The following is a 243793-nucleotide window of genomic DNA, read 5'->3' on the forward strand; positions in this document are numbered from 1 at the left end:
CATTTTTATTACGTTATATCACAATAAAAATAATAATTAATAATATTTACTTCCAATATCATATCTCAAATGCGGCTGCCGACCGACTTCACAATCGGTCTCCCCAAGTAAACGGTATAACCTTGATTCACAGACCGTATACGCCAAAAAAGATTGTACAAAATATGTTACATATTCAATACAATTCAATAATATTTACTAATTCAATTTATTAATTGAGTAATACTTTAAGTAACTAAAATGCGCGTACAATCACACTTATGGAAAGGCAGGGACAGGACCAGCGAGATAGATGGGCCAAGCAACAACGGGGCCACATAAGTGGCTCGTCTTGTCGTTGCTAAGTTCGGAAAAAAATCCCAATTATCAATTTTTGTCATTATAAATCCAAGATTATTTTTCAATCCTATTAAAATGTCTTTTTCTAAACATTCAGATCTTTGCACCGGGTGGGAGTTGAACTCACAACACTGTGAGTCAAGCCGGGGATCGATCCGCCCGATCCGCCCAAGAGCCAACGGTCTTCCTTATTGCGGCACCGAGATCCCCAACGATATAATGAGATAAGAAATCTTACTACACATTCTCGTGTATACAAAAAATTACTTTTGTTGGATTGGTAAAATAAGAGCAATGCTATTGATGCAAATACTGACTCACACAAAAGGAATTAGAGTGGCTCGAGTTTTCGATTCCCCGAAAAAATATATGTGTTCCCCGTGAGTTCTCTAGCATATGCGTTCTTCGAGTTGCCTAAAAAAGTATAAGTGTTCCCCGTATAACTAGCTTTACTTTATTTAAAGAGAAATTTAAACTTTTACTATATTTCCCGGAGGGAAAAATTAACATATATGAAAACGTTTACGAGTGTTCGAGGGGTATAGTCTCTTTTATTTCTTTGGATCCGGCGTATAAGTCCTGGAGCGTTTCCTACAATCTGAAAAATTCACCTTAAGATGCTGCACTTTTGCATCTTGTGACGGTGAACCCGCGAAGTAGTCTAATCACAACTACTAACGTAGTCCAATCATTACAACATATCGGTTTAAGTCGTATATGTATCTAGCACATGACTGACATGACCTTAAGAAATATTGTGAAGTTTAGAAGGAATAGAGTTACAAAGCAGTAGGGTAGATCAAGCTAATTGTGAACCGAATCTAGTTCTGAGCTTTAAGATTTCCTCACTGTCTCAGTTGGGATAGAAAAAAGACAACGTAAGGGGTCTTGTACTTCTTAGTGGTCTTGTTTCCTCTTTGTTCATCTGAAACAGTGATGTTATTTCAAATTTCAGAATTAAATAAGATTCAAAATTAGTCTATTCTACCCTACATCGAAATATGAGCTAAAATCTCAACATCTCGATTAAACGAAAACTTAATATAAGAGCTATTGAAACGTTTATATTGATAAATTCCATATCCGGAAGAGGGACGGATTGTATAGATTATGATAAAGCAATTGAAATAATTATTAGCTATAAATTAATTAATAGTATTTCTCTAGCCTCAATTACTCTCGATTTAATGCACAATCTGCTTCGGGAATATGTGTGATTCACCATTGTGAATTATGTAAAGCCACTTTTTGAATTTCATTGAGGAGTAGCATGTCTAACCTAAAAACACTGACGGTGGTAGGGACTTCAGACCCAGGATTTATATGGATAAACTTAAGATATTAATTAAGAGAAGGTTGGGAAACCATTAGATTTCCCTAAAGTTTTTGAAAAAGTTTTAATTGAGATTTTGAGAAACCTTTTTAAAATCACTGCAGAACTATATTTAATCTCTAACGTAAATTCCTTACAATGATTTGACTATCGATGTGCTCGCTGACTTATTGCTAAATATGTTGATTGATGATAAAATCGCTTAACGGCAGCATTAGTGCCGTTTTAAGGATTTTATCGATTTTTCAATTAGACAATTATATGTTGAGGACGATAGGATGATTTTGAGCTGTAAGGCTATAATGATATAAGATTTTTTTCACATATTTCTAAAGGAAGATGGGCCTTAATTATTTAATTTACTTTCACAATTGTTTTGTAGAGTAAATTACATTAGGGTCGAAGGAACACCTCTTCGACAGGGAACCCCAATTGACACTTTTATCAAAATATTGAAATTTAATTAATGCATCCAATAAAATCTAAGTAATGTAACGTTTTTCATTAATTCGTATATTTCGAGTAATCGAATCTCGATTACTTCCAAATGGTACAGAGTAGGATGTCAATAAGTCCTAACATGAGTCCTTAAAGTGTTAATAGGTGTTCCTTTCACCCTACGTTAAAGCCCATTTTCCTTAAAAAATGTGTAACAAAAATTGTATATCAATAAAACCCCATACAGCACAATTATCCCCACCTGCTCCTACCTTTCGCATCCGATTTTACTTCAAAAGATTTATTTTAAACATATTCCATAAATTTCGATATTCAAAAACCTTGTTTGCGGTATAAGTGACGTTTTCAATATTTTCCAAAAAATATTAATAAAAGAGTGTTACAATTTAGGCATAACATAAGCAGAATCACAACTTAAATAATGACAAATTAACCATAAAAATCAATTCCTATTAAGATTATTTTTTTAATTCTTTTGAGATGCTCCTATTTGTTAAACATGTAATTCGGAACTTTCCATAAAAACATATTTTTTCTGATTGTAGTTTGTACTCAGATATAAGATTATCTTTATTTCAAAACCAAAACTTTAATTAAATTCTTAAGGAAGATGTATATTCATAAATAAAAGTAATTGAATTCTTGAAAAAAATTACTGTATAGGTATAAGGACTTTTAATTGAAATACCCATTTTTGTAAAAAAAAAATATATATAAATAAACCGAACAATGTACAAAACGGCCTAATATGGCTCAGTATATCAATAATATATTATTATTATTAATCTTTTTGAATTCCCCTCCGTATACACTCATAACCTTTAAAGCTCAGTGATAGGGGCTCATTGGAAAGGTCTTGGAATTCCTGACAACCCGAACCCGACAGCAATCGGTTATGAACCGGTAATGAACTGGTTCATAACCGATAACTTAGTGTTATCTGAAGTTTAATTATATTATTCTTGCACACAGAAAAATGGAAAATTTTGAAACAGAAACACCCAGGAATTTAATTTCAAATCCCATCCAATGAATGCCAATACCCTAATCCTAAATCCTTGATCATTTAGTTTTAATCGTAATTTGAAAATCTCAATACATTTTTCATTTTTCAGCTAATGCTGAACTTAAGTTTCCGATCTCTTAATGTGAAAGAGGTAGGGATTCTAGCCCATTTCATTAGCTCAGAGCTTCTAAACTTAAACGCCTCGGAGATTCACGTTCAATTTAAGTTCCCAGGATCTTATATATTCTTAAATTTAGAGTCAAAATTTTTCTGTGCGTAAGGTATTTTAGGCAATGTTTTGAGTAATTTATGAATCGCTTTAAATCGGTTGAGAATCGGTAAACAGTAGATGATGTGGAAGTATTTTTTAGGCATAGCATCTATGTCATGAGTTCGAGCACTTCGCAAAGATTGGAACGCTTTTCCACCCCTCTTTTCAGGAAATGTGTGCCTTAGCTAAAGTATATTTCCACGAGGTCAGATTTATTAAAGGAATGTGGGAAAAATACAAAGTTTTCGAACCTAGTGTGTGCGTAGACTGAAAGCCTTCCCCTACAGCCGCTGTGCAAAAAAAGTCTTTGGTTTGTGCATTTTAAGCATCAATTTCCCAAAAGCTTTTTATTAATACACCTCCTTGAAAAGCAGTAAGTATGTGAGAATGGGGATAACATGGCAAAGGAACTCGATTATCGTTTTGAAGGGAACAAAACTGTGATGTTGTAATCAAACGATAGAATCGCGTGCCATGTGCAATAGCTTTTAGTTGAAACATCAGAAATAAATTTAGGTATTTATTAGTCTTACCGGGTCTTATTCGTCTATACTTCTCGTTTTACAGTATTTCATGATTCACGACATCTAACCTTTTATTTATATGTGGAAAAATACAATCATTTATGCTTTTCATTTTTATCCACAACATCAATTTCCCATTTGCAATGCATTTTTCTTCTCAAAGTTTTTTTTTTATTCCTCTGAGCACCAGACTTTCAATTAATTTTAGTCTCATGTCTCTATTCGTTTTGAAATTGAACAGTTCGTTCTTTTATATATTTTTTTATTTAAAAGCATCAATGGTGGAAAAGGGATTTTGCTGGGAAAGTGAATTTGAGAAGAAAGATGCACAAACATACTGCCGAGTTATTATCCTTTCTTTAGTAGAGCTTTGAATTATATTTAGTATATTTCGAAATCCCAGGAAAAGATGGGTTTGCGTGGATGAAAGAGATTCTCAAGTTGCCTTAAATGGATTTAATTGTTCAACTTTTTGACCCGCAGCAAAAGCAGACGATGCATTGTTCCACGGAAATTGATAGTTGAATTGGATAGAGGGAAAAAAAGCTTTTGTACTTTACTCCTTTTCCATGCTGTGCAGCAGGATCGGACGGGGGTGGTCGAGGTAAAAGAAAAGAAAACCTAACTGTACCAGATGGATTTACTGAAGCAGAAGACTTTCGTATTTGAGAAATTAATAATTGAAACAAATTGGAAATCCACCATGATGCTGAAATTGCACCTCTATTGTTCTGGAAAGTACACAAAATCTTCCTGATGCATGAAAAGTCTCAGATAATGCACTGTTTGTTCTTGACTCTCGTCCACTGTGGTCTTCAGACAACATACCCCAATATCCCTATTGCTAAGGGGATTTTTCTTTTAATATTGTAGTCAAGAGCAAAAGAGGAAAAGTGAAAATCAAATATAGCAAATTCAATCTTGGGGTGTCTGAAAAGAAAGATTCAAACCTTCGTCATCTCATCATTGTTCAATATATCCAAACACTGGATTTGTTGCTCGCCAAGGGAACACCTTCCTTTTTTCTGATATAGGGAAGAGCTTGAAGAGTGTTTGCATTGCAGATTTTGGATTTCTTTTCAGAATTGCCTTTACCCTGTTTGTTTAAGATGACCCAACTGCAAATCCAGGAAATCGTTAAGAAATGTCCTTTGACACGACTTTTTGATATTTGCAAAACAGTTTAAATTTATCAATCTCCTTTTACCTTGTCAAACATTGTTTAAGCTGAATAACAAGACTAAATCTTCTTATCCGCAAGTTGGATACGTTAGGAAAACAAATTAAAAAAAAAATAGTTCAGCAACGATTAGTTGAAAAGTGTCATTGCAAAATTAATAATCACTTGATCCAAATAAATTCTTCAAAAGGATCTTTTTTGAACATTCCTTTTTCGTGATTCATACCTTGAAATTTTGCTTTAGTAATAGGGTGAAAAGAACACCTATTGACACTTTGAGGTCTCTGACACACTTAGGACTTAAGCCGAGACGCGGCTTAGTGGAAAATTATAGAAATGTGATTAAACCATTATTTTGAATATAATTACGATAAGCCGTCTCTCAGCTAATCCTCAAGTCTGTCAAGGCCCTAAGAATTCTTGTCGGGAACGCTACTCTGTACCATTTGGAATACGAAATTTGAACTTATCCAAAACTGAATTTGAACTTATCAAAAAACATAGATTAATGAAAAAAACGCCATATTACTTACATTTTATTAAATACAATAAATAAATTTCAATATTTTGACAAAAGTGTCAATAGGGGTTCCCTGTCGAAGAGGTGTTCATTCGACTCTATAAAAAAGGTACGGAAGTAGGATCAATACTCAAATGGAAGAGATACTTGAAGGACCCAATTGCTACGGCCACTAGATCATTCTTCTCTTGTCGAGGATTACTCGGCAGATCTTGGGATCTGTCGCCCAAGATCACATTAGATCACACTATGGATGTATCAAGCCAAGTAGTTTGACCACTGTTTTCATATGGAGCTATAGGTGTGGTGGCCAAGAGTCGATTATAAAAGATTATAGAGATTATCCTGTCTTTCAATCACAGGATCTATCCGGAAAGCCCCTACCGTGTCGCTGGAGGTCTTGTTGAACTCGCCTCCGCTTCCACTTTCTATAAAGGCTGTAAGACATCTCTACGACTGCGCTCAGCTGGGACTTGGATGATTGCGTTCGACCTGGTAGGACATGTTAGAATCATGGGCGCACTGGTAAAAAGACACCCTGACCTTCTAGTGAGGGACGATTTCCACCTCGAAGACAGGATTTCTCCAAAGAATCTAAAAAACTGTTACTACACACGAGAGCTGACTGGAGAGACCGGGAAGGGGATATCAATGAATCCGATACGGTGGCACTTTTCACAGATAGCTTACGAATAAAGGGCTCCTCCGAAGTCCAAAGCCGGATACCATTATCCGGATCTCGGAATTAGCGGGTCAGTGCCACTCGGCCGGTATACTACTGTATACTATCCAGGCCGACGTCACAGTAATTCTAGTTGGGGTTCAAATCCTGGCTGAATCTGGTGTTTTTGGCAGGAAGATAAACATATTCTCTGATAGTAGAGCAGCTTTACTCTCCATATCAGGAAATGAAGCCCGCTCTTCGCTGTTGCTCGAATACCGGAAGATGTTAGAAGCGGTTTTAAAGATGGTAGAAGCGGCTTATCGCCTCGATGTGGCAGGAGCGAAGACCGAATTTACCGGTCTTGAACCTGCTGTGGGGATATCCAAATGAAAAAAAACCATCATTGAGGAAGACTTACTCACACAACACCAAGCGGTCTGGGCGTGTACAAGCAACTGTCGCGTGTCCAGAAGACTGTACATGCCACTTGTGAACAGAAAAAGGACAGAGTACTTGGTGGAGAGCAACCGCTGCAAAGCGCGGCAGTTTGCTGATCTTCTTACTAGACACTGTCTAATAAAATGTCTGAACAGACTGGGTGTTTAGTGTAACACAACCTATAATGGGTGCAACAACCCAAGAAGCAGAATGCCTGCCTTATAGAACCAAGTATTAAACAAGTCGTTTAGTGCACTTTTAAAATACTTAAAGTGAAAATTTTCGGTTGAAATTCCTATAGAAGCTTTTAAGATCTTTAAGGGTGCGCCACTTTACTTATAGTAATCTCAGTGATGGAGCCAAGTGCGTTATAAGCAAATAAAAAGATTTTTGGTTCTATAGTGCCTTACTTAAAGAATTCTACCAGACTATATTAAGAAAAAAATGCTTCTTAGGAATGCTGAGGATACGGTACTACATTACGTATGTGACTGTCCTAGCGTTTACAATATCAGACGAGGCTACTTGCCAAAGTGGTGCTGGACAGACATGACCATCCAAAATTGAGACCGGCCTGTCTAATGGAATTTATCCGTAAGAATGGCTGGCTCAATACACAAAACCCTTAATTTGCATTTGAATCATCATTTAAATTGAATTGAATTTATTTCATCTCATTCTTGAACTTTCCCACCACCCTTGCGTCCACCGCCGTCTTAGTATTGATTCCTCTAGGACTAAACGGTGGAAATGTCATTTCTCTGGTTGTATGTTTCGGTTTTACTTACAATATGTTTTACTTTTCATTAGGGCTAGACCGATCAAAAAGAGAGAGCAAGATAGCCAAGCTAATTTAATAGGGTGTATAGAAATTTAATTTTAACCTAATTTCATAATATCTCGTAATCACTTAATCCTTAATCCTTAATTGAGACGCTCAGAGCAAAAGTGGTCTCCTTTGTATGGATTTCCCTATTAAAACAGCCCACTTCTGCTCTGAGAGTCTCAATTTAAGTACAATCGTAAGTGGAGATGCATAAGAGTTCCAATCGGAGACCTGGATGCAGAGGACAAGTTGGCGTGGACGAGACTTATTGGGAGGGTGACGCGGCTGCAGCTGAAGCTGGAGCCGGAAGTAAAGCTGATGATGCATATGGAAGATGGACGCGGGTTCCTACCCCCAATTTGAATCTAGGGTCAAGGCTGAGATACGATTAATTAAAGATTTCATATGCAAAACACTTTAATTAATTCTCAAAATAGAGAGCAAAACAATTCTAATTTTTAATTTTAAAGTGATTTCGAAAAGTTCATAAGATTATCCTAAGATTCTTATGTGGTTACCGACGGAATATTTGTATTGTGAAGAAACCGGTGAGCGTCGGGGTTATAGGGCAGCTCAGAAAAACAACGATTCTTCCCAAAGCTTTCGGCTCAGTCTCCAAGCCTTCCTCAGTGGTCAAATCTAACAATTCCTTGCTTTGTCATATGGTCTAGGGATGCACAGGGCATGGGATTTTGAGGGAACTGTACTTTAATTTCTAATATTTTGCTAATTTTGTGGCAATTTATAATATTTTAGCTTCACTCTTTTGGTTTTCTTTGTGAGAACTAGTCCAAAGTTCAAAAGGACTAGTTGGACTAGTTCTCACAAAGAAAACCAAAAGAGTGAAGCTAAAATATTATAAATTGCCACAAAATTAGCAAAATATTAGAAATTAAAGTACAGTTCCCTCAAAATCCCATGCCCTGTGCATCCCTAGACCATATGACAAAGCAAGGAATTGTTAAATTTGACCACTGAGGAAGGCTTGGAGTCTGAGCCGAAAGCTTTGGGAAGAATCGTTGTTTTTCTGAGCTGCCCTATATCCCCGACGCTCACCGGTTTCTTCACAATTGTCCTAAGAGTTTCGAAACTTTTTTGAAAAGTTTTTAAAAAATATATTCAGGATTTAAAGAATAACTTTGGCCAAGGTTAATTAATAAAAGTGGAGTTTTACTTTTTGGGAAAGTAAGGTAAAAAGTCATTTACTAGAGTCGAAATGATAATTCCGAAAGAATGTATCGTCTCAATCATTTTTAGTATACTAAATGCATTAAAAATATTAATAGAAACTTTTTTCTGCAGGATTAACAGCTTAAATCGTATTAAATTTTCTTAAATTTGCAAAATATCCTCTGCAACCCTCCATTTTTCGTGGTTTGGAATTTGTCTAAAGTTCTGAATAACATCATATAGAGATCAATTTCAACATTGGTGAGATATCTATCCAAATATTGCTCTTGAGAGAAGTTCTGCAGGGAAATTACATGCAACAACTTGCGAATTCCAAGGACTTCCGCCAACTGAACAAGATTTTCTTCTCAATAGAAATACGGAGAATTGTAATTTGCATAGGAATATTGTTATGTAGGGAAGTTTCATCCAAGACATGATTCCCCATTTTATTGAAGGTCTAGCTGTTTTCCCCACTAATAGCAATCTCAAGTTATTATTGTACACTTTAGTCGCCCGAGTGCTTTTATGCGGAGTTCTATTTGGAGACACGTAATAAGAAGGATATTACAAGTTCGGTTTCGTGCATTTTCTCGAGTTAGAATCCCAGTTGAACTAGGGGATAATTTCAATTAAGGGGACTTTGGTCAGATATAGTCACTTGCTCTGGTACTTTTGCAGTTTGCATGGAGAAGCAATCAATGGGGGAAAGGCAAATATTAGATAATCGTACGTCAACTTAGAAGTCCCTCGACCAAAATCACAGGAAAATAATCGAATTAGTGGCTGTTGGAGAGCCATTGGGAGTGGATGTGGATATGGGTGACCTTTTCATGCCATGAGGACATAAAATATTATCTGATATCCAATTTTAACGCCTTAAGACCGTTCGCCCTAAATGAGAAATTTCCAGCCCTTCAATTAGTGTTTGTGTCTTGAGCGGCCAATTTCAATTATCATTTTTTTCTTGATTACGTATTAATAGACTTGTGCCTCAAAAGTGCCAAATGTCACGCAATCGACCTTCTTGTTATGAATGCACTGTATACAGCATATACACCATACATTCCAATAGAGAAAGCATAAAAAGCACCATTTGACGAGGAAATTGCTTTTGAGTATGTACCCTTGCACTACTAAACTCAATCGTTTCCCTAAGTAAGTTTTTGATTCACAAGTTTCCCATTTCTTTCCTTCCTCATCCTTTTGCATATGAGTTGACTTGGTTAAAAAAAAATACAATTCATGAAAGTTCCATTAAGAAAATTCGTCCTACTTTCAGCTATTTTCTCTAGTATAGAACCATGCGAATTTTCGCTGAGAAATAATTAAACATAAGCAATTAACCAAATGTTTTCGCAATCCTCAAAAGATTCTCAAGAGGAAACTCCTGGTAGCTCCCATCATAAATCATAAAAAATATGGTATACACTACCTTCAACAATTCATTATACAATATACATACATTGAAGGTTATGTGCATTTTTACTACGTGTTTAAAATATTCACCCACTTAAGAAAGACGAAATGGAAGCTCGGTGTGCAATTACTCAAAGTCATTTGTTAACCGTCCCGGGATTTTTGCCGAAAAAAAAGAAGAGGAGAAAAATCTCATCTGAAAAACTTCATGTGGCTGAAGAGATCTCTTGGTTTCAGTTGACGCCATTCTTATATTCATTTCTATTATTTTACCCATTTTTTCCCATCCCCAACTCAAGAGAAAAGGAACGAAAATACAGACTGGAAGAAAAAAAGCACATAATTTTAAGACCAGCACTTAGTACTTGACTTAAAGAGAGAAGCTATACGGTAATCCACAGATTTAGCAATTGAAATCTACATTGAATTTCGAACTATATTCAATTTTGTACCGTAAATGTAGGTGACTCTTCTATTTGCTAGAGGCGACTTTACCGCCTTGCTGTTCGTAGGCTTTTCTTTAAGTATAGCATTAAAAAATAATATTCTCCAATCTGACATGATAGACAGGGTCAGTGAAGATCATCCTTAAATGCTAGAATCCAAGATAATCTTGCGAACAGCAGGGTGACACAGCCACCTGTATCTACGGTACGTTACTCCAGGAATCTATACAAAAAGCATTAGTGAAATAAGGATTCCAATAAGGCACTACAAGTTTCAGATTATGAATTCCTTCATCTACTTTGAGTTTTCTTTCATAACCGATAACAACATCTCATTACAAGTGCGTATAAATGGCTATTTGTAAGACAAATCGGTTCCTCGGTTAAAGTACCTGCCGTTATTATAAATTCCTAGAAACTGATTGGGTACACAAAGTGTCTTGCTCCTAAGGTTAGCCTTTTGTGAGTGGAAGATGAACGGTGTGGATCTTTAAGCAGAGAGTGATCATGCCTTCCGTTGGTACACTGAGAAAAAAAAGAGGGTGCGATTAACATTTTTTCCTCATAACATTAACACTTTTTAGGTGTAAAAATATATCAACATTTTTTAATGTTAATTTTACACCTTTTTAAGGGTAAAATGGGTAAAATTAACATGAAAAAAGGATAACTTTAACCCTTAATACACCTAAAAAGGGTATTATTTACACCGATTTCGGATCAATACTGCAGGGTAAAATTAACATTTCCGGAATGTTAATTTAACTTTTTCGGATTTCTCTCAGTGTATAATACTCTGAGTCGACAGTCAGTTGATCCTAAGCTAAGAGTGACCCTTAACAAGAGAGATCTTGTCGGGCCACTATCACCATTTGTGCTACTATGTCCGTTTCCAAGTCCTCGGTTATTTTGATCTCACATATTGAAAACCAAACTTATTTCAGTCTATCAAGTCTATCTAATTCTAAAACTTGAGCATTAAAGCCATATTTCCAGTTCTGATGTATCGCAAGCACGGGTCAACAACGAACAAAATTGCAAACTCAAAGTTTCAAAAATTCATCCTACAACGGATTTTTGGTTACGGATGTAAGTAAAGACGATTCCGAAGCCTATGTTCTAGCTAGAATTGCCACGGATCCACATCAGAACATGCTGGAACACTCTTAATCGTTAGTCTTCCGGAAGTGTGCACCTTTGTTCCATTCCAAGAGGACCACCAATCCGGTATCCTCCTCTCTTCACTGGTGAAGATCGACTGAAAAGCTGATTCGGATATATCTTTGGAATAACTCGTAGAATATTTACAACCCCAAGCGGATATCGTGGCTTAAAGTTAACCGCCGTTGTATTATATGTAGCACCGTCCCAGCAGAACCATTACTCCCAGCTTAACAGTGATTGGTATACCACTGTACTGATTGGTATACCGCTGGCTTAAAGAATCTTCGTCAGGACGGGCTTTTTCCCTCCAAATCCAGCAAGCTCAGCCGTCCTACTACTATTGTGGGTATACCTATTATTTCATATAACCATGACCAAATTGAGTGAAATCGGTGACACCAGAGTTATTATTATTATTTATATTATTAGAGTGTTAAGGAGGTTCTACAGAAGGCCCAGGCACTGCTGCAGATCAGTCTAATGTACCCAACCTTTTTTATTTGTTAAAGCCTTATTTTGGTGTCATTAACCCATTCAGTCAATGTACCAGAAATACTTGAGATATAATGTTCATATTTTGGGATTAGTTTTCTACAGATTAGTAGATGAATTTTTTGAAAAGAAAAAATTTTTATCTCATATAGGGGTGCGGGGAGCCTCTGTCAAACACACGTCTTAACGGTCACTGAATTTAAATTCTGTACATTAATTCATTACAAACTCTATTGTTTTAGATAGAGTAACTATCCAAGAACACCAATTGGCAACTAGAATTCAAATCAGGAAAGAGGAAAGAGGTCAATTTTAATAAATTCGACGGGATGTCGTATTTTCCGTCCGCCATTTTGAGCAAAAATTTTGCATGACCTTCCGCGAAGCAAGAAAATAATAACAAAATGTATTTTCATCTCTGTCGGACTATTTTTCTCAAGTAATTAAATAACTAACGTTACTAAAAATCCATTTCCGACAGCAATTCGGATAAAAATTTCCCAGAAATAAATCATCAAAAATCACTCAATTTGCGTATGATGTATAATACCATGGTAAGGAATAAGTTAACAAATGACAAAGGTTGCGACCATTTCATAACATAGGTAGGGTAAAAGTGTCGTCCAGAAACATCCCCTGTTGTATCTCAAATGCTAGGAAGTAGCACAGGGTGTGAATGTTGTCCTCTTCGTCCTCTAGTCAATATCGACAAATCTTATCTTTTAAGTGGAAGAGCACAGTGTTCCGTAAGCAGGTCAACTACCATTTACAACTGGTATTTTGTTGAGATGTAAGATCTCTTATATCCATTTGCCGTCTACCTCCCAGGATTAGTTTAGCACACCGAAGACAAAGCCGATTAGTTCAGTGAATCTTGGGCCCACTGCACTGGTCGCCTTCCCGTTGAAAAGGTCCTTGATGCGGCTCCCAGAATATTCACAAATAGGAATTGAAGAATTGCTGTTGTTATGGCTTCTTGATGCGTAATTCCATGCACCACACAGCTTATGCCTAACGATGTTTATTGGTATTGTTTCGAGATTGTCTATTAAACCACTAAGTTCACTCTCTTCAAGTGAACGATGTCACGAAGATACTTTCAGAGATTGTGTTGCTTCTAGGGCTTTGTTTAGTCGTGAAGTTGCACAATCCATGCTTTATAGTCGAAGACTGCTTATTTACGAAGAACCGCTTATCCGCAGCTAAAGCTGGCAGATCTTACACAAGCCTTAGCTGGGCCGTTTAGTGGTCCACCATCGACTGACCCCTTCGGTAGCATGAGCAAAACCCCGGGAAACCAGAGTTAAACTTAATCACGCAAATTCCCTCAATTGGTTGCGATAGGTTGGTCATCTAGTTTGCTAAGGTGGGGTCCGACTACTCGGACCAGAATACCAGTTCCTCTGTGGCGATCTTATACAGTGATTTTAGAGATAATAATAATAATGTTTATTGTCATTTTTGTAATTAGGCGTAAAGCCTCTATTTACAGCCCAAGTCTTAAGTTGCGTATAAGTGTTTTTACGCAAACTACTGTGTATACTGCAAATGAGTAATGTATGACCTGAAAGTGTAGTAGTAATATCTCCTGAAACCCGTTGATCGACAATGCGACCTATCAGGGAAGAGGAAGCTCGATGACTGTATATGTATAGGTATGAAAGTCAGAGCAGAAGATGTGAGAAGCTCAATCAATCGAAAGGAATCCGAAAGATGAAGTGAGATGGCAGATAGGGCTGCATAACAGCATAAGTAGTGATGAGGGGGTTCCCAAGGCAAGGGAATAAAGCTCTCCTCCATTCACTAGGTAGATGGATACAGTTTCAGTGCGTTTTTATTTTCATCACATGGTAAAATTGTCTCTATTCAGACATCCTGATTTTTCGGGACCGGGCGGGACTCGAACTCACAATTGCGAGAACGAGCCAGTGATCTCATCTGTTAAAAAGTTTACAAGCGCTCTTACCAACTGCGCCACGAGATCCCCATCTATTTAAAAAGCACCATCTATCTTCCAAAAGCACTGTTGTATATCAAGAACTGGATTAACAATAGTCAAATACATCCTACTCCTTACTTAGATATAGATTACTTATGATCGATAGTTTGCAAGTGGGGAAATTGAAATACATCTTGTCCATCTTATCACAATACTGTTTACATAATAAAATCTCTAAAATATTATTTGTTATTAAAATATTATATTTATTTATTTAAAATTTTCATTTAGGCTGTACGTACATCCTATGGCTCTGAATCTGCCAGTGAATATCTCGCACAGGACCATCACGTACCATAAAACAATAACGTGAGTTTCTGGAATGCAAGCTCACTCACGATGAAAGCCTGTCCTACCTTATACGGAGAAATCAAGCAAATTTGCATTCAGTAACCGCAAAGGCCATAAGATAAGCAATCTTGGTTAGCGTGCAATTTGAGTGACACTTTCGAGTACGGTTGGAATGTCCACTCCCTCCCCCTTCAATGCTTGCGTGACCACGATTTCAGAGACCATTCTTAAATGATTTCCTGATACACGATGATATTCGCTTTGACCCTACGCTCCAAGAAAAAACTTTTTCTTTTTCAGGGTTACTGCTCTTGAAAGAAAATTTAACAACGACCACCGCCGTCTTAGCTTTGGTAATCTACCTGCAGAATAGCTAGTGGAAAATTCTTTCCCAGGTTGTTTGAGCCATCTGTATCATCCAAAAAGAGTTAACATAAAATAAAATGTTACTACTTGAAGCATTTTACCACTTTCCAAATTTTCAATTTGTACATACCGAGCACTCTGCATTGTACAAAGTCACTATTCCTAATTTTTTTGTCTCTAAAGATCCTATAGTATTATTTCACCACCTTATTTTTGTTGTTTACTCCACTTGAAGGCGAAAAATTAATGGTGGAAATGCATCTGAGTGTTTTATTTGACGGGAAAAAGTCCCTCACGACTAAATCCTCAGTCTGGGGCTTTTGCAAGTCATTGGAGGAAATTTGAAAAGGTTTTTCTTCGCCTCCGGCACAGGATGTCCTTGTGCCCTCTGGTTTTTTTTTGTTCGTCACCTTGCGATATGTTTATTAAATTTATCTTGTTGACCTCATAAGTGGGCTGTGACAACTTTTGATAAGATCAAGTGCTGAGGAAATAACTTTGGTGACATTAAGGCGTTGTGTACGCAAGCTCTCATAAATTCCAATCCTCCGGACAATTCTCCACTCCCCGGGGCTTAATAATGCTTCGAATGAGCAATTCTTTGTGGGTGGGAGATGTTCAAATAAACGGGAAGCATATAGTTCATCCGGTATCCGATGACTCTTGTAGGAGGAGAATTGCGATAACAACTTATCACATCTCCTAGATTATTCCCATCTTTGATCCGATAGCCAACAGCAAACATTTTCATATTTCCCACCTCCAAATTATAATTGTCTCTTCGCATTTTTTCCTTTCCATCTTCGTTGCTCAGAAATTCAGGGAAAAGTTCCAAAAGTTTCGCCATGTCTGAAGTTTATCTTCTGAGTGCTTTTAAACTTTAACCCCGTCCCGTTCTATGGCAACCTTTTCAATTGCTCTTGTGAATATAAAGTGATTTTGGGCGGGGAAATAGTTGCAAAAGCCTCCAGTCAAGTCAAATGACTTTTTGTATCCTTTTCAAATACACCTTGACACAGTCACAAGCGGATTCTATTTAACACTCTCCTCGATGGCTTATGTACACAATTCGATTTTCCTGAGATTGGAAAAGCTTACTTCCGTCAAAAGAACCACATTACCTACAGCCTAAAATAAGTAATCGATATTCAACATTATTCGGAAAGCATAATACCAACTAACTTTGAATTTCTTCCACATCCGTTACCATAATCCGAGGTCTTCTTTAAGATTTTGGGTGTATATTAGTTTTCGATCTTGGGGTTGAGAAAATAAAAATGAAAATCAAACTAGGAAACAGTTGATAATATTTTTGCAAAATATGTACAAAAACGAAAGAGTTAAAGAATAAATCTTATTAATCTTATGAATAGAATGATATACTTACTCTATCATTTTAATCAGAAATTTGTTTAAAAACTTTTGCGAGTGAGAATTTCGCAAATTTATTTACTTCATGGGTGTATGTGTATGATATAAAATGAAAAATAAAACCACTAATACAGCGGTGGTCATTAAAAGCTTCAACTTCCTTACACATATTTCAGACTGGGATTATAATGTACAATAATGGCTAAGATGATCCGATATATCAAAAAATAATGTAATAGGATAACCAATTTTAATATCTTTTAATTTTCAAATAGTCCTCGAACTTTTCCAATTTTTTTTTGAATCAAACTACGTACCAAAGAATCACATGGAAAATCAGTCGTGCATTGCGTGAAACACTTTATATTTTCTATCGTGAAAATTTAATAAGAGAAGGAAAACCACCTGATAAGTGCCACGATGTATTACTAATCTACCTTCGTGAGTGCAATGTAGGTGAAATCAAGATACTTAACAATGGACAACCTGCAAATAACCTCTTTAGGAATAGGTAAGTTGACAAAAAAATAGCAGACATAAATACATTATTGCTTTTATCATATTTCGGTTTTCTATACAAAATAATAAAGGAGAAAAAATGTTCAATAATTGCCGGTAAATCCCCAGAATATCATTAGTTAAATCAGCAACTGTGCTATCTGCATTTCCTTTGTATCTGTATTTGATGCAAAGTTGCGAATGACTGCACAACGATACGTCGATTGCAAGAAGTAGCACATATAGAGCTAATTTTATGGGTTATTAGGGTTATTATGGTACTTCTTGGTGGTAAGGTAACCCTCTAACCAAGGACCTCTTTACCGAATTCCAGAGTACGGGATCGCTGAATCTTGTGCTGTGGTCAAACGGATATGAAGTCTTTGGGGTGAATGACAATGAAGTAAGAGCATGTGGTACATGGGGTCTTGAGACTGGCTTTAACAAAAAACATCGCAATGATCTGACCGTTATCCTATCGGATAATTAATCCTTTTTTTACTGAACAAAGGGTTGTGTTTAAAAACAATCTCTTCCACACCATAAAGTAAAATCCGAAAAATGGTGAACGGAAGGTCATTACGGGCCTCTGGGTGGTGATCGTTTAACCGAAAAAAGTTCATACCTTCTCCTAGACCGGTGTTGTAGTGAGACTACTGTCATACTGGGTAACAGGCTTGAAACCTTCGAAGGCTATAAGAGGTAGGGGAGCATGGAAGACTTGTCTTGGGGTTACCAGCCTCTACGACGGATTCAAGTGTTCCCTGACCAGTGACCAGTCCAGGTTAAACTTGGAGGCCGGGATGGGTTCCCATCAATGGTCCCCGTCATTGAAGCCAATTTTGAGGAAGAATCGGCCGGGTTGTTGGTTTTGATGAGATAGTAGTACTGATTTATTAAGATACCTATTGATCAGTGGCAGCCAAAATCCCGAAAGCCAAAATCTCGAAAGCCAAAATCCTGAGCGCCAAAATCCCGAAAGCCAAAATCCCGAATGTTCAAAATCGTGAAAGGGAAGAAATTATATGTTGGAAAATGTTTAGAATAATTTTCCAAGACACAGAAGATTTCCCTTTGCCTCCAGCAAGTGCGGATGCAATCGTGGGAGTAGCTATGACACTTTTAATCCGTTAGTCACGAACGGAATTCCAGATTTTGGCTTTCGGAATTTTAGTTTTCGGGATTTTGACCGGGACCCATTAAAAATAGATGAGATTAACATATCGAAATCAAAAGATCTTGAAGACGAGACGACCCAGGATCAAACTGCCTGAAGACGATGTACAAGGAGTACCGACCCCAATTAGTTCGAAAATGGCAAGATGTGTGTTAAGAATTTCACCTATAATTCAATTTTTCGCATTTCTTCTTGTTTTCTGACCCACATTAAATTCAAACGGTAAGAGATATCGAGTTCCGATCTCCGATGACCCCTCCTAAAATGACACTGTCTTTGAGTCTTCGCAAAAATCGTTCATAAATGCTTTTTTAAGCCAATTTTAAAAATTTTAATTTGAAATTTCGAAAACTACCTGTTTCTTGATTATGTTTCATTTATTTATTTTTTTTATTTTAGTCCCGGTAATTATACTGCTCATTACAATTTTATGTTATTATTAATTATCTGGGAAATAGAAAAATAAAACTCCCTCCGGTTACGTCAGAGGTGTTTATCCTTTCAGGTCAGGAAAACACGTATATTTTTGCCAAAGCTTTCGGCCCTTTCGGCGGTACAAACGCACCTTTCTCAGTGGTGAAAATCGTGATAATGTCTCTGAAATTTGTCTATTCTAACTCCTCCGCTCCTAATGAGGATACACGGGGGAAACTCAGGATTTTTCTGGGAAAACAGCTCTCTTGATGTTGATCACAGGTCGACTGATCAGTAACTGATCAGGATAAACAACCCTGACGCAATCGGAGTGAGTTTTATCTTTCTATTTCCATTGTCATTTCCCACGTCAGTAGGGGAAAGTACTCTCCCTTCGAACGTTCATGCCTTTGAATAATGTGAATTTTCTTGTATTTTTCCTAAGAAAATTACACATGTCTATTAAATATTTGTTAGATTATTATCAATTATTGATAATTATGTCATAAATATGTGTAAGTATCTTAAGAAAATGTAAGAAATTTCACATTATTCAAAGGCATAAACGTTCGAAGGGAGAGTACTTTCCCGTACTTCAAAAATTAATTATCGGTAATATGCACAGATATCTCACTTTAGGTTTCCTATTATGCAAATTCTTAACCCTTTAAGGACGATTGGGTCACCCGTGACCCATAGAGAAAATTATTTTTTCTGACTACCCAAAATTCTTTCTTTCTAATGTTTGTACGTAATCGTAAAGTAAAAGGTTATAGGAATCTAGGATATTTTTTGCAAAACTAACTATTTGCTATATAGCAAATATTTAAGCTCAAAAGTGACGAATTTTAAAATTACCGCACTGATAAATAATTTTTAATATTTTTTTATATTTCCAATTTTTTTTAAGCAAAACCCTTTTGGGAATAGGGGATACTGGGGCAAAACTTGTCAAAACACATATTTAATTCTTTCACGAGCTCTGAGAAAACTTAAACTTTTTATAATGAGCATATTCTTGTAGGAAATTTACTGCTCTACAATATTGCAGAAAACTATTTTCCTCTATCCCGAAAGAAATGTGATTTTCGAATCATTTTCTAAATGTCGATTTTGTGGAGATTCTCAAAATTGCTGAGGCAAATTTTGTCAGTCTTCGGACTACTCTCGGTTTACTCTCGCAAACGTTAAAAATATCAAATAGACATATTTTTATAGGAAATTTATTCTTCTACAACTTTGTCGAAGATAATTTTTCTCTATCTTAACGAGAAATGTGCTTAAATTGAGCTAATCAGTATTGATATTTTCTGTAAGCCAAATATTCCAAAAATATGGCTCAAAATTTAATAATTTTTTATTTTATATAATCCTTCCTCGAATCCCTTGAAACTTTGTAAGTTTAAGAAGGTTCATGAAGGCTATCTATAATAAAAATTTCAAGCATCAGTCTCTTTTATTTTAGAAAATAGTGAATATTGAAATTTTCGTTTTGACAAATTTTGCCCCAGTCTCCCCTACTTATACATAATATTTTTCATTAGAGTAAAAAAGATTAAAAGATTTTTAGGCTATTTTTGTTCCTATCGTTCATAGAAGCAAAAAATATACCGGATCAGACTCTGTTGGATTGTCCAAGGCTAGATGTAAGATATTTAAATAATTTTGTTTATTAGTTTCTTTTTTATTATTGATTTTCGAAGAAAAAAAAGCGTCTCGTCCTTAAAGGGTTAAACTTAAATTTATTCATAGAGGAAAAGCCGAACTTGACACACAAAACAAAACGATTTAAACAAATTCAAGTAGAATAAATACATCATCTTATTAATTCATTGTATTAAATATTCCGAGTTATGCTATTAAAATCTATTTAAATTAATTTATGTGGATTTACTCCGGTTTTTGCATCATCCAAAGCTCAAAATAACATATATAGGATAAGTAGTACTTTTAGTGTTTTTAAGTCAAAGTCTTAGTTCAAATATTCTAGCATAGCTCTAAGATTGCTTATAACTTTAAAGATGCAGAAGATAGAATACTGAATCACTGTTTAGTTTATGTGTGTTAAGGAAAAGGATTGTTCTTGTCAGAAACTTTTCTCCAAAAAACTTTCCATCAAGTCCACAGATACAAGTGGTATGGTATCAGAGTGAAACCAAAATCGTGTTCTTTTGATAATCTTACGGCTTCTACGAACATTCTTGGAAGGGATTGAGTGAGAATCGCTACATTTAATTCATTCAGCGATGGTTTATTGTTACATATTTCATTTGGCATTATATCCACATCACTAGTTAATTTAATTGGTTTGACAAATCTCAAATAATCATGATGCTAAGAATGTGTCTCGAGTGTTTGTTTGTGGGTATTTCCTCTACTTTACCACTAAATCATTTACAGTGAATTTCCTTCTCTGAATTAATCAACTATATTACTGTTGTGTAACATTTGAAAGTGGGCTGAAAAGCCTCAAATCTCAGTATTATGCGAGAAGAATGGTTGTTCGACAGAGTCGGCGAAAGTGAGCCTGGGGAAAACTTTATCATATTATTTAAGGCAAGATATATTTCTTGCAGTGTGTAGTATTTGGCAGGAGAAGGTGGTAGATAAATGCTTTCATTATTGAATTAAATGACACGAAATGTACGCTTTTCGTAGAACGCGAAAAGCTCCAAAACTCGCATCAACTAACACAGAGTTGCAGGATGGAGTTGAGAGGGAGCTTTTATAGTGGGTGTGGTGAGAAATTTTCCTGAGGGAGAAATTCCCAAATACCGCGGAAAAAGGGGTTTGGCACATGGGGTAGGTGTGTGTGTATGTTAGCATCAAATTTACTTTCTGATATATTCCGCGTCAGCATTTCGGTTTGAATTTAATGAAGAAACCGTGAGAGGATCTATGGATGAGGAGATGGTATTTGGTCGAGACGAAAATACCAAGGATGGAAATTAAAGCTGAACTTGTGAATAAATTACCATATAAATTTTAAGCATCTCGGTGGAAAACATAAAGTTTGCCACTGAGACAAGATGCTAAAGTTGTGCAAAATAACTTCACCTGAAATGCGTATTAAGCTTCTCTCTATGGAAGTTTGATGAGTAACAAAACCATGAAAGAGACTTCAGCTGGGAAATTCCCTGGAAGTTGCCACTCTCATAATCAATTACCTGTTAATTCTTCTCCTCCTGAAATAATTGCATATTCCCCATGGTACATCAACCATCGCAATTTCTCCCCAAAATCTATTCACTCATAACGGGTTTAACCATAAATTTTCAGCACTGTCTCACTCAATTATGCGAATATTGACATTTTGACTATGATATCAATTTCTAATAAACCTGTCCACTCTACTAAAATATCCTATTTTCCCAGAGAGTGAGAGGTGGTGAAAAAAAAAATTTCTGGGTTGATGCAACTCCACTCTCAATTCACTAAGGCCATAAAGCTTTCAACATTTCAAAAAGCTCGTGAAATATTGAACAATATTTCGCAACCCAAGCTCACGTTTTCGTAATACAGAAAATATCATACACTGTATTAAACATTGATACATTGTATAATATCCAGCCTGGGAGATATATTTTTGGGGGATAAGTGAATATTTCCGGTTTAAAATAAAATAGCGAGGACTTACCATCGAGTTGACGAATGGTGGAAATTCTCTAACCACTCTTTTTACACTCTGGAGACGCCGCATCCGGTGAAATTGTTATCCTACTGCAAAATATATGCAGTGTTGGATTTAAATTCATATCACGCCTTTAAAATTGAAAGTTACCCTGTCTCTACGACTATGTGGAAAATATTCTTCTTCATGACGACGTCTCGAGAGCATATCATCTTCTGCCGTTTTCCGCACAATCCTCTGTGGTTGACGAGGGAAAATGGAGGCGATTTCACAAAAAAAACACTGAGAGAAAAACCAATTTCAATGCTGTATAAAAGAACAGGAAGACCAATTTGAAAGAAATTCATTAATAAGCCTAATAAACTTAATTATGGCTCATAAATCTATTTATTAATTTTATACATCCGGTAATTGAAAGTTTTCAATTCAAAATTTTATTCTTCAAATAGAGTTACTTCTGCTAAAATTCATATAAAATATTATTAAGTTATAAAATTTACAGGTATATAAATTTTTAATGTAGTTTTACATCTATTTTATAATATATAAATAATTTACTACCCTGACGTAGAAGGGATACTGCAGAAGCCACTAGGGGTAAGCGCGCTACCTTCGGACGACTCAAGCTTCTTACAATTCAATTTTATCACTATCTTCCTTATGAATTTCACCTGTAACTCTTTAGCTAGCTATTTTAAAATATAATATTGTAATAGGCCTAATTCATTTATAACACATTGAAAAAAAAATGATTTGTGCGAAGCATAAATCGTCCGAAGGTAGCGCGCTTTCCCCTACTTATTTGAATAAAGCACATCCCTTCGTATTCATTGTAATATTTATCAGCCTCATCAGCCTGTTACAATCATTTTTCTTACAAATTATACGCAATGAAAAATTTAATTTGCTGTCTAATTCTGCCCCGGTCTCCTCCACAGCAATTTTAAATGTAATTTATATTAAAAGTAACCATTAATTTAATTTTTTGTAAGAGTACTAAGGATAGTTTTATTGCTGGAAGTGTACAGTAGTAACAAAATATAATATTATTCAATTTTGAGTTATATGTATATAATTCATCACTTATCTCAACAAGGAAAGAATTCAGAGCCGTAGTATTCCGGATATCTGTCCCAAAAAAATTGTATCATGCTCTTTATCTGTCCTTTAACATAACCCTTACATTTTCATCAAAAGAAAACTTTTACAAATGTTTAATTTGTACCAAATTTCTTCATTTTATTCAGTACTAATTTTTCAAAGAGGCGAAGCCACTTTAAAGCCAAGCCAAGCTAAGCCTATTCGAAAATCGAACGGAAATCTAAAGTACAAGTTCACATTCTCGCGGCTGTAACGCTGGCTGTTCTTCCATCTCGAACTTGTGGTACAGGAGGTCCCGGGATGATGCACTTCGGGATTACACACACAAAATTATGCATTTTTTGACTACCATATTGGGAGACAATTTCTAAAATAATTTTTGAAATATATTGCGTGTCAAAAGTTTGTTGAATTATAAGGGAAAAGTACCCCGGATCGGAATGCTAAGAGACATGCTCGATATTTAGTTGAAAATATAAGCCTCAAAATACTATTTGATGTTTTTGTGTATGCAAATCGGTATATTAGTGATGCATTTAACTATATCTGTGCGTTTGAACTTTAAAATTTTACAATAAAGTAATAAAAAACAGATGTAATTGCTACTGTGTACTCTGTACCTCGGATCGTCATAAATTTAATCAGGTGTCTCACGAAAAATCGGCTTTATAAATTAAATCTGAACTAATGCACTGTATTCTTGTAAGAATTAAATGGTAAAAAGTAGCTAATAATTTTTTTAAAGTTCATTTTAATTGGTGCAATAATATGACAATAACTTGACGATCCGAGGAACACTGCCGATCGCTGGTGCTCTTCCCTTATATGTTTTAGAAACCAAGTAGAAAACTTATAGAAAATGTTTTACTTACTTATGTGGCCACTTACGTTCCTTTAAAAGTTAATTTTTATTTTTTTATTTTTTTTTTCAAATGAGTTCCCTGTAATCGGTAAATCTTATATATTTCAAAAAAAAATTATTTAAATGTAAAAAAATATTTTTTTCCATAAAAGTTGATTGTTTTTGATGCGTCAAAAGTTTGTTGCCTCATTTGAAAAAGTAATTCAAAATGGTCAAAACATGCAACCAATTAAATGCAAACCGGTTATATTTTGAGTTTATGTCATTTAAGAGGCAAATAGTGGATTTGTACATTTCTAAACTTTTCAATAGTCAATAAATTCATATAAAAATGATGATAAATATAAGAAATAATGTGTTTCTTTGTTAATTTATAATTTAGGGTTCAAATGGAAAGTTACAAAAAGTTAAAAGAAGAATGAATATAGGGGTAAGAACTCTCCCTTCGAACGTTCATGCCTTCGAATAATGTGAATTTTCCTTTTTTCCTAAGAGACTTTCACATAATTATCAATAATTGATAATAAGCTAAATAATATTTAATAGAAATATGTAAGTTACTTAGGAAAAGTAAAAGAAAATTCACATTATTCGAAAGCATGAACGTTCAAAGGGAGAGCACTTTCCCGTATGTCGTTATTTGCCAAATTTTATGGAAACTCACGACAGGTTGTATATAAAAGTGTCAAATTATAAATGCGGCAGAAGTGCATTTGACAAAGGCTACTGGCAAATCCAGGGTTTCGATTCAGAGGATTGTAAATGCTTTGCGAGTGTCTCTGATAATAAGTAACCCCATGATGTCTGCTCCAAAAATTCAGAGTCAGTTGGTTTAAGCTTCTATTTAAGCTTGCAGGAATGGTAATAAGTTGAAAAAAAGCGGATTATTATCTGCTCTCTCTTCGAGTTCGAGCAGTAAAAGTACAAACTTTCAAAAACTTTTTAGTGGGTTACACAATTTACGAGCATTTTGTAAATTCAGAGCAGGAATTTGTAAAGATTTCAATGAGAGAAATCCGAAAAAGTTAAAATAACATTCCGGAAATGTTAATTTTACCCTGCAGTATTGATCCGAAATCGGTGTAAATATTATGCTTTTTAGGTGTATTAGGGGTTAAAGTTACCTTTTTTCATGTTAATTTTACCCTTAAAAAAATTAACACTAAAGAATGTTGGTATATTTTTACACCTAAAATGTGTTAAAGTTACGAGGAAAAAAAGTTAATCGCACCCCTTTTTTTTCAGTGCACGAACAGTTTAATGAATTATTTTTTCTGTGTATGCCTGTTTATCAAAAAATAAATAAAATTTCTTTTATTAAAATTAAATTTTTGAATTATTTAACAATTTATTGTGTAACTCAGGGAAAAAAGTGTTAAATGCAATTCTTTTGAACAGTTGCAGCTTATTGTCCTGATTACTTTTACTCTGCGCGGAACTCACTCTACGTTCCACAATATTTTGCATATGTTATGGTAATTATTGAAAAGAAATCTCCGTCCGGTTTTTTACGGTTCCAAAAATGTCCATAGTCCCGGAATCCTCTGTATTCTTGATACTTGATTGGTTGCACTAGATGAAAATAATATAAGAAAATTGAAGAAATAAAACGAAAATGCGATAAACAGTGAGCAAAAAAACTACGAAAAACTGTAAAAAAAAATCCTACAGTTTTTTTGCTTACCGTTTATTACATTTTCGCTTTATTTATTCAATTTTCTTATACTATTTTCACCTAGTGCCACCGAGTATGAGACAAAGTAATATCGTAGTGGAAAATTTGCGTAAGAATTGCAATGAAAATGCGTAAATCAACGAAATACGATGAGGGCTTTGACGGTGACGGTGAACATTTTACTGTCAATGTGATTCTGCTCTCAATCGTTAAAAACCGTGCGCCAAGGTTTTCTGTAAAAGGTTTCTGTGTAATTTTGTAGTTAGTTTAAAATTAGGAATTTAATGTTGAAAAACTATAATTTCTATGTAAATAAAATTGTTTCAAAAGAAAGTAACCTTGTTAGTGTTAATCTTAGGGCCTCGACAGACTTGAGGATTAGTCGAGAGACGGCTTAGCGCAATTATATACGCAATAATGTTTAAACTACTTTTCCATCATTTTCCACTAAGGCGCCTCTCGGCTTAAGTCGTAAGTCTGTCTAGGGCATTACGTTTCTTAGATAAGTCTTAAGCTACTTGATAAGTCTCAAATTTAGTAAACTCCACAACTTAATTATTGTAGAAGCATTTCTCTTAACCGTTTAAGGACGAGAAGCTTTTTAATGACCGAAATTCAACTATTAAAATAAAACAGATAGGAAAATTAATTAAACGCCTAGCCTCAAAAACCATAGAAAATTCAATAGATACACATTCGATGTCGTTTATGTCTTCGGAAGAACTAGCAAAACTGAATCCGGCCTTTATAATGGAAATAATCCGGAAGCCTGCCTGGCTCAGTATACGTACACATAATCCTTAATCCAAGGATTGAATGGGGATGCATAATAGGTCCATATTGAGGCCTGGGTGCAAATGACGAGCTGGCGAGGACATGAAGTTCGTGTTTGATGGAGAGGCTGATGTTGAAATCGCCGGTTGGGGCCAAGTGTACCAAAGTACACACATTTAAAACAAAAACAAAAAATGAGAGAATTTTATTGAGTAGTAAAAAGCTCTTTAACTAACGATTTTATATGCTGCCTCAGACGGTTGAAGAAACATTTATTGGAATTTTCTTAAGGATAAAACAATGGTTTGAAAAATTTCCAATTGATTGGATATAATAGGCAGTCAATGGAAAATGTGATCCTTCTTGATTTTTTTTATTGAACAACAATCCTCAAGTCGTAAAAGAATGAAACAATAAAGTCAAGGGTCGAATTTTTTGTCCACTGCAGAAGAAAAAACTTAAGTAAAATCCTTAAATTTCTCTCAAAAAACTTTTGAAAGCATAAAAAATCGTATAGTTTTTCTTAAAGTATATTTCCTATCAGAAGAACATTTTCTGTAACTTCCTAAGCAGATTTATTACCATTCTTAAAGGGTTATGCTTAGTTTAGTTATAACAATGGTAAACTAAATTTTTCTTTTCAGTGTATCCGTTACTCTTTCATGCTCTCCCATGTGTTTTATTGCACATCCGAGGCCTCTTTACATTGAGTAAGAGCTCCAAAAGGGTGTCTCTCTACATCATCTGTCCCAAAAAGAGGCTCCCTCCTCCAGGACAATTTTCTGCGGACTAGAAAAGCGCGCGCGAATCCCCCAAAAACTGAAAAGTACGGTGTATGGAGTCCGTAGCGAGAACGAAACATGCCCATTTTTATGAAAATTGAAATGTCATGTTGTACACAATTTATGTGTTGTGAATCATCTTTGGATAGGTATTACATGAGCTTTTATACGAAAAAAAATTAACAGCGCAAAAATGTCTTGCATCATTCATTGAATTTTTTTCACTCAATAAATTTTCCATCCTGTCCGGGAAACGGAAGGAAAAAAACAAGAGTTTATGAGTTTATGCCGTGAAATAAACTTCCATCCAATAGACTTTCCACGCAACAGAATGTAAAACAGTGACCAAGCAAATTTTCCAATTAGTTTTGTATTTTAGCATTGTTTTTTTCTTTCACTCAAGACTTTCCCCAAGGATTTGATGACGAGGATTCTTCTTAAGAACAATATAATAAGTTTAAGAAGTCAGGATCAATTAAAAAAAATTCTCATAATTGTAAGAGAGTATATTGTGGCTCAAGTGTAGTAAATCCAGGGACACAATTAGTGCTTGGACAGCAAAATCAATCAATCAATTAGCGTAATTAGTTCACAATTAAATGGACAATCAATTCAGTTGGAATCAGCACCGCACAGCATCATTAAATTTGTCGTAAAACAAATAAGAAATAAATATAACAGCAATTGCTGTGATAAAGAAATGGTCAAGTGAATAATAAATTCGCGAAATGCTCACACAAAATGCCCTGAAAATGCAGGAGAAAATGGGGTGTCTTTTAAATAGGATGTTTTTCTCTTATGGAACTTCGCCCTATAGGGGAAAGGACTCTCCCTTCGAACGTTCATGCCTTCGAATATCATGAATTTCTCTTACTTTTCCTAAGAGACTTACACATAATTACTACATAATTATCAATAATTGAGTATAAACCGTATAAATTAACTAATATTTAATGTAAGTTTCTTAGAAAAAATAAAAGAAAATTGGCATTATTCAAAGGCATGAACTTTCGAAGGGAGAGCACTTTCCCCTACCTGATGCAACTTTTAGCTCCACAAAACAATTGTGGAAAAAAAAGACCAAAAGCTCTAATTCTAAGTTGTCCTAATACAAAAGTAGGGGAAAGCTTTACAGTTTCGCACACACTGTGGCTTTGAACACTTTAAAATTTCCCATAATCCTTTAATAAATTAGGTCTGATTTTTTAAAAGAAATTTGAGAAAAATATGAAGTGTTCGAAGCTAGAGCCAGAGTATGTTCTGTGCGAAGCCTGAAGTCTTCCGCAACCCCACATCCCCCTATATAATTTCAACAATGGTCCAATTAAGGGATCTTGCTCACGAATTAGAATATTGTGCTTATTTTATCACGACCTTATTATTTTTCATGTTAAAGGCTTATTTGCTCATAACTAAAATTTAGTTCTATTAAATATTTCAATTCCATCATGTTAATTTATAGAATTAGCTAAAGTTTCGATTCTCTTAAAAATGTTCAAGTTCAACCTAATCAGGGAGCTTGATAAAGCTAGTGGACTCAAATATTAGCGGAAAGTGGTCTGCCTTTGAATGCGGCAACCTTTAGACATTCATTTTTTTCTTATTTCCCAAAGCAAAAATTCTATTTTGTTAATTGATGTTAATAGAAAATAGTTAGTTGTATTGACTATAGTTTAGAAAATAGTTTAGAAAAATTGAAATATTCAAAGGCTGCCGCATTCAAAGGCAGGCCACTTTCCCATATTGATCTCTGGATAAATCATCATTGTTTAACAATTAATTTAAACAAATTCATAAACGATCTAAAGTAATCAAAGACCTTTCCAACAAATTCAAACTTGTAATAATCGGTTGAGAAATACGCTGCCGGAAGCTTTTTAAACCTTTAAGAACTAAAGGGTCAAAAATTGGAGGTCATAAAGCATTTTTTTTTTCTGTCTTTAAAGTAAAACATACCTTTAGATAACCATAAGAATTTTATTTTGTGTCACCGATGATCCAAATAGCATTAAAAGATTAAAATTACACTTTAAAAAGAAATTCTAAAGGAGGAAATACCCATGCAACACTTTAATTTAAAGGCATATTACCTTCATATGTACTCACTCTGGCTCTAAACAGAAGTCGAAATCAAAACGTCTCTAATTAAAACATCGAAATAGTATGGAATAATGAACAGTATGAAAAGTATGAAAAGTATCGAATAATAACATGCCGGTTATTGCTCAATAATAATTTTCCGTCAAAACTACTCTAAGATTCTTTCCATCCGACTCAAAAATTATGCGTCAAATGAAGTGAAATCGGTACCGACCAAAAACCCGAAAACCAAAATCACATACGCCAAAATCCCAAAAAGCCGAAATCTTTAATGGGTCGAAATCCCGAATTGATCAAGATCCCGAAAAACCAAAAACCCGAAAGCCAAAATCAAACCATATCAGGATTTTGGCGTTCTGGATTGTGGCGTTCTGGATTTTGGCTTTCGGGACTTTGACCGGTACCCAGTGAAATGACTTTCAGGAGTTCCAGAGCGCAAAAGCGGTGGCAAAAAGTCCCAGGCTTTGCGAAGTGCTCGAACTCGTGACTTAGATGCTATACCTCAAAAGCACTTTCTTTTCATTTACCATTAACCGGTTCTCAACTGATTTGAACCGATTCATAAATCATTCTAAAAATCCCCTATAATAATTTTAAGAGCAATAGAATAGATTCTCAGATTAAAATTAGTTACAGGTTATGAACCGGTTCGGAACGGATTGGACCCGGTTCAGACTCCAAGGTGGGCCTTAGCATAATTTAATTTAGATCAACATTTTTTTATCAATCTAAATTATATATTGATATTGATATTGATGTAGCCCCATCTCCCCCTATTCGATATAATCTAAAAATCAGACCCAACTTATGCAGGGGTTTCTTGAAAATCCCATGTGACTATCTCTAACCCTTTGATCTCTGTCGTAACGAGCAAACCGACAAACATCATATCATCAAGTTCAGAAAATCAATGAATTATACACATTGCTATCTCTCTGAATTCGAGCAATAGAAGAAAGACAGAAATTGAAACTATTTGCTGATTCAGACACAACGAGACAGTTCTAAAAAAAAAAAGAACTTTCACATTTCTCCCTTCAGCCACATTTCCTCGTCACATTTTTTTCTGTTGTATTCTTCAAACCCCCTTTTAGTTCTTTGTCTCCCCTTTTTTCTCCTGGTTGATTTTTGTGTCATCAGCTCCGGCATTTAACCCGGAGGGAGAGCTAGAATTCAGGCGGGCAAATTCAGCCATTCCCCACAATATTTATTTGCTAGTGAAATGTATTCTTCAGGCACTTCTCGCTCAATTCTCTTCATCTCTATATATGTATTTTATCGATTTGCAAAGATAGATACTATCGTCCATGATGTTGGGGAGTCCACATTGTCCAAGAGATGGAGAAATGGTGTGAATTGCGGCATCATGTGCTCTACTACTGAATGTATTTTCACACAACCCTCTAAATCCCAAAATTATCTTCGCGTATGAATGAGAATGTTATTTTCTAGGCCCGGCAAAACCAAATGCGCCACCAAAGACCCACATGAGACATGCTTTTGGGTATGAAGAGTTGGGTAGAAATTAGCAGACTTGTAATTAGAAACTTAATCTCTTCTCTCCTGAACTTTGTGATGTAAATTACCAAAGTGCAGTGAACAGCAAAGTCATAAAATATGCAGAAATGAGCTTTTCTAAATGCATAAATTGCTCCTGGTTTGCACGTTATGCATAGAAAGTAATAGGCCTCTTAAAAGTCATCAGGAATTACCAATATGAAATTTGGACTATTCATATAAAATATTATTGTTTTGGTTAAGTATCTCAATTGCAGGAAGTTTTATTTTAATGTCTCTATTAAATAAATTTTATCAGACATATGTACGTTCACAAATATTTTAATTTAATTTGATCAATCACACCAGAGGTGTGCAAGAAACCGTTGAAACCGAATTAACGTCAAATGAAACATGTACGTCAATGGTCAAAACGCTACTATAACAAACTTATTTTGACGTTAATTCGGTTTCAACGGTTTCTTGCACACCTCTGAATCACACCTAATCTATTTACTTAATTTTCATCTAAATATAGGGTGTGTTAGAAAAACCTCTCTAGACATGTTTACTTTGGGATAAACAGGTCCTTTTTGTAGCTCTGCAAAGCTCTGGTCGAATACAAAACAATAAAATTAGTATAAGGATTTTTACATTATTTTGCTCTGGGGGTTAGTAAAGACGCCAAGACGGTGACGGAAACTCACAGTGAGTAAATCAGGAGTCCCCAGAGAACACAAAAGCCAAAATTTTGTTAACATTTTGCTGAAATTTACCAAAAACTACAGTAGAGCCCCGCTATAGGCCATATTTGGTTCCAGATTTGACATTTGGTCGCACTTATAGTCCATGTCATTTTTTAAAATTATCAACGACTTTTAGTATTGAAATTTATACGACGGTTTCCACTTTCTTTTCGATTGTGGTACTTGTCCCTCGCTCTCTTCATTATGGATCACAATTATCACAACTACTCAATAAAGTTTGCCAAAAATATTAAAATAATTATGACAACATTTCATGTCGCGTACTAAAAAACATAACCTAACTTAAGATCAGTGTTTTGAAATCAACGATCAAGATTTGTGTCAAAGATTGCCGTTCACATTAAATATTAAATTAAATAATCCAATAAAAAATTTAAAAAGGTAATAAAAATTATTTTTTCGTTTCAATATGCTTGTAAATTGAGTGATCCAATTAAAAGACCATTTGATCTAATTAGCGAAAAGGCGATCCACTTAGTGAACGCTAACTTATTTCAGTATTATCATTATTTTATATTTAATATTTTTAATTTTTTTTATATTTGGTTTCTGAATGATACAATGAATAATTCAATTTAATTCAATTTATTTAATTTAATATACGACAAACTTTCTTCTGTACAAAATTGGCCCTATAAAATAATGTAAGGTAAATTAGGAGCCTGCAGAGGCCACATGACTCAGGATAAGCTCTCTCTTTAATAATTAATAATTCTATGGATTTAGAAGAAGTAAAAAATAATTTCATCAGTCCAAAAACAAGCGTTTAAGTAGCACTCTAAAGAAAACGATCCGGTTACACTGCACCTTACTGTATATTGTTTACCGTGTGAACTGGGGAGCAAACTTAAAGTCAAGTAAAAAACAAGTAATTCCCGAAAAAAATTATGCAATTATTGCTATTCAACCGATTCATTACTGATGAAAACCGATTTAGTCTAGTTTGAAATTTTGACACCTTTCCAAAAAATTCAAATTTAACTAAATCGTATGAAGAATGAGCTCCCCAAAAAGAGTTGAATATTTTTTACCTTTCAATAATTCAAAATGGTGAATCTCCCGGTCATAGGTACGTATTGTCGAAATATTGGCCCGGACCACCTTCAAAGCATATCCAAAAAAAAGAAATCGTAGAAGACGTTTTCGATATAAACCGGAAAAAACATGGTTTTGGAGGAAACGAAGGGTAAAAAAGAAAAAAAACGTTTGAAGATAATGTTTTTCTATTGGGGGTCACCGAAAACCGGAATTTATTATGTTTTACCGTTTAAGCTCCAGAGCTGTGACAAGTTGAAAAAATGGATTAATACAAGTTATATAACTTGACTTTGAGCAGTAAAAAAAAGAACATTACAATTTACCTCTTACATTCATTTATAATTTGTAAAACCGAGACATACAACCAGAGAAGGGACATTTTCACCGTTTCGTCCTGAAGGTTTCAATGCTGAGACCGTGGTAGACGCATGGAAGATGGGAAAAATCAAGTATAAGATGAAAATAAATTCAAAAAAATATAAAAATAAGAAGTTCAATACTTAGGGTAAGTGTGCCAAATTCCGGCCAGCTTGCAATTCCGGCCACATTTTTTGTTCCTCAAGCTTCCATTAATTTTTAGTTTTTGTATACTCTAGAGAATATACAATGCAAAAACAATAACAAAACATATCGCTTCGACGAGCAGATCTGAAACAGCCATTGGAAGAATTTCAGAAGGGCAAGGAACGATGAGAATGAAGGTGGCCGGAATAGGCCATCAATGCTATGTCTACATTTTTATTCATTTTAAAATGTATTAAGAACGGTTTTAAAGAAAATAAATACACTGAGAAAAAAAGAGGGTGCGATTAACTTTTTTTCTCATAACTTTAACACCTTTTAGGTGTAAAAATATATCAACATTTTTAATGTTAATTTTGCACCTTTTTAAGTGTAAAATTAACATGAAAAAGGGTAACTTTAACCCCCAATAGACCTAAAAAGGGTAATATTTACACCGATTTCGGATCAATACTGCAGGGTAAAATTAACATTTTCGGAATGTTATTTTAACTTTTTCGGATTTCTCTCAGTGTACGATAAAATGTCTACAAGGTTGCAAGCAACACTCCTAATAAAAAATAACAAAAAAAATCTATTTGTATTTAAAATAGTACATTTCCAACTTGAGACTTTAGTGCTTGCATGCAACTATGCCAAAATTTGGCACACTTACCCTATGTCTTTACAAGAGAGGTCAAACTTATATAAAATTTATAGAATAGTTTTAAAGAAAATTTTGAAAAATCGGTATTTCTTTTGCCAAAACTTAAATGAGAGTTTTCCTACTAATGATCAAATTTGATTCTTTTTTTACTGAAGAAAGAGATACAGTCTTAACAATTTTTTCTAAATTTTCGTCTTATAAATCAAAAATAAAAAACAACAGCTTTTTGAAATTAATACACCGTAATTAGCGTCCCCATTTGTATTTCTTACACAAATAAATAATTAGTCCAGAGCAATAAACAATTACAGACAATTTTTCAAACTATCTTACAATAATTCATTACCTCATTTTATTTTGTGATGTCTTTCTCGCATGAGACATTCCCACTGGAAAGTTCTTGAATGTGGAAAAGAGTTGCAGACCTCTTCTTTCTGACACATCCTTTATCTCACCACAACGGGTCATTATTAATTTGTCGTTTGCAAAAAAACTTGCTACTTTTTCCTTCTGCTTTTTTCCAGGAAAACACCTTACTCTATTTAATTCCACTTTTTTCTCCAAGTCAATTGCAAAGAGCCAAAAGAGAAAATGCGGAAAAATAATTTCACCCAGTTATTTGCTCAAAGAATAAAATATAAGAGAAAAATTGAATTTATTCTAATTAGCTTTTTTTTTTGATGTAGCAGTAAATAATTAAAAAATTGTGTGGTTGTTTATTGGATAATTCGGGTTTTGTCAACTGAAAAAAATTCAAATTTCTCGTCCATGCGCAGAGTCAAGACACAAACCCCATCCAGTAATTCTCAAACTGTGATCCGTGTAAATTTGGAATTTTTATTGAAGTCAAAGTGTAATGTGAACAATTTGGTGACGGACATTATTTACAATTTTATTATTTGATATGATTAATTTTCTTATTCTTATTAAAATTTAAATGGACGTTACAACGTTCAATAAGGTGCGTATATAATTAAATTTTCACCTCTAATTCTTTTTTTTTTGTATATTCGATGCTCTCGTAAATTCAACAGATATTGGTGTTAAGAATTATTTACAGTCTAAGATCATTGATTAAGACTATTAACTACTTAATACAGTAAGGTGTATAGTAATACCAACGAAATTTTACATAAAATTCACTTTTTGCTAAGAGAAATGTGCGTGAGATTAGAGCATGGTTCGGACCAGTGCGAAGAATGTGAAGATGGTAAGTGTTCGACTAGTAAATCCAACAGAATTTCCCGTATTAGCTTCCTGGGCATTGCGATACTCCTTCTCTGGCAAATACTCAATGATGTGCTTTGTCTTGTTCATCATCCAGTAGAAAGCTTGCATTTTGGTCTGCCTCTTGAGTTCAGCTCCAACGAGATCCCGAATTTGTGCATTGTATTCATTAAGCCACCGTTTCTCCTGACTACTGAGCATAGTCCGATCGATAAGTTTAGGTTCAAATGGAACCAAAGTGACGTCCTTAAAGGCTAAAAATCGCTTTCCAGTCGGATGAACTTTTCCGGTATCAACAACTTCAATTACATTCTTCAATTTAACTCCAAAATCGAAACTTCTATAGAGCCCTGGTTCATTAGACAAGAAGTAGCCCTCCTTGAAGGTATACCGATGCTTCGTTGTATGTGCAATTGTTATAGGAGCTGAGAAATACAAAAAATTATTTACAAAACCATCGTCGGAAAATAAAATAATCACTTACATTCATGAACTGAAGAGAACGATCCAACACCATGACCTGACCCATGTGGGTAATCCTTGAAGTCGCTCCATAGGATACCCCTGGGCAAGATATCAACATCGGACAGGCGAAGATTCTCCGGAAAGACCAGAGTAGAAAGTCTGATCATTGCAGATAGAACCAAGGTATAGGCCCTCTTCTGGTCAGCTGTAGGCGTTCCCAGATGCAACGTTCTCGCCACATCTGTTGTTCCATCGTAGTACTGCCCTCCGGAATCTACCAGGAGGGTGCTGTTGTCGTAAATGATGCTGTTGGAGGAATTCTTCGGAGCGTAATATGGCAGTGCACCGTGTTCGCCGAAAGCAACTACGGTCTCAAAAGCAATGTCATGGGCGTACTTCTGTGATCGTCTTGTCCGGTCGATTTCCTTCGCTAGTTCAAGTTCGGTCCAGTTGTCTCCAAAGCTGAACTGCAAGATTTTAAACACTTTATTGGTCGAGTTCTAGTCAAAAGAATTATGTAAATGGGTTTATTGAATTTAATTTTAACTGAATTGAATATATTTCATCTCATTCTTGACCTTTCCCACCCCCCATGCGTCCACCGCCATCTAAGCGTTGATTCTAACCTCCAGGACTAAACGGTGGAAATGTCTTTTCTCTGGTTTTATTATTCGGCTTTACAATATGTTTTACATTTCAATAAGACTAGCCCAGTCAAAAAAAGAGAGCAAGATTACCAAGCTAATCAGCTGCATGGCAATTTAATTTTAACCTAATTTCATAACTTCTCATAATCACCACTAATTTATTCTTTTGGCCGTCTGTACTTTGTCTGAACTAGAAGTACAGAAAAGATATCGAAAATAGGTTTTGTGAGGACCCTTCGATTAAACTGAAAATGGAAAATCAGTAAAGTTATCTGAGTTATAACAAAATGCAAGGTGACCCCGTCAGTAGCAACATCTACGGCAATATCTCCAGTGACATCTACGGTAGGCATCGGTCAAACAAAGTTTCCGATAGGGGACTACAACTTAGAATTCGTAAACTCCTTCGTCTAGCTTCGATTAACAATCCCAATCCGGGCACGGCTGTTGAAAGCCAACGGGGCATATTTCAGTCTATCAAGAGTTTTCCATTCAAGAACAGGTATAAAGACTAAGCTACTGCTTTGCGAACTTTCAGCTGCATTTGAGAGGAGGATTCTAAGGATTTTTGGCCCCGTATGTGAGGAAGGATGATTCTGGAACCTATACAATCATGAAGTATATGAACATGAACGCTACCAAGAAGTAACTGTCGTCAAGCAAATAGACCTCAATAGGCTCCGGTTTACTGGTCATCTGGTTCGTAAGGATGACGACCGCCCAGTTGGAAAAGTCTTTAAGGACGGACTCTATGCTTTGAGAAAACGAGGCCGACTCAGTCTCCGATGGATCGACGGCAAGAACCAGGACGCCATTTCATTATGAACGCGTGCGGAATTAGAGAACAGGGGCGCGTAACAGGCTAGAGTAGGGACGATTCCTGGGTCAGCCCAAGAACAGCAACACGTTGTAAAGCGGTTTTCAGACCAAAGGTTTAGACTAGTTCCTGAAGGTCTCAGAATCCTAAATGGCGACCAATTTTATTGGTCTTTCAGAACCTAATAGGTCATTTGTCCTTAATAATCCAGTCCTAGGTTAAATTTTCCAAAATATCTAAACTGGTAAGAAATTATAGCAGTTAATCCATATGGTTAAGCCTTAGATCTCAAACCCGTATAACGTCGGTTGAATTTATATTTTAGTTTAGTTAATCGTTCGAGTGAGTGTATTCATTGTGAATCATTCCACTTAAAAAAAGAGTCACAAAAGGAATGGACAACATTTTGCAAACTCTTATTATTCGTAATTTCGAACTACGGTTTCGGAAAGAACGAAATCTCAAAGAAACTTTACAAAACAGAGGTAACTAAGGTAAAGTGCCCTCGCTCGACCGATTCCTCGTCTCGATCGGTAGATTTATTTATTCAATTTATTTATATTTGCTATAATATTTTGCGTATGATCTAGCAGTAATAGGTCAATTATTCCACGAATAATGCGAACCAGTGACAAATTCATAGAAATTTACGAAATTGACCATCAAACATTAAAAAATTGACCCACCGGTCGAATCGAGGAACCCGGTCGAGTGAGGGTACTTTACCTTAATATTTAATTCAAAATGGTACGAGTTCGTGATTAATCGAAAAAAAATTCTTAGATTTTCCTAGGTTTTCTGTAAATGTTTTCTCTACTGCTCTTGGGTTCCCCCAAGTTCTTCTCGGGATCCCTGTCGATTTTTCTGAATCCCTGGCTTCCCTTCTAGCCCCTTGAGTTGCAATCGAATTCTTCAAATTTGATAGAGGTTCTTTGGCCTCTCGTCAAGTTCCTCGAATTTATCGAGTTCCCTGCTATGACCTTTTTAGGGCCCAAATAGACTCAAGCTGTTCCTCGAGAATATTTAAGCTGTAAAATTTAGCGGTTAAGATTTATCCTGTTGATTGTGTAATACGCTAAATGCTTCGGATCATCGAAATTCCTAAATAAATAAAATTCCTTTATGAAATTCTTTACTGAGAAATTTCTCAGGCTAAAAATTCTCGAAGATCAGCCTTGGTCTATTTGAATCCTTACATTCCCTATTAATTCTTTGGATCCTCCGCACATATTTACTTCAAATTCGAAAGTTCCTTAAGTTTCTCTGGTTTTCCACGCATTCCTCGTATTCTCCAAATGTTTCCCACAAGGTTCGTAAGCTCTTCATGGATTTTTTTCATAACCTTTTCGTATTGTCTACTCTACTCCCAACATCTATCACATAGATCCCTAGGGTTCCCAAACTTTTCTCATTGGTTGCCCATATTTTTAAACGTACCCCCGAAATTTTTCCTGCAGATTGTATTCTTCGTAGTAAATAAGCCTTGTTATATATACTGAGAAAAAAAATTATAGAATAAACATGCTCGTTTTTAGAATTTCCTATCCTATGGATAGTAGGTTCTGATAGGTGAAATGGTGAATTCCACTATCCCTCTTTAGGTTTACTTTACCTTAAACCTCTCTTAGGTTCTAATATACAGATATTAGATTTCACTAGGCGTATAGTAAATTTTACTATATAGATATTAATATGTACAATATTGGAAAAAATATATTATTTTTCTATTTGAAGTAATTTTAAACTAATGACTGTTTAGTGTAGAGGGTTGTGGCCCTTCGTGGTTGATAATGTCTAGATTCCAAACCATTATGACGCGTGAAGATATTTTTCCAATATTAGCGGTCGTGCCGATATTTGAACACGAAAACTTTAAGAGACGGTTGAGCACCTTCCGATTACTAGTCTATACTATACAGAGCATACCGAACCGAGAACCGTTGGATCGTTACCTAAAATATTACAATATGAGATTCTAACAGAAGTTTGGTAAATTTTGGTCTTCAAGTTGAATTCTAGTATGTAATATCCAGCTAGTAAATCTACTATCCAAATATTAGAATCTAGGAGAAGCATGATTTTAAATCTAAGGCAAGATATTCGAGTTTACCGTTCATATATTAGAATCTAATATCCATAGTAAAATCCAAAAATTCAAGATAGAAGATTCTAAAGGAAAATGTCTATGGAGGATGGTATTTGAGGCAGTAGAATCTAAAAACACGTTTTGTGAAAAATACCATCCAAATTTTTCTGAATGTAACCTATTTGTAAGACAAAGTATAGCCTACCCTCTCTTCTAGGTAACTGAAGATATCACATAGAGCTGCAGCGTCTCTTATATGAGCATGTAGCATCCCAGTACGTTCTACTTCATTTTTCTGAGCTCTCATATAAATAATCGGAGAGACTCTTTCAACCACAATTTTCTGAGGAAGGGCACTGTAGATGGCTTCTGAAGCTCCCATGTCGAAGACGCAATAAGTCGGAACCAATACTCGTTGCCACTGCTGAGAAAACGTCCGTAGATCCGACCAAATGGCATTGTAATCTCTGGTTCTGAAATAAAGATTAAACCTTAATCTGTTTTCTTCGACATTTGCATACGATTTAAACTCACTGAACACAGTTTTCATGATGACAAGGCTCAGATTTCAGATGGAGTGAGACTCCAAAGTCGATCCGAGACTGATTTGTATATAAAAAGATCTCTTTTTGCGTAACAATGAGGTATGATTTGAACACTGGAATGTATGGGATATCGTTTCCGCGTAAATTCAAAATATACGCGATTTCCGTTAATGAAGTTACGATCATTGCCTCAGCCCGGATACTCGTGAGATTTGCCCTCAATTTGGCAATTTTATTCTCCCACTTTTCACCAGCAAACACCACAGGGTGAACCTTGATAGGATCATTGAACGGCTGTGGACGTTCATCGCCCCATATGGCATCGAGGATGTACCTGTTAACATCTATAAGCCTTATGGATTTACGTGAAAGTTCATATTTGAGGTCTTGCCACATGTAATGGGGTACAATTTGGGCATCAGCCCCAACTTTGGCTTCTGGATGAAGTTGTGTGGTGAGCCACTTGCCAATCGATGGTTCACTGTTCATCCGGAAAATCTTCCATTCACAATCAAGCTCACTATCTGCCTGTGACAGGAACCTCTCATCTGTCCACAGTGCTGCGGAATTGAGAGTCACCTGAAATTAATTGCATGGGCATTAGTTTGTAAATCTGTCATGAACATGCAAAATGCAAACTTGGCTTCACACTTGCATTAAAAGTGCCAACATTTGATGCTTCAATGTGGGAAAAATATGACTCTTGGCAGAGGGAATTTTTGCGCAGTAAATTGGCGGGAAAATAAACTCACCGCCACATCTCCATTGGATCCCGAAAATCCAGACAAAAATCTCCTTCTCTGATCAGATTCTGCCACATATTCTGATTGATGCTCATCGAAGGTGGGCACAATGTAGGCATCAAGTTCGGATCCCGGCACCGACGCCTGAATCCGCATTTTGGTTCGCAATTCACGCAGATGATGACGAAACTCACTGTGAGGCCGGACCTACCAATAAATCAAACATCAAAAATATGATACAAATATCCATCAAACAGAGCTCCAATTGTGGTTAACCAGCCTCTCAATCATTGTTTATTTTCCTGCCCTTTGATGTTATGCAATCGGCAAAACATTGAGTAATGCAACGCTCGTGCGAACAGATACTCCCCATTACTTACATTAACACCTTCCCGGTTAGCACATTTCAGACGTTCTATGCCTTTGTAAACATCAGCCGACGTCACAGGAGAGATGAGAAATGATACTGAAAAGACATAGAGAGAAAGTACTATAAGCTATCTTTAATTTCATGCTTGCATTTGAGTGCAGCATTAATTGAATCATCATAAATTAAGTCCAACATTTGCAAATATCACGCTTCAATGAATGAGTAAAAATTTTGCCAAATGTAGTTCTGCCAATGAATTCAGAATGCTCTCCTAGAACATTAACAGAGAGAAGTATTTTTAACCCAAATAGTTTGTTTGAAGACAAACAAGCTTGTATGATACACCAATTGGCAAGGGGAAACCATTTATTCGCTGAAGTGTACATGAATTTCTGTCATGAAGATTTATAATTTATGTAATTTGTTGTCAAGACCATGACAGACCGAATTTAAAAACTTTCAATATTGTTTTTCTTTATGCAGAAATTTTTCTACCGAACAACTTTAATTCTAGCTAGAACGTTTCCGATAACTTAAAGGGGAAATCGAACCTGGAACACTTGCAATATGGAGCAAGGGGTAAGTATTATTGTCAGTTATTATTGTCGGGTTATTGTCAGTTGCATTGACCGTTCTCGTATGTGAATTTATTTTGCGTCTGCATATTACGTTGTCTATTACGTGAAATGCTGACACAAAAGAAATCGCAAATATGTATGGCAATGATCGATGTAACCGACGATGCACTGCAACTGAATGGTTACGATTTTAATAAATTTAGCAAGAATGAGGTTTAAATTAATTAGCCAGAAGTAACAAAAACATCAGTCAATTTAAACTTTATAAACAGTGAGCTCCATAATAGTAAACTTTTAGTTTTTTTTTAAATTTTTGTTTGAGGAATATTTTGTTTATTTTTCAGACAAAATTATATTACTAATCAGAAATATTCTTACTAACCAAAACAAATAACGTGGGTTTTTGATCTAAGTCTTATTCATATGGATTAACTTCTATATTATCTTATCAGTCAGAATCTACGAAAAAATTTAATTGAATCTAGGAGAATATATGAACTATTAGGTGATCAATAGAAAGAATAACCAATTTAATGTGTCTTTTTTGGGCCATCGATTACCTCAAATAATTTTTGATACGCTTTAATTTACTGGATAACTATTGATTCAATTAAATTGTATTCTCGGTCCTTTGTGGATAATTTTGAGTCAAGAAACACGGCATAGACCTTTTTAAAAACTTCTCTATTTCCTCCTGCTACGACGTTTCGGAGATTGGTTGTCTCCTTCTTCAGGTATGGGTAGGTATGGGGAAGCTCTTATCAGGTTTCTGGGGAATTACTTGAACAATTACATACACTTGGACTTCGTAAAACACTTTCTGGGACGATGTCACCATTTGGACGGATTGTTCAAGTAATTCCCCAGAAACCTGATAAGAGCTTCCCCATACCTACCCATACCTGAAGAAGGAGATAACCAATCTCCGAAACGTCGTAGCAGGAGGAAATAGAGAAGTTTTTAAAAAGGTCTATACCGTGTTTCTTGACTCAAAAATATTGATTCAATGTCAGACAGGAACTAGATCAAAGTGAGACCAGGTAGCTCAGAATTCCTTTGCCTTCAAGTTGAGACTCTGACTCACTCCATTTGCTTTTTTTATTTTTAGGACAAATAAAGTGCGTACCATTACTATAAGGTCACTTTTAAAAACTCAATTTTCTATATTCCTTTTATTAATACTTTTTTTCCGCAAAACATTTTGAATTGGGATCATAAACTGATTCAAATATCAATTTTGCACGTTTTTGATTGGACACCTACTATAAGGTCAACAACTGCTTTTGTAATATTTTTAGGGGAAATAATTTTATGCAAATCTTTAATAAAATTAGTGATTCTATCGTTTTTTTAAAATTGTTTCAAGAATGTGACTTTTCATACTATCGATCAAGTTTTTGATGAACTTATCTTAAATATTGTTTCACTCGTCCGAAATTGCAGATTTTAACTCCAAAACGTCTGCGTGTGTATTGGCGATTATTTGCGTAAATGTGGCGAATAAGAATTCCCCAAATATTTTCAATTGGATTAAGGTCAGGAGAGCACGAAGTCAAGAGGCTACGTCATGACTTTGATACTGTGAGCTCGGATCCAATTTAAAGCATCTGCGCTCACATGAATCCGAGCATTAATCTTTTTAAAATATGAAGTCCTAGCACCAGTTTACTCGGGTAAATGGTAGAAGACTACTTCAGAGTGCCCCAATATAATCCCGGTTTCTCGAATAACACTCGGATCCATGTGACCAAAATGTCAGACCAAAATCCCTTAATTCCTGTTTGCAAATTATATACGCAAATTTTGGTTCAAGTCGATTAATTTAGGAAGTATCATTTATGATCAGTAAAATATAACAATTTTGTCAAAAGATAATGAAGACTTCATCACAAATTTCTTTAAACCATGATTAAATTGTCAAAATAGTTCTCACGTTCATTTTGATTTTTTTAGCCAAGAATATTTCACGATTTTCTTTTTTTTTAAATTATTATTCAATATTAGGTGTGATTCCTTCTAATCACACCTGTTTTAAATTAGAATTTTAATGAATACTTTAAAAATGTTAATGTTCGTACTTTTAAATAGTCAATATCCTTCAATTAATTATTATTATTTTTTTTATAGTTTAGTAAAACTCGTGCCCAATGCGCCCCTTACCACTAAACCCATAGCCCACCCATACTCTGACACTGGTACTCAAGCAGCAGCCGCCGCCGTCTTCACAGCCCCCAGGAGGAAACGACGGAAACTCCGCTTCAGACTGAATCACGTACATCGTTTACAATAAATAATACAATTCATTTTATTTGTATTTGTGATCTATAACAGTTTCGTGGGTAGCGTGAGGTGTAGCAAAGGAATAAGGTAAAATCTAATCTTATTATTCATAATTTGCTTAATTTAGTAATAAAAAGGTAGACAAAGATAGGTCTGAGTTAACCAAAATTACATATATGCTTTAAATTAAAACCTTATGAAAAAATTGCATTTTTTGTATTAATCCTATAAATCCACTTCCCTATTAAAAACAAATCAAATTTAAAATATTAAATGATTCAAAGACACGAGTCGTACTTTCAGACGATCACGTGTAATAACATCGTAATATAAATTTAAATTCTAAGGCAAGCTCTTCTTGTAAATAATTTCTGTATGAATCTTCTTGTATTTTAAGAGGGTTCCCCTAATTATAAGTTCAAAAGAGGTCTATAATTTTTTATTACCTAAATGGATAGAGGATCTATCTACACAGAAAAAAAATATTTTGTAAAATTGTTCGTAAATGTTTGTGACTTCCTTTTGGGGACTTACGAAATTCTAGTAAATCTTATAACCCACACACAAGTTCGTAAAAGTTTATACATTTTTTACAAATATTGTTCGTATTTTTGTTTACCTGGTGAACATTTTACGAACATTTACGAACAAATGACAAAATTTTACGAATATTTTTTGTGTGTTTACGAACAAATGTTTCTAAAAGTACAAAAATGCTCGTCAAATATTCATGTTACGAACGATGTTTGTGAAAAAGTACAAACTTTTACAAATTCGTTTGCAGGTTATGCGCTTTACGAGCATTTCGTAAGTCCCAATATGAATTCACAAGCATTTACGAACAATTTTATAAAATTTTTTTTTTCTGTAAGAATATACAATAAAAATTTCAGGAGTCAATTCGAAGTATTTCCGAAGGTACAGAGATATAAGCCAATGAGCATCAAGCAGATTTGCAAGCGTTCGGGCGAACATTCAAAACTTTAAAATACGTTTTCTTTAAGCATACATTCAAAAGTTAGAAATATCTCTATAACTATTTGAACTTGATTTTACAAAAATATTGTAATATGTACTAAATTACATTGTAATGGAGAAATTGTAACCATGTGTATTAAAAATACATCTATATGACCTAACACATCAAATAACCACAAAACTTAAACTATATTCGCCCTACATTGTAATTCGACATTGAAGAAATGATTTTTAGTTACTGAACATGTTTTCTGTTTTCTTGAAGTATTCTTTTGTTCTATTTGAATATAATGCATCATTTATTAAAATGTTAAATAATATTGTCTGAGAGTGTACACCGGATACTTCAATTATCCCGCCTTGGCATTTAATTATGATGTGTGAAGAACAAAATACATCCTCATAAAAATGTTTTGTAACAGTGCTCTTCATCCCAAATAGTAAATTTTCCATCTGATCAAATTAGTGCAGATTCACCAACACATGATCATTTTAGTGAAAATGTGAATGAAAGAGATGGAAAACGCGAGAAATTGAAATAGATTCAAGAGCATCCAAAATTATATCATGTCCCGCATAAAACATATGGCAATCGCATTGATTAGAATTGATGTTGGAAATCAGGGTACAATCACATCTTTTAAATTGAGAAAAAAAGCCGCACCGACTATATCCTCAAGCAAAGAAGAAAAAAGAAGTCATGTGAAAATTCTGACTGATCTGTTCCATGTTGGTGCAAGTGTGGGGATATATGGGAAAAACACATGGCGGGAAATTAATTAAGATTTTTCATATCACCCAATTTTATCCGCATTTTCTAAAAATATAATGAATCATTTAACTGAGGGCCATCTATAAATTAATTAATGCAGAATCTTGGCCTTGATCTGGACGCTATTCAATAGACTATAAAATAACCATTTTCGTCTCACAATCGAGCCATTTTCCCTATGATGGCAAACTCATTATTGTAAATTAAATCACGATTAGCTCTCCCTCAAACAGTTTTTGTTGTAGTGTGAGGTGCTCAGACCATGATGATATTTCCTCATCCCAGAATATCACAATATCCGTTTAAGCTCCTTCAGAACAGATACTCAATTTATGGCGGTGATTGAAAGGAATTTTAACACTAAATGCCCCTCATCTCTATTGAATTTTGAAGAGTATCATCTGGAGAATCCACTTGCTCCTCTCTAAATTTTATTTTCCTTAGCCCCATCATTGGTCCAATAGATGACCTATTTTTCCCATAAACATTTTCTTTTCTATCTCAACTACTTGAATATGATATTTTCCGGGAAATGGACTTGGAGCAAGTGGAGAAATGTTAACCATACACTTCGTGCAATTCCATCTTGCAAACATCAAATTTTCCGCTTAAGAGATAATAGAGACATTTCGAAACTATTTCAAGGATGAGATTAAATCAAACTCCAATGGTATTATTTGAATTATTTCAAATACCATATTAAACATTCACATCTCATGGAAAATTCTCACAAAATCCATTTGACTATTTGGAAATACACAATGAAAATCTTTCAATAGAGTTAGTGTAATTAAATGATTCTTTGTTTATTTCGAAAATGCCATATAATACACTATTTACAATCTAAATTTAATTATACTTTGACAAAATTATGTCTCTCATTTACATTCTCACCGGGAAATTTGTCAAAAGGGTATTTTATAAACAATTAGATAAAAGAATTTTGACATTAATTGACTATAAATAAGATGTAACGTATCATCGGTCGTCACTTCAATAAATTTCAAGCGTATTTTCGTCTATTTACTCTTGTTTTCAATATAATTTATTTATTTATTGTTTTACTCATTTATTTATTTTGCTAGTGTACAAATTTTTCTTCGTCGCTTCAATCATTTGCATCGGACGTAATTCGAACAGTGCAGAAGGATGGATCTCCTAAATAGTATTTGAAAAGTAATAAATGTACTTTGGTTTTTTTATTAATTATTTTTGTTCTATTTACCGGGAGGTAGAATATAATCTCCTGTGACAACTCTGCTCTTAAATAATTTCAGGACACGCCTCTTTAGGAATTATTTCTTACAAAAGTTTTCTTTTATTATTTGTTAATTTATTGAATATTAACAAGGATTACTTTTAACTATCCAATAAACCGATAATATAATCTAATAATACAACCCGTATGTACACAACTTCCATAATTAAAACCTGTTCTTCGAAAAATAAGCCACGCCCCCATAATAAAATTCAGTTGCATTTATTTCGCACACAAAATAGAAGAACCTTACTCATATAAATTTCTAGTGTGTAGAAAAAAGATTATATTTAAAAAACAATAAAGAAAAAAAAAATAAAATAAAATAATAAGAAAGTGAAAATTAATAAATAATTAAATAAAATAGTAATAACAAAAAAAATTAACATGGTATCATATTAACTTCCCATCTTGGGATCTCAGTGGCGCAATAGGCAAGATCGTTGGCTCTTGGGCGGATAGATCGCCGGCTTGACTCGCAGTTGTGAGTTCAAGTCCCGCCCGGTGCAAAGATCTAAATGTCTGATTTAGACAATTTCACATGTAACAATAACGTAATAATAATGCACTTCCTCTGCCCAAAAACTCTTGGAGCATGGAAGAAGCATTCACACCACGGGAAGGCCCTCCTGTGCGATCTACAATGGACTTAGCAGATTCTTCAAATACGGGATATAAACATTGCATTGTAAAAATGATTAGTATAGTATAATCGTTTAATGGCCTATTCGGTAAGTTAAAAAAATAGCAATAATAATATTATTATAACTTCATATTCAAAATATTAAAGAGTAGTTCTATTCCCAATTTTTTTTACCAATTTTAGCAAAATTTTCAACTGTAATTTTAAGAAAAGTTAATAAAAGTTGAGAACAGACAGCAGCGCCACTTACGGGCGAAAACAGTGCCATCTCGTGAAGGAAAAGCTTATCTGTTTCTATTATTTCTTTGAAACTTGTTTGTTTTTAATTCCCTATGTAAATTTTGCCTTAAAATAAAATATATAAAATATCAGAGAGATACATATATACAGTGGCGGCCAAAATAATAGAATCATTTTGCAAAGTTTATATTTTTTTAACTTTTGTTTTTTTTCCAATTTGTTGATAAAATTCTGCAGTAGAAATTTTCAAATTATTAGAATCGTAGAATAGAATACGTCGATAGTGAAATTCAGTTCGGTCAAAAAAACTGGAAAATTGTCATTTATAGTTTCTAAATATGGCTTTATTTAAACTTCTTTGATTTATAGACCACATTCTTTAATTTAAATAAAAGTGGTCCTATTGTGTTGTTCGTACCAAATTTCACTATTGATGTATTCTATGAAAAATAGAGACCTCTAGCGGCCAAAAAAACACTTATTTGACGTAAGGTAATTATTTGAACATTTCTATGTCAAAATTATTTCAACGAATTGGAATAAACAAAAATTATCATGGTAAAAGGGACAGATAATCCTAACCGACTTATGTAGGTGAGATTCTTAACGTGAGCTAACTCGGAGTGAATGCAAATTCGATTTAGAGCTGAAATTGTGAGTCGCCATTCAGTTATCTTGAATCAAATTCGTGAAATTATACAAATTTTGTGTTTAAACCAAAATATCAAAGATTTTGATGGAGTGACAAAAAAGTGATATATGGGTGAATCGTAGACCATAATGTTCTCTATAATTTTGCCGTAGAACTTGATCTCATCGATTAATCAGAAACCGAGATAATCGAGGTTGTTTGTTTCTGAACTCGTTTTTTCGACCAGAGTGCCCCAAGTAGTCATTTGTTGAACTTCAACTATATCAAAGAATTGTTGTATTTTGTGGGACTTTCCATTTAAAACCATATTTTAAGTGTCTTGGTGGAGTAGAGGCAGTCAAATTGGCATCTGAGTGATTTCAAAGCGTTATTATGGGAAAAATCAATTTTTTCACACTTAAACGGCAAAATCGGAGTGATAGCGTAGTCTGAGTGGAAAATGATGTATGGACGAAATGTAGAGACAAATGTGCTCTACAATTATGTTGAAGTAATCATCAAAATCGGTTCAGCGACAGTCGAGATAATTGAGGTTATGTGATATTGAAATTGGTTTTTCGACTGTGGCGCCCCTGGTGTTGGTCCCACGAAGTTCAAATATTCTAGAAAGTTGTAGCATTTGGTGAGATCTTTTGTTTAAGCCCTCACTCATCAAAATCGGTCACATAGAACCGGAGATATGATTTTTTGAATTTTGTGAACTTTGACCCCTCATATCTCCGGTTCTGTTTTAACCACAGCGCGCATACGCACCATTTTGGAAACGTCCTAGACTGGACTACAACATACTAAAATTTCATTAACTTGCACAATGCCGTTTTTGAGAAAAGTGACTTTGAATTTCGATGAATTTTGACGCTATCGCAGCGCCACCTGTGGTGAATTTTTGAACTTCCATCTGAAAGGGCTCATCGAGACGGAACCAAAAAGGTAAAATTTATGTCGATATGTTAATTAGAACCGGAGATAGAGGCCGGTCAATGTTCGAACTTTGACCCCTTATAGCTCGGGTCAGGGGTTATGGATCGACTTAAGGTTTTTTTTGTTTGATAGGTATAATCAACGGCTACAACATACTAAATTTTCAGCCCGATGCACAATGGAATTTTTGAGTTATTTAACTTATAAGATTTAAAAATTTTCTTTTTAATAATAGCGCCCCTAGTGGTGGTTTTATGAACTTGCGATGTTAGAAGGGGAAGTGGCATTTCACGAGAGCTTTCCAAAAAGCCCTCACTTTTAAAATTCTGACAATTAGAACCGGAGTTATGGCCATTTTAAGAAATTTTTTTTGGACCCTTATAGCTCGGGTCAGGGGGGTCGGGGAACCTTAAGTTTGGTATTGATGGAAAGCTCTAAGGTCCAGCTATAACATACTAAAATTTGAGCCCGGTCGATGCCATAGGGGCTGAGCTATTGAGAAAACAAAACAAGGGGGGTCTTCAAAATGGCGGAAGGAGGGGTGGGGGGTGGGGGGTCAATGCACCAAGTTGCAATTTTCAGCCGATATATAACCTTTGCCGAAAACCGCAAGTCGATATCTTTTTTAGTTTAGGAGCTATTAAGCTCCAAAGAGCGGCCGGCCAGCCGGCCGGCCGGCCGGGAACGTAAAATAGCCACATATATATTCGTGATCAGGAAGTGGCGAAACACATGTAACACATCTCACTATTAGGTGAGATTGTTAAGAATCTCACCTAATAGTGGTCTTTGTGGAGCTGATTCTATTATTATGGCCGCCACTGTATATACGATTTATACTAAATTGAAAGAGAAACTATTTTGCAAGTTTTCCAAATTTATAAAAAAAATGTATTTATTGTACAATATTTAAAGTAAAAATCTAAAATTTCTCATTTTAAAAAATGTTCAAAGTTCCAATACGAAAATTATAGATATAACAATCACCCCAGTCTTGTAATAATATATTTATTATTAATTGAAACAGAACTATTAACTTTATTGTTAAGGAACACAAAATTTTTATCAATAAATATTTAAGATTCTTTTTTTGATCATATCTGTAATCGTTTAACCTCTGCACCAACAAAATGCTTAAAAATCTTTGGTTTTTTTTTTATCGTTTTCTCTCTAAATTTAGAGTTCATATAATAAAATCTTGCATATTCTAAGAAGAGTAAGAGTAAGATTTTTTCAGAATTCGTGAAGCATTTGAGTTTCCCAAAAGAATGATTCTTGCAATTTTTTTCAGTGCTTAAAATACTTTTAGTAGCTTTTCTCAAAATTACTCTATAATTCTTCTCATAAAATCTATGCAGAGTTCTGTTCTCATAATTTATCAAAAGTGTCAAACCCCCGAAAAAAAATTCTAGCAAAACTTATCAACAATTTCATTGGAAAGACTTTTTTTTTACATTTCGATGAGTTGAAGGCAAAAATAGATTTTCTTGTAATATGTCCAATATACAATATCTTAATAGATTACCTCATAGACGTTTTATTTTCATTCGGACTACGAAAAATGTTAATTCCATAATTCTTAAGGTCTATGCGGTGTTGTAGGCTATTTATAAAAATGCTCTACTTTCTTCTTTCTCTCTCCACATCTTTTCCGGGAATAACACTCCCAAAGTAATGTGGCGGGAAGATGGTCTATTATAGGAAGTGCATAGGAGAGCAATAAGTGAAATAATGCTTCATTGAATCACGGCATTATTGTGGGAAAATATTCAAACTACATTAAAGGAGAATCTTCTAAGGTGAGGTTTCTGCATTAATGTAATTTTGCCATTGAGGTGAATCGCCACACCTTTATTTGAAAAATGGACTTGGGTGCTAAATTACGCTTTTCTTCTGTTACAAATGCGAACTTGCGGAAAATTTCTCGATATTATGGCAATATTGTTGAGGTTTATTCGCGAACAATAATACGGGTAATTCAGGCGGCAAAATAGACAAAATGGTATTAGGATAGTCATGGAGACACGAACATTTAGTTTATCAAAAACCTCAGAAATTCTCCCTTACATGACCCCAATGAATTTGTCACCGTCCTATTTAATAAAATTTAATTAAATAATACACCACAAGAAGTCCTTGTGAGTGATTTGCGTGATATGCGCAAAAAAAGGAACTTTCCATTCTTTCCCATTAGAAAATGGGAAAAAAAATTGGCGTGTTAATTGGGCTATATGTGTCCTGCAGGTTTATGCCATAGTTTTGTATATGAAAGTCAGTTTGAGTGTCCTTCCCCCCCCATTTTCTCCCCATGTCTGAGATGTAATCAAAGTGACAGAGATAATTTGGTGTATGGAAAAAACGCAAATGAAATCTGAGCTTCCCACTCAGCCAAAGAAATATTATGGGAGGCACATGAAGGGCAATTAGCTAACATTCCTGTATTTGATACACAATAATTAAATTGCTACTTAATACAGCGGTAGAATTGAAACGTTCTGACTCCTCAATATCACCAAATGATTATTATTTGCATTTTTATTTGACGCTAATTTTATCGTATTTGGATGCATTTCCCTTAACAGCGGCGTCTGAAACTCAAGATTTTCCTCCTTTGCACGATCTCGTGCTTTAATTTATGAGACTGGCTATTGTGAATTTGTAAATAACTTTTTACAGTTATATTTACATTGCATTTTGGTAATATAACATTATTTTACAGATTAATCATCCATAATTAATTGCAATTGCAAATTCAGCAAATGATTGTATGATGTTGTAAATGATTGATTTTGCATTTTAAATTTGAATCTGGATATTTTGTCCAATATTTAGTTTTTATATATGTTTAATATTTAATTTTTGTACTAAAAATTACTAAAATTTTATATATAAGCAATCTCTAGGAGAATTTAAAAAAAAAATATATTCTGAATTCTGAACAATTTATTAAGTGATACAGTTTTTCAATCTATGAAACAATTCCAGAAAATAGAGATAAAAAATTTAGTATTAGATGTACTAAACCCACAAATAGTACACAAATTTGAAGTTTTGCAAAAGCTCGTCGGAAATCAAGGGAAATCTAATGTCCTGTACAGACCTACAGCTCAAGCCAAGAGACGGCTAAACGTAACTAGAGTAGACTCCTTCTCAATTGTGCATTACTACATAATCTATAATTATTAATATTATTATTAATCTCGTCGAGGCCTAAAATTAAGTTTGTCTCGCCCAAAAACGGGCCACGTCAATGGCAAGCGGACTTGTCGACATCAAATCCTCTGTTCAGCATGAGGCAGGGGACAACGGACAAGCACACCTATAATTAATTTACAAACTCATAACGCCCCTAACCATTGTCTATTCTACAAAAAAAACTCATTTATAAAGAACATCAATGAAACTAAATTGCAAATTGAAAAAGCTAAATTGAAGACATTTCCTTCAATAGGTAAACTTAACCTATAATGTTAAAATTGTCAACAATTTTTTTTGAAACGCATCAGTCACCCGAATGAGAAAGTAACCTGATATAAAAAGTGTCGATTGAGTCTATTGTATAAATAAAAATAATGTTTAGACTACATTCCCATCATTTTCCATCGAAGCCATCTCTAGGCTTAAGCCGTAGGTCTATCAAGGGCATAAAACCCACATCCTCTGTATTGCCCTGTGAATGACCATCAGACATGAAATGTTGACAAGATGTGTTTTGTCAACATTTCAACTGGACGTTCCCTTTTAGACTCGACCACTGATGAAGGCTTGGAGACCAAGCCGAAAGCTCTGGAAAGAGTTGATCTTTTCCTAGGGTAACTCCAAGTACCCCGACGAACTCCGGTACCCATATATTCTACTGCCTACATCGGTTTTTTCATAACAAGGGCATAAAGTTTAAATACACAACAAAATATCCATAAAACATTAGTTTAATTTGAAATTTTAGCACATCCATGTACTAAATTTTCTCTATTAGAAACATATTTTACTTTAAATCAAGGGTCAGCAAGAACCGTTTGGAACCGAACAAGCGTCGAAATAAGTTTTCCAGAGCGTTTGACCATTGACGTAGAATTCTCATTTGACGTTCATTCGGTTTCAAACGGTTCTTGCTCACTTTTGCGTTAAACAGTAAATAAGCGTGCAAGTAGACCCACCCAAAAATCCAAATAGCTGACTTATGTTACAAAGACTCTGACAAGCCTTTTAATGTACCTTTAATAGCCTTAAGCGAGCTTTAACAAAATGAAAATTTAGTTTTTAAATTCCTGTAGAAAGTCTCTTAAGCTCCTTAAAAATGCACCACTTTATTTTAGTACAGAGATACTAGAGAAATTAAATTAATATTCAATGTAATAAAAACTAAATGTACATTATTTTTTTTAATAAATTCGTTTATGTTATGTAATCCGCTGTATGCATTCAAATTGCATTTGGACTTGAAATAAATACGTAACACGTAATAAAAAAAAATAAATAAGATAAATAAATAAATTTATAAATGAAGAAATTATATTCAGTAAAATTTCTTAAAATTACGGAATATTTCTCAGTTTCGAATAGTTTCAAAAGAAATTTACAAAAAGGAATGAAAATAATGGCCATAATCTGCACTACCTAAATCAATAAAGTGTTGTTCTTTTGCCAATACTATTCGAGGTAAAATTTTTATTTTGATCAGCAGAAAATCACAAATCGGCCAAAAAATAAAATTGGAAGTTTCATTATTTAATAATTTTTGTAATGAAATTGTTGATCAGTAAAATATTTAAAAGAATTAATAAAACAAAAATGTAATTTTCAAATGTTGCAATAAATTATGACGTGTGGAAAATAATTTTTATATCAGTAAACAAATTCTTCTGGGGTATAATGCCCAACGCACAATAACTTTTGTTTTGTTCCAGCGAGAGTGAGTGAGATCTAAATCTAGTCATCTTGCTCACTCCTACAGGCAGTTCCGAAAACATGTTTACAAAGAAAAGTTATTGTACGTTGGGCATAATGTTCATTATCAATGTTTAAAACAACATTTTAATTTTTTTTTTAATACTCTTCGTAGAAAATCGAATGTCGTCATTAAGAATTAAATTGAATAAAAAAAAACGAAAAAAAATAACGAAACCGGACCATACAAATAAAAAAAAACAATGATTGAAAGAAAATTGATTTGTGCATTGAAATTTGTTTAAAATCAAATCTTTACCAAACTAAATTAAATCGGTTAAACAAATTAAAAATTAGCAAAAATAGCAAAACAAATTCTATTTCTGATTCAATAGATTTTATTTCACCATTTTAAATATATTGAGAGAGAAAAATTACTGATGGTTAATTAGTAAAATCAATCAGTAAAACACGTTTAAAAATATTTTGTTAGCCGATCGTTCTTAATTAATTCGTATATAAAATTTAATAAATAATTTAATGAAAATTAACACAAATACTGCAGACACTTTTGATTTTCAGTAAATAAATTAATTTATGAGATAAATTTCAATATTTTATATGTATGTTATTATCTAGGAAAATCTTGTACACTTCATCTTTGACAGTACTTGAAGGCAAAGGTCGCACAATAAAGAATTATACTTGAAGTTGTCAATCATATTTAAAGATATACCTCGGTATACATTTCTGCAATGACGATGAAATGCCCTAATGGGAGCTTATTTCAGTATTTCAAATGATTCAAAAATATGCTACAACTATCGGGTCGGGACATATTTTTGGAATTATAGAAAATATGGAAAAAAAAAACAAAATAAATACAATATTTTTCACCAAAACTATTGTGTTTATTTTATCCGTGATATTATATTATTGTTCTTATTTCTTATCAATATGTTTAAGTTTTTTAAAGACCTAAGACCTTGGATACGGAGTTATCTAAAGGGAGGACCAAAAAAACTGTATCAAGCCCATTTTACGATTTTTTGATCAAAAATATTTTCTCTTAGGAATTAATTAAGCTCTTACAAAAATATTTTAGATTTTGGCAATCTTATAATTTGTAGGGGAAAGTGCACAGCCTATGCTTCGTACGATGCCAAGCTTCGTAATGGATAAAATTTTCCTATGTTTCCCAATAAATGTGACTCATCGAACCTATATTTTAAAATCCAGGAAAAAGTGCCCAGTTTTTAAAATATATTGCGGAGTTACATTTATTCAGAAACATAAGAAAAATTTGGATATTACAAAACTTGGGATCATATGAATCTTGGCTACTTTCCTTAGTCATTCACAACGGATTCTCATCGATTCTAAATAGTCAAAAAAAATGATATTTAAAGAGTACCCGTTTTGTAAGGGTACTCAAGTAACTTAAGACTTTTCAGGCATCCGAAAGAGGTAATTGAGGAGAAAATACATTCACTTGAATTAAATTAAAAGATTTAATTTAAAAAGAAACTACTTAAGAAATACGTAATAGACACTTTATAATGCGTTATAAAGAAATGCTAATCGAAATTTCCAATAGATTTCCCACCTGCAACAATTGCCACAATATATCTCACATCCATTGCATCAAGTCAATGCTGCTGCGTCTCAAATATCACTGAAGAATCTTGTTTAGGAGCACTAATTATGCTGGAGGAGTCCGATACGTCTCAAAAGTTCTGAATGTCGAGCGAGTGTCCCGCAAAGTGCGCACTTGATTTAGTTCACCGACCACACACAATTTCCAATTAAGTACAGACACTAATTACAATATGCTGCACATGCTGCCACACTTGAGACGCACTGAGTAGCACCTATTGTTGAATGTCACGGAAAATCTGCATAAGATAAGTATAAAGAATTTTCCTATATAAAAGGTTGAGCTTGCGATGTGCAAACGGTCAATTGTAATTAGATCTCTTCCAATAAACTCTTTTAGTGTCTCTTGATTAGCTTCGTGTACAATTTTTAGCGATGGTGTACAAGAAAATCCGATACAAGAAGAGTGGTGAGTGTCAAATTAAACCTCAAGTTCAATGTCTCAGTGTGTTGATGGATTAAGAGAAGTCATAAGTGAGGAGGATTTATTGAGAAAATAGAGAAATAATGTGACTTATTGTGTGAGGGAGAGACCAACTTTGAATTACACAATTCAGCAGGGATAATGTAAAATTAATAATCTGAGAAATACATCATTTCCGTTGAAATGCCATGAAAATTCTTAAGAGTTATTCGACATCAGTAATAAATCTAAATGAGAAACATTTCATCTTATGTCGAGCAAATGTATCCCTGAGGGTTTCCATATTATCTCCCATCAATGTGCCATTATTAATTGAATTATCGAATTAGTGTGGATGGTAAATATTTGTACAAGAGAAGCATTATTTAAATGATATGTTAAGTGGAGCATAGCTTATTACAACAACAAAAAAAAATATCTTGAATACCAAATCGCGTATAATCTCTCATATTATTAAATGGCATCTATCTGACTGAGATATTAATGAATGCGATAAATCATTTTTGAAGCACGCGCTTCTGGTTTTTTTACTGCTGATGTCTCCCTCAAAAAAAAATCAATGAACACAGATGAATTCCCACAATCATAGAATCACTGATCATTTGGTTTCTGGGACAGAAAGCGTGAGTAATGGATGAAAATATTCAAGTACACCAATCCGCCAAAAATTCCTATATTAAAACTCCTTCGTGATTCACTTTTCACATTTGGTAACTCGCGACCACTTGGTTGAGTCTTTTCCATACGACAACCAAACTATGACTGAAGCATTAAAACACTGCGAAAGATATTCTAGCTGAAGATTCCTTCTTACCCATTAATAAAGTCAGAATGGTTGTGTGCGATTTATGCAGAGGCGCGTCGTGCTCGCGGCGGCTATTTTCTTCATCACGATCGAGTCCGCGAACTCTAGCGCGTTGGCAATCGTGTCGGTGGCTCATTTAGTGAGAGGGAGTACGCCATGTGGTTCTGGACTATCACGACGCAATCTGCCGAGTGATACGCGTCTCAATGCTAATACAGCCAATTGGGAGCCCACTCAACACACCGCGAAACGCTTAGAATTCCACTCATTATTCAAATATTTCATTGCAGGCCTCCATGGAGATACTTGGGTGACCCGATGGGTGGACACTGACCATTGGCCCTATTGGTGCAGGGACTGGTATGAAGTGGCACCAACCGTGGAAACGAGGATCAAAATCGAAACGGAGACAGGTAAATATTTCGAATCAGGAAGCTCAATAACGTCCCACGTAACATTTTCTTACCAAATCCTGAACTCACTGTGAGGAAAACGTAATATTCACTTCGTTAAAATTACTTGCAATTCAAGTACACTCGTAAAAATAAAAGGATCAAATTGATCCTTCTGCAAAGGATGGATTAATTAACATGTTCTATTATGATAAATGTACATTCAGAGTTCTAAATTTAATCCTTTTATTTTTACCATGTAGTTCTACTCATATAAATCTTGCGGCGTTATCACACTTGCACATTAAAATTTTAATGTGATTCACATTAATTGTCGCTTGTGAGCGTCCAAATATGTTATTTGTGTCATTGAGTCACTTAATATTTGGGGTTTTTTCTATTATTTATTGATAAAGAAGTGGACTTGGCCTGCAAAAATAGGTTTAAATTTACCTAAAGCATAAATATTTTTCACATTAAAAACTTAAAGAGAAAATCGCATTAATTTTTCGCATTAATGCTACAAATCAATTTATATCAAATTTTGAGGGCCAAGTCTACCTTTTTATCAACAAATAGGTCAAATTTTGAATATAAAATGATTCAAACACACAAATTACACATTTGGACCCTCAGCAGCGACAATTAATGTGAATCATATTAAAATATTAATGTGCAGGTGTGATAACACAGTTACTCTGGTATCATATTATTAAATTATAGGAATTGTAGATTGTAGATTTTTGGGGCTTTCCGACTGGCGTTGGACAACTAGGCTCAGAAGAGCCCTTTGTGTTCCCCATTTTCCATAATTCCGTCATCCGTCTGATTCATTTTCCTTGGTAAATGATAAGATCCTTGCTAAATGATTAGGGGGAAGTGGAGCACCTTTGAAATTGGGATTTTTCATCTATTTTTAAATAAAATTGAGCCTTATCGTAATATAATTTAACTGCACAAACAAATTGAGAAGCTAAATTACATTGTGATTTAGATCAATTCCATTTAAAAATAAGAGAAAAACCCGAAAAACCCAATTCTAAAGCTGCTCCAAATTCAAAGCTACATGGAAATTTATTTGACATTATAACGTAAGTTCTCTTATTGTTTATTCATAATTAATAAATTTCCAGATTCCTTATGCCTTCTTCCTAATTTGTTCTATCAAAAAAAATTGAGAGTGTCGAATATTTTAATTTAAAAACACAGTCCGATAATAGTCGGATGTGAAAACTCAACCCAGAACAAGGAGAATATATAATTTAGTCGGAACTTGGTCAAAATCCCGAAAACTAAAATTCCAAAAGCCAAAATTCCGAACACAAAAATCTCGAAAGCCAAAGTCCGGAATGGGCAAAATCCCGAATTCTTAAAAGTGCCATGCCTAATGTCACAATTGCACCAGCGCTTACTGGAGGCAAAGGGAAATTTTGAGAACAAAAAGTTCGCAAAATTCATGGACATCATGAGATGCCGGTTCGAAAGAACCATACCGTTTCCAAATCTCGCAACCCTGGGAGTAAGCGATTGCAGTGCACAATGCAATTGGTTAAGATCGTGTAGCAAATCAAGCAGAGCATAAGAATATAAATTTAAAAACGAATTCAATTTTGTCTATTTTTTAGGGGATTTAGGCTTTTCAGGATTCTGGCTTTTCGGAGTTTTGGCTTTTCGGGATTTTTGCTTTTCGGGATTTTGGGTTTCGAGATTTTGGTCCATTCGGGATTTTGGTTTTTCGTGATTTAGACTTTCGGGATTTTGACATTTTCAGGATTTTGGCTTTTCTAGATTTTGACTTTTCGGAATTTAGGCTTTCAGGATTTTGACTTTTCGGAATTTTGACTTTCCGGGATTTTGGTCCATTTGGGGTTTTGCCTTTCGGGATTTTGGCCCATTCGGGATTTTGGCGTTCTTAATTTTGGATTTTGGGATTTTGACCGGGACCCATAAAATAGACAATATTGAAATCGTTTTTAAATAAATATTCTTTGAGGCGTGGCTTATTATTTATTACTTTAATCGAAAATTTAAAAAAATGTAAAAGCTATTGTAATTCGATGATATCACATATTAATATTACATACAAGAAATATTCTATATAAAAATATATACGCTTTTGTTATCTTAAGCTTCAGAAAGGGGCGTGACCTAAAATAATTTAATTCCGAAGATCATTGAAGAGAATTAATACTACATCGCTGCAAAAAAAAAGATTAATAATTCCATGATTCGCTCCTGGGGATTTAATAACTCATTATAAAAAATAGTTTTGATTCACGTGATTTCTTCCAAGGAAAGTGATATTTTTCAGGTTCAATTGCGTATTAAAATATGAAAATTATATTCGGAAATGCAATAACAAAAATTATGCGTGTCGCTCTTATCATAAAATCGAAATTGTAGAATCGGCAGCTTTTGATTTCCAAATAAAATATCATCAGCAATTTCAATAAAATCCAAGAAACAAAAAATCACCATGTTATACACCTTTAACAAGTATTTCTGCAAATGCAGCGAAGGCAGCGAAACATTAAACATATTTTTTATACCACATTACATGCAAGATTATCACTTTGATGGAATATACTTTAAGGATTTGTTTATTAATAAATCTCCGAAAGACATAGAATTAATATTTATTACCACTAAGTCAAAATCAATTGCTATAAATATAAATTCTTACAAAAATACTGGTACATGATCTAAGAGTTCATAACACTAAGCTCTGGAACATGCAATAAATCAATTAGAAGCAATTGAAATGATCATGACTTTTCTCATCACGATTTTCATCAAATTCCACATGTTTCAATATGAATATTTCTAATATTTAATTTTTTTTTAAATATTTCGAAATAGGACTCTATAACAAAAAGGAGGTCCATGAGGTGTCTGTGCAGCATGATGCTACAACATCCGTATCCGTGGAAACGAAACCAATCCGTGAATGGGAAAGAACGACGTCCAAGACTTTGGCATTGAAATGATTATCGCAATCGTGGAAACAATCTAACACATATCTGCACAATTGCTCCAAAATGATACACAATTTGCTGCAATTAAATTGAGTTGTGGTGGAAGAAAAAAAAATTGCCCCACGATTCATCAACTAACTTGAACCATTTTACACGCATGTCAGAAATGTTCAAAATAGACTAGGCAAAAAATAAAATGCAAGCAATTATAAATGACGCCTTTATTTTTCTGCATGTCACACACGGAGATTTTCCACTGCAAGTCTCCCTCTCTCATGGAAAATCGATCCCTCACAGTCACACAACATCTCACAATTTTGTTAGTATGATACTCCCAAATTGCTCAGATGAATTGCTTCCACTAAGTTGAAATTTTTCTAGATTGAGAGGAAGATGGTTCGAAGATGGTTAAGTACATACAGCTATCTATGTTTACATTTTTCAGTTTGCTGATACACATAAATAAATTAGCCTCAAGGCTCACATATACTCAAGCTAATCCTTGACAATATACATAGTCTGTAAAATTTGGCAGTAAAGGGAATCACTCGCCAAGATCGAGTAAGGAACGTAACCATTCGGAGGACGTAAATAAGAATCGAGGAGTTGCTAATAAAAGCATTTTAGTACTGTCGATTCGTTTATTTGAAAGAAAATAATAGTCTGTCGGTCTTTAAGATAAAAACTAAATACCCCCTCCGTATCAAAATTAGTCGCACTTTTGGATAAAATTTTTGGCCCAAAAAAGTCGTACATTTGGGAAAAAATCAGATTCAGGGACTGTCTTCAGGTGGAGGTTTTGTATACTATATCTCTTGTATGAACTGTTGTCAAAGTTCAGTGCTAATATTGGGGTTCAGCCGCGATGGTAAGTTGAGGAATAAGTCTTAAAAATTTGTCAGTTTCCGTGTTTCATATTCCATCTGATTTAGATGTTTAACGATGAACGATAACAACTTGTAATGTTTAAAGGAGGTCCCATATGTAAATTCTAGGATCATTAACAAGTCCTACATTTTACGCCCATTCCTTCAGTTCTTCTATAAAAACAAATGCTTCTAGTATATATTCAAAACGGCTAAAAGGATCTCTTTTATTTTTGGATACGGCTTAGATAGTATCTAGATGAGCATTTCGTCCATATACGTCTATGGCACAATATCACTTCTTTTATCGGCTTTCTAATGTTAAACTTTGTTTCTGCAAAGTTTGAGGAATAAACATTTAAACTCTAAAAATTTAGAACAAGTCCTAGACTATAACGTTAATTGCAGTCCCATTTTCAATAATTACCTATGTACCCTGAGGCTCATTAAAAAAAATGCAGAAAAAAGACAACTTTAACATATTTGTTCCTCAACTTACATTGCGGTAGCACATCAATATTAGCATTGAACATGAAGGACAAAAACATTTCCTGAAACTCAAAAAATCAATCATTGGAATCATTTTGCAATCATTGGAATCATTGGAATCATTTTAGCAATATCAATAGCGGTTCCCACCGGAAACCATATACAGTAGACTCTCTCTCAATCGGGAATATGGGGCGAAATGTCATCCGGTTTAGCGATAGAATTGAGCGTCAAAGCCTTTGTAAATTCCACAAAAAGCGCTCAATTATAAAGAATCACGATAAAATAGGAAGAACTACAGCGAATTTGAGCGAATTTGCTTCATAATTAAACGTGAAAATTGTCAACAAAATTTGTTGCCCGATTGAGAAAGAGCCGATTGAGTGAGAGTCTACTGTAGTGACTAAATAAAAATAAAACAAACTGAACAAGATAAATAGTCTTTCATTTACATTTTATCCAATACACTATTAGAGAATCAATCTCCAACTGTGAATTGAAAGATTAGGGGTTTGTCCAAAGTTCAAAAATTTGTACCATTGAAAAAGATACGTTACTTTCTGTAGGGGAGGGTGGGACAGTTTTAGGCAGATAAACTTTTTCTAAAAGATTTATTGCCAAACCATATGTATTTAAATTAATTAAATTTCGTATTAATTGTATGAAAGACTGGCGTGATACGTATAGATAGGGGACTCTCCGGTGATGGCCATGGAATGTAAAATGTGAGAGGTGACTTGAATTCCACTGGCCATAATCGGAAAGTCCCCTATTTAACCAAATTTCTTTAGTTTCTTTTGAGCATAGGCTATCTAAATATACGCAGCACAATTCCTAGAAAGTTATTTATTGTCTCAAAATTAAGTACATATAACCGTTTTACTCTGGAGGTTAGTTACCAACGCTAAGACGGCAGTGGCCGCTATCACACAAACATTGAAATTTTTGTACACCTATATCTCTGTCTAAATTTTTGCTTTCAAGAGCTCTAGCTCAAAAGCAGTATTTCAAATAAATGAAAATGAAATAAAATAAATATAAGTAATGCATGTATAAAACTACCCAACTCTCTCATAAATTAAAACAAGTCTATGTATTTGATCTATTAAATATAAAGCTATAAATTTTTGTCGATCTCTAGGAATTATTATCTACCATCACTTTTCGAAAAAAAAATTCTTGGTATGTAAGAGTCAATACTTACAACAACTAAGTCTAATCGCTATTTAAAAAATCGCAGTGTTCGGAGGTACCCCTGTTTGATGAAGCCCCAGTTTCCCCTAATACTTTCAGAATTCATGAAAATTTACATGAAAATATTAAGCTATAATTAAAAAAAAATAAGCTGATCCGTATCGAACCCAGAACCCCCTTAGTGATATGGCAAGCACTCTGCCAGTTTGCCTATTAAGGATCTAATACCTATAGTACATATCTGAAATCTCATCAAATTTATCATAGAACTGAATGTTTCTCAACTCTGTTGTATGGTCAACTCCGAATTTTCCATGTGACGGTCCTCGGTGAACGAGCGAAAGTGATGTGTGTTGTATTTTTAACCAGTCAGCGCTATTTTTATCATTGCTGATATACAAAAAATCTACCAATTTTCCCTGTTGTCAAATTAAATATCTATATGCAAAAATATCAGCATTTTAACAAATCATCTACCAAATGGTTATTGTACCTTTTGGTAACTCCTATCTACCCTTTTACTGCCCCTTGTTTGACCTTTTTCAGAGGCTGGATTCCCCGGAGGAATCCTATGCAAAGTTCAATGAGGCTGATTAGGATAATTCTGAGAAATGTTGTTGCCAATTGTGAAACTCATAAATCCGCCCCTGGAATATCTCTCTGGGGTGTTGCTGTTCATGTGCATAAATTTCTACTTGTTCGACGTCGCATTTTAAAGTGTGACTTTGAAGCACAACCACACTTTCACTTTTCAACCCCTAAAATGTGCGTTCGTCTGAATATACCGAGCATCCTTCGGACGCATAGCAACATCAGGGGATGATGTAGATTGGGCAGAAAGAGACAGCCGGAGGATGCCAATGGACGAACCGATGGAGATTCGTTGCGTACTAAAAGAGCTCAGCCACAGGCAGACAGTCGAGTGGAATCACTGAGCAGATTCAGAGTTAAAGTGGATTTTTCTGAGAGTATTATCCCCGAAAACGGCAGAGAAAATGCCGGAATCTTGCTTAAAATTCATCATTTTTCTCCTATTTGCTATCCATCTGGGTGAGTAGAATTCCCAATCAGTAGGTGCTCCTGGAAAAATACCGGGAAATCTCAAAGAATCCCGCGTAAATCACACCAAGTACCCCTCCAATCAATTGTGTGTTCTTTGTTAATGATGATGCTCTGCGTATGTGATAAAAACAAACGGCGTTTACAATGTCACTCCTCTCACTTGATACTTTGTCTCTGGCTCTAGGTGCGTCTCAGAAGGCAAGAATCACGGATATTTCACTGAAACAGATCAAAGAAATTGGCGAGAGCACTCATCTCAACTGCACAGCTAAGGATGTGGGTATGTCCAAGGTGTCGTGGAATAAGAAGAAGCTGGACCTGACCGGTGACCCCATCCCCATATCCTTCGATGACCAACTCACGATCAATGACCCGCGCTTCAAGATTGTCCATGATCAAGACACATACAGCTTGCAGATCAGCAATATCGGAAGCACAGATATGGGCATCTATGAGTGTCAGATCTTTGTCTCCTTTGACGAGCGTCCCACCTCTTCAGTTGAACTCTTGGTACGCCATCCACCCGTGATCTCTGAGAAATTATCCACAAGAGTGGCTCAGGTGGCAGAACATCAGCCAGTTAATCTGGAATGCTACGCTGATGGATACCCCAGGCCAAGTATTACCTGGACCAGGGAGTACAATGCACTAATGCCAGGCGGAGGTCATAAAATCAAGTGAGTTTTTAAAATAAGGATTATGCGATAGACACACTTACGACTTAAGCCGAGAGACGACTTAGTGGAAAATGATGGAAATAAAGTCTAACCATTATTTCGAATATAATTACGCTAAGCCGTCTCTCGGCTAATCCTCTGGTCTGTCAAGGCCCTTAGCTCAAATCTGCACTGTACTACAGAGCAGAAAAATTAAATTTTGTTCAGTGAAAATTAAAATTGATCTATATTTAGGAAAAGGTTTTCAGGCTTCGCACACACTCTGGCTTTTAATACTTCGTATATTTCTCATATTCCTTAATTAATCGGACCTATCTTTCCTGAAAAAATTAGGTCAGATTCATTAAATGAATATGGGGAAAATAATAAATGTTTGAAGCCAGAGTATATGCGAAACCTGACAGCCTTCCCCTTTTTCTAAAGAGAACATAAAGAGTTTTTTTTTAATTTACCAGTTATCTTAAAACAAAATTATTTAACTTAAACTCATTTTATCTTCTTCTTTAGATCTCTTAGATTTTTTATTGAATAAAATTGGCGTATAATCCTTAATCTAGAAAATCTTCAATCTGATTTAAAATTTTTAAATAAATATATTTAATTTAAATCACAAGGATTTTTTAGAAAAGCATTTGTTGTCTATTTTAGATTGCATTTAGAATATTTAGAATTCAAAATTACTTATTGAACTATTTAATTTCGATCTTGCTACCGCTCAGTAAAATTCATAGGGGCCCAACTCTTTTTTTTTATTTCAAGATTTTGATGTACTGGAAAAAAAAATCTGACAAATTTTCATATAGGCAATTAAAATACTTTGTTTGAGATATTATCCAATTTCTATCTCTTTGATTTACTTTTTGTTAGTTGTATCAGCCATTGAGTTATCTGCATTTCCTCTGTATCTTAACTTGTTCCAATCGATGCATCGTTGCGTAGTCACTTAGCCTAGTATTTTCAACTGGAAAATCAGGTACCGCCCGCCAGTTTTTTTATTTATTTTTTATGTAAGTACACTCAGTCCCGGCATTAAGTCCTTCGGGATTATGCACCTGATGGAATTATGCACATAGAATTATGCAAGTTTGCCTACCCTTGGGAGTCAATTTATGAAATCACGCCTGAATGTATAGTATACTATGTTACGACGCGGGAAATTTTAAAACAATGTGCTTCTTTTTCAAAAATAAAACTTTAATTTCTTTTATTAAGGTAATTTTTTTTGTAAATATTCTAACCATTTATTGAAGAACTCTAACCAAAAAGTACTGTTTGTTAATTCATTTCTATTAAACAGTTGAATCTTTTTGTTTTGACACTTTTACTCCGCGCGAAATTCGTTCTACGGCGGATTTGTTCAAAAGAAAGCCCCTGTTGGTATGCAAATTTTCTCGATGCATAATGCCATTTTGCGCGTTTTTTTGGTCCCGAAAATGTGCATAACTGTGTTATCACACTTGCACATTAAAATTTTAATGTGATTCATATTAATTGTTGCTGGTGAGAGTCCAAATGTGTAATTTGTGTGTTTGAATCATTTTATATTCAAAATTTGATCTATTTGTTGATAAAAAGGTAAACTTGGCCCGCAAAATTTGATATAAATTGATTTATAGCATTAATGCGAAAAATTAATGCGATTTTCTCTTTAATTTTTTAATGTGAAAAATATTTATGCTTTAGGTAAATTTAAACTTATTTTTGCAGGCCAAGTCTACTTCATTATCAATAAATAGGAAAACCCCAAATATTAAGTGACTCAAAGACACAAATAACATATTTGGACGCTCACAAGCGACAATTATTGTGAATCACATTAAAATTTTAATGTGCAAGTGTGATAACGCCGTAACACCTGGATTGAGTGTATATAGAAACCGGTTCCTATCCATCAAACCGATTCTGAAACCGTTTTTGTGCCATTGGAACCCGTTAGTTGGAAATTTCAAAATACTCGGTTTTTTTTAGAAACAGTAGCCTAGTCATAGTTACTAATGATTTTTTTTTAAATAATAATTTAGCTTATTCGAATTGCTTCCTTGTCGTTCTTCTTACAAAAATCTGAGTTCAATATTTGAAATTATATCAATTTAGGGGCCCAATTTTGCTATTCTGCGAAAAGATATAAAATTTAAGAGGATAAAATCGTCATATTTTCGATGATTATAAGAAAATGGTTAAACAAATTAATAAAGCAAATATTTATTTAAAAAATAAGACTTATCCTGTCTTCCAAAAGATTATACAGAATAAGTTATTCTCCTTTAAATAAGAATGAACGATATGTACCAGTGAATTTTTCGAATTTCTCGTACAAAAAAAACGGTCTCAAGATTTCACTAATTTCATATTCGGAATTGGCACATAAATGTTTAGTCATACATTTAGTCTTTGAGTCTCTAAATAATTTAATTTTGTTAATATATAGACAATAAATAAACAAACGCCAATTCGGCGGTGGACTCTGAGAACTACACGGGATCTCATTGACATGAAACTACTTCGAAAGTATTGTTGATGGACAAATTTATCTATCCATCTATCTAATTATCAATTATTCCGTTTTTTGTCAAAAAAATCATCAGAAATTTCTTTAATTCCTGTGGCATCCGAGTGGAAGTAATTTGATGGTTGGTTTGGGGTGAACTGAACTGAAGGTTTATTTCTTCCTGGGTTTATATACATGAGTGATCCTAATAGAGAGGACCGCTACTTCATAGTCCTGATGGACTTTGCCACCTCTTTGTGGGTATTCTCCAATGGATGGTACATTGGACCCATCTTTGTCTCATACATTTCAATTCCTAAATCAATTACTCAATGGATCAAGTGGTAGAGCACTCGTTCTATGATGCAAGTGTTCCGGGTTCGAATCCCCTTTAAGTCACCAGGATTTTTTCTGGTGTTAAAGGTGTTCGAATTGCACTTGATTTCACGGGGTATGGCATTGACAACCCCATCCCTCTGTTTAATAAAGAATAATAATGGATGTTCCGTACTCCCCTTGCGGGAAAGCCTGTTCCTCTATGAAACGATGTGAAACCACTATTATTATTATTATCTATATCATTATCAATCTAATATTCCATTTTTTTGTCAAAAAATCATCGGAAATCGCTTTAATTCCTAAATCAATTACCTAAATCATTGAAGCGTCTTTAATTTTCTCTTTTACAAGAATTCATCACTACAGTAAAAAATTATGATTTCCCTACAAGTTATCTACTAAAATTTAAGTTTTACTGACAAACCTTACCAGAATACTAATAGAAATGTTTGTTTAAAATTGTGATACATTTTTGAGAAATAATTCAGATAATTTTATTGATCAAAAGTGATTTTTTTAATGACTACATATGCTGTTAACATTACGAAAAGCAATTATTACTGATAATTGTAAATTGATTAACTAACACTTCTCAATCATTTGCGGTTATCAATTTTTTTGTTTAATAAAAGTGATTAAATTAGTAGTCAAATATGAACTTTTTTTAATGGGATTAATATGTATAATTTTCGTATTAATTAATTAAAATATTTGACCTAATTAAATTTTATACAGAAAAAGTGAAACAGTTTTTACAGTTTATGCAAATTTATTTAAATTATGTTTCTGATGTAATTTTTCGCACATCCAGTATATTTAATTAAAATCCTGCATTAAAACAACCAATTCTAGAATTGTAATACCTCTGTTTTCAAAATAGAAATTTTATATAATAAAAGATATTTTGGTATACCATTCTTTATTTAAAAAGGAAACTGTGAATTTTTCTTACTGCTCGAGCTTTTTATTATTATTCAAAATGGTAAAACAAAAATGGTAAAATTACAATAATAAAGTTACTCAATTACTGCCCAAATGCAATGTTTAAAATTATCAAAAATAAATTAAATACACATAAATGATTCTAACAATTTTGTTTTAGAAAATGCTCCATTAACTAAAACCGTTTTTTTTTTTTTTCTTTTAGCGGAAACGTTCTGAAGATTACATCAACTCGAAAAGAAGATCGCGGAACTTACTACTGCTTAGCAGAGAATGATGTTGGCAAATCAAATCCAAAAACCGTAACTCTAGAAGTAGAGTTTGCACCTGTAATATCAATCCCCCGGCCCAAGGTGGCCCAGGCCCTAGATTACGACATTGAGCTGAAATGTCGTGTGGAGGCCTATCCCCCTGCGTCGATTGTATGGCTACGCCATGGAAATCAGCTTCAAAGCAGTGAAGAATATAAAATCTCCAACCTGGCCACAGTGGACCAGGTTACCACATCTTCGCTCATGATCCGTGGTTTGGAGAGGGATCAATACGGCGACTACTACTGCCAGGCACGTAACTCAAAAGGACAATCCGAAAGCAGAATTCACGTCTTTGGTTAGTATTTCCGCGGCATCATTCATTCTTTTAATTTTTTATTTATAATTTTTTTCTTTTTTTTTTCTTTTCTTTTTGTAGAATCTGTCCTCCCTGTTTTAGAATTGGTTTAACAGAAGTGATGTTTGTTTTGATTTGTGTTTTTTTTTCGTAATACTTCCCTAACTCCTTGTATTGCAACTAACGTGGTATTTCCTTTAAGAAAACGCCTTCCCCGACATCAACTTCGCAGGAATAATTTGGAGCAGTTCTCCAATGTCCTATAATCCACTGCCAGTCGTCTATATAATCACCATGTCAACGTTACTGATAAGAATCCTATAAAGACGCATGAAGATAGCTGCATGGCTTCTCTAGAAAGTCATGACCTCAAAACCCAGCCAAAACCGTTCTTGTGTGCCAAATTCTATCGAGTCTCGGACTAAACTGCCACATGCGAGTGTACTTTAGGACAAAATTTACAACATAGAACTTAGAAGTAAATAATATCTGCCATTTTTCTCATTATAGTCTGTAGACCATCCCTCATACGTAGATCCGTGGAGTGATTTTATTTACAACATAATCATTTTTGCCAAATAAAACCTAAAATAGACATTTTGTAATTTCTGAATTTCACAAAATAAAGTATTCTGACATATTTTTTAGAAAAAAAAGAAATATTGTGAATTTTTTGTATTTTTAGTGTTTAATTTACTACGATATATTTAAATTTGTAATGTGGACTCTTTGTCAACGAGAACTGAATTTAAGGTCAATGTTGGAAAGGGCAACTTATGGGGGAGTCCTCGAAGACTTCACACTCTTATCTATAACCGCTTGCCCTCTATCAGGTAACATTACTTCGTACAAATGATGAACACTGTGCGTGATGTCATTTCTCAGAAAACATAAAAATTAATATGACTCTCAATTTAGATTGGCAACGCAACAGGATCCCAAAATTCGTCCCAACGAACGCAAAATCCTAAAACACAACTAAATAATGCTAAAAATTAGCAAAATTAAACTACCTAAGGGAAAGTACTCCCCCTTCGAACGTTCATGCCTTCGAATTATTTGAATTTAATTTACTATTCCTAAGGAACCTACCTACTTAATATTATCAATAATTGATAATAAGCTAACTAATGTTTATTAAAAATTTAAGTATCTTAAGAAAAATAAAAGAAAATCCAGGTTATTCGAACGTTCACGCCTTCGAATAATGAGATTTTTCTTTTATTTTCCTAAGAGACTGACACATTTCTATTAATTATTAGTTATCTTATCATCAATTTTATTGATAATTACATGATAATTAAGTGTGAACCTCTTAAGAAAAGTTAAAGAAATTTGCATTATTCGAAGGTATGAACGTTCGAAGGGAGAGTACTTTCCTCTATTGCTTCTCGGCATTTTATATTAACTGGGTTATCTTAAAATTGCTTTAAAAAAAATATTTAATGGTCTTGTAAAAATACTTTTAAATGTTTAAATTGAATTAGGGTGATATGCGGTAATTTAGAATAATTTTTTAATTTAGAATTTCCTATTTTTCTTACAGTTTTAAAGATTTTAAATTAAGAAAAGATAAAAAACAGGATGAAGTGTTATTGCTTTTCTTATTGATTCTTTTTCTTCTATTTCGTTGTCATATTTATCCCTTTCTCCATTTGAAGCAATCAATGGAAAAAATATCAAAATTCAAAATAAATTGAAATAGCCCCGTTTTACTCTACCTGTTTTGAATAATAAATTAAATTAAATGATCTCGAAGATATTGGCACCTTTCGAAAGGTTTTAACACTAAACCTACCGACCGTTTTTGGTAAGTCTTTCCTAGTGCGTTCGGTCAAATAACAGACCACGGAAGGGTAGGATATTCGACAAATTTTTATTGAAAAAGAGGAAAAAAATAAAAACTTAAACACTGAAAAATATATTATATGCATATTTTAAAAAATTCATGAAATTTGATAGCGACATTTTACCGTTTAAATATGTGTTAATTTTAAAAAGTTCTTAATCCGGCCAATTTTGACCGGATCTTGGTAGGTTTAGTGTTAAAGTAAGAAGTTTACTAGTAGGAATACTACAATTAGGGGAAGTGAGGCACCTTACCATAAACTGTACCGAACCATGAAGTAATTTAGTTCCATTATTTAGTCCCCTTCAAAATAGTAGAAACCCCTATTCCAAAGGTATTCCACTTCCCCCTATTCAAATATTATCCATTCATCTAAAAATTGTTTAAAAACCACCTTTCTAAAATTAACATTATTACCTGTTTTGCTTACAAATCTAGTATTAACAAAAAGATCTTGTTCTTATGATTCTAACTGACATTACCTTGCTATCTATAGCAAGGGTGAGCAAGAACCATTTGAAACCGAATAAACTTCAAAATAAGTTTGCCCAAGTGGCGTTTTGACGTACAATTTTCATTTGACGTTTATTCGGTTTCGAACGGTTCTTGCTCACCTCTGTTTCATAGTTACGTGCCTCGAAACTTTCACAGTTTTTGTGAATCTTCTTATATCTGTACGCTACTTCCTATAATAATATTTCATTTTTTGGTTTTATGAAAAGAAATTTTGAGTTCAGAATTTTAAATAACAGCCAAGGGTGAACAAATAGATCTCACGCTGGGATCTAGAGCTGAAAATCGGCAGATCGGCACTATTTAGCCAAGAAAATTGATAGATCGGTACAATTTTTCAAGAAATCGGCAGATATATGAGAACGGCAAATTTATACGAGATCGACGGATCGGCATCAGCACTCGAATAACCCGTGAGCGGCACATTCATCTACTCCTTGATATTAGCCTATTTCACTATTATGACCAGCGCATAATAACTTTTGTTTGTAAACATGTTTTTAAAATTTTTCGTGAGAATGAGTGAGATGACTAGATCTAGGATCTCACTCACTCTCATTGAAATGTCAAAAGCATGTTTACAAACAAAAGTTATTGTGCGTTTTAAAGTACTATTATAACGATTATAACACTCGAACTCCACAGAGAGAGCCGTATATAAATCCTTCCGTCATTCCGGATGTCGCCAGCTCTTAAGATCAAACGGTTGGAGATAGATAATTGGGACCTTCGGGGACCCACCATAAATCGACTCAAGGATAGTTAACATGTCCCTCATTTCCGCCAACCCCTCCCCTACCCCTCCAAAACTATATTTTTTGGGATTTCTCGAAACCGCGTTATGCGTTTCCTCCTTAGTTTCGGATATTTTTTAAAGGTTGTTCAGGCAGACATTCGCCCATAAATGAAAATACTGTTGAATCATTCCAAAAAACTGGTTTTCAAGATCAAAAGTTTAAAAGGTTCTAAAAAGCGTATTTGTCAATCAAATAACTGAACCAGTTCTGAATCGGTATTGAACCGGTTAATAATCGAAAATTAATTTTTATGCGTAAATCAATTATGTTACTCCCACGGTATTTTGGGCAATCTTTTGATTTATTAATTGGTTAAAATCGATTGGGAACTGATAATGAACCAATAAGTAATTTTTTTGTCCGATAATCAATTTTATTACTCTTAAAACTCTTTTGTGGTATGTTTTAGGTGATTTATGAAACGGATGAAATTTGTTGAGAACTGATAAACGGTAAATGAGGTAAATGGGAGGCTTTGTCATCCCTTCTTCATTAAATATTAAACTAAGTAAAACCTATTAGAACAATTTATTTTTAAAAGGAAATATATTAAGCATTTGCATCTTTCGTCAGTCTCTGCATTCGTTGCAATTGTTGCAAATACTACGCACCGGACGATTTGTTAAAAAGTGATATGAAATGAAAATATTACTTCCTAAAAATGCATAAAGCCTTCTTTCGGGTAGTGTATAACAAAACCGTTACTGTTTGAAATCCAAATTTTCCAATGGAATTTTGATAACCCACCCCTAGTACCTAAAGAGGCGCTTCAATCAAGTTTATAACAGTTTTTGAACTGCAAATATAACGGCCGTTTCACTTTAATCTATTCTCGGTCTTTTCACTCACAATTTTCTACAAATTTTGAATGAGAACAATTAAAAATAAATAAAAGATAAATGTTCTTTTTGTATTTTTGTTGGAGATTTAGAATTTTTTACTTTAAAGAGCGCTTTAACTAAAGTTATGTTGTATACCTTCTTTCAATGGAAACCGCTTTCCAGTGTTTCGGCTCACAGTCACTGGAAAGATGGTTTGCCGCACGTCATTGTCACTTTCGCGTGTGCTCTTGTGGCGTTCAATTGGTCAAAAATTTTCGTCTCCACACCTTCTCTCTCAACGATTTTTACCCTTAAGTTGTGCCCCAATTAGGATGGCCGGAAAATATACAACAGTCGAAAGGGGAGTACCCAATTCCACCGACTACAGAATATTCTTCCGTAAGTACTACTTTTTACCGCTTTAACCTCTTTAAACTGGTGTAGAGAAAATTCTTAGGAAAAGCCATTATAATTTTAATTAGAGGCCTTATCATTGCCACGATAATGGGTTATATAACTGACAAATCAGACTATTTGTTTGGCTGTTGCAGCCACAAAACACGATTATCATTGAATCAGAACATTGCTTTCATTGGAGCAAATTGATTTCTGATGACGTCAGTGGACTTTCATCTCTACGGGTGAAAGTACAGTAATAATCCGGCAATATAATGCATTGGGGTTTCCTTCTAGGAAATGAGGCCGGATGTGTCGTCTCACCAATGCATGACATTCCCCTGTACGCCAATGAGGCTAAGAATGTGGTGAACATGGTCGTAGAGATTCCCAGATGGACCAATCCAAAGATGGAGGTAGGTTTGAGGCTAACCTGGAGGGGGTTCGGTCATAAATCGATAACTGTTTACTCTCTTGGGATCTTATCTGCCAAGATACACAATCCATCATGATGGATTGCTGGCAGAACTACGTACATCATGCGATATTCTCATTAAGAAAACCTCCACCCTCCCTAAAATTACCTTTCTCCTCTGTAGATCTGCCTAGCGGAAGCTCTAAACCCCATTAAGCAGGACATCAAGAAGGGGAAGCTCCGTTATGTGTCCAATTGTTTCCCCCACAAAGGGTACATCTGGAACTACGGCGCTCTCCCTCAAACCTGGGAAAACCCTGAACACTTGGACCCGGCAACCGGGTGCAAGGGTGACAATGATCCAATCGATGCCTTAGAAATTGGATCACGGGTTGCGAAGCGCGGGGAAGTGGTTCAAGTGAAAATCCTTGGAACTGTCGCATTAATCGATGAAGGTAGTCAACCCCTCTTCAATTATCCTCAAGAGTTCAAATAAGCCATTCTTCACTGTCTTTCGCAGGTGAAACCGACTGGAAAGTGGTGACAATTGACGTTAATGATCCCGTTGCCAGTCAAATGAACGATATAACGGACATTGACAAATTCTTCCCAGGACTCCTCAAAGCATCTATTGAGTGGTTCAAGGTACTCATTAGGGATTCATTGGACTGATAAACATAATTAACGTTTTCTCTTTTCTTCAGATCTACAAAATTCCAGATGGAAAGCCTGAAAATCAATTTGCTTTCAATGGAGAGCCCAAGAATGCTGAATTCGCGAAGAATGTTGTGGCAGAAGTTCATCAATTCTGGAAGAGTCTGATTACGAAAGAAATTCAGGCGCCTATTTCATGGTGAGTAACTTTCTCTAATGAGAGCTTCAGATATCAGGTTTAGTCACATTTGCAAACTTTAGACGTCTTGTTAAAATATGACCACCGAAAAAATTATGCATTTTGTTGATAAAATAAGTCATCTCTTTTTCAGCCAAAAAAAGAAAAGAAAAAAAAGAAGAAACAGATTTTAAAGCAGTGATAAGTTCAGATAAGCTTATGGTAGCTGACATTCTTTACAGGCGACCTCAGAATGCTTGCAACTCGGAATGTGTGCAAATTCGATTGCTTATTGACTTTTGAAGATAAGGAATCGCGTCGAGTCAATTTTATAAATTTAAAATCAGTTTTTCAATGAAGTTTCTTCTATACAAAAGAATTTTGAAATGCACACCACTGTGCTATACACCGTAATCTCAGAAAATCTCCCGTAGTTCTATGGGGACACTTCCGGTAATCACCAATGAAAATTTATTTCACCAGAAGAAGAAAAACAAATTTTCTGTCTTGCCCAGAGCTTTCGGTCCGGATGTGGATCTTTTTCAGTGGTAGACTAGACCATGTTTTTTGATTTCCTGAAGTTCGTTATTTTTGGAAAAATAGAGGATCATCACCAGCAGTAATCACTTGGGAAGGTTTTTTACTAATAGATAATTAGTTTTCTTGCTACTTTTCTAAATTTTCTTTTTGCAATTGTGGCTTTGATGTGATTTGATTAGGCGCTTTTTCCCGTAGTTCTGTAATAAACAAAGGGTAAATAAATGCCGCTCACGGTTGCCGATTGCCGATTCGTCGATCTCGTGCCGATCTGACGAGTAAGTCTAGTAGTTTCAGTGCTATTTTTCGACCATTTCGTACAGAAGTAGATCTTGAAAAATTCGAAAATCTATTTGAAGATCCAAAAAAAAAGAGACTTTCTCACTTATTAATACTTTCGCAAGGTGGCGGAAGTTACATACTGTTCGAATTTCGAAGTGCTCAAGTGTCAAAATGTGAAGGTCTTCACATTGTTGTGAGGAAAAAAACAGAATAACGACGTTTACTGTTCTCGACCCAGTATTTAATCACTCCATAATCACTGAGTAACTCTTTTGCGAGCTTTTTAGTGTGATATTTGATAAATTTTCCCCAACTTGTTCGAAAATTTAGTATGAAAATTCGAAATTGAATTTGAATTCTTCGAACTTCAACGACTTTTTGTGCAAATAGAGTTCCATTTACCTTTCATCCAAGACACTATTGGAGAATCAAAATCTACTTGTGATCGGGCTGAGTGCGTGTTGTTGCCGTGTTTAGATTACACAGTAAAATATTTTCAGCTACTTTACCATGATTTTCATTGCAAATTTTACATAAACATGTAATCGTGTGTACTGATACATATTTGTGTAATTTGTACACATTTTGTGTAAAAACTGTGTAATTTTACACGAAATATGTAAGAAAATGTACACAACTGAAAATTTGCTTTTTTCACTAAAAAATAAAAAAAAAATATTGAACCTCATCACTGGCCTTTGAATACAAGGTCCAAACTTTACTTTTTTTATCAAAATTACGTTTTAATTTCACTGATAAAATAGTTTAAATAATGAAAAAAACTTAGCACTTTTTCTGCTGACATCGGCAAAATTGACCACACTGAAGATTTTGTGAAAAGTCGAATAGTACACTGTCAATTTCCGCACTATGTTACACTCTAAATTAAATCTAATTTCAGAAGTTTTATGTATGTATATCTGGTACGTAGAAAGCTAAATAATTCAAATAAAAATTAAAAACGAAAGGAAAACAAATATTTATATGATTTTAAGCGATATATTTATGATGCATTTCAAAACACCCCAGATTGGTTCCAAAATGCACCGTTTTCCAAAATGTACATTACCCTATCGACATTTTGGCCGCTTAGAATAAGAAACGTATAACTCGCAGTAGGAAAATTTTACAGGAGAGCGATTTGAAGCTGAGATTTTACATACATAGTATAGGATTTTTGAGATTTAAAATCTCTATAATTTTGAAAATAATTATCATTGAAGTATAATATTCACAGGGAAGGTAGAGGGTATAAACAAGTATTCAAAAAGCAAATAAAATGATTTTTGTAAAAAATCGAGTAGTTCGACTTATATTCTGAGTGGTCGAATCTGCCGAAAACCGCTTTTCAATATCTCACTTTCTCTCTCGCACAGAAGCGGTTGTACGATGGTTTTCAGCGAACACCAAATGCTAACCGATTTCAACCGATTTCGCCTGAAATCATATATATTTGCAGATGAATTCTGCTAACCTTAAAAGCGGTTCATAACCAATTGGAATCGGTTTAGGCTTGTTAGGAATTCCTAGACCTTTCCAACGAACCCAAACATTATACCATTCCATTGAGAAATACGGTATCCAAAGCCTTTTTAACTTTTGACCTTGAAAATCTCTTATTATGATTGATTCAATCGTATTTTCGTATAAGGACAAAATGCCCGAGTAAAAAAATATATCCAAAAAAATCACACGACGCGTTTTTGAGCAATCCTAAAAAATATGGTTTTTAGTTAACATGTTAACTACCCTTGGGTTGAATTATGGGAAGGGTCTCCGAAGATCCCAAGTCGCTATGTTTAATCGTCTTGCTTCTAAAAATTCTAACGGTCTGATGAACGGACATATGAAGAAATAGCATGATCTCAAAAAACAGAAAACTTGCGACTTCTAAAAAATTCTACCAAAATACAACCCCTTATGCTCTAAACAGACTTACGACTTAGGCCGAGAGACGGCTTAGTGGAAATGATGGAAAAGTAGTTTGACCATTATTGCGAATATAATTGTGCTAAGCCGTCTCTCGGCTAATCCTCAGGTCTGTCGAGGCCCTTAGGGGGTCACTAATAAGTAAAAAAATATATAATTATTCAAAATCGAGAGATTCTGCTCTCTTTGTAGAGTTACAGCAGTAAAAAAGTCAAGAAAAACCGTATAAACATTATCTTTGTGGCTAAGCCGAAGAATATCTGAAGATATGTCAAAATACAATTAGAAAATTCCATTAGATATTGAAATAATTTAATTACTCTCACAGTACCAACTCAACTGTGGTGGATTCTCCGGATTTCGTGTCGGCTGATGAAGCTGAAGCCCTGCTGCAAAAATCCTCCACCGGAGGTGTTGCTGAACCAGTCAGCGATTCAGGTATGTCCAGCTGAATACTGAATTTGTTCTTTTTAATTAAATAAAATATTCCTTTCAGTTGATAAATGGCACTATGTGCATTTAAAGTAAACTTCCGGAAAAAAGCTCAATTAACCCAGAAATGACAGTTAAACAATAGATCCCTGCCAGTGTTGAAAACAGTTAAGTCCCTTTTGCACCATACTCGATTTTGAAGGATCACCTCTAGCGGCATTTACGTATGAATATATAAAATATGTCGTATTTAGCGTAATTTTGTTGCTGATAGCAATTTGTTTATTTTGGAAAATTGTACATTTTATTTATCCCCAAAAATTCCACAGGATTGGGATGTTCCAAGGTGAAATTGTTTAATTTAATAAATGAATTGAAATAATACCGGTGCATTTTTAATGAAATTCATCAATGTGGAAGATCTACATTTCAGCTAAAGTTTATGGAATTATTTTATTTGAAAATCCTAGGTTGCACTATTTTGAACTAGGAACTAAATGAAGTCGTTGACACGAATTTTAAAGTTCTAGAATTTTGATAAAAGATTTTGATCAAATTTGGTCAGTGAAATATTAAATATGGTCAGTAAAAAACTTTAAAAAAAATCAGTAAAAAATTAAATTTGTTCACAAAAAAAATCCAGTAAAAAATCAAATTTGGTCAGTAAAAATAAAATACGGTCAGTATAAAATAAAATATGGTCAGTGAAAAATCAAATTCTGTCGGAGAAGTCAAATTTGGTCGGTAAAAAGTCAAATTTTGTGAGTAAAAAATCAAATTTGATCAGTGAAAAATCAAAATTGATCAGTAAAAAATGAAATTTGATCGGTAAAATATAAAAAATTGTCAGTAAAAAATAAAGAACCTGGTCAGTAAAAAATCAAATTTTCTGTACTTCGGGAAGTTATCTGAATCGCCTGTTGAAGCAAAGGGAAATTTTTCGTGCTTTGGAAAGTTATCAGTAGCACCTGTTTAATTTTTGTACAAAATTTAGGAAAGACGAAATATGAAATACAAAATGGTAAAATACGAAATGTACTAAAACACAAAGTTTCCGCAATACGAAATGTGCAATACTTTTTATCCGGATATGCAGAGTTTTAACTTTTATTGATTTCCTTTTCGTTTTTTATTGACTAAATTATTATTCACTGATCATATTTAATTTTCCACTGATTAAATTTCACATTTTACTGATTTAAAAAAAAATACTGACCAAATCTTACTTTTTACCGACCAAATTTGACTTTTCTCCGATCGAATTTGATTTTTTACTGACCAAATTTTTATTTTATACTGACCAAATTTTATTTATTACTGACCAAATATCATTTATTTCTGACCAAATTTTATTTTTTACTGATCAAATTTGATTTTTTACTGATCAAACTTGACTCTTTACTGACCAAGTTTAATTTGTTACTGATTTTTAAAGTTTTTTACTGACCATATTTAATTTTTTACTGACCTTATTTTATTTTTTACTGACCGAATTTGATTTTTTACTGACGAATATTTTATTTTTTACTGACCAATTTGAATTTTTTACTGGCCAAAAAGATTTTGCCGATTATTTAGTAGTACTAGTACCACTCTTGGTATGAATCTACAAAAAGTTTTATCTTGATCCGGCATTTTTTCCTTATCTTGTAATTGTAATCCATTTGAAGTTGACATGAGAATGTATTTTTCAAATGAAAAATCTTGAAATTCGTGCAACGATTATGTCCTTAAATGAAATAAATTTAAATGCAATGAAAAAATCTTTCCAAGTTGGTGAATGATCTAAAGGGAATAAGGGCGTCTCCTCTATCAAAATTAATTCTTTACAGTTTGTCAATTTAGTGTCAAAAAGCAGTCTGCAAACTTTAAGTACTACCAAGCCATTTGCTGAGCAGAAAAGAAAAAGAATAATTCTCTCATAACTAATTTCAAACAAATGATGTGGTAAAAAAGTAGCGTGTACCCTACTGTTTGTAAGCTTTTCTTTAATTCTAGCACTTAATGATGGTCTTTATCGATACGATCTACCATGTCTAATCGGTGAAGACCATTCTTAAACTCAATTGAGCTCAATCGCTATCAACAAATGATTATTTAGTAACTTTTTTATATTTGATGAATGCCAGTTGATAAATTTTATCACACTTTGATCAACTTTGATCATTAAGTTGATTTTGATATTTCATTATCAACAGTTGATAGAAATGTACGAAAAACTGATCAACAGTTGGACAAAAAAATCGGAAAATCGGAACTTGTCACGGTTCTAGAGCTGAAACGATAAGAGATATCAACTTTCGATCTTTGATGGCACCTAAAAAAAAATTTTTAGATGTTTTTTTTAAATTTTTTTTGGTTTATTTCGAAAACGGATCCTACGATTTCTTTTATTTGTGGATATGTTTTATAGGTGGTCAAGGCGAACATTTGTCCAAACATATCTATGACCTAAAACATCGCCATCTTGAATTTTTTAAGGAAGAAGTTTTTACAACTTTAGTGGGTCTATTTTTCAACCGATTTGAACAAGTTTGGATTTTTTCGAAAGGTCTTGAAATTTCCAATTCGATTGCATCTGTTGCAATCGGCAATGAATCGGTTAAGTACCCGTAAATGACCAATATTTTTTAGATCAGTAGGCACCAAAAGATCATGCGAAAAACCAAGGGCATGATATTTCAATTCAATATTTCCTATGTTTCCCATATGTTTCCAGCGAGCCGAAAAAACTTTTGAGTTTATTAGGTGTTTTCTGTCAATGTAGAATGAATTAGCAAAAAATACTAATACAAAACAAAAGCCAATTTAATAACAAAGACGCAACCGAAATCCCCAAATTGGCAACCTATGTAGTTTTGGAGATATCTCGCGAAATGTGTACAAAAACAGGGAAAAAATTACACTAAAACCGGTCGCACTTTTCAGAGCTAATGTCACCCCCCTGCGAAAAACTAATTCACAGAGAGCTTTATCTCTTGAGTTCGAGAACTTTGCAAAGCTTGGACGCTTTGCCATCTCTCTTTATCAACTAGTTGATAAATCTATCAATTGTAGGTAAAAATTACCAACATTCTATCAACTTATTGTTCAATTTACAATTGAATCATCGATTTTGATCAAAATGGTCTATTTGATAAACATTTATTTTGATTATCAAATGATCACTTAACAGTTTTAACTTTAAATTTCAGAAAATCGAAGTATCCATTAACAAATTCAGTATTTTTGCATTTTTTCTCTTGAAAAACTTTGTGAGGAATAAACAGATTCAAGGAAATCAACAAGGAAGCCTTATCTTACTAGAAGATTTGATACATCCCACCAGGATATTACCACAGGTACCGCGCCAATTCCGTTTTTAAGCTTATCACTATGTGATTTTCATGATTTTCGGGGGGCCAAGAGAAACAGTATTCTGCAAAGTTAGATAGCTCCCTAAAACGTTCAGGTTGTGAACAAATCCTCCCACAAACTCATTAAATATTGTTGCACAGGATCGTGACGACAGCCACACTTCCTCTTTGCAACACAATTTCAAATTTGAAAGGAACAAATAGAAGTGCAAATCACTTTAGAAAGTTTCATTACATTTTTGTTGGAATTTCCAAACGAAAAAAAAAGTACTAGTGAATTTTCTGAGGATTAGCAGTTCGTTTGTCACTTAAAATGGAAGTGTGTAAGCCCTTGTAACATTTCGTAGAGTAACTCCACAAGTTTTACAAACTCGCTCTTTCTCTCTTTGTTTTGGCGCTGGAAATTGCGGATATGTGCTGCCGGGAGGGCTGAAAAAGTTGCAAAGTGCATTGGGAAGCAATGGGAGCAAAATTGTAGAGGTATATAGATGGAGGGGTTGACAAAAGAAGCTCTCCTCTGGTGTATTTGAGACTTTTTTGGGGGGATGGCAACGATTCGGCCATCGCGGGAAGGGATGTTTATCGATTTTACTTGGCGAGGAAGTTATGGAATGCGCAAACTTGAGACTCTGTGGCCTGTGATGGCATCCGAAGTTGAACCGACCGGCTGACGAAATGTCTGAAAATCTACAAACTCTGCTGGTACTTGGTCCGTTCTCATTGCAGTTTCGTGAGTCGGTGCAGGAAGAGTGCGCTCTGAAGTACGGCGCGGGCATTTTTTTTGGTGTGTTTTCACTTGTCTCTTGAACACCTATTCCTACGGGAGTTCACGGCCAGAAGTAGCCAATTTGCGGGTCACTTGTACACGAGAATCGTGCGGTCAAGTGCAGAGGCCAAGGTAGTGCAGTGCTTGAATTGAGACTATCGTCCTTTGCGGAAAACCTACCCTCGAACCTTTTATCCCTTGTGTGACTACGACGTTGAAAATATTCCATCGTCAGCTATGAAGTGTTTGTGGGTGTCCGTGGCTATTTGTCTAGTGCTCTCCATGGCGATGGTCAGCGCCAAGAAGAAGAACAAATACGAGGGAGACTTTGAGTTTGTCGATGAGGTTCGTATTCCATCCTAACTAATTATTTACGCAAACATATCGGCTCATTATCCCATAATTGGACAACGCACAGTGGATGCCTCCCGAATCGATTAACTGTCTCCGACCACCATGGGGGGATTACACAGTCACCCCCTTCAAAACCCAGCATGAGCCCAAATCGCGAGAATCACCACTAAAGCTCAGATTCAAAAGCCCCTTACATGGGTTTTTATTGCGATTGTGCCGCCCTTTCTGCCGCACTTACGGGGTTGAATGAATCCGATATATGGGGAGGTGGTATGAGTTGGAATCGATAACGCAAAGTATTTCTTCGTTTTTGGGATCCCTCTCCCCCATCCCCTATATTTTTCACCCTCCCCAAAAAAGCCAAGAGACAGAAAGTTTTATTCTCATCATTCGCCAAGAGCTTTTCTCACGCTTCTCTTTCACCCACCCGTTTTTCTTTTTTTGGTTTCACTTCACACTATCAGACCGTCTCTCTACATCTTATTTTCTCGCCTAACGTTTTGTTGCGCTTTATTTTATTTAATACTCCCAACTGTAACATCACCCATGGGACAAATAACACTGAAGACATTATGTTCTGGGTGCCTCTTTCGAGATCTCTAAGCACTTTCGCATGGTGGAGCATGAAAAAAGAAAGCTCACACTTACCCATTCAGAGACGAATGACTACATAGTGATGGGAAGCTTCTAAAATGGGCCATTTACATAAAACTCCTGACGAACTTGCACTTGGTTGATGGCCAAAAGTACAACGCCAGAGAGAGCATCCACAAACCCAAGAGATAAAGTGCACATTACAGAACAGAAATTTCTCATCATGCAAACTGCATCCGTTGAAATTTTCCTGGATTTTCATAAAAGTCGAAAATATCTGCCCTAGCTAGAAGAATCATCAGCAAACCCCAAAAAAAAACTTTCATTTCTTTTCATTTTCATTCAAGTAAGAATAACTCTGACATTTTCGGAAATTTTTCCATCTCTCAGCACCAGATACATCCACTTTATCCTCATTTATGGGGAAAATAAATGAGAAATCCACGAGAATGAATTGACTAAAAACCAACCAAGCACACTTTAGTGGAACTTAATGGCGCCAAACTATCTCACTATGCTTGGGCGGACAATATGTCTTACAAATACTTATAACATCCTATTTACTATAAGAGAAACTTTCAGGGCGTGTGCTTTGGCTTAAGGATTCTCAATAAGTTGTAGGTCTTGATTTGACAGACTAAAGTTTCAGGGTGAAGATGTTCCACTAAAGCCCTATAAGTCCTGAGAAAATTATTAGTTGAGTATTTTGTTAAAGCTCTACTTAAAGGTATATATGGGATTTTTCTACACAAGTGCTTTAGCTCTAATGCATAATAACAGCTTTTGTAATGCTACAATTAAGTCAACCACATCCGAACGGGCCTGTAATCATAGGCTAAAAGGATAATTTTAGATAAAATGTTCTCCAATAATTACGGCATTTGGAAATTATTTACAAAATACTGATATTTAAAGAGATAGGGGAAACACTAATTTTTATTTCTAAACTACTTGGACTATCTCGACCATTTCTTCAATGGACAAGCATCCCTATAGTACCTATAAATTCCTATAGGCCTTGTCCTCAGAAGTCGAATATCTGATTAAAAAATCGCAGTGTTTGGTGGTGCCCCAGTTTCCCCTATATAATAAAAAATGTAACATAGTGGCATTAAATGGTTCCCATACCACGTAGACGTGTTCTACAGTGGCTTCCGGAATTATGCACATTCTTGCGACCGAAAAAAACCACGCTAAATAGATTTATAGTGCCAATCTAATGAAAAATGAACATTATTCTTTATGTTGATTCTCATCTCGACTGTTTTCCCCAGTCCTCACCGTTTTCAAAACCACTAAACAGCCGTGATAAGAATCAACACAAAGAAAAGTCGATTATATAGAGCAGAGGTGTGCAAGAACCGTTCTAAACCAAATAAATGTCAAATGAAACTTGTACGTCAATAGTCAAAACACTACCTGAACCGGGGGTGACATTAGCTCTGAAAATGCTACCGGTTTTAGTGTAATTTTTTCCCTGTTTTCGTACACATTTCACAATATATCTCCAAAACTACGTAGGTTGCCAATTTGGGATTTTCCGTTGCCTCTTCGTTATTAAATTGGCTTTTACTTTGTATTAGTATTTTTTACTAATTCATTCTACAATAACAGCTATACAATAACAGCTAATAAACTCAAAATTTTTTCGGCTCGCTAGAAACATATGGGAAACATAGGAAATATCATGCCCCTGACCTGATCAATCTTATTTAGACGTTTATTCGGTTTTAACGGTTTTTGCACACCTCTGATGTAGAGCACTTCAGAACAGTAAAGTGCTAAAAAAGCATACTCAGTTTTCATTGGTATAACACCAATATGGAGTCAGAAAATCTGAATAAGTTTAAGTAATTTCTTTCGAAAAAAATATGCAAAATATTTTCCAAAATATTTTCAAGGCCGTAAAATATGCGAAATATTTTCAATGCTAATTTTTTCGGACAATTTTCGGTACTAACTGTTCATAAGAAATGCTTTTTGGTTTACCGTGTCAAAAATATTGCATAATTTCTCAAATTAGCTCTTAATCGGAGATATATGCATAAATTTGTTTGGATAATCCCGTCAGCTGCATAATCCGAAAGTACACCATCCAGAGACCCCTTGTATTGTATGCCAAAAAACCGGTTAGCCATTAAAATGAACCCGGTTAGTACATATTATGCTATTACTTTGGTTTATAAATATTCCGGTCACCCCTACCGCCAGTGTGCCAGTACCGGTCTATCAGTTAAAAGAGCAGACGATAACCTGATTTTTATTAGTACAAGCTACTCAAGAAATCAAATCGATTGGAGCCAAAATGCAGAATAATCAAAATCTTGAAATGGTTGAAATCACACGGATGATAATGTATGGAATACTTTCTCAAAACACAAAAAAGAATCAATTCGGAGCCCATGATCAAGATCAAGAAAATTTAAAGATTTTGATATTTCTGAAATCAAAAAATCAAAATCAAGATATTAAATCTGTCAATCTCTTGGAATCTTGAAATCTAAAACATAAACTGTGTGTATTACAAAATCCCCAATTCTGAAACCAATATTTCGAGATACCATAACGTCAAGTCTTTTATTTTCCTAAAATAATTCTAAGAAACTCTGGGAGGGGCTTTAAATTATCAAGATACTATTAAATTGAAGAGTTTCACATAGATTTTATTCTACATAAGGAATATTTTTGTAATAGAGGATTCAAGAATGATAATAATATAAGAAATACAATTTTTTATCGTCCAATTTAATCGAAAGTAAGTGTAATTTAAGTGTAGAAAACCTTGTAATTATAATTCTAACTTAAGACATTTTAAGTCCTATAAATGCAAATATTTGAGTTCTTAAAATTTTGATCTTGATCTCGGAATTGAGGTCGTTGCCTTATAAACTTTAAATGCTTGCATCTTTAATTTATAAAGAAATATACTAATATTTCTATACTATTTTAGAAAAACCAGTATAAAATCAATACATTTTTTACATTTTCTTTTTTATGTTGTAAATAATCTTATTTTGCTTTCATTACGTTGTAGGCTTACATGAAACCTGTTCTACAATATACCTAAACCCAAAAAATTGATTGATTTCGTGAAAGATTTTTTAAATTTCAAATCAATAGCTTTGATATATGTTTGATATATGTATGTTTCTATATTTTATGTGGCACAAGACGTAGTTTCCAACTATACATACAATTATTATAAATTTATTATTATTATCAGTATACTAAACCATTAAAATTGTAGAATAAACCAAATTTCCAAAAAAAATCACATTTCTCATAAGCTTAATCAACTTTATCATGCAATTTAACATATACAATTGTTATTTTTCGGTTAATTTACATGGAAAAGAAGTGGTTTTCGATTAATGTTGAGGGTTGTGTTTGGTTTGGTTTATCTAAAAATTCAGCAATATATTTACCCATAATGTGTATGCAGAAACCCATAGTGTTCAGATAGTTTGTAACAACGTTAATAAAATATTCACCTGTAAAATTAGTGTTCTACAAATATCACAAAGAAAATTTTGACAAATATTTCTTTAAAGTAGGGGAAAATGAAATTGGGAAATCCCTTTGAAATTGGGATTTTTCTACCATGTTTAAGTGGAATTGAGCCATATCATAATGTGATTTAGCTTCTCAATTTGTTTGTGCAGCTAAATTATATCACGATAAGGCTCAATTTTATTTAAAAATAGGTGAAAAATCCCAATTTCAAAGGTGCCCCACTTCCCCCTAACACAATTCAAAAGTTCCCCACTTCCCCTTAATAATTTTTGATATAATCTGCAAAATTTTGTTAAGCATTTTTCAAACTCTTCCTAAAACTTTATATTTTCATCATGAACATCCACAGTATGTCTCACGTCATCTGCACTTGTTCTTAGTTGAGATTTTGAAAAAGAAAAATAAGAAATAGAACTATTAATTTATATTTGGAACAAAGCTTGCAAAATTAAAAACAAAATCTGTACAATTAGAACAATAAAGAGAAATTTAATGAAAATTAAAATGTTAGTCAGGAAGCATCAATTTCGTAGTGTTTCTTTAATTGAATTTAAATAGTTAAGCTTGCCGTGATAGGTGATAGGATTAAGGGCAGAATCATTTTGACAGTAAAATGCTCACCGTCACCGTCAAAGCCTCACCGTGTTTCGTTAATTTACGTCTTTTCATTGTAATTCTTATGCAAATTCTCCATTACCGTATTACCTTATCTCATACTAGGTGACACTTAGGTAAAAATAATAGGTAATAGGTAATAGGTAATAAGAAGAAATAAATCGGAAATGCGATAAACGGTGAGCAAAAAAAACTCTACGAGAAATTACTCGTACAGATTTTTTGCTCACCGTTTATCGCGTTTTCGTTTTATTTCTTCAATTTTCTTATATTATTTTCACCTAGTGTCACCGAGTATGAGATAAGGTAATACGGTAGTCGAGAATTTGTGTAAGAATTGCAATGAAAATGCGTAAATTAACGAAATATGGTGAGTATTTTACTGCCAATGTGATTTTACTCTAAATTTTTCTAATTAATTTAAAAAGAACTTTCCATAGAGTTTCTCAAACAAAGGACAATCAGAGAAAAGTATTTAGGGAAAAATCGGGTACCTTTGAATTAAGACACCTCTGAAGTAGGGCTTTTTAACACATTTACTGCAAAAATTAGGTTAGACACATTAAGGATATATGGGAAAAATGTGAAGTGTTCGAAGCCAGAATATGTGCGGAGCCTCAAAGCCTTCCCCTACATATTTCTCATTTTGTGTTTATATAACATTAATAATGAAATTTAAAATAAAATATCACTAAGGATTACCTTGGAAAAATATCTATGTTTAATGAATTAATGAAGTATGCAATGGTTATTATTGCAATTTGAAAATTTATTTTTCGAATTACAATAACGATTTCAGGAACGATTTTCAATTTTATCGCAGCAATTTCCGAAATTTCTTGAATTAAAATTTCAGAGTTTCTTTAGAATTTCCTTAATTTCTACTATACTTAAATTTATACAGCAATATAAATTTTACGAAGAATAATAAAAAGTGCAAAAATTTAGCCAAGTGTAGAAAAGTCTATTAAAAATTTGAAGGTAAGTCAATTAAAATGAAATTGCACCTCGAAATGGGTGTAATTAGATGTCTGCTCTCTTTTATAATTCCTGAAGAATTCCATTTAAATGCATATGGTTCCACATTGAATTATTATTGCAATAATAATAATAATGTGTGAAATGTGACGTGGGCGATGTGAGTGTCAATAAAGCATCAGATTCCTGCGTATAGCAATAATAATGAGAAAGTCACTTCCTATATAATATTACCATCGTTTTACAACGTCTGGATGGGACATAAAAGAGAAATTGTAGATTTTGAATCGATGCTTGGGAAAGCCACCGGAAGAATAATGGTGTGAAAGGGTTTTCACATTTCATCTAATTCCCCTGTGGCACGATATACAATCGCACGTCTTGCCTTCTAGTGCCACGTCACTAAAATTAATTGTATTTTATTTTTCTAAGAGGAAGAAGGAGAGAAAAACTAGCGAAGTGACATAACCACATGAGCAGACATTTTTTTTTTTAATTTGGTCCGGAACAGTATGTTTTTTTGAGGATGTGGGTGGTTTAATTAGAAATTATATTGCTCACCTATTCAGATTTTATATAACGTATTTTTTCTATTTTTTGCTTCTTTTTTCTCCCAACGAGCTACCTAAATATAGCACAGAATCTTATTTGCGAGAGGGTTTTTTTTATTATTTTTCAGTTTTAATTATGTTGAATTTAAAGTATTTTTATATAATTACTTTTTTATCAGTAGTAGAAATCACGAGCATAATCTCCGGGTGAGATTTTTCATGTTCACATCTAAATAATGAGAACTTTGAAATGGCCAAGGAGAAGGGGTATGCGATATTCCAAGTTGGGAATACCGACATAATGTTCTTCCAGAATTCATAGAATCTATGGAAGCATTAGAAAGATTCTGATAGAAACTGAAATGGAATTCATTACTTAATCCCTAGACTCAGATGTAATCACAGAATCTAATTTCCATCACTTAGCCGTAGATAACACTAGATTCGTCTACGGCCGATCAGTCATCGACGGTCGAGTGTTCCCATTCGGCTATAATACAACAACATTCAAAATTCGCAAAATTAGAATACGAGAATAAACAGAATCGCAAATGGAATAATTTTGAAACACGGAATGCCTCGATGAATCCTTTTGAATACATTAAAATCACACAGAATATATCTACATATAATCTCGGCCTTGGTTACCCCATGTAACCTCAACAAAACTATAAAAAAGTTAATTAAAAAAAATCGTGATGCAAATGCAACCTGAATACGGTCAGTGAAATAAAATTATAAAAGATATAAAAAAAAAGAATTCAGTGAAAATTAAGAAATTCATAATTCCATTAAATTTTATACCCTCAAAAAACTTTCCGTTTTTATGATATTTTATTAAATTCACAATGCAGAAAATTCTATGAAGTATTTTAAGTGTTGCATATTTTTTCAATTGGTATGCAGAACATTTGCCACAAATATTCGGTTTAATGGATGGGACAGTTTTGAAATTAGGCTTTTTTTTAACTAATGGCTCTGGCACATCTTTTAGATCAGGAAAATGTCATGCAATCGAAATTCACACATCCTTCTTTCTCAAACTCTTTGCCTATATCTATCCCACTCTTTCTGACTCTTCTTCCTCATTTAAACATCAGACCAATTTAAATTTAGATTTATTTAATTTTGAGAACGAAAGAATGAGACAGACATTATGCAAAACGTTTGAGAGAGAAAGTTATGCGAATTTTGATTTATTAACCTTTTTCCTAGAAGTTTGTTTGAAACCTCAAAAAATGTTTATCATTTTTGTTTTTTTTATTTAAAATTGATTAAAATGATATTGCTTTATGTGCTATATCGAACATCAAAGTTCCCTAAAGTCCCTTGCTCTTCCGGAACTCTTCCAATTATTTTTCTATTTCTATACCATTTTATTCGTATAGAAATGACTCTTTTTTGTTAGTATTGCTCAACAAAAATCTTTATATTTAAAACTTATTGAAAGCTCAATATAAAACTTAGTGAATATCAAGAAACCAAAGAAAAGTCCGTTTTCGCAAGTTGTCCAATAGCAGATTTAAAAAAAATCACTGGATTCAGGAGATAAAAAAAAAATAAAACTGTCTCAGTAAAAAATTCAAATTTATGCAAAATAAAATAATAAAATATTTTTTGATAAAATATAATACATTTCGCGAAATCGAAAAATAAATCAGTAAAGTTTTAAAATAAATCCTTAAATTAATATAGGAAATATTTAGTATGTTCTATGACCTGTAAATACGCTGAATTATTCAATTTACCAAAACAAACAATTTTTTCATCAATAAATAATTTATTGTACATATATAATTTAACAATATTCATAATATATTTCTTGGATTACAAGTTCCATATGGTAAAATCTACTCTCCGGGTATTAGATTATAGGACAGGAAGGACTTGAGGTTAAAAAGATGGATAGACAAAGACACGGTTCAAAACCGTGAAAGGTATGAAATTATATGGAGGAAAATGTTTAGAATAATTTCCCGAGACACAGGAGATTTCCCTTTGCCTCTAGCAAGAGCGGATGCGATCGTGGGAGTAGCTATGACACTTTTAAGAATTCGAGATTGTGGCTTTCGGTATTTTGGCTTTCGGGATTTTGTCTTTCGGGATTTTGACCAGGACCCGTTTTAGAGATTACCCAGGCGGACATTTTGCCCTTATACGACAATACCGTTGAATCATTCCTAATAACGGTTTTTCAATGTCAAAGGTTAAATGACATTAGAGAGCGCATTTATCACGCGAATGGGGTCATGTTTAGGCTTGATCGAAAGGTCTTGGAATTTCCTATAAAATTATACCGGGTCCAATCGGTTCTGAACCGGTAATAAACCGGTTCATAGACAATAACTCATTTTTATCCGAAAATCAGTTCTAACCACTTTTAAAACAATTTTGGAGGATCTTTTGAATAATTCATGAATCGGTTCAAATCGGTAGAGAACCGGTGAATGATATATGATGCGAAAGAACTTTTGAAGTTTAGCATCTAATTTCTAGCTAATATCTTTAATTAATCTAGCTAATATCTTTTAATAAATAATAAAAAGAAATATTCCTCATCCTCACATTTTTTCTTCAAAATATTCCCCAAGAAATATTTAAGAAAATTTAAAAATTCCAATTTCTAATGTAGGGAGAAGTGGGTCACATTTAAATGTGGGACACTTTTGAAATTGGGATTTTTCACCTATTTTTAAATAAAATTGAGCATTATCGTGATATAAGTTTGCTGCACAAACTAAATCTGAGAAACTAAATTACGTTATGATATAGCTCAGTTCCACTTAAACATGGGAAAAAATTTCTATTTCAAAGTTGCCCCACTTCCCCCTAAAGTATTCAGTAAATAAATATTTCAATAATTCGCTACCTTCGTATCAATAAATAGGTTAAGTGTGCAGAAGGCTCATCTGTAACGGTAACTATTCCAAGAATATATGTTACACTTTCAGAAGAATATTTTTTTTTATACTTTCTATCGATAGTAACTCAACTGAAATTAATTACAGTGCTTACTTTAGAAAAACTAATATTTTGATAAATTTAAAAAGAATTTTTCTTTAAAGAAAGAGATCTAAAAAAAATCCATTCTGATGAAATAAAACGTATTGTACCACTAAGGATTTTTCTTTTGTTTTCCGGACTAACTTATGAATCCCTCACATTTTCTCTGCTCAATCAGTATAAATTAAACTGCCACCTCACGACTGTGGCATTATGCTGAGATTTTCCATTTGCAGAGGGGAATGTGTCTAAATCTCGCGCATTTCAGACAATAAGAAGCACCATAAATCCTACCTCAACGTCAAAGACGTCTCCAAAGCATTTAATATACTTCACAATGCATAACGCGCTAATTTCTTATACAGGTGTGAATTTCAGTCAATGCTGAAGTAATGTTGGCAAGGTGTAAATGAAATTTTGCATTTCTATCATCTCATATGTCATTACACTTTCATTTAGGTCTTTGTTCCATTTTCACAAAATTATTTGGGAAAATAATATACATTCTGTATATTTTCACAAAAATTTCCGTTTCCATTGCCAATTTTAATTAAATGGCAAATGAAAACGAAAAAAAAATGAATTTGTCAATGTTGGATGAATTCCGTGTGCACATGCCACCTCCTCGCAACAAGGGGTTGGTTTAACCCCCCCCTGAAAAAAAAAACTATTCAAAAACCGTGATGGGTACAACAGCAAATTGGTCACGTTTCATATTTTATGTAAAATCATGAACAATGCTAAAGCCAATTTTTGCATATGCATCGAAACAGAGCCACAGATATGTGCAAAAATAGTAATGTACGTTTAATAAAACATTTTTGGCTAAATGCATGGCAAAAGGTCAAAAAACTTCAATGGAAAATGGTTGAAAACACTGAAATTGTAATTGTAGGATTAGCGACAATTAAATTGTGATTCGAGATTGTCATCTAGTAGAGTGAGAACATCCAAAATTGAATTAATGCAAATAGAAATTTGATGAGAGTTGCCAAGTTGGTAAATTCAGAAAGCATCTTCATGAAAAAAAAGAAGAGATAAGAAGTTTGAGGACAGGCTTGAGCCGTGACGAATAAGGGAGAAAAATTACGCAACTAAATGGATTTATTTGCAATTTATCGTAGAAGATTTTCTGAGGCAAAAAATGGTGGATAATAAAATTAAATAAATCCATGTACAAAATTGGACTTTAGATTGTTGATTTGGATTCAGCAGCATCATTCTCGAGAGTTGCTCTGGCCATTAGACTTTGTCTCTACCACTGATAACACTAGGGGCATGCAATCAATTCGAGAGGGCCCTTAAAGGCTTAAGTCTGCCAAAAGAGCTTCGATTTTCGACTTAGTGAGTAATACAAAGATTACTTGAAGAAATAATTGATTTTTCTTCTGTTTTTGAATAAATATGATGTCATATGAAAAGAATCGGTTCGAAAATAACGATTCTATATTTTTCTATGTTTTTTCACAATGACAATCTGACAAAGTAGCGCAGATACAAAAGTTCAAGCTGTATATAAATTATAAGATATAACTCTATTCAATTAGATCTACGTAGACTTTATGACTTTTGCAAATCAAAATTCATAGAAAAATATAGAAAATTATTTTAAAACTATTATATTGGATTGTGGCTACATAATCAATCACGTGAACATAGCACGATAATGTGAAGTTACCACAGTTCTTTTTACTTTAATTCTCTATGTTTTTCTATGTTTTTTGACGATTTAAAATTTGACAAATTAACTACTAAATGATAATGATGTGACTAGTCGTTTTTCTCGTCAACACGGTAAAGTAGGCTCGTTTTCCACAACTTCACTGTGGCAATGTCTATTATGCCCTAGAAACACTTACGACTTAAGCCGAGAGACGACTTAACATAATTATAATGAAAATAAATGAACAGATTACATTTCCATCAGTTTCTGACTAATCCATTTCTCGACTTAATCCAAGAAACGGCTTAGTTAGTGGGAAACTGATGGGAATTTAGTGAAATTATTATTTTCATTATAATTACGTTAAGCCGTATCTAGGTCTAAGTCGTAAGTGTGTCTAGGACATAACGATATTACCACAGTGAGGCTGTAGAAAACCCGCTTACTTTACTGTGCTGACGGAAAAAACAACTAGTCAATTATCTTTTAGTAGTTAATTTGTCAAATTTTGGATCCTAAACATCATAAAAGAAAACATAGAAATATAAAACATAGAAAGTTAAAGTAAAAGAAAGTTAAAGTAAAGTAAGTCACAGATGTAAGTTCTCTTTATCGAGCGATAGTTCACGTAATTGTTAATGGAATCATGACGGTTCCTTTTGACTAGCCGTTGGGTGTGTGAACATGACAGACAGCGACATGATTGGCGTAGCTACTACGTCACGAGAGCTTTACCAGTACAGTAACAGTACACATCGTGTGAGCGAGGAGCTCTTATAAAGGACCGCTAGTGTTAGTCGATAGTGCCACAATTTAAGGATATTTCGCAATTCCCAGAGTCCGGGAAAGAATTGGGGTGCTTCATCGCATTATCAATTAAGCATTTATAAAAAGAGTACATTGTCTATTGCTTTTCGTAAACAGGATTAATTCTATCATTTAAGAATGATCTTCACCGATCCGATCTACCATGATGTCCGATCGGTGATGACCATCCTTATATGCTAGAATTTAAAAAAAGCTTAATAACAGAACGGAGAAAAGTCAGCTCCCGAACATTAAGTCTTCTGCACCTGCGTTACGTTTATTCTATATTTTTCATAAGACAAACTATCTTATATTAAAGAACTTTACTCCCTCATTATCTCATGTACCTATAATTTTATTTTAAAAACTAACTTTTCTTATTAAAATTATTATTTCAGACATTTTTTTTAATTCTTCAGGCCTATTTCTTTTAGATCTTTTTCGATCTTCTCTTAACTTTCCGCATTATTCTAGGTTTTTTTTTACATCGAAAATCTGTCAAATTGACATTGTTCTTAATGACAAAGCTCTTTGTAAATACAATGAGAATTTTTACGTTGATTTCACACCATTTTGATATATTTTAAAAAATACATAGAAAAACATCGAAAATTAGTTAGATTATGGGTTCAAGAATCTCTAAAATTACTTTTTTTATTGCTTACCGTTCGTTTACTAAATGTTTTTGATTTTTCATAGGCATTAAACATTGTGATGTTTAATACCTATACTGATTAGCCCCTATACTGTACTTCTAGTGAGCAAAACTAGTCGTAAAAACCTTAAGCGGGTCATCCATCAAATGGGTTGGACGATACTAAAGCGGATGGATAGTGGAGGATGTTTATGGTTCGGTGGGGGGTTATTCTGCTGGGAGATGGACGAAATAGCGCCCGAGAGTAGATGTGAATTAAAGAATTGGTAGTATACTATAAAACTGAGGTCACACCTTCATTCAACTCCCTTTCTTTTCTTCCTCCCATCGACCATAAATCTATCATTCTATGGCGCTCGGAGAACCCCAACGGGCAAGAGTGCATCAATATAATCCCGGTTGCAAAGCCCGAATGCGCTAGAGTTTCTCCCCATTCAAACTCGGCAGAACTTTCCATCCAGAATCCCCAAAGTCCATCACATTGATGTTGAGGGTGGGTATAGGTTGAGCCATGGCGAGCCTTCTTCCTGGGTGGTGGCAGTCGACTGAGTCCTCTTGTGGGGGGTCTGGCTTTTCAGTTGGGGGACATTTGTCCGTCACCTCACGTGCCATATGCGGAAAGGGGTGACTGATACTCGGTGGCTTTTCATCTCCATACAAAGAATCTGCCACCCTTCACCGATTCAATGAATGAGCACCCTTGCAATCAAAGAGTTATCCAGAGGGACCCACAGACTCCCCGCAATAGCGAGGCATTTGTGGCCTGAATACATGCCCATTACATATGACAAAATGACGTGAATACATAGTGGATATTTAGGAACTGTGCCTAAATTCAACTAATATCTGTATTACTCTCAGGCTAATTTATTTATTTTTTCCAAAAAAAATATTCCGCGACTTCAACATATTAACTTATTATTTATTTATTTTGATTTACCCGGTGTTTTGGAAATTATTTATTTTACAATGTTTATGTGCAATATGTCCCTTCAGATGGTTTAATCTTTCGCATCAAGCTGGATTCGAACTAATAAGAGTGAGAGTCGAGCCAAGGTTCGCACTATTCTAGAGCCAAATGATCTTGGGTGGGTGCCAATTACACCACGAGACCATCAATATTCTGCTATAACTATTTATTACTATAATAATTTGTCACAAAATTACAAACACATTATATGCTGAACCTCTTTAGTATGTACATTTATGTACATGAATAGGCTTAAGAAAAGTATTCTACATCTAAAAACCAGCAAATAATCTAAAATCTATCTGTCTGGCAAAATCGTTAAAATCGCTTTTGGCATTCTGTAAGCAAACTGGAGAAGTCTTAAGGTGTTAATAACAAAGTAGGGGAGGCTGGAGTTAAGTAGGTAAAATGAAAAATTCGATATCTTCAACGATAAAAGAGACCGCAGCTTCAAATTTTTACTCACTATCTATTCTCATAAACCTCCTTAGGCGTACAAATTTTAAGAAATTTGAGCAATATGTGCAATAAAAAAAAAACATTAAAATTTTGAATCCTATTTTTAGAAGATTTTCCTTTAAGAAAATATCAATAGGGGGAAGTGGGGCACCTTTGAAAATGGGATTTTTCTCCTATATGTTTAATTGAAACTGAGCCATTTCATTATCTAATTTAGCTTCTCAATCTGCTAAATTCTATCACGATAAGGATCAATTTTATTTAAAAATAGGTAAAAAAAATCCAAATTTCAAATGTGCCCCACTTCCCTCTATAGATGATTACCTTAACACAGAGGAGGACGCCGGATTCGTGGATCTCTAGGAATAGACAATGAGGCTCATTTCCGGAAGTCTAGCGAAGAAAGGTGTTCCAGCATGTTCTGGTATAAATGCGTAGCATTTCGTTTTAAGTATTTTTCGGAAAAGTTGCAGAGTAGAGCGGTGAATATGCTCATCGCCAATATCGGTCAAAATCCTTAACGGAAAAATTCCGAGAGGGACGAAGTAAAGCAGGATAATGTGTAGAATAACTTCTCAAAAAACAGAAAATTTTCCTTTGCCTCCAGCAAACATAGGGTCAATCGTGAGAGCTATGACACTTTTAAGAATTTGCGATTTTGATTGTCAAGATTTTGGCGCTTGCGATTTCTGCTTGCGAGATTTTGGCTTTCGGAATTTTGACTTTTCGAGATTTCAACCCATTTAGGGTTATGGCTCATTCGTGATTTGGTTTTTAGGGATTGTGACCCAATGGGTATTTCGGCTTTTGGCATTTTGGCGTTCGAGATTTTAGGTTTTGCGATTTTGCTTTCGGAATTTCGGCTTTCGGGATTTTGACTTTCGGAATTTTGGACTTTAGGAATTTTGGCTTTTCGCAACTTTGACCTACACGAGATTTTGTCCTACACGTTATTTCGACTTATTTGGGATTTTGGTACCATTCCTGATTTTGGTTTTTCAGGATTTTGATCCAATCAGTATTTTGTCTTCCGGGATTTTAGCTTTCATCATTTTGGTTTTCAATATATTGATCCGGATTAAATTCATATCATAAGTCTATCAAGTTTTCGGAGTTTGTCCTACTTCTACGAATATTAATTTAAAAATAAAAATTTCTCATTAGAATTTATTTTATGCTCATTTTCCACCATTCATTATTAGAAATGGTAGCAAAATCATTAGAATCTTACATATGATAGTTCAAACTGGTGTTATAGCTAATGTGTGTGTTGTATTTTTTTTTGCTACGTATTAAACATAAAACCGATTCTTTAGTTACGCAGCTTAATTTAATATACACAATAATATCAAAATAAAAAGAAATAATAAATAAATAAATAAACAATAGAATGAAACTTAACTTTTTGAGACTTATTAGGATATTTTCATTTAAAATCCCAATTATTTAAAAGAATACTTTATTTATTTTTCATATAATTTTTGTGCCTATCTTTCAGTATTCTTAGAAGTTCCTTTGAAAATACATGTTCTTTAAAATCAGCTGTTTATCAGCCATAATCAACAGATTAAATAAAATAACAAGCTGTAAATATAATCTATGACAACTTTATAAACTTTTCGAGATACTTTTTGAACGCTTTATGTAGACAGCAAAACAATAATTTAAAAAACGAACCACTTATGGAGATTTTAAAATACTCACTGGTGTACTTCAAAATTTATCCATTGAAATGCAACTGTCAGGACTAAATTTGGGACTACAAGACAACTAATGAGTCAAATATTTAATTCAATTCAATTTTATTATATTTATTTAATCTTTAAGCATACAATTCGAAAAGAGTTATCAAAAAAAGCAAAAAAAGCCGTAAAGTCTATATAGGGGAGAGTGTGGCAGTTTCATGCAGCTGAACTTTTTTTAGGACATATCTGCAAACAGAATATGAACTATTCAAACTGAATATGTTCCGTTAGTTTGTCTTGAGTATCTGCAAATCTACAAGACAATTCCTAAGTAATCATTTTTCGTTATAAAAGTCTTGATTTTTAAAATAATGCGTATGTCAAACTATCCCAACCACCCCTATCGGTGATTTAAAATCAAGAAAATTCAAATATAAATCTTAAACACCTAAAATAAAAGTCTTTACTTTTTATATTATCGAAGAAGGTTTAGTTGGGGAACAGTTTTTAAAGAAAAAAGTCGTTTATAAACAATAATTAATTTTGAGTATCTTATGTCATGAACTAATCTAAATAATAATTTTAATCATATTAGGAAAAATAAAATAATATAATCCCGAACTTACAACTTCTATATTTCGAAGAGAATATATTTCGGTTTTTGATTTATATGAATGGGACGTAAAATATAAAAACTTTGGGCTTTTAGCAAAACGTCAGCTCGACGAACATTCTTCATAATAAGTTATTCTATTACCTTGGTTCATGTTACTGAAGAACGTGCTGCTTATGATGATATGGGAACAAACCCAAAAATGTTTAATAGGAAAGACAAGAACTCCACAACGACTTTTCATGAGCACTCAAGTAGGAAAAATCAATTTTTCCAATACATAGAAAAATATTATGTTACATCATGGGAAATAGTCTTTGAAAAAACCATAAAATATCCCGCCTTTTTGGTACTCACACCACCAAAAATATATTCCGGAAGAAAAGGGGAAAAAAATAAGAGCGCGCCCCGCATGTCAACACCATGGCCCCATATTTCATATTTATTTTCCATTTGTTTTCCTTCAAAGGGATGTCATTTATATTTCGCGAAGCATGACAGGGAGGAAAAATATGTATCTTATTCACTCCATAGACTATGATGATTTACTCTTCGATGGAGTTGAGCTTTATAAAAATTCCAATTTATGGGACCTCAGCATTTTGAGTTCCCGACCATTGAACGTGCTTCTTGCACGTTTGACGAGATGGGAATGAACCCTGAGACATTTCAGTATACTTTGTAGGTGTACATAATAAAGTAACCAAATTAATTTCCGGTACAGCATACAAAATTTAATGGAGTATGGGAAAATAATTCAATTTAACTTGGCCCAGATTGTTTGTGTGAACTAATGAAAAATCTCAATTACTGAAGCATAGCTCGAAGACTAAACAATAATACTAACTTTAAGTCCCGAGAATACATATCCTTTTAGAACAATCTTTGAAGGTACCCCGTTGAGCAGTCAATTACTTATCAATAGCTCGATGCCACATATTGATTTATCGATGTATTGTGCAAATTCGTTTATATACGATTAAAGGGATTACAAAGTATTTTAGAAATTTCTGAACATTTTCATTCTTACATGTGCTGCCTCACGCTTTCAATATTCAGCGTTATATGCATAGATGTTCCCAGCATAAAAAAAGTTTTTTTATTACTGAAATCCCTGGTAGAAAAGCATCTGGGTAAATTGAGAAAGTTTTTGTAGGATTAGGGTTTTCATTTGGAGTTGAAGTTGAGATATTTGAACACCTACTGGTAACGCTGTTAAATTAGTAATGTATTAATCCTAAGATATATTTATTTTATTTTAAATAATATAACATATGGAGCATTGTTATGTAGACACAAATATATCATACAAAATAAAACTAAATAGTTAAAGAAATCATTAATCTAAAAATTTAAAGATAAACCCAAAAAAGCTAAACGATTATTCTCAATTTGCAAGCCAATTTGAAAATTTGAAATACAAATCAGAATAAAGGCAGCAACTTAAGGTAAATATGTGTTTAAGATAAAAACCAGTTCATTTTATAATCTTAAATGTATTTTTTGAAGATTTTAAGGGGGATCCTGGTTTAGAAGACTAAAAAACATGTCTTTCATAATTTTTTAAAATTTGTTCATAATTTTTTTAAATCTCATTTTGAGTAACATGAAGAAAATATTAAATCTGTTTAACACTTTCACATATAAATACTTTTAACAGTAATAAAAAGGGGTGGCAAAGCATCCCAGGACCAGGCTTTGCGATGTGCTCGAACTCGTGACTTAGATTCTATACCTCGAAAGTACTTTTGCATCATTTACCGTTTACCAGTTGTCAACCGATTTTAACCGATTCATAATGCATTCAAAAAATCTTACAAAATAATTATAAGAGTAATAAAATTGATTTTCGGAAAAAAATTACTTATCAGTTCATAACCGGTTCATTACCGGTTAACAATCGATTTTGAGCCGATTTATAAATCACTCAAAACATTGTCCAAAATAGCTTAACTATAATATAATTGAATTTCGGATAAAAATTAGTTATCGATTATGAACAAGTTCATAACCGATTGGAATCAGTCTAGGCTTATCAAGAATAAGACCTTTCCAACGAACCCAAACATGATAACAGTCGATTGGGAAATACGCTTTTCCTTTGACCTTGAAAAACCGTTATTAGGAATGATTCAACGGTATTTTCGTCTAAGGATCATCTGCGCCTGGATCACCTGTAAAACATAACAAAAATGGAAAAAAAATCGCACCACGCGTTTTCGAACAATATCAATAAAACATGCATTAATATCGGATTTTAGTCCAATAAAATGATTGCAAAACATGACGTAGGCCCTATCATAGAGATCACACTATGTACGTAAGGTAAAGTACCCTTTATTCGACCGGTTCCTCTATTCGACCGGTAGATTTATTTATTCAATTTAATTATATTTGCTATAATATTTTGTGTATGATCTAACATTAATAGGTCAATTATTCTTTAAATAATACGAATCAGTGACAAATTCATAGAAATTGATGAAATTCACCATCAAATATTCAAAAATTGACCCACCGGTCGAATAGAGGAACCCGGTCGAGTAAGGGTACTTTACCTTATCTATGCTTAATCCACCGGTAAAATCATCAAATCCGGACTCCAACCAAAGTTTATTACCATTTATCACTGTGTTTCGGTCAAAAATCCGCTTTCGGTGAAGTCTAAACTATTGCCTATAGTCTTTAAAATTAATCAAAATCGGTATACTAAACAATATCAGCTTAAGGATATGACAACTGATGATCCATGACTTACGCAGCTTAATGTTCTATTACATCCTGTATAGGCAAAACTCTGAGAAATTAGGACTTTTTTTGAATAGGGGAGAAGCAACATGTTTGAGACATTTTTTATGTTTTAAATTTAAGGCATTATTTTCAAAATTCAGAAAATTATCTTGAAGTTTTGTATAGCGCTTAGTTTACTCACTAGTATAGACTTTATTAAAATAACTCGATTAGTATTTCTGTCACATTCATGACCATGTCACATATAAGATTAATATTAAGATTAATACTTTCTGAACTGCGAGAATGGCAAAAAAAGTTAGCAATTGTTTTATCTTGCTTCTCTCTCACATTTCCCCTCTGCGCACGAAGTTGGCAGCACTACATAGCTCGAAAACTGACCGAATCACAGTTGGCACGCATGGAAAATTGCTCGTGTGCCTGTAATACGATTCAGAAATCAATTAATACGAACAGTAATATCTTATTCATCGTATTAATCCACTAGAGTGTACTCTTTCTAACACATGTGATATTCCATATGAAATTGTGCATATATATACACATCTCTCTCCGGCTTTTCTTAATATTAATATTAATCTTATATGTGACACCACGGTCAGGCTCTCCCCTATTGTCCCTATTGCTATAACACAATATAATTAAATGTTCAACACTAAACCTATCAAAACCGATCAAATTGACCGGTTTAAAAACCTTTTAAAATCAACACAAACGGTACAATGCCACTATCAAACTTTAGGAATTTCTTAACTCTTTCCGGACTGCAGCATATGCTGCAAGCCAATTTCACCATTTTTTAATCAAAAATATCTAAGCTCAGGAATTAATTGAGGTCCTACTAAAAATATCTTACATTTGGACATCCTTATAGTTTGTAATCATCCACAAGAATAGGATTTTTATCAGTTATGAATAATTAAAAAACATTGTTTTTCATAGAATATGCATATGCTTCTTTGGGTACTACAGTCCCAAAAGAGACGAAAGAGTTAAAGTATGAATGTAATATATTTTTCAGTGTTTAAATTTTAATTTTTTCCTCTTTTCCAAGAAAAAATTGTTTAGTATTATACCTATCGCGGTCTGTCATTTGACCGAGAGCGCTAAGAAATCTCTGATAAAAACGACCAAAAAGCCGAAAACGGTCGCTAGGTTTAGTGTTGAAAACTTATCTCAGGAATCTTGAGGCCAAGTTTTTTTTTATATTTCATAACTTCCTTGAAAAGCTCAATGGCACAAATTTTACTCGTTTGATGAGTCAAAATATTCGGATAAACTATGAGATTTAGGGTCGTCTTCATGAGTTCCAGCAGTCTGCTAACCTTCTGTGCACTATGTCATCCTTACCGATTCACAAGTAATTTGCAAAGGTTTAAAATGTACTAAAAAAATACAAAAAAGAACGTTGAAATATAACTAACAAAATTTAAAATAAAAAAAAACATTAATTCATAAAAAATCCATATTTTAAATATCCAAAAACGTAAACTTTTAGAATGCTTTTATAAAATTTATTTGGAAAAATATTACTCAGAAATAAACAAAATTCAATTCTGACACTCCTTTGGAATAACAAGACTTGTCGTCGAAAAAGTTAATAAACTATGAACGAGTATGCTGCAAAAGCAATTGTCTTCTGTGTGAATATGAAAATGAAAAGTGAGAGATGAATATTCACAAAACATTTGTGTGATAGACTGGACATGATGAAATATAAACCCCCTATGAGCTGGAGAATGAATTTTTTTACGTATAAGCAATATATCAATCATTGTCGCTTCAAAATATATACATATAATTTTATCCCAAATATTTTCATTGAAATGGAGCTTTTATAAATTTTCTATATATATTTCTAAGCTTCAAAAAAAAAAAATTAAATCCCTATTCTCTTTCAACACATTTTCCCATCATCCGCTAATCCTGTTTGCCGTACAGAAGAATTTAGCATTATTCTCTGGGTATTTGTTTTTGTTGAGATATCTAGCAGAAAAATCAATATAATCTAAAGAGAGTGAGGAAAACTGAATTTTTGTGGGTTTACGCACAATTCGTAATTTAATTTCAAATTCGCAAAGTTTGGAATCAAATTTATTTCAATTAGGTTGGAAAAATGTTGTACAAAATGTGTATAACTTTACCATATCTATAGAAAAGATTTTAAAGTTGAAAATTCTTTTTGGGATTAATGTTTTATACGTATATACCGTGAACCCTAAAACCGGATGGAGTTCCATAAGGAAATTATCTCGTAAAATTTTTATATTCCCAACATAGATTTCCGTTCCAGGAAATAAATCTGCGGCAATTCCAGAAAAAAATTGTATATAACATTATTACCTAACATAATACAGATAAGCTAATTCCACAGCGTTGTCGAACATATATCTTGGCTTTTACGTAAAACTTATTTAGGCTGGAAATTAACAGTTCACACGCGAGTTGACAGTTGTGGCAAATGGATTTAAGGAAATACTACTTCTAATGAACTATACATTTAGATAGATGAACAAATCTAAATTGTTCAGGATACATTAATGCAATTTAGTGCCAGATTTAGTAAAATTATTATCATAGAGTTTGTGACTCTATGCATTTAGTGGTGCATTAAACATAGTTCATCTAACAAAGAACAAATGCAGAATTCATAATACTGTTCATTACCTAGAATTAAATTAAAATTGTTTGTGTAAACTAGTTAATATTTATGTTCATAGAGATTATTTTTCGAAATGAATATATTTCACAACCTATACAACTTCAAGTGATTAAGGCTCCAATAATGATACAGGATATAGCACGTAAATTACAGAAAAAAATTGTTCTCTTTATAAAATTAAAATTAAATTGTAAAGAGTTTAAGCCAATAAGAATTATTATAAGTTTTTAGAACAAGGTTAATTGTGGTAAAACCAAAAAAAAATCAATGATTTGTATGAAAAGGTAGCAAACTACCTCAGCTTTACGAAATACTTTAACTCATTACTTTAATGTTATTCCTAAAAACAATTGTTGAGCTTTTCATTGTTGCTACAGAAAAATTGATACTTGAACTAAAAAAGATTAATCTTTCCTACGATTACGTAGTGAAGTCGGTCGGCAGACGCAAGATGGGAGATTGAATAAATTGAATTGAATTGAATTTCGAGTTTTATATAAAGTTTTTCTCGGCTGAAACTGATTGAGCAATGGATTGATAAACGATATTAGTGAATATCAATTTTCAAGATTCCCCAGAAAAGCTATGCAGGTCATTGTGAGGAGGCATTGACCTCGGGGCAGTCCTGGTGAAGGTGACTGAATCAAATACGGGATCTTGACTTAGAGAGCGCCTAGAGACCGAATACGAATATCTTCCTGAAGTGGCAGAAGATCGGCTGGTTTGGGCTGGTAACCTTGATGTCATTGGCCCGCGTCCCCAATAGGGATAAGTGGTTGAAAATATTGTTGATAATTTTTTTTTAAATCCTAAATAATGCATTTTTAAGTGAGCGTTAATAGTAATATATTTGGCAAATGGATATTAAGATGTTGTGGACCATCCTTAAATCCATCCTAAAAAATAATAAATTGAATGAATGAATGATATTGGGTCCAAAAAGGATACCTTCTATCGTCGTGGTATCCATCCAAAGAGATTGTAAAAATGTATAGCTGATAAGAACCAATATTTTGCATGAATTAGTTCTCGTATTTTACCTGAAAATTTTCATGTTTCATTGGTCAAAAATGCTAAAAACTTAATGGACTTAATCAAGCCTAACTTGATCTTATTTCTATTTTTCAAATATTTTGAAAACAAAAATATAGAGAAGAGTGTGATATCTTCCCACAACTCATGCATTGAAAGGCTCATTTTTTCAATGTTCTTAATGAGTTTGATCCATGACCAAGGGCTACCTCTGTGCCGCTCACGGTTCACTCGAGAGCCGATCTGTCGATTTTTTCCAAAAATGGTGCCGATTTGCAGATTTCGTGTCAATCTAACGTTCTCGTGCCCATCTGTCGGTGTCTTAGCAAAATAGTGCCGATCTTCCGATTTTTACCTCAATATCGGTACTATTTTGCCGATCGCCGCTCACAGTTCACTCTGAAAGCCACTTATTCATCCCTTGTCCATGGTTTTTTAAAGAAATATTAGTCATAGAATAGCCAATAAAATATTTTTTTCCATGGGTATTATTCAGTGAGGATAGAGTTGGTAAATTTCAAGAAATTTCATGAATTTCCGCCTAAAGTAGATGGCGACTGCTGTGAAATTTCTGAAATTTTACCATCTCTAACTGAGAGCATATCGCTCCTTGGAAATTACAAGGCACTAACTTTGCGATTTTGAGATTTTAATGCAATTAAAAAAAGAATTTAATAAATTATCAAAAAATATAAGTCCATAAATTTCATTATTAACAATATTATTCAAAATTTTACTCTTTAATTTCTAGCGCAAATTTTATTTGAAGTAAATGGGTATAAAATAGATTCATCTTTCACACATTTATGCAGTTAGTCCCCTACTAAATCAAGCAAGTTGATCGCTTGTCATTTAAATTCCAGGAAAATTTGTTCATCGTCTAAAAAGGCAGGAAAATCGCATTGAACTTCGATTTAAAGGAGGTCCTCTGAAGACCTAGTGTCGCTATCTCTAACGATTTGATTTTGAAATGAATAAACAAAAGTCGAACCAACACCGCAAAGTAATTTTTTAAAAGTGCAAAATTTTAAGTTTCTAGAATAAATATAATCCTTTGGTAAGTGGTATATTGTAATATTAAAATTTTTCATTATTCAATATAGGGTGGAATCACCACTTCTCGCCAGTGCCCCACTTTTCGCCACTTATATTGAAATCGCTATTTTTCGCGGTTTATGAAATAAATAAACCGCAAAGTTATTTGTATTTTTACTGCTGCTATGTATAGAGTCGAAAAATAGTAATTATTCGTTTAAGATTTACGATTTTGAACACTTTTTAGAGCAACATTTTAAGTAAGTGCTTCGAATCCAATATTTCTTACCCAATATACTAAGTTTCATCAAATTTTCATCAAGCAAAATGTACCTTTTTGTATAAATAATTTGTCTATTGAATATTTAATTACACTTGTAGAATAGACAAAATTTGTATTTAGTTAATATTTCATTTTGTATTATTTTTATATAAAAATGAGGCATGGCGAAAAGTGGTAATATTTTGGAAAGATTTTACCACCTGTCGCCTTCTCTTTTCAATAGGCGACGCTAACTTCACTTCACAGATTGTCAATTGTCAAATCTGCATTGTTTGCTTTCTGCAATAGACCTATAATTTGATTTCTCAAATAAAAGTGAAGAAAAATCATTTAAAGTAAATAATAATAAGATGATTATGAGAAAAAGAAATGCTGAATGTATTCTTTTTATAACATTGCCTAAAATGATCGAGTTTGGACCTTTTCAAGTGGGTGGCGAGAAGTAGTTACAAAACTGTCGAAAAGTGGTGAAAAGTAGCGACGAAGTGATTATTTTTGCATTCTTAATAAAAATTAGTTTTTTAAGTAGTCCAGCGTTAAATTCTAGGACAATTGTTCTCACGAATCAAAAGCCAATACATCTAAGTAGTTTTGTGTCAAATTTGAGTTATCTTGTAATAAGAGTTCAAAAGTTATAATAAAATTAATTCCTCTTTTTCTTAAACATGGCGATAAGTGGTTACTCTACCCTAGGGGAAACTGAACACTACCGAACACGGGCTAGCACTGAAGATTGTGATTTTTTAATCAAATACCAGACTTCAGAGGACACGACCTATAAGAAATTATAGACACTATAGGGATGCTTGTCCCCTGAAGAAATCGTCGTCATCGTCGTCATAGTTCAAGTATATTTTAGAAATAAAAATCAGTGTTCGATGCTACTCCATGTTCGGTGGTGTTTCAGTTTCCCCTATATTCCCTATATCAGTGTATTTCAAAAGAAGTTCTTTTTGCTCTCTCGAATATTCTTCTTCCCCCACCTAAGTGAAAACAAAGTTTTCTCTACATATCAGTTAAAGAATTTTACAGGAAAATCTCTTTAAATTCTCAACATAAAAACAACATATGCAAAATTTTAGTATCTTAGACAAGGAAAAACTCTGCAAATGTCTGTGTGAAAGAGTGTCTTTGTGCAAATAACCCAAACTTTTCCGACAATCCCAAATGGGTTCTTTTTTAAAAAAGTAGGTAACATATTATACAAAAAGAAAAATAGACCCGCCACACAATGGAAGAAGCCATGGAAGGAAATTATTATCCTGGTGGGAAGTATAATATTTCCGGGTTTATTTGGAGGGCATGGCAAAATAAAAGCGTAAGCTTATGATAGTAGGAGACACTAAAATCCCCTTTTTGAACAACTCCAGCAGTGATGGAGTGAAATAGTATTTTTGGAGGGTTAGTTTTTTTCTTGGTTTTGTTAATCACAGTTGGAGTCTTTTCTGTGATAAAAGGAAAATATTGAGGGAATTTTCATATGTTGTGTGTGTGTTAACATGCAAATATTTAATGAAAGCAATATTTCTATTTATGAACACTAATCTTTAGTGAAGGATAAAATATGAAACCCACTGAATTAACCACAATTTCTAGCTGAATATTTATATGGTTGGCAATATAGAGAGCCATTTGAGGAGTGGGAAATATTCTAATTTAGGCTAATTATTTCTGCACATAAGCTAATTATCGCAAGAGAAATTATTTTGTGGTTGTAAATTCAACGTTCTGTAGAGGTTAACGCTTGGGAATACAAACAAAATTCATGAAATACATTGGTAGGATAATTCTGCACAACTGAGATTCTTGCTGGTTACATTAATAAACCGACAAATGACTATAATATACCCCAAATACCTATATGAAAAGCTTTAGAATGCAACATCTAGGAATACTAAAATTCAGTTGGAAGAAAAACCGAGTGAAATATACCAAATAAACTTTCATTTGGAATGCAAGAATATTCCTATTTCAGGTAGTTTATACAAGAAAAGGACTACTGTAAGTCTATGCTTGGGATTCAACAAAAAAAAGGGAGCCTGGAAGTAAAATAAAATGTATAGAGTAAAATGCCGTAAGAAAATATTCAAAGAAATTTGCAAGAAATGGCAAAGTTTTGTCTATGCTATTTTTCACAAGTGTGTCCCCATGCAGAATTTCAAGAAAATTCTGTATCTATTTTCCTCTTTCTTTTATCAAATAAATTTATGACGCAGGGGTGAGTAAAAGACAGAGTGAAACGTGGACAAAAAAGCATTTCGACAACATGACGCCATTCTTTTGGCGAAAGATGGATAAATATTTAACATATATGATGTGTTTTATCTCCATTGATATTTGCTATTTCTCGTTAAATTTTTATAGGATCATTGGAAAAAATCTACGCAAATATTGAAACCTTACATACCAAACATATGGTTTATTTTGGTAAATTGACGCGCAATCTGAACGTGAAAACTGTGGGTTGTTAAAAAGTTTTTGAAGAGGCTTTTATAAAGGTAGATGGACTGTAATAAACCATGAACTATACGAAATTATTTCTATGAAATTTTATTTAAAAGCCCCGTTTGAACTCATATATTCAATTCAATTCAATATACTTCTACTCAATTAATACTTGGTTGTGGCTACCGCCGACTTACCACGACCGATCTCATCAGGTAATCGGCTGAAACCCTGAAACATAGATCGTATACCGTAGATGCGGATGACTGTGTCCACTGCGGATGACTTTGACCCCTCCTGTTTGTAAGCTTTTCTTTAATTCTAATGTTTAAGAACAGTTTACCGATCAGACATAGTAGATCGAAGCGGTAGAAACAATCCTTAAGTTCTAAAAGTAAAGTTATGCTTACGAACAGGAGGGGATCAAAGTCACCCGCAGGTGACAATGTCATCCGTACTTACGAAACCAACAATTTGTAACAGTATTACAAATTATGTTCACAATTACAATTTAAATTGCTCCCATTGCTACTGAATGGCTGTCGTTACGTGAGGAAGGATATTTCGAATTTCGAAATGAATCTCACCGTCCTTTTGTACAAACTTTAGAAAATTCCTTGAATTTAATTCAAATTTAAATATGAAACGGTGGACAACCTGAATTGTAGATCGTTCTACCAAATATGCTATAGATTTGGCATGAAATTGCCCCTAGTGGTTCATATATGCGATAAAATCTCTCTGAGTACCTATACTTATCCCCTAAGTGTGTCTCAGCTAAAATAAAAAAATGTAACAAACTATGAATTTTAAGTTTTAAAAGTGATAAAGGTAATTTAAAATATTCGAAGACAAAAACATGAAAAAACGAGTTTACACGAAATACGTCTTACAGAAAAGTTTTCAGCCAACGATGTTACTAAGTTAAAAAAAAAAAGCTTATCTTAGGTTTTTACTAGTATTTTTGCTTTATTTCGCCGATTTTTTTACACAAATTAGCATTTTTTTTCCTGCTCGAACTCAAAGAGAGAGCAGTTATATAATCGTTTTTTTTTTTCAACTTTTCACTGTTCTGGAGCTTAAACGGTAAGAGATATCGACTTTCAGTCTTAGATGATCCCCAATAAAAAAAAACAATATCTCTCGACGTTTTTTTCCCCTCCCCACCCTCCCTCTAACCCTTCCAAAACCATGTTTTTTCAGTTTTTCTCAAAATTGGCCCAAGCTTTTTCAATGATATGTTCAATGGATATGTTTTAGAGCTAGTCCAGGCGAACATTTCGCCCAAACATATCTATGACCGGAAAATTCGCTATTTTGAATTATTGAAGGTCAAAAGTCAAGCACTCTGGAAGGCTCATTTTTAAACACACAGAAAAATGGAAAATTCTTAATTAGATTAGAAACACCTAGGAATTTAATTTCAAATCCCATCCAATGAATGCCAATGCCCTAATTCTAAATCCTTGAACATTTAGTTTTAGTTGCAATTTGGAACTCCGTAGACATTTTGCATTTTACAGCTAATGCTGAACTTAAGTTCCCGATCTCTTAGCTTGAAAGAGCTAGGGATTCTAGCCCATTTCTTTCGCTCAGAGCTTCTAAACTTAAACGCCTCGGGGATTCACATTCACGTCCAATTTAAGTTTCCAGGATGTTATATATTCTTAAATTTAGAGTCAAAATTTTTCTGTGTGTTCTAATATCCGGGTAGTAAATTTTACTGGCAGCATATTAGATATTAGAATTTAACTGGAAGACAGTAAATTTTAACGGAGGATAGTAATTTCGATTGAAATTACTATCCAAGCCAGTAAAATTTGCCATCCTACTGTTAGAATGTCACTCTGGAATATCGTGGGTGCCGATGCAACGGTTCCCGATATGCTTTGAATACATTATAGGAATTCGTAGCGCAGCTGGAAGATGCTCGACTGTCATCACAAAGGTCGCGTGTTCAAATCTCGGCGCAGGCTTAAATGTTGGAAAAAGATTTTCACGCACCAAATGGCTTTGAAATACAGAGAATTATCATCCAGGGAGGGCCCAAAGCCCTCAAACAATGGTAAAAAATTAATAAAAATCACACAGAAAAATGGAAAATTCTTAAATAGAAACACCCAGGAATTTAATTTCAAATCCCATCCAATGAATGCCAATGCCCTAATTCTAAATCCTTTGATCATTTAGTTTTAGTTGCAAATCTGTATACATTTTTCATTTTCCAGATAATGCTGAACTTAAGTTCCCGATCTCTTAATTTGAAAGAGCTAGGGATTCTAGCCCATTTCTTTCGCTCAGAGCTTCTAAACTTAAACGCCTCGGGGATTCACGTCCAATTTAAGTTCCCAGGATCTTATATATTCTTAAATTTAGAGTCAAAATTTTTCTGTGTGAACGGATTAGATTGAATTTGGATACTTTGGAAATGTATTGAAATTTCGAACCCGGCTGCATCGTTTTTGTTTCTCTTGTCAAATCAAACATTAAGCCTATATCTGCATATGGTAGATGTTATTCTTTGCGCAATTTCCAATTCAATTTGCTTTGTTTTCAAGCGGAATTTTCGACATTTCAGTAATTTTCAAAAGATGTTCTGTAAGACAGATTGGAAGTGTTAGAGAAAATCCGAGGATTACAATAGGTGTGATTATGAGAGAATCACACCTAACCAAGCACTTAACTGACTGTCAGAATGCAGTGCAAAAATGTTTTCCAAGTGTCAAAAATCATGTGTTAAATTATAAAATTAATTTTTTAACTCATGATACCTCCTACAAATGGTGAAAACATGTAGACATTCATGAAAACATGAAAACTTTCCATCTAAGCAGTGATGCGCAAATTTTTGTCTGGAAAATGAAGCCTACGTACGTGGACAAATTGCTGTTCACAGCTGTGCGAACTAGGGCAGTTTCGTAAAAATTGCAACTGAATTTTCATTTTCGTGTATAGTAATATCCAATGATTTCCAGGAATTTTATGAGGCGGAATTATAAACCTACTAAGTAAGAGATTTTTTGACATAGTAACATAACTGATTTGGTTTGTGTGGCGTTCCATAAAAATCTTAAATATTAGACATAATTTTTCGTACGAAGCTGCACAACCTCCCCTATATAGAAGACGTTTTTAGACTTTAATTTAGAATACGTAGGGTGGAGTCATGACTTATGGACGTTATAGACTTAAGGACAGCTTGGAAAAATCTTCAATTTTTACTTAAAACAGATTTCGAAAAACCATAAAATTATCAGTTTGTGATGTAATTAAGAATTCTTTTGACTGCCAGTTTTCTTACTGTCAGTTTTCTATCTATTTATTTTTAACTTATTTATTTATTCATTATTTTAATCTTACTCAAAGACAGCCAGTGACATACAAGGACACACTGGAAATCAGCTGACCGCTCCAACCCCCGGGAGGGCAAAGATAAGGGGGGGATACCCAGCATGTCTGGGTTTTTAATTTCGGCGAAGGGGGATTGGCAAATAGTCCATGTGTCTCACTGAAGGCCCTAAATTAAGGCCACAGTCGTCTCTTAAAGATCACCGGGCCACAAGTAACCGGAAAGTCCGGCCATCATTTTAGTGGCCGCAACATATGGAACGTCCATAAGTTATGACTCCACCCTAAACTTCAATTCAGGCGGTAAAAATTTGAGTTAATTTTCTAAGCCTTCCTTATCTCAAAATTGAGGATATTGCCCATAAAATAAATGTTTTTAACGGAAAAGAAATAATCTTCTACTTTTTTAACACCATTTTTAACACTGCGAAATTTCAATGCAAAACTCAGATATATGAAATTAGGCCAAATGTACACCACATCGTTGAAATACCCATCCCTTGGTTTTCCATTGTGAATGCATTATTATTGTCAACGAAGCAGAAAAAATAGAGAGAAAAATAGGATATTTGACTTTCATATGTACTTTTTAATTGCCTCGCTTTATTTTTCATACCACGAGAGGACGTGAAAGATTACCAGTTTTCAGTCAATATTTGTTTTCATTAATTAATTTTTATTGGTACTGTGTGTATATTGTGTGTACTTTTTATGTGCCAATTTCCGAAAATATGACACATCGCGCGCCCAATTTACTAATTACATAACAACCATTTGCCACAACCCACAAAGTTCTCGTGAGTTGTCCAAAAATAAAACATGGGATATGGAAATGTCCACCCATGAGACTTCCCACTAACCTTCATTTCGATTTCAGTATGCAAATTTTTGGTAGGATCTCGCAAAAGCTTCCACTTTTCCCTTAACATGAAAATTCAACATCCACGTATCTGTTTTTTTTTGGAGTATGTGTCAGGAATAAGTGGATAAAAGTTTCAAAGAAAATTCTATTGAATTCAATGGTATAATTAAATTCATTTTGGCTGAATATCAATTTTCCCATAGAATGTCCTGTGTTTTGCTTGTACAAGTTTCACTAGACTTGGCTTAAAACATCCAACTGAATATTAAATGCAAATATAAAGGGAAGAACTAAAAAGGGAATCTTCTCTGGTTCTGAATCTCTTCCAAGGTTTTTTTTTTCGAAGGGCTTTTCTCACAATACAAGGAACTATAACAACTTTTATCTTTCTTCGTCTGGCTCACAATGTGCCTATTAAAAATGCAGACCACTTCTTGCCCAGATACCAGCTATTTCGCCTTATTTTCAAACTGTAATGTAAAATTGTAACAAAAGGCACATTCCTGACACATCATACGACAAAAGTTAACAAGCTTTTTAATCTTACATCTTTGAGAAGAACTTTTTTTATTACACGAAAGTAATGTAAGTAGTTTGCTTATATTATTTGTATGAGATGTCTTCCGCAGTTTTGCTGCGCAAAATTGTCTTCACCAAATGCTACTATTAAGGCTTAAGCTCATTAGCTCCAAAAGTCGCCTCTTTTTATTTGTTCAAGTCAGCACTTTTAATATTATCTCGAAAATTGCAATTTGCTGGTTAAATTTTAAGTCCCAAAAGGCATAATCAACACTCGCAATCCTACATTTATTTAAAAGAATGTATAATACAAATTTGAGAAGAATAATTAATTAAAAGATTAAGAAAACAACTCGATAAATTAATATTTTACTATATTCATCGAAACTTTCTAATGAATGTGCGTGAAACATGTAGGGGGAAGCTTTGATGTTTCGCACACGAAAATGATGTTCAAGTTCAGTGATTTTTTCTGACGACCATGAGAACCGTATCGATTCTCCAACTATGCCAAAAAAATCTCTTACTTACAAAGTTCATAATACCACCTCACAAAATACCAGGAAATCGTTAGATTTTCCTCCAGAAGAAAATGAAAACTTTATGGTTATTTGTGCGAAAGTTCAATCAAGTTTCCATCTTCGCACACGATTCACGCCCTATTGAACACCCCATTTTTACCGTAAATTTTGCACCGAACACCAAAAGTTGCACATCAATATTTATAGGAAACTCTAATTTACTTGATTAACCCTTTAAAGACGATTGGAACACCGGTGTCCCATAAAGAAAATAATTTTCCCTGACTATACCTAAAGTTATTTTTTTTCCTATGTTTATACGTAATTGCAAAGTAGAAGGATGAAAGAATCCAGGATATTTTTTGCAAGTCTCCACCTATTTGCTATATAGTACATTTCTAAGTTCAAAAATGACTAATTTTTAAATTCTCATATTGAAAATTAATTTTAATTATTTTTTATATTTCCAGTTTTTTTAAGCAAAACCGTTTTGGAAAAGGAAACTACAATACTCAAACATAATATTTTTCGTTAGAATGAAAATTATCAGTCATTGGTATCGTCAGAAAAATTACTTAAATTTTTGGGCTATTTTTGTCCCTATCGTATACAAGATACAAGAAATACACCAAATCAGACTCTGTTGACTTTTCAAAGGTTAGATGTAAGACGTTTCACAAGTTTTGTTTAGCGGTTTCATTTTTATTGCTGATATTCGGTCAGCGAAAACTGTCTCGTCGTTAAAGGGTTAAATCGTTTGTACAAGGAATAAACGTTTTAATATCACTTTTTTAGAACTTTTCTAAGAGATGTCTTCATGACACTAAAAACCACTTTTTTGCATGATTCCATGAGAATTTCACTCCGGAAACAGTAAATCTGGTCAATGCATTCTTGAAAAGTCCAAATATCACCAAATTTACACTAATCAATAAGTTTTTTAAGCTATAAATTGACTAAAACTCTGCAAGCGAGAAGACCATACAAGATTCCACCATTCCTCTACGGAGCCGGATATGTGCGAACGATCAAAGCCTTCCCCTAGAACGATAAATAAAAGAAATAAGAAAAAATATGAGGTTGTTTATTATAGAGCTTAAACAATTTTTACCATTTCTCTCGAATAAAAATATGGATTTTCATTAGTTTTTCGCAAAGATGCTAATAAACCAGTCTATTTAGTATTTTAAAATAATAAACCTGTTGTAAGCCCGGATCAACTTAAGAACATAAGATTATTAATAACAGCCAAATCGAAATGTTTACACATTCAATTTATAAATGAATTTCCAAGACTTTATGTCACGAATTTGCAATAAAATTTGTGGTTTAATGCAACTTTCATATAAAATATAATATCTAGGATTTAAATGAACTATCTAAACAATTCTTTATTCGCGAAATAATGACCAAAATATTCTCCACAACTATGTTAATGCAATCATCGGAATTAAAGTCACATTCATTTTAGTGACAGTCGAGATAATGCTGGCCAAAATCTCGAACGCTAAAATCCTGAAAAACCCCGAATGGGTCAAAATCCCGAAAAACCAAAATCCCGTAAGCCAAAATCCCGAAAGCCAAAATCCTTAAAAACCAAAATCCCGAAAAGCCAAAATTTCGAAAACCAAAATCCCGAATAGTCAGACTTCTGAAAGGGGCGAAATTATATAGAGGATAATGTGTGGGGAATAATTTCCTAAAACACAGAAACTTTCCCATTGCCTCCAGCAAGCACGATTGCAATAATACTTTTAAGAATTTGGAATTCTAACCCAATTAGTATTTTAGCTTTCAGAATTTTAGCGTTTGGTATTCTAGCTTTTCGAAATTTCGGCTATTCTGTATTTTGACATTCTGATCCATTCCGGATTTCGAGCCATTTAAAATTTTAGCCCATTTATGATTTTGACTTTTCGGGATTTTGGATTTTGGAATTTTGCATTTCGTGATTTTGGCTTTCAGGATCTTGATTTTAGCGATTTTGACTTTATATATTTTGCCTTTTAGGAATTTCACTTTCATGATAGCACTTCGAAATTTTCATCCATTCGGGATTTCGACCTATTTGGGATTCAATTCAATTCAATTCAATTCAATTTATTCTCTCACTATGCTTGGTTGCGGCTGGCGACCGACTCCACTACCGATCTCATCAGGCAAACGGCAGAAACCACTGAATCACTGATCGTATATGCCAAATTTTGTACATGTTATAACAGTTTTACTATTTTAAGTATTTAATTTTTTTTAAATGGAATTTTTACTCATTCGTGATTTTGACTTTTCTAAATTTTGACACAAACAATACATTGACACAATCAGTATTTTGGCTTTCGAGATTTTGGCGTTTGACAGCTTTTCGAAATTTTGGCTTTTTAGAATATTGACCCATTCCGGATTGCGACCCCTTTTAAAATTTTAGCCCATTTGTGACTTTGACTCTGCGGGATTTTAACCCAATCGATATTTTGGTTTTTAGGATTTTGGGTTTTGAAATTTTGTCTTTCGTGATTCTGGCTTTCGCGATTTTGACTTTAGGTATTTTGCCTTTCGGGATTTTCACTTTCAGAATAGCTCTTCGAAATTTTGGCTTTCCGGAATTTTGACCCATTTCGTCGGTTCCGAAGAAGACTATTGTAAGTCCAAAATGTAAACTTTACAGGAAAGAGGTTTAAAGTTTGACAGCGAAAATTTATTTCCATTAATTTCACTGCAATTAGTATACTTTCAGCTTTTGAAACTATTTCATCATACTTACGCATTGAATATCTTCTAGTTAACACTACTTTTAAATTAATTATAGCAAAATTGTGGGCAAAAAACTCAATAATTAGGCACGCTGATTTTAAGTTTTTTTCTTGTAACTTTTGCAGGAATATCTTAATCAACATAAAATTTTGTGGGGATATAGATCTAAGGTTTCTGCATCCAATGATACCATCTTTTTATACTATTGTAAATAGACTTACAATAGTCTTCTTCGGAACCGACGATTTGTGATTTCGAGATTACGACCCATTTAGGAATTTAGCCCATTCATGATTTTGAGTTTCGGGTATTTGGCGTTCAGAATGTTGGCCTTTGGGATTTTGCCTTTCGTGAATTTGATTTTCAGAATTTTGATTGGGGCCCATTAGGACATCAAAATTAGTCAAACAGAACTGAACATACGGCGAATAGAATTTTGTGAAGTTTAATCTCGTATGGCTCTAATTCTATTGAAACCATAGGGAATCTACCTCATTTTTCCGTAACATCTCAGCCTAAACTATACAACATTGAATAAAATAATTAACTCTCATAAAATGTAATTTTAAAAACAGTTTGAACGGTTTGAACTTTTAAATTCATCACCGCACTGCAAAATATAAAATTTTGATATTTCATCTAGAAGTCCTCACCAAAAGATACAAAAAATTTAGGACGAAATGGTTACTAGAATGGAATACCCCTCATAGATTGAGTCAGATTTATTTGACGGGTACAACGTGCAGCTGATGGGACAGTTGACTTTTAAAGTTTTAAAATTTTGTTTTTGATAACAGCAGCTCTAGCGGTGCCTTAAGGAACTTCCGAGGGGTAAGTGCCCATGCTTTACACGGTCTCAAGCTTAATAATGATTTAATCTCCCCTAGTTTTTAAAATATTGGTGCGATGAATCACATTTATTGAAAAACATTGGAAAAATTTAGTCATTATAAAGCTTGCGACCGAGTAAAGCATGGGCACTTTCCCCTAATTAAGTTCGATAAACAAGTTTTGATAGTGATGTGGTCCAGGAGCAGTTTGTCTTGAAAAATTTAAGCCCCAACACATCAAAATTTGAGCTCGGTTCATATTATAAGGGCCTATTGAATTGTTATTGAGTTTAAATGTGCAAGCGGAAGGACTGAAATATTTTTAATAATCCTTATATTTGTGAACAGAGCATTATTATGAAAAATATTTTGGTAAAATGTATGCCTGAATAAATGCACGAGAATTATAACAAAATTCGGCAAATGAAGCACAATAAATATATCCAATAAATTGATTCATTGCGTTTAATAACATTTTCTAAATGTCTAAAAGTCTGTATCACTATCAAATTCATGAAAGTCCATCAGGATAATGGATAAGTAAATATTCAATGGAGATATATGAGCAACTATCGAATTAATCGAATACAATTTCGTAAAACGCGATATGCGTAAAAATTTCCACCCTATTCCTATCGATTTTTCTTGTGCTCTTTCACCAAAAATATGTTTACTGGAAAAAAAATCTGAGCTGAGGATTTTCAGTGTGAGAGATCTTTTCGGCAAATTCTTGTATAACACGAAAATTGATATTTATATTCGGCAATATTGAATAAATGGCTCATGGGAAAAAAGACAAATTCGCCAAAGTGTTGTTTATACGACTTTCTTTTCAGGAATGGGAATTTACCTGAAATTTTCACTGCATGAAAATCCATTTAATAAAATATGAATGCGTCTTCTTAAGCTTCTTATGGGGCTTAGTTCTTTTTTTTCCACCGTCTCTGTCAGTTGTCTACCTTTGCCGGTGGGAAACGTGAGAGAATTGCAAACAAATTGAGGGCTCTTGCTAATCAATAAGTACGTGAAAGGAACCATTACTCGCAGAGTCAACGTAAGAGAGCACGATTATGGGAAAAAGGATAAGCTTCCGATAAATATCAACACATAACGAAGGGAGTTTGAATATATATTGATCAATCTCTGGAGAAATGGATGTGTATGACAGGGGAGAGCTGGGGTACTTTTCTGGATGGGGAGAGGGGCAAAGTACCCAATTTATTACGGTTTATGCCCAGACTATCCAAAAAAAACCTCCGTCAGTTAAGTGAATTATACAGCCTTTACCAACTTCAATGCTTTGGTTTGGGCCTGTTTAAAAGGATTTAATGAAATATGCGCCAGATGTAGTCTTTTTCACATATAAATTTCCATTGACTGACTATATATAGCGTATAGCCGGAATAGCCACATATACCTGTGTTACGTGGTCATTCTGCTATGGGCTATACATGATGTTTAATCGGTCATCGCAGTGTTCTCAAATGAGATGGGTCTTAGCAAGTGACACCTCAAGTGCTTCTCAGGCATGTTCTCACAAAGGAACAAATTCCTTTGAGATTACAAAGCGCAATTGCATGGACATGTCACACTTGGAGTGGTTGCTTCAATCATACAGAGTACAAACACTAAACTGTGTGGAATTTTGTAAAAACGTACACGGTACGGTTTTGAGACTTCTCGTAAAAATGCTTCTTCTATTTATCTTCTGTTGTAGGGGAAAGTGACTAGTGACCATGCTTCGTACGATATTTTAAAAACTGGGAAATTTCCCCTAGTTTTTAAAATATCTATGAGATAATTTTCCACCGCAAAGATGGTTTTTTAATGGGACTTTCGAAAACCAGGAATTTAAAAGAAAAATTTGATTGGAATAGTATTATTTTTAAAAATACACGGATGGTATAAAAAGGTCCACCACTCACATTCACTTTGGTTGTCGAACAGCCCATTACTGTGCCTAATCGGTTCTAATCAGTCGGCTTCTACCTCTCTCGCTGATTGTACCTAATGAACCCCTGGAAAAATATGCCTTTTCAATCTTCAAAACCCATTTAACCCTTTGAAAATTAGTTCCGTATTCCCTAAGTTCTGAGAGAAAGAACGCTTCAAAATTTAACTTAAACAATTAAGCGTCATTTATAGGAGGGACTTTTAATTCAAAACTGCACTTTCGAAATAAAAATATCTCACTGAGCTTTCTCGCAGTGTTATTTGCATTCTTTAGGCGAATTCTGTAATTTTTCTGCCATTGTCACACGTGAGTTCGAAATGGTTCGAAACCTGAAAATGCCAATTGAGCCTTTTCTCTCATATCACTTGAGTTCGAAAATGCAATTAATTGATTTTTGAATGAAATTCCTTTACTTGAATCACATTACTGAAATACAGTCCGTCTTGATTGATTTATTTAATAAAATTCATTGTCATTTAAATTGTCAAAAATCTCAAATCTGACAATGCCACGTGAGCTCAAATGGCAATGTCACAGCTACGGAATCACATTTTCGAAAAAGCTCTCCTAACATTCGAACGCAATTTGTCATAATGGCATTGCCAAAGTATTATAGAATTCCCCTGCTGGTATTAAAAATCAGGAAGAAAACGATCAACTGAAAGCTATCAAATTATTTTATGGACATCCTTGGGAAATTGTAAATTTTCTCAGCTAAAAATTGAAAATAAACTTTTCATAAACTCCAGCTTACGACGTTTTCTTAAATTCCTGACATTGCATTGGCATAAAAGCCTTGCAAGGGGACGAGTTTAACAAGTAAGTTCCCCACCTCCATCTCTTTTCCTTTTTACTTGTTCATCATTGATCATAGGTATTCTTAAGGCTTCTATTAAGAAATTTTCAATACCACGTGGCACAAAAACAAGTTCATAAGGTTTTGAAGTAAAATAGGAAGTCTGATAGACTTTCTATGTTAGTTGAGATACAAATGTGAGTATTATAACAGCTGACTGAGAGATTTTGTCCAGGCATAAACCGAAACGGGAGATTTTCAAAGTCAAGCAGACCAAAGGTCGGTTATAGAGGTTAGATATTTCGAAATTCGACTTTTAACTGAATAAAATTAGAACTTTTAATTTTGCGCTGATTGTCAAAATCATATTTCTGTAATACGGGCTTCAGACCTAAGGCTTAGCAATATGAATTAACTGTTATAATTTTTCAACAGTCAAGATTTTTTGGAAAAATTTAACTTAGAATTGAAATATTAAGGACAAATAACCTATTAGATTTTAAAAAATAGTACTATTTTGGATTTTGAAATATTTAGAAACTGGGCAAAACCTCTAACCTAAAGACCACTTAACGTTCAATAAGATGACTTGTCGAATAGTAATAAAAAGTAGTGCATTTTGTGTCTTTTCCGTGACATTTGTTAACTCACTTTGATGTAAATTAAAGTCCAAAATATTGTTAAAAATCGTTTTGAAAAACTATTTTAGTAAAATTGAATATGTACTGTACATACAGGCCCTGAAGAAAATAAAGAGCGAAACTTCGGCAAAATTGAAGAGCAAAGGTATAGACCAAATATCCCACTTTGGCTTAAGCCTGAAAGCAGGGGCCCATCAAGCCTAATAATAAGTGAAGCTATTTTTCATTTTTACTTATAAAAATTTTGCAGATATTGCTCCACGACTTAAACAAATTTGCTCGTAGTTCTTGTATTATTTCGGCGAACATTATGAAACACTAATTTTTATTTCTAAACTACTTGGACTATCTCGACCATTTCTTCAATGGACAAAAGCATCCCTATAGTGCCTATAAATTCCTATAGGTGTTATCCTCTGAAGTCGAATATCCGATTAAAAAATCGTAGTGTTTTATGGTACCCCGTGTTTGGTGGTGCCCCAGTTTCCCCTATATATTTTTTGATAGCTTTTAATGTACGATTTCGAAATATATCGGACTGATAAGTCAATTCTCTTTAGGAAAAAACTTGCCATTAGTCTTCACTTCCCCTATGCAAAAACGTATGGAAAAATGAAATGTCGAGAGGCCCCTGTCTGAAAGCCTTCTTCTATAATCCCTGATAATTTTATTGATAAACAATTTTCAGTATATGAGGAGGTGAGGCTACATTGATATACGATTTTTTGCGTATGTCTAAAGCATGGAACTAATATCCTTCCTAAGTTCCATGGTCTAAAGGTAACAGGGCTTTAACGATTAACAAAACAATTATGATTCTAAATTAAATTATGGAATGACCCAGATTCTTAAAAAATATGCGAAAAAAAGCATGAATTAATGTAGCCCCACAACGCAAAGTAGCCTCACCTCCCCCTATAAATTCTCTGATTTTTCAACATTTGTCACTTGGATAACATTTATCAGCACACATAAACGAACGTTTTGTCTCTACACGCGAAGTCTAGCATATTTATATTGCAGTCCTATTCAACGAACTTGCTTTTTTTTGGAAGCGAAATCAATTGTTTTTGTATGTCGATTACGTTTAGGTTAAATTATTTAAAACTATAAAAAATTCTCAAACATATAAAAAAAATGTATCAAACGAAACTATCGAAAAATACAAAATAAGCCATGAAAGTCAATTGTGATAAGTCGCAATTTTATATAAAACGCGTACGTTATTACAAAATTCCCTCTGTGTTTCAAATTTGATGGATATCATTCAAAGGACTACCCATCCCAGCTTGATGTCCGAGAATCACATTGAGATTTTCTGCAACGAAAGCTCAATGGATATCATCAATAAAATTTATCACCATCGAACACAATTTAGATATCACTTTCTGTTCTTTCTTCTTGACTGGATATAGCCCCATACGGTTGTCATTGTCCGTTTTAGCACATTTTTCATCCCATTCCATATGTCAGTCCTTAGCACGTTGCCGATACAATGGCCACATCACCGATTCATCATCATGTTTAAGGGAGAAAACGTGTGATTACCATTGAGGTCTCTCACAGAAATTTCCACACAAAAATCTATTGAGATTTAAAAGAAAATATCTCATGAAATTTTATTGGCCTGTGCACCAGTTTTCTCCCCAAACAAACAAAACATCATGGAGAGCTTTCAGTTGAAAATTAGATTATAAATAATTGAAGAGGATGTACTGTCGGGAATTAGGCGTGGCAGTGACTTCATTTAGCCGGAGGAAGTCACTTTTTTATTATACGGAAAACCTGTCGCTTCAAATTAAGATGCAGACAAAATACATGGAAAATTACCTTCTCTTACAAGAATTTAATGTACTAGAAATTTTGTACATGTTCTCAACAGGAAGATAAATTCAATTAATATAATAAACGACAAGTGACCTAATGAAACAATTTTCTACAATTTGTGACATTAAGAGATGGTGAAATGGTTAATGATTTTCAAAGGCTTTTCATTTTCCAAAAATATAATAAGTGCGCAATAAAAATGTGTATATTTTTGCGTTAAAATTTTTTACAAAATATACCCTAAATAATGCATAATATTTCTGTGAAAAAGTGTAATAAGTACTCTGACCTAATAAAAAGCATTTTCATCACTAAAGTCATGTCATAATGCTAAAAGGTCGTATAGTTTGCACTTCCGACAGCTATAATGGCTGTTGTGGTTTACTTCATTTGAATAAACATTACTGGACACCTTTGTCTGCATGCAGTAATGCTCAATTACAGAGATGTTGTGAGATTTATGCAAATAAGCTGCCTTCTAACACTAGTTTGCACACTTCTGCAGCACTATGCACAAAAATACGAATTTTAATCTCGAAAAAGCTTTAGTGGTTCGGGGGATATTTTTTGAGAAGTGCCTTGGTGTATGGTGCTACTCCATTTGAATAAATTCAATTCCATTTAATTAATTTATATTTCATCTGTGAGTTTCTTCCTTTTTTTTCTTTTTCGCAACGTTGTCTTGTCGTTTATTCCAATGTCTAAAAAGAGGAAACGAGAAAAGGGCCTGACATAAAGACATACACATTAGGAGTAATGATGCTACTCCAATGAAAAATGAACATTTTTTTAGCACTTTACTGTTCTCAAGTGCTTGTACATAGTTGACAGTCGAAAAACAGTCGTGACAGGAACCCATCCAAAGAAAAGTCGATAATGCAGAAGCACTTGAGAACAGTAAAGTACTAAAAATGGATTGTGAAAACTGCTCTCTCTTGGAGTTCGAGCAGTTAGAAGGCGGTAAAAGACTGCTGCAAGTTTGTAAACAAGGAAACTAAACACTTTGAAAATTAATATTCAAAAGTTTTTGATTTGTTCTATTTTTTACTTCATCCAATTTGGCGCCTGCGACATCTGTTCCTAAAATCTAACCTTTGCCAATTTTTTAGGCAATCAATTGTGGTATTATAAATCAAATAGGGTAAAGTGATACAAGTTGGAATTAGTGTTACAAGTTGGACAATTCGCCGGTACAAGTTGGACATGGTTTTTTTCTTGATAAATACAGTACAAAATTTGTTTTTAAGCACAAAGAACCAAATTATAAAACTAAAGCATTAAAAATATACAAATAAAAATGAAGTACTAAATTTATCAAAAAAAGCCCTGTCCAATTTGTACCCTGGTCCAACTTGTACTACTTTACCCTAATTAAGTTCATTGTGAGCCAATTTAATGAATAATAAAATTTAACTTTTATATCTTAATGTTTGACGGTTAATTTAAATTAAAATTACGAAATGAATTAGTATAAATCATGTGCTGATATAAACATATTAAAAGCATTTTATCTGTTTATTTGCTTTAATTAGACTAATAGACCATTTCCATAAAATAAAATATTCAAATTCGTAAAAACTCATAATAAAGCTCAGTTTTAAATCCGAATATCTCGTTCACATTTGGTTATTTTCCTTTGATTTTTTTGACAAAACACAATGTAAAAAATCGAAAATTAAAAAAAAAACAAATCTCTTTCCGAAAGTATATTTAAACGATTGATATTCAAATTCGAATTGATCCCAGTTCAAATTCACTGTTCCACTTCAAAATATCATCGATACATTTTTCGATAAGTTAACCCTTTAACGACGAGACACTTTTCACCGACTGAAAATCAACAATAAAAATTAAACTGAGAAACATAATCAATGATAAGTCTTACATCTAACCTTGGAAAGTCCAACAAAGTCTGATTCGGTGTATTTTGTGGTTCTATGAACGATAGGGACAAAAATAGCCCAAAAAATTAAGTAATTTTTCTGACAATACCAATGAATAATATTTTTCGCTTTAATAAAGAATATTACGTATGAGTATTGTTGTTTTGATCGCCAAAAGGGTTTTGCTTAAAAAAATTGGAAGTATAAAAAATAAAAATAAAATCAATTATGAATTTGAGAATTTAAAAATTTGTCGTTTTTGAGCTTAAATATTTAGCACATAGCAAATAGCTAGAGACTTGCAAAAAATATTCTAGATTCCTTCAACCTTCTACTTTACAATTATGTACAGACATAAGAAAAAAATAAATTTAGGTAGTCAGGAAAAATTATTTTCTTTATGGGACACCGGTGTTCCAATCGTCCTTTAAGGGTTAAGGAATTTCTGATACTTTTCTCGGCTTCATCGTAAATTATGTCCTAGGCGCAGGGACTTTCTTTAGTTAGGGTGAAAGGAACACCCACTGACACTTTAAGAAGTCGTGTCAGGACTTATTGACACTTTACTCTGTACCATTTGGAATACGAAATTTGAATATCTATCCTTATCAGAAAACGTAGACTAAAGAAAAAACGTCGTATTATTTACATTTTATTAGATACTTTAAATAAATTTCAAAATTTTGAGAAATGTGTCAATAGGGGTTCCCTGTCAAAGAGGTGTTCCTTCGACCCTATATTTACTTTTTTCACCTCCAAAAAAAACCTTGTTTTCACGTACTTCAAATTGTGAAAAAAAGGGAAAATTTTTCATAAGAGTTCAATCAAGTTATTTGCAAGTGTCAGAAGAAAACTCGATAGATGGAGCTGTCAACTGTTCGCAAAATTTCTTTTTAAGCTTTGATACACTTATATCTAATTAAAAAATCGTAGTGTTCGGTGGTACTCCGCAGTTTCCTCTATTTCCTAAATACTCATCTACTAAAATTGTGCGTTCATGAAACTGTCCCACAATCACATTAGGGGAGACCGGGGTAGAATTAGCCAGCAAATGAAATTTTTCATTGCGTATAATTTGTACAAAAAATGTTTGTACCAGACTGAAAAATATTTAAATGTATAGGAAGGGATGTGTTTACTTCGAATAAATAGTGGTTTCCTCAAATATTCCTTCTAAAGCAGACTACAACATCCCATTGTATAATATTTACCATGCGTGGCTAATTCTATTCCGGTCTCTCCTACTTCTAAACAATATCATCTATCTAAAATTAATGAAAATATAGTTTTATGAGTATATAGTTTCGAAATAACGGCTTAATGGATTCCGCAGAGTCTTACCCACTTCACTATTTCATTTATAGTAGTGAAGCTTATGTTGAGCCTATGAATTTAAAGGGCTCTCTCCAACGGTCGATATAAAATTTCCAACATAAATTAAATAGATTAGGAAATTTCTCTATTTCTGCATGTCATTCTAGCAGAGGAAATTAAATTGTGGGCATAACTTTTAACCCCAAGGATATATTGAGAATTTTATGTCAACTGGGAATAATTATAGCATCAATGTGGATGACTTTAAAGCTAGTCTCACCCTTAAAAGCTCATGCTATTGAATTTTGGGGGAACCCTGCAAATGAACAAATATGATAATTCGATGATGATGCATGATTTTGATGTTTGGAAAATGTGCCATAATCTGCCATCCATTCTCCCCCAGTTTGAAGTGCCTATATTTGGAGCTAATAGTGATAATTCAGATAACACTCTTGGAAATACACAATATCGTATCTCAAAATGTGTTAAATGTGAATACAACGTGTTATTGTTGGAGGGAGGGGGGGCTATTGGTGTGACGATAGTAATAGGTGATAGTGGATGACTCGTGGGAGGGAAGAGTTTGAAAATTTGTCGTGTATTGTGTGGAATGTGAGACGATCGATAAGGCAGAAAGCACCCTTGTGCGAGACATTATACTTATGCATGATATAGACTGAAATTGGATTTATTAGGACAAAGACAGTGTTGGAAGGAGTTGTTCAATTTGTAAATTAATTACACACACGAATTAATTAATAGACCTTCTCATAGATTGCATTTCCTGATACGTTAGACCATCGTCTCTGACACTTGACTGACACTTTTACTAGGATATGAGAGAATCCATCTAGCCTTGATCCTTTTCACCCTTTTATAGCTCTTTTCTCATTCCTTCTCTGTCGCATGTCACTGCTAGATGACGATCTGCAATAAAACCCCCCAAAAGAAGTATTCATATGTGGAATAGAATGATGCAGCCTTGTGGATGAAGAGCTTTTCCTTGCCTGAAAAAAAAATTCAATAAAACTTTTAATAATAAAATTTCATAGCACACCACACATGCACTTATCTTTACGATATTGAACACTTCTGGGGAGAGAGGAGAAATAGATATATCCCAATTGTATTTCCAAGTACATATATTTCACAAAAATATTCTTCCTCTTTGGCAGAAATTGCTTTTCAGGCTCAAATGCTAAAGGCACCTTTACACAACAACCATGTTACATACTCATGGAATATTGCTCAGATTAACTTGCTATACTATTTTGCAATTTATATAGTTTATCTCAAAAGCTCACTTCCTCTGGTTTTTCTACTTGGGAAGAATATTGCTGAATGTTCTACAGCTTGTCACTCGACTATTGCAACTTTTCTCTTGTTGTGGTTGTTTTTTAGGGAGTTTGAATGCCGAAAATCATTAAAAATACAACATTTTGCCTTTAGAGTATTTCGAACAGTCATGTGGAACAATTTTCAGTTTTTCGCTTTAGGGTGATTCACAGAATATTTCGATACAAGTGGACCAATTTTAGTTCTAGTTTAACTTTCTATAAATTTCAATTGGACATTTTGTTGCTCATTATGCTGATATGAAAGTTGAATAGAAATTTCTGTACCTCGACACATTAGTTACCATACAATAATTTGAATTTAAAGAACATTACCAGATTTTTAGTAACTTGATTTTTGTATTTTTTTCAGGATGACAAATCATCAATACAGAAACCAACACCAGAGAAAAAGAAATGGATACACGATCCTTCGAGTAAGTATTTTTTGAGTAGAACTTAGCAAAAACTTATCCAATAGTTTGTTAAGCATTGCAAAAGGATCGAAAAACGGTTTTTATAAAAAATAAATTTAAAATTACGTTATGTCTTTTTTACGAGCATACTCAAATACGAGCGAATTAGAGAGAAATTTGTGCGACAAATTTTTTGAAATGCAACGGTTTTTTATTCATCTGCATACACATATTGAGTTTACATACTCATATTTATGGAAAATTTCATGAAAACCCCTTAATAATGCAAAAATACATCAGAACTAAGACAAACCATGACAAATTTGAGCATATTTGCATCATTTGATAATCATAATCAAACTTGAAAACAAACTTTTTTCAAAAATTAACTGCTGCCCGAATTAAAAAGTAACCCGATCTTAAATGAACCGAATTAGCGAGAGTGTACTGTATATCGGCCTTAGATCTTTCTAAGATATACATAAACTTGAAAATATATAGAGCAATTTTCTAGGTAAAAGTGTTTAAAGTTTACTTTTCTGGAAAATTCGTCATCGATTAACTTAGTTCTAGTGGCTCTAGTGTCCAATATCTTTGGAATTGAAAACAGAAAAAAGAAACACTTTTGCAAACCTATAACCAGCCGGGGTTTCTCTAAGAAAAAAGACATTCGAAGATCAATTTCGAAAATCAAACGAAAAATATTTTTACTACTTGTTGCGTCCACATGGTGACTAAAATATTTCCCGTTCAAATTTCGAAAGGCCTTGTCAATATGAATTAGTCTTCACTTTATTGTAGGAAAGAAAGCAACTATCTCAGTAGTAATTTCACGAATAATCATAACTGAGTAAGTTTAGAATTCGAAAATTCGAAATTGAGTTTGAATTCTACGCATATCAAAGACGTTTTTTTTGTAAATAGAATACCATTTACCTTTTATCAGAGACACTTCAGGAGAATAAAGTTCAGATTATGAGCATACCCATTGTCACTTATTTAACGCGATCTTTTTACGCTTTTTATGTAGGGTAAAATGGGACAATTAGAAATTATTTCAATTTCGGAATTTAATATTTTCTCACTGCTTCGAACAGGCAAGGAGAAAAAAAACACGAAAAAGTTTAAGCCTTACGTTTAAGGGTACTTCTTCGTTTTATTTTCTTTTGCCCTCTTAAACACTGAGGAGATTTCAAAATTCCGAATTATAAATGATTCCGAATCACACCATTTTACCCTGCATTCTAAAGGTTCTTATTCAATTTTTTCTCATCCTCAAAACTTACACCTTCCACTCCCCGGGGTCCACTTTTCTGAACATATCTCCACGTTTCAAACGATTTCTGAGAAATGATGTCAGGCTGTTCGTCTGTCTGTCTGTCCGTTAGTCTGGCCGTTACCACGCCTAGAAGCCAAATGGTTGGAAATAGAGACTTGGAATCTTAGAGGGACTCCCAATAAGTCGACCCTTTCTTTTTTCCCCTTCCCTTTCTAAATTATTTTTTTCGGGATTACTCGAAAACGCGTTCTATTTGGTTATGAATCGCTAATGAACCGGTTATAAACCGATAAGCAATTTTTTACCCAAAACCAATTCTACATTACTCTTAAGCTATTTTGAAATATCTTTCAAGCGATTACGGAATCGGATCAAATCCGTTAAGAACCTACACACTGTAAATGATGTGAGAGTACTTTTAAATATAGCATTTAACTAATTTAAATAAAGCATTTTTAGATATAGCATTTAATTAAGTTCATGCATTTCGCAAAGTTATCATAACCGATAACTGATTTTTATCCGAAATTCAATTATATAACGCCTAAAACGGGCTTCAGACCTGAGACATAGCCATATGGCTTAACTGCTCTAATTTTTCAACAATCAAGATTTTTTGAAAAAATTATCTTAGGATTGGATTATTAAATTCAGAAAATGCAATAAAATTGGTTGCTATTTAGGGGAGACTGGGGCACATGTAACCATTTTCGATAGATGCGAATTTGAGGTGATTTTCCAAGGACACCGTAATTTTTTGGACAATCTTTCTTAGCTAATGTTTTACCCTTGGGTATAGGCAATCCATCGAGGGTAATGCGGATGCTGGAAAACAATTGAGTTTTCCATAAAAATAAAATTTGTGTCATTGTGCATTTTTCTCTTTTCACAAAATACCTGGGGTAGAAGTAACCACTTTCTGGGGAGGATGTAAACACCTTTTTTCCCACCCTTGAAATTAACTTTGCACTACTTTCGATTATTTTAATTACTTAAGAGATATATAAAGACTGTATATTTTTCAAAAAATCACGACACTTTTTACAAAGAATAATTAAGATAGCAAAAAAACTAAAAGCATGCATATCAAAGACATTTTTCAATGGATTTTCCCCATATTTTGACATCATGTGACTTTTTATTGAACACAGCGCCACCAATTTTTTTCGTAGTCAATGAATTATAGATATTTCGCATGAAGGTCAATTTCCCGCTCTTTTACCTACTCATTTTGTGTAATTGAAATTGCCTGTTTACATCTACCCCAAATGCTGTTTTCTGACCAATTATTAATTCTTTCAAAAAAATGAGAATATCAATTTCTCTAGTAAATGCATAAATATAATCCTAAAAGATGTAGGAAAGAACTGGTATTCCTACATTTCGATTATTTTACACAGTTTTTAATTTCCAGGTGGAAATCCAAATGACCAAAATAATCGAAATATCGACATTTTCGGGAAAAATGATTTTTATTTTTAAAGTATTAGGATTTTATTGACCAATTCATCTGTGGACATACATCCCCATGGTATCTATGAATGCTTATGGGTTTTATCCTCTGGAGTCTTAAAATTATTGAAAAAAATCACAGTGTTTACAACTACCCCAGTTTACTACTGCCCCAGTTCCCCCTAAGATTTTGAGATCTTTGGGAACTGGACTAAACCTCTAGCCTGAAGAGCACTTTAGCCATATGACTTAACTTCTATAATTTCTTATCAGCCACGATTTTTTGGAAAATTTTGACTTATAGGAATGGGTTATTAAAGGCAAATGACCTATCAGGTTCTGAAAAAGCAATTAAAGTGGCAGCGTTTTAGGATCTCAATATCTTCGGGAACTGGGCTATACCTCTAGTCTGAAGGCCACTTAAGGTATTTTGGGAAACGTTTGAAGTGATTTGTAAATCAATTTTAAATCGGTTGTGAACCACTTATGAACCAGTTATAAAACGTTGTAAGTTTTGTCCAAAAATCAACTCTAGGGTAAACGCTGGTATTACCAAAACGCTCAAAATATCGATCAAGCGATGCTTGTAATATCGACTTCTCTTCCAATTGATGGATAAAAAAATAATTTTTCTACATGAGCTTTAATTATTATATGATTGTTTAATTATTTTATGTTTCACGATATCAAATAAAAAATTTCACAATTTTTCCGGTAATTTTTTCACAACTTTCACAATAAATTTCACAATTTTTCTAATTTAATTAGTTTTAGAATTTAATAGTTTGTACGCTTCTTATCGATACAATTGATTTTGATTTTGAATTTAAACCGCTCCAAAATAAATATATCAAGAATGTTAGTGGTCGATCTTGTACAGGACATCTGCAAGATTGACTATAATAAGTTTTCACTTCAAAAATACGAAAGTATATATCGTTTTTTATCTCTTAAAGTTGATTATTTCCTGAACTGATCGATAATACCAACGTCTACCTTATTTCTCTTAAAATTCTTTTGGGGAATCTTTTGAGTGATTTATTAATCGGTTGAAATCGATTAGGAACCGGTAAACCGTAAATGATTTGAAAGTACTTTTGAAATATACCAGCTTCCAAGCAAATCACGAGTTCGAGCACTTAACAAAAGCCGAATGATCTTTATTTTTAAATACACGTAAACTTTAAAACACGTTTTGCTAAAATGTTTTTTCTTAATCACAAACATTTTTATCATATTATTGAATACTTCAGAAGTTAGACGTGTTACCTCAGATATTAGTCTTGAATTTAATTATTTTAGAATCGTGTTGTAAAATCTATTGAGAAACTTTCTAAATTGCTTTACAAATAAAATTTTGGCAGAGAAATAGACTTGTTGGGGAAAAATTAAGGAATATTAAATACGATATAAGATTGAGTCAATGAAAAGGACCACTTCGAAAACTCAAACAGCTTTCATTAACCGTTTGACCTAGCACAGGTAATAGCCACACGGATCAGGAAGACAAACGGACAAGCAATGTGACATCATTCCTCAAAAATCGTCTGATTCGCAAAATATGTCGGAAACTGGATTACCAGGGGGAAGAAGGTTATAAACTTTCCAGGAGTGAAACATAGAAAAATTATATTGCTCTATTTGAAGAGTTTAAGCAGTTAAAAGTTTGAAATTGGAACACTGTTACGTATAGTTTCAAAAGCATTGCTTCCATGTCTTTCGAGTTTGCTCAGTAAAGAAACCACAGCATATTACTTACCATATCACTCACCATATAATCCAAAATAAACTTATCGAAGTCGTTTCATTTTTAGAAAAACAAGTTAAGTGCGATAAAAGATTAATCCTAACGATTTTGAGTTTAAAAAAAAAACAGAATGATCTTCAATATGGTTTTGAAAGACAATAATTCAATCCCCAGTTACTTTAATAACTTGGATTAATTGAATAAAATGTTTCTTTATTTGTATGAAACTTGCACGAGGGAATGATAATCAATTACATAATGAATACCTAATTTTTATATAAAACTCCATTGTTGGGGACCAAGTCCCCTGGGTCAAACAAATCAAGAGATAGTGGACTGTATTTATTTTTATTAACTCAATTTCCCCGTGGCGGACTGCAAGGACTTGATTACTTTGGCGATGACTAAATGGCTGATTACAAATGAATGAATGAATGTTGGTGGTCCCTAAAATAAATATACACTTCAATTCATTTCTTTAATTCAAACAATTCAATCCTTACTTTAATCTCAAACGGCCTCCGTTTGCTTCCACCAACCTCAAGCTTTTTGAAAGTTTACAACCTGTAATTCAATTAATAATTTTTATCCTGACGCCATTTTAAATTTCTTTCAATCGTTTATCGAACCTACCAAGTTATATAACTCTTTTTCCTGACTCAGGACTTAGCTTGATCGTCTCCCAAGGAGTTCAGCCAAATCTAACCAATAAATATTACTAAATTAAATAGATTTTTAACATGAGGAAATATCCTAACTTACGCAAATTCTTTTCCTATGAAAATTCACAAATGCACGTCACGCCACGCTTTCTACAAAAAGACTGACAAATGTGCCGGAAGGGCTTACATAATAAATCTTCAAATATTTCCGCCAGTTAGCGCTCGCGTTTCCAACATTTTCCCCTCTGGTGCTCCTGCACCCACCTACTCCACGTCCAGCACAGCAAGCTTTGCAACTGGTCTCTTGTATAGGCCGTAACGAGTTCTTACCATCACTGAACGAATTTTCCCATCAGGGGCAGGAAATACTTCTTCCACTCGACCCAAGGGCCACTGGTTGCGAGGTAACTGTTCATCACACACAACAACGACATCTCCAATCTTGATAGTTTTAGTGGTAGAATACCACTTAGTTCGTCTTGTCAACTCGGGAAGGTACTCACGCATCCATCTACGCCAAAAATGGTCTGCGTAATACTGGGCTCGTCTCCATGCTTTGCGGAGGAACAAATCGCTGTCATCAAAGGTCCCAATCGGTCGGTTCTCTCCAGATCTTCCAATCAAGAAATGATTGGGAGTGATGGCAGTCTCGTCATCAGGATCAATCAACACATAAGTTAAAGGCCGGTTATTTAGAATATACTCCACTTCAATAAAGAATGTGTGTAACTCCTCATCAGTGGGATGCCGTGTCCTCATGACCTCTTTCAATACAACTTTGACGGAACGGACAAGTCTTTCCCAAACACCGCCCATATGTGGTGCGGCTGGTGGATTAAAGTGAAATTCCACACGCTTTTCGGAGAAGGTTTCCTGGATCTTCTTTTCATCTACGGCTGCATAAAGTCGTCGAAATTCGTTATCAGCTCCTCGAAGATTTGTTCCATTATCACAGAACATATCAGTTATAGATCCGCGTCGATTCATGAAACGTCTAATTGCCATGATGGCACTGTCTGTCGTCAGGGAGTGTGCGACTTCCAAGTGCACAGCACGAGTCGCTAGGCAAGTGAAGATTACTCCCCATCTTTTCTCCACACGACGACCCACCTTCACTTCTAATGGTCCAAAATAATCCATTCCACTCTTTACAAAGGGATACACTGAATCATTAACTCTTGCGTATGGAAGCACGGCCATTTCAGGAATCAAAGGTTGGGCGCGTTTGTTTTTGCAAATTTGACACTCATGCCAAGCCCTCTTGACTGCCACTCTCACTCTTGGAATATAAAATCTTTCACGAACGTTGTTTACAACTTGTTCTCGTCCTTGGTGATGATTCCGAACATGAAAATCACTAATAATCAACTTTGTCCCCACGTGCTTCGGCGGAAGAATAATGGGGCACTTTACTCGCACTTCACTATTTTGCAAACGTGATCTCATTTTCAATAATCCATCAGAATCCACAAACGGCGTCAAATGATACAAATCACTTTCTTTGGGAATTACTTTTCCCTCTTGGAGACACTGTATTTCTCTTCTGTACACTGACTGTATTTCCTGAAGCAACACTTTTTCTGCTTCTATCAAATCACTCACTTTGAGTCCGGGTAATTCACTTGTTTTTAGATTTTCTTTCGCTTTACGCCACTTTTTCAACCAAAACTGCGCACAATTTTTCACTTGAGCAGTCGCTCTGACAAGTCGATTCCAGCGGGAAAAACGACTCATCTCTGGAATCAGACGATTTCCAATAAACCTTTCAACGTTCACTAACACTTGAAACACCTCAATGTCTCCATTGTCTGCAACTTTTTGTTTTTTATCATCTTGAGGCCATTGTTCCTCCTCCAATTTCAGGAAGGTCGCCCCAGTGAACCATTTAGAGGACGCACTGAAATCACACGGCTTTCTACGCGTGGCCAAATCAGCTGGATTCTGTGTAGTCGAAATCCATCTCCATTGATGAATCTCTGTCAGTTGGTCAATTTCACTTATTCTGTGTCCAACAAACTGCTTGTATCTACGAGAATCACTTTTGATCCACCCCATCACCGTTAGGGAATCCGTCCACAAAACCACTCGATCAAATTCAAGATCCAAAGATGTTTTTACCGCAACGCTAACTCGCGCACTAAGTACTGCAGCTTGTAACTCAAGTCTTGGGATACTGGTAGCTTTCAATGGAGCAACTTTAGTTCTAGCACACACAAAAGCCACTTCAACACTATTTTCACTTTCAATCCGTAAATATGCAACTGATGCATAGGCACTCTCGCTGGCGTCTCCAAAGACGTGTAGCTGGATTGAAGTTGCTTCCGGAAGTTTCGGAGAATAACATCTCGGTATCTTCACTGTGTCAATCATTTTTAGCTCCTTGATGAATGCTTGCCACTGCTCCAAAGCCACACCATAAATGATGTCGTCCCATCCAATTTTCTGACGCCAAATCTCTTGGAGAATCATCTTTCCTTTCACCGAAAACATAGCCAAAAATCCCAATGGATCGAAGATTGACATTACCAGCCGTAATACTTCTCTCATTGTGGGTATCTTCTCTCCAGACAGAATATCAGATGCGACGCGATGGAATGTGGTCTTGAAAGTGAAGACATCTTCAGAAGAGTCCCACCACAAGCCAAGAATTCTTTCAGGTTCATCCTTCGCATTCAAACTTTTCATCGTGTCACTCACACAATTAAGAATTCTGCTGTCATTGGCTGTCCAGTTCACTATATCAAAGCCACCGGCTTTATGAACCTGAACAATATCCTTGATCAATCCGCGAGACTCCTCAATGGTATCTGCACATCCCAGATAATCGTCACAGTATGTATTGTGTAGTATTCCCTTCACTGCCTCTGGGAATTCTTCGGCATATTCTTGGGCATTTAGATTCTTCACATATGACGCTAGAGTGGGAGAACAAGATGCCCCAAATGTCATCACATTCATCTTGTACTCTTCTGGCTCATTTTTCCTATCCATTCCTCTCCATAGGATTCTTTGATAGTTGGTATCTTCTGCCCTAACATAAACTCTATGAAACATCTCCTTGATGTCTCCAGTGAATGCGAATTTACCCTTTCTGAAGTTTTCCAACACTGCCGGAAGTGATTTCAATAAGTCTGGCCCGCTCATCAGCAGATCGTTAAGTGATACATTCCCTGACTTAGCCGCACAGTCGAATACCACTCGAATTTTTCCCTTAGCCGGGTGAAAAACCGCAAAGTGTGGAAGATACCAAGTATTTCCAGTAGGAGTCATCCTATCTTCTTCTGTGAGCTTTATCAAGTATCCCTTCTCAAGATGATCACTTATCTTGGCACAGTAAGCCTCGGCCAATGCCGGATCTCTGTCTAGTTTCCTCTCCATGGTGTACAAGCGCTTGACAGCTACATCTCTTGACTCTGGCACAATTGGTTGATGACCTTGCTTCCACAGCAATCCAGTCTCGAAACGCCCATCACTCGTCCTACGGGTGGTGCGCTTCATGATTTCAAGAGCTCTCTTATCTTCACGAGAGAGTACCTTCTCTTGACCTTCAGTACCAAAGCCCTCCAAGGAAAAGGAATTCTTCACCATTTCATACAGCTCATCTTTGCGTTCCACAATAGAGTAGGAGTAGGTCTTTACCTCACATGAGGTTTGATTATTCAATTTTCCCATTACTACCCAGCCTAACCAAGTTAAAGCCAGATAGGGAGCGTTCCACGGTCCGTGGATAATCTCCCGTGACACAATCAAGGGAGTGTTGTCCAGCCCTATCAGCAGATCGGGCTCTGCATCCACCATGGATTCAGAATGACCATCGGCCATATGTTTCCAGTCCCGTGACAGTGCTTCCATATCCACTGTCTGCCTAGGGAGACTTAACTCACAGACAGTCCTAACTTTCTGCATTAAATACTCCTTGGCTTTGGGATGAGTACCTCTGATTCTACAGTTGACAACAGTCGATGTCAGATCAGTACATGCTGTCGGTCCAGCTCCTTGCCACGTCAGAGGGCACTTTGGTCCACTAAGCCCCAATTTCTCTGCTAGAGATGCCTTCATCATTGTCAGCATGGAGCCCTCATCCAAAAAGGCGTAGACCTTCAAGGTACCTTTCGGTCCAGTAACATACACCGGAAGTATCTTCATGAGAATCTTATTACTCGTATTGGCATGAGCCACTGTGGCTCCAGTCATCACAATTCCCCTCTGTGGGGAAATTTCATCTTCCTGATCCGAGTCCTGATCAGTCTCAGTAGGGAAATCTGAAGCATCTAGCTTCTCCTCATCTTCTCTCTGAGCTAGAGAGAACATTTGCTGCTTGTCATCTCTGTGGAGAAGATTGTGGTGTTTCTGACCACAACCAGGTTTTGGACATTTTCCGTTATCACTGCAAGTTGAGAGAGAATGATTTGGCTTCAAGCATCTGAAACAAACTCCCTTTTCTCTCACAATCTTCCATCTGTCGCTTATTTTGAGCTTCTTAAAAGTCTCACAATTTTGTGGGGCATGTTTTCCCTTGCAAAAGCTGCATGCCGCCATTTCGGCTCTCAGCTCGGTCAATTCATTGACAGTTGCCACGGTTTTGCCTTTGACAGGTTTCTGCTCAATTTTCGCTGAGTCCCTAACCTGTACACGATAATTCGCCGCCCTGGCCTTTACCGCAATCCAGTCACACAAGGTTTTCACTGTCACGTAGCTCTTGGTCACCTGGAATTCTGACCAAGAAATCTGCATTGACATCGGGAGCTTTAGCACAAGCTCATCCAGCAGCTGGGGATTATCAATGTAGCACATTCGGTTGAATTCCTCAATCGCTGCTACCATGTTCACCATCATAGTGGAAAATTCAACCAAGCTCTCCGGCTTGTCTACTCTTACAGGTGGGTAAGCCTTCACCTGTGCAATCATGGTGCGAATCAGATGTTCAGGTTGTCCATATCGCTCTTCCAGTGACGACAAAGCCTTGTTCACATTCGATGCTGAGTAGAGAAGAAATCTGACTGTTTCTTTGGCTTCTCCAGTGAGACACCTCTGAAGCAGGTTGAGTCTCTCAACATCCGTATATCCACACGTCTGGGTAGTGTTCTCGTACCAAGCACGGAACAACGGCCATTCCTTCACACTCCCATCAAACTTTTGTACATCTGTTCCAAAAGATTGGCGTACAAGAAAACGCTCCATAACCTCCAAAACATCCGATGACGTTTTTGAGTGTTTGTCCACATCATTAGTGGCATTTTGCTTCACTTTGGAGCCAGTAAGTTTGGTGTCAATTTCTCTCTCTTTAGCCTTCACAGCTTCCTGAATTGCCGAATGGAACTGATCATTTGTCATTGTGAGAACTTCCTTCTTCGGGGCTGCGTCGTCAATCAGTTTCTTCTGGAACTCTGCAAACCTGTCAACGATCACGTCCAGATTCACTGGTGCCTCTTCATCATCAGACACGACATTTCCCCTCGTAACCAGAGGGTTGAAAAGTTCAACTTTCTTGCGTGAATTCGATGAAAAAGGTGTTGAGGTCCTTGGAATATCCCCCTGGACATCCCCCAGAATTGTTGGTGAATTCATCCGCTTAGATTTCATCATACTTTGGCGCAACTCAAGTTCCTTTTCCCGCAATGACAAAAACTCCATTTCCTTACGTGTTCTCTCAATCTTAGCCTGAGTGAGAGTCAGTTCAAGGTCGTTATCCTCCTCATCAAAGCCATAACGAGTTGGAGGTCGACCTTTTGTTGCCCTTTGGCTCTTGCGAGGCATCGTGCTATTCGTCTGGAAAGCCCTCACAAATCAAGAATCACAATCGCGACAATCGCGGTCCTTTCCGGACAGAACAATCAAATCCTCTGCAGTCCGTTGCAGTCACTGATCCACGGTGAGAAGGACCACTTGTCACTGATCCACGGTGAGAAGGACCACTTGTTGGGGACCAAGTCCCCTGGGTCAAACAAATCAAGAGATAGTGGACTGTATTTATTTTTATTAACTCAATTTCCCCGTGGCGGACTGCAAGGACTTGATTACTTTGGCGATGACTAAATGGCTGATTACAAATGAATAAATGAATGTTGGTGGTCCCTAAAATAAATATACACTTCAATTCATTTCTTTAATTCAAACAATTCAATCCTTACTTTAATCTCAAACGGCCTCCGTTTGCTTCCACCAACCTCAAGCTTTTTGAAAGTTTACAACCTGTAATTCAATTAATAATTTTTATCCTGACGCCATTTTAAATTTCTTTCAATCGTTTATCGAACCTACCAAGTTATATAACTCTTTTTCCTGACTCAGGACTTAGCTTGATCGTCTCCCAAGGAGTTCAGCCAAATCTAACCAATAAATATTACTAAATTAAATAGATTTTTAACATGAGGAAATATCCTAACTTACGCAAATTCTTTTCCTATGAAAATTCACAAATGCACGTCACGCCACGCTTTCTACAAAAAGACTGACAAATGTGCCGGAAGGGCTTACATAATAAATCTTCAAATATTTCCGCCAGTTAGCGCTCGCGTTTCCAACATCCATATTGTTGTCGTTCTAAAATTTTAATACTAATGCTTCCAATAAATCGACAAACTCAATTTTCCTCATACATTTTTAAATTGTTTAGCCTGAAAAACATATAAAATATATAAATCACATTCATATTATGTTGCCATTGTTTAAAAACAACAAACAACGTACAGTCACATGAAATTGATACATTGGAAAAAAGCCAATTTATATTTTCTCGTTGTAAGATATTCGCGAAAAAAATATTATTGGATAAATATTGCCATGTTACAAGTTACTTTCGCGAAAAAAATATATAATAAAATTCCTTTTAGAGTTGATTCCAATTTATTTCTTCTGGAGAAAGTCCTTGTTGAGTTTGAAATGAAATTGCAGACTTTTCTACTTTCATTTTGATAAAAATTTTTTTATGATGATATTACTCCAGAAAATTTTTAGGAATTCCCTTTCAGTCTTAAGACTTTAAGTGACAAATAGTTTGAAGAACAACTTTCTGCTTGCGCGGAATTTCATTTCAGTTTATTGGTATGGAAAAAAAATTGGGGATGGTTCGTAGAAGCTTGGAGGTAAAAGGAATTTTTCGATGTAAATTATTTAATTTTCCACAGTCGTAAAATTCTTTTGTGACTCAAACTATTTGTACACTCTTCAATAGCTTTGAGGTACAAATCTCATTCAGAGAACTTTACCATTGAAAGCCATTGAATATTTTATTCCCAAAACTAAAGTTCTTGCCGTCAATTCAGTGAAGTGCTAAACAAAAAGTTGAACAGAAGACTATAAAGAGACAATTTCATGTAGAAAGTTCAATTTTGCAATTTATGCAGAAGTTATCTGGAAAATCTCATGAGGCACACTCGAGGCTTATGCTCAAAATCTAAAGTGCGGACAGATATGCGACAAAAGGTATATTTTCAGAAAAAAAATGGAAAAGGAAAATAGGGGAGGATGGGGCAGTTCATAAATGAATTAAATTTAAAGTTTCGGATTAAAGGGAATCAAAGTGTAGCAAATTCTGTGAGATTTAGTTTCGGGTTAATCACAATAGCAACAACAATTCTTGGGTAATTTTTGAGTTATTTATAATGCCGTTAAAATCAGTTGTAACCGGTAATGAACCGGTTATGAACTAATATACGAAAATCAATTTCATTAAATCTATTTTCTGGGATCTATCGAGTGATTTACAAATCGGTTTAAATCGGTTGAAAACCGGTAAACGGTAAATAATGCACAAGTACTTTTAAAAGGATACCTTCTAATTCACGGGTTCGAGCATTCCGCAAAGCCTGGAATGTTTTGCCACCTCTTTATCACAGTGAAATGTCTTTTCCTGATATTTAGGTGCTTGAACCGAGCGGAACGCAAACTCGCACCTGTGAGAGTCGAGTCAGAGATCTCACCGCCCAAGAGCCAACGATCTTGTCTATTGCACCACTGAGATCCGCTAACTAGTAGAAAACTTATCTGATTAAGCTCGTACATTTGAACAGGCATCACGGGGTTCACATCTAAAGCTTAGACATATTTCTTTAATTTCTTATCAGTCAAGATTCTTTTAAAAATCTTGATCTAGGGCTAGATATTCCAATCCATACCATTAAGTTCTGTTTAGTCTACAAATCAAATGCCTTAATACAAACAGGAAGCCGAACAGCTTCAATGTCTAGGTTCTTCCTCTATCTCTCCCTGTGAGTATACCCATCTTCCCATGTTAGTGACCTACACGCATATGTACGGTCATTAAACGTACAACCAATTAAAGGATTTTCCATCGTTTTAATCCCGGGGGTTAGAATCGACGCTAAGACGGCGATGACTGCATAGGTAGTGGAAGAAAAACAGAAGTGACAATAATTTAAATCAAAATCAATATTCAGTATAAAGTGTTATTTACGATTTTGAGACTTTCAGAAACTGGGCTTAACCTCTAGTATGAAGACCGCTTTACGATTTAGTCTCTAGTCCGTTAACAAATTAGAAAAGACAGATTATGTACTGTATTTTTTTGAGTTCAAAATTCTGTAAAGTTCCGTTTTGATGCAGTTATATGATAAAGTTAATTGCAGAACTCAAACAAACTCAAGCAGCATAAAGGTTCTAACCCAAATCCCATTATTTTCAAAGGACAAGGAAGAAACCGCAAAAGATGAAATTTTTGCATCCTGAAACTGCCCCATACTGCCCTAACATATATTCAATTGTATAAATTTAATTCTCTTTCTATGGCAAAATGGAAAGATGTGGAATGAAATATTCAGAAAATGTGTGTTTGTACAACTCCTAAAAGTGCTGTTCAGATCCTTTTTCTGGCTCTGGCACTTTTTTCATTGCCAGCAAATAACATTTACCTCTCATGCATAATAAAAGGGTGTATACATGTAGTCAATAGTATGAGGAAACATACAAAATGATACACTTGAGCATTCAAACAGACGAAAGATACTCAAACTCAAATCACTCTCAGTCTCCTTAACCATTCGGCGGTGTCTTTCACAACTGCACAATGGATTTCTGGTCTTTCCTCCAGCATTTAATTTAATATTACACACTGACTGTAGCAGAAGTTATCATCGAACCGTTGCCTCAAAACAAGGTATTTTTGCGATATATGGAAGCTTTCACAGGTGTTATTTTTGGTTTCTTCGTTCCTTTCTAAAAAGACCTTTCTCGACTTTACGGTGAAACAGTGATTGCCAACTTCAAAGTCTTCTTTGAAAGAAATGATACGTATAAAATGAAGTATACATTGGTAAAAATTAATTGTTCTTTTTATCAATGGTGAATCCAATGGTATTTATAATTCATAAAATAGATTTTTATTTTAAAATATATTAATTACATGTGTTTTATCGTAAATACAATTATAGTGAAGCAATTACATTGAAAATATGCTTCACCCGGAATGACAATTTTTATATCCTCATTCATTAGTGCATTAACTCATTATTATCTTGTTATTGTGAAAAAAAAACTAGGGCACATTGTTTTTAACACGGATGATTTTCGTAACAATTGATACAATTATTGCACAAAATAATTAATAATTCACAAAAAAATATCTTATATCATATGTTTTTATTGCTCAAACTGTTCAAATTCCACAGATATAAATATTATTTTTTTTAACATAAAATTTCCATCTTCCACATCGTCCGGGAGAATTAGAAAAGATTTTGAGGGTCGTATCAATCATAGTCGTATCTGCATTTATTCTGTATTTACTTTTGATGTAGCCAACGTTATTTTGTCACCTTTAAATTTTGAAAATTCATCTGGAAGAACCACTACGCAAGATTTTCGATTTTGCCCTTGAATTATTCCGAATAAAGGTGTTTCAAGGTCAAAAGTAAAACAGCTCTGAAGAGCATGTTTTTCATTACATTAGAGAAATTTTGGGTTCATTGGAAAGGTTTTGGAATCCTTGTCAATTTTGCGTTTAAAACAAAAATCAAACATCGAATTACTTAAGAAAATGTTCCTACCATTTTTTTCTATTTTTTTTAAATTGTAAGAAGTTTTAGTACAGTAATGTACTAAATTTTTCTAAAATAGTGGAAATCAACCTGCACACTATATTGCAAGTCCTAAATTAACGTTTTTCTATAATGTTCCGATTACCTACGGAGTCACTTTATAATAATCACCATCATCATCACTTTCAACCACTTCAGACTTCTAGGTTAGCAGCCTACGCCTGGCAATTCTCCGCCACTTCAGGGAGATTTTCACGGTCAATCCCAAAGCGCTCACTGGTAAAAATAAAAGGAATAAATTGATCCAAATTTGATCCTTTTGCAAAGGATGGATCAAATTTCAAACTCTGAATGCAGATTTATCATAATAACAGAACATGTTAATTTGATCCATCCTTTGCAAAAGGATCAAATTTTGATCAATATGATCCTTTTATTTTTACCAGTGCCCCCATGCAAGATCCTGAATTTGTTTTAGCCACCTTGGCCTAGGTCTGCCCCGAGGTCGACGCCTTTTCACAATGGCTTGCGTAGCTTTTCTGGGGAATCTCTTTCATTCTATAATAATAATAAGTTTATTGCTCTTTATCATCTGCGGTTGCCGCCGACTTCACAACCGACCTTATATTTTAGTACAATGATAAAATATTAATGGAGAAAGGGAGAATTCAAGAACTATTTTTAAACTAACTAAGATCTAGTTTCTCTTGGGTAGGGGAGACTGGGGCAAAATTTGTCAAAACGAAAATTTCAATATTCACTATTTTCTAATATAAAAAGACTAAGGCTTGAAATTTTTATTATAAATAGCCTTCATAAACCTTCTTAAACTTACAAAGTTTCAAAGGATTCGAGGAAGGATTATATAAAATATAAAATCTTGAAATTTTGAGCTCCATTTTTGGAATATTTGGCTTACAGAAAATATCAATACTGATTAGCTTAATTTAAGCACATTTCTCGTTAAGATAGAGAAAGATTATCTTCGACAAAGTTGTAGAGGAATAAATTTCCTATAAAAATATGTCTATTTGATATTTTTAACGTTTGCGAGAGTAAAACGTCACAAATAATCCGAAGACTGACAAAATTTGCCCCAGCAATTTTGAGAATCTTCACAAAATCGACTTTTAGAAAATGATTCGAAAATCACATTTCTTTCGAGATACAGGAAAATAGTCTTCTGCAATGTTGTAGAGCAGTAAATTTCCTATAAGAAATGCTCATTATAAAACGTTTAAGTTTTCTCAGAGCTCGTGAAAGAATTAAATATGCGTTTTGACTAGTTTTGCCCCAGCCTCCCCTATATTGGCTATTAAAATATAATACAAAGTATTTCTCGTACACAAATAAATTTATTAATCCAAATAATATTTTTCCATTAGGTTTTTTTATTTCTTTTTTCCTTCTTCAATATACCAATTAATTTTTCCATTCGAATTTACTTTTTCTATACTTTATTTGTTTTAGTATTATCAGAGGTATTTTCTTTGTTGTAAGGAGTCTATGACTCTATCTCTTTCCTTAGAAATTTATTGTAAAGAACCTTGTAGTTAGATTTTTAATAAATTATATAAAAAAAATTAAAAAAAATAATCCAAATAATATTTTCAAAGGTCATACTTGCCTAGAAACCCCATCCTCTCCTACACTAAGTCTGATTGAATCATGATGTACCATAATCTCTTATATAATTGTGATTTCTACTGAGCCAATAATATCACGTTGCTCATGTTACTAGGCCACGTAGCCAATAAATTAACAAAATTAATGGACCCATACGCGTTGTACTAAAATTTCCCACATTGCTTTCTGTATGCTTTTGCATTATTTCTTTTTGCTCTCACTTCCAGGTGACTTATGTCGACCACTTAACTGCAAGAAAAAGGAGCTTTGCCTCTTGGAAGACGCATACACAGCAGTATGTGTCTCGAAGAAAGAACTTCATCGAAACAGGTAATGTATATTGTTTATTTTTTCAAAAATTGTACATTTATTCTTAAAATCTTAAAAATTTGAGTATTTAATAATGTTTCTGAATTGGGAAGTATATGCAATATTATTGTCTGAGATCAGATATTCAGATTATGAATTTTATATATGGATATGAGCCTATAAATTGCACATCTGTAGGTATATTCCTTGAAGCTATTTCGAAATTTCCGTAAAATATGGCAAAAGCTGCTTAATATAGGGTCATATTCACCCAGATTATGTTGCTTGATAAAAACTTTATTAAGATTTAAATGAAGTCACTGAAGACGAAGCCTGCCCGCTTGAAAATTGCAAGAAGATAAAACAATAAAGCGTATCTAGCCCAAGCACATTGGCTACACAAAGTTATATTGACATAAATTCTAGGTATTAAAAGTTTCAAATAAATTAAATGAATATTCGTACAAAACTTGGAACATCCAGTGTTAACACAAAATTTCATTGGAAAGGTCAAAACTCAATTTTAGATTGTTCTAAGTTCTAACATTTCTTCGCAACTCTAGGGTCAGGCTCCTCAAAATAAATTTGGCACCATTAGCAATTGCGGAAAGTTTAAAGTTAAAATTTTCACACAATTTACCACATTAAATATAACTGGATAGAACCCAAAATGTTCTCACCCATCAACTCAGAATTTCTTCCATTATTTTATGTACTTATTTGAGATGGTATATAGTTATGGGCAAATGCCGTGCTTCGCACTTGGCAAGAAGCGTGACTTGGAAATCTCACAAAGTTGCAAATTACTTTTATATCCATGACTACAGGAAAATAATAAATTATTTTCTTTTTACAAGGGATGATCTATGCAAAATCTTTCATTCTCCCATAATTAATTTTCTTTTTTTTTCTTGTTTCCTCTTTTTTTCCTAATAGGGATTTATTTGGTGAATTCTCTTGTTTATACATCAAGCTTTTAATGGTTTTTGGACATAATAGTATTAGGCAAATATACCACATTTGAATGTTTACGAGTCAATTTCACACATCCATTAATTTTTCAAGCGTACAGGAACAATTTAATTAAAGTTATTGCAAATGGTATTCAATGAATAATCCTAAGGGCTAAACAAATGTATTCTTGCCATAGAGATACCCAAATATAATTGTGAAACACTAGGATTATGTAAGGGTTGACCGAGTATCCAATTCAGTTTGAGAAATATCCTCTCAATCATTCTGAATGGATTCATCTCTGATCCATATTGTCTTTTGGGACTTGTCTGTCTGTTTTGTGCATGAGAGTGCTACACTATAAGTTCTGCAACATACTTATAAATTGAGCCACTTTCGAATGCTCTTTGATTAAGAGGAGCAGGAATTACTAGCTTTGAGCTTTCTCACTTTAGTGTACATAACTGATATGAATACTATTCGAAGAACACTTTACATCTCAAAATTTGTTACTAAACTTTTTGCACACTTAAAGTTTTCAAGTATCATAGCGAAGGTTCCAAATACTATCCTTGTTTTACCAAACATTTTTTTTAATTCTCTAAAATACAAACAGAACGACACATTCCGGCAATTTTGGATTATCGATTCATAGCATTCCAAAGGAGTCATCAGCTAACATATCTTTTGCTTTTTCTTTCATTTTTGTGGATATTTAATTTAATTTAGTTAGTTTAAAAGGATTGTTAACTAATGGGCTTAACTATTCACCATATCTTTTAGTCAAATTATCCGAGAGACCCTTATCCAAATATTCTACTTTTTTGATATTCTGAACTGGAGTAATACCGGCTTCAGACTGGAGGTTTAGCTCAGTTCCCTAAGGTCTCAAAAATCTTAATAATAAGCAATTTTATTGATTCTTCAAAATCTAATAAATCATTTGCCCTTAATATTCAATCCTAAACAACAATTTCCTAAAAAAAAATCATGCTTGATGAGGAATTAGAGGAGTTAAACCAGATAGCTAAGCTTTAGGTCTGAAGCCCGTATAACTCTCGTATCTAATTCGTAAATGGCAAACTTCTAATAAGAATGAACCGATTATTATTAATCGTATCGGGGTATATTTGTTACAATTCAATCATGTTGTTGTATATCCAGTATTTGAAGAATATGTTGATCGTAGATCACCCAGGAACGCCTTCCTCGTAATGTGGATGCTTCTACCATGTTCCCAGAGTTTTTCTGGGCAGAGGAGGTGCATTTTTATGAGATTATATCACAGTGAAAATGTCTTTTTCTAGACATTCAGATCATGAATGCTAAAATCCCGAAAACTAAAATTTCTAAAAGGTTAAAATCGCGAAATGTTCAGAAAGCCGAACATAAAACCACAAAAGGCAAAATTCCAAATAGACCAAATACGAAAAAACAAAAACCTTAATAAGCCAAAATCCCAAAGCAGTCAAAATGCCGAACGCCAAAGTCCCGAAAGATTCAAAATCCAAAATCCCGAAAAGATTAAAATCCCGAATACCAAAATACTGAAAGCCAAAATCCCGAAAAAACCAAAATAGCCAAAATGCACAAAGCGAAAATCCTGAAGCCAAAATCCCGAAAATCCAAAATTCCAAAAGCCAAAATCCCAGATTTTTAAAAATTTCATAGTTGCTCCTATAGTTGCACCCGCAGTTGTTGGAGGCAAAGAGAAATTTTCTCTATTTTGGGAGATTATTCTACACATTATCCTCTGAATAATATCGTCCTTTTCAAGACCATTCAGGATTTTGGCACTCTGTATTGTAGCTTTCAGGGTTTTGGTAATCGAAATCGAAATCTTGAAAGCCAACATTTCAAGATTTCGATTTCGATCCATTCAGGATTTTGTATATTCGGGATTTTAGCTTTTTGGGATTTTGGCTTTCGGAATTTTAGCTTTGTGGATTTTGGCAGGCTCCAAACAAGTACAACGCACAAAACATGCTATTAGGCATTCTATAAAAGATTCGTAACAACCAGGGGCGGAATGATAACTAATAATGAAACTAATAATGGGATGATAACTAATATCGAATCGATAGGGGATTGTAGGCAGGCTTCGCACGTGTGAGCTTTCGAACGATGCGAATTTTCTCTTTGTTTACAAAGAGTTGGTTCCGCATTTCTTAGCCATAAGTTAAGTATTTATGAACCTTATCTTCATCAAATAGGCAACCAAGCCCTTCTTTCCTGGGTGTTAGGATCACAAATAGAAAATTGGCCCAAAATGGATAATTTTGATGGCGCACATTTCATTTGATTTCTCATAGTTAAACTCATTTTTAGAAAAAGATCACTTACACAATGGATGAAGAGTATACTTGAGGTGATATTTACGTAATAACTTTTTGCATAGAAGGGAAATTATTTTCAAGGTGGCGGAAAATTCGTAAGTACTACACTGTGTGTGGTTTCAAACACTGAATGAGTGAGTGTTCGCACATCCATCAGGCAACTCTAGCTTAAAAATCATAACCTCTACAATGTTCCAGCGATGCAGACCAGAGGGCCAATTTTTGAAATTCTCACTCGCACCCGCGAGCTCTTTAGTGTCCGAGAGAAATTGACTCGCACACCACGGAAATTCTTGAGTACGTGCAACGAGAACTTTATGTTATAAAGAAGTCGTTACAGAAGGATTTAAATCTACGGGATGTGCGAGTGGATTTCTCTCGGCCCCTAAAGAGCTCGCGGGTGCGAGTGAGAGTTTCAAAAATTGGGCCTCAGATGATTAATTTTTTAGAGTTGCCACATTTAAAATTTTGACAGTTTAGTCGATTTTTCGATATTCATTTGGAAGAAAAGCAGTGCACCAGAAAATGTGAAAAAAGTGTTTTAAAGATCTTCTTTCAGTGCAGTGATAGTTTCCGCGGGGTCACGGGGGTACAGTATATCAATCGGAAAATAATTATTAATTGTAGATAAAATTTATTTCGAGAGAAAAAGCAATGACGAACCCGAACCCCCATCGTGCGAATGCTGCCTCTGGGGGCAAGAATCGCACAAATCGTCATTTTTTTTTCTTTTTCCTGTCCAGGAAAAACCAACAGTTCTGTAGTAGTGAACTATGCATGCACAGAAAGCTAAAAGATCAGAAAACTTTTTGGTGTAGTCAGTTTAGTCAGTTTACAGTTTAGTCAGAAAAAAATCCTGAATATGAAGCACGAAAAAATGTGTGAAGGCTGCCTACATTCCCCTATCGATAATTCTGTATGGTATAGCCAGTTTTTTTTAAAAATATTTTTTAAGATCTTGAAGTGTCCAAAATCGTATTTTCTCAATATATAAAAAAAGGTTGTTATTACTGTTTTCTCAAATTAATGGTAGGTTTAAAATATACTGTACCAATGCGTTAAGTTTTCATACAACTTTTGGCAAAATGAAAATAAAAAGGTTTCACTTTAGGGAGAAATGGGGCAGTTTTAAAATTAAATTTTTTTCTCATGTTTTTGAATAGAATTGAGCCTTATCACGATGTATTTTAGCTTCACAAATGGTTTGTAGAGCTGTATTATACCATGATGCGATCCCCTTTCATTCAAGAATAGAATAAAAAGCCCTATTTTTAAACTTCCTCACTAATCCCTACCTGCAAATATATTAGATGTATTAGATGATAATTTTATAAATCAGACCCATTCTGATAAAGGTCTTTTACTGACCAAAATATCAAGTTTAGTACCCAAATTTAATATTTTACAAACCTATTTTTTACTGAAGAATCTTTCTTTTTATTCTACTCATTTGTTTCTCTGTCTTTCAAAAGTATTCAGGCAAACGTTTCGTCTGTATACATCAATTATCCCATTCTTAGAACTTTTTGTCAAAGTAAAAGTTTAAATCCTTTCAAAAGAGTATTTTTGGAACGCATGTTAATCAATTAATTAATTTGATAGGCTTGAAATTCCGTTTTAGATTGATTAGATTGTATATTCTGACAGGTAACGAATCGTGAATAAACTGGAAATAGAATTTCGAAATAGAAAATCAATTATTACAGCTAAGTATCTCAGGATCAGTTGTAGTCAATATGACGTGGTATTGAGCTCTTCATATCAAATCAATTCTTTATCCTAATTCTTTTTTAGTTCAACAACTCATCTTGTAATTTGATTTTAGTCGATCCACTCAGCTATTCTTAATTCTACGTCCAAATTCTTTCAAGTCGATGTGTGTTCTTTGATCACAATAAAAAGATAGCAATACAGAAAATCAGCACAAACGTTGTGGGTATGATTCATTAATTATAGATGTCCTCTGTGAATTTCATAATTAGTTATATTTACTGCTTGGTTTATTCTTCGTCCTCTAAAATTTTCCCATCTTGATACGCACCAATGAATTTTAAGCTTCGAGCCCTGCCACAAAACGGTTGGAATTAGAGTCATTAAAATGAAGTTACAATATATAAGAAGCTTTTCATCAGCATTCTAAAGTACTCTCAGTCGCGAGGCAAACAATAAACCAGCATCCCTTATATAATACACAAATATTATGTATAAAAGACGGCTAAAGAGGGAAACATCTTGATTAATTTGGATAGCTGTCTGACTCAATCAGGAATTCCATCGTTTTCTGTGCGAAAAAGAATCTTCGTGATGCCGGTTGTAAGTGATTTCCGCAGACATCAGCAATGATATTACCCTTAATTTTCACCCTAAATCACCTGAATAGCATTTTTATTGTGACTTTCTGCAAAGCTTTTCGGTTTGCTGATGAAAGCACAGTGCTAGCACCTCCACAATTATATATCTTATGGATGAAGCCACACGAGAAAAAGGATTAAATGTTCACAAGAGTGAAGTTGTTAATAGTGGAGAGACATCTTAAGTACTGAACTTGAGCACTTCATTCGAGAAATTTGGTGGATGGGTTGCATTCAGCAGGAGAAACATCTCTATTTTCTAAGAAATTGGAACAAAGAGACATCTGAGAAATTATCCAAGAATTGTTAATTACTTCCCACATAAAAGCTCTATCAACTCCTTCATTACCCTTACCCGAAGAGCGCAGCATGTGTTCTGGGTAGAGTCGTTAAGCCATACATATGAAGGGATGAAGTCACATGGTGTGAAAGTGGGCAAAAGAAAACTGAAGATGTACACAAGTTTTCCAAGAACCTAAATAGTCTAATTTTAATTTTCAGGGATGAGATAATTACGAAAGCAAAATTGGCTGGTGATGATGATACAAAGAGGAAATTGGATCTTGATATGGATGAATTACAGGATCAAGATGACCCTGAAGAGGACAGTTCGCAAGACGATGATGTCTTTTACGATACAACAACAGGAGATCGGGACGAAGAGTAAGTAACATCAAGATGCTTTGTCGTTGCTTTTTGTATTTATACATATTAAAAAGATGCTTTTGTCGTCTTATTAAGCACCATTGTAAAAGCTCCTTTTCAGGCTTTTGCCTCTAATAACTTTAACACTGATTATATACCTTGCAAAATTTATTATAAATAAATAAACAATTATGTAATTACTAATTTATAAAACAGTTTTACAAATTATATTTACACAACTTCGATGATTAGTAGACTCTTAGAAAAGCTTCGACATCATTACTAATGAAAATTAGTTGATCGGGTGATTATTATCAAATCTATTTGAAATAGTTCTTATAATCTTAAAACATTTTACTCATAATAAATTTATTAATTTATATTTATTAAATACATTATTTAATAAATTTATTATTTATTAAATTATATTTGCTTGTGTTAATTAAATGAAATCGATATCCCAACTAATTTTGGTCACTAATTTCTTTTAGTTCTCACAACTAATGCAAATAAATGAGCCTATATTTTCATAAAGTTCTGACAACATTTTCAATAGTAAAGAGTGTTTTTTTACTTATGTCTTGAAGTTTTCTCGAGCTATATAGTAACCACAACCAATATAATATAGTTATTACAGCCAATAAGATGGGTATGAACCACATTTATTTAGTTATTGGAACTAATATGTTATAGTACCCGTTACTAATCTGATTTAGTTATAATAACTAAATGAAAAAGATACTGTAACTAATGTTGGTCAACTATTTCATTTAGTTACCCTAGCTAAATATATGGATGGATCTATGCTTGCTATATTTTATAGTTTTCATAACTGTTTATGAGGTAGTTGCGACTAAATTTTTCTAAAGGGAGAACGGGGATGTTCTAAAGATACATATGGGCAAAAGCCGTCTCCTATGGCTTTCAAGCTTCATGGTCAGATTCATTAAAAAAAAAAATGAGAAAAATATGGAGTTTTTGAAGTCAGCGTGTACGAAACCTGAAAACCTTCCCCTACTTCTTCCCAAAAGACACTTTGTGCTTTAAAAATTAACCAAATAATTGTATTAAATATGCATTGAACCAAATAAGAAAGCTCTCCGCTTGAATAAAAAATCGAAACCAAAATATGTTGAACTATCTATAGAACATACCACCCACCCTCTTATGAGCAAATCTATTGCTTAAATAGAATAACTGACGTCATTTATCTCCTGCAGTCTTCTCAATTTTCCAGTTGTTTTTAATCCAAAATAATGACTTCGTGTAATACAATATTTATGAAGATTTACACCCATTGGTGCACCACTATAAATCCATTTTAGCTATTAATTTTAAAATTTTCCATATCAAGTCAGTTATCCACTTTTCCTATTTTGCCAACAGTTAATCGACAATAAATAGTATATTGCGAAATTTTCATAATAAATCTTACAAAGTAGACGTAGCACTGCAAAACCATTCGAAAATAATAAATTTGCAGGAATATTTGTTCACACAGCAGGGAAGTGGATATTGATATCAGACAAGGTACTTAAACTACATGCACTGCAGTGTTTTTATTCTTTCAGTATTTGTACAAAGTATTTGCACAAATGAGTGACATAACATTTAATGTTATCATGCGATTTCTTTTAAATTACTTGGAATTCTGCGGTAAGAGGTCAGAGAAGCTTATGGCAGAAGAGATTATTTTCAGACAACCTCGAACTATTTTCAATTTGGATATTGATTCTACGTTAAATTTAACAGCAAGGAATTAAGTCGGGAAAGCAGGAAAACTTATCGCGAGCATGAATATCACATAGCATGATATTGTAACATTGTCGAGAGTTACAGTTACATCTAAATACTCTAAATACGTATTCGAGTTTACCCATTTATAATTTAGAGTCACCCAGACTTAAACGAAGAAGGAAACCAAGAAGTTCTTAGGGTAATAGAGGCTATTACAGGTTCTATGAAAAGTATCCCCGGGTTCCATGAAAACCATATAGATTCCAAGTAGGTACCTTAAAAATGTACAGGGATTCCCCAGGTGTCCTGAAAAATTAATGGATTACCTGGGTTCCCTGTAGAGCTCTCCCCGTGGACTCTCTGAAAAAAAAATGTATAGATTCCCTAGATACCATGAAAGATACCTGAGCCCCCTGTGGGCTCATGAGCTCCCTCAAAAAAATGTGCGGATTCCCCGGGTTCCCCAGGTATCCTGAAAAATTATTGGGTTACCTGGGTTACCTGGTTCGCTTGTGGCTCGCATCGTGAGCTCTCTGAAAAAAATATATAGATTCCTCCGGGTTCTCCGGGTTTCCTGAAAAAAAATTATGGATTCCATGTGAGTCCCCTCAAAAATGTACGGATTCCCCTAGTTCAACAGGTATCCCGAAAAATTAGTGCGTTACCTGGGTTCCCTATGGGTTCCTCGTGAGCTCTCCGAAAAAAATTATGAGTTCCCCGGGTTCCCTGTGAAATATATGGATTCCACGTGAATCCTCACAAAAGTGTACACTGTACAGGTTTCCCCGGTTCCCCAGGTATCCTGTAAAATTAGTGAGTTACTTGGGTTCCCGGTGGGCTCCTCATGCGCTCTCTGAAAAAATAAAAAATGTACAGGTTCCCTCGGTTCCCAAGGTATCCTGAAAAATTAGTGAGTTACCTGGCCCGCCTGTGGAATCCTTATGAACTCTCTGAAAAAATGTATGGATTCCACGTGAGATCTCTTAAAAATATGTGAATTCTCCAGGTTCCCTGAGAAATTAATGAGTTACCTAGGTCCCCTATTTTTTCCCCGTGAGCTCTCTCAAAAAAATGTATGAATTCCTTTTGAGTACTTTGAAAAAATACATAGTTCAAGATATATAGTCTCTCCATGGATTCCGTGGGATCCTAATGGGTGCCTTGTCGAGATTGACTCGAGTTTCCCGAAATAAATTACTTATTGTTTTCATCCGATTTGATCTATGGTACTTGGATACCAACTACCAAAAACATTTCCTGTATTTTTGAAACGATAGGTAGGTACTCTTCTCAAACATTTCTCGATTAATAAGTATAAAGTATTCAGAGATCGTGTGGTTCGTATGGGCCCTTCCTTGAATACAAAAATACTAATTAAATGTAAATACATCCATATACCTACCTCAACGAATATTATTGGATTACCTTGTTTTTGTTGTTTTCTCCAGCATTGTTCAAAATTTACATCGGTATTTTCAATTGCAGCAAATTGATTGTAGAGGTATTCTTTTTCACCTTTCCTAATTTAATTTAACTACTCAGCTGCTAAATTTCCAAGTTCTATATGAAATGCCATGATACCCCGAGTGTGCAGACTACTGATGGAAATACAATTTTCTCTTGATTTTGAATTTTGTTTTCAATTTGTGCAATATTGAACAAATACTCGTGTGAGGTCAAATTTGCATACACGTGGCTTCATGGCAATAGAGATTCTGTGTTGCACATCCGTTTTGCTTAACAATAAATATTGATATCGATTTAATAATACAGAAAACATCGTGTTCTTTCAGGAATTGCAAGCCGTGTCCTGTGACGAAGCCCATTTTTATATGTGGTTCTGACAATCGAACGTACTCATCCCTATGTCGTCTAGACTATCACAACTGCATCCATGCTACAGCCATCAAAGTTGCGTGCAAGGGCTTCTGTCCGTGCCGTGGTAAGTTTGCTCAAATATGGTGCAGAGTGAATGAAGGGATGGACGATGGTGAATTGGTCTGGTGCATGAGAGAATTGTCATGTTAACAAACTTGTCTGGTTGCCCAGTGGATAAATTCATGCTATATACTGAAGTCCGCCTGGCTGCTGCCATGCTAGACTCTTGCGGTTGATCATGCTTGAATGATTTTAATGCACTTCAGTCCCCAACCCCAACCACCCCCGCTTCCCGTGGCACTTCCCGGAAATTGAGGACGAGTGACATACTCAGCACACTTCAGATGGTTTCTCGTGCTTTATTGCCATCGGAGGATTTTGCAATTATTCGGCAGAATGGGCTAGATCGATATCAATATAAATGCTCAAACTGTATTGTAATAGGTATAAACTCAAATCTCAAACATAGAGTTTGCAATTCTCCCGAGTACATCTCAATAGAATATAGAAAAGGTTCATAGCAGAAATGCTTACACATCTTTTATCCTCTTTCCCTGGATGAGAGAAAAAAGCTCCATTCAACCTTGCCTATGTATCTCTGTATGGCTGAAAAGTGTGGAAACGCGTTATTTTTCCCAATCCTCTAAAAGAAAAATGTCGATTGATATCGAAGTTAAAATACATATCTCTATATATATGGGCTATTCTCTTCCACCCATCGATATTTCCTCAATAGAAAATTGCACGTAAAAGCTTTTGTGAAATCCGTGATAATGTTGAGCATATGCGAAATTCCACATTATTTTAACTCATATTCCAGCTGAATATTGCGACTGAAATCTTCCTTAGCTGTTGAATATTTGCTATTGAAAAGCACAGATTGAATTTCATGAAGCTAAAAGCACTAGAGAATTCTTGTGAAATTGGAATTCAGACGTGACAAGGTTTATGTTTACAAACTTTATGATTTCCCACTAAAGATTGCAGAGAAATTGTATGATACAATAATTTAAATTTTGTCCATATTATAAATTTGTTATTATTTTCATTATCACATACATTATATGAAAATAAAATGAAATGGAAAGCCATTACTACATCCGAATACATAAAATCAATAAAATTAATTATTATCAGGAATGCCCAATAAAAATAAATGATCATTGAAACTTTCTGTTATCCTGATATAATGTTATTAAAAATACTCAAATTGTGAGAACAAATATCCCATTTCTGGTCAATTCAGGAAACTGCAGTAAAAGCTCGAAATTGATAGCAATAAAACTTTTTTGCAAAAAAAAATTGTATATGGCAGAAAACTCTTCAACTTTATTTTCTACTCTTAATTGTTATGTCATTTAAAATTGTCATTCCGCAAAATACTGGATCAAATTAAAGCACTTATAGAGCAATGAGAAGTTTTGACCATAATATAAATATCGCGACAAATAAAGTACGACCCCTAAAGTGTAAACCTGTAATAAAAATTGAAACACCATGAAAAAATTCAGGTATAATGTAAAGCTTTTAAACTACTTAAGTTACTCTTTAACCCTTTAAGGACGAGAAAGTCAAAAATGGGGGTCGGAAAAAATAGGGGAATGTAGGTATGGTTCGCACAGAGTGAACCTTCAAACAATGTGAATTTTCTCTTTGTTTGCAAAGAGCTGATCTACCATTTCTCATCTCGTTTCATGAGCTTAATAAAGAGAAAATTTGCGTTGTTTGAAGGTTCACTCTGTGCGAACCATGCCAATATTCCCCTAATTTTTTCTGACTTTTTAGTGCAAGATACAACTTTAGACAGCCGTAGGAAAAATTTTATTTTTGGGTCACCGGTGACCCAATCGTCCTTAAAGGGTTAATGAATGGGTAAACAATACCTAATAATTTAGAAAACTAAAGGAATATAAGAATCACATGCATTGAGGCTATTGGGGTCGCACTGTAGATCCGAATATGCGGTCCGCTGAATACAAACGTAGAGGAGACTGGGGCACATGTAACCATTTTCAATAGATGCGAATTTGAGGTAATTTTCCAAGCACTCAGTTATTTTTTGGAAAATCTTACTTAGCTCATGTTTTATCCTTGGGTATAGGCAATTCATCGAGGGTAATGCGGATGCTAGAAAAAAATTGAGTTTTCCATAAAAATAAAATTTGTGTCACTGTGCATTTTTCTCTTTTCACTAAATACCTGGGGTAGAAGTAAACATTTTCTGGGGAGGATGTAAACACCCTTTTTCCACCCTTCAAATTAACTTTGCACCACTTTCAATTATTTTAATTACTTAAGAGATATATAAAAACTGTTTATTTTACAAAAAATCACTACACTTTTTACAATGATTAATTAAAATAGGAAAAAAACTAAAAGCATGCAAATCAAAGACATTTTTCAATGGATTTTCCCCATAATTTGACATCATGTGACTTCTTATTGAACACAACGAAAAATTTCCCACCAAGAAGAAGACAAAATATTTTGCCATTCATTCTACACTCGCGACATCTACAATTACGGGGAAATTGCCTGTTTACATCTACCCCAAATGCTGTTTTCTGACCAATTATTAATTCTTTTAAAATAATGAGAATCTCAATTTCTCTAGTAAATGCATTAATATAATCCTAAAAGATGTAGGAAAGAACTGGTATTGCTACATTTCGATTATTTTACACAGTTTTTAATTTCCAGGTGGAAATACAAATGACCAAAATAATCGAAATAAAAACATTTTTGGGAAAATTGACTTTTTTTATTGACCAATTTTATTGACCAAATCTGTGGACATATATCCCCATGATATCTATGAATGCTTATGGGTTTTATCCTCTGGAGTCTTAAAATTAATAAAAAAAAATCAGTGTTTACAACTACCCCTGTTTACTACTAACCCAGTTCCCCCTACTTTTGGGATTGTATAAGGGAAAGGCACCAACAATCGACAGTGTTTCTCAGACCGTTAGGATATGCCTACATATTCTTGTTCCAAAATAAAATTAACTACTCCATGTTTACTGCTGCCCCAGTTTCCCCTAGAGTTTAAAAAAGACCTATTGGTACTTCAAAAACTCATGTCATGACCTATTTGCACTCTTTCCGTACCATCTGGGATATGAAATTTAAGTACCTATATTCTTAGGAAATGTAAATTAATAAAAAAACGTCATATTACTTGCATTCTATTAGATACATTAAATAAGTTTCAATACTTTAACAATGCCAACAAGTGTTCCCTGCCGAAGAGGTATTCATTCAACACTGTAAAGTTATTTTTTATTTATAAGTTTGTATTGTTTAACTAAGCAGACAAACTACTTGTTGCCCGATTGTGTTTAACTTTTTAATTCTACTTGTTGTTGAGACTTTGTGAATACTCTCCTCAAGAATATTCTAATCAGAATATAGTGTACCGTAAAAGGTAATAAATTTTTACTTATTCGAAGTTACTCTTAGTTTTTGGACCAATTGTAGGGACAACAGAATCTTTAGAGATTCCTCCTATATTTCAACACTAAAAGTGGATTTTTTCTGCAATTTGGGAAAAATTAATAAACATCAATTCCATGAGAAAAATTCTCCATATAGAATTTTCGATGAAATTCTGCAATGAGGGTTTTATTGAAATACGATTTTCACCTTATTTTATTCAAATTAAATAATTAGATATTGCTAAGCTCAAAGCCCTCAAGGATTCAAAATGTAAAATGAAATGTCTCTTTGCATTGAAACCTTCTATATGAATCTAATTTTTAGATTATGCAATTCTCATCAGGATATGAATTGATGAGTTTATAGAGTTTATGTACACTGATACAATTCCCTGCGGAAGTTTTTCTTTGCTGTATTCCTCTTCGGTGTTAGGAAAAATGAAGTGGTGATGTAAAAATACTTTGCTGAATACTGAAATTCCATGAACTTGAAAAAAAATTATTTTAAAATAGTTTTTTTTTATTCTTGTAAGCATCAGGGGCCTCTCATGTCTTTATACAAGTCTTTATAAATAAATCTGCTTATTTAGTTCATTGATTTTATGAATATTGCATTCAAATCAAACTCTTACATTACAAATTAACCGTCAATTACAGCGAGCGACATCCGAATGACCCAAAAGTTACCTGAGTAGGATTGGGGTTGGGGAATCATTTAATACCGTGTTCCATTTAATGCCACCCTTTATAAATTTAGAGTTTTATCACTATTTCTGCACATTAGAATTGCAAATGAAAGTATTTAATCAGTACTTTATAGGAGAAGGTGGAGCTACATTGAGCTGTGAGGCTATATTGCTATACGATTTTTTCACATATTTCTAAAGAAAACTGGGCTTTAACGTAATGTAATTTAGCTCTACAAAACAATTGTGGAACTAAGCAAAAATAATTGTAAGGCCCTAGTTTCGTTTCGAAATATGCAAAAAATCGTACCGTAAATCAGGATGACTTTGGACTCCGGGAGTAATTTTGCACTCTTGCATTTCGTAAGTTTTTATTTAATTAAGGAACTTAAGGATGATCTTAAGTGCTCTTATGGTTACTGAACCATCGTTAACTCTTAGAATTAAAGCAAAGATTGCGAAAAGTAGGATGTAAAGTCACCCCTCGGAGTGCTTTTCTAAAGCTTTTCTTTAATTCAGCTACTTAAGGATGATCTATACACCATCCTTAAGTGCTCTTATGGTTACTGAACCTTATGGTTAACACCTAGAATTAAAGCAAAGCTTGCAAAAGGCAGGATGTAGTCACACCCCGGAGTGCCTTTTGAAAGCTTTTCTTTAATTCAGCTACTTAAGGATGATCTATACACTATCTTTAAGTCCCCTTATGGTTACTGAACCATCGTTGATGCCTAGAATTAAAGCAAAGCTTGCGATAAACAGGATGTAAAGTCACCCCACGGAGTGCTTTTCGTAAGCTTTTCTTTAATTCAGCCACTTGAGGATGATATATACACCATCCTTAAGTGCTCTTATGGTTATTGAACTTAACTCTTACAATGAAAGCAGAATTAAAGCAAAGCTTGCAAAAAGCAAGGGTGCAAAGTCACCTGCATCTACGGTATAACAATCTAGCCCCATTAAGCAAATTATCCTTCAGCTCCCTAATGCACTTTTGAAATATAGAAATTATAAAAAGAGAGCAGTAATTTATTAGGGAGTGACCGGGGGTGGCAGTAAATGGAGCACGACATTAAATGGTTCCACTGCACTAAAAACAGGAGAAATTAATTTCTCTACCCAGGATTGAACTAGAGACTTTTCACTTATCAGTATTTCAGCAAACTTTTAAACGACTTGTACACAATCAATTAAACTTAAGTTCGTACAAAACACTCACATTTAATTATTATGTTAATTTCCCTGATTTATTTAAAATGATCGAAAATTCAAAAGCTTTCCTAAATTGGAATATAACCGATTTTAGAACGCTTCATGAATTATTTTTCAACCATTCAAAAATTAAAATTGCATTATACAGAGGGTCCCGGGATTATGTTGGGATTATGCATAAAGGATTATGCAAACACATCTATGCATCTTTGCCTATCACTATGAGCTCATTTGTGAAATAATTTTTGACATAGCCCTAAATGTATGCGTTTTTTTCTGAAGCGGAAAATTTGAAATGCTCTATAAATGCTCAATAAATATTTTTCAGCTGAATTGAAATCGTTTTGAATTTAGTGCTCGCTGAGTATTATATACTTCTATCTTTACTTTTTCTAACTCAAATCTCATTTGAATTTGTCTAGTCTAAGACAGCGTAATTTCTCGATTTATGGCTCTGGTACACTTTTTAGATCACGAAAATTTCATGAAGTCGAAATTCAAATCCCTTTCTCTCTCACACGCTTTGCATATGTCTCTCTCATTCTTTGGTATTCTTCTTCTTCTTTTAAACATCACAACAACTTAAATTTAGCTAAAATTAATTCGGAGTGCGAACAATATTATAATCCAAAATCGAAAGGTTATTAAGTACATATTGTTTTCTCTTTGCATTCGAGCAATATAATGAACCATAACACACTTTTCTCTTTTGAAACTTTCCTGTTGAAAGTTCTCCTATTTTTCCATCTAACGAGTTTTTTCCGCATGATTTACTCACCACAAAGAATTACTTTTTCTACGCTTCATTTATTATGGAAATGCATTCACCATCGAACTTTTTTTTTGCACCCCCATACTTAATTTATGCAAAAATTGTCACTCTCCGTGATATTTTTATCTACCATCGCAAAAGACAGATTTTCATACTGTCACAATATTTTTTTTTGCTTTTTCCGCGTTAGTAAAAGTTGGTTTAATTTATTGAATGTCATTTCGACACTCAACTTTTTTTACCACATTTTATCCAAGTGGTGACCTTTTTGCATATTATTCACTGATAGTGTCAGAAATCTAATAAATTTTGCCTTTTCCTACTTAATATATGTTTTCCGTACGATAATTCTCTGGTTCATATAATTAATTTATGATTTTATGCACCACGTTAATGGCTGAAATATTGGCAAAATGGGAAATTGATATAGAAGCTTGAAAATTTAGAATATGTATTATCTAGTTTTAGTGGTGAGGCTTGGATTGTGCAAAATAGAATTTGTGAAATCCAAAGTAGAATGTGTATAGGAATGGAATGTGTGAAATTTTTGAGTACAAAAAAGTCGAATAGCACATACATTAAAGGTTTCTAAACAATATATTGTGAGAAATTCAAGTCAAAACTGAGCATTTTGAAGTAAATTTGTGATAACTCGCTTAGAATACTTTTACATTTTACACAAAATGTTAATTTTGAACGTAAATATCTCACAAGGGATCTTAAGGCGAAAGTGTAAACTGGTCAAATCCGTATCGTAATCGCAATAAACAAGGTTACAAGGATAATTGTTTTACTATTTTACCACGATTATAATTATAAAGTTACACAAATAACGCACTTTTAAAAACGTGTAATCTAAAAATGTGTAAAGATGTTATTCTCATGAAATATGATCATGTTCTTTTTAGAACTACTGTTCTCAAGTGCTTCTATATTATCGACTTTTCCTTAAGTTGGTTGCTGTCACGACTGTTTGACAGTTTTAGACGAGTGGCGAGTAATGGGGAAAATAGTCGAGATAGGAACCAACACAAAGAAAAGTCGATAATTCAGAAGCACTTGAGAACAGTAAAGTGCGAAAAAAAATATTAATTTTTCATTGGAATAGCACCATGACACAAGCGTGAGTGGTGAATATTCACGACTCCTTGCGAAACTAGAAGACTTTTAGGAGCCCGGTAAGTATTTCAGAAACCCGGGGATTTCTAAAAGTTGTCAGGAATTCAGGAAATTTTTGGGGACTATTCTCAGGGACTCTTGATAACCTGGAAAATTTTCCAAAATTCACGAAATGTTTAGGATTTCGACGAAAACCCTGTAACATACATGTACTAAATTAATTACACTAGGATGGAGTAACCACTTATCGCCACTTTTAGAAAAAAACTGAAATTAATTTAATTATAATTATTAAACCCTTATTATACTTAAATTTGACACAAAGTTTCTTAGATATATTGTCTATAGATATATCAGACTAATAGTCTCTCAATTTAACGGTGGATTTACATAAAAATATATATTTTTATTAAAAATTCAGAAATAACCACTTCTCGCCACCTACTTGAAAAGGCCCAAACTCAATTATTTTGGACAATATTATTAAAAAATATATTCAGCGTTGGTTTTTCTTCCTGATATCCTTTTTATTACTCGTATTATATGATTTTTCTGTGATTTCACTATATATGGCGAGAAGTGGATCACTGGCGAGAAGTGGTGATACCACCCTAGGTAATTGTTTAGGATAATAATTTTATTAAATATCTGTATGAAAACTGGACAAATGATGGAACATTTGAGATAAACTACACTAATTCGGATGTGTTAAAACAGATCTTTAGTACACTGATGTGCTAAACTAATTTGTTTAGGCAATAGGGATATTATTTTCAAATATTTAAATGAAAAATAGTTAAAAGACATAAAATTTTTCAGAAATTACATTAAAATCTATGTTTAAAAGAAAAATTAAAAGTTTAGTACATGCATGTTCTACAATAATGAGTTTAGTTACTTGAATAGTTACTTTTAAATATCAAAATGAAAACTAATCAAATTATAGCAACTTAGCGATAAATTACATTAAAATTGATAATTAAAAGAGAAATTAATCATTTAGTACAAGCATGTGCTAAACTGATTTGTTTAGTTAATCAAATATTTATCTTCAAATATTTGAATAAGAGCTTGGTAAATTATGCGATAAATTACATTAAAATTGATGATTCAAAGGAAAACTAAATACTTAGTATATGCATGTACTAATACTAATGCATGACTAATTTGCTCCATTAAACACGAATATCCATTTTCGAGGACCGTTCCTCGAACATAAGTCAGCATATTACCAGTCTTTTTCCGTGCCTTGCCTGAAAGTCAAATGCTAAAAGATTCGAATTCTCAATTTTCAGTAACCCTGAAAAGCCTACACGGCAAACCTGAGTAAAATTAGTCAGGGCTAGATTTGGAAAGTGAGATTTTATTGTTTTCCATCAGAAGGAATATATTGAGCAAACTATTATTTATTTCCTTTAGGTCCCCAGGAATTTTTCTGGCGTTAAAGGTGTTCGGATTGCATCCAGTGAGCTTCACTGCACTTGATTCCACGGACATGGGACTAACAACCTCATCCCGTACAAGAAAAAATAATAATGCATGTCTAGAAATCCCCTTGCGGGAAGGCCTTGTTCCTTCATGGAATGTTGTGCCAGCATTATTATTATTTATTCAGTGTTAACTCCCTCCCTATTCATTGAAATATGTATCAATCTGATTCAAGTATGTTTTTTCACAAATTATTAGCAACAACAAAATTCCATTTGTTGGCTAATCTGCCCCGATCTACCCTACTATTTATATACATTATTTCTCTATTTGGAATAGTTTTCAGTTATATCATATGAACATCAGTTTAAGTTGTTATTGTACTGTTAAAAGACCCAAAAACAATGACAAAGGTAACGTTGCAAAGTGGCAGAACAGACACGTTTAATTGCCCCATAAATTTTAAATGCTCTTCTTAAAATAAATCCTTGTGCTAAGTTTAGTTTCATAGTTTTTTAAGTTAGATTTTTTTTTTATATGAATAAATTATGATTCACAATTTGTTTCAAAAAGCTCTTCATATGCACTAAATGCAGCTTATTTGAAAGAAAAGAATTTCTGCTACTGTATTGTAGACTGGTTCTCTTGAATTTTCTACATTAAGCGTAAAATATCCTTTAGAATGGAAATTCCCCTAGTCGTTACTCTTTGTAATGTTTGGCATTACATCAGGAAGTTTGCGTGCACATCTGCTCAAGTGGAAAATGTATATAAGCTCTTGAAGTGAGTTGATGAACATTTTTCCTGTAAGATTTCATCTACAATTTATCATGGTTCCTGTATCCAATGTTGAGCATTACAGAAGCAACTCATTGTGTGAAATTTCTGTTTATTCGTGAAATATGTAAATGATTTTATGTTCTGGGGTAGAAAGGTGTGAAAGAGAAGATTCAGTGTCGGTGTGTACTTAAGGTGGATGGTATCCTGATAGAAAAATCGTTATGCATGAGAATTTGTATTGTGTGTTGAATTTGCCCTCCGACATTTTCCCAACCCATTTTGCAATCTGCACTTTCCCACATTTGCCAGCATTTTAATTATTGAGAGGAAATTGCATTCCCTTCTTGAGCTATAAAGTGTGTGGGAAATGGTGAAAATTCTATCTCAATATCTCTGTATACTTTACCTTTCTCGTGCCAGATACCAACGATATTAAGAAACAGCAGCGATTGATAGATCGTCAGAATGCACTCAATGCCAAGTATAAGTTGACTGTTGAAGGAAATGGTGGTGATGACATTGATGCTAAAAAGTACAAGGAGGATAAGAATCGTCACTTCAATCACATAAATTCTCAGTTTACCTTCACGCCAGAAGATATAAAATACGACAACAAACACTACAAATATCTTAAGTACAGTGCATCATCCTACAAGAATGGCAAGGAAAAGGTAAATCTTAATCTCTCAGTAAACAGATACTAAAGGCGAAGTCAATCCTTTGTAGGAATATCATGTAAACATAGATGATTTCATTTGCATTTAAAGGAAGATGGATGTATTGATTCCGGATTCACATAAATTTACCTATTTGCACAGATAGTTGCACAATCAGTTGAAATGATAAGAACATTGATATTTGATGTCTAACAACAAAAGAATATCAAATAGAATATTCTATCTATAGAAAATATTTTATAGTTTGAATTTTTGATATTCTTTATTTGTTTTAAATAATAACTTAAAATGGGAAATATTCTAAATATTTTTTTAAAGAACAAATAGCGAAAAACATTTCAGGCTTCGCACAAACTCTGGTTTTGAACACCACATATTTTTCCCATATTCCTTTAATGAACCTGGTTTATGGCAATATATTTTAATAGTTAGGATTAAGTCACACATTTCCTTAAAAAAAAATAAAGCAGATTCATTCAAGAAATTTGGAAAAATATGAAGTTTTTGAATCCAGAGTACGTATGAAGCTGAATACCTTCCCCTACCTATGACAAACTAAGTCGATTTAGGCTGTTATTCTGCCATCTTTATAATTCTGTAAGATTTTGCGGAATTTGGAATTCTTGTTAGAGTTAATCCAAGGTTGAGCAATTCTGCCGCCAAGAAATTTTATAGCAAAAATCGAACAAGATATAAAAAATTTGGAGACTTATCGTGCAGCATCATCTGCGGAATTATTTGACACTGTGTGTTTAGAGTGGTTTGTTATTTTTCACGAAAAAGCATTAAAATATCTTTAAAGGTAATTATATTCAATTCAACCTTGACAAAACTTTAACTTTACAAAATTTAAAAGGACTTCTAAATTTTTCTTGGATCGTACAAGAAAATGTATGGAACTGTCAAAGAATTTTTGGATAAATTGAAAAATTCTTGGATATAATATATGGTAATTTAAAAATTTTGTTGGAGACTTTATAACAAGGTCTAAAATATTTGGAGAGTACTAATATTTCAGAACTTTATATTTTTTTCTGTAAGAATACCAAATTTCTTGGATCTTGCTCAGTTACAAAATTATAAAGATGGCAGAATAGCAGCCTTAGTTTGAATATAATAATTATTCAAAAAAAATTCTCCAAATGATTTTGGAAAAAAAAAACTTGAAATTTCTGAAACTGCCCCATTCTCCCTTACTGATAGAAAGACAACGCAAGAATGATTGCAGAGTGTCCTTGAATAAAAATTTGGCCTAAAAAAAACAAAAATAAAAAAAACACAATTTTCTAAACCAAATATTAGGGAAAAGCATTAGGAACCTTTTTCTGTGCAACGTAAGTGTTAGCTATAACACATTGACCACCAAAACTAAAAAAAAATGAGCTGAGACACAGACTTGCCAGCCATATAGAAGGATGAGATTACCTTTGCTCTAATCAGTATTTATTTTTTAAAAGGATCGACAATTTTAAAGTATTATAAATTCCAATCCAAGTCTTGACCATCTTTAAAAATTACTGTATCGACATGACTTCTAAAATCGTTAGAATTTCGACAGGGAACTCTTTACTTTATGTTTATAAATGCTTTAACGATATTACAATACGAAACATTTTACTTTATACTACAAATCAACTTTATAGATTATCTAAAAATGTCTTTGAACAGTAAATGGAAATTGTGGTTAGCAAAAATTTAGTTTTGTCAGTAAAGAAAACTAAAAATCGGTTAGTAAAAATTCAAAAAGCAAACCGAATTTTAATTATAATAAATATTTAAAAATAATTGGATAATTTTTAAAAGATTTATTTTTAAAAATTGCCAAGTTATTTTATAACGTGAATTAAGAATGTTTTTCAACTGAAACATAGAGATCGTCCTTAAGCAGTGCAGTAGAATCTTCTAAATTTGAGCACCTCGCAGGTCATGGGCATTATAATTTTCGGTTGTTAAAAGATAAGACTTGGCTAGTAAAAAAAAAATTTCGATAGTGACAAATCGAAATTGATTGGTTAAATATAAAACCAAATTCTTGTTGATGAATTTGGCTTGATTCGTCTTGATAAATCTAGTAGAAAATATAATTTTGTCATTAAAAAATAGATTCTGATCATTAAGAAATAAGTGAAGAAATAAACTACTTGTTGAGCATAAAAAACAAAAAATTTGGTCAATAAGAAGTAAAATTTTATCAGTAATTCCAAGAAAAAAATACGAGAATTTTTAATTTTTTTTATAGATTTTAGATATAGGGTAAAGTGGTACAAGTTGGACAGTGGTACAAGTTGGACAATGGTATAATTTGGACAGGGCTTTTCGTCTTGATAAATTTACTACTTCATTTTTATTTGTATATTTTTAATGCTTTAGTTTTATAATTTGGTTTCTTGTGCTTAGAAACAAATTTTGTACTGTATTTATCAAGAAAAAAGCCATGTCCAACTTGTACCGGCGAATTGTCCAACTTATATCACTAATTCCAAATTATACACTTTACCCTAACCGTAGATTCATTACTGCTCCCTTTTTTCGCAATTTTTCAATTTTACTAAACAGTGGTGGAATGATAACTTTTCGGTACTATAGAATCGAGACATCTATGGTAGACTGAGTGAATAACCGATTTTTAAACATTATTGAACTATTTATTGTACCATTCTTAAAGGTTCATGTTGCTAAAGATTTGTAACATCTATTAAGAGTGTACTATGTATTATTTAAAATTTTTAGAATCGACAGTCGTAACTATCGCACTGAGATAAAAACGGGGGTGAAATAAACTTTAAATTTAAATTAACATTTCCGGAATGTTATTTTAACTTTTTCGGATTTCTCTCAATGAAAAGAAGTTAACATGTCACCCCAGGTAACTTAAAGCTATCTTTGAGTCTCTGTATCCAAGCAATAGTTTTTTTTTTTGATTCCTATCTTCCTGTGTTCGTCAGAGGCTGTTTCTATTTCTCAACTGAAAAACTTCAAACTTTTTTCAAAGTTTTCGACTATTGGTATGAGTCTTCCTCAATGGACTGGGAAATGTTTTATTTTATTTTCAGAATCCTTCAGAACGATTCTGAAAATAAAATAAAACATTTCCCAAATGGTCGAAAGCTTTGGAGAAAATTTGAGTTTTAAGGCATAATTTCATTTAAAAATAAGATAAAAAATAAATTTAAAAGCGACCCCATTTTAAAGATTTAAAGATGAATATATTATAATTCATTTTTTATAATATAGAAAATCTGATCGCAATTTGTTAAACTGTTTATATTAAATATTTTCATTTTTTGGTATTTTAAATAGGTCATTAACATGAGATTTTTCATTTTTGAAAAACGAATATAATCGTTTTTTTGCCAATTTTAATCGGAATAATTGCTTATAAAATTCAGATTTTCGCTCAGAATATGCACACATTCTTTTTCCCCTTCTATGATTGCAGTGCCACTATTAGAGCAAGAAGAAGGTAGCAGATGCAGATAATCCTTTTGATTTGTACCCATAGAACCAATTATGACTTTTCATTTTAAATTAAATCGTAACGAGTTTTAAAATGTGCTGCTGCTCTTATAAATAAATTGCAAATATTTCCAAGGATCTCATAAAGTGCATTAAGAAATGTGCATTTAAAACTTCAAAGAAATCCTTATTTAGGTTACTAAATAAATCTGCAAATGGCATTTCATTTCAGAATATTGTGGTTTCTCCCATATCTCCTGGGTTTCTTAAGAAAATTGAATATCGCTCATTGATTTTCTCGATGCAATTTCAATGGTTTCTTTAAATCCTATTTGGTATAATATGTTTAAATAAATTCTTCAAAATACCTCAAGCCATCACAATACCTCCAATGCAGAGATTTTCCGAAATAATCTCATAAATATTTCAATAAATTGTATAGAGTTGTGGGATTATATATCTTGGTAATGTGGTATTGAGATACTTTATGTTGCTATTTTCAGGATTCGTACAACAGAATGGACGAAAAGCACAAATATCGCACATACAACGAAGTCATTGATAAGCCCGGAAGTAAGTCATCGAAGAATCCCAACAGCATTCGTGAGTAAATTGATGCAGATTGCAATTAATTTTGCATGAAGTGTATAATGGGAAAATTTGCAAATGTGTAATTGCTTAATTTAAGGTTTTCCCTCAAAGTCCGGTGAGTGCAAGCCACAGCAATTGACGGCAATTGGAAATCGACTTCTCGACTGGTTCTCCGTGATTATGGCAGATAGCAAAAAGCGTCGTCAGCACTCACAGAAATCTAAGGGTAAGGATTAAACCAGGGGGTCAATTCTCTAACTTTGTAGGAACGTGAGGAGTATAAACAACATGATAAAATACCAAAGTTATCACTATTTATTATTCTCTGTGCCATTTTTGGTGAATTTCCACAAAAAGGGAATTTAGTAATTCCAGAGAAATTTTAAAGAAAGGCAGGAAAGAAGTTCGTCGTAGAAGATATTCCTGAACGGAAAAGAAAATCAAAATAATAAATTTTTCACCTGAGTTAAAATCGATTCTGGTGAGAACAAAAATTGGGTTGACTCCAGTGCAATCATTTGTAGAGGGAAGGATTCAAAAATGCTGGAAAGACAAAACCGGTCAAGGAAACCTCTATTAGGTGAGATTCTTAACAATCTCACCTACTATAATCCTAACAAAATTTCATGTCGTCCAATCGACCTCAAACTTGGCCAAAATGTGTTTCAGCACTTCCTGATCACGAATATATATGTGGCTATTTTACGTTCCCGGCCGGCCGCTCTTTGGAGCTTAGTAGCTCCTAAACTAAAAAAGATATTGACTTGCGGTTTTCGGCAAAGGTTATATATCGGGTGAAAATTGCAACTTGGTGTATTGACCCCCCACCCCCCACCCCTCCTTCCGCCATTTTGAAGACCCCCCTTTTTTTGTTTTCTCAATAGCTCCGCCCCTGTGGCATCGAGCGGGCTCAAATTTTAGTATGTTATAGCTGGGCCTTAGAGCTTTCCATCAGTACCAAACTTAAGGTCCCCCGACCCCTCTGACCCTAGCTATAAGGGTTCAAAAAAAAATTTCTTAAAATGGCCATAACTCCGGTTCTAATTGTCATAATTTAAAAAGTGAGGGCTTTTTGGAAAGCTCTCGTAAAATTCCACTTCCCCTTCTAACATCGCAACTTCATAAAACCACCGCTAGGGGCGCTATTATTAAAAAGAAAATTTTTAAATCTTATAAGTTAAATAACTCAAAAATTCCATTGTGCATCGGGCTGAAATTTTAGTATGTTGTAGCCGTTGATTATACCTATCAAACAAAAAAAACGTTAAGTCGATCCATAACCCCTGACCCGAGCTATAAGGGGTCAAAGTTCGAACATTGACCGGTCTCTATCTCCGGTTCTAATTAACATAGCGACCTAAATTTTACCTTTTTGGTTTCGTCTCGATGAGCACTTTCAGATGGAAGTTCAAAAAGTCACCACAGGTGGCGCTGTGATAGCGTCAAAATTCATCGAAATTCAAAGTCACTTTTCTCAAAAACGGCATTGTGCAAGTTAATGAAATTTTAGTATGTTGTAGTCCAGTCTAGGACGTTTCCAAAATGGTGCGTATGCGCGCTGTGGTTAAAACAGAACCGGAGATATGAGGGGTCAAAGTTTACAAAATTCAAAAAATCATATCTCCGGTTCTATGTGACCGATTTTGATGAATGAGGGCTTAAACGAAAGATCTCACCAAATACTACAACTTTCTAGAATATTTGAACTTCGTGGGACCAACACCAGGGGCGCCACAGTCGAAAAACCAATTTCAATATCACATAACCTCAATTATCTCGACTGTCGCTGAACCGATTTTGATGATTACTTCGACATAATTGTAGAGCACATTTGTCTCTACATTTCGTCCATACATCATTTTCCGCTCAGACTACGCTATCACTCCGATTTTGCCGTTTAAGTGTGAAAAAATTGATTTTTCCCATAATAACGCTTTGAAATCACTCAGATGCCAATTTGACTGCCTCTACTCCACAAAGACACTTAAAATATGGTTTTAAATGGAAAGTCCCACAAAATACAACAATTTTTTGATATAGTTGAAGTTCAACAAATCACTACTTGGGGCACTCTGGATGAAAAAACAAGTTAAGAAACAAAAAACCTCGCTTATCTTGGCTTCTGAGTAATCGATGAGATCATGTTCTATAGGAAAATTATAGAGAACATTCTAGTCTACATTTCACCCATATATCACTTTTCTGTCAGTTCATCCAAATCCTTGATATTTTGATTTAAATACAAAATTTGTATAATTTCACGAATTTGATTCAAGATAACTGAATGGCGTCCCCCAACTTCAGCTCTAAATCGAATTTGCATGCACTCCGAGTTAGCTCACGTTAAGAATCTCACCTACATAAGCCGGTTAGGATTATCTGTCCCTTTACCATTATAATTCATATAATAATTAATATACCCTTCACATAATTATAATTTAAATATTGAAAAAAATATCATTCAAAGCTCCGCTAAAATTACCAAAATTAAATTGCGAATAAAATTAAATTCAAATCTGTTAAATTAAAACCTAATTTTGATATACTCTTCAATTTAGAAGCATATTAAATGAAATAATGCTCATAATTCTATTCATGGAATTTCATGGTTTTACGAATGATTATAATTAATTGGAAAGCAATTTAAAATCAATTTTAATATTCAAAATAAAATTAGGTAGTATAAATAAGTCTATAGAAAATGGATCATTAATTAGAGCTTAAAGTTTGTAATAAGCCTGACAAGGGTCATATAATAAAATTATATAGCAACAACAGCATCAATTAAATTGATTTTTACCTAATTAAAATCAACGGATTGAACATTACGAACAGGACATTAGTAAGACTAATCAGTAGAAGTAAAATTTGGCCAGTAAATAATAAAACAGAAGTGAAAAGCTCTTGGAAAAGAGGTAATTGAGAAGGTGTATGAACTCGGTGTCGGCCAAAATCCCTATTGGGTCGAAATCCCAAAAGTCAAAATACAGAATGGGTTAAAATCCCGAACCCGAAGCCAAAATTAACAAAAACCAAAATTCCGAATGGGTCAAAATCCCAAAAGCCAAAATCCCGAAAGTTAAAATGCGAGAAACCAAAATTCCAAACGGTCAAAATCTTGAAAAACACGAAATTACACGGAGGATAATCTACAGAACAATTTCCAAAACACGGAAAGTTTCTCTATGCCTCCAACAAACGAGGATGCAATCGTGGGAGTAGCTATAACACTTTTAAGAATTCGGAAATTTGTCGTTCGGGATTTTGACTTTAAGGGTTTTAGTCTATTCGGGTTTTTGGCTTTCGGGCTTTTGGCTGTTCGAGATTTTGACTCATTTTTCTGTTCGGGATTTTGTCTCGTTGGGCATTTTGGCTTTCGAGGTTTTGACCAGGACCCGTATGAACTATCTAGATCCAGACATTTACGATTTGTTCTTCTTTTTGGTTTCCCTCTCCCCTAAAGTCCAAAATAGACACAGGGATCAGCCCAAAAATGAGGATAGCGATATACTCAGGGATCAACCCAAAATGTGGAGGATAAGGCTGATCTTCTAAATTCGTGAGGTCTAGTGAAATTACGAGGATTAGGCGACATCAGCACCAGTGTTGAAATTAAAAAGCTTCATTATAAAAAATCCGGTGATCACCAGTGAGAGTTTTCTTCACCTCAAGACTAAAACACCTTTTTAATCTTGCCCAGAGCTTTCGGTCCGGATATGGACCTTCTTCAATGGTCGACTAAGACCATGTTTTTGTGATCAAGAGATCACAACGCAACGTCAATCTTAAAATGCATTAAGATTGGAGTAATGTGAAGGTCAAAGTGCTCCTATCTGTACGAAAAATCCATTGATATTGCACTTAAGAAGTCTTTCAGCTATCAAAGTGTGCACATTTAATAGAAATTTACGTAAAAGCGCTAATCCTTGATCCTAAATCCTCAGTGTATAATAGTTTGGGCTGATCTTTTACCGCCAAATTTTTCAAGCTGAATATTCTCAAGGATCAGCCTGTGTCTATTTTCGGGATAACTCCCTAACACTACAGGTCTTTGGTCTTAAGATCTATTTTGACCAATCCGCAATCCCTCATTACATAAAATGATTTTTTATAAAACCAAAAACGTTAAACAAAATAAATAAGTAAAATAAATAGGGAACAACGACAAAAAACCTAACACATTCCTAGTCAGGGGCATGACATTTCCTATGTTTCCCATATGTTTCTAGCGTGCCGAAAAAACTTTTGAGTTTATTAGCTGTTTTCTGTCATTGTAGAATAAATTAGCAAAAAATATAAATAGAAAATGAAAGCCAATTTAATATAGAAAAGACAACGAAAACTTCAAATTGGCAACCTACGTAGTTTTGGAGATATATCGTGAAATATGTACGAAAATAGGGAAAGATTTACACTAAAACCGGACGCGTTTTTCAGAGCTAATGTCACCCACCTGTTCCTAGTCATACCTTAACGATTTGGATTGAAGGAATTTCCTGTCACAAAATATTTTGAATTATTTAGTGAAATATGTACTCCTTTATTATTTAAAATGGTTTTCCCTAAAAATAAATAAGCGAGAAAAATCAATCATATACTTCATTTTGAAAACTATACCTATTCTGAAATTATGAAACTATATTCCAAAATTTCTTTGAATATTTCCTTTATTAATTTTGAGTATTAACATTGAAATATAGAATAGAATTATTTGTTCTGGAATGTATCATTGCAATTATTATTGGATCTCGGTGAAAGATCGTTGTTAAAGTTTGCAACCAAAAGTTTATTTCACCTTTTACAAACCTTTGAAAACATTAAAATTAAATTTGTTTTTTTTATTTAATTAATATACAAAGTAAATTTTAATTGTTTTATAATTCTATAGTTTTTGCAGAAAGAAACATAACGTCAAGTCAATTGTAAATTCTTTTTTTTTAAGTATTGTGTACTATCGTTTCGTTCTATTAAAACTAAAGTTTATAAAGTAAAATATTTTGCATTTTCCACTGCCAAATTTTAACTTATATGACAAGTTCTTTCTTTATTGTGAACTTTTGCTAAAATTAAGTTCAACTGTTACCTCGTATCTAATTATCAGGATTGTAAACCATAATGGGATTCACCTAAAAAACAATTCAACTTTTGAAGAATGGAATTATGGAATGATGAACTATAGGGCTGTAACAATATGACAATGTCATATGACAAATTTAATTCTTTTATGTCCTAAATTCGGAAAAATTAATTAAAAATCTAACCCGTATCGATTGCTGAAAGCTTCACAGAACTGCTTACAAGGACTATTAAATGTTCACTGGGCTTTAGTATTTTCATACTTCAGGATTTATCATGATAATTTGTCATATAACATTGTCATACTCTTACAGTAATCCCCTACTGGATACATCCCCTACTGAAATTCCCTACTGGATTAAGATTAGTGGGTTCGTTCTTATAAACGAAGTATTGCAAAACAAATTATTTTGAAAGTTAGACATAAGTGGCAAAAAGATTTCTCAAAAAAAAAAAGAAAATGAAGAGAATATTTCGACTTCTAACTTGAACTTCAAAAAGCTCTTCAGGCTTTACTAAATTTTATATTTTCCAATAATACAGCACATTTCCCGCCAGCGTGTAAGAGCGAAGCCAAGTGGATGTTTGGCCACCTGGACCTGAATAATGACGGTCAATTGACTACTCAAGAGCTGTATGACCTGGAGCATGATCAGAATGAGCGCTGCATCAAACCCTTCATTGACACCTGCGATCTGGACCAGGATAGTGCCATCAATCCCAGGGAATGGTGTCGGTGCTTTGAGAAAACAGACCGACCCTGTGCAGCCGTCAGACGACGAATTGGTGGAGATCTCTTGGGTAAATTCCTCGCACATTCACCCCTTATCAGCATGGTCAAGTTTTCATTCCATTCTAAATTCCTCCGCAGGTGCTTATGCTCCTGATTGCGACATCCAAGGGTTCTACAAACCGACACAGTGCCACAATTCTGTGGGCGTGTGCTGGTGCGTGGATAAGCATGGTGTTGAGTTTGCTAACACTCGCACCCGAGGGAAGCCCAATTGTGGTAATTATGAAGCAACTTTTACAATTTACCATCCCTAATAAATTCCCTTTTTTGGGTTGTTTCCGACTTGACTTGGGGATTATGCAGAAAATTTATCACGGACGTGGTGCAAAGAGAAGAGCTTTTACTTATAATTTTCTTTAGACGAAACGTAATATATAATTCTGTTTTATTCAGTACCGGAGATAAGTTGTAAAACTGCTCATTTTCTTTTGAATTAATTTCGTCCTTGTAACTGAGAATTCTCCGTGGAAGGTTCTATAATTGTGGCTAAAAAATTACCTGAAATCTTGAGCTTGAAATCTCCAATTTGAAATTTTATTAGTTGATGCACTAAATTTGCTTCTGCACAAAAGTAGTACAATTCAAAATCGATAATCTATAATTTACCTGAAAATGACAAAATAGAAAACCATGGATGATAGTATTAATAATTCTAACATATTTGTTATCTGAACATATTTTATACTGAAAAAATTAACTTATTTGAATTCAATCCCATTTTGTAATTGACTTTTAGAACATATATTGCGATTGATTTTATCCAATTTTTGGGATAGATTTTTCGAAAATATTGTGATTGATTTTATCGCATTTTGCGATTGATTTTATGCCATTGTGAGATTGAAAAGGCTCCAATCACATTTTACGATTGAATCTATGGCATCATGAAATTGAAGCATCATGAGTTTTTATACCACTTTCGGATTGATATTATCCCATTATAGGATCGTAATGGAAATGTTTTTATCGTTTATTTTATTTGTGTTTTATTTATGTTTTTTATTTTTTTTTTTTTTATTTTTGGGTTTTTTTTATACCATTAGGATAGTTTTTACCCCAAAATGTGATTGAATCTACCCCAAAATGTAATTCATTTTAGTACATTCTATATCATTGTGGCATCAATTTTAGAGCCATGAGGAATTAATACCAAAATGTTCTAAAATGTTTGCCACAATATGCTATAAAATTGATGAAACCCAATACCCTAAATAAATACCAATATATCAATTTATAAAACCTACATATTATTATTAATCAAAATTGTCTGATTGGCTGCATTTTACATTTTTTAAAAATATTTATAGTAAGGTGGGGTAACTGGATCGTTTTCCGAAGAGTGCTACTTAAACGCTTGTTTTTGGACTGATGAAATTCTTTTTTACTTCTTCTAAATCCATAGAATTATTCACTGTTTCATTCAGAAACATAATATCAAAAAAAATATCAAAAAAATATTAAAGAAAATTTATAAAATAATGATAATACTGAAATAAGTCAGCATGCACTAACTGGGTCACCTTTTCGCTAATTCACTTTTAATTAAACCTTTGGATTTAAAATACTTTTATCACTTGGAAAAAAACAATAAATGTTTTCAATCAACCAGCTGTCATTAGCGAAAATATTACTGCTAGAAAATTTTTAGTGAAGTACCCAGCTGGTTCAAGATTAAAATGAGTCGATTACAGTCAAGTGTGCTTCCGGGCACTCACTTATTTAATGGATAAAAATATTATTTTTGCTTTTTCTCAAACTTGAATAGTTATATTATGTTATTGTAGTGACTATATTTATTACGGAAATAAAAATAAAAATATTATTTTAAGTGGATTAGTCATAAACGATCCAAATAGCAAAGCACCCGGATTAGCACACTTGACTATATTCAACAAAATTTATTTAGATTTATTTAGATTTATTCAATATATTGCTTTTTGAGCTTGCACTCTTGAAAGCTTAATACATCAATATCAATAGGTGTATATTTTTAAAATCAACACATAATATTTTTTGATAAAAAACTTGGAAAAATTTAATAAGTAGGGTAAAGAGATATATTTTGGAATTAGTATTACAAGTTGGACATGGCTTTTTTCTTGATAAATACAGAACAACATTTATTTTTAAGCACAAGGAATCAAAATATAAAACTAAAACATTAAAAATATACAAATAAAAATGAAGTACTAATTTATCAAGACAAAAAGCCCTGTCCAAATTGTACCATTGTTCAACTTGTACCACTGTCCAACTTGTACCACTTTTCCCTAATCAAGAAACCTAACTTTAGGTTTTTATACTTTTGCTGCTCAAACTTCATTTTACTTCACAAACAGTTTTTGCTTTCTGGCATCGTTTTTTTTCTTTTTGTAATTTTCAATTAATAAATTACTTAAAAGCTACTTGTTTTAGCTTCTTCAGCTTATTTATTGTAAAATTTGTTATAATTTACCTAAAAAAAATAATAGAGAAATCGCACTTTAAACATAAAAAAATTCAAACTTCAGGATTTATCCCAATTTTGAAAAAAATTGTAATTATATACTTACCACCAATCAATATTTAAAACTATACGATGCAACATAAATAAACACACATAATTAAATTTTAATAAATAAAAATTAAAACATCATTCAAAACATTTTGTACCGACCAAATCAATCTTCGCACTGAACAAAAGACCGGATGTATTATATTATCATATAAAACCTAATTAATTAATTTAATTATTTTGCAAATTGGACAGGATGATTTAATATAATTATATACTTAAAATTACTCATATTGCATCCTTAGAGTATTTTATCCAATATTCCAATGCGTCCGTTATTCATTTTAAACATAGCGGACAAATATAATAATATGCATAATTCATTTTTAATTTCTTCCCCAAATGTCAAGGAAAATATTTAGCATTTCAATTAAAAGTTTTCGCATAATTGCCGGACTTTATCGATGTATCTAAACAATGGTCTGTTGGAGGCTCGGTGAATTTAAATTATTATTTTATTATTTCTTCAATTTTATTTTCTTTGAATAATTGTGAAGAGCAAGAACTTTATTTTTTTTAAATAAAATTCATTTCACCAAATTTTCTTTTCCAACGGAATTTATTTGCGCAGAAAAAAGAGAACTTTTATCAGAATTTCCTACATTCTTCAGTTCGTTGAATGAAAGCTTTAAAAGGGCGTAAGCACCCTTTGAAACAAAGTGTTTAAACTCGCTATAGCTAAGAGCACTTTGTTAATTTTAAATGTTTTTCGCAAAGCTCTTTGAAGTTGCTCTCCACACAGCTTTTATCGCTGAAACTCTATTAAAAGATTTATAATTGTGTTTCACTAACATACAATTGAGTTCCTTGGAGATGTGAACGACGGGAATTATTTTATGGACTAAGCATGACACTTCCCATTTGGGAATTTCTTGATATTTGCTACAAACTTTTCTAACAACATTCACGCAAACGGAGCAAAATATATTGAAGGAGATGATATTGATCTTAAAAATTTAGAAAATATAATTAAAGTTTCACATGAACTGTTTGAGAATCACTTAACAGTGTTTGCTGAACATTTTGAGTTACTTTAAGAATTGTTTATGTGAAAATTTTGTTATGATTTCTGCAGTCTTTTGGGGAATAAAGTTTTGAAACATATTATTTGTTCATATTTTCTTCAAATATTAAACTCGAATTTGCATATTTCACTGATATAGAGTTGGAATATGGCGCATGATCACAATGGAAATAGATTTATATTCAATACCTTTTGCTCAAGTGAAATAAAATTCTGATTAGGGGAGACTGGGGCAAAATTTGCCAAAACGAAAATTTCAATATTCACTATTTTCTCAAATAAAAGAGACTGAGGCTTGAAATTTTTATTATAGATAGCCTTCATGAACCTTCTTAAACTTACAAAGTTTCAAAGGATTCGAGGAAGGATTATGTAAAATATAAAATCTTGACATTTCGAGCCATATTTTTGGAATATTCGGCTCATAGAAAATATGAATACTAATTAGCTCAATTTAAGCACATTTCTCGTTAAGATAGAGAAAAATTATCTTCGACAAAGTTGTAGAGGAATAAATTTCCTATAAAAATATGTCTATTTGATATTTTTAACGTTTGCGAAAGTAAAACGTCAGAAATTATCCGAAGACTGACAATATTTGCCCCAGCAATTTTGAGAATCTCCACAAAATCGACTTTTAGAAAATGATTCGAAAATCACATTTCTTTCGAGATAGAGGAAAATAGTCTTCTGCAATGTTGTAGAGCAGTAAATTTCTTATAAGAATGTGCTCATTATAAAACGTTTAAGTTTTCTCAGAGCTCGTGAAAGAATTAAATATGCGTTTTGACAAGTTTTGCCCCAGACTTCCCTATAAAATCTGCCAAGCAATTTAATTGTCTTTTCGTAAATATTATTCGAATTCGGATGCAATTTTAAGGCATCTTCTAGAATCCCCTCACAATATCATCATTTGCAGTTCAATATTAAAGTATATTGTGATCATCTTAAACATTATTCTTCTTAACTAAGTTCTGGAAGATGTAACTAACGTAATTATTATAATATTCCTAGATAAAATACTTGTTCAAATAATTTTGAAAAGTATAGGGGAGACTGCCCAAAGAGCATTTTCTGACCAATTCGAAAATTTGGCAAAATATTGTCGAAATACGCTCGACAGACTCAGAGATTTCGATTTAATTTCGTCGATTTGGCCAAGTTTTGCTTATTGGGTGGGGCAAAAAGTCACAAAACGGATATTTTATTTTTTTACAAACTATGCCCGAGTGCCCCAGAAATTTATAATTAGCGCAGTTTTATAGAAAATTTTACCGCTCTACAACTTTGTGAAAATCATTTTCCTCTATTTTGTAAGGAGTTACATTTATCAAGCCGTTTTATAGAAGGTAATTTTGTGACCATTCCAAAAAATGCTGGGGCAAATAGTATCAAGCATGGGGTATTATCACATTTTGATTCGCTTTGTTACGAGCTTTCGTAAATTAAAAAAAAAATACCTAGATAACATATTTTCATAGGAAATTTATTTCTCTGCATCTTTGTAAAACACCGTTTTCTCTATCTGAACGAGAAAAACGCTTTTCAAGCTATTTTATAAAAAAAACACAGAGAATGAAAATCGTTTAACCAACGCACACAACAAGTAGCGGCACATGGCATTGACGTTTCTTTCCCCCGTGAGACATCAAAAAGTGCTTCGGGTTTTCTTACTTTTTGCTCCATATCTTATGTTACTTTTTACCCCAAGTGGTCGTTTTTAATAAAAAAAAAAGATTTCTTGAGAAAAGAATTTTTGCAAAATTCTAAAATAGATAGAGGCTTCATATTCAAATAATCCGCATCATTTAGGAAATAATCACGAGTGCATAAATTTTGAATAATAAGTAGGTAATAATTGATATATCGTCGATTGCGTCTACCTTTGTCGTATCTGCATTCCTTTTGTGTCAGCATTTCACGCAGGACGTCTGTATTGTAGCTTGCACCGAATGCAGATACGAAACAAATGCAGATACGAAAGAGGAAGACGCAACCGACGATATTCTTCATGGAAAATATTTAAAAAATATGGCTAAAAATTTCGATATTCTTTTTTATTTTCTAAATTCCTTGTTCGAATTCTAAGAAACATACAACATCGAAGAAGGTATCTATGGAAAAAATTAAGCCGCTATGTTATTTATCTTGGAAGATATTGAATTTTGAAATTTTCTATTTGTGACTTTTTGCCCCATTACTCACTGACTTTGAGCCGCCTACATAGGCGTTAGATATTAAATACATCGTAAATCGAAAAAAAATGGTCTTGACAGAAAAAAAAAGTTGGTAGAGCACTTGTCCTAGTTAACGAGAGGTCTCCAGTTCGATTCCGGGTGGAGGCAGGAATTTTTCCTATCTCCACTGAGAAAAAAACTGGATGATTTGAGTGTCATTTGCTCTGATTGATGATTTCTCTGTACATAAATACAATTAACATTTAACTAAAGTTCGTAAAATTCTCATAAGAAAAATATTTCGTAAAATTGTTCGTAAATGTTTGTGAATTCCTATTGGGCACTTACGAAATGCTCGTAAATCGTATAACCCTGAAACAACTTCGTAAAAATTTGTACTTTTTTTTACAAAACATTGTTCGTACGTAACTTTGAAAGTTGTTCTTTTCACAAATTTGTGATTTATAATATTTCGTGAAAAATATACATTTGGACGCAACAATCATTTGCTCCGAAAAAGACTCAAACTCTGTAACTTTCTGTAAAAATCCGTAACGTGTTTCAGAAGCAGGATTCGTAAGGTAAAGTGCTCTCGAGTCGACCGGTTCCTCGACTCGACCAGTGGTCAATATTTGAATGTTTTAGTCGTGAATTTCTATAAAATTGTCACTGATTCGTATTTATTTATGGTATAATTGACCTATTAATATTAGATCATACGCCAAATATTAGTATATATATAAATAAATTGAATAAATAACTCTACCGGTCGAATTGAGAAACCGGTCGACTTGAGGGCACTTTACCTTAGAAGAGCGGAGAGTGATAGTTGCGGTAAAAGAATAGATACAGCAACCCTTTTCACTCACTCCCCCGCGGATAATACCCAAAATCTAATTTGAATCATGAGAGCATCCGACCTAATTCGTTGTGGGTATGAGTTGCTCACATGAAGTATAGTAATATATGTAAATTTTAGTTTAGCACAGCATTCACGCCGCGAGAAGCACTGCGCAGCATCCCCAAGTCAAGGTAAAATCAAGTCTGGCCTTTATGCCATTTGCAATTAATTCTGCGATACATCCACAACTAAAGCCACCGCCCCTACTTTAATAATTACTATATTTTAAATGATTTAAAACTTATCCAGGTGTGATGTGACCCTTCCAGTAAATTAAATTTTCAACATATCTAATTGCAATGCAAATCATTCAGTTATAAAAATACACATAGATGAACTAACGACAAAATATGTTCAAATGATGTTCTTTCTTTTCAATTTCATGGCAACAGAAGATGTAATTAATAGTGCAGCTTCTTTAACTTCCGACGATGAGGACGACGAAGACGATGATGATAGTTCTGAAGGAAGTGCAGATCGTCTTCTTGTGTTCTAAACGAGAGGATTGGCGTATTTCTTTTCTTATTTCTTTCTTTATATTTTTAATTTTGCAGCTGAGACACTCCAAAGATGTACTCTCAATGATGGTATTACTTAATGGACATATAAAAGAAAAATACCAATTTATTTAGTAGAACAGTGAGAGTGTGATGAAATGGAATCAATTTTGAATTGCCTAAACAGACGAAAAAAAGTGGTTGTTTTTTGTAATAAGCACTCATCATCACCAAGAAAACACCAACCATGTGAGAGTTAGTGAAGCATTCCATATGAAAAAAAAATCATCATTCACTTAGAAAGTTCATTGAATAATTCTGTTCGATAAGAATAATAATATATTTTTCTTTAAAACGAACCCTCTCTCATAAAAGTCCTGGGAGGTAAAATGGTAGAAGATATGGAATTCTATGAGATTTCACATGGATGAAAGTAGAATTCCCTGGAGCGTGCCAAATGACAGACATTCACAATCTCCTTCCAGATTGTTGTTGCTTGCAGAAAATTGCACAATCCCTGCAGAAAAGATATAAAAAGAAGCCATGAGAGAGAGTAAATGATCAACACAGTGTGTTTCGGAATAAGTGTTGCAGAAATAGGAAAGGTTCTAGTGGGCATTTATATAAAAATGTTAATTTTTTATGGTTAATAAAATAGAATTTCGATGGATCCTTAACCATTTTATTGCTCTTCAAGCTAAGTTAGTGAAAGAATTTTACGTGACTCTCACAGACTTGAGGATAAAATCCAACATGGCTTAAAAGGATACAGATTGAGGGTTTAAGTCATCACCGAAAGACCTTTATTTTAAATATAATTTAAATATTGTAAATTTCCAGGTTTAGAAAAAAATCATTTAGGCGCTATCCATATGCAATAATCAAATATTTAATATCATAAAACATTTTAGATACATCACGTTCTCTGATTGGTTAAAGATTATAAATACTCAAATCGTTAGCCAATTAGAATGTGATAAGATTTGAATATTTAATATGTAATAATGCCTAAACGTCTAAATGCCTAGAAGAAGCAGCTAGGCTTTCAACCTCAAAGTCTTAATCTTAAAGGCGGACTTCGAAGCATAACTAATTGTGAAATACTCGAACCAATCTGGCCGGACAACTCGAAATATCGAAAGGGTGCGTGAATACGTAGCCATAGAATCCAAAGAACATTTCGGAAACTATGAGAAGGCACAGTGAATCCGTGTTGTTTGAGAGAGAACGCTTTAGAAGCCACTGTAAATGCCTAGCTAACCTAAGGTTTATGCTTAGAAACCTAAAGTCAACTGTTCTTGATTAACGAGAATTCCCATAAAATCTTGAGAATGCATCGGAACTCATAGAAAACCCTTGTGAACTAACAAGGAATGCTTGGGAACTCAGAGTTGGGAATTCCAAGCACCTTCGGAAAATCACGGGAAGTCTTCGAATTTCACGTAAACCCATGGGAACCTCAGGGAAACCCACCGGTAACGTTCGAGAACACGATAAATGTTCAGGATCCTATAAACAAAACCTATGGAATCATTCGGTACTAGTGCAGATGCTTGGTAAACCTTGAAAATTCATCAAGAACCTTTTGGAAACCATAAGAATACATTGTGAACCTTTATGATTTGATAAGGAATAATCGGTAAGACGGTACCGAAGATAAAATCGGTAAGATCGGTAATTCTTAGAACGCGCAGTATGGCACTGTAAATGGTTAGCAAACCTGGTGAATCCTCAGAAACCTGAAATCAAGTACTGAAAATAATTTCCGGAAAATTCTTGATAATGCTGTGAGGAACGCTTGGGAACCATCAGTAAATGCTCAGGAATGCATAGTTAATCTGGGATATCCTTCGGATCCCACTAAGAATCTTTGATTAAACGCAGAGAACTTTTGAGAACCCAAAGGAAAGTCTGATACCCTTAGAAATCCATAGGGAATACTAGAGAACGTATCGTAAATGTTCAAGAATCTTTCAAATAAAAACTAGGGAAACCTTAGTATATCGACGAAGATCATTTGAACGCTCGGTATGCCACTGTACATGCTTAGAAGACCTGGAGAATCATTAGAAACCCAAGATTTACTACTAGAAATTCAGAAAAATCTCCAGAAAATCCTTGATGAAGCATTAGAACTCATAGGGGACCCTCGTGAACCTACCTAATCTGGGAAACCTTTCGGATCCCACTAAGAATCTTTGTGGAAACTCAGGGAACTTTTGGGATCCCAAGAGGCAGTCTAGGGAATTAATAGAAACGCACTGACAACCTTGAGAATCCAAGTGGAATACTAGAGAGCCTATGGTATATGTTCAAGAACCTTTCAATAAAAAAACTAGGCCGCCCTTGGTAACTCTCGTAGAATCCTTGGAATGCTCGATATGGCACTGTAAATGCTTAACATACCTGGCGTATCCTCAGAAACCCAAGATTAACTACTGTAAATTCATGGAAATCTCCAAGAAATTCTTGAAGAAGCATGGAAACTCATACGAAACCCTTGTGAACCTACCAGGAATACTCAAGTATGAACTGTAAATGCTCAGAAATGCCTAGTAAATTTGGGAAACCCATAGTATCCGACTAAAAATCTTTAAAAAGACGTAGAGAACCTTTGAGAACCAGAGAGGAATACTAGAAAACGCATCGTAAATGGTCAAGAACAGTATAAAAAAAAACTAGGGAACCCTTAGTAACTCGCGGAGGATCATTGGAAACCCTTGAAAACTTATCAAGGATCTTTAGGAACCCATCAAAATACACTGTGAACCCTTGTAATTTGACAGTTAACGATCGGTAAGCCACTGCTGGAAAGGTTTAGAAAACCTGGCGAAACCTTAAAAACTCAAGATGGACTACTAAAAATTCTTGGAATTCTCCAAAAAATTCTCAAAGAACCATGAAAACTCATAGGGACACGCTTCGGAATCATCAGTAAATGCTTAGGAAACCTTAGAAAATCTGAGAAACTCTCTTAAACCGACGAGGAATCTTCGAGAACCTGCAAAACCTGATCCTGAGAAAGCGTAAAACCTTCGAGAACTCACGTGTAAATTTTAAGAATTCATAGAAGCGCACTTGAGAACTCAAAGGGAACACTCAAGAACCTTTAATATCTCACGAAGAATTCTTGGAAACTCACATAGTACCTTTGAAAATTTGTAGGAACGCAGTGGAAACCTGCGAAACGCTCATTAGAAATGATCGGTTAAGCCATAGATTTTATCCGGAAGCCGGATATTCTGATCTTATGACTAATAAAAAATAAGTTAACCAGTCCTTAAGTCTGTGAGAGTATTACAAAGTTTATAGTTAGAACTTTAAATTTAGCTCTTCACGTAAATTTCTGAACAGTGCTCACTGAAGTAATGAATTAAGAATATGCTTTTTTTGGAAATTTGACACACACAAAAACCTCTGTGCGAATCGCATAATTTCTTAAACAATTTCAATATTCTTAAAGCATTCTGCCTGAGACATACTGTGTTTCCCTGATTTTTCTGCATTTTATATAATTTTACCTCTACATCATCAAGCTCATGTAATGTCTGTATCTATCTATACTTACTCTAAAATAGTGACTATAAAATATTTATCATGAGAAATCGTTCCCCTTTAGTAATTGTTAGACGTGTCCGTTGTAATAATGTTTCTGCTCTTAGTGAAGAATAAAGAAAAAAGGGATGTTAATCGTATAGATAAAAGATTGAGGAAGAGATTTTTTTTTCATAAATTAATTTTATCCCTGTAAAATGTATGATATTGGCATTTTGTAATGAGTAATAATTAACTTAAGAGTCCCATTCATTCTCACACGAATGTGAGGCAGAAAGCTCTTTTTTAGGACAAAGAAAAAAATAATAATAACAATTTCTTCCACCAAATTCATAAGACATTTTGTAAACTTAATGAAAAAAAAAGAAAAAAAACGAATAGCTAATTATTTTCTTATTAATTGAAATGACAAAAAAAGGCAGATCATTTGCATAATTATACACAGGCCTATTTGTAGCGTCAGCGGAAGGAAAAACTCAATAAATATTTAGAAAATAAATATAAATATTCAATGAAGAGGACTACAACATGTTAAATGTAGAAGAATTTAAAGGAAGAATAGGATGAAAGGATGAATTATAAATTAAAACACACAAATTTAATGTTTATAGAGGAAAGAGGGAGTACTAAGAAAAAAAAATGAAGCAAAATCTATTAATATGCACTATTTTGCGGCACTCTTACATTGAATCTGTCCACGAGTAATCTTATTTTGAATAAGAGAACGATAGAGTTTTAAAACTTGTTTCAAATCGAACTCATCATCAGCCATCCATTGAATGCTTAATATCAAGAATATTTACACAATAACTTATAATCTCTTATAATGATAGTTTAATGATTAACGTCTTAGCTCTTAAGGGTATTATAATAGAGAAACTTTTTTGAGATAAATGAAAAGAATGAAGAAAGAGACGAAGAACATTTGAATATGATAATAATGACATAAATTAGTACCAGAGTCACTGGAATGCATAAATGAAAAATTAGCAGAAAGAAACAGAATCGAAACACTTTTCAAAAAAAAAGAAAAAAATAAAGTAAAGAAATTTCTTTAAATTACCGGATAAAGACATTGTGTACTCTATAGAAGCTTTATCAATAAGAACAATTTATACTTGAATTTTTGCAGATGATATCACTGAGAAATCATTGCTCTTCTAAGTTATTTCTCAACATTTTACCTATAATTGCTCCTTAGTTCCAGTACACCCACAATATTCAGTCAAAATGATTCCCTCCCCCATACGATAACATTTCCCCAAATAATTTTCCCCAATTATTTCCCGTTAAACTCCCACACGTCTGTGAAAAGATGTAGAAATTAATTAATGTAATACGTGTTAATATATTAGTAGCTTAAATTATTATCATTTTGTTGTTGTAATACATTCCAAGAAGAAGTGAATCAATAAATAAATTCTGAGGTGAAATTGTAATTCTTTCCCCATTACATTTGTTTGTTTGCTGCTTCAATGGGGCATCATTGAGAGAGGAAAGCTGAGAGGTTTTATTTTCAAAGCTTCAGACTGAATTCTTTCATAAGAACATGTTTGCAAATCGATCACACTGCAAGAGGTATTACAACAAGTTGCCACGTATGAATAGGAGAATTCAAAGACTTCTCAAAAAGCTCCTACTTGGAAATAAAAATAGAGAAATAAAAATAGAAAGCTCACAGGAAAGGTCTCAAATAACAAAGCTTTTCGCTTTTTGAATAGGAAAAGCTACCGGATGGGTCTTCACAAACTGCTTGAACCATGAAATAAGATGTAATATGTCATAGAGGAAGGTCAGGCAGATTAGCTATTTTACAAGATTGATGTACAAAATAAATATAAATTTATTATTCAAAGAGTTACCTTTGCTTTGTTATTTCCAGAACTCTATTTTTTTTTCAATCGAGGATAATTTAACTAGGACACCCAGGTTAGTAGCCCATGACTGTTCCAGCAATATTTAAGGAACCGCACAAAAAAGATCGATTCCTAGACGTTTCTTGGTGAGATTCTGAGTTTAATTGGTTCTAATCCTACACACGTCTTTCACTGAAAAAAAAAACGGGGGTGCGATTAACTTTTTTTCCTCATAACTTTAACACTTTTTAGATGTAAAAATATATCAACTTTTTTAATGTAAATTTTACACATTTTTAAGGGTAGAAATAACATGAAAAAGGATAACTTTAACCCCTAATACACCTAAAAAGCATAATATTTACACCGATTTCGAATCAATACTGCAGGGTAAAATTAACATTTCTGGAATGTTATTTTAACTTTTTCGGATTTCTCTCAGTGTTGGATATGATTGATTTATTCTTGAACAAAGAAATACTTTTTTCTTTGATAACACTTTATTTACAGAGCTAAACTGTACCAAAAATTGAAATCTTTTGAATCTCGATCAAAAGTTCAAATTTAGATTAAAACGCGCTACCTTCGGACGACTCAAGCTTCGGACAATTCAATTTTTTCTTTAAGTTCCTTGTGAATTGCATCCATAGCTCTTTTCTGAAAATTTGAAACATTTGACTAGCTATTAAAATATAATATTATAATGGGCCAAATTCATTCATAACACATTGAAAAAACTAAATTTGGTCGAAGTAAGCTTCGACCAGTCGTCCAAAGTCAGCGAGCTTTCCCCTAGTTTTTTTTTTCAAAAATCTTTCGTTCAAGTACAGGCCTAATAGATAGTAATAGTTTTTTTTGTATCTGACAAAGATGTGATGAATTACTATGGAGACGAGCTCAATATCGAGGTTAAAAAATAATCTGAGAGAAAATTTGTACATGGACGAAAATGTAGCTGATTAAATTCTCTATCAAACCCACAAAACAGATTGTTAGGGACAGTCCTAGTTTTCGAGATATTTTTGATCAAAGTTGCTAAAAAGTTCGATTTTATCATGTTTTCTGAAATTTATGAGACTACAGCGCCCCTGGTGTCAGTTGTACGAACTTCATCTGTTCAGAGGATTTATCGGGCATGTAAAGGAGACCAAATTATTCCTTAGTGAGAAATAAATCGGTTCAGCAGAATCGGAGATATAGACACCCAAGTATCAAAAACGGCAAAAACGGTTTTTCCTAAATACCAGGCGCAAAATCCAAATGAAATCAAAATGATAAGTATTTTCGTAAATCATTTGACCCCAGCAATAAAAAAAATAGCATGAGAACCCAGAGACAAAATCATCGTTGCACAGTGTAATCATCGCGCAATATTCCTAAGAATTCAAGGCATTCAAGGAAAATTCTCCTTTTCGCCGGATATAATCCTTTATTTGTTTATTAACTCACAGGTGCGTAAGGGTTCACCAGCCATCCAGCGGCTAGTAGCACTCGCATTGCAATCACTTACACCACTTACACCATTTTCATACTCACAGATTTGTATCGCGACAACACTAAAAGAATAATTTGGATTCCCAAATAATAAACTCAGAAAACCAAATAATTGAGAATATTTTATGAGAAAAAATCTATGTTGTGTTGTTTTGTGACATGATTAAAACTTTATATGAAATAATTTACTTTATTATATAATACTCCCTCCGTTCCGAAATAAGTCGTACGTTTGAGAAAAATTCTTGTTCCGAAATAAGTCATACGTTTGGGAAAAATTGGGATTAAGGGAAAGTTTGTTGGTAAATGTTTTGTGTATCAACAATTATCTCTTATAAAGAACTATTGCTAATGTCCAGTACTAAAATTGGCGTCCAGTCTTGATGGTATGTTGAGGAACGAATGTCTTAAAAATGTCTTATTTTTGGCGTATTATTTTCAATCTAGAATAGGTGCAGAATGGTGAGAGATACAGTCTTAGGACCTTCGGGGGACCCCCCCATATGTTGACCCTGGGACCGTTAATATGTTCTTTATTTTGCCCCCAATCCTTACCTTCCCCTCCAAAATCATGTTTTTTTGGATTGCTCGAAAACACGTCGTGCGATTTTTTTTCTTTAATTCTGGATATGTTTTAGAGAAACATATAAATTGTCCTAGGGTCAACTTATGGGGGGTCCACTGAAGATCCCAAGTCCCTATCTCTCACCATTTTGCATCCAGATATTCGAACATATAAAAAAAAGATGTTCTTTTTATTGCTCATTCTGCAAAATTTGAGCAATAAAAAATGTCATAACGGTAATAACTGTTGAGTTCTACTTATGCATACTAAAAATTTAGAACAAATTCTAGCCTGTAATGTTAATCACAGTCCATTTTTTAGTAATTAACTATCTACCGGAGCTCTTTGAAAAAAACGCGAAAAATCGACAATTTCAACATATCGAATCCTCAACATACCATCGTGATAGGATCCCCATAATATCCCTGAACATGGAGGATAGTTCATACACAAGATATTTACAAATAACAAAAACATTCTCTGAAACCATTCCTTAATCCCTAATTTTTCGCCAAACGTACGACTTATTTCGGAACGGAGGGAGTATTATATAAAGAGTAAGCGTACTTTTTTACCTACTAATTAATTTCCAGAAATTTAATGATTATCTCTAAAGAATGAATATTTTTATAAAATTATGGATACATTAATTGCCCCATTATCCCCTACTTTTTTTTATTAAAGATTTTTTTTATTTTCATGTACTGGGCCATTTTTGGCTATTTTATTTTATACTCCCTCTGTCTCAAAAGAAGTCTTACGTTTCAGTAAAAAAGAAATATTCCGAGAAATGTTGTTTTTCAAGCAAATTCATTGAGACTGAGGGATCTTTCAAAGGTAAATGTTTAATGTTAAGCAAATGCCTTATCCATGAATATATTTGAGATTTTTATATTTGAAAATTTTTCCCGAACGTAAAGATAAACTACAGATAAACTAAATAATTCAAGTTACATTTTTTTTAATAGACTTTCAATCGTAAAATGTGTCCATTCCCAGGGGGAGATATTAAGATGAAAAAGTGTACACCACTTCCAGACACTTCAACAATTTGTATGAAACACCCCTTCGCACTTCCAGCATTTCAGAAGACTCCAGAAGACTCCATGCACTTCTTATACTCAGGAATCAATAATTTATTTAATAATTATGAAAAATCTAATTACGAAAAAGATATTTTAATATTATTTGTGTTTAACGGCCAATAGAATTTCTTTCTATGGATTTTCTAAGACACTAGTGGACTACTTTTGGAAAAGACAGTCTCTAAACAAAAATGTATTGTTGTTTCTAATTTATTGAAACTGTCTTGAAGAGTCTCTCTGGTTTTAGACAGCTTTCAAGGGGTCCATATTTTTTCGTACCGCAAATTATTTTATAGAGATTGAAGCAAATGATAGCCTGAAGGCTCCTGAAAGATATTCTGAGTTCTGGAGAATTTTCCATAGTCACTTCTGAAATTTTGGCAGAGTCTATTATTCGACGCATGATTTAGTGTTGTCGCCTTGCAAGCTTATGCCTTTTCGTCCAAAATCGGACGTTTTTCATTAAAAAAAAAATAAGCGCATTGAATCTAATGAATTAATCATTGTGCTTATTTTATGGCACTGGAGTAGCCCAAATAATTTCCCTGGAATTCCATAAAATTTGCATCAACACTGCCTATTTTTTCCAAGACCTTTTCCGGTGTTGCTGTATTAGATTATTTCTCAACAGCATCTGTCACAAATCGATCCAGAATAGTTCTTTATCGCAAAATATCAGGAGGGAAATCGCTGCAAAGTATCTTGTATTTCAGATTTTACTCTTTTATTTTAATTTGTACGGATGTCGGATTCAAAAAGATTCATATAGCCGAACGGTTACAAAATTGTACAAAATTTCATGTTTTCTTTTGTTTCATCTTGTTTGCATATTTTCTAACAATTTTTATGTTTCTTTCACTTTTTATTAGTTTTACCGTAAATGCGTATTAAAGTTCGCACGTTCGCACATTTCTTTTTTTACAGTGAAATTACAGACCTATACAGCATATACAAATAAGTCGAAAAATAATTTCAATAAATTCTTATTCTTTATTTTTATAATTTTTGATTGTATTCCGATTTGAATTGTTGAAAAGTTATTGTTTTAAAAATTTATTTTCTAATGATAGGCTTTTTAACTTTGTTTTAAATCTTAGTTTGTTTATTCTATTGTTAATGGTTTCATTGTAAATGCGTATTAAATCTCGCACAATTCTTTTCACAGTTCTTCTCTACAATATCTGTCTAGGTTTCCCAGTCATTTTATTATCTTAACTGAACTTGTAAAATGCCAACAAACTTTTTTTTTAAATTATACTGCTGCTCGAATTAAAAATCTGATCCAAAAGTAGCGTTATTTAGAAGACTTTATTTTCGTACATTTCCACTTCCAAAGACTTCCAATCACTTAATTTTCAGCTGTACACCACTTCTGACCCTAATATCTCCCCCTTGGTCCATTCAGACGCTTCAATCATTCACTGAGAGAAATCCGAAAAAGTTAAAATAACATTCCTGGAAATGTTAATTTTACCCTGCATTATTGATCCGAAATCGGTGTAAATATTACCCTTTTTAGGTGTATTAGGGGTTAAAGTTACCCTTTTTCATGTTAATTTTACACTTAAAAAAGTGTAAAATTAACATTAAAAAATGTTGATATATTTTTACACCTAAAAAGTGTTAAAGTTACGAGGAAAAAAGTAAATCGCACCCTCTTTTTTTCTCAGTGTTTGCACCAGCCGGGACTTGAACTTAAAACTGTAATAATCGAGCCAGAGGATTTTTACGAACGATTTTATCAAATATACGGCACGAGAACTCTGCTTCAAAAAGAGATACCCTTTTATTTTCTTTCTAAATGAAAACTCATTTTGTGAAACCAAATAGACAAACGTAATATATACTTAGAAGCTCTAATGTTCTGCAAAGTATTGTCAAATTCGTAACAGGGGAAAGTTAGGCACCTTTGAAATGGGATAGCCTAGAAAATCGTTTCTTTTCTAATTTCTTAAAAGAAATTAAGGCTTATCATAATGGAGTTTAGTTTCATAATTGGTTTATGATGCTGTATTACAGAGGTGTGCAAAAAACCGTTGAAACCGAATTAACGTCAAATGAAACATGTACGTCAATGGTCAAAACGCTACTATAACAAACTTATTTTGACGTTAATTCGGTTTCAACGGTTTCTTGCACACCTCTGCTGTATTCCAGTTCTGTTTAATATTAGGAGGAAAAGTTCATTTTCACGGTACCCCATTTCAAAACGGCCATACTTTCCCTTATCATTTTATGTCTAGGGGGAAGTGGGGCACATTTGAAAGTGGGGCACCTTTAAAATTGGGATTTTTAACCTATTTTTAAATAAAATTGAGCCTTATCGTGATATAATTTAGCTGCACAAACAGATTGAGAATCTAAATTACATTATGATATGGCTCAAGTTTATTTAAAAATAGGTGAAAAATCCCAATTTCAAATGTGCCCCATTTTCAAAGGTGCTCCACTTCCCCCTAATAGTTAACAAAAAGTTTGAAACGTACTGAAAGAGCCTGAAAATACCGTTTTTTTACTGATAACAATATTTTTCAAAAAATATCAAATAAAATGAGACTCACTCATCTGTATCGGTATTAACCGATATAAAACCGTAAAAAACCCAGAGATTTTTTTTTTTTGAAAACACCTTGATTGAGTTAAATGCGGTTCAACTTCATTCGAGTTTAGCTGTATTATTTTGAGTAAAATTTATTCAGGGGTTTTATTTATGATAGTTTCCAGAACTAATTTAATTTAATCTTTCTCAAAACACTCACAGTTAAACAATATTTTCCTCATCAAAGCATGTAAGCAATGTTGAGCCCTATGCAAACACTCGCTTTTGCTGGCCTTTTAAACCATTTTCTGTTTACTTACTAAAAGTGGATGGAAAATTTCATAAACTAAAAACTTTTCCACGCAAGTCTCCATGCCAACCGACCGTACACCAAACACTCCAAGTATCGACTTTGGGTGCACTTTACGTGGAAATTTTGCATTTGAGTGACCAAAAGAGCAACTAATTGGGAAAAGTTCTTAGATGTCTGAAGATAATTCGTGGGTTTTTGACTCATTGGTGTGCTTCCTGCATGGACCAATCTGGAATGCTCCCCTGCAGACGTTCATCGAAGAAAAATCCCTAAGTAATGTGGCTTTGATTATTTGGCTAAAGAACATTGTTCTGATATTTGTTTTGTTTCTGGACAGTTTTTGATCCGAACGAGAAGCAGGATGAATCTAATCCTGAATTCATTACCATTCACAATGAATACAAGAATCTGGTGGACTTTATGCTGGGAAGTTTCATGGATGAGATGCAGATTACGCCTGAGAAGTTTGAGGAAGCATGTCTGGAGGGAAGGAATCATACTGGCACAAGTAGCGGTCTGACCTTCCATCAAGGTCTGTTTCAGCAAATCTGGGCAGCTAATGACATCCGCATCTTCATTCGCATGATGACACAGCGCAATGTGGAGCTGCAGCTGCAGGCTCTTGATCTCATTGAGAGGCGTCAGAATTCCCAACCGACTGGAGAGTCTGATGTGAAGGAATTCAGTGAACAGGGAGGAACTGAAGAGACTGCTGAACAACCTTCGGATGTTCTAACTGCAGATGAGTTAAACCTAGAGGCAGATCCTCTCGATACCCCCAGAGAAATTCCCAAAGAAACCACTGAGAAACCCGAAGAACCAGACACATCCATAAGCGATAAGTTCCAGAGGCTCAATCTTTTCTTCGAGAAGGAGCAACTGTCTGAAGAGAGTGTGAAAAGCCGAAGAGACTATCTAATTGCCCAACGAGATAAGATCTTGCAGATCAAGAAGCAGACTCGTGCAAGGCAGCTAAGTGAGACTGTGAAGAAAGATGGGAGACCATCTTCAGCTCAAGTGGCACAGAAAATTCTCACTGGGGAAAATCCAGGAGAATCGGGAGATCCTCCTGAGGCATCCCTGCAACTACGAAAGACTCTAGCAAGGCGTCTTCGGAATGAAGTCGTCGATACGCCAAGGGAATAACTATAAGTAATCCCTTGAATCCTTAAAGTTCGTTTGACAAATTTTAAAAGTTCTGTTTCGTCAGTGCTTGAAGCACTTTAAGTGCATAAACGCGTTAAAAGTTTTGTGCTTATAGAAGAAAGTTTTGAGGCTTCGTACATACTCTAGCTTCAAACACTTCATATTTTTCCCATGTGAAACAATTCCTAAAAAAATAGGTCAACATGTGAAAAGTATGGAATGTTCGAAGCCAGAGTGTGTGCAAAGCCCGAAACATCCCCCTACTAAAAAACATTTATGCTTTATATTTATGTAATATTATAAAATAACTGATAAGATTAAGTGAATCCTGAATAAATATGTTGAGTGAGTTGCGAGAATTGTTTAATAAAGCGAGGTATGCAGGTTTGTTGGGTTTGTTTTTAACAAAATTTAATTTGTTTGATAAACCAAGAAATCTCGATGTTTTTAATTTATCCTTACTTCTGTGAGCTTTGAAATTTTAAAATATACAAATTATGAAATAATATATCGAATTGCATGATTGAATTTTATTATATCTTAGTCATCGTTAAAAAAAATGATAGAAATGGAAATGGAAATAAAAATACGCAATGGAATAAAAATACAGTCGAGTTCCGCAAATTTGAACGACGACGGTTGCATTCAAAATGTAAAATATGAGGTTAAGTAAAAGGAATTTTGCATTAGAGTCTGAATTAGAACTATTTTTCTCTGGTGTTTCCTCAATATTGTCGTATTATATTAATTAGTTCAACAAATTCCAACTATTTAACAACAAATTACATTGATAAATTCTCTAGTTATTTTCCTTAATTAAGGAAAAGTGAATTTTACATGAATTCCGATACGTTTTTGAAAATATTGTTCAAATTTGAGGAGTGAGAAATGTCATCTATACCCCCCAAATGTTCAAATTTGAGGAACTCTACTGTAAATTGAACTGAAAGAAATTGGATAGGGGGAAGTGGGGCACCTTTAAAATTGGAATTTTTCTCTAATGTTTAAGTGGAACTGAGCCATATAATAATGTAATTTAGCTTCTCAATCTATTTGTGCAGCTAAATTATATCACGATAGGCTCAATTTTATTAAAAAAAAATACTCGCCTTCAGTCGGATAAACTACAAAAGTGTTCCTTAAGTCCTAAAAATGAAGAAAATGACCTAAGAGAAGGATAACACAAATTCCCTAAATTGCTAAAAAGACCTTTTTTTAACTAATTTTATTTTGTAGAAATAATACGAGGGACAACCTGTCAGTCAAAGAACATAGTCGATCGTTGGTATTCTGCCCTTATACAACTGAATTTCGAAATTCTCTAAACTGTACGTAGACTTAAGTGTTTATATTGAAGTAATTTTAATGAGTTGATTTTGAAATAAAAATTGACAAATTCCTTTTCAAAATATTTCAAAAACTCAGTAAATTTCACGGAGCAATTTTTGAGTTTTTCAAATTTGACAAAGAACCTAAAACAATTTTTAGGTTCTCAGATTTAGATTAGATTAGATTACCGTGGGGGCGGTTCCTTGTGGAACCGCTGCACCCAGGCCTCCTTTTTGGGTCGCTTATGCATTCCCAATTAAAATAAGCCTTCTTGAGGGCAAGATGGTTCAAGTCAGCCCGTTTTTCGGATAAACTTCATTAAACAGGGCAGCTTTAATCTTGGTAGGTTTTGAAAGGTCTAGATAGGACAGCTTTACCCAGTAGCACCCGTCTGAAGTTACATAAGCTAGGGCAGTCGCATCCTATTCAGATGTTTGTTTAGACAGTGACCGGATACAACATTAGCAATCTACCGGGCTCATCAGCGGCTGTCTCCCACAAGGTACGCTATCCTTTTCTTATCCAAGTTAGTCATAAACAGTTTAAACACGCGACAAACCTCAGTTGCGGTCCATTCCGTTTGATGAAGTTTTAATAGATCCTCCTGTATAATAGATTTCCTCACTTGCAACGAAATTTGTACAGCAAGTTCGGGACCAATGAAGGCTGTCCTTGCCCCTACTACTTAGATTTCTCGAAGCATTTCTAGAGTTTCTCAGATTTCACGAAGCAAATTTTGAGTTTCTCGAGTTTCATGAAGTAATTTTTGAATTTCTTGAATTTCACTTAACGATTTTAGATTTGGAGTCTTGCTGCGAATAAATTTAAAAATTTGAAAATTTTTCCCTCTTGAGCTGAATTGCTCGCGCCTCAAAAGGTGCTATTCGAGGGTAGCAATATTTGTGCAACTTCCGAGTGAAGGTAAGTGTTCCGTTGTGTGATGGGAGAGCACACGATGGACCAGGAATTGAGTCAATAAGTACCCAGTCGTCTGAGAGTGTAAATCTCACCCACAGGAGCCCACAATTACCCCATCACCGACGCTGGAAGGAGCCACGAAGAGGCCATAGCGCCCCACAGGAAAAAGTGTGTGCTGTCCCAGAAGTGCCTGAGATATCCAAGACAAGATCGCGAATAATTTTCAACATTAGTAGTGCAAAATATTGTAAATTAATTTAATAATATAAGTGCGATTGTGAAGAGAATTTCATCTTTTTCCATTTTCCACGAGGAGGCCAGAGGCCACGTTTCAGTCTCCCAAGTTCCACAAAGCAATTTTTTAAATTTTCTGGTTTTTCTTGAAAAACTTTTTAAATTTCTCGAGTTTTCCGAAAGAATTTTTGGATTTCTCAAGTATCAGAAAGCAGTTTTAATTTTTTTTGAGTTTCCTAAAACAATTTCTAGGTTTCATAAAGTAATTTTAGACTTTTTCGGGTTTCGCGAAACAATTTTTGAGTATCTCGGAATGCGATTTTCGAATTTCTTGGGATTTACGAAGCAGTATTTTGTTGACTTGGGTTCGTCGGGTTTCACGAAGAAATTTTTGTGTTTCTCGAGTCTCACTAAACTTTTTTTTGTTATAATTTTGTTGGGTTTCATAAAGCAATTTTTTTAGGTTACTCGGGTTTCTAGAAGCAATTTTTGAGTATCTCGAGTTCCTGGAAAAAAATCTCAAATTTCTCGAAGCAATTTTTGAGTTTCTCTAAAATCGGATTGGTGGATTTCTCGGGTTTCGCGAAACATTTCTCTTTAAATGGACAACGATTTCTCCATATGAGTCGCCCTTTGAAGCTGTCCAAAATTTTGCAGTTCCCCTATTTTCATTTTTTTTAAGAATATTTGAAGCAAAATAACTTAAATTTCAAATCTTGATCTTTTTCTCATGATTATTGCTATTCTTATACGGCGTTATCACACTTGCACATTAAAATTTTAATGTGATTCACATTAATTGTCTCTTGTGAGCGTCCAAATATGTTATTTGTGTCTTTGAACCACTTAATATTTGGGGTTTTTCTATTTATTGATAAAGAAGTGGACTTGGCCTGCAAAAATAAGTTTAAATTTACCTAAAGCATAAATATTTTTCACATTAAAAAATTAAAGAGAAAATCGCATTAATTTTTCGCCTCAGGGATCTGTGCTTGGTCCTTTGTTGTTTCTTGTGTACGTGAATGATTTGTTGGAATGCAGTTTGAATGGCTCCATGACGGCGTATGCTGATGACATGGCTCTCCTGTATTGTGGTGGATCGGAGGACATTGTATGTGAAGCGATGAATCGGGACCTTGATATTATCAGGACTTGGCTTGATGCAAATAGAATGGTGATGAGTACAAAAACTGTGTTAATGAATTTTGGGCACATGTCTTCCGGGCCTCGTTATCTGGTATGCCACTCTCCCGATTGCTTCAGAGGTATTGGAGCTTGCACACAAAAGTGTATTGGAATTCAGCAGGTCCCGGAATTCAGATATCTTGGAGTCATTCTGGATACAAAGATGACGTGGCAGCCCCACATTGACGCAACAAAAACTACTGTGGGACAGGTCACAGGGCAGATATATGCCCTCCGTGCATGCTGTGCGCCTCCTCTCGTGAGATCGTTCTACTTCGCTCTAATTGAGTCGAGGTTAAGGTATGGTGTGCCTTTTTGGGGTAATGCCTGCAAGACATATATAGGACGGCTCCAGGTGGCGCAGAAATCAGCTATAAGAGCTATGTTGCGTGCGGGGAGAAGGGAACACACTCGCCCATTGTTTGAGAAATTGAGAATCCTGCCCATTCAGCATCTGTATGTCTACAGAGTCACGGAGATGTTCTTCGATCGGTGTGGCCAGCGTCGCTTTTTTGGCAGAGCGGACGGAATGGGAAGAAGGGGACGGGTCTGCGTAGTGCCCAGGCCGAGAACTACGGGATTCTCGAGGTCCATCAATTTCTCAGCCCCAACTATTATAAACAACTTGACATTGAAGTTTCCGGCGCTGTCCATGGAGATAGTCAGATCGTGGCTCTATTCGGCGTGCACTGAGGAGGTCGTGAGGATCCTAAGCTCCACGTATGTTTAGTGAAGTTTATGAGTGTTTTTGAACTTGCCAACCCACATCATTAAGTGAAAACTTTATATACTTAGTTATTTATTTTATTTTAGTCAGATAGAAAACCAAACAGCCTTATTGGCTAGGTTTTTCAAACCTCTCTCTGTGAGCATACCCATCTTCCCATATAAGTGACCTACGTGCATATGTACGGTCCCGAAATATACAACCAATGAAGGGATTTTCCATCGTTTTCATCCCGGAGGTTGGAATCGACACTAAGACGGCGATGGCCGCATGGGGGGTGGGAAAAACAGAGATGATAATAAAATTCAATTCAAATCAATTTATATCAAATTTTGCGGGCCAAGTCAACCTTTTTATTAACAAATAGATCAAATTTTGAATATATGATGATTTAAACACACAAATTACACATTTGAACTCTCACCAGCGACAATTAATGTAAATCATATTAAAATTTTAATGTGCAAGTGTGATAACACAGTTAGTGAATTTAAATTGCAAATTAAAGAAGTTAAAATCGTACTCACTCAGCAGTTGATGGTGCTCCTTGTGCTGTGTTGCGATATTTGTTGTCAGTTGCTGCTTAAAGAGAAAAAGACTCTCCAGAAAAAGACGATGGGGTGAACTTTTAAAATGCAAATACAGGATAAATGTACACAAATAATATATTTTTTTCTTAAGGTTGATTCTCATTCTCTCACTATTCTTATCTTCCTCTCTCGCTCGCTCTCCTCAATAATAATCTAACGAACTGTCACGTAAAATCATTATTTACACAATTACATGAGTAACTTTCTTGTCCTCCCACCTAAAAAAAAATTTGACTTGTTGGAAAGTGTACATCAGAAATGTCGTCTAATTCAGTTTTTTTTTACTCAGTGTAAATTATACCCAATTAGGAAATATACCATGCCTCACTACTTTTTTTTTGGACAATATTTTTTTTCTTTACAATTTTTCTTTTAGCTTTTTTTTACGTTTAGGTAAATTATTTTGAATGGAAAATTCAATATATTACCCCCATTTTTTAATATTACCAAAAAAGTTGTACCAAACACTAAATTTTTTATGTTGTTTTTCTTTTGTGTTTTGCCTATAATCTCAAATATCATCTACATATCCCTTAAATCGTACTTTATTTGTTAATCTCTCTGTTTTTTTAATATTAAATTACGTTTTCCTTTATTTATATACAACAATTCATTAAGCATGAATTTTTCTGTATTTAGTTTTAGTTTTTCATTTTCCTTTTTTAAATTTATTTTTAATAATTATAAGAAAACAGGGAAAAATACTGACGATATTTTTTTTGAAAATGTTGGATATTATTTTTTAAAAATAAATAAAACCAAACATTTTCTCTCAATATATAGAGATACAAAAATAAATTTGTTTCTTTCGAAAATCTTACGATAAATTTCATCTTTTTAATGATTTTTTTTTCTCTATTTACACATTTAATGTAAATTTAGTTTAATGAGGAAGTCCTTTTTTTCTATACAAATCCAAAAAAAAAAATTAAGAGCAAAAAACTAAACGCGGCAACCCTACAAAAAATACACGTTATCTAAATAATTTATAAAAATTCATTAGTAATTTAAAAAAAAACGAATACATTTACATAACTTCTGTTTTTTCTTTATTCTTTGCTCTCTTTCCACCCTGAAATATTTCCTGATGCTTCCAATCTACTTTCCAACAATCAAATCTTGTCAAAAAAAAAAACAACCGAATGGAGAAATCCTTTGCCAATTATTAATTTTTCTTGCAAAAATCTCTTCATCATGGTACTTGTCTTTGAGATGTTTAGGGCAAATTGCCCATGCTTCGTACGATCCCAAGCTTCGTAATGACTAAATTTTTCCCACGTTTCTCAATAAATGCGACTCATTGCACCCGTATTTTAAAAATTCCGGGATATTTATTGAAAAACGCAGGAAAAACTTAGTCTTTCCGAAGCTTGAGATCGTACGAAGCATGGGCACTTTCCTCTACACAGAAAAAAATAATTTGTAAAATTGTTCGTAAATGTTTGTGAATTCCTATGGGGGAGTTACAAAATGCTCGTGAATCGTATAACCCACAAACAAGTTCGTAAAAGTTTGTACGTTTTTCACAAACATTGTTCGTAACATGATCATTTTACGAACATTTTTTGTACTTTTACAAACATTTGTTCGTTAATGTTCGTAAACACACAAAAAATGTTTGTAAAATTTTGTCATTTGTTCCTAAATGTTTGTTTTCCTGTCGAACATTTTACGAACATTTACGAACAAATGACAAACTTTTACTAACGTTTTTTGTGTGTTTACGAACATTTACGAACAAATGACAAACTTTTACGAACGTTTTTTTGTGTGTTTACGAACATTTACGAACAAATGACAAAGTTTTACAAACATTTTTTGTGTTTACGAACATTTACGAACAAATGTTTGTAAAAATACAAAAAATGTTCGTCAAGTGATCATATTACGAACAATGTTTGTGAAAAACGTACAAATTTTTACGAACTTGTTTGTGGGTTATACGTTTCACAAACATTGCGTAACTCCCCCAAAGAAATTCACAAACATTTACGAACATTTTTACAAAATATTTTTTTTCTGTGTAGACCCCTTTTCTCTCACAGGATATGCACCTCTTCCTTCAACTTAATTGGTGCACATTGTCCGATCTCCCCAATTCTCCAAACTGGAAATTGTCAGTTCCACTTTCCGCCTTTCCTTTGACACCCCGCCCCGCCCTCCCCCTGCCCCCATCCATCCCCCTAACAAAGATCTTGATGGCGTTGTGTACTTCATTTTCTCTCTTCCATTACTTTTAAATTTTTATTATACTTATGTAATGTATTTAAAATTAAAATATTTTTTGTTTCTCATTTTTGTGTTTCAATTTTTTTATATCCATTTTTTGTGGTTTTCCTAACCTTTTTTCTCATTTTTTTAATTTTATTTAATTTGTTGTGTCTCTTTTATTTTTCATTGACGAAATTTCTGTGATTCACACAAATTTCGCTAATTATCCATTCTCTCTCTCTCTCTCTCTCTCTTTCATATCGACAAACTTATATCAAACCCATTGAGATAATTAAGTCTTCTTCAATAAGTGCAGCTGCTATGCGAGACGTGCTTTCTTCTGCAGAGGTGTATTGACAGATTCATCCTCATCCTCATCATCTGAATCACCCTCATAGTCGACTAGTCCCTGTAATTTTATTTTTATAAAAGTTCCAATGTGAAACAAAACAGCAATTCTCCAACATTGTATTGTTCTTTTTTTTTTCAATCACTAGGATTAAACTCTCCATGAGCTTTTCTATTTTGTCGTTCTCACAGATCTCACAGATAATTGAAAGTTATTAGAGTTTGTTGGAAAATGTCATTAGTGTACTTTTATTTTAATTGTACACAATTTCCCGCAGAAAACTCTACGTTTTTTTCTATTGGTTTAATCCGTTTAATCAATATTCAATAAACTTAATTGAAGTACGATTTTTTAGCGGAAGTCATTCACGCTTCGAACATTTCACATTTTTCCCATATTCCAGTCAGTTTTAAGTAACACTTTTCTTGGAAAAATTGGATCAGAGTGCGTCCAAAGCTTGAAAACTTTTCCTTTCATAAAATTGTGATTTTTCATGTGATTGCTCCTATGTACAGAGTTATTCAATATGAAAGAGGTAGCAAAGCGTTCCAGCTTTGCGAAATACTCAAACTCGTAATTTAAACGCTACAAGAGAGTTTCGGCTTAAGTGACAACGGATTGAAAGAATTTCACATGACTTGCCTACTATTGGGAGCTTATTTATAAAATAATTTTTGAAATGCCCCTAAATGAATGCGCAAATATTTTTCACATGGTAAATTTGAAATATATTTCTTATGAACCTAAAAAAAGCTGAAAATATTCTGTGTCACTGTAATGAATTCACGGGGTTTTTTCGGTCTCGAGAATTTCTTTAAAAGCTGAACTCCCTGTTTACCCTAAAAGTACTTTTGCATCATTTACCGTTTACTGCTTCACCTTCACAACCGATTATTTAAACTGATTCATAAATCACTCAAAAGACCCCAAAAATTAGTTTAAAAAGTTACCGGTTCATAACCGGTTCATTACCGGTCCGAAATCGTTTGGAACCGGTTTACATTTATCGGAAATTTCAAAACCTTTCCAACTAGCGCCACGTGACCTCATTCGGTTGAAAAAAATGCTCTCTAGAGCTTTTTTAACATTTGTCCTTGAACAAATATTATTAGGAATAATTCAAAAGTATTTTCGTATAAAATGAGCCATTTCCATTGATAAAATTTTCAGACTTTTGCAATTCTCAATTCACATGGAAGCTCGCAATAAGGCCCAGTTTTGAATACGAACATCTCGTTGGCATTTGTTTGTTTTGATTTAGTTTCTGGGTAATGCCCAGCACACAATAAATTTTGTTTTGTAAACATGTTTTTGACTTTTCAGTGAGAGTGAATGAAACATAGATCTAGTCATCTCGCTCGCTCTTATAGACAATTTTGAAAACATGTTTTTCAAAAAAAAGTTATTGTGCGTTGGGCATAGTGACCAGTGCACAATAACTTTTGTTTGTAAACATGTTTTCAAAATTTCCCATGAGAATGAGCGAGATGACTAGATCTAGATCTCACTCACTCTCATTGAAGTGACAAAAACATGTTTACTAAACAAAAGTTATTGTGCGTTGGGCATAAAAATGATAAAAACAACCGAAACCTTCAGGAAATCACTGCTAAAGGATATCTTCAATCGTTTGGTACGTAAATTGAAGCAGGGAAAGAGATAATGAGAGGTAATTGAAACCATTACCACTTTAAAACAGCAACGTCACTGTTTTCCGACGCACTTCTAACACTTTGCCCGCCTTTACCGTAAATCAGAGTTCTGGGCTAGTCCCCGGCGAGTGGCCTTCAAAATTGAAGCCAATTTCTTACTTTCACATACAAATGCGTATGGGAATTTTTCTGCACTCGTGACCGTTACACGATATATGTCAAAATTGAGGTGAGCCTTGTATACAAGACTCTCAGCCTTGCAAAGAAGGATAAATATACTATATATCTGTCTAAATGTGGTCTTCTTCTGAGAAGTGTAAGCTGAGTTTCTGATCAATTTGTGAGTTGGCTTCAAACAGCTCCATATAAAAAACACTTCACAGGGGGCTAGTCTGGAGGTTGGTTACCAACGCTAAGACGGCGGTGGCCGCTATCACACAAACATTGAATTCTTTGAACACCTATATCTGTCAAAATTTTGCTTTCAAGAGCTCTAGCTTAAAACCAGTATTTGAAATAAATAAATAAAAGAAAATACACAGCTCTCTCCGATATCCGGCTGACGTGGTAACAAAATGACATTTGTGTTTTTTTAATCTGGTCAACGGTTTTTTCTATTTTGCGCTGTGTGAATTTATTTTCAAAGGCACCAAAGATGCCGTCTCGTGCTTCATTTCTCACTTGTGAGTTTTAATGAAAATTTTAAAGTGCTCTATCTCGCGAAAGGGTTGAGATTTATGTATTGCACGTTTTTTATTTGAAAGGTAATTTTGTTCTGTTTAAAACTATTTACTCAATTTTGGATTATATGTTCAAGTCTTTTTTTATTATAGTCTTTTAACATCTTTTTTGCAAAAAAAATATGAAAATGGTTTTTCTGAAAAACCCCATTCTTAAAAAATTTAATATTTTTTTTTAGTATGTATCAGTATCATTGAGTACTTCCTTGAAAAATTTAACTTTTAATTTTGAGTTTAACAGGTTCAATTTTAAAAATGCAGTGTAATTTTAATTATTTTTAATAAAAGTTAAACGCAAAAGTGGAAGCTCTCCTTTTCAAGGAATGTAGTACTCAATGTTGATCAACTGTAAAAAATCAAAATTTTGAAGAATGATATTTTGATTAAGGTTGTTCTGACAACATGCACAGCTTAAGCATGAAATAGTTAAGATTGTGCTGAAAACACGAACACACGAACAGCTGTTAGACTTCTGAAATGAAATGTTGCTCGTCAAACCCGGTACAACCGAGTACGGCTCAAGAATAAAATGGATAAAATTGAGCATATTTCTGCATGGTTCAAACAAAATTGGATCTAAATTTTTAACAGTTTTCTTAATTTTAATCGTTTTATGTTTAACAGCTGTGCGCGTTTTCAGCACAATATAAAGCGTTTTATACTTGAGCTATGCAGATTTCATGCACAATATCTGAGAAGTACCAGTTTTATACACAATCTGAACCATCGTATACTTGAGCTATGCGTATTTTCAGCACAATTTTAATTTAATATTTTGAAGCATTTTTTGATTTCAACTCGAAATCCTGAAAGAATATAAGGACAAAATGCGTTTCAGAAGCCAAGAGGAGCGCCAAGAAAGCTCTGCAAGAAAGCATCTGAAGGAATTTAAAGTATCCCTTTTTATTTCAACCCGAAATCTTGCATAAATATGAGGGCAAAATGCTTTTTGAGAGCTTTATGGGCGCCAAGAAAGCCTATAGAATAATAAGACGCCCCAGAAAGTGAGGGAATTAAAAAAGCTTTTCTTTATTTCAATGCGAAATTTTGATAGATAAGGACAAAATGCATTTTAGGAGCAAGAGGAGCGCACTAGAAAGTCTCGTGAAGAAATTAGCAGTTTTTTGTTTTTGAAAAGGAACATCGGCGCCCCTGGAAGCTCGCGCCCTGGGCGGACCGCCCCTCCAGCGCCCCCTTAGGTACGATACTGAGTTATACTGTCAACAGTCAGTGTTTGACAGCTTGTCAGTTAAATCAGCATTTGTCGTAACTTCCTTTTGATAACTTTTCAGGAGACGAAATTTTCATTTCAGCATTATTTTTCTTAAAAATGAGCCCCGAATGCGATACTTTTGAGTTAAAATTATAAAAGTGGCACTAATAAACTGTAAGTTAACTTGAGAAAATCTTTATAAAATTATTTAAAAGCTGAGATATTAAGATATATGTTAGAAGAAACACAGTAATATTTTATCGTAACTTGCATCGTTTATAAAGCCGTAACTTCAAATGTATGGAGATCTTGGAAGTTACGACAATTTTCAAAAACACATTATATCAATTTTAATTACTCTAGTGATAATGAATGCCTTTATTTGACTAAATTAATCAATTAAACTCTTATCTCTGTCTCTAAAAGGTTTTATTTCATAAATTTTATTGCAGAAGTTTTGTGTGCCACGTCGCTTGTTTTGTTTTGAATTAATGACAGATGGGCAGGGATTTTTCCTCACTTTTTTCTCACAAATATCGAATTAAAATGATTTAATATTGCATTATTCGCACTGTCTTTGGATATGTGGAAGAGTTTGTGAACGTTTTAATGAGAAATATTAAATTTTTGCTGCAAATTACAAGCCACGCAAACGAGCAAAAGAAGTTACGGCAAATGCTGATTATTGAAAATTTTGTATGAAAATTTGTCGTAACTTCCCCAAAAATGGAAGTTCCGACAAATTCTGATAAATTTTTATTAATTAAGGGTACTTACGATAATTTTTGGTAAAAATAATTTTTAATGGGCATATAAAAGTTTCTTTTTCTCAAGTGCGTTTAATAAACAAAATTACGCTATTTCTAAATATGTATATATCCCAAAATCGCAAAAATGAAGTTACGACAAATGCTGATTTAACTGACCAGCTGTCAGCCGGATATCGGAGAGAGCTGTGTAAATAAATTTAAGACGATCTTTTGAATAATTTATCAATCGGTTCAAATCGGTTGAGAACCGGTAAACGGCAAATGATGCGAAGGTACTTTTGAGGTAAATTTAGTATCTAAGTCACAAGTTCGAGCATTTCGCAAAGCACATGAACGCTTTGTTACACCTTTTTTGAATTTATTTTCAGGTCTAATGACCTTGAATAATTCCTCCTATCGGTTATTCAAGGTCAAAGATTAATCGCCTTGAATCAATCGATTGGAGCACGTATAGTTTCATTTGAAAGGTCTTGGAATTCTAGACCAATCTGAACCACTTCCAAGCGATATATTTTTTTTATTAAAAAATTAAATTAATTAAATGGATCAAAGTCATAATTTCGAGCATAATGGAAATGTCATAATCCCACCCTTTCCCAAAATTAGTTATTTTCAAAAGATAATAAAATTCTTCCTTACCTTTTTGATCGTTCCTGCCACTATACTTTTCGTGTCCTCCCCAATGGTTTTATTTGTGTCTGTGAAGACCAATCCGCTGGATCCCTTGGAATTATTGTTCACATTGTTTAAATTACTACTGACAGCCGTTTGAACTTGCAGTGGCTGCTGCTGGTGCGTCTGCTGGAGTAGCGGCTGTTGCTGTGGCGGACTCTGAGCCTGTGCTGTGGGAATTGTCGGCGAAGCACTGGTCTGTAGTAAAGCTGGTATCACCGTTGTTGTTGTTGTGGCTGTTGAAACCGGCGTCGAGCTATTTATCTTCGGCCCATTTACAGTTTCTAACCATTGTGAGTAAAGAGAGGAGTCTTTAAAAATAGCGAAACAAATAATTTCACAATTGGCAAGATTTTCTTTTCTTTGAATTTAAAAACAAAAAAAAAACAAAAAGAAAAAACCATTCTTGCACAAATCCAATTCCCTTACCTAAACCTGTCTCTGATTCAGGCTTTGACGTTGGAACATCCGAAAAGTCATCATCCTCATTAAACCAGATCTCTTCTTCCTCTTCCAATTGTCGTTGATCTCTTCGATGACGGATATTTCGAATCATTGGTATACTACTTTTCATGTGAACGACCAAACAAGGATCTTAGTTTCAACATTCTCAATAAAAAAAGAAGCGTTTTCAATCAAAAATTTACCTGTCCAAAATCTTATCGCGATCCTTAAATCTCTCCTGATGCTGATCATATTTTGTCTTTAAACTTTTGAATGTCTGAACATATTCAATGTCCTCAAATACTTTCCCAAATTTCTCCACAAAATATGTGCATAGCGTTTTGATGTCTTCCAACTTGATGAATTCAAAGAATTCCAGTATAGCTGATTCGAGTAGATTATATCGGTTATTATTCCTAATGAATGCATCAACGATTGGTGCAAATAAATTAAATTTCACTATTTGCCTGAAAGAAATAGACGCCAAAAACAAGGACCCGGACGATTAAATACTGCAGCCAGAAATTAAAAAGATCAACTACAAATCTTTACCTATTATAAAATTCATCTTTCATGGCAATTGCCTTTCTCACAAATCTTAGAGCGCCAAGCACAAGGAACGTGTGAGTACTCTTCATCAGGACCAATATTCTTTCCAGAAGGTCCTTCTGCAGGATGAAATTCTTGATGTGGTACGTGTGATGCTCAACACAGAATGACAACAACTCAAGAATTAAACCTAACAGTTGAGCTGTATGATAATCCTCCTTCGCCGGCTTATCACCAACGGTGTTCGCCAACAAAGGCTCTGCAATATTCGAGAAATGTCGAAAATATTTTAAATTTTAAACGGATTTTAATATAGAAGCTTGACTTTACTGGAGATAGCCTACATGGACCTTCTTAAATTTCCAAAGTTTTAAGAGATTCGCGAAAGGAATAAGTAGGTAATCTGTAAAAAGATTACACTATGCAACACGATTTTTGGCACACGAATCTCACATGGTACGTTTGGTAGAGTCGAGTCTCCTGATCAAGAATCTGTTCTTGGTTTTTCTCCTATATGTCACAATTTTCTTTAATTATTATTTTTTTTGTTTTTGCTGTTTTGTCTCATATTATAAATTATTCCTTCGGTTCTAATGAACAGAACTTAATAAATGGACATCCGTTGGAAAGGTAGGTAGTCGTGCTTCAACTTGAAAATGATGCGATATTTAAAAAAAAAAAATTCTTGCGGTCAGAAAAACAAAATCAAACTAAAATTTCTTAAAAATGACCTAAGAATGCAACTTTTGAAAAATCATATAAACTAAACTAAACTAAATATTAATGTACATTTTTGCCATAGAAGACATCCTTCTCCGATACCTCTAAATGCCTTATTTTTTGATTTTACACCAAACGTAACATGTGAGATCCGTGTGTCAAAAAAAGTTGTCAATTTGTTGCATAGTGTTATTGAATTTTTAGCTTTTTTAGCTGAGATCCTTTACAAACACAGCTTTTGTGGTCACAGGTGAAATCCGACCTTGTCAGATCAGGTCCAAATTTTGGATGTACATGTTTTGACACTCATAGATCACGAATATCATAATCGCCAAAAATCGATTTTCGTGGACGACGTCCGTCCATCGTATAACCATTTCTGGAGAGAGAACGGAAAGAGATATCGACATGCGGTTTTCGGCAAAGTTTAAATGTCGATTGGCGGCTAGAAGTAGGTGATGTCAGATCCACCCCCCACTCCTCCTTCCGCCATTTTGAAACACACCCAAATTTTGTTTTCTCAGTAACTCAGTCCCTATGGCATAGATCGATATCAAATTTTAGTATGTTATAGCTGGGCCTAGGACCTTTCGATTGAAAAAAAATTAAGCCCCCCGACCACTTTTTTTGTCTTTGTCCCAAGCTACAAAGGAGTCAAAAATTCAAAAAATGGGCTATAAGGTGTCAAACACTTTGATTTTTGAAAAGCTCTTGTGGAGTACCACAACCTTTATGACACCTCAACTTCATCCGATTTAATCGAAGTCGATTTTCAAAAATTTAATGTCGAATATTTCAAAAACTAGACGGTCCTTTTTCTTTAAATATCAGTATGTTGTAGCTGAGGTCGAGACCTTTCCAACGGTGGGTCGCACTCCTCCCTCAATGTTCCTTCACCTGAACTATAATCGAAAATATCTTGACCGGACCATATTTTCGGTGTTTATGCAGCGATTTCGATTCTGATATCGAGATATTTCTAACGATGGGTTCCATACGTCCCTACTCAAACCGAAATGTACTCCGACACTTACTATATCAGAATTGACCGTACTCTATTTCTAACCTTTATTAACCGATTTTAACGACCCTTTCTTCTTTTGCTAGTCTTCTGTACTCAAACAATTTAGAATAGAAAATAACTTGGGAAATAACCAGTGATAAGCCCAAATAAGCTTATGGTGGCTGAGATTCTTTACAGGCGACCTTGAAATGCGTGCAACTTAGGGGGCTTGCAACTCGGAATGCGTGAAAATACGATTGTGAGTTGAATTTTGAGGATAAAGAATCGCGACGCGTGAATTGTTCTTTTTGGTCGAAATGAATAAAATTGGCTCAATGCAATACCCCCAAAATTCAACTTACAATCGAACTTTCACGCATTCGAAATTATTGCAAAGCCTGAAAGCTTTCTGCTAATTCATCCACTCTGAATAATTTTCTGAAGAAAATCATGTTTTATTATGTATAAAATTTTATAATTTATAATTTTTATAACATATAATTTTTTTTTCAACTTATGGCCGTCCTGGACCTTAAACTCTGAAAGATATCAACTTCCGGTCTCCGATAACCCTCAATAAAAAAAACAATATATCAGGAGGTTTTATTTTCTTTCCGACACCTCATGCCCTAAAAACCACGTTTTTTTGGTTTTCTCAAAATTGGCCCAGGTTTTTCAATAATTTTCGGATATGTTTTAGAGGTAGTCCACGCGAACTTTTCTTCCAAACATACCTAGACCGGAAAATTCCCCATTTTGAATTATTGAATGTCAAATGTCAACCAATTTGGGGGCCCATTTTTCAACCGATTTGGTAAAATTGGATTTTTTGGAAAGGTATTGAAACTTCGAACCCAGCTGCATCGGTCTTCATCGATAATGAACCGGTTAAATACCGATTTTTGAATAATTTTTTTTCGCAATTGTTTTTTCTTGACCTAAAGTTTGTTCCATAGCTAGAGGTCAAACAGGAAAAAATATTGACTTCTGGTTTTCGATGACCCCACCCCCCCCCCCCCAATAAGTGGACATTATCTTTTAAACGGTCTTTTTTCCTTTTTCCCCTATCCTCCCACGAACCCTAAAAACCGTATTTTTCGTTTTTTCTCAAAATTAGCCCAAGTTTTTACAATGATTTCCGGATATGTTTTAGAGGTAGTCCAGGCGAACATTTCATCCAAACCTACCTAAGATGGGAAAATCCTCCATTTTGAATTATTGAAAGTAATAAGTCAATCACTTTGGAGGACTCATTTTTCAACCGACTTGTTTAAATTTGGATTTTTTGGAAAGGTATTGACATATCGAACCCGGCTGCATCGGTCTTCATCGGTAATGAATCAGTTAAGTACCCATAAATGACTAATTTTTTTTTACATATTCTTTTTTTCTGTCAGTAAACTTGTTACCCATCTAGAGGCGAAACGGTAAGAGATACGAATTCGGAGGACCCCACCATATGTCTACCCTATGAACATTATTATGATTTTAATTTTCCCCTCACTCCCTCCGCCACCCTTCCAAAACCATGTTTTTGGTTTTTTTGCGAATACAGCTACTACGATTTGTTTTACTTTCGGATATGTTTTAGATGTGATCCGGGCGAACATTTCGTTTAAACATACCTATGACCTAAAAAAAATTGCTCTTCAGTTTCTTCCGGTGTTCGTCAGAGGATTGCCTTCTTCTCAAATCAAAGACTAAATTTTTCTCCAAAGCTTTCAACCCTCGGTATGGGTCTTCCTCAGATTATAAATATATAGATTATAATTATAGAAAGATTATAATTGACCCACTGCGGAAGACCCATACCGAGGGTTGAAAGCTTTGGAGAAAAATTTAGTTTTTGATTTGAGAAGAAGGCAATCCTCTGACGAACACCGGAAGAAACTGAAGAGAATATACAACTGCGTCAGATACAGTATCCGAAAATAAAAAAAAAATGCCATCTTGAATTTTCGAAAGTCAAAATTTAACCCTTTAAGAACAATTGGGTCACCCGTGACCCAAAAATGAAATTTTTCCTATGGCCTTTTGAAGCTGTATTTTGCTCTAAAAAGGTAGAAAAAAATTATTTTTTCTGACCCACGATTTTTGACCATCTCGTCCTTAAGGGTTAACTGGTTTTGAAATCAGTTAAATCGATTAAATATCCGAAAATGTCTTATCTTTCTCGTTTTTACATTTTTTGTCTTAGAACTTAGTTTAGTTCTTTACCAATTTTTGATTTTAAAATGCTTTTATTATTTATGAAGCAATTTGATCTGTAGTAGATCAGTAAGTGTCAAACGATCATGCGAGAAACTAATTCACTAATTCACTAATTCAACTATCTCGTGAGTTCGAGCATTTCGCAAAGCTGAAACTCTGCCATATTTTTTTTGTCTTAGAACTTTCGCAAAAAACACATAGGGGAAGTCGCGCTATCTTCGCACGACTCAAGCTTCGAACAACTCAATTTTTGTCTACGTTATGAATGGAGAATTTGAGGCATTGGACTAGCCTCAAATTGTAGTATTGTAGTCAGTCAGTAATTAAAAACGTGTTGAAAAAAAGGAGTTGTCCGATGTTTGAGTCGTCGAAAGGTAGCGTGCTTTCCCCTAGACCGGTTATTGCTGTAAAAGAAATTCAGTCTTGTGGCACAATTTCGACTTACCTACTAGTATTTTTATGCTATGCTTGTAGAAAAAATTAAGAAAATCTGATTTGTTGACGGACGCTAACATATTCTCTGGATCCAACAGTATTCGAATCACACCCATCAGTTGGACAGCACCACCAAGTTCTGGCTCTGAATCCGACAGCATTTGTACGAGTGCAATGTTGACTAACATTTTCTTCTGCAAAAAGGCCAACAACAACAACAATTGGATTCCAATAAGAGAATTATTGCTGCTGTCCAAAAGGAAAAAGGGTGTCTTACCGGGTCTGTAGTATTGTCCTGTTGCAGAGTGTAATCTCTCACCGTTGATGATGAATACTCCACAATTGACGTGAGAATATCAATGGAAGCAGCTTTAGTCTTCTGATCAGTCATAGCCAACGTAATCTCGAGCGCCGGCAGGACGCCGAGTGTTGTGAGTGTCTTGTAGAATGTATCTTTGCCCTGTGGCTGAAGATTTTGTGCGAAATTATTGAATTCTTTGAGAAATAGAATCAGATCTCTCCTCTTAACTGCCAATGTCTTTGGATCTGTCAACATTGCAAACAATTCCACCAGAAATTTCTCATCTTCCTGGATCAACGTTACAATTTCCACTTTGTTAAAATAGATAAAACTCGAAAGGGTATTCAACATATTGTCCTCAACAAATACCGATGGTGTTGGCAGAACAATGTCCTGAATATACTGGACACGATACGTTTGATGTATCTTAGCCAGGAGGTTCTGATTCTTTATCGGTAGTGCCTCACGAAATTTTGCCATTTGCCGCAAATACTGACGATGCTTTTTGGGTGACGGCAGTGACGGATCATACTCCAGGCATCCCACAACATCAAAAATTGTATCTTCAGCAAACATTATTTCAAATAGGGCATTTTTGTTCAGGAGAAAAATATTCTTAAAAATCTCAAAGAGATGGTGTAAACCCTCGAGATTCTCCAGATCTTCGCACATGTGAAACAAATTCAGGAGCTTCTCAATATAATTCTCCGACTCAAGTGCCATTGCCAGTTTCTCCTTGCGCAACGGCGTAGCCAAACCACTGACAATCGCCTCTGAAATATCCTCCAACCGCGATAATTCACACGGTGGCAACTCAACTGGTGGCGCCGAATCTGACATTTCCTCAAATCTCTCATCCTCAGACTCCTCCACAATATCCTGAGTTATCTCCACAGATGGATCCTTCCCTTGTACCTACAAATTCAGACATTCCCCAATGTCATCAGGACCGCAATCCAATGCGCTCAAGTCCCATTCATTCTCTCTCTCTCCCTTTCATCTTTTTCTCACACATAATAAACAAAAAAGTGATATCACGAAGTGACGTCAACAAGATAAGGAAGCATCCACACGTTGGTTATCATTTGGGAAAATACTATACATGGGGAAATCTCTTTCAACATCCACACTTACAAGGTCACATTGAAAATATTTATATCAAAAGTCATTTAATTGGCAAGAAGAATGAAAAAAAAAAAGTCGACTGTATCTCTCAATCTGATGCCATAATTTGAACAATCTTATCAGAAATGAAAAAAATACAATCGATATAATACTACAAATTGGAATAAAATTGAGAAAATTCACATTGATATTGACAAGGGTAAATTGGGGAGATAAATTTTCACAAAAAAAAGCATTGAATTAATCCACTGAGCTATGATTAACAACATTGTCGGTCGAGTTTAAACTGGTAAATTGTGATAGAGGGTCAGAATTTACTTAAAGCTTATTGGTTTTGTTTTAAGGTCTCCAAATCACGTACATTTTACACAGAATTCAAGATTAATTCATAGCTTTCATAGTACTAAGCTAGAAACATAGGGTAAATGTCCTAATTCAAAACCATTTCCAGACGCTTTAACTTTGACAGAAGATTCGACACATTAAGTTCATATTTTTTCTAAAGAGAATTACATAAATTTGCTCCTTGACTCTTCTAAAATGCTACTGTTTAGTGAAAATTCTTTAGATATAATTTGAAAACTTCTTAAATACAAGAAAACTACGCGAGTGCAAAATGCTGCAATTGGAAACAAATTAATCCAAATGGAGACAAGGGAAAGTTTCTAATTGGAGACAAACAATGTAAGTGAAACCGCGGCGAAAGGCTTGCAAAATCTTGTTGAGTTGCTCTTGAGTGCAGGATTTGTTCTTATTCCTGTAGGGGAATTCTGTAATTTTCGTGGCATTGTCACGCGTGAGTTCGAAACCTGACAATGTTATTCGAGCTTCTTTTTGTCATATAATATGAGTTCGAAAATGCAATTCATTGAATTTTTAATGAAATCCCTTTAGTTGATGATTTTATGAAAATACAGTACGTCTTGGTTGATTTGATTCACAAAATTCATTGTCATTTGAATTGCCAGAAATCTCAAATATGTGACTTTCTGACAATGCCACGTGAGCTGAAATGGCAACGTCATGGCTACAGAATCGCATTTTCGAAAAAGCCCTCCTGAGATTCAAATCCAATTTGTCATATGGCATTGCCAAAGCGTTACAGAATTCCCCTCCTGGTCTTTTCTCCTTTCCCATCTAAAACATTAAGAAAATCTCTCCAAAAAAATCATATTTCCGGGGTGTCCTATTGAAGCATTTGCAGACACTTTAGAAAAACCCTTTTTGTTCTCGAAATAGGTAATTATTTCATTTGAAAACTTCACGTACCGTTAAGAATAAAGATTAGCAATTTATTTAACTAAAATTAGCCAGAAATAAGACATAAATGTTAAACAAAACGAATAAACAACTGTCACCTCATTGTGTTTTTCATTGAAAAACATGGTCGATCTATGAAAAATTCAATAGTGAAAAGGTACACTTTTAATTTGGTGAATATGGTTGGTTTTTCGCTTTATTTGGAACAAAATTAACTAAATAATGAACGAAGGTATAGAAAATGTATAAATATAGTAATTTAGTACTGTATTTATCATGAAAACAGTGACGTTTCCATTTAGAGTAGCGAAAAATTTCCATTTGGAGCAGGTTTTGAATTTGCTTAATTTACCCTATCAATCTTCAATATTTTATACAAACTATATGCCGGATTCAGAATGGAGTTTTAGCCCAGTCTTAGAAGGTCTCAAAAATGTAAAAAACAAACAATTTTCCTGATTTTTCAAAATCTAATGGATAATTTGCTCCTAATATCCAATCCTAAAAAACAATTTCCTCAAAAATCTTGCCTGAAAAGGAATTAGACGAATTAAACCATGGCTAAGCCTTATACGGACTTCAGACCTGTGGTTTAGCCATATGGCTTAATTGCTCTAATTTTTTCTCAATCACGATTTGTTGGATAAATTTAACTCACGATTAGATTACTAAAAATAAATGACCCATTATAGGCTCACAAAAATCAATAAAAATTCTCGCCATTTAAGTTTTTAAAGCCTTCGAGAACTGGGCTAAACCTCTAATCTCAAGATAGTTTTAGGTCTGAAGTCCGGTATTATGCCGAAAATAGACACAGGCTGATCCTGGAGAATACTCAGCTCGACAAATTTGGCGGAAAAGGATCAGCCCAAACCCCAAACTATCATACACTGAAGATTTAGATTTAGGATCAAGGTAGCGTTTTTCAGCGTAAAATTCTAAGAGTAACTCTTTTGCGAGCTTTTTGCTCGCAAAAGAGTTACTTTTTTACGCAAAAGAGTTTTTTTTGCAAATAGAGTTCCATTTACCTTTTATCCAAGACACTATTTGGAGAATCAAAATCTACTTGTGTTTACACCCACTTCGTGATTTTCGATAGTAGCCAAGACACACTTGATAGGGATTATAACAGATGACAGGAACAATTTACAGTTTTCCGAGACTGACTGTAAATATTACAAATCTTAACATTCACAATAACTTTTGTTTAGTAAACGTGTTTTTGACATTTCAATGAGAGTGAGTGAGATCTAGATCTAGTCATCTCGCTCTATTTCATAGGAAAATTTGAAAACAAGTTTATAAACAAAATTTATTGTACGCTAGGCATAATGCTCAACGCACAATAACTCTTGTTTTGTAAACATGTTTTTGACGTTTCAATGAGAGTGAATGAAACAGAGATTAGTCATCTCGCTCTCTCTCACTCTCTTTTCAAAATAGAAAATTTTGAAAACATGTTTACAAATAAAAGTAATTATGCGTTGGGCATAATGAATTCCAGAAAAGTAACAAAAAAAATATCTTAATGGATGTATGAAATACAGAACATGAAAAAACTTTTTGCTAAATTTTCTCCGACGATTTATAACTAACTTTAAAAAGGCGATGGACGCATAAAATATTTCTAATTAAAATGGGAATTTATGTAAGTCACTGTTGAAAAACCTTAATAAAAACAGAATCTAAAACAATCTAAAAAAACTTTCCTGATTGTAAATAATTTCCTTCCATCTGTTTCAGATCAAAAACTGCACGTTTATCTTCTTTCTAATCAAAGCTAAACATGTGTACTCGAACTCGATATGTAATCTCTTTCAAAAGAAAAGGGTTTTATTTGTTTTGAAGAAATGCAATAAATGTACAGAATTTCGGGAAAAGTGGCAATAACAAAAGTGATAATATATCAGAAGCGCGTGTAATATTTTCATTGATAACGATACCAAAACAAATAATATAGTTAGCAGTATGAATACCTAGATCACGTTCCATTTGAAACACATTGCACGGGACTGAATGCAATAAACATAATTTTCCACATTTTTTTTTATAGAATGCACAGTATTTTTGTAGCAGTTTATGCCAAAAATATTTCTAAGAAAACAATTAGGCAATGTGAAATTACATTTTCCCATAAAAGTTAATAAAAAAAACTCGCTCTATTGCTGATGTTTAATTTGGTAAATTCTTTAGTAAATTCTTGTTCTTAATTGTTTATATGATTTTTCATAAAATAATATCTCCAATGGATTCACCGAAAAATTTCGTATGAATAGCAACTTTCAATTCATAAATTTTAATGATTTTATCCTGAAGTCTAATTGGATCTTTAAAGACTCAAAGACAAGGCTAAAGAGCCAATTATTTTACAGTTGAACTATCCTTTTCATTTTTCCCACAAAATGTGCATCCACACTGAATTAAACTAAAAATTATTATTATAAAGTTCAAGCTATAAAAAGTGTTTTATTAGTCTCTTTGTACTAAAAAGTTTTTATTTCAAAAAATTTCAAAAGTTTCGGTCTTACAAAGCCAAAGGTAATTTGTCGAGGAATAATTTTGCTTAAAACTTTTATTTAGTCAACTTTTAAACAAGTGACGACAAACTTTCATCAACTCGCATTTTCATTGAAATACTTCCAATTATTTTGTAATTTTATTTTAAAGAATGAAATATTATACATGAAATTTGCTGGAACCCTCCCAAAGTTTTACTATGAAGCTGACCTTTTGTTAAATTGGCCTTTCATCTTTCAAATAAATATTTGTGCTATGAAAATGTTAGTAAAATGGTCCTTGGAGTTTATTTTTCTATATTTTCCAATGACAATCTTTAATTTTAAAATATGAATTTTCTTGTGTTTTATATCCTTTAGAATTTAAAATTTCAAAACCAGAAAGAAGGAAAACAATTCAATTTAACAATTCAATACAGTAGGGGAGGGAAGAATGAAATAAAGTATGTATTATTTTCTAAAATATAAAATAATTGGATATTTTCAAAGAGTCAATACCCTATAGACAAAGACGTGATCTAAAAAAAATACTTTGGCAACCTAAAACTGCTTTCACAAAATAATCTTCAAAATAAAACAGCCACATTTCTAATTAATTTTATCGCAAAAGCAAATAGAATCACAAAAAGGGCGCTTCCATCAGCCACTATCGAAATTTGCACACAAGTTTTTTCAAGAAAACTTTCAAGATATTCTTTCCACTTTATAAGCACTAAATGTTAAATTTAAAAATAAAAAAATATGAAAAAATAAATACCAAAATATCTTTTTAATTTGCAATAAAAAGGTCATAAAAATGTACAAAATATTGCATATTTTTCAACAAAGTGAATAATATATTCTATTGTCGTAACTGACAGTATTTTCACGAAAATAAAGCTGCAAATTTCAGGTAACCTTGAAATTTAACATTTAGTTTATTGGTTTGCTGTTGGTCATATTCTTCCGTAAACTTATCAATCATTTTCATGAATAGAACACATTATTATACGGGGTTTAGACTAGAACTAGAGACTTAAGTGGTCTTCAGACCAGAGGTTTAGCCGAGTTCTTGAAGGTTTCGAAATCCCAAATATCAACAAATTTCATTGCCTTTCCAGAATCTAATAGGTCATTTGTCCTTAATAATGCAATCCTAAATTATTTTTTTCCAAAAAGTCTTAATTGACAAGAAATTAGACTAAGGTAAGCCATATGGTTAAGTCTTAGGTCCTTGACACATTTAAGACTTAACCTGAGAGACGACTTAGTGGAAATAATAGAAACGCGATTTAATAATTATTTCTATTATAATTTATAATTACGCTAAGCCGTCTCTCGGCTAATTCTCAAGTTTGTAGAGGCCCTTAGGTCTGAATCCCGTATTATGGCTAAGACTTAGCCTGTTATGCCCTAGACAGACTAACAGCGTAAGCCGCGAGATGGCTTACTGGGAAACTTATGGAATTGTAGTCTTATCATTATTTTGATTATAATTACGTAAAGCCGTCTCTCGATTTAAGTCATAGGTGTGTCCACCACATTATACAGGCTTTAGACATAAGATTTAGCCATAAGGCTTAACTTCTCTGATTTCTCATCAGTCGAGATTTTTGAGAAAATTTTGACTAAGAATTAGATTTTATAGATAAATATGGTCTACTAGATTTCGAAAAACTATTAAAATTGTTTATTTTTTAGGATTTCAAGCCATTCGGGAAATGGACTAAACCGCTAGTCTAGAACAGTTTTTAGTCTCAAAAGATCGGGTTGATATTTAGTCCAAAAATTTGGAAACTTACGTGTTGAACACACTTACAAATTAAGCCGAGAGACAGCTTAATGTAATAATAATCAAAATAATGATTTGACTAAATTCCCATGAGTTTCCTAGTAAGCCCTTTTCCAGCTTAAGCCGAGAGACAGATTAGTCAGAAACTTATGGAAATGTAATCTGATCATTATCTTGATTATAATTACGTTAAACCGTCTCTCGGCTTGAGTCGTAAGTGTGTCTAGTCTAGGGCATAAACCCCATAAACCCAACAAAAAATTAAAGATTTATACGGGTTTTCAGACTTAGGGTCAAAATGCCGTCAGAAATTTTGACGTCAAAATGTCGTCAAAAATATATATTTTGACAAAAATTGCTCCCAATATGAAAAAGCCTTAAAAAGAGAAGGACCAAATTGGAAATCTCAGTTTATATTTGAGGAGAATGGTTTTGGAGGTTTGTCTGGTCAAAATCGGTTTTTCAAACGGAAAGAACAACAGTTTTCTTGAAAAATTGCTCAAAAAATAATTTCAATTCACAATTAATGAAATTAAGTTTATTGAAACATCAATAAAATCTTTTATCAGAACTTCAAATTTTTAGAAAATGTTTTTGAGAAAATTCTGTCCTCTGATTCATTTCTGTACCGATTTTGATGAATTCAGACAAAAGTAGTAAAGCGTTCTTATGGATCTGAGTAGCTTTTTGAGAAGGAAATTGCATTTTTAGGTTTTAGATCAAAAATCGGAATGAATCCTATAATCCGATTTTGATTATTTAAATTGGTTCGGATAGGTTCTGCGCTTTAAATTTTCTCTGAATCTTCCTTTCAAAAGACAATCTAATGGCGCTGGCACACCTTTTCAATTGAGTGAAATTCAATCGATTGAAATTTTACCTGTTACTCTTTCAAACTGAAATAACATATGTTTATCTCTCTCTGTCAAATGAAAATTGAAATTTCAATTTCATTTTCAATTTGAATTTGAATTTTCATTTGACAGAAAGAGATGGGTTTATCTGATTTCAGTTTGAAAGAGTGAGAGATAAAATTTCAATCGATTGAATTTCACTCAATTGAAAAGGTGTGCCAGCATCATAAGCTTTCTATTTATAAAACTGAGAACATTTCCACCTAAAATTCTTTAAAACATTTACAGAAAATCAACTTTTCTTGATTCAAATTCTGATAAATTCAAAACGAAATAAACCTAATTTAAACTTAATCTTGCTGAAACTGGCAGATTTTATAAACTGAAAGCTTTATAAACACATCAAAAATGCCGAAAATTGATGAAGAAAATGCCGATAAATTGATCAAAAATTGAATGAAAAGTGCTCTTTAGTGTCTCAAAAATTTTTCTGTACATTTTCTTTCAAAAATTGAACTAAAAAAATACAATACTGCATCGATTTTGAGTATTTTAGGACAGATGAGGAAAGTTTGAGTGATTCCCTAAAAGTTCTTGTAGTGTCTACACATTGTAAGCTGTTTTCGTTAGAAATTACTCTTTTGAAAGGAATCGTCTGCATTGCTGCAGGTGAAAACGTCAAAATTCTGTCAAAAATGCGATTTTTGACGAAAATTGCTCCCAATATTTGTAGAGGCCAGACAACATTGCACTTTTTTGAGGAAAATTGATCAAAAGTTTCCTCAAAGTCCTTCCAAAAATTCATTTTGAAATTTTTAATATTAAACATTGCGCAGCGTTTTTAATGCTCGAACTCTTTTAAAAAGCTCATTATATTCAAGTAAAGACCTCTCAAGTCAAAAAAGGCGCTTTTCTTTGGTGAAAATGCCCATAAAGAAATTTTCGTCAAAAATAGGATTTTGGCAGAATTTTGACGTATTTAGCTGCAGGTGCTTTGCTTGATGGCCTATACACATTGGAAGCAATTTTCATCAAAAATTGCATTTTTGAAGAAAATTGTCTCTACTGCACTGCTAAACGTCAAAATTCTGTCAAAAATGTAGTTTTTGAGGAAAATTGCTCTCAATGTGTAGGGGTTGTAATGTGAGCTATATCTTAATGTCCTTGAATTATTATTAGTATTATGATTTTCCTTTTTAAATTTAAAGAGCTCTACACATTGAGAACAATTTTCGTCAAAAATTGCTTTTTTGAAGGAAATCATTTGCACTTTCGTAGGTGGAAACGTCAAAATTCTGTCAAAAATGCGATTTTTGACAAAAATGCTTCCAATGTGTAGAGGTCGTAAGCTAAGCTATATCTTATAGTGTCCTTGAACTATTATTAGTCTTATAATTTTTACAATTTTTGTTTATCCGTTTCATTTTTATTGCTGATTTTTGGTCAGCGAAAACTGTCTCGTTAAAGGGTTAAGAGCTAAAAAAAATAATAAAATATTCTTATTCGAGAAAAAAATAAGAAATTATGAATAATCTTCGCTTTTGAACATAATTCTTAATCAATATTAAAACTGAGAAGAAAAAGAGGGTGCGATTAACTATTTTTCCTCATAGCTTTAACAATTTTTAGGTGTAAAAAAATATCAACATTTTTTAATGTTAATTTTACACCTTTTTAAGGGTAAAATTAACATGAAAAAGGGTAACTTTAACCCCCAATACACCTAAAAAGGGTAATATTTACACCGATTTTGGATCAATACTGCAGGGTAAAATTAACATTTCCGGAATGTTATTTTAACTTTTTCGGATTTCTCTCAGTGAAGTTATTTTACTGTCCAATATTTTTGTCCAGAACAAAATGCAAAAAATATTTATTATCCTTCCCTAAAAGGGCTTTTTATCCTTAGAAAATTCGAATTTAACAAAAAAGAAGTCTCATAACTCAGTGGAATCTTGCCAAAGAAAATAATCTTGGGAATTTCAACTGATAACAATTTGGGCAACATTGCGAAATGGGAACAGGAAATGCATGCAAAAGAGAAAGTTCCGTGACTTACCTGACAAATCTTCTCCCAGATCTCATCACAACCAGCCTTCTCCTGAAAACTGAGCGCCAGATCGAAGTTATCCCCTTCTGACCACACGATTAGCGTATCCTGCTGCTTCTGGTATGCCGTGTCCGGCTGTATTTTGCTCTCCAGCAGCAGAGATCCATCTGCCTCGGCGCGCACAAGTAAGGACATGCCTGAAAGAGTTGGAGCAAAAGCAATTCCCGGAGGAGTGAGTTAAAGGTCACACGTTGAAGGGGAAAAAAGCAATTACCCTTTAATCTCTCGACGTATTGGGATGAAACATGGCCAGTACCTCTGTCGTCCCATTGTCTGTCTGCATTCAATGCATACAGCTTTACCCTCTTTCTGGTATCCGTGGTCATTGTGGCGATTTTCCGCTTGCGCTTCTTCACCTTCGCGATCTTCGGGCGCCCAGATAAGATGTCCGTGGTGTACGCGTTGATGCCAGCCACTTGTAGATAGAATCCCCGCGAGTTTTCGATATGTCCTTGGGCAGGCTGGCAAACTTCCGGAACTGTCCAGGAAGAGGCGTACGCACAGACGCTCAAATTGGGTCTCTTTTATTATTATTATTATTTCTTTAAATTGCAACACGAATTCTAAGAGGATTTCTTCCACGCGATTTGGCCGGTTCCCTCTAAATTCGTGGATCACCAGTCAGCATTTTGTGTGCCCCAAACAGAAAAAAAGATGGCCAAATGGGATTAACCTGCAACGCAAAACAATCCCTCAAACAAACCACCAAGAAACCTCCAATTTTGTCACCCAAGCCACCCAGAAACCACGCAAAACTCGCATTTAACCCCCTTGTTTTGTGTGCAGAAAATTTCCGCGACATGCCTGTCAGCAGAGAGGCCCCAAAAACCATCCCCGGCACCAATACCCCTTACCTCTGGTGCAGACGGCAAATTTTCTCCGAAGCAACGTAGAAATCGGTGGATTCTGTGCATGGGAAGAAGAAATAGAAGCAGACATTTGATCAATTTTCACACTCGAGAACCCATTCTTTTTTTTTCATCATCTCTCGCCACTCACACAAACACCTCGACTCAGTCAGCATTTAGGCCCCGATTTTCACCACTTGCAATGAAGTTGTTGGGGATGGAAAGGCAACAAATGCACGGCCGGCTGTATCAACTACACTTTTATGTATGATTTATTGCAAAATTGTACACTCTTCACACGGAATTATCAATTTTATTGACCGTACTTTTGAGGAATTCACAACATTATCACCGCCATATTGGATTTTTGGTATAATAACAACGCCGAAGCTGCCATTTTATGGCGACCACACTTTGCCTCAGAAGCACTGCTATTGCAATCAATCTGAGAAATCTACTCTGTTACATATTTTTTTGCAAAAACACGATTTTTGAAAAAAATTAAAATGTCTACTTTTTGGTAACTTCAAAGAGACACTGAATTTTCTGCAGCATATCAGCATGAGTTTAAAGGAAGGTTATTTTGTTTCATAGCCACTACACACAAGAGAAATTTATGTCCATATTGAAGCAAATTCCCTACCCTACGGAAGGAACAACTTCAATTTGGACATACAGTAGACTCTCTCTCAAATGGGCATTTGGGGCGAAATATCATCCGGTTTATCGATAGATTTGGGCGTCAAAACCTTTGTAAATTCCACATAAAGCGCTGAATTATAAAAAATCACGATAAAATCGGAAGAATTACAGCGATTTTGAGCAAATTAGCTTCATAATTAAACGTGAAAATTGTCAAAAAAATTTTTCGCCCGATTGAAAAAGAGCCGATTGAGCGAGAGTCTACTGTAAATTAGTTTAACCCTTTAAGGACAACAGGTTCAAAAATTGAGTGTCTGATAAAATCACTTTTTCTGACTTTTTAGACGAAATATAGCTTTAGAAGGATGTAGGAAATATTTCATTTTTGGGTCACCGGTGATCCAATCGTCCTTAAAGGGTTATGTGTAGAGACCATGACGTTGTTTACACAGTGAGTGGGGCCGATTTCATTAAAAATTATTTCAAAAATAAAAAAAAAATCCTGTTTTTAAGGAATTTTTATAGAAAAATCCCACCACATTGGGTTTATTTTCCTTCAAAAATTTTTGATAAAAGTTATCATTCCCAAGATTCTTGCTCTTGCGAATGATTTCATGAAAATTTGTTGTTTCACTGCTGGAAAACGTGAGAAAAGTATTTCTGGAAGTTCCTTATGATGGCATTTAGTGAACATACCTGGAAAATTTTTCAAAAACGCGAAGCTTAATTGCTTAAGTTTTTGAGGTCTTTGGGTGCTTTACATTTTTTAATTTATCGGAAATCATGAAACAACCCAACTAGCAAATAATCTGCCATATTGAACAAAGGTTTTATATGAACTTATATGCTACTGGCAAAAGGAAATATCGAATGAAATTATGAAAGTGTAATAAGAAACGTAATATAATTCTATGAATCCTTTGAATAAGAAAATTCATTCTTAAAAAAGTAATCCTATAAGTTAAATTTGAAAGGTATCTATAAGTTCTGCTTGTAAACTAATTGCATTCTTTGAGAAATTAAAAGCTTTAAAAGATATTATAATAGAATCCATGGAAACTATGGGCTGCTGATTCAATTGTACGCATGCATGATACCGTTTCTGAGACTCATAGTGAGTCAAAACGAGTAGAGTGCACATGGGAATTGGTTAAGGACAGTGAAAAAGACATTCAGAGCCGATATGTTCTCATAGCTCAGTGGTAAGAGCAGTAAAAGCATTCGCGTAATCAGCGAAAAACTCTCAGTTCTAGCCGTTGCGGAAGTAGGAACCTTTTCCTGTCTCTATTTGGGTGAAATTTGAGGAATTCGGTAACTCTCGTTCTAAGTGTCGCCTCTATCTGTGCACAAACACAAAAACTCTTGGGATTACGAACCAAATGAGTAGAAATATAAAAATTCTTCTAAAATCCTGTTCAAAACTCACTCTAATAGAATGCTTTACTTTTTGCCAATAGCGGTTAAACAGTTAATGAAGTCTGTTATTAGTGGTGTGCCACTGCTTAAGGCCTCAAGGATTGTTTTAGAAGTTCTACAAGTATTATTTCAAAAACGTGCGTTCTAAGGTTCTATGTGTCGTACTTAGAGAATTTTGCAAGTTGATTTATTAAGAAAAAATGCTAGTTTTGAATATGTATAGCGATAAACAAATTGAAATTTGCGAATAGTTGAAGTAAACAATTTAAATTTCAAATAATAACCAATGTAAAATATAATTTTCAATTAAATAGGAATTTATTAAATTGCAGCATCTGTAAGATTCAACATTCGGTATAGGCTCATGTTCAATAAATAACAATATTTATTATACCAGTAATAAAATGAACCAACGAATCAACAATATGGAGACAACTCCATTAAACCTATTGGTTGGATATTGCTGCGATTATCGTCGTCAATCTAGAGTAGACTCTCACTAATTCGGCTCCTTTAACCCTTTAAGGACGATTGGGTCACCGGAGACCCAAAAATGAAATTTTTCCTACGGCCGTCTAAAGGTATGTTTTGTTCTAAAAAGTCAGAAAAAGTGACTTTTTCTGACCTCAGATTTTTAATCTTCTCGTCCTTAAAAGGTTAACATCGGGCTACTTTTTAATTCGGTCAGTAGTTAAATTTGAAAATTTGTTGTTGAAAATGTGTGTTCTATAATCTATAATCAAATTTGCCATGCTTTTTCTCATTTGTGATGTGATTTTGCATTATTAAAGGGCTTCCATGAAATTTACAATTAATATGTGCATGTAAATTTAATATGAGTATGCAAGTGAACAAAAATCGTTGAATTTCAAACAATTTTACGACCGAATTTCTCTTTAATTCAGGTGACATTTCGGTCCCAAATTACCGAATTTGAGAAAGTCTACTGTATTCTTCTTCTCTCCCTTTATTTTGTGCTTGGCAATGGTAATTTTAGAAATTTAACTACACAGTAAAAAAAGATGAAATTGGCAAGTTGAATTCTATTAGTAGAACTGAACTAGTTGAAATTTCGAATAACAACCACTGAAAAAATAAACTTTCAATTGAAAAGGAATCAATTAAATTGCAGAATTAGTAAAATTCAATGCTCAGTAATAGCAATAGCCCAAATGCAATAAATATTACTAATAATTATTATAATAGTATTAAAATGAAACAACAAAATAGTGTAAACTTCAGTCAATTTACTGGTTGAATATTTCAACGATTATCGTATGTAATAGAATCAATTCAATAGTCGTAGTACTTTTTCGACCGATTATCGCAGCATAAAAGTCAACTTTGAACTACTTTCGTTTGAACTGATTCTTCTTCTTTATATATTTTGTGTAATTTCAGTGGAACTTTTGGAGGAAAATTTAATTTACTTTGCTTTTCAACTAGGAAAATTCAACTTGTTTTCTTTTCAACTTTGCTTGCTACGATAAGCGTTTGAAATTTACTTCAATTATCAATGTTCTCCTATTACATGTGATAATCGTAATTATTTTTTACTGTGTAGGAAAATGCGACCTGCTTGCTTTTCAACTTTATTTTCTACGACATTTATTGGAAGTTATAATGATAATTGTTGTTCTCGTTACATACAAATGATTGTAATATTTTTTGCTGTCCGCACTCGTATGGTTCGTACAATATAGAAAGCAGTTATAGCTGCCAGTATCTGCTTTAAAAAACACTTCAGAGTTTCATTGATTTTGAAATATATTTCAATACGATCTGGAGTTATAAAAAGATGTTTTTGATCATTTCCACAGTTTCTTGGGTTTGGCGAACCTTTTTTACAGAATGAATGAATAAAAATTTATTAATAGTACCTTTGAGTGAATTTCTATGAGTGCTTATAATTTTTGACGAACATATTTTTTTCATATATAATATTTTTCAATATAATTTTGGCGGAAAATAATCAATTCGATTTTATAATTCTATAAAATACAGTAGACTCTCTCAAATACGAGCATATGGGACCGAAATGTCAGCCGAATTAGACAGAAATTCTGGCGACAAACTTTTTGAAATGCAACGATTTTTTATTCATGTGCATATAGATATTGAGTTTACACACTCATATATAACGTAAATTGATTGAAAATCCTTCAATAATGCAAAATCACATTAAAACTAAGACAAACCATGCCAAATTTTAGCATATTTGATTCATTTGATAATCATAATCAAACTTGAAAAATTACAACAAACTTTTTTCAAATGTAACCGCTGCATGAATTAAAAAGTAGCCCAATCTTAAAAAGAGCCGAATTTGCGAGAGTCTACTGTAAGTGAATTTGATTAAGCCTTACCTTCTGAAAATCCCCACACATGAATCACAAAATCTATGAAGTCACTAAGTTTACCCAAAGTTTTTTGAAGATTTTGTGCTATAAAAATTTTGAGAAAAATTATGATTTTTCACTTTCTTGAGCTTTTCTTGAAGCCCAAATTGATAAGAAAGATTCACGAAATACTCAGATTTACTGAAATAATCTGATTTCCTACTTGAAAACACCTTTTCTCAGGGAAATATTTTGGAGGTTACAACTATAATGACGTTTTGTTTTGTTTTCAAAACAATTAAAATAAGGCGGCTTTTTTGCAAATTTTTCCACACTGCTAATTGGAATTGGGGATATTTGTTTTATTGGGAAGATTGGCAAGGTGGTCTTGTTGCAGATTCCACGGGAAAGTGATGAAAACTGTGCAGAAGTCCTTTCGGAATATCCATGGAAAAGAGCTGAGAGTTGAAGTGAATAATTTCTCTGAGGCTACGGTCTCGATTGCTGTGACAAATGTGGAGAGTTTCCGGGAAAGGAAGCGATTGCTGATGATTACATTCTGCACAGGGGGATTGTATCTTGCATTGGTTCTGGCGGATAGGGTTGTGGGATCGGTATTTGGGCATATTTTTATGTTACTGCTGACGGTGGTTCCTGTTTATTTGGAATTGGGCGTTGTTGAATCTGGTAATTTGTTTAGGTTTTTTGTATTAAAGGGTTTGATTGGTAACTTCCTGAGGTTTTCTTTCAGAGACTGTGACCTTTGTTAAACACTTTGGTCTTCATAAAATCACCGAGTATTCCAGGAAGAGAGTGGAAAATCGCCTGATTCCAACTCATTCAATCCACGATATTATCATTAATGAAGTCATTCAACGCGTAAGCCAGTGAGAATTTTTTTGGTCAGAAATAGCAAATAATATTGATTATCTTCCACAGCAAAGGGTGATTTTTATGCTGCAGATCCTCCTACAGCCGGAAACGACGGTGAATGAAAGACTCCTGTCGATTTTTGAGGTATAAAAATTATATTTTTACTTCAAAGAGGAATTTAGTCAGGGATATTTGCAGAAAACGCAGCCAAATCTTCAGTGCCTGGAGTTTATATACAAATTGCTTCATCGGAGATGGGACAAATCCTGATGAATAGTTGAGTTAATCGATGGGAAAGGAGATTGCTTTTTGCAGTTCAGAGATCCTGTTTGCAATCTCAGACACCTGTAAAATATTTTTTTAATAATAAATTCTCACTTTGATAGGAAGTAGCGTACTTGTACTGTGCTCTCAAGAATATCCTCTTCCTGATCTAGAATACCACTGATTTCCTGGACGTTTTTCTCCATTTCCTGGGTGGGAAAGTCAATTTTTTCCTGACCAATGTTTTGATATTGCTCCACGAAGGACTTTGCCACGCCATTGAGCCACATTTTATAGAGCTTTGGGACTTGTTTCCGCAAAACTGCTATAGTTAATTGATCATCTGTAAGATTCCAATGAAAAAGTCAGCAGGAAAATGGTAATTTTGAAGAAAATTGAGGATTTTCTTACCCATTTTGTTTTTGTTTACAAAAAAGCGTCACATTTGTTTTGAATTAGCCCGTCCGGTGGAGTGAAGTACTAGATTTTCCGGAATCCGGGAAGCAAAGAAGTGAGGTTAGGTTGTTTCGGAATCTAAAAATAAGTCTGCGTCAGTGGGCATTTTATCAGTTTTCTCAGTGAAATCTGTGAATAAAAATGCAATATTGAGTGCTATCAGTGAGAATAAGTGTTTGTGAGTGTCTAAGAAAGCATACAGCATGACGTCAAAGCCAAATACGCCCAATTATGCCCGTGAAAGTATCACATCGGCATGGCACACCCTCAAGTCGCTGAACTTCTCCCAAGGACGCGAGATCAAGGGCACAATTTACAATATTGGGGCCGTGGCGGGGGTGTCCACCGTCGTGGCATTTGTCTTTGTTCTCCTGCCCTTCCTCAAGCCACTGCTCTGGGCCCTGTTGATCGGTGCAGTTGTCTATCCGTTCAAGCGAAAGATGTCCTTCTCAATCAAGAATTGGTTCGATGGCCTGGAGCGAACTGATGGGAATCTCTTTCTAAACATTGCTATAGCCCCTGTTCACAGTCTAGAATCCCTAGGGCAATTCCTGGGCAATTTCCTGCGGAACCATAAGCATTTGATTCTGATTGGGATTGGAGGGCTTGCCGTTACCAGGTTCACTGTTGAATACGCTCCCAGGAGATTGTTCTGCCTCATGTGGAGAGGAATTGTGCTCAGCCACACTTATGTTACGAATATTCTTGGGCAGTTGAGTGCGCATTTGGTGGTGACTTTCCTCGTGGCTTACATTACAACCGTCGTGCTCTTTTGGAAGCCCGCAAATCACACGAAATTCATGATGTTCGGTCAGTCCCTCTGGCTCCTCCTTGTAGCGTACGTCTGCAGTTTCTTAGGCCCCCTCCAAGTGCCCGTCTTCATGGCCCTCCTTCTCTACGGCCTCGCTGGAGTTGTCTACACTTATCGCGAGCAATTTGAAAAATCTTCCGGAGACGACGCAAATGTCAGCATTACCGAACGCCTCAGGCGATTTGTGGATGTTCCCAGGAGTCCTAAGCCAACAAAAGAAGTTCTCAACACGAGCACTTCCAAGACCCAACTCGATGCTCCTCCAGCAGATGGTCCAGCAGACGCCGAACCCGGTGGATCCGGTGAGAGTGATTTGTACTTCAAGTTTCTCTTTTTCGCCTGCGGAGGCACAATTATTTTCCGGAACATGTGGCTCTTGGTATTTTCCGCTGTGCCCATTTTTATGCACTTCTCCAAGGAGGCCTTGGCATCTACCGGAAGTCTGGCTTACGTGAGCGAGAAGGCCATTCGTATACAAACAGCCATAGAGAATTGGATCTCTGAGCGATACACAGCAATCTTCCCAATATGCCTCCCAGGAATAATTCAGATCAATCGAAAGGTCCATCGATGCCTCAGGGACAGTCTCAAGTCTTCTGTGGACACAATGTCTTCAATTGCCGTAATTGTGCTAATGCTGGTTGTTGTAATTTCCGCTGGAGTTTTTCTGGCTGTTCAGATCTACTCGGAGGGAATTGCCGTGGCACAGCTTGGGCACGAGGTGATCCAGAAGGCCTTCATTCACAGACCAGAACTCAAGGATATGTTCCCCGAGAGCACCTTTGACAACATCATTGACAATGCCCATGAGTACGGCAGGAAGACCATCGAGACGTACATCGATGACATCCTAAAGGACACAGATAAACAGCAGGCCATCAAGCTGAAGGAGCAAGTTCTAACAACATGGGACAGACTGGTGCAGAATGTCTTGGAGAGAAATGGAGATGATACAATTGGACCGAGAATGGGCTTTGGGATAAGGGAATCCTTCGATGAGATCGTAGACAATCCAATTGCAAAAGAAGGGATAATAGCCTGGGCCAAGAGCAATGTGGGAATGCTGAGGGATGTCATGGATTCCCTTTGGATCATTCTGCAGAAGAATATGTATCTCCTGGGAACTGTCTTTGGGTCAATCTTCTCGGTTCTGCTCGGAGGTGGACACGCTGTTGTGACCTTCGTCGTCGATACGGTAAGTGCTCTCGTGAATTTCTTTTAAAAAATCTCAAGAAGCATATGCACGATGCATATGCACCATTGTCATACTGAAGGCAGGGGCCCCTGCTAAAGGGCTCTGTGCGAGAAATAATAATAAAAATTTGAAGATTTGTTCATAAATTAATTCCAAAATACCTGATACACCTAAAAAAAATACAGACGTAAACTTATAGCAAGTAATAATGAAATGAAGAGCAGTAAAACGTATTTCACTGTAATAGAGGAGACCGGGGCAGGATTAGCCATCAAATGATTTTTTTCTTTACATATAAGTTGTGAAAAACTTGTTTTAATCCGACTGATTAATTTCAATTTTCAATCAATAAGAAGGGAGTTTATTATTCTGAATAAAAGGGTATCAAAATATTTTTTTTCTATGGATTTTCTTGGGACCACTGAAGCTACTTTTGAAAGAGAAGGCATTGGAAAAAATGTATTGCCGTTTCACTCTTTTCAATTTGTGGTACGTATACTAGATCCCGGCATTATGCACATTTTCGGGACCGAAAAAAAACGCGAGAAATGGCATTAAATATCGCGATAAATTGCATACCCGCAGGGGCTTTCTTTTGAATAAATCTTCCGTAGAACGAATTTCGCGCGGAGTAAAAGTAGTTCAAACAAAAAGATTCAACTGTTTAATAGAAATGCATTAACAAAAAGTACTTTTTGGCCAGAGTTCTTCAATAAATGGTTAGAATATTTAAAAAAATACCTTAATAATAGAAATTAAAGTTTTTTTTTTTTGAAAAAGAAGCACACTGTTTTCAAATTTCCCGCATCGCAAAATAGTATACATTCAGGCGTATTTCAAAAATGATTTCATAAATTGACTCCCAAGGGTAGGCAAACTTGCATAATTGTATGTGCATAATTCCGTCAGAAGCATAATCCCGAAGGACTTAATGCTGGGACTGAGTGTACCCCTAAATAAACAAAGACATTAAACCGATTTTGCTGTGTAAACTAAATATAAAATACATAAAAAGGGTGATCAAAATTAACCTTCCTTTAGTTAGCAATTTTCGAATAAAATTGCTGACAAATTTTTCCCTAAAATGAATTGGCCTATCAATTTGATATAAGTTCGAAATTATCAAGGTAAGGTTGATTGACTTATGGCAGAATCACATTGACAATAAAATGCTCGCCGTAGCCTTACTGTATTTCGTAAATTTACGCTTTTTCTTTGCAATTCTTACGCAAATTCTCAATTACCGTATTACCTTATCTCATACTCGGTGGCACTAGGTGAAAATAATATAAGAAAATTGAAGAAATAAAACGAAAATGCGATAAACGATGAGCAAAAAAAAACTCTACGATAAATTTCTATTACAGTTTGTTTTTTTGCTCACCGTTTATCGCATTTTCGTTTCATTTCTTCAATTTTCTTATATTATTTTCATCTAGTGCCACCGAGTATGAGATAAGATAATACGATAATCGAAAATTTGCACAAGAATTGCAATAAAAAAATGTGTTAATTAACGAAATACGGTGAGCACTTTACTCTCAGTGTGATTCTTCCCAGTGCAAAATAATAGTTATTACCCAGCGAACACTAAATTCTAATCGGTTCGAATTCAGGTAAAAACATATGATTTTTTTAGCTGAATTACATGGAAGTAGTTATTTTTTACTGTTCTTGTGGACACTTAATTTTTCTAATGTTTTTGAGAACACCTAATTATTTTATTGTTCCTGATAATAGTGTTTTTTACTGTTGTTAAAAATGATGATACTCAACATATTTTGTTATACTGTTCGTAGGAATAGTGACTTTCATGGAGTAGTAGATTAGTTGAGTTTTTTTTTTTTTACTGTTCCTGACTGAGAGTAGTGATTTTCCCAATGTTTCCGAATATAGCGATAGAGGCTAAGGTGTGTAAGGGGTGCGATCTATTATTTAAAGAACTAGATTTCATATAGAAATCGAACATTTCAGGGATCTGAAGATATTCGATATCGAAATTTCGAAAATTTAACTGTTGATTTTATCAACCTTAGCGGTAATTTCAGGCAGAATTGTAGCCAGGGCCTCGGTGCGTTATAGTATTTTACAATATCTTTCATTTTGGCCCTTGATTAAATTTTTGGTCAAAGAGTCGGAAAGAGCTAAGGTTTTTTTTTATTGAAAAGCCTAAGGTCCAGATATAACTCATGTTAGGGATTTTACATATAAAATAGATTAAACTTTTCTAAGATGTCTCACCTATATATATACGGAAATCACCAAATTAACTTCTCTTCTAAATAATTGGAGTCTTCCGAAGGTATTCTCTCACCTGAAATAAGACAATTTTTTTTACGATCCAGCGGAAAAGGATTAAATTTTCCCTCTCCAGAGAAAACTTCAGGCTCAGCTCCAACTTAACTGCAAGCTTTTTCCAGAAAAGCTCAGTTTAATTTTCCTGAATTTTAATTTTTGTATAACACCATGTTTCTTCCAGAAATCTTTACAAAGACTGGTGAAAAAAAAACTGTATTTTCTTTCCGCTTCCTCCACTCTTTTCATAGCGAGAGCACAAATTTGTTAGGTGGGGAAGTGATAAGAGGAATTTTAAGATATGATAAGTCAACTTAAAATAAACTCCTAGATTTATACAGGAAGCTCAATTCAAATTCTCAACAACTCGTTAAAATGTAATCCCGAAAATAATAAAATCTAAATCTAAAATCTTGAATTGTTAAAATCCTGAAAGGAACGAAATTTTATAAAAGATGTGTGGAATAATTTCGCAAACCAGAAAATTTTCCTTTGCTTCCAGCAAGCATAAGTGCAGTCGATGGAGTAGTTATGATCAGCTATGACACTTTTAAGAATTGGGGTTTTAATTTTGGCCCTTTTGGGAGTTTTATTTTCGGTATGGGATTTCGACCGGGGTCCCACTTATGTCGTTCACCAGATATTCAACATTTTTCGAAAACCATTTGTAGATATTTCCTTCCGTTTTCGTATAAGAAACATACTCTTACAAAAGCTAAGATGAGGGTAACCGGGGCAGAATTAGCCGACAGTAGAATTAGTCAGTGGACTGTGTAGTTTTTTAGAAAGAATATTGAGCAAACTACTATTTCGTCAAAGCAACTAGCTCTCTTCGTATTGGCTCCGGCACACCTTTTAGATCAGGAAAATTTAAGGTAATCTAAATTCACATCCCTTTCTTTCTCAAACGTTTTCATATGTCTATCCCACTCTTTTGCACTCTTCTTCTTCTTATGAACATCACACCAAATTAAATTTTGTTCAATTGAATTTTGAGTACGAAAGTGTGGGATAGACTCACGCAAATCTTTTGAGAAAGAAAAGGATGTGACTTTTTATTTCTTCAAATTGTCCCGATCTAAAGAGTGCCAGAGGCTTATCCGTTATCAGTCTATTTTTAAATAGGGTAAAGGCTCATAATTTTGGACAGTCTGCTTATAAGAATCGATGTTCCAAGTTTGAAGTGTTCTGTTATATTTCTCGTAAACAATTGCTCACATTGAATTTTCAACAAAGCAATTTCAACTCAAATCATATTCAAAATTTAACGTATTTAGTGTTAAAATCTTCAAAAAAAAGAACAAATATTTAGATAGAATTCATTATTCATCAAATATTGGAATAAAAATCCATCATTTTAATCAATTTATTTTTACTGTCCAATTTTATCCTCAAAGTGTCCAAAATAAGAAACTGGACAAAATTATGAGCCTTTCCCTAAATTTTTCTCAAACTTACGCAAGAAAATCATTTTCTGGCTAATTTTGCCCCAATTTCCCCTATAGTATTAAAAAAGAAATCAAATCTAAGCTGAAATCGTGGGAAAAGAAGAGCAACTTATTAAAAGGCGCTTCTTACGGGAAATTTTGTCAGTATTTGCGATCTTTTCTCTTCCAGATCGTCTTCTTCACAGCTCTTTTCTACCTTTTGTGCAGTAGCGAAGATAGATACTCTCCCCTTGTCTTTGTGACATCCCTGGGCTTTAAATCTGGCCCACGGATTGCCGAAGCGATTGAAGGATCAATTGCCGGAGTGATTACAGCTACGGCTAAAATTGCTCTGTTTCATGGACTCTTTACGTGGCTGACTCATACGATTTTCAGTGTGAATGTAGTCTATTTACCGGCTGTTTTAGCCACAGTCCTGGCCGCAGCACCTTTCCTGGGTACTTACTGGTGCGCTGTTCCGGCATTCTTCGATCTGTGGCTGGCACAGGATAGATTCTGGATTGCTGTGGTGCTCCTGGCGCTGCATTTCTTCATCCCTTCGACTGTTGATGCAGCTGTTTATGCGGACATCAAGAGTTCAGGGCATCCGTATCTCACGGGTTTATCTATTGCTGGAGGACTTTACTGGATGGGTCTGCAGGGGGCTATTCTTGGGCCACTGCTACTCTGCCTTCTCGTGATGATCTTTGATCTCACGGTGTCGGCTATCAACAAGGAATCTCCAATAACGAATTCAGTGTCCAGTTCCAAATGAAACCAACATAATTTTGTGCTTGACGATTTTATTCGTGCTCTCAATGCGACTAACTCGAGAACATCCATTTAGAAAGTGATATAAAAAATAATAAAACTGGAAAATTTGAAGTTGATCCATCAGCAATTACCATGGAAATTCAGGATGTTTGTTAATTCTGCAAAAAATACACAAGACAAAGAAATCTCAGTAAATAAAAAAAACTGCCAGGGAGTTGAGAAATAAAAGCCCAGACTGACCCTTTGAAGAAAGAAAAATCGCAAACTCGAATATTTTCATTGAGTCCAGCCAGGAGATCCATGTCCTCATCAACGAGCGTAAAGTCAAATAATTCAATGTTCTGCCTCAAGCGCGACTCATTGGTACTCTTGGGGATGACCACAAGACCTCTCTGGACGTTGTACTTGAGGAGAATCTGTGCAGGAGTCTTCCCGTACTTACTGGCCATTTTTATAACTTCGGGATTCTCAATTAGATCCGGAATGTCGCGTCTGCAATTTGCAAAGGAAAAAAAATAGTCTCTAACATGAAATATCTGCATGAACATATTTACATAATGCTTTAATTTTTTGTGAATACACTTTTGTGAATTTATAAGATTGTTAAATATATAGCTGTTTGTAATTTAACGTGTAGATTGAATAGTTTTTTTTAATTAATCGAACTTGAAGATACTCCCTCATGAATTTGTTCTTGGCCTCAAATCTGTGATTAAATTAAAAATAGAATGATTTGGATTTTCAAAGATTACAATTTTTTGTGAATTGGTTATCTCAATCAAAGATATTTGAATATTTTATATTGATTCTCTTGTATTTTTCATTAATAAATTTATTTTTCAAATATTTTACGCAATTTCAAAATTTACCATTTCCAGGAGAAACATTAAAAATCCATTTTATTCATTGATCATAAAAATTTTCATATTTTCCATAACATTGCAGAATTTTAGGTCATGCAGTTGAATCAAGTTCAAGTGTTGAACTTCATTGCAGAGTAAATCAATTGAACGTGCAAACATTCTCCCGGCATTCAATGCAAAAATGGGAAAAATTATTTCAATTTGAAATTTTAATTGGAATTTTTTCACCTCAGACCTTAATAAAAAGAAATTAATCTTCTAACAAAATTTTTCGAGGAGATGCGAAATTTGTTTGAATAACTATTTTACAAAGTTTATGTTTATGTATTTAAATATTAAATATCTAAAGTCCATTGAATGCTATTTTTCTTCTAAAGCATATTTTTCTTCGTTGTCGTTTAAAAAAAATTAATTATAGCTTTCTTTTGATGAAATTCTTGTTAAAAGGGGTGGTAAAGCGTCCCAGGCTTTGCGAAATGATCTAACTTGAAATTTAGATGATATATCTCAAAAGCATTTTCCATCATTTACCGGTTTTCAAATGATTTGAACCAATTTGAACCGATTCATCACTCAAATGATCCCCAGAATAGTTTTAAAAGTAATATAACTGGTTTTCAGACAAAAAAATAGTTATCGGCTATGAATCGGTTCATTACCGGTTCACAACCGATTAGAATCGATCCAGTTTTATAGGAAATTCCAAGACCGTTCAAACGAGCGCAAACACGATACCATTCTGTTGAAAAATGCGCTCCGTAGTGTCTTTTTAACCTCTGATCTTGAAAAACCGTTATTAGGAAAGATTCAACCAAGGGGGAGATATTTGGGTGAAAATGTGTACACCACTTCCAGACACTTCCACAATTTTTATGGAAGAGCCCTTTACACTTTCGAAAATGTTGCAATACTTCCAGCACTTCCTGCACTTGATGCATAGGATACTCACAAAATTGCCATCACTATTAGAGACTCTTTAAAATGGAATTGATATTTTGAAGGATAGATCGAGATAGATGTTAGAGCAAGGACACGATTTAAATAGACCCCCAAAATGTTTTTTTAATGGAAGTCCATCAGATAGATCATTTCTTAAATTTGTTTAAAATTGAATTACAAATGCACCTTTTGTTCCTCATTTTATAAAAGCCCTCAAAACCAGAAATCGACTTTTTTGACGAATTACTTTTGGCATTAAGAGATCGTCAGTTAAATCAGCATTTGTCGTAACTTCATTTTTGCGATTTTGGGTTATATACATATTTAGAATTGGCGTAATTTTGTTTATTAAACTCACTTGAGAAAAAGAAACATTTATAGGCCCATTAAAAATTATTTTAAACAAAAATTATCGTAAGTGCCCTCAATTAGTAAAAATTTATCAGAATTTGTCGTAACTTCCATTTTTGGGGAAGTTACGACAAATTTTCATACAAAATTTGCTCTAATCAGCATTTGCCGTAACTTTTTTAGCTCGCTTGCGTGGCTTGTAATTTGCAACAAAAATTTAATATTTCTCATTAAAACGTTCACAAACTCTTCCATATATCCAAAGACAGTGCGAATAATGCAACATTAAATCATTTTAATTCGATATTTGTGAGAAAAAAGTGAGGAAAAATCCCTGCCCATCTGTCATTATTTCAAAACAAAACAAGCGATGCGGCGCACAAAATTTATTAAATAAAATTTATGAAATAAAAGCTTTTTAGTGACAATGACCACAGTTTAATTGACTAATTTAGTGAAATAAAGGCACTCATTATCACTAGAGTAATTAAAATTGATATAATGTGTTTTTGAAAATTGTCGTAACTTCCAAGATATCCATACATTAGAAGTTACGGCTTTATAAACGATGGAAGTTACGATAAAATCTTATTGTGTTTCATTGAACATATATCTCAATATCTCAGCTTTGAAATCATTTTTTAAAGATATTCTCGAGTTAACTTACAGTTTATTAGTGCCACTTTTATTATTTTGACTCAAAAGTATCGCATTCGGGGCTCATTTTTAAGAAAAATAATTCTGAACTGAAAATTTCGTCTCCTGAAAAGTTGTCAAAAGGAAGTTACGACAAATGCTGATTTAACTGACGAGATGTAAAGCACTAAAACCTTTGCAGTAATGCAAAATGGTAAACAATGGTGGAGGTAACCTATGGGATACCCCTTAACAATATTCGCAAAAAAGTCCCACGAATTTATATAATCATCCAATACATACATATTTACGATAAATTAGAAAAAAATATATCAAATTGATTCACAGTCAATTGCAATAACTATGTCATTATTGGTGAGCCACTATACATGAATTTGAAATTCCTGTAAAAATTCAGGAAAATCATTATTCAACTGAGTATATCCTCAGAAAAATTACGACACAAATCAAGCTATAATAAATTTCATTGTCATAACTGAACTTGAACAGTTCACAAACCTTTCCAAATACTGCCGCTCGAATTAAGAATCTAAACTAAAAGTAACGTAGTCTGTAGAATACGGAATTAGACAAAAAAGACTATATTCGAGTACTCCCACTTCCAAATACTTCCAAGCACTTAATTTTCAGCTGTACACCACTTTTGACCCTAATATCTCCCCCTTGGATTCAACGGTATTTTCGTCTAAGAACGAAATGTCCGCCTGGGTAATCTCTAAAACAGAGGTGTGCAAGAAACCGTTGAAACCGAATTAACGTCAAAATAAGTTTGTTATAGTAGCGTTTTGACCATTGACGTACATGTTTCATTTGACGTTAATTCGGTTTCAACGGTTTCTTGCACACCTCTTCATCCAAAAATGACAAAAAAAATCGCACGATGAGTTTTCGAGCAATCGCAAAAAACATGATTTTGGAGCGGAAGGGGAGGGGTGGGGGAAAATGAGGGGCATGTTAACGATCCTTGGATCGACTTATGGGGGTGTCCCCCTTAGATCCCAAGTTGCTATCTCTAACCGTTTGGCCTCTAGAGCTGGCGATATTCGGACGGACAGACGGACAAACAGCGTGACACCAAAGAACTCGAAACTTCAGATTTCCAAAATTCTACCAAAATACGACCCCTCGGGGGGTAAGGTAAAGAGTCGAAATATCTAAATATATAACTCAAAATCGAGGGATTATATCGCTCTTTGGAGATTACAAGTAGTCAACTCACCTTTTGCAATTTTTAGATTCTAATGCACTTAGAAAGACAATTTAATTAATTTTCAGATGATATAAGAATAAGAAACTTATTGCGTTTTGATATTTTTTAGCTTTTCACATTTTACCTAGGGTTCTATATTATAAAAAGATACATATTTAATTAATATGCTTTTTCCTGTACATCACCATTTAATTATTTTTACTGCTCGAACTCAAAGAGAGAGCAGTTATATATAGTTAGGTGGGGTAACTGGATTGTTTTCCGAAGAGTGCTACTTAAACGCTTGTTTTTGGACTGATGAAATTCTTTTTTACTTCTTCTAAATCCATAAAATTCAGAAACATAATATTAAAAAAAAATATCAAAAATATTAAAGAAAATTTATAAAATAATGATAATACTGAAATAAGTCATCATGCACTAACTGGGTCGCCTTTTCGCTAATTCACTTTTAATTAAACCTTTGGATTTAAAATACTTTTTCACAAGAAAAGAAAAACAATAAATGTTTTTAATCAACCAGCTGTCATTAGCGAAAATATCACTGCTAGATAATTTTTAGTGAAGTACCCAGCTGGTACAAGTTTGTAATGAGTCGATTACACTCACTTATTTAATGGATAATAAAAATATTTTTTTGCTTTTTCTCAAACTTGAATAGTTATATTATCTTACTGTAGCGACTATATTACGGAAATAAAAATAAAAATATTATTTTAAGTGGATTAGTCATAAACGATTCAGATAGCGAAGCGCCCGGATTAGCACACTTGACTAATGCATCGAATACTTGGAAAATCTTTTGTGATACATTCAGCAAAAAATGCAACTTTATACATAGAGTATTGCAATCAGTAGACAAGCCAATAGTCTCTATTAAAGATCATTTCTACACGAATACGAGGGATTGATTTATTGAAGATAAGAATATAATTTCAAAAATAATAAATAAATGAATAATGAATACTATTGAACCAATATTTTATGCATATAGGGGAATGTGGGTCACCTTTGAAATTGGGATATTTTACCTATTTTTAAATAAAATTGAGTCTATCATAATTTAGCTGCACAAACCGATTGAGAAGCTAAATTACATTAGGATATGTATCAGTTCAACTTAAACATACACTGAGAAAAAAACAGGGGTGCGATTAACTTTTCTTCTTCATAACTTTAACACTTTTTAGTTGTAAAAATATATCAACATTTTTTAATGTTAATTTTACACCTTATTAAGGGTAAAATTTACACGAAAAAGGATTACTTTAACCCCTAATACACCTAAAAAGCATAATATTTACACCGATTTCGGATCAGTATTGCAGGGTAAATTAAACATTTCCGGAATGTTATTTTAACTTTTTTCGGATTTCTCTCACTCACGTAGGACAAAAATCCCAATTTCAAAGGTGCCCCACTTTCAAAGGTACCCCACTAGTACACATTTCTTACGAGTGATCAAATTTCTTTTAAGGCACTATAGGGTAAAATGAAGTAATTTGGAACCATTTACAATTTGGGACATGAGATTTTCTCATTGTTTCAGATGAGCAAAGAGAAAACAAAGATCGCGAAATAGAAGAAAAAGACAATTAAGAAAAAAAAGGAACAGCTTTTCTTCCTTTTGAATCTCTTACGGCGTTATCACACTTGCACATTAAAATTTTAATGTGATTCACATTAATTGTCGCTTGTGAGCGTCCAAATATGGTATTTGTGTCTTTGAGTCACTTAATATTAGGGGTTTTTCTATTTATTGATAAAGAAGTGGACTTGGCCTGCAAAAGTAAGTTTAAATTTACCTAAAGCATAAATATTTTTCACATTAAAAAATTAAAGAGAAAATCGCATTAATTTTTCGCATTAATGCTATAAATCAATTTATATCAAATTTTGCGGGCCAAGTCTACCTTTTTATCAACAAATAGATCAAATTTTGAATATAAAATGATTCAAACACACAAATTACACATTTGGACTCTCACGAGCGACAATTAATGTGATTCATATTAAAATTTTAATGTGCAAGTGTGATAACACAGTTAAACAGTGAGAAAATCTCAAATGTCCCAAATTGTAAATGATTCCAAATTACCTCATTTTACTCTACGTTGTTTTTGTTGATTTAAGTGAGAAAAATAAATAAAACAGTGTTTTCGCGAAATTTTACTAAATTTTATATCGGTAATTTTTTCAAATTTAAGAGCAGAATCACATTGACAGTAAAATCTTCACCGTATTTCGTTAATTTACGAATTTTCATTGCAATTCTTGCGCAAATTTTCGATTACCGTATTACCTTATCTCATATACTCGGTGACACTAGGTGGAAATAATATAAGAAAATTGAAGAAATAAAACGAAAACGCGATAAACCGTGAGCAAAAAAATTGTACGATTAATTTCTCGTAGTTTTTTTTTGCTCACCGTTTATCGAATTTACGTTTTATTTCTTCAATTTTCTTATATTATTTTCACATTGTGCTACCGAGTATGAGATAAGGTAATACGGTAATGGAAAATTTGCGTAAGAATTTCAATGAAAATGCGTAAATTAACGAAATACGGTGAGGCTACGGCGAGCATTTTACTGTCAATGTGATCCTGCCCTAAGAGTCTTCAGTTTAGCTTAAAAGCACTTTAAAAAAGTGTTTTTAACAGTCTAAATTTAATAATGTATGAAGTTTACAAATTATAAAAAAATGCACATAAAATATTTTAATGCTGTGAAGTATTAAATAAAAAGATAAACATTTGCTGAACTATCCCTTCTATTCATTTTTTTTTAACTTTGTGTGATCACTTTTTTGCACAATTAAAGTACAATAATACCATTACAGTAGACTCTTCGATATCCAGCACTTCGATATCCGGGTGACAGCTGCCAAACACTGGCGGTTGATGTATTCAAAATTATTTTGACTAAAACATGAAGTTTGTCCAGAGTGAATTAAAGTATTATTAACATTGTATCGAAGTTTTTAATACATAATTGTGATAAAAAATGAAACATAAGTATATCACGAAAAAAAAATTCTCTTTTTCTTTGTCAGACAGAAAATAAATTCACACTGCACAAAATAGAAAAACCGTTGATCATTCAAAAAACCTAAATGTCATTGTGTCCCCCAGTCAGCCGGATATCGAAGAGTCTACTGTATAAAGATAAATAAACGACTTACGTGACACCTGCTGATTTATGTAATTCAGCAATTCCTCTGGATCCCAGAGGGGAATAGGCAGTGACCACAATGTCGTTCTTCCTGCAGAAATCTATCAGACTTTTCTGCTGCAAATACAAATGAACTTCAATTTGCAAACTCACGGGCTTTATGGTGGAAGTGTCGAGGATTCGTTGAATTTGATTCTGATTGAAATTTGAGATCCCAATACTCCTGGTTAATCCCATAGACAACATATCCTCCATTCTCTTCCACGTAGCCACATGATCAGTATCTCTTTCGAGAACAACATCTCCATTTTCGTCCCTGAGGAATTCTCCATCAACTTCTGGGACAGTGAAGGGCGTGTGGATTAAGTATAAATCCACATAGTCCAACTGGAGACTCTCCAGGGACTTCCTCAAGAACTTCTCCACACTTCCTGGACGATTGGCATGAGGAGGCAATTTTGTGCAGATAAACAAATCTTCGCGCTTTATTTCACCAGAATCCATGAAACGTTTGAGCGTTCTGCCAATGACCGGTTCATTGAGATACACTGGAGCTGCATCGATATGGCGATACCCACACTTAAGAGCCGCCTCCAATGCAAGTTCAACTTCATTGTCTGGAGCCTGAAAGTGCAGAAATTGGGTCACCATGCTACTCCCTTTGTCCCATGCAAAATATTAGCTGTACTAACTCTCCACGTTCCTAATCCAACAACTGGCATTTCCTGCCCATTGCTCAGAGAAATTTTGGGAATATTTGCAGACATTTTTGTGATATTACTTGCAAATTTAGCGACGCGAGAGATACTCATTACAAACGGAACCAAATACTCCGGCGGCACGAGTTTAACTGAATTATCTTACTGAGAGAGCGCTTGAGGAGAGCCAAAAGCGCAACTATAGTAATTGTAGTGGATACCTAAAGTGGGGAGAGTTGGTGTCTCTTTCCTCTGCCCCAACCGACTGCTAATCCCTGAATGCAATTGAGATCACGACAGAATGCAGCAAATAAAATTATGATAGAGAGGCTAATAAATGGGAATTGAGGATAAACAAATAACCCAAAGAGTTCTTATTTTTAGAAAAAAAATATTAACTAAATTAGTACAATATTCGCAATAAAGAATACTAGAGCGATTTTACTACTATTAAATAATTTATATATAGGATAAAGTGATACAAGTTGGACAATTCGCCGGTACAAGTTGGACATGGCTTTTTTCTTGATAAATACAGTACAAAATTTGTTTTTAAGCACAAGGAACCAAATTATAAAACCAAAGA

General features: G+C 34.0%; 10 protein-coding genes across 20 annotated transcripts; 6 read left to right on the plus strand and 4 right to left on the minus strand.

The window, feature by feature from the left end:
- Positions 1-34579: 34579 nt before the first annotated feature.
- LOC129809936 (uncharacterized) lies at positions 34580-56997 on the minus strand. 7 transcript variants are annotated; one of them, XM_055860093.1, is made up of 8 exons: positions 56650-56997; positions 55478-55766; positions 40673-40758; positions 40302-40499; positions 39539-40128; positions 39210-39477; positions 35474-35921; positions 34580-35414 (listed from the first exon to the last, which is right to left on the minus strand). In XM_055860093.1, the coding sequence occupies exons 2-8, from the start codon at positions 55509-55511 to the stop codon at positions 34933-34935; spliced, it is 2106 nt and encodes a 701-aa protein (XP_055716068.1). In that variant the 5' UTR covers positions 55512-55766; positions 56650-56997; the 3' UTR covers positions 34580-34932. The 7 variants fall into 7 exon arrangements, with proteins under 7 accessions (XP_055716068.1, XP_055716074.1, XP_055716069.1 ...); XM_055860099.1 differs by having other exon boundaries at positions 55478-55742; positions 56604-56779; XM_055860094.1 differs by having other exon boundaries at positions 56533-56728.
- A 6565-nt stretch (positions 56998-63562) lies between these two features.
- Positions 63563-69449, plus strand: LOC129809942 (lachesin-like). The gene is made up of 4 exons (XM_055860106.1): positions 63563-63722; positions 63919-64411; positions 68386-68789; positions 68871-69449. Exons 1-4 carry the CDS (start codon positions 63668-63670, stop codon positions 68900-68902), a joined length of 984 nt encoding a protein of 327 aa, XP_055716081.1. The 5' UTR covers positions 63563-63667; the 3' UTR covers positions 68903-69449.
- A 3463-nt stretch (positions 69450-72912) lies between these two features.
- LOC129809941 (inorganic pyrophosphatase) lies at positions 72913-77976 on the plus strand. The gene is made up of 7 exons (XM_055860105.1): positions 72913-73168; positions 73463-73581; positions 73765-74035; positions 74101-74225; positions 74285-74433; positions 77489-77598; positions 77657-77976. Exons 1-7 carry the CDS (start codon positions 72979-72981, stop codon positions 77686-77688), a joined length of 996 nt encoding a protein of 331 aa, XP_055716080.1. The 5' UTR covers positions 72913-72978; the 3' UTR covers positions 77689-77976.
- A 3624-nt stretch (positions 77977-81600) lies between these two features.
- On the plus strand, positions 81601-186520 carry LOC129809938 (proteoglycan Cow). Its single transcript, XM_055860100.1, has 11 exons — positions 81601-82059; positions 127339-127402; positions 144370-144472; positions 150594-150755; positions 154268-154416; positions 164207-164457; positions 168423-168522; positions 168608-168736; positions 174130-174387; positions 174458-174595; positions 181428-186520. Exons 1-11 carry the CDS (start codon positions 81952-81954, stop codon positions 181529-181531), a joined length of 1566 nt encoding a protein of 521 aa, XP_055716075.1. The 5' UTR covers positions 81601-81951; the 3' UTR covers positions 181532-186520.
- On the minus strand, positions 132187-135698 carry LOC129809932 (uncharacterized). 3 transcript variants are annotated; one of them, XM_055860084.1, is made up of 2 exons: positions 132622-135698; positions 132187-132560 (listed from the first exon to the last, which is right to left on the minus strand). In XM_055860084.1, exon 1 carries the CDS (start codon positions 135663-135665, stop codon positions 132786-132788), a length of 2880 nt encoding a protein of 959 aa, XP_055716059.1. In that variant the 5' UTR covers positions 135666-135698; the 3' UTR covers positions 132187-132560; positions 132622-132785. The 3 variants fall into 3 exon arrangements, with proteins under 3 accessions (XP_055716059.1, XP_055716061.1, XP_055716060.1); XM_055860086.1 differs by having other exon boundaries at positions 132187-132423; positions 132493-135698; XM_055860085.1 differs by having other exon boundaries at positions 132187-132306; positions 132363-135698.
- Positions 186521-193021: 6501 nt separating the features above from the next.
- On the plus strand, positions 193022-194600 carry LOC129809943 (cilia- and flagella-associated protein 36). Its single transcript, XM_055860107.1, has 2 exons — positions 193022-193212; positions 193277-194600. Exons 1-2 carry the CDS (start codon positions 193110-193112, stop codon positions 194083-194085), a joined length of 912 nt encoding a protein of 303 aa, XP_055716082.1. The 5' UTR covers positions 193022-193109; the 3' UTR covers positions 194086-194600.
- A 4525-nt stretch (positions 194601-199125) lies between these two features.
- LOC129809934 (serine/threonine-protein phosphatase 4 regulatory subunit 3) lies at positions 199126-223199 on the minus strand. Of its 2 annotated transcripts, none has more exons than XM_055860091.1 (11): positions 222974-223199; positions 222829-222880; positions 222189-222647; positions 221924-222111; positions 212315-213253; positions 212048-212231; positions 207672-207927; positions 207323-207586; positions 207105-207238; positions 206643-206959; positions 199126-201688 (listed from the first exon to the last, which is right to left on the minus strand). In XM_055860091.1, the coding sequence occupies exons 3-11, from the start codon at positions 222298-222300 to the stop codon at positions 201599-201601; spliced, it is 2484 nt and encodes an 827-aa protein (XP_055716066.1). In that variant the 5' UTR covers positions 222301-222647; positions 222829-222880; positions 222974-223199; the 3' UTR covers positions 199126-201598. The 2 variants fall into 2 exon arrangements, with proteins under 2 accessions (XP_055716066.1, XP_055716065.1); XM_055860090.1 differs by having other exon boundaries at positions 207105-207241.
- A 4110-nt stretch (positions 223200-227309) lies between these two features.
- LOC129809945 (uncharacterized) lies at positions 227310-228362 on the plus strand. Its single transcript, XM_055860109.1, has 4 exons — positions 227310-227906; positions 227971-228098; positions 228159-228236; positions 228291-228362. The coding sequence occupies exons 1-4, from the start codon at positions 227633-227635 to the stop codon at positions 228360-228362; spliced, it is 552 nt and encodes a 183-aa protein (XP_055716084.1). The 5' UTR covers positions 227310-227632.
- Positions 228363-228860: 498 nt separating this feature from the next.
- Positions 228861-236160, plus strand: LOC129809935 (transmembrane protein 245). Its single transcript, XM_055860092.1, has 2 exons — positions 228861-230818; positions 234731-236160. The coding sequence occupies exons 1-2, from the start codon at positions 229016-229018 to the stop codon at positions 235313-235315; spliced, it is 2388 nt and encodes a 795-aa protein (XP_055716067.1). The 5' UTR covers positions 228861-229015; the 3' UTR covers positions 235316-236160.
- Positions 235327-243497, minus strand: LOC129809940 (1,5-anhydro-D-fructose reductase). Of its 2 annotated transcripts, XM_055860104.1 has the most exons (4): positions 243202-243497; positions 242520-243133; positions 235555-235806; positions 235327-235472 (listed from the first exon to the last, which is right to left on the minus strand). In XM_055860104.1, exons 1-4 carry the CDS (start codon positions 243319-243321, stop codon positions 235442-235444), a joined length of 1017 nt encoding a protein of 338 aa, XP_055716079.1. In that variant the 5' UTR covers positions 243322-243497; the 3' UTR covers positions 235327-235441. The 2 variants fall into 2 exon arrangements, with proteins under 2 accessions (XP_055716079.1, XP_055716078.1); XM_055860103.1 differs by having other exon boundaries at positions 235327-235806; positions 243202-243400.
- Between the last annotated feature and the right edge of the window lie 296 nt (positions 243498-243793).

The sequence above is a fragment of the Phlebotomus papatasi genome, chromosome 1 (assembly GCF_024763615.1).
Source record: "Phlebotomus papatasi isolate M1 chromosome 1, Ppap_2.1, whole genome shotgun sequence".
Lineage (NCBI taxonomy): Eukaryota > Metazoa > Arthropoda > Insecta > Diptera > Psychodidae > Phlebotomus > Phlebotomus papatasi.

What these genes read in the sequence shown, in the direction of transcription:
- LOC129809936 (XM_055860093.1), bottom strand. Translation starts at nt 55,511, where the DNA reads ATGGATGTGAGATATATTGTGGCAATTGTTGCAG. An exon ending in GATCCAATGGAGATGTGGCG is followed by an intron (nt 40,129 to 40,301) that starts GTGAGTTTATTT and finishes AATTAATTTCAG; the next exon opens with GTGACTCTCAATTCCGCAGC. An exon ending in TCAGTTACCTAGAAGAGAGG is followed by an intron (nt 35,922 to 39,209) that starts GTAGGCTATACT and finishes AAAATCTTGCAG; the next exon opens with TTCAGCTTTGGAGACAACTG.
- LOC129809942 (XM_055860106.1), top strand. Translation starts at nt 63,668, where the DNA reads ATGCCGGAATCTTGCTTAAAATTCATCATTTTTCTCCTATTTGCTATC. An exon ending in CCTATTTGCTATCCATCTGG is followed by an intron (nt 63,723 to 63,918) that starts GTGAGTAGAATT and finishes CTCTGGCTCTAG; the next exon opens with GTGCGTCTCAGAAGGCAAGA. An exon ending in GGCGGAGGTCATAAAATCAA is followed by an intron (nt 64,412 to 68,385) that starts GTGAGTTTTTAA and finishes TTTTTCTTTTAG; the next exon opens with CGGAAACGTTCTGAAGATTA.
- LOC129809941 (XM_055860105.1), top strand. Translation starts at nt 72,979, where the DNA reads ATGGTTTGCCGCACGTCATTGTCACTTTCGCGTGTGCTCTTGTGGCGT. An exon ending in TGTCGCATTAATCGATGAAG is followed by an intron (nt 74,036 to 74,100) that starts GTAGTCAACCCC and finishes TGTCTTTCGCAG; the next exon opens with GTGAAACCGACTGGAAAGTG. An exon ending in TGAACCAGTCAGCGATTCAG is followed by an intron (nt 77,599 to 77,656) that starts GTATGTCCAGCT and finishes TATTCCTTTCAG; the next exon opens with TTGATAAATGGCACTATGTG.
- LOC129809938 (XM_055860100.1), top strand. Translation starts at nt 81,952, where the DNA reads ATGAAGTGTTTGTGGGTGTCCGTGGCTATTTGTCTAGTGCTCTCCATG. An exon ending in ACTTTGAGTTTGTCGATGAG is followed by an intron (nt 82,060 to 127,338) that starts GTTCGTATTCCA and finishes TATTTTTTTCAG; the next exon opens with GATGACAAATCATCAATACA. An exon ending in ACAAGAATGGCAAGGAAAAG is followed by an intron (nt 164,458 to 168,422) that starts GTAAATCTTAAT and finishes TGCTATTTTCAG; the next exon opens with GATTCGTACAACAGAATGGA.
- LOC129809932 (XM_055860084.1), bottom strand. Translation starts at nt 135,665, where the DNA reads ATGAGCGGGCCAGACTTATTGAAATCACTTCCGGCAGTGTTGGAAAAC.
- LOC129809943 (XM_055860107.1), top strand. Translation starts at nt 193,110, where the DNA reads ATGTCTGAAGATAATTCGTGGGTTTTTGACTCATTGGTGTGCTTCCTG. An exon ending in CATCGAAGAAAAATCCCTAA is followed by an intron (nt 193,213 to 193,276) that starts GTAATGTGGCTT and finishes GTTTCTGGACAG; the next exon opens with TTTTTGATCCGAACGAGAAG.
- LOC129809934 (XM_055860090.1), bottom strand. Translation starts at nt 222,300, where the DNA reads ATGACCACGGATACCAGAAAGAGGGTAAAGCTGTATGCATTGAATGCA. An exon ending in AGGACAATACTACAGACCCG is followed by an intron (nt 212,232 to 212,314) that starts GTAAGACACCCT and finishes GCCTTTTTGCAG; the next exon opens with AAGAAAATGTTAGTCAACAT. An exon ending in AAAGATGAATTTTATAATAG is followed by an intron (nt 207,587 to 207,671) that starts GTAAAGATTTGT and finishes TATTTCTTTCAG; the next exon opens with GCAAATAGTGAAATTTAATT.
- LOC129809945 (XM_055860109.1), top strand. Translation starts at nt 227,633, where the DNA reads ATGAAAACTGTGCAGAAGTCCTTTCGGAATATCCATGGAAAAGAGCTG. An exon ending in TTAATGAAGTCATTCAACGC is followed by an intron (nt 228,099 to 228,158) that starts GTAAGCCAGTGA and finishes TATCTTCCACAG; the next exon opens with CAAAGGGTGATTTTTATGCT. An exon ending in GACTCCTGTCGATTTTTGAG is followed by an intron (nt 228,237 to 228,290) that starts GTATAAAAATTA and finishes GGATATTTGCAG; the next exon opens with AAAACGCAGCCAAATCTTCA.
- LOC129809935 (XM_055860092.1), top strand. Translation starts at nt 229,016, where the DNA reads ATGACGTCAAAGCCAAATACGCCCAATTATGCCCGTGAAAGTATCACA. An exon ending in TGACCTTCGTCGTCGATACG is followed by an intron (nt 230,819 to 234,730) that starts GTAAGTGCTCTC and finishes TTTCTCTTCCAG; the next exon opens with ATCGTCTTCTTCACAGCTCT.
- LOC129809940 (XM_055860103.1), bottom strand. Translation starts at nt 243,321, where the DNA reads ATGAGTATCTCTCGCGTCGCTAAATTTGCAAGTAATATCACAAAAATG. An exon ending in TTGGATTAGGAACGTGGAGA is followed by an intron (nt 243,134 to 243,201) that starts GTTAGTACAGCT and finishes CTGCACTTTCAG; the next exon opens with GCTCCAGACAATGAAGTTGA. An exon ending in CATAAATCAGCAGGTGTCAC is followed by an intron (nt 235,807 to 242,519) that starts GTAAGTCGTTTA and finishes TGCAAATTGCAG; the next exon opens with ACGCGACATTCCGGATCTAA.